The following is a 288,358-nucleotide window of genomic DNA, read 5'->3' on the forward strand; positions in this document are numbered from 1 at the left end:
GCTTTTAAATAGATTAGCTTGCTCAATTACAGACAAATATCTTACATTTTGCTAAATGGCAACAATCCCGAGTGACAAGTGAAAACAGGTAAAATCATATTTCCAGACTAATAGCCCTTTTGGGCTAGAGTACAGACTAATATACCCCTTTTTTTGCTTATGAAAGCACTGTAATTACTTTCACCAGAAATTGAGAAATTTTCAGAAAACTATGATTTCCACTGGCAATATAAAATTCTGATTGCGATTTAAGCAGACAAAATTGCAGCAGCTTTGATGCGTCAGGCATGGAAAATAATGCATGAGAAAAAGAAAATAAATATTGCAACAGAACAAAAAGTGAGTTTTTGATACTATTAAACAATTTTTGTACGGTTCTTACAGTTACCATCAGCAGTTAATCGTTAATTCAGTTTTTCTATTTTGAAACTACTCAAATTTAGCAAACATGAGCTATTTATATGCAATTTACAAAGAAAATTGTTTGGAAGAAGTACATTCAGTTTCTAGAACAGTAAATCTAATTAACGTAATTATAAAATCATGACTTTTGACTGACAGAAAAAGAACTAAAATAAAGCCTACTTTGAAAAAAATTGCGTAGTTTTTGCCCCTCATTTTTCGATATCGCAGAAAATACACTCAGAAATACAGTATTTGAAAAAACTTCCCATTCAAAAATATCAACACAATTATGAATTTCCCCCATATTTTACATATCTTGATAATCTGAAATGCATGTCTAAGAACAATAATGAAGAAAATATAACAATTTTCCCCAAGCAACCTGTATACTACATGCATTGATTTCTAGTACATGCAGTTGGGTAAAAGTTAATTATCTTCACTCTGGAAGCATGTTGATACTTCTCTAATCATATTTCTCGTCCATCTAAAATCAAACTTTTTTTTAAATCAAAAAAAGTAATGAAATCATAGAAGTTCTCATACATACAAGAAACATGTCATGATACTGATATTTATTTCCATGATACACATATAATATATCACAGTAAATGCTGGTACAAATAAGTTACTAAATACACAAAACACATCACGTATACAAATCAAACATCGTGTGCATACATATAACAGGCTACAGCAATCTGTTTTGCATTAAGTACATTAATAAATGAAAAGGAGTTCAGATTACAAATAAAAATGAGATATAAAATAAAATCACCATGTGTGTAAATAATATTACAAGCTACAGCAATATGTTTTTAAGTACACTGATAAATAAAAATGAGATACAGATTAGAAATAGAAATGAGATAAAAATATGAACTTGTCAATTCAGAATACGACAATTTTGTCTCAACAGATCTGAAGACTCTCCTACATACATACATCTAATTATTCCTTTCTGAAATTTCACATTACAAATTAATACCAAATGCATTATAAAAAATGAAATGTTGAAAAATAAAAGGAAATAAATCACTATTTTATCATGTACAAAGTTATTAGTAAATAAGACACTAACACAAAGATGGCATAAAAATAAAGACTTTAAATAGCCTATTGAACGGTTTATTCAACTGAACATGTACCAATACCCAGAATGTGTTTAAACGAGAAAATTATTTTTTTCCAAAATCATATAAGTGGGTTGGTACCTTTTGAATGCCTTTTGTTTTTATTTTTTTTTATTTAAGATCTTTCAACTACTTTTTATAAATATTATTAAGTGATTTTGTAAGATAAAGTGATTTTAAGCTTAAACATTTTTTTGCCAGTAATTTTTTTAATTAATTTTTTTTAAAGAAATATTTAACAATTAAAATGTTTTTCTTCTCCTACAATTTTCAATGTTTTTGCCGCAATTTTTTTATTGTATTTATTTAGAGTGTTCTTAATAATTTTAAGGATCAATTTTGCAATTAATAAATTAGTTTCCGAGAACAAAAAATAAAAAGCATATTTTTTATGTAAAAACTTTGGGAAAAACATGATCTCAATCACATTTTCACTTCAAAAATTTTTCTTTTCACTATTTTGAAAATTCATTTTTGTTTCTATTAAGTATACAATTTTAAATACACAGTAAAAATATTAAATAATTTAGTCTATATCTGTGTAAGTCCTAAGACTTTCAGTAAAATGATTTATTGAAAAAATGCAAACTAAGAAAACAGAGTTTAGAGAATTTACACTGTCTGAATGGTCATTAAATCATTTCAAATTTGTTAAAAATTTTATTATTGAACTTCAATACATATATACACATAAAATAAAACCTAGTACTATTCAATTGGTTAATATAAACTTATAATTACACTCTTTCATTTAAAACTTTATCTGGTCAGAAATATTGCAAAAAAATCAAAAAATGCAAGAATTTTTTTTTACCTGTTTTTGTTTTTTAAAACACATTCAAAACAATTTTAATACATGAATTAATTATGATATATTTTCTAAAGCACTTATAATGAATATTAATAACATTAATTTGCTGCATTATTCATTTTTTCAAAGCAAAATTTGAACAAATGTAAAACATTTTATTTAAAACCACTCAGCAGCACATGTGATTTCTTCTCTCCTTTTAGCCATTTGTTCTCACATATAGCATATGTGATTTCTTCTCTCCTTTTAGCCATTTGTTCTCACATATAAACTGCATTTTAAATTAATTCAGATGTGTTTTAATTAATTAAAGAGTTTAATGTCTGTTCCAGTTCTATAATGTTACAGTCAGGAACTTGATCACTTTCATTGGACTATGTCTTTCTGTTCCTATTTTATCACAAATAATTTCAGTTTCTGAAGAAGCATAGCAAAGCTGGCTGATAATACACATAGAAATATTTGCTGAAATATTATACATATAATTGCTGAAATGCATATATATAAACCTGCCAGTTAAAAGGTTAAAAAAAAATTTTTCCCATCATCATTTTGCATTTAAATAAATCATTTTATACATATAAACAGAGTTTGCTGATTAACAACATTCCTCTTTTACACTGATTTTTAATAAGTTACTGAAACAATTAAAAAGTAAAAATAAATAAATAAATAAATAAACACTAAAGGGGTGTGGCATTTAAAGGGCAGTCAAATTTTTTAATGTGTTTTTATACCATTTATTATCGTCAGATCATTTCAAAATTTCTCTTCAGTGTAGTAAGGATATTACGATATTTTTTTAGCAAAAAATTTAAAAATTGGTAATTCTATCGATTTTGGAAACCAAGCACATATTACCTAACACAAGTCTCAAACTGGTGGGCCCCAAGCAGTTTTATGATACCCACTAAGAAATTTAAATTGGTATTTGTTGCAAACATTTCAAGATTTTTGTTACTATAGCTAGTGCATAGAAAGGTCGCTTTGTTTGAGAATACATTTATAAGTAAACAGCTTTTTTTCACAATTGAAAATTAATGAGAAAAGAACCTGATTGTTCAGTCAGCATTTACAACGCATTACAATTTGTAGTGATCTCTCTTCAAGGCTTCAGTTTTTATCAGAATCGAAACACCATCAAGTGTAGTAAGAAACAAAGAAGTTTATAATTACTCACATACAAACATATACATTTTTATTAATGCATCCAAAAAATTTTCATGAATAAGTGAAAGAGAAAAGTTGCTATTATTTATTCCCAAATTTTATCTCATTTGGTAAATTTCCTCTCAAAAACTGTTTAATATTTTTTTTACTTTAAATTAAAGTTATCAAATAATTAAACATATTATAATTATTTAAAAGAAATGTTAGTCTTGGAATTTAATATTTAGTTGCCAATATATTTGAATTACAAAGGACAACTAGCAAAAATGTTTTACACATACCAAACTTTACATTTCATATTAAATATAAATTTGAATTTATTACTATTTATGTATGTTTTAATATATATTTAGGAAACAAATTTTAAAAGTTATTAAAACTATTTTTATTTTGTTTAAAAAAACATTCTGGCCTGTCAGCTGTTTTATCTTGCATTCAGACAACATGCAATTTAAGTTGAGACCAACGACCTTTTATATAGATCACCTGCATTAAGTTACAAGTGAAAATGAATTAAAAATGTGTTAAAATGCCATATTTATGATATTAAACTCTGTTTTACTGAAATTAAACTTTCAAGTCAGGTTCTGTTTTATAGGAATGAAATAACTTGAAAACTTAAAATGTCAACTGAATAGAACTTAAAACTACTTACTACTTGTGAAAATTAACACATTTTAAGCTCATGGAATTGAAAGAAAGAGGAGTAACTTCTACAATTTTTTTACTAAATATATATAAATTTCTAACACTTCTGAACATTTGTACTGCATGTATGTAATTAATCTTCATGAAAATAAATTTTTTGGTTATTTATTGATACAGAAAATGATCAGAAACACATAAAAGTTCAAAATGTAATCATTAAAAAAATTCTTAAAAATATAAATAAAAATTCAATGGAAGTTTGATACTAAACCGCTGTCTGAAGTCCATGAAAATGAAAGAATTATATTCCAGGTACAATATAGATTAGGGATAGTCAACCTGGTCCCTACTGACTACTAGTGGGCGATTTAAGCTTTCATGGTGAGGCATTAGAGGTTTTTGTCCAGTGATGAAGCTCAAAGCAGAGTGAAACACTCCCAGTAATGCATTAATGTATACATATATATACGTGTGAAATTACATTTAATTCTTTACTTGACTGTATCCCCGCATGCAGAGCTTACTCCTGTTTCCATATATTTATATGGTTTTAACATTTCTCTTATGTGTTGTTCTGTGACTATAATGCAAATAATGGGGTTATCACATCTGCTACCTACCCTCAACAGTGGCCGAAAGAAACATTTATGTAATTTTAGCTTTCGGATTATCTGATTGATTGATTGTCCTACATGAAAACCAGTTCTTTGGGAAAAACCTACAAGGGACAAAGCTTCCGGCGAAAAATTTTCATCTCTGCTGCAAAATGTCTCATGTAACTAGTCGGGACATCAGTTCCAGAGAAACTGTTTCAGCTAGGAACCTTCCAATGGTAGAAGGGCCTCATTTCTGAGACAAATTTATTCTAGCCTCACATTAGATAGGATAACCCCATAATAAGGAATGAGGCTAAGAGAAACTTGAGAAATGAGCTTCTCTTTCTTCTATCACTCGAGGGTTCTTAGCCATAACAGTTTATCTGGAACAAATGCTCTGACTAGCTATGTAGGGCATTTTGCATTAGAGATGAAAATTTTCAAATTGAAGTTTAAGCCTCATACATTTTTCCCAAAGAAATTGTTTTCATATACAGTCAAAAGTCGTTAATTCGGACAACCATAATCCGGACCTCAAAGCTAAAAACTTTCTGCGCATGCGCAGCGTTGGCACATGCGCACAGGCGTTGCGCGTAAGACCTTGACTACTGCGCATATGCGTGTGCGCAAGTGCAGAATACGTTTTCGCCAGCTCGTTTAACGTATAACGGACGGTGTAAGCTAAAATTTTCTAATTATCTATTTCAGTTAATGTTGCAGATTGCGTTGTTCCTTAATCTTGGAATTGGATCAGGCTTATTATTTTTTGCAGACTGTAAGAGCAATTTTATAAAAGTAAACTTGAACTTTCGATTATGTCAAATAGAATTTCCGATGCTGGAACTTCCAAAGGATCTACAAAACGAAAGTATGTTTCGATGTCCAACAAACAAAAAGGGAAATTGCTGCAAAAAATGGATAAAGACATGAAGAATGTGACAGACAGGTTAGTGAAAACAAAAAATTTCGATTGATAAGTTAGTCGGTATTCTCGGCACAGCAATTAACGGGACTTGAACAGCGGAACTTTGTAACTGAACAAGAAATTATGTCTTTTTATAGAATTAAAGAGAGAGTATTATCACATAAAATGAAGCAACTTAAACAACTTACATTGAGAGAAATGTTTAATAAAGTAAACAAATAAATATTAAGCTTTTTTTTTTTGTAAATTTTGATACCCTTTATATCATAATTGTTCTTTATTTCATAAATTACAGTTTCATATTTTTAATTTTAGAATTTCTGCATGCCATCTTACGAGATTTAAACTGATGATCTATAATCCGGAAAAATCGATAATCTGGAATCGCCGAAGTCCCGACGAGTCCGGATTAACGACTTTTGATTGTAGATCAATCAATCAGATATCCTGAAAGCTAAAATTCTGGGAAGTGCATTTTTCAAGGCACTGCTGAGGCTAGGCAGTAGATGTGATACTGGTTTAACGAAAGCAGGATGTCATCGCTCAAGTTTCAAGTTGAGTTTGTTTCAGTAGGTAATATCTAGTTAGATTTGTAAAATGAACATGTGTCTATAGCTTAAAATAGGTTTTATGAATTGTGTTTCATAACTTATGTCTCAAGGGGGAGCGAGATAAAATAAATATGCTCATGGTTACTCAACAGAATATCTGAAGATGGATTTTATTGAATGTGTTGCAAATAAACAAGTTTTAATGTGTTTAATATGCATTAAAACATTATCAAATAAAGCAATGAAGCCAACTCAATCGGAAGGACACCTTGCTACAAAGCACCAAAAACACACCGATAAGGTCATTAAATATTTTTTAAATACATGTAAAAAATTTCAAAATCACCCAAAATTAGCTGCACCATTCAAGAAATAATATTCCATTAATGAAGATGGATAAACGGCCTTATCATCTATCAGAATTAATTGCAAAAAGTGGTAAAAAGGTATAACATTGGTAGAGCTTAAATAATACCCTCTATAAAAGAATTTATTTCGACAGTGATGCATCAGGATATACCTTAAGCTTTGAGAACATTGTCTTTAAATGACAGCAGAATAAAGTGATGAATTGAAAAATTGGCAATTATTGTTGAAAATAAACTTATAAGGTATTCTCAAAACCTCTTCGTTTGCTATGCAATTGGATGAGTCAGCTTGCAAATAATGTTCTACTAGTGACATATGTATGCTATTTTGATAAAAATAACACACTACAAGAAGAAACATTATTTGCAATAAATCTTATTATATATACAATAAGAATTATCAAAATTTAATGCTGTAAAATCATACTTTAAGAAAAAAATAATATATTCTTGAACACTATTGTTGCATATGCTACTGATGGAATATCATCAAGAGTAGGCCCCCTTATCATGGATTTATTACTTATTTAAAGAACGAATTTCCAAATATTTTGTGCATTCATTGTATGGTGCATAGATATGTTGTGGCAAAGCTTTTAGGTACAAGTATCCATTCATCATTGAGTGTAATAATTAAAGCTGTAAACTAGATAAAATCCAATGCCAAGCATTGTAGAATGTTTTGACAGTATTATGTCAGGACAATAATGATGATTTTGTTAATATACTTTTACATACAGAAATTCGATGGTTGCTGAAAGGTGCATGTTTGTTTTGTTTTGTAGTATTATATAACCATATCACACGGGTTTTTTTTTAAATATTAATGACAAATCTTTGTTAAGAATTAAAAATAATAAAGGATGATGCTTTTTATTTTGGCAGACATTTTATGAAATCAATTTTCAGCTTCAAGGAGCCGATAAAGCTCATAATCAATTGCAAATATATTGTATTTGACAATAAACTTGATCTTGAAGTGCTGCAGTTCACGAGTTTCGCATGTCCTTGAAGACGGTAATGACCTTGGGTTTCGATCCCGTGTCTAATGCGAGTCAAATTCTCTACCACTAGCGCAAAAGAATATCACCTTTAGCTTTGTTGATTCGTCATGCTACCCAGTGGCACGGAGGAAGGTATTCCAGTGTACTTTTCTGGTTTCATTTTTCTTAACATTTGAGTTAGCTCCAAAATCGCTACGAGAGAGAAAAACCAGTTTCAGAAAACACATTAAGCATTTCAAAGATCCTTTTTGACAAATCAACACAATTTCTGCTCCTTTCCCATTTCTTACCACTTAATGACGTATCTTTCGCCATCAAAAAGACGTAATAGTAGAAATAATCAGTAGGGTCACATATTTTACTTTGGTTTTAAGTCTACCTACCCGTAGTGCATCCAAAAAATGGGAAGTAATAAATACTCTACGAATTTTTGCAACCTCGAGTAAGAGATCTAGATGACATTTTAAACATCCTAGATGCAACGGATTTTTGACGGATAGTCACTTAATGGAGGGTGAATTTAAGGATACGCTTAAAATAAGCTACGCAGTGCCATTTCCCTCTATTTCTAATGGAAAAAGGGATAGAATTTAGAAAGTACGAATGTTAGAGTAAACACAAATGGAAACGTTAAATACAGATACTTAGATGGGATGACTCCTTTAATAGTTATTAAAGTATGGTAGTTGCCACACTGCGTAATGTTGGTGATGTTTTCGGCTTCACTGTTTCGAGGAGTTGAATTTCCTCTAATCTCCTTAATATTTATTCAACGATAGGGAATTTGCTGCCCCCCCTTCGCTACACCACAGGGGATAAATCAAACAAAAGTGTAAGCAAGTCTTGTAAAAGATTATCTTCCCTAGAAAATACAGCATGTCTTGTGAAAAGAAAATAATTACTTACAAAATCCTGTTTCCAACACTAATAAAGTACCTAATTATACATTAAAATTTCCTTACCATAACCTACAGAGACAGAATTTCATTAATATCCCGAATTGTCACCTGTAAAAGATGATTAATTCCTGAGGTGGGTGAAAGGTTTAATGATCACCTTCCTGAACTTAAATGGAAAAATAAAAATGATTTGATGATATTTTAAAGTTGAAGTGTTTGACTGGATGAAAAATGTTTTTAATGTAAATAACACTGAGATTGATATTACTTGACATGCAGAACAGTTAGAATTCAAATATGATGAAGAGAGTAAATATACTTTTGATGATGGCAGATACCGAAAACCTTTGGCTAAATACAATAATGATAATTAAAAAAAACGCATTACTTTTATGTGTGGAATATTATACCTAATTTATTGATACTTTTTCCTACCTCATATCTCCCAGAATCAGGCTTTAAAGCTATTAATTATATTATGATTAAAGAGAGAAACCATCTGAATATTTCTTAAAAAGGACTTTGTTCCTTTTGAATTGTTTGTTCCTCAAGAAAATAAACCAGGTTTCAAATATTTAATCTCACAGCGTATCAGCCCCAAGGATCTCATTAATAACTAATTAAAAATATAACATTTAATCTTTGTTTACTTCAATTTAAGTAGTCTTTTGTTTTTTAATATACATTCCATCTATTATAATAAAGTATAAATAAATGGATGAATTTGACTATATATATTTTACTAAACCTCCACTCAAAAAACTACTTTGCAGTCACACTAAATTAAACCAGTGACGAACCGCTGGGCAGCACGAAATTTTATTACCTACAAAATGGGTGGTAGGTATGAAAAGGTTGACTACACCTGATGTAGATGAAGTTACAGCAGTAGAACCTTTTTTAAAAAGATATTCCCCTTTTCGCGGTCATATATAATATAAAAGCTCTTAAGCTTAATAACGCAATGTAAACCAATAACAAACTCCTCACCATACCCTATGCTTTCTTGAATTTACAAACACATGCATTTGAAGAGCAAAAGCATGACCAACATGTTTTATACAAATGAAAATAACCATCTTCTCTTTATGCAAAGGAAAATAAACTAAATTCAAACAAAAGCATCTATCAAATGCACAAAATAGTATAAATACAACATAGTACAGTCAAAAGTCGTTAATCCAGACTCGTCAGGATTTTGGCGATTCCGGATTATCGATTTTTCCGGATTATAGATCATCAGTTTAAATCTGGCAAGATGGCATGCAGAAATTATAAAATTAAAAATATGAAACCGTAATTTATGAAATAAAGAACAATTATGATTTAAAGGGTATCAAAATTTACTAAAAAAAAAAAAAAAAGCTTAATATTTATTTGTTCACTTTATTAAACATTTCTTTCAATGTAAGTTGTTTAAGTTGCTTCGTTTTATGTGATAATACTTTCTCTTTAATTTTATAAACAGACATAATTTCTTCTTCAGTTACAAAATTCCACTGTTAAAGTCCTATAATTGCTGTGTGGAGAATACCGACTAATTTGTCAATCGAAATTTTTTTGTTTTCAATAACCTCTGTGTCAGTTTCTTCTTTATCAGAAGCCAGTTATAATGACGAGGAATTTGATTTAAATCATATCAAAGACGGAGTACATCGAGATGAAATACTACATTTAGTAAGGAATTATAAGCCAAATAAAATAAAAACATCTGCCCTGAAGATAAGGATAGTGCTGACAAATTAACTTGCAATTCATTGCACGCCACGGCGTCCCCCCCCCCGAGCCGCAGCGCAGCGTGAAATTGATAAACAGATTTCGGAATGGTTAGAGAAACGAAGGTTATGCATTTATCCATTTTTTGCAGCAATTCCATTTTTTGTTTAATGGACTTCTAAACATACTTTCCCTTTGTAGATCCTTTACATATTAGTAAATATATATCAGGAATTCTATTTGACATAATTGAAAGTTCAAGCTTACTTTTATAAAACTGCTCTAACAGTCTGCAAAAAATAATAAGCCTGATCAACCCGAAGATTAAGGAACAACGTAATCTGCAACATTAACTGAATTAGATAATTTTAGCTTAGCTTATACCGTCCGTTATACATTAAACGCACATTCGTAAATGTATTACGCGCATGCGCACATGCATATTTGTGTTGGCAGTGGTGATAAAGGCAAAGCATATGTTGCTTTCCTTTAACAATATGTTGCTTTTACTGTCCGTTATACCGTTAATTCGTTTTGACTTTGAATACGACTTTTGACTGTACTAAGCTTTGCTATTTAGTATTATAGGTTAATTAGAGATTTGATGCAAGTTTGAAAAGGCAGTAACATGATGGAATCAGATTTGAGCACTTTTAAAAATGGCATACAAACACGAAAGCCATGAGACTTAAGCTTGATGGGTGTTCATGGCCAGTCACAGTAAGTACTTATAAAATGTTTCCCTAGGGTGCTCTCCATTAAAACTGGAGGTGGAACTGAGCTAAATCACACTGTCACCTGTATGGTCCTTAAGGCTGTTGCCAACAACAGGCATATCTTACGCTCTTGTCACGAAGAATTTCGTGGGCTTGGGCTGATATCACATGTCAGACAAGTCAGCATAAGTAGCAGTACACAACAACAACTTTTAAAATGTAATTTTTAGATTATGCTAGCTATAGCTCACTGATGCTAAAAATAAGCAATGGTTATACTTTTTTATACAAGCAAGGAATACTGTTTGACTCACTGATAATTTTACGACTAGTGATAAGAATTAAATATCACAATTTATGTTATGCACCAAATCTTGCTGTATGCTAGGGCCCACCAGCGGCCGAGCGGTAAAGTCGCTGAACACTGGTACTTCGGTCCGAGGTTCGAATCCCGCGAACGGGCTGGCTGCATGGGTGTTTTCGTGGTTTTCCCCATGTGTAACGTGTATACGAGCCAGTTCCCCCTAGAAAGTCCTCCACGAAGGCATCCCTCCCATTAGGCAAATAGCCCTAGTGTGCTTTGCCATAATTAAATACACCACTACTTGCTGTATGCTAATTAATCAATCTAAGTAAATAAGCTAACCTTAGTTTACTGAAAGAATTGCCTTACAAAAGATGTTTTAAGCAGTATACAGATTCTAATTTTCTGTTCTAGCATATTACTTAGACATAAGTGGTTACCTGGATATAAGTGCTGATTTTTAATTAAAATACAAGCAACAGCACCTTAACAAAAAAATAAATAAATAACTGATGGGGGAATAATTGTATCTGGGGAAATGTTTTGTTAGAAAACTTTTACTTCAATCATACATAGACACTCTGATATTTAAAATATACCTAAATATCTCTGCGAACCCAGTGTTGCCAGATTGTGTGATTTTTCACAAATTTGTGACTTTTGACAAACTTGTGCTACTAAAATTTTAGTATTTGCGATTTTGCAAAATTTTTGCCACCTCCATCATTTATGTATGCTACTTTTTGTGACTTCAAAGATTTTTTTTAATATATCATAAAATGCTTACATGTTAAAATAATGTATCAAATAAAAATAATTTCTATTCCAAAAAAAGTTTATTTAGGCTTAAGTAGAAGTTGGCATCTAGCAATCCGTTTTACATGTGGGCTTTTAATTTTCAAGGCTGCACAGTCTGACGTCGGTATAACGAGAAGGGGATAGAGAGAAAAAGTGGGAAAGAAAGGAAAAAAACTGCTTCGGAACCTCTCACCTTCCCCCCTCATCCCCATGCATTTTGTTTACCCCCTTAAGTTCTATGCTGATAATGAATCAAACAAAAGAACTTTCAGTTTAGGCACCATATACTGGGTACCAAAGCAGAGGAAAAAATGAAATTCCTTCTCCTGATTATAATATTGCTAAGAACTAAACTATAGAAATGACTTAAAAATCAAAGCTTTTTTTTTTTTTTTTTTTTTTTTTTTTTTGTTAATAACACAAATAAATTTCACAGTGAAAAAACAAGGCTTTTCTAAGCAATCAGAATCTGAAATAAGCCCAACAGGCAGAATGGAAAACTCACTGAAAAAACTACTTTCCTCAATTAAAATGTTCACAATAAAGCAAAAATAAATGAATAAATAAACAAATTAACTGCCAACTAAAAAATTTTGGAACAAAAGCACTAACAGTCTAAACGTGAGGAATCTCTTGAATGGATATGCACAAATTAATTTAAAAATAGAACCTAAATTAAATGAGAATTAATTTAAAAAGAAATGGATATTTAAACAACTGAAAATGAGCAATAAAGTTTTAGAATTTTTGTTAAAGTGTAGATTGTTGTTAAAGATATGTAATTAAAACGATTAAAAATCAAATACTGTCTGTAACTGACGGAACCAATAGTCATTAAATTTGTGATGACGTCAGAGGTCATGTGAGCATGCATGTCTATGACATCACAAAAATCATGTGATCTCTGATGTCATTTGCACCTTTCTGCGAATTTTTTAATCTTCTTTTGCTATTTTAGTTGAAAAATTTCTGGCAACACTGTACAAGTCACCTTTTTATTGCAATGATATTACTGTCTAGAAATGAATCTCGCCAGTGCCTGATTTATGTATAAGCTGAACAAGCTATAGCTTAGGGCCCCCACTTTCTCGGGCCCCCCTGAAAAATTGTAGCAGTGTCCCATATATAAAAAAAATTGATTCATATCCCTCATAAAGGGCCCCATATCTCAAATAGCTTAGGATCTCATCAAATCTAAATCTGGTCCTGCATCTCCCAGCATATTAATGCATTATGCTCCAACACCTGAATTATCTGGGAATATAAAATGACTTTTTGAAGGGATATGAAGAAGAGTCACAAAAATCAATCCCAAACATTTGCCACACCACTGAATTTTCCAGATATCAATGCAATTGAGCAGCTAAGAGATATCTTACAACAGCAAATCTGATCTGTGTAGGATTAATTAAAAAATCACTGACAATCAATCTTTCACAGAAAAACTGATAATGGGTTATCACCAGATACCACATGATGCACGAACATTTTTAATGCACTTCCTCCCATGTACAAGTTTAATATCAGTCTACCACATGATGTCAATCCTGGGCAGTATTCTCACAGATAGATAGGTACGTCAGAAATGGATTGAGATAATATATGATCTCTAACAATGGAGAATGATGGAAAATAGAAAATGATGGAACAATTTATGCTTTCAGTTGCACCCTAGGAAATGCTTAATAGGTGTCTGCCAATGGAATGGAAAACATTCAGAAACTTTGCAGAGTCCACACCTTAATGGATAACACCTATTTTAATGATACATGAAAGGTAAATACTACATTTAGTTTTACATTCTATCACAATCCGCATAGTTAAATTAACTTTCAACAATGGGTTCATAAAAGCAAGTAAAAACAGATTTAATGAGTTTTAAAAATGTTGGATGTTTCTGTCTGATGTATCATCTTTCAACTCAAAACTTTATAATAAGAGTTTTTCTGTATAATATAATTGTCTATACATATCTGGCATTGAATGTTTCCATAGTCTAAGAGATTTCAATTTATGTATCTCTAAATAAAATGTTTCATGTAAAACAAAATTTGAGAGTAATGAGCGATTTAAAATCTGGAAATTCTGGATTTAAGAAAGTTGAAATTCCAAAATTCTGATTATACCCAAACCACCAGTGGCATAACTAGGATGGGGGACATTGTCCCCAGGCGCAGCATCTAGAGGTTGCCAAATTGTAATTAAGAAATTTTAAAATGAAATGTTTTCCATTCTTGGTACACAGACGGAGGCGCAAAATCTTTAGTTGTCCCTGGGAGCTGAAAACAATAGCTACGCCTCTGCAAACCACCACCAACCCTGTGAATGTTATATCATAAAATGCTTACATAATATGTAAGAAAAAATACAAATAAGATAACCAAAAACTGACACATGACAATACATTGGCACAGTAAAAAACACACATTTCTAAGAGATTCAAGAATTTGCTTGTTCACCTTATCACTAAAATTTAGCTTCATGGGGGCTTCTTAAATTCCAAAGTGAAGAAAATTATTCACCTGAAAGTGCTATGCTAGCCTATAGGGACTTTTAAATAATATTGCAAAGAAACAAATGACAAACAATATTAAAAAAGTGCTTTTAAAGCATAAGAAGTTGTATTTAACAAAAGGGATAATATTTTAAGAAAATGACAGAGGAACTACTTTCATATTTATTTAATTTAATATACAGGTATTTACATATTAATGCAACCACCTTGGCGCAATTTGTTACAAATGGCAAGATGAAAATTACTTATTGGGTGCAAGTTGGAAATTTTCGCAACTGCTTAAAAAATTCCCAAATTATCGATATTTATCGTAAATCGGCAAATATTATCAACATATCAAAAGAAAACATGCTTTAAAAATTTTAAATACAAATTTTAATGACTAAACAAAGATTATATGATACATCTTTTGCAAAATCCATCCGCAATATTTTCCTTGTGTATGCAAAATCTGATTTCGCTTACAAACTCAGCAATATGCACTGGCTGTCTAATCAGACATTTATATTGTTCTCTTCAATGATTTTGCAGCAAAATACAGCATTCCTGCATTTTTAACATGGTTTCTTCCATTGCTGGCAAATCATTGGAACTTGGAATACAACAAAAAGAACGCATACAAAATGGTGACATTGCCTGATTGAAAGAACATTATGCGTAGGGTTGCCCAAAAAATGGTTTTGTGCATGGTTACCAGTGTTTGGCACATTCCAAAAATCTGACTACTTCTACTAAGGTGGTTGCACTAATATGCAAGTACCAATAGAAATTTTCAAGACTTTCAGAGCGACTCTTACATTTTATATTATACAGTAAAAAAAAAAATATTCAAAAGACATGTGCAATAAAAACCATAATCTGTCAGTACAAATATTTATTCTTAGCATTTAGATATAATTGGAACTTTTTATCTTCATTTTTTTATGTTATTTATAAATTATAAAAATAAGAAAACATACAAAATATAACTTGGAATGAATAATAAAATAAATGCGAAATAAAATTAACACAACAGATAATGTTTATCCACTCTCAGTATATTAAGAAGACTAACAAAAATATTTAAATATATCACATAAATTATCACGTTTCTAAAAAATTTCCCCATAGTAAACATTGCAGAAAAACAATTATGTTCTTACCATTACTCTCATTAATTAAATTAAAAATAATAACTGAGACTAATAAACTGTATAATTTATACCTATAACCCAACACAAAATAAAAAACTATACAAAGAATTATTTGAAATATTTTAAAGTATACATGTACAGGCATACATGTATTGTTTTAATGGTGTAAGGCATGCAATAAATATCAAACTTTTATTTTGATACTTATATAACATTTTTAGTGTGAATACCCTTTAAATTGCTCAAACATGTGATTTTTAGAGTTATATGATGTTAAAATTTCTAATCAAACACAATTTGAAGTTTTAATGTAACAGCAACAGTAGCTTTAAAATTAACTTCAATAAATAAACATTTTGCCAACTTGCCACAGAAATATGTCATTCTCTGAGTTATTTAAGCAATAGCCTTACATAAATTATAACTATTTTTATGTTAGAATAACTGGAAAATATTTATTAAAAATAGAAAAATCCCCCAATTCAGTTATATCATAAGGAATAAAAATAAATGCATCAGAATAAATTATTTTAACCATTTTATAAACTAGTCCTCATATATATGCTAAAGAATTTTTAAAAATCACAAGCACTAGCAGTATATTAAAAGAAAATTCATTTTGGAATGTAATAACTAATCAATTGTATACCAATGCATTCCTAAACTGTGGTAAAGTAAATTTAAATCAGAAACAGTAAAAAGCAACCTCATGTATTAAGTTATTAAATTCTGAAAATTTACTTGCTACAATTTGAGAAATAGAGTAAGAAAGGAGAAACAACATATACACTTTTAAAGGGATTAATATTCATATCCCATAATTAATTATACAGTAACAAAAATCAGCATATATAAAAACTAGGAATATATTCATACAATCTCTAATTTTTATTTTGAATGCTAACAAGGTGGAAATGATTTCAAGAGAAAGATGCAAACACTTAAAAATCACTAAGAAATGTCTCATAAATAACTCTGTTGAACTTCTATAGCTGATACAGTTAAAAAGATAAGTTTAACTAATAAAAATTTGACATATTTACAAAATATAGTCAGTCTTCAGATGTAATGAAATAATAATTAAAGCCTATCATGTAGGAAATCCAATTTATAACACCTCTCCCTACTTTTTATGCAACAGAAGGGGAATGGTTCTTTATAACTGTGATATCTTAACTCTTTTTGGTGTAGATTTTAAAAAAAACTGTGATATGATATTATATAAATGACATTTCATTTTTGGGCTAATTCAAATAAAAAGTGGTGAACAGCAAAATGATTACTCTAGTCTTCACATAAAAATTATCAATAAACAAATTATAAGCAATGTTTCAACTGTCACAAGGTGATTTAAATAACAGAATTATAACAACAAGCCAAATCAAACTTTAAAAATTGCTAAAACTCAGTTTTTACTTTGCATTAATTTAATCAAAATTATATGCATCTTAAGCATGTTACATAATTGTAAACATTTGAATTGAAGAATATTATTATACAGTCAAAAGTCAATTCAGACACCCATAATCCGGACCTCAAAGCTAAAAACTTTCTGCGCATGCGCCGCGTTGACACATGCACATAGGCGTTTACGCGTGCGCGTAAGACCTTTTACCACTGCGCATATGCGTGTGCGCAAGCGCAGAATACGTTTTGGCATGCACGTTTTATGTACAACGGAACGTATAATCTAAAATTATCTAATTATCTATTTCAGTTAATGTTGATGATTGCGTTGTTCCTTAATCTTCGAATTGGATCCGGCTTATTATTTTTTGCAGACAGTAAGAGCAATTTTATAAAAGTAAACTTGAACTTTCGATTATGTCAAATAGAATTTCCGATGTCCATCAAACAAAAAGTGGAATTGCTGCAAAAAATGGATAAAGACATGAGGAATGTGACAGAGAGGTTAGTGAAAACGGAAAAATTTCGATTGACAAGTTAGTCGGTATTCTCAGCACAGCAATTACGGGACTTGAACAGCGAAACTTTGTAACTGAACAAGAAATTATGTCTGTTTATAGAATTAAAGAGAAAGTATTATCACATAAAACGAAGCAACTTAAAACAGTTTACATTGAAAGAAATGTTTAATAAAGTAAACAAATAAATATTAAGCTTTTTTTTGTAAATTTTGATACCCTTTAGATTATAATGTTCTTTATTTCATAAATTAAGGTTTCATATTTTTAATTTTAGAATTTCTGCATGCCATCTTACGAGATTTAAACTGATGATCTATAATCCGGAACCGCCGAAGTCCCGACGAGTCCGGATTAACGACTTTTGACTGTATATAACTTCTGCTTAAAATTCCATAATAGGGCTAAGCGCCAAGCTTGGTGAGAGCTTTTTATTTGGCGCAATTTTAATTTGGCTGTGCTTTCCTGCTGTATGTTTTCTTGTGGCAAACCTTGAGCTTTATTTCGGTAACTGTAAGAGAGCGAATTTAGTGTATCCAGATTTTTTTAAAATTTAATTTTGAAATACTGTGTTTGTTTTTAAAAGTTTTATTGTTTAATATTATTGTTATATATATGTTTAATATTATATTTATATAAATATTTGCAGAAGGTTAAGCTGTTGTTGGTGGGAGAATGTTGGATTTCATATGACACGAAGTTTATAATTTATGAATGTTTTCATTTAATTTTATTTAGTTAATTTTTTATTTTTTAAGTTTTGTTTTTTTTTTGCATGCGGCAATCCAAAGATGTGGAATATTTAAAGCTTTGAACGAAAGTTGTTTAGTGTGTTGAATTCCACAACCATAGTAACTTGAATATTTTAGTTAGTTTATGATGCTGAATACGATTAATTTGCTATTCTGTTTACGTTTAAAACTGACTTCGCAGTGCTCTGATCTGATAAGTGTATACATTTATTTACTTAATAATTATTTACAAGAATTGTTCATTCTATTATTTTATGATGAATTACATATACATAGGATTACGTTTTTACTTGCAAGGCTGTTGGACTTTGTTTTACTCATCTAGTATTTTATCATCTCATTTTACTATTCTGTTTACATAAAATAACGGCGTTTCACTACTGCAAAACTTTATTCTGTTGACATTTAAAAATAACATTTTAGTGCTTTTGCCACCTAAAAAATTCACCAAATTTTGAAGGCCAAAATAGTTTGCCGCTAACTTATCCCACTTATGGAATTTTAGCCTAACTTCCCACAAAATTTCCTTGATCAGATCTAAATGAACTCAAAAATACTTGACAGAATATTTTACATGTTTAATACTTACAAAAACATACGTTAAAATAAGCTGCTCAAATTCTTTTGTAACAGCAGTGATCTGTAATAAAGAAAAATGAAAATATATAAAATATATTTTTTCAGTAACTCTTATCAATAAATCCTGTTACTTTGAACCATGTTAGTAAAATTTTCTAAATGCTCAAAATTTGCCAAACTCTAGCAACTAGCCCATAACAATGTATCTTAATTCCTTTATTTGAGCATTTGTTACATGTGCCACAAATTTAAGACTGCAGCATTTGCACCAGCAATAGTTTAAAAAATGCTATTAAAAAAATCTTCCAAATATTTACTAGATATGTACTTTTTCCTGTCATAAATATACATTTAAAATTCTTTTTAGTGATCCATTCACGAAAAGAAAATATATTCGAAACCATAATACACAACAGCAACAAATTTTCGTAACATATACAAAACATTATACATGAAAGAAAGATTTTGACTAGAATTTTCATAATGTCATGACTTTCAAGGAACTTAAAATAATAAAGAAATAATAAAAATGAAATTTTCTTAGATATACTTAGGATGTTCTGAAATTTTGTAATTAGATAGCAATATCATTCTTGAAATGAAACTTTCTTACTTTTTTTGAAGTTCAGGTGACAATACATAATGAAGGTGATAGATGTTTTCAATTTGAAATAAACACTAAGCTTTGCAGTAGTATTCTCACCTTTACAGCCAACAGCACATATTTTAGCATAAAATTCAAATATGGAAGAACATTAACTTTGTATTTGTATGCTAAAAATGGACAGATAACTGTATAAATAGCATCTGAATAAGTTTTTGCTATATCTTATAAGAGCCTTCAACATAGGAACTATATTTGACATCAAAAGGATCAGAAGTCACATGAAAAGAATTACATGCAGCTGCAAATGATGTGGCACGCAATGCTAAGATATATTCTTCTTCTACAAATTTCCTGAAAGTTTCAAAAGGACAAATGCCATATTCCGAAGCACGGTCCAATTTCTTGAAAGAATCTTTAAAATACAATTTGCAAAAAGATGTGTATTTTGTAACATCTTTACCATTATACAAAACTTTTAAAGCATACTGAATATTATTATTTACGGCATGACTGTACATTTCAAAAATGATGCGAGAAGCATATGGTATCATGCTACCATCATCAATACCAAGTGCTGTTGATAAAGGTTCTAAAGTAACATCATGACCAGAGTAAAGCATAAAGCGAGCAGCAGATTTTCCATTAATGAAATTTTTCATATTGTTGACTAGATGAATAAAAAATCCTTGCATCTTCAAAAGAGCTGTCTTGGTATGAGTACTGTCTCTCACAAATTGTCGACCTTCCCAGTCAAGATACGCAATCAGGTTACGAACATGCTCAAATGTAACACAATCACTAGTACCTGGAATGCATGGTAAATGAGAACCATGACACACATAGCCCATCAGACTGTCAAACATTGCCAATGGAGCAGTGATATCAGAATGATTTGGATTAGATTTCACAATGGGACTAAGTCGCTGTAACAGATGTACTACAGCCGGATGAGAATGTAATAATCTTCTCATTTTTTTATCCATTAAAGTTTGCAAATGTTCTAGTAGAGGGCATTTACAATAATATTCAGTCATACAAAACCTTGTATCAGGAGATGGAATGATTTTTATGTTTGTTATATTAAAGCTTGGTAAAAATCCAAAAAGAAAAGCTACAGCACTCTGAAATGTTCTAGAATAAATTGTACTATAAAGTTTTATATGATCAGATGTCCAGTTTTTATCTAACAAAGCATGATCATCAATATACGCTCTCTGTAGAGCATGTCCAACCATTAAATGTTGATGAGCTCCTACTAAAGTCATCTGAGAAGAAGTGCAGTGCTTTTCTGCAGGATACAAGGGAAATGTTGTGAATGGGAACAGATGCTTAGCAGATCCCCGCAAATGTTTTAAAGTCTTGAGATATTTCAAAAGAAGAGGACTATTCTGAGTGCCACAGCTGATGATTGATTGGTTTCTGATGGGCCTCAGAGGGGCACGATCTCCATGTCGAATTACAACAGCTACAAACTCTAATGATCCATTAACAGGAGCTTTACCTGAAAATATGAGAAAGTAATAAATAAGCATACAAACAGACTGAAATTATTATATACATTGCTACTACCTTGATATATACAAAAACAGGAGATTCTTGCATGTAAATAAGCCTCATAAAAGACTGAAATTACTACACACATACATGCTACCTTAATATATATATAAACAGGAGAGCTATTTAAATGCAGTCCACATAACAAAAAAAAAAAAAAAAAAAAAAAAAAAAAAAAAAAAATTATATGTCAAAAGTAGATGATTCTGAAAGAAGTGACTGGAAGTTCTGACCTTACCACCAATGAAAATTTAATAAGCAAAACTGGAAGCTCCTTGAATTTTTACATAATTTCTGATAATGATTCAGAGACAGCTTGCCTTTTTATGCAAAACTGATATAGAAATTCTTTACTTGATGAGCCAAGGTTTCCATTTCTTGACACTCCATCCATTTTGGTTTGATGTCACTGTGAGAATTTTTCAATTCTTTATGGTGATGTTATAAATATGAACTAACTGTTAGGCTGAACAATAATATCTGTGAAATGCCTTATTAACAAATGAAAATATCAAATGCCAATAAAACCAAATGAAATCAATGTTTTTCGTATTGGCCGTGCTATGAAATATAGCAGCAAAAAAAAAAAAAAAAAAAAAAAAAACCTAGGATTCATATATTTTATTTTAAAATAAATCATAACCGGTTAATCTTTTAAGTTACATCTAGAAATTTTGAGATGTGAGATGCATTAAAAAAAAAGGCAACATTTAAACAGACAGTGGAATTTTTATATTTCTTTCTATTTATTTGATTTTTGGTCAATAAGTGATTTTTTATACATACTCTTCCTAAAAATACAATTCCTGAAATAAAAAATTCACAATTTGTAAGAGTTTTTTTTTTTTTTTTTTTAATTTAAATTTATTGAGTTGTGAAGTGGTTAAAAGATAATGCAATAAATATTTAGCAGATTTAAAGGAATAAAATTATTCATTATTAGTTATTTATTTAAGGGTTTCTTCCCTTCATTTTAATTTTCAAAAGACATATGAGTTTAAGGATCATCAGAGAATAATCATACATCATATTAAGCCTTTAGATAAAACTCAAATTTGGGCCTATTCTTATTAGCTGCTTTTAATAATTCTTAAATAATGCTATTTTAAATTTTTTATTAATAACAGAAAACACAAACAATAATACAATAACAATTGTGTAATGCAGTACTTGTCTAGCATAACAAAAAATGTACAGATATAATTAGTCATAAACCAACATTTAAGAATTAAAATTTTTTATTTTCAGATTTCATTTCAGAGAGCTGACCAATATTTTCATCTAGCCATTCAAGAATACCCTTTTTTAATAGCAAGTATTGCTAAATATCTTAACTTTTTCTCTGCTAATAAATTCTTTAAAAATTTTTAGTTAATTTTTAGAACAGAGAAAGATCACTCTCTTGTTGCATTATTTGGGTGCAGTTATGTAAATTCTTAACTATATTTCAATATTTGGAGGAAAAAAATGTAATGTTGTTATATTTTATGAACTGGTATAGAACATTTGCAAATTTTACTTTATTTCCAATAATTTTTTTTTTTTTAAAAAAAGGTCACCACATTTCCTAGTTTTTCAACATCAATGTTACTGAAGTAAACTTTTCGATTTCACTTGCACAATTCCATACATTTCTTAAATTTTCAGTTTTCCATAAAATATTTGAAATAATTTATTAATTTTTTGATATCTTATGTATACTGCATCAATTTTATGGCAAATTCGTCACAAATAACATAGAATTTACACAGTTACAAAAAAGGGGGTAGAGTTCTATATCCCCCTTTCTACTGGTTCGATTGGCAAAATTCAAATTGCATTTTTCATGTCTCAAAAGCGTGACTTAGGATATATATTAGATTTATGTATAGCATTGCTCTAACATAGGTATTTTGACACAAAATCCGACTTTTTCTGAAATGACATGCCAATTTTTTCCAAATTTCGATTCTACGATTATGCCTAAATATTAAATTTTGTAAACTTGCTAAATTTAAGAAGAAATTCAAAAATTTATCTTGCCACATTTTTTTTTTTTTTTTTTTTTTTTTTTTTTTTTTTTTAAGTTTGCGCTAAGAATAATTCACTTGGAGAACTTCTTAATTTATAGCAATCTATTTTCCTTTATTTCATTGCAGACGAGCGGAAAAAAGTCATCGTTCATATTTTGTGTTACTATTGCGGTGTTACTATTGCTCATAACAAATGTTCCAAATTTCAAAATGCGCCAATATGCAAATTCATGTATATCTAAGAAAATTTTGAATAAAAACTAATTTTTTGCAGGTGTGCCTAGAAATACATCTACTAAAGATGATGTTAAAAATGTTATAGGTTATTATCCAAAATTTTTTCAAAAAATTTATAAAAGTTATTTAAAAATAAATCATAAAAAAATGGCAAATCTTATTTGGAATGAATCTAAATTTTGAAATGTGATAGGAAGAATCAAAATAAGTTAAATAAAAAAAGATATTAACAAATATATACCAAATTCAATTAACATTGAAGAGTTGAAATTTCGAGAGCTAATTTCTAATTTTTTAAAAACTACTCTTGCGATTTTTACAAAACTTAGCAATTTGGCATAATTTGAGTCATAGACTCGAAATATGGAAAAAAAAAATTGGCATGTCATTTCAGAAAAATGTCCAATTTTCTGTCAAAATACCTATATTAGAAAAATGCTATATATAAATCTAATATATATCTGAAGTCGCACTTTCAAGACAAGAAAAATGCTATTTGAATTTCATCAATCAGCCGAGTAGAATGGGAGATATAGAGTTGTCCCATTTTCTTTTATTTTGCGCCGTGCATTAATTGATTTTAAAACTATTTCACCAGTTTAATTAATACATTTCTCTGCTTGATTTTCATCAAAAAATATTTCTATCAGTCTTTTTTAAGTTTTTTTTATCAGCATAAATTTTGATGTAAGATACTGCTAATGCTTTGTTTCCAATTTTGCTTCAACTTGAATAGAAAGATTTTGTAATTCATCTTGAAAGTAGTGAAGCAAGTTATTCCATATTTTACTATATCCATTCTGGACTGCTTTTATTGCATTTCCTTAATCATCTAACATTGCAATAGTCTCTTAATAATAAAATGTACCTCATTTATGACAAATATGGATTCTAAAGCTTTTCAATGGTTAAGCATTGTAGAAAAAAGATGTATAAATTCTTTTTATTAAATTAAGGAGTTAATTTTTTCATAAGTCCAGTTCTGTAATGACCAATTAATAAGATAAAGTGAGTGGGCTGCCAGATAAAATAAATTTTCATAAAATTCTGGATTGCCTACTTCAGTGACATAGTATTTTTCACCCAGTGAGACTTGTCATGCTTGGCCCAACAGCACCCATAAAGTTCTCAGCCACACTGTCTGTAATTACTTCCATCAAAATCTTGGTTGTTCCATAAATAGATTAAGGGTTATCAAAATGTCATTGAAAAGTTTTGTCACAAAATTAAAATAATCAATCATCAGAAACTGTAAACCAAGATAATTGATATGCACCATGAATTACAATGTCATTTTTCTTTTAATGAATGATTTATACTAAAGCTACAATTATGTCTAATCTCAATATTATTTCACTAGAATCAAAACATTCTCTTTGTACGTTCGGGACATGTATAACCTTGAGTTGTTAACTACAAATTTAATAAAATCAAAGACAAATTAAAATTATTATGTGTATGAGTGGTCTAAATTATTGTGCAGGAAATACAGATATGACATAAATAGGGTTTTCAGCTACAGAATTTAAGAGTTAAAATCTACTATATTTCATATAACATCCTTATCATGACACCAAATGATAAGAAAATAAAAAATAAAAAAAAATCAAATAATTTATTTACCTTCTTGACCTAAAGCTATATCGGCAGGTGGATTACAGTATCTAAGAGCTTTCACCATTTTGAAGCTAGATGCTGGAGGTAAACGATTATGTTGCAAAGGATGTATTAATGGATGAGACATTCTTTGTAATTTCATCTTAGTATGAGTGCTCCGGCTAATAAGCATAACTAAAAGGAAATAAACATTATAATTAAAGCATTTTTCTTCAACAAAGATGCAAATGCTGCTCAAAGCAAGAAATTTTTAATACTCAAAAACAACACGAATAATCATCTAGAAGCAAAAGCAATTTTTAAATATTAATATTTTTGCTACATTTATTACTAGGCAAAAATAAAAAAGGAAGCAAAAATTTTTAATGAATTTATTTTCGGAGACAATACACAAATAGCATTTCAAAACTAATGAAAAAACTCAAAAGAAAGAAGACAGCAAATAAAACACATTTCATCCCAGAATGCATGTTCAGTGGTTAGGCACTGGATGCCTTTGACTAACCCATATATGCCTTATTTCACAGAATAAAAACACGTAACATTATCTTCCTTCTGCTGTTTATACATACATGACACAGCCTGAACTATTAACCCTGATTATTTATCTGTAACCATTCTGTAAAATAGCGTTTCTTAAACTGTGGGTAGATAAAAATTTTAGCAGTTTTGATATTTCTTTAACTTATAATAATTTTACAATTGCCAAATATTTTTACACAATGTATCTGAAAACAGGTAAAGATAAGACAATACAGACAAAGAAAAAAGGGAAATGTTTCAACACATCCTTTTTATAATAGAAACGTTCATATTACTTGCTTTGCACGTGAAGCTGTCATTTCATCTGTTACTTATTTAAAATTTTCACATTATTCTATGTCTTAAAATTAGAAATTAAAGTTAATGACCTAAAACTGCAATAGTATATTACAAAAATTGGGTGAGGTGCAGAATCATCCACTTATTTGTTTGGCGCTTTTTACAAGAGTAAGAAGAATTCGATTTTTGTCAATTTACTTGGAGTCACTTTTTTCCTATTAAATAAAAATAGGTTTATGTGTACATGGATAAAGTCAAGCGAGTGCGCAATGCCATTTTTGTGCAATTCTGGGATTTTTTTTAAGTGAAAATAGGTCGATGTGTACATGGATACCGAGTTTATGCAATTCTTTAAAACACACCAAGCAGTGGGCGATTCTGCATTTTCCCCAAAAAATTAACAGTTTCACACATGTGTGTGTCAGATTTGTGCAATGCTTATGGGGTCTCACAAAATTTTTGTAAACATTACGGGGTCCTGGGGGTTGCGAAAAAAATCTCAGTGATAAAAGGGGTCGCGAGTGAAAAAAGTTTAAGAAACCCTATTGTAAAACATAACGTACTTGCTTGAGAGAAAACAGTCATTGAAAAAATAAAATGAAATTAAGACTGGAACTGAGAATTCTTCTCAGGCAATGACAAAAGAGTGAGATAAAGAAGTGAGATGACTGCTGCTTGGATGTTTATTGGGTGAAGAACTCCAGAGCCATAAAGAATTAAAAATACCAAATGTAAAATTCATCTTCAAAGAAGCAATGCCCAATTACAATTTGAGACAACATATAATAAAATACAAAAATAAAAAAGCATTTACATATTTTGCAGTAGGTCATTTCAACAAATAAAAATTTTCACCAAACGACATAACGTAATGCTAATAATGTATTAAGTCACAATCTTCTCATGATAATGTAATAATAATGTAATGTCATATCCTTCATTTTGGTTTTTGCAATCCAAGTCATTATCAATAAGTTTGTGCGGAAGTATTAGTTTTTGATATACAACTGTTTTGGAGTCTTGAAAGGCCTACAAAATTAATGTCTACATATTACAAGCTGCAGGATTCGAACATTTTAAAGATAATCACCAATATAATTCTTGTAAAACCTGATACTGGTACACACACTCAAAATATTTAAACTCTAGAGTTTTGCAAAATAACACAATAGAAGACACAGAATCATGGAATATCACTTAAAATTGTATATATGTGAATTTATGTGGTACTGAGTTCACAAGGAAGAATATTTTTTGCTATTTTAAATTACATTAATGTTTTTTAGCTCCCTGAGTGACTGACACAAGTTTTAATGAATTTGTTTGTCAGATAGTTTCAAAGCTTCACCTCATAGTTATTTAAGTTTTTAACTGTTATATTTGTATTTGCACCTGTTGATTATAACTAATCGAAGTGTGATCTGTGATTATCCAACCAAATAAAAAAATCTCTTCCTTCAAAATTATGATTTGTATTACACAGGTAGAATGATTAACGTAAGTTTGGTAGATTATCTACCAGCTTTTATGGTTGACAAGAGCCAATTTACATAGACAAAAGGAATAATAATGGTGCAGCATATGAAAAACTTATACACGGGTCTGAAAATGCCCTATACAGTACAAAGTCCATAATATGGACATCCACTATCCGGAATGATCTATAATCCGGACTTCAAAGCCAAAAACTTTTTTTGTGTGTGTGCTTTATGCATGCGCGTTTAAGCATGTGCGTTGGGAGGATGTCTCCAGATACGTTAAAAATGCTTGGCATAATTTATAGCCAGCTACCACATTTCATGGTGAGGACGATGAAGATGATAGCCGCAAATTTCAAGGTTTTCGGACATCGCAAACTGAAGGTGAGATTTTCCAGTTATTGAATTTTGTAAAGAAATGTGAGAAGCGGTAATAAATGAAGATGATATAACAGAAATTTTTCATTGCGACGACAATGCTCCAATCATCAGTCAATTAACGGACGGCGAAATCTGTAGTATGGTTCTAGATTCAGAAAATACCGCTTCCGATAGGTGAAACTTTGTAACTGAACAAGAAATTATGTCTGTGTCTAGAATTAAAGAGAATGTATTAGCACAAAAAAGGAAGCAACTTAAACAACTTACATTGAAAGAAATGTTTAATAAAGTAAACAAATAAATATTAAGCTTTTTTTTTTGTAAATTTTGATACCCTTTAGATCATAATTGATCTTTATTTCATAAATTATTGTTCCATGTTTTTAATTGTATAATTTCTGCATGCCATTTTACCAGATTTAAATTGATGATCCATAATCCGGAAAACCACCTAATTCCGAATAGCCGAAGTCCCAAAGAATTTGGATTACGGACTTTGTACTGTATATGTGTATAAAGCATGTGAAAGGAAATAAAAAGTGCCCTCCTGTGTCTAACAGCTTAGCATCCAGTCATGCTTTCTACAATGAAAAGTGCTTGTTTTGGTGTATTTTATCATTCATTAAAGTTTATTACATTACCATTGAAATATCTTACATATACATATAAAATAAATTATAATTTTAACCCTCTGAGCGTCATGACCGGCTTTATGTGCCCCGAGATTATTTTGTTACTTGGCATATATCAGCTAATAATTTAAGATATTTTGCCTTCTTTAATAATGTAAACGTTATCTTGATGAAAATAGAGACTAAAATAGGTAATTATAAAAATTCAGCTAAATGCTGAATTCATGCTGTTTAAATGCAGGTTTTTATGACAGATGTAAAATTTTGTGCCACTCAGAGGGTTAAAAGAAGAAAAATGTAACAAATTTATTTCCAATACTGATATTATTATTTATTTATTTAGAATACTTAAGACAAACTGCAATACTGTTGTTAACAGAGGATTCTTACCTTTCGTTTCTGTTCCCCCCTCTTTCAGTTTTTCTCATAACAATAGCTATTATTTCAAGAAAATCATCCATGAAATATTAATTATAAAAATTCGATACAATTTCCACAAAGATTCAATGTTTCAGTTTCCTTATGTTAAACAAATTTAATATCAGAGCTGAACAGCTTGAAATTTAAATACTTTTCTTAAAATTTGATGTATTTATTTTGGTTTAATTTTTGCCTCCCAATATGAGTGTTACATCAACAAAAATCCTAGAAGTAAATTTGGTATTTTCTGATTATCTGAAACCTCACTGAATAGTTATGAAGAAGTATTTGTGAAGCAAGCAGTAAGTCACCTAAACAGTTTTACCCTGATGTCACCCAAAAGTATTTATGTGAAAACCTGAGTATGCATGCAGCAGTCTGCTTTGGCCAGTGTGCAATGCCAGAACTCTTGGATACCAAATGAGTTTGTGCAATTTTCTGACTTTTTTAACAGCGAAAACAAATTGCTTCGTACATAGGAAGAACAACAGTGCAAAAAAGAATTTCTCGAAAAAGGTAACTGTTTTATTATCAATATTTCTTCTTAAAAAAAAGTGTTGATTTATTACCCTTAACATGCAATTCTTAATACCCACCATTTTGAAACTAGCCTTTTGCACATTAGCTTGGTGAAGATTTAGTTGCCAATGAGTTCGGACTTTTGGATTGGAAGCATGGATATTCAGAAATTACCATACAATTTTTCACAACAAATGTACACATCAGAATGCCAATCATGCTCAGAAAAATTAATTAGTATCTCTACAGGGACTTTTACAACAAGCACACTATTTTAACCGAGGCGAACACTTGCATTTAAAATGATAATGAAACTGCTAGAAAAAGATACTACCCAAAAAGCAAATAACTATTTTCTCTTGTAATATAAAAATGTACACTATTTTATCCAAAGAATTTTTCAAAAAGCAACATTGTTGATCTTTTGTTAAAAATTCCTTGAAAAAATTTGCATAAAATGCTTTTTTAAATAATAATCAAGTAAACTTCTAAGTTCACTAAAATTTATTTTCATTCATAATTTTAATTGCAGTTTTTATTGATCTGTTACATATATTAAGACTTTTTACATTTTCCAAAGAGAATGACATCAAATTGCAGATGAATTCTTAAAACAAAATTATTTAATCTCTTATTCCCATTAAACTATAAAATACATTATTTCTTTCCTTTGAGTGCATTATTTATCATATCCCATTTAAGATAAAAGCTTACTGTATAAAAAGTTTTTAATTGTATTTTATGTTTTGCTTTTTAGTCTAAGATGAAATTTTTAGTTATTATTAAAACATAAGTAAAAGATAATTAGAAAATTATGAAATAAAGAAAAATTAACTGAACATCATTCAGAGAAAAGAAATCACTTTGCATATTCAGCCTTGGAAACTTTATATAATAAAAATGTTACAATGAGCAAGAGCTACTTAACACTAAAATGAAAGAATGAATATTCCCAATTCTTCATTAACTGCACCAAGATGCCAAACTCAGAATTCTGTTTACACAATCTGCTTCAGACTGCAATACATTTTTGAAAAATGCAGAAAATTGCTCAACTAATTATTTTCTTATCATTCTAGTTTTGAAAGAGAAAGAAAAATTCGTTTTATAGTCTCTGAAAATTTCATATCTGATACATTTTTAGATGCTGAAATTTGAAAATGATAGCATCAAATAGTCTAAAAAAATGAGCAATTTAAAAAAATTTGGCAGAAATTTAAGTTACAATTTTCAGAGAAATTTCATTTAAAAATTTTTTTCCATTACATTCGATAGTACAGACAGTAAACTTATGATATGATTAGGTTGCTCATTAAATGAAGATAAGCGTGAAAAATAATTTAAACACTAAATAAAAAAAATCTAATTTTGAAAAAAATCACTTCACACATCACATTGTCATTAAGAAACGGTGTGTGCAAAAAATTTTAACTCGATAACTTATTAGGAAGTAGGTTAAAAATAGACGATAAAATTCCACTCACAGTGAAACAACAAGAATGAACTAAATTAATGCTTACAATAGTTTGTTAATAATTTGTTATTTTGAACTAAATTAATGCTTACAATAACCTCCATTATGCTTTTGGAGAATCCATTTTATATATATATAAAAAAAAAAAAAAAAAAAAAAGGTTTGTCTTTACAATATGGTAACTGGTAGTTTGGCGACATTTTGGAGGCGATAACCTGGGACTTTGGTAATAATGTGAGCAGTACTCAGTTCCGATTACGCATTATTTTGTGTGAGGGAAATGAGAGATCATGGGATATGTCATGTGATATTAATGCACGAATTACGGTTTTTAATCAGAAAAAGGGGGAAATCGGGAAAGATCTGGAAATTTTGTATTTCGCTTTATTCTGTGTTGTGTGAAACAGTGTTCGTGAATTTTTGGATCCCATGGCCGTAACTAAAGTGAATTCGAAATGGGTATTTATGTATGTATTAATTTAATGTATGTGCTCATTTATATTTTAAGTAGTGTTTTTGAATTTAATTATATTTTAATTAAATGATAGTTATTTTGTGAATTTTATGTTTGTAGGAATTTGGTATACGTTTTAGTTGAAGTAAACGTGCATGGAAATAATTTAAATATCTGACACTAAGTATTTGTAATGGTTGCGGTATGAATTCGTTGGTGACGTGTATAATGTAATAGATGATTTAGAGGTAAACGTTTTTGGATATTTTATTTATTTTATATGTGGAAATGTTCATATTTGGAAAGGGTAAATACTTTTTCATGATCAGGTAATTTCATATATGTTCTTTTTACCGGGTTTAAAGATTGAGAAAATTGTCATGTATTTTCGTGAAATTTTTCTAATTAATGAGAAAAAAGCAGTGTACATGGATATAGTGAAGAGTGTGCGCAATGCCATTTTTGCGCAATTCTGGGATGTTTTTTTAAGTAAAAATAAGTCGGCATGTACATGGTTTAGTGATATTTTAATTAAATGATAGTTATTTTGTGAATTTTATGTTTGTAAGAATTTGGTATATGTTTAAGTTGAAGTAAACGTGCATGGAAATAATTTAAATATTTGATACTAAGTATTTGTAATGCTTGCGGTATGAATTCGTTGGTGACGTGTATAATGTAATAGATGATTTAGATGTAAAAGTTTTTGGATATTTTATTTATTTTATATGTGGAAATGTTCATTACTTTTTCGCGATCAGGTAATTTCATATATGTTCTTTTTACCGGGTTTAAAGATTGAGAAAATTGTCATGTATTTTCGTGAAATTTTTCTAATTTATGAGAAAAAAGCAGTGTACATGGATATAGTGAAGAGTGTGCGCAATTCTGGGATGTATTTTAAGTAAAAAAAAGTCGGCGTGTACATGGTTTATGTGTATGTGTTATTTTGAAAAACGCGTAAGGAGTATGGTATTGTGCACTTTTTCTCAATTTTGCAGTGAATATTTGTCATGATTAAGCAGTTTTGTTAGATAAAATTTCTAGCATAAGTGTAATTCGGCTAGTAGATTGTTGGAAGAAGTGTTCAGTAGATAAGAAGAAAAGAAACATGTCTTTACTTCGTGAAGACAAAATGGCGGCGGGAAAAAAAAATAGAGGGCTGCTGTAGGAGAGTTGGTCGCCAAATTTTCGCCAAAAAAATGCCAAGTTACCATAATGTAAAGATCAACCAAAAAAAAAAAATGGAGCTTGGCAAGTATTCACAAACTGATTAAAATCCTCACAGAAAAATAGCTAAAAAATATTTAAAAACGCAATATGGATTAACTTCCAAAATAGCAAATATGTTAAACATCTAATTTTTTTTTTTTTTTTTTATTTCAGTTGAAAGGAGGAAAAAAATCTGCTGGAATTGACTTAAAGTGCTATATTGCATCTTATCATTAAGAAAACCTGAAATTTTACGCTTAATAGAGTCTTGGGACTCAATAAAACAAATGCTATAAACTTCTTGAATAAAGATAATAATCTTTTTGAGAAAGGGTTAAACAAATACAAATTTTCATATGCAAATCAGCGGCCTAGTTAGAGGGGAAGTGAGGAGGGACATTTGCCTTCGGGTTCAGCATATAAAGGGTAGCAAACTAATATTATGAAATTTTAGAATTAAATGCTTTCCATTCTTCGCAAACAGAAAAGGGCACAAAGTCTTCAGTTACTCCCATGCACTGAAAACTCTTGCTATGATGTAAATATATATAATTTTAATGAAACTGGATTTAAAATAGTGGTACAAGCTCCTAGAAAAGCAAATTGGACAAACAATTTCAAAAGAAAAAAATAGTGAACTTGTTACATTCTAAATACATTAGAGAACACTGTTCTACTTATATTCATTTTTCTTAAAAAATATACAAAGATTTTTTTCTAAGAAACACCTTCTGAAAGTATGGACCTTGTATATCCAATTGGATGCATAATAGCAAATAATTTTTAGAAGCTAAGAAACACTCCAAAAAATATTTTTGAAGCTAAGAAACACTCCAAAAAATATTCTTGAAGCTAAGAAACACTCCAAAAAATATTCTTGAAGCTAAGAAACACTCCAAAAAATATTCTTGTTCAACAGAAAGTAATTTCACTGCCTGTTGACAACCAGGCAAACTTCAAAATAATTTTGGGTTGATCTTTACATTATGGTAACTTGGCGATTTTTTGGCGAAAATTTGGCAACCAACTCTCCTACAGCAACCCTCTATTTTTTTTCCCCGCCCCCATTTTGTCTTCACGAAGTAAAGACATGTTTCTTTTCTTCTTATCTACTGAACACTTCTTCCAACAATCTACTAGCCGAATTACACTTATGCTAGAAATTTTATCACACAAAACTGCTTAATCATGACAAATATTCACTGCAAAATTGGGAAAAAGTGCACAATACCATACTCCTTACGCGTTTTTCAAAATAACACATACACATAAACCATGTACATGCTGACTTATTTTTACTTAAAAAAACATCCCAGAATTGCACAAAAATGGCTCTTCACTATATCCATGTACACTGCTTTTTTCTCATAAATTAGAAAAATTTCACGAAAATAGATGACAATTTTCTCAATCTTTAAACCCGGTAAAAAGAACATATATGAAATTACCTGATCGCGGAAATGTATTTACCCTTTACAAATATGAACATTTCCACATATAAAATATCCAAAAACTTTTACCTCTAAATCATCTATTACATTATACACGTCACCAATGAATTCATACCGCAAGCATTACAAATACTTAGTATCAAATATTTAAATTATTTCCATGCACGTTTATTTCAACTTAAACGTATACCAAATTCCTACAAACATAAAATTCACAAAATAACTATCATTTAATTAAAATATCACTAAACCATGTACATGCCGACTTATTTTTACTTAAAAAAACATCCCAGAATTGCACAAAAATGGCATTGCGCACACTCTTCACTATATCCATGTACACTGCTTTTTTCTCATAAATTAGAAAAATTTTACGAAAATACATGACAATTTTCTCAATCTTTAAACCCGGTAAAAATAACATATATGAAATTACCTGATCGCGGAAAAGTATTTACCCTTTACAAATATGAACATTTCCACATATAAATTAAATAAAATATCCAAAAACTTTTACCTCTAAATCATCTATTACATTATACACGTCACCAACAAATTCATACCGCAAGCATTACAAATACTTAGTATCAAATATTTAAATTATTTCCATGCACGTTTATTTCAACTTAAACATATACCAAATTCCTACAAACATAAAATTCACAAAATAACTATAATTTCATTAAAATATAATTAAATTCAAAACCACTACTTAAAATATAAATGAGCACATACATTAAATTAATAAAAATTACCTTACAATCCTAATTACTTTAAACTAAATCATTGCTAATAACAATTTTCCCAATAATATCAAATTCCTTTCCACCTTACATTTAGAACAATGCATAAAAATAATATCCACAAATAATTAAAAATACTAACTTACCTAATCTTCTTCAGAATCTTGATTACGTGGCGGATACACTTTTCTAATTCATTCAATAAAATTATTGAAAGATTTTTTCTGCGAATTTTTCCTCCATACTTCCTCCGCTAAATAAAAAGCAAACTTCTCTTTATCACAATGCCTAAATACCCATTTCGAATTAACTTTAGTTAGGGCCATGGGATCCAAAAATTAAACAACACTGTTTCACACAACACAGTATAAAGCTAAATACAAAATTTCCATATTTTTTCCTGATTTCCCCCCTTTTCCGATTAAAGAACCGTAATTCGTCCATTAATATCACATGACATATCCCATGATCTCTCATTTCCCTCACGCAAAATAATGCGTAATCGGAACTGAGTACTGCTCACATTATTACCAAAGTCCCAGGTAGTAGCCTTTATCGCCTCCAAAATGTCGCCAAACTACCAGTTACCATATTGTAAAGATCAACCTAATTTTGTTTTGACATGAAAATTGTATAGTATTCTTATTTTTTCCATCCCACTATTCATACTGCCTTCAACCATTATATACCAGTGACTCAAAACTTCATTTAGTGCTTAACTGACAACTAAGCATGGTAAAAGAACTGATTCAAGAGGTTTCTTAGCTGTATTTGATAGCATATTATAAAGTATTCTCAGTAAGTAACATAAAATCTAGTTTCTCTAATTCCAATATATTGCCTTTTCTAGACTTGTTTTCACTGATGACTTTTTTGTTACTGACAAATGATTAAGCTTTAAGTTCACAAGAACTAGAAGCAGAATGAACCTGCATGCAAGTGATGTTGATAAGTGTTGTTTACTTTAATAACTGAGAACAGACCAACACTAAGTACAGCACGAGTATTATGTTCACTCTTTTTCATAACATTTGAACAATAAATGCTGTTAATATTTTTCTTAATTTAAAGTGCTTCATTTAAATTTGAATTAAACATAGCATTATGAAATAAATAATGTAACCTTCACGTATCGGTACGGAAATAAATATGATATTATAAAAAGGTATTTGTTATATAGATCTTTTATACACATGTGCTGATATTCTCCTCAACAAACAATTCTAAATTCAAAGATTAACCCATTTTTTTAAGATCACAGAATTTAGAAATTCTTCATAAAAAAAACTGCTTAGAAGAGAAAAAAGGTATAAACCATTTTTTGTTTGTTTGTTTAGTTCATGCCAGAATCAAGAAACAGTTTAAAATGTGAAAACTGTTTACAAAACGCCTCTCTATACCCTGCAAATAATACCATACAAGAAGATTTGTAAAAGGTTTTCTAACATAATAATAAAGCTGGTAGAGACAGATAATAAGGATGGTGTGACATTATTACACCCGTAGTTTAAAAAATAAAAATATGGGGTTCAGACGGCTGAAACAGAATATTTTCCGATAGTAAATACAATTTAAATACCTAAGAAAATAATTTTAAACTCAAGAATATGCCAGCTTTAGAAAATGTAATTTAAATAATATATATATATATATGTTTAATCTTAAGCAATAATCTTCTCTTGATATAAAGAGAAAGGAAGAATCCCCTGAGTAGGCATCTTAAAGTTGTAATTAAAAATAAACCTGTGATAATCATGCCTATAATCCAGGCGACTATTAAGCAGACAAATAACAGTTTATGTCTTGATATAAATTTCATCACAGAAAATTTGTTGTCAATCATATCGTTTAATTTAGAGATTCAAACATCAAGAACTTCTCCTATTCACACATGCATCATAACGCAACATACTTTATAACAGCAAAACAAACTTAAAAAAAAATTTTTCACAACAAACAGTCATTGCCAGATTTCCTTAATTTCATTTTGAAGAGAAATTTCACTGAGCCGTTAAAAACAGAACTTTCGAAAGAAAATTAGTGCCATGACTAATAATTTAAAATTTCTGAATTCAATAAACCAACGAGTGAATTATTTCAGAAAATATCAACAAACAGTGCAAAGGAGAAATCCCTATGGGTGCGGTAGTCCGTTCTAATGCGAGCAATATGATTTTTAATAAAATATGTGAGATGAATTTAAAGATTTAGAAGTCTTGTATTTTTTAACACAGTAGTCTCACAGTCTTTCCCATTCTTTGAGAAAAGGTGTAGTAATCAACAAGTCTGGCAAAAGCAGTAAGTGAAAGATCGGTGCATTCAATGCTAGAGCTATGCATCGGACTGTCCGGACATTTACTCATTCTTATCAACTGAAGCATATGTTCCATGGGACATTCCATCAAAGTTATAATATATGATTTCTTCAATACAGAAATTGTCGTAAAAGGATGTAAAATAATCTCAATTCTTTTAATTTTTCCCAGAATTTTAAACACCACCATTTGCTACTTTAAAATATGACACATAAATGAAGAAGCAAATTTTATACATATTAAAGTCTGAGGTTACATTTTAATATACTATTGGTTAATTATTTTTGAAAGCGCTTTTAATAATTTTTCCAAATATTTTGATCATTTAATGCCTAACAATTCTTTATAAACTTTTTTAAATTGCTAGGTGTATTGGAATGAATGGAGCAACATTTTTGCACCATAGTTAACTTTTTGAAATTGGCATAGCCGCATAACGTGCACATTTATTTTTGTTTCCAATCGCCGAAAACGTGTAGCTGTTAGATATATTTTATTTATCAAGTACATTTTCCATTGTGTGGGTGCAATATGACTACTTCAGACTGCAAATAGATTGCAATTATTATATTTTATGCTGGATTGGTTGAAAAGCGAGATATATCATTCTAGATGTGAAAGATGTAAACGTTACTGTTATTCACACAATTTTCAAATATTTAATAAGAGAAGTTAAAATTGTTTTTAAATCATTTTTTTTTTTTTTACAGTTGTTATTTTGGAAGAATCTAGCTTTTTCTAGTGATACACATTGGTTTTATTATCGGATCTTTTGCAGAAAATTAAAAACTTATTCAAATGATGCTGCTATTATTTAGAACATTGTAAATTCTGTCGATCTAATTGCGTAGCATCATTAAAGTAGAAAAGAACACTTCGCAATTTAACATAATCTTTTCTTCTCTGGATTACTTTTTTATAATTTTTACGATCGTGTTCAATGGATAAAGACAATAATAACGAAGCAAGCAATGGAAATGCAGAGAAAGGAGAATGTGGGTGAGTAGGTGTTTTAATTTCGTAGTGTATTAGAGGTTATTTTGTATATTTTTAACTTTAAAATGTTCTTTTTTATGCTCAAATGATATTTTAAATATGAGTTTTTAGAGCAAATTTTAAAAGCGATGAAAAAAACCACTGCAAATTTAACTGTTTTTTATGTATTAAACGTGAAACTAAATTTATTTAATCTTTTGTTATTTTTTAAGATTTTCCATTTATAACATTAGGTGTTTCGGATAAAGTTTTTGTAATGTGTGAATTTTTGACAGTTGTGTTCCGCAGATTCGCACATTTGGCAGTGCCAAAAACTTCTGCCAAATATGTGAATCTGTAGAACATCACTGAAAATGAGGGATAGCTGTGCCTGAGATTTATTTGGACCAGAAAACATCAATAATAATATCTTTAATTCATTCAGTAGCAAACAAAGCTAAACCGATGTAGAATTTTCTCAATAGGTAAACCATTGCATAAATCATGCATCTGAATATTTACCATGAAGTTAAAAAATATGTATGTGCTTAAATATTTCATAAATTTAATTTTTTTTTTTTTAAAGTTGTTCGATTAATTTGCAGATACTATTATGATGATGTTTTAACAATCTTGCTACCATGTAGAATTGTAATCACGATTAGTCTTTGGGGTATAGTTTAGGGTACCCCTTGGCGATTTTTGGCGGTACATAGATACCAATTTAGTGCAATTGTTTGACATGTTATTTTGGCATTGCGAGCAAAAATCGCCGTTTCACGAAGCCAAAATAACAAGACAAACAATTGCACAAACTCGGTATCCATGTACACATCGATTATTTTCACTTAAAAAAAAAAAAATCTCGAATTGCACAAAAATGGCATTGTGCACTCCTTTGACTTTATCCCTGTACACGTTGACCTATTTTCACTTCAAAAAAATCCCCGAATTGCACAAAAATGGCATTACTCACTCTTTTAACTTTACCCATGTACACGTCGACCTATTTTCACTTTAAAAAAAAATTCCGGAATTGCACAAACTTGCATTGCGCACTCCCTTTACTTTACACATCGATATATTTTCACTTACAAAGTCAAAGGAGCACCAACTGCTACAATATAGCAAACAAAAAATACATAATCTTAATAAAATACATTTTAAACCAAACAATAAAATAACGTAAAAAAGGGAAAATATGTTATACATTTAAGCACTACCAAAAGCAAATATTCACTTACCATGATTTTCGAATTCGCCAGATCTACGTAAAAATCAAAATATCAATCATACTCAAATGACTTTTTTCAAGCCAGGTACTCTTTCTGATTGAATGCTTCACATAATGACCATCTGAACCTTTCTTCCTACAAACCCATTCAAATCCATCTAAACAATTTTTACGTTTGACTAGATGCATATCCTTCCTACATACAGGACACTTATAATGGCTACTAAGTAAACCTTCATTTAAACACCAGTCAATTAAAGCTCTTTTCCCCTTTCGCTCCAAATCGTACAGAAACTTCAAATTAATCTTACTACACTCGGCCATTCTACCGTCTAGAGAATCAAATTAACACACACCACAAAAACGCTTACAACACATCCCATAATTCAAAATTTCCCAGAATCATGCACCCGATTACATCACAGTAGGGTATCCATAACATTGAACTACTCAGGCTTAAATCAAACAACTTCGCCATAATACAAGGGATACCTTAAAGTCTACTCTACCCGTCTTTGGAGATTTTTATGTAAAATATTTTTTCTTAAACTTTCAATGCAGTATTAAATCATATATGATTTATAATTATGCCTTCAAGCATCAAAGAGAATAATTAGGTACTCTTCCATTCCGCCGGCGCGAATCTCGCCAAGTGAACTTTGGCGACAACACACAGTATACAAATAAATAATTTTAACAAATGTTAGTTCTAAGAATTTTTTTATTTTGAAGGCATAAACATTTTAATATCGTTTAAAATTTTGTAAAAAGACAATAATTTAAGAATTTACTATGCTTTCATGGTACAACATCCTGATTCGCAGGTTTATATCAAGTGACCCGAAGTGATCTCATCTCACGTAAACTACGCTACCAAAATCTAATTCTCTCAGTAATTATCTACATTAATTGCAAGTTAAATCTTAATATGGAATACAAGTTTAAATGCAAGAATTATTTCAATTCATGCGAATAGCTTACTCAGAAATTATGTAAAACCGCAGTGCATTACTTCACTAGTGCATTCTCATTAAAACTGATTTAAAATTGAACCCTTGACTTTTCTATATTTTTGCCTTCAGGTAAGCTGTGTGATTGCATCCTAATTGATTTAATTACCGTGAATGGCCTTAGATTATGAAATTGAACTATCTGGCAAGGATTCTATGTAAATTTTATGTGATTATTGAAAGAAACAATCAATGTGATAAGAAATGACTGCAACTTGTTTTGAATAATGAGGCATAAAAATTAGCAACGAGGCTATTCCGTTTGGCATAAGTTGTACCATTTTTGGCTACTTTATCGCCTGTGCTGGCAAAATGAAAAAGTACCAATAATTATTAATGTTTTGGAATTTTTTAATAGTAAGGAACTGATACTGTTATAATATTTTGTGGGGGGGGGAATACTCAGATAACTGGCACTTGGCAAGGTTCTTGAAATCGCGTTCGGCAACTTGGGCGACAGGCGCCAAACAGTTGGAAGAGTGGTTAAGTTGCTAGCCCAGATGTTACCTAAGATAGGGAAAAAGGAAAGAGATATTTTTTTTCTATATGTTGATACTTTGCGTTGGGTGTCATGACTTTGCAGATAAATTCTTTGTGCTGATGATCACATGACTTTGTGAGTAGACGTTTTGAATTCGCTATTTAATTATTTTCTAAATAAAGTCTAATTACAAGTGTATTTAATTATTTTCTAAATAAATTAATTACACTTTAATTAGAATAAGATAATTTTATTTTTATACAAGAAAATTACAAAATATGCTCCTTTTCCGTACTTATGACTCACATTATCCCATGTTTATTTATATATAATTAATTTCTAAATAAATTAATTTAAAAAATTTGTTTAAAATGTATTTATAGACTTGAAAAAAATTAATTACACTTATAATCAGAATAAAAATATTTCATTTTTATAGAATAAAATATGCTCTTTTTCTAACTTATTGCTCATAATTCCTAATTAGAATTTTTTTTAATTATCTATTTAATATTTAAATATATGGAAGTCTGGTCATAACAAACAGGAATTAATTTCTAAGTAAATTAAGTGTACTTCTAATATGAATATATATTTTTTTAATTTATGGAAGTTATTTGTTTAATCTAACCAAAAGCCTTTTTTCTAACTATGTCTCTGTATAAAAAGTATTATGATTATTTAGAATATCAAAAGTGCTCCCGGGCTATTTGGTTAAAGAGAGGGAAGTCTGTTAGCCGGGGCCTGACTCTGAGACGAACTACCAGTGTGCAGCAGTTTTACCCTTCAGCCGCTGAAAGACACCCTGTATCTTAAAAGCAGTTTTCTAACCCCTCAGAATTGAATTTATATTTGAATATAATTATTAAAATGCAATAAAATTATAATCAGACTTTGAAATGCTAATAAGTTATTAATATAAAATATTAAACATTATTCTATTGTTTTTCTACGTAAAGCATATTTTACTGATTCCTTTATATAGAGGATTTTGTGGATTAAAAGTTGGGTGTGTCAGTAAGAAGTCTAAACCATTAGTCAAAACATGAGCATTTCTTTATTTTTTCACAAGAAGCAAATGAAAGTTAATGAAATTTGCATCTTCAAATCTTTGAATAAGATTTATATTTATAGATTTTAATGACGTGTTACACATGCTCATGTTTAATAGCAATCAATGTAAAATAAACTGAAACTTCAAATAAGTAAACATTGAAATCTTTGCATCACTGTATTTACAACAAATGCATAACTAAAGTACATTCGCCGATTACATAAAATTGCTTCAGGGGGCCGCCAGTTTGAAACCACTGTTATAGACATTGTTCAAATTGCACAAAAATAATATTTTAGGATTTAACTTTTCATGGAATAAATACAAACAAATTCAATTAATATTATACTATTCTATTTGATTGGTCGCTTTCCGAAATTTAAACAATTACATAACGTTGTAAAAAGCCATAGAAGTGCTTGTTGCAAATCTTGTTTCCTTGCAGTTATGCAAGTCAGGATTAAATTTTTTTGGTTACCTACATGAAAACTATTTGCACACTTAAACAAGAAAAAGAATAAAAATAACCCTCATATTCTTATTAATTGAAGCCAGAATGTCCAATAAACCTGACTGGATGATGATTGAATAACCTGGAATATATTTCGAGGATGTATTATTATATTGGAAATATATGCGTATTTTTTTAAACTTTCATCTTTATGCGATCATTACTGCAATTATATAGAGAACATGTTTTCAAACATATATAACCATTATTATAGATAATTGTTCAAAGTAATGGTAAGAATTAAAAAAAGAAGTATAAAAGTTAATAATGCTAATATCAAAATATAAAATACTAAGATAAAAAAAGTGTGCAGATTTACTTAATCACAACAATAACTAATCATTTACAATTTGTTCTATGTGTATGTGTATACTTCACCATCTCAACGCAAATGCTATACTTACGCAATTTTTACCCAGCAGAGCTTTCCCCCCCCCCCTCGATATTGGGCTGAAGAGGGAATTTTTATAAAGCGCCTTTTGATGCCATTTCCCTCTTGGTGTCAAAAAATTCCTACCAGAGATATGGCGATTTTTCCGCAATTCAAGATGGCGGAAAAATTGCGCCAAGTGCCGCTTATCTGAGTTTTCCCTTTTGTGAAAAATGTAGATTGTATATACGAGGGTAAGTTGAAAAATAAGTTTCCCCTGTCAACTGTGGTCAGAGTTGTGTATGAAAGTCAAAAAATAGAATGAGACATTAAAGATATGACATACCTTTATTTTTCCACATAGGTACCAAGTACATTGAGACATTTGTCATATCGCTTGATAAGCTTCAAAAAGGCCCTCCAGGAAAAAATCAGGGCTTTGCATATGGAAGAAGTGTTGAATGGCTTGTTTTACTTCAGTATTGCTTCCAAAGCGCCTTCCCCCGAGATTTTTCTTCAAAGCCGGAAACAGATGGAAGTCGCTTGGTGCGAGATCAGGACTGTATGACAGATGGTGTAGGCGCTCCCAACCAAGAGTTGCAATATGGTTTTGCGTTGCCGTCGCCGAATATGGTCTGGCATTGTCATCCAACAGCAGAACGCCAGATGTGAGAAGACCAGGCCGTTTTTTTCGAATCGCCTTTTTCAATTTCGACAGGGTGTCACAGTAGCGCGTAGCATTGATGGTTCCAACCTCCAAAAAGTCCAGCAACAAAACTCCTTGGGCGTCCCAGAAAACTGTGAGGAGCACTTTACCTCCAGAGGGAGTTGTCTTGAACTTCTTTCAGACAAGTGATGACGGATGTTTCCATATGCAAAGCCCTGATTTTTTCCTGGAGGGCTTTTTGAAGCTTATCAAGCGATATGACAAATGTCTCAATGTACTTGGTACCTATGTGGAAAAGTAAAGGTATGTCGTATCTTTAATGTCTCATTCTATTTTTTGACTTTCATACACAACTTTGACAACAGTCGACAGGGGAAACTTATTTTTCAACTTACCTACGTAAAACTTAACTTGATGAATTATTCTGTTGGGGGAAAGTGCAGAATCACCCACTGCATGACATGTTTTCAAGAATTGCACAAACTTGGTATCCATGCACACATTGATCTATTTTCACTTCAAAAAAAATTCCAGATTGCACAAAAATGGCATTGTGCACTCCTTGACTTTGTGTGTCAATTATTATTTATTATTTTTTATTACTAATTTTATTTTTGTTTCAAATAACTATATTTACAAGGTGTGATACACACACACACACACAAAAAAAAAAAAAAAACTGGTCGAATTAATCATTGCACTTACATAATCAGTTCTCCATGACATTATCACCTTCAAAGTAGTTCCCTTCAGCAGGCCCTTCAGGAGATTTCCCGTTTTTGCCTGAACCTCTTCAGCTGAGGTCAAATGGGTTCCCTTTAAGTAAGATTTAACTTTAGGAAATAAAAAAAACATCGCATGGAGCCAAATCAGGTGAATAAGGAGGATGCTCCATCACAGTAATGTTTTTGCTGGTCAGAAACTGCTTCACAGATAGGGCCGTGTGAGTGTGTGCTTTGTTTTGGTGCAGCAGCCATCCATCACTCCACAACTGTGGCCTTTTTTTTCCCTAAATTGCTCATAAAGTCTTTTTCATACTTCGATGTAGTAGTATTGATTAACAGTCTGACCACTGTAAACCCATTCAATCATAATGAACATGCTGTGTGCCCAAAGGGGTGTCCAGCACGTTCATCATCTTCCGCCTGAAACCTGCTTACCCTATTCAAACACACATGCATGAGACAAAATTTCATCATCATTTTTCTGGCAGAATGCAGTTGCACGTGTTCGCTCAATGACACAGTTCTCCCCTCTGGTGTGGTCGTTTAAGTCGAAACTGGCCGCAGGATAGAGGAGATGTGCAACATGACATCACCAAAACACTTATTGCCAACTCCACTCTGTTTTCAAGCTACACACTTAATCTCTCTCTCTCTTTCTTTTTTTTTTTTTTTTTAATCATACCTCGTATAACCTGTATCTATTACCTGATTAATTTTGAGCTTTAGTTAAGATTCTCACTGATGCAATTATTCATTAAATGCAAGCAGGCTTTCAGGTTTATAAATTTAAATCATCAAAAGATTTATATAACTTTTTTAGTATACAGTCAAAAGTCTTTAATCTGGACTCGTGGGGACTTCGGCGATTCCGGATTATAGATCATCAGTTTAAATCTCGTAAGATGGCATGCAGGATTTATAAAATTAAAAATATGAAACCGTAATTTATAAAATAAAGAGCAATTATGATCTAAAGGGTATCAAAATTTACAAAAAAAAAGGCTTAGTATTTATTTGTTTACTTTATTAAACATTTCTTTCAACGTGCACATGTGTAAAGCATACATTATGCATAGTCGAAATTAGAAAATTGCAACCAGAAAACTATTTGATGTGTATTCGTGATATTTATAAAGACGAGGAATTTGATTTAAATCATATCTAGATGGAGTACATCGAGATGAAATACTTCATTTAGTAAGAAATTATAGGCCGAATAAAATAAAAATATCTGCCCTGAAGATAAGGATAGTGCTGACTGATCAATTTCCAGTTCATTGTGCATCGCAACATCCCCCCCCCCCTGCAGAGCAGCGTGAAATTGATAAACAGATTTCGGAATGGTTAGAGAAACAAAAGATATGCCTTTATCCATTTTTTGCAGCAATTCCACTTTTTATTTGATGGACATCGAAACATGCTTGTGCTCTGTAAATCCTTTGGCAGCTCCAGAATCGGAAATTCTTTTTGACATAGTCGAAATTTCAAGCTTACATTTTATAAAATTGCTCTAACAGTCTGCAAAAAATAATAAGCCGGATGCAATTTGAAGATTAAGGAAGAACACAATCTGCAACATTAACTGAAATAGATAATTGGATAATTTTAGCTTAGCTTATACCGTCCGTTGTACTTTAAATGTGCATGCGTAAATGTATTATGCGTTTACACATGCGCAGAAAGTTTGTAGCTTTGAGGTCCTGATTATGGACGTCTGGATTAAAGACTTTTGACTGTAATTATTTAACGTTAAAACTTTTTATATAGAGATTTATTCATATTATATGCTAAAAAATTAACCTGTTGTTAATAAAAGCTAAAAACCTATTTGTTGTTAAAAGTATTTGAGGTGAATTTCCAATTAAGAAAGTTTATTGCTTAATGAATTTATTTAAGGTAATCATGTGTACCAATTCTAATCATATAATGCTTTCTTGCCAAAGAAAATTTTGTTGTCTTCTGAAAAATATCTTAAACAGATTTAACTGTATATGTTTGTAAAGTGTTTAATTTGTTTTAATATAGCGTAATTGTAAGAAATTTATATTCATTATTTTTAATGAATGTCGGTATGATTTGAATTGTGCTTTTAAATTCTGAGTATGTTTTCTCTTTTTTAGATCTGCTGCTGACGATAGTCATGAAAGTGACAAAGGTATTTAGATATTTTATGTACTTTTCCTAAAAAAAGGGGCAAAGGTTATTCTTCATATGACTTGTAATAGTTTTTGTCTTAAATATTGTAAATAGAGTTAAAAAATAAAATTGCACTTCACTATTTTTCTTTATTTGCATTATTGAAAGGTTAATTAAATAAGAGTTGTACTTTGTTTTAAAAATACATATGTATATAATTGTATTTTCCTTCCCATGTTGTATCTCTTGTTTTGTAACCGAAGGCATTTATGGTTACATACGCTTCAAAAAATATTGAATTTAGGTTCTTGTGTTGCTGTTCCCTACAGCATAATATCAATGACTTTAAATTTCCTTTATTGATGATTCATATAGGCTAGGACTCGTATAAATGATTTAAAAACATTGGAAGTTTATTTTCTAGAGCAGGGTTGCCATCATTTTTAGGCATCTGAGTTACTTTTCTGTCTTCATATGACATCTTGATCTACTAGTGCATTGAAAAATTGTAAAATACAGTCAAAAGTCGTTAATCCGGACTCGTCAGGACTTCGGCGATTCCGGATTATCGATTTTTCTGGATTATAGATCATCAGTTTAAATCTGGTAAGATGGCATGCAGAAATTCTAAAATTAAAAATATGAAACCATAATTTATGAAATAAAGAACAGTTATGATCTAAAGGGTATCAAAATTTACAAAATGAAAAAGCTTAATATTTATTTGTTTATTTTATTAAACATTTCTTTCAATGTAAGTTGTTTAAGGTTCTTCGTTTCATGCAATAATACTTTCTCTTTAATTCTATTAAATAGGCATAATTTCTTGTTTAGTTACAAAGTTCCGCTGTTCAAGTCCAATAACTGCTGTGTCGAGAATACCGACTAATTTGTCAATCGAAATTTTTTCATTTTCAATAACCTCTGTGTCAATTTCTTAACTATTGGAAGCGAATTATAATGACGAGGAACTTAATTTAAATCATATCAAAGACGGAGTACATCGAGATGAAATACTACATTTAGTAAGGAATTATAAGCCAAATAAAATAAAAACATCTGCTGTGAAGATAAGGATAGTGCTGACAGATCAACTTCCAATTCATTGCGTGCCGCTTCGTTTCCCTCCCCCCGCAGAGCACCGTGAAATTGATAAACATATTTCCGAATGATTAGGTAATCAAAGGATATGCGTTTATCCATTTTTTGCAGCAATTCCACTTTCTATTTAATTGACTTCGAAATATTCTTTCCCTTTGTAGATCCTTTACATATTAGTAAATATATATCGGAAATTCTATTTGACATAATCGAAAGTTCAAGCTTACTTTTGTAAAATTGCTCTAAAAGTCTGCAAAAAATAATAAGCCGGATCCAACCCGAAGATTAAGGAACAACGTAATCTGCAACATTAACTGAATTAGATAATTTTAGCTTAGCTTATACCGTCCGTTATACATTAAACGCGCATTCGTAAACGTATTATGCACATGCGCATATTTGCAGCCGTAGAGGTCTTACGCTCACGCCTAAACGCCTGTGCGCATGCGTCAATGTGACGATAGTGTATGTGACGTATGCGCAGAAAGTTTGTGGCTTTGAGGTCCGGATTATAGATCATTCCGGATTATGGGTGTCCAAATTAACGACTTTTGACTGCATGTAGTTTATGATCAGTATTGAAAAGCATATTGAAATAGGAATTTTCACCATCTGAATTCTAGAGTCATGGTTTATTAAAATTTCTATGAAGGAAGTACAGAATAATATTTAAACTCAGAGCTATCTGTCATGAGAAATAATTTTCTGCACATGTATTACGATGATGTAAAAGATTATTTTAACAGTTTTATGGATCACATGAGAAAATAATAATTTGTCATATAGCTGTAGTATCTGCATTTCAAAACCTATTAGTGTGTGATTGATAAAAACTGAATAATTTTATTCTAACTTCTGTCATTGTTGAGTAGAACCTGTTATAAAATCTGTCAATAAGGTAGCAGTTTTGTTTTGACAAACTTTTAACACATGAGGCAAATCCAGAAATTTTGCCCCTTAAAAATTTGTAAGATTTTACGTTAATGTTTAATTAATTATACTTTAATTTTACTTTTCATATCTTTTTTTTTTTTTTTTTTTTTTTTTTTTTGTGTGTGTGTGTGTATTTTATTTTTAATTTTTTTTTACACAAGGCAAGGGCTATCTAACCCCTTTTTTTGCATAGCTTTGTAATAATATTGTTTGCACAATAGGTGCTATCGTTTGCTCAAAGGTCACTTTTTGTCTGAATCACTTTTCAAATTGCTGCCACCAAATGTTAAAAAATTAAGTAATGAAGAATTATGTGTAGGTTTTGTTACGAATTTTGTATATAGTAACATAAAATGTCTGAAGAGAGTGAAGCTGTGCTAGAAAAATGAGGCTACAGGGACGAGTCTATTTAACGTTGAGGTGAAAGGCTATCTAGCTAAATTGCGAGATATCTCCAAGCTGGCAGTGGTTTTTGCGACTAATTTTTGTCACCAAATTTGGCAAGAAACCGTCGAAAATTACCACACTTGAAGAGATTTAAGTCTGATCCCAGTATAACTGTAATTGCTACTGTAATTGATCCCTGTGTGTAACTGTATCCAGTTCCTTGTATTTAATTTTAACCCTATATTCCTTCCAGTAATTTTGAGAAATTAAAGGTACTGTAAATTTTCCAGCAGCAAAGAGAAATTATGCAAAACCAGAGAGAGCATCAGTTCTCAGTTTTTAGTCGAAGGTTGGCTTCCGAGTATTGAAAAATCTTCACGTGAGCTTCACTCTTTAGATGTACTTTGCATTTCATTGCATTGTGTTTAACATTCTTAGTAATTCAAAGTGGTAATTACTGATTGTTCTCTGTTGTACTTAGGAGAGCTGTAGGAGTACTTTTGTGAAAAGTTCCAGAATTGTAAAGTGTTTCCTTTGGGAAAGAAATTTTATCAAGCTGTCATTTGTTCTGTGTGCATCCAGTCTGTCATAAAAACCTATACGCACACAACAGTTCCTCACACTGTGCAAAAACGATGGCAACTAGAGATCTGCCAAATTGTTAATATACAGTCCTCCACCTGAATGTAGCTGCGTAACCAGTATAGTAGTTAATGTCACTGACTGTAGTGGCAAAGGGCCCCGTTTGAATCCCAGTGAAGTCATGGATGTTTGTAAATGTATAGTGTTTGTGTGGCATGGGAATACTCTAAATACACTTTTGGCCATTAAAATTGCAACACCAGGAAGGAATGATCTGACGAACATCAAAATCACATGAAAGGCAGAAGTTGGGGTATGTGCAAATGATTGGTATTTCTGCGCATTTAGACAACGCGTTAGGGAGAAACGACATCTAGAGCACTGCATAAAAGAAAAGTTGTGCAGTGGATTTTTCATTTGGAAAACACTTTGTAAGGTTGGAGTTTGCTCATATCACATTATGCCTCGAATAAGAAGAGGAAATACTTACTATTGAGTGTCATAATTCGAAAGAGGCAGGATCAGTGCCTGTCGACAGTGTGGATTATCGTTTTGCGATATTGCCCGTTGCACTGGTCCACATCCAACTACTGTCATGCGAATATGGAATAAATGCTGAGGGTTGCTGAGGGTCATACTGCACAGCATGCTGGATCTCAACACCCTCCCATGATTAATGCCCGAAAGGACAGACATATTGTGATATCAGCTCTGCTAAACCATACAACCACATCTCGGACCATTAGTCAGGAAATGGGCATGTTTGCAGCATGCCCAATATCAGCTTGTATGGTGCATTGAGGTTTGCAGCAGTATGAACTATCTTCCTGTGACAATGCAGCATATAGAGAGACGGCGCCTCTGGTGCACCAAACGACAAAGCTGGATACAGGAGTGGCACAATGTTGCCTTTTTAGACAAGTCCCAATTCTGCGCGCAGTATTCTGATGGCCATATACGTGTCTGAAGTGCCCGAAGAGATTCCATATCACCTGCTTGCATTTGATATCAGCATAAGTGCCCTGCACCTGGTGTGATGGTTTGGACATCCATTGGGTACACAACACGCACATCTCTAGTTCAGATCGACAGCAGTTTGAACACATATCGGTACATTTCTGACATCTTATGTCCAATGATTCAGCCCTATCTTTGAAGCCCCCAGAAACCATCTTCTGACAAGATAATGCAGGACCACATGTTGCACGTCATGTTCTGACCTTTCTCAATGCACAGGGTATTCGATTGCTGCCCTAGCCTGCCTGGTCTTCAGATCTGTCACCCATTAAAAATATTTGATCATGGGTTGCTGAGAGACTGGCCTGCCACCCCTCTCCAGCTAATACGGTAGTTGAAATGTGGTGTGGACTTGAAGCAATATGGAATAAGTTGCTATTTCTGTCATCCAAGACCAGTTTGATTCTATGCCTAACTAGGTAAGAGCCGTTTTAGCTGCCAGGGATGGTAGCTGTTTCTACTAATTTCAAACCCCTGTAAACCTCCAAACTACTTCTAAATTTAATCATTTTGTCTTCATGTCATAGTGTGTATGCACAATAAATATCTTTTTTGTATTTGCTTTCCTTCATAGTGTTGCAAAGTCCTCTCAAGAGGTTCGTGGTAGAGGAAGAGAAGTGGGAGACCCTCGGACTTATCCTCCCCGGGGTGCTCTCCATCGAAATTGGGGGCAGAACTGAGCTAAATCGCACTGTTACCTGTAAGATGCTCAAGGCTGTTGCCAAGCACAACTGTAAATTTGTGCTCTTTGCCACGAGGAATTTCGTGGGCTTGGGCGAACTGTAGGTCAGATAAGCGAGCATTAGTTAACAACTCTAAAAGCCTTGAAGGCTTATTACCTAATTTTAAATTGCTTTTGTATAAGTGTATATTGTAACGTTTTTGTTCTTTTTTGTGATAAATAATTTATTTATTTAAGGTTACAATTCTCATGCTGTTACTGAAAAAGATCCTGTACAAATATTGCAACTTTCTCAGTCATTTTTTGTGGCAGATACCATGGAAGACGATGAGTAAGTTAATTAATTTTTTAAGTATAGTTGGCATTTAATATGCATTTTCTCTTTTAATTTGTGAAATCTATATCTGTAAGGCTGTGTGGCTGTTCTATGACATCCGTAATCAATGATAGCCGCTTTAACTCGGAATTTGCATATAGCTTTTTTCAACTTTTTAATTTTGTATTCAGTAAGAATGTATGGTATTTGTGTATTTGATCCTAAACCATATTCGGCATTGTCACCTAACACTCGCTAGCAATGAATAAGTATGACTTCACAGTACACTCATAAGACCTTCACTTTGGTTTTATGAGAACCTAATTTCTATTTCTTTTTTCTTCTTTTGAATTAAAAAAAAAAAAAAAGGATTGAAGTTTGAGTTTGAACTTCTATAGCACAGTAGAGTGTTTCCAAAGGTGCAGGACTGATTATACTAATGTGTATGCTCAAAATATTAAAAAAAAACTGTTTATTTTGTCAAAATGACATAATAAGAGACATCATGTAACTGTATAACACCATTTAGATTCATATTTAAGTGAATTTATATGACAACAAATTTATAAAGAAAGTGACAGATTTGTTGTTATTTTATGTTGACTAGGGATTTTTGATCACCAGAATGACTTCCGCTAGTTTTAATGAATTTCTCTGTCAGGTAATCTCAGTTTAAACTCGTAGTTATTTAAGATTTTATATGCTGTACTGGAACCTAATAATTAACTAATTAAATAAAGACTGATTTGTTGCTATCTAATGAAATAAATAGTAATCTATTCCATCAAACTTCCACCAGTATTGCTGGTGCTGTTTTGTCCAGATCTGTGCCAGTTTCCGGACTGTATCCAGCCCATTGGAATATATATATAGATAATATTAAATTGTAGTTAATTATTATGCAGTAATCATGCCATTATTTGATTAGCATCTTGTTTCTGCCATTTTCAAATTGCTTTCAAATTCAATAGCATATCATTCAGAGCTGTCTGGAGGTCATAATTGTATTAATAGACTTTGCATGTGTGAAGCTTCAGATGTTTAGAGATTAAAACTGGTAAATATTGAAGATAACATTAGATGCATAATTAAATTTTAATATTGTTACGAAACGTCCAAGCGTGGAAAGATGCCTTCCCCACAAAGCAGTTTTAGTGTTGCCATAAAATGGCAAGGGAAGGCAGGGTTGCCACATTTGGCAAGAAATCACCCATGGCAAAATTGGCGATATACCGTGGATGGTTGGAGAACCTTCTGGAACGAATTCTTACCGGTTTAGCCCAGAATGTTCTCGAACACAAGCCGAAAGCTATATAAACCCTGCTGGTCCGCAGTCAGTTAGTGTCTCAGAGAGCGTGCTTCATTGAGAGGGCGAGTCAGAGTGCCTTGTCTGGAGTGCGATTAGTTAGTTACGAGTTAGTGTGTGTCTCAAATTAGTCCATGCGGATTCGATCAAGTTGACAGCCGGGCAGTGAGTGCTGAGTGGGTCGTCGAGTGGATCGAAGAGTCCCTTAGTGTATCGCATTTAGTGCATCGTCGAGAGAGTGTGTTGAACTCTGGGAACAACTGAACCGAAGAGTCGGGAGCCGTGCTCTGTGTGTCATCGAGTGCATCGCGAGTTGTAGCGTGGAGAATCTCGAGAGTATGTGGAGTTCCGAGAACGACCAAGCAGACTCAGGAGCTGTACTCTGGTGATTTGCAGTGAAGCTGTCTCTACCGTGATAGCTTGATAACCTGAAAGCTGTGTCGCTGATTGTGTCAGCGTGTTTGTAGTAGATTTTCGACGACTGTAAAAGGTGACTTTGGAGCTGTCCTGATTAATACCGGCCAATAAAATGTGTTTCGAAACTTCATTAAGTGTCGTCGTTATTCACTCCAAACCCACACGAACCCCATACGAATGTGAAGGAAGAAAATAACCTAACAGCTGGTGTCAGAAGAATAAGAAAGAATGAAACAATTGGTGTCTCAGAAGTGGGATTTGCGAGTGAATGCCAGTGATCCGCCTGCAGAGTTAAGAGGAAAGCCATTGCGGAAGAAACAAAGACTTTAATGGACTTCTTAGCTAAGATGAGGGCTGAAATGAAAGCCAGACTGACTGAGATAAAAGCCGGATATGATGAGATAATAGCTAGATATAAAGAGATGACAGCTGAGATAAAAGCCAGACGAGAAGAAGTAGATGTCGGCCAAGAAAATTTGCGAGGGCGACTCTTACAGATGAAAGTGGAGCTTATAGAAGAAACTAGAACCATAAAAGAAGATGTGAAAATGACAGTAGTGGCATCTGGAGAATCCAAGGATGAAGAAATGAAGGAAGTAGAGAATCCAAGGATGAAGAAATGAAGGAAGTTTATGAACTGTCTGAGGAAGATCAAGATATGAAAGATGACACAACTAACGGGATTAAAGAAAAAGAACGAAAACATGAAGAAATAAAAGACTGGAAAAAAGATTTTGATTCTCAAGTGCCTGAAGTAGAAGAAAGTGAAAATGCGTTTGTTAAGTTCGTCGAAAATGATAGTGAAGTTAAGAAGTCGCAGGCTGTAAGTGGTGAACCATCTGAAAGTGCATGTGATGCAGAGATGGGAAAAGCTGATTTGCAGCTTAAGCAGTGTACTCCAGTATTGCAGGAAATTTCATCCACTTCACAAAGTGGGTGTGTGCCTCATAGTGCAGGTTGTGCAGAGAAGGACTTGATTCTAAACCAGGATGCTTCAGTTTGTAAAGAATCGCTTTCCGTTCATGAGTGATGCAGAATTTGAAGCTGGTTCCCAGGAAATGGGGGAAAACGAGTATGTACCAGCTGCTAAAAATACCAAGGTGAACTGTATGCATGCTGCGAATGAACTACAGAGTGGTGAACAAACTGTTTCACATCTTCCTGTGGATGAAAAGTCTGAAAGGACTATAACTTCAGATTGTGATATGCAGAACAAAAATGTGTCTGAGAACTGCAGTGGAAAAGTATTTGACCCGGGTATAACTTAGTGAATAGACTGAAACTGAGATTCATTCAGAACTTTAATTTGTATAATTTAAAATTGTTATGTGCTTATTTTGTGTATATAACTTGTACATAGTGTAAATATTTGTTTCTGTAGTTATGTTATCTGTATGTTTTATTACCTTTTGTTTGTATCGAATTTGGCTTCTGACCAAGGGTTGAACTGCCCGGGATGTGCAGTCCTTGGGAGGGGGCAGTGTTACAAAGTGTCCAGGCATGGTAATATGGCTTCCCCACAAAGCAGTTTTAGGGTTTCCAGAAAATTGTTGCCACGTTTGGCAAGAAATTGCCCATGGCAGAATTGGCGATACACCGTGGATGGTTGGAGAACCTTCTGGAACGAATTCTTACCGGTTTAGCCCAGAATGTTCTCAAACATAAGCCGAAAGCTATATAAACCCTGCTGATCCGCAGTCAGTTAGTGTCTCAGAGAGTGTGTTTCATCGAGAGGACGAGTCGGAATGTCTCATCTGGAGTGTGAGTTAGTTACTTATGAGTTAGTGTGTGTCTTAAATTAGTCCATGCGGTGTCAATCGAGTTGACAGCCAGGCAGCGAGTGCCGAGTGGATCGAAGGGTCTCTTAGTGCATCGTCGAGAGAGTGTGTTAAGCTCCGGGAACGACTGAACTGAAGAGTCGGGAGCCGTGTCATCGAGTGCATCGCGAGTTGTAGCGTGGAGAGTCTCGAGAGTATGTGGAGTTCCGAGAAAAAACGAAACAATATTATTTGCTTTATCTCATTTTGGTGTTCTCTAGTGAGAAGCATCTCTTTGGCCCTCCCAGTGAATTTTGATATTAATATTTAAGAAAGTAAGCATTTATAGTATGGCTTTTCCAAAAATGTTGGACTATTATGTTACACTACCATGCGTTTATCATTCACATAGCTTGGAAAATTTTGCTGTTGTATGAAACAAATGGTTTTTATTTTTATTTGTACTTAGCCAATTAAATATTGCATTCAGTGATGACTTACTAGTGTGATGTTCATTGCCATTGTGTTTTTGATTTTTAATTCATTGCCACATTTTCTTATATATCTGCTGTAGACTAATTTTAAAAGAAAGAGAAATGGAGCTGATATGAGACTACTATCATCCTATGATTTTCGTTGATTTTAAAGTGAGGCTAAATTAAGGATAATGCCTTGAATGGCTGCAGTTAGCATGTAGAATTGAAATTTCATCTCTGGTCACTGTATTTAGATGATTCACAGAATTTAGTAAAGGTCAATATTCTGCCCTGAATGAAGAGCATATGGAAAGTCCTTTGTGTTGCATGCGCTGCTAATTAATTCAATTCTCACTTCACGACAAGGCAAAAATACATAAAAATTCAAAATATTTTCATTAAAATTTGAAAGCTATAGAACAACATAAAACACCAAATATAGTTAAAACAATTTTTAAAAAAATTACAATTAAAATTACAGTTTCTATGCCAAAACAAGCTCATAACTTAAATGTTAATTCCAGAATGATTTAAACATAATTTAATTCGCGATAATAAAAGAAGACGTTACTTCATTGTTGTGAAACTTCCTCCAGATTGACAACAAATTCACTATTCTGCTAATTTTCAAATGTAAACAAACGTGGCTGCCATGGTAATCTGAAATTAGGCTTAGCCGCACTTAAATAAACTTTTAAATTGTTGATAATTCCACAATTATTGCATGCAGTTAGAGGGTTCGTAGTGGTCCTTACAAGTGCTTATAAGTTCTTATACAGTTAAAAGTTGTTAATCCGGACTCGTCGGGACTTCGTCGATTCCGGATTATAGGTCATCAGTTTAAATCTGGTAAGATGGCATGCAAAAATTATAAAATTAAAAATATGAAACAGTAATTTATGAAATAAAGAGCAATTATGATATAAAAGGTATCAAAATTTACAAAAAGAAAGAGCTAAATGTTTATTTGTTTACTTTATTAAACATTTCTTTCAATGTAAGTTGTTTAATTTGCTTTGTTTCATGTGGTAATACTTTCTCTTTAATTCTATTAAACAGACATAATTTCTTGTTCAGTTACAAAGTTCCGCTGTCAAGTCCTATAATTGCCATGTCGAGAATACCGACTAATTTGTCAATCGAAATTTTTTCGTTTTCAATAACCTCTGAGTCACTTTCTTCACTATCGGAAGAGAATTATAATGACGAGGAACTTAATTTAAATCATATCAAAGACTGAGTACATCAAGATTAATAAATTAAAACATCTGCCCTGAAGATAAGGATAGTGCTGACAGATCAACTTCCAATTCATTGCGTGCCGTGTTGTTTCCCTCCCCCAACAGAGCAGCGTGAAATTGATAAACATATTTCGGAATGATTAGATAATCAAAGGATATGCCTTTATCCATTTTTTGCAGCAATTCCACTTTCTGTTTAATGGACTTCGAAACATACTTTCGCTTTGTAGATCCTTTGCATATTAGTAAATATATATCGGAAATTCTATTTGACATAATCGCAAGCTTACTTTTATAAAAGCTTATAAGTTCAAGCTTACTTTTATAAAATTGCTCTAACAGTCTGCAAAAATAATAAGCCGGATCCAATTCGAAGATTAAGGAACAACGTAATCTGCAACATTAACTGAATTAGATAATTTTAGCTTAGCTTATACTGTCCGTTATACATTAAGCGCGCATTCGTAAACGTATTATGCGCATGCGCACACGCATATTTGTGTTGGCAGTAGTGATAAAGGCAAAGCATATGTTGCTTTCCTTTAACAATATGTTGCTTTTACTGTCCGTTATACCGTTAATTTTAGCTTAGCTTATACTGTCCGTTATACATTAAACGCGCATTCGTAAACGTATTATGCGCATGCGCACACGCATATTTGTGTTAGCAGTGGTGATAAAGGCAAAGCATATGTTGCTTTCCTTAAACAAGCTTTAAGCTAAGACTAAACTAAATAAAATTCATGCTTTTTTCCGTAAATAAAATAAAAGAGCTAACACTATAGCCTTTACATTTAAAATCATTAAGTGAAAGAAAAACTAGCATAATGCTAACTGATAATCACACAAGAGAACAAGACATTCGCCTTCGCCGATACCGGCGTACGTATATATTACACTCGGCCAACCCGCCGATCTTGACGTCATCGGCCAATTGGCGGCAACCACATTAGCTTACCGCCCATCGACCTCCGATCAAAATTTGCATGTGGAAAACTAAAGCCAACAAACGGCCCTCTTTTCTCCATGCAAAGACAAAAACAAAACTTTCACAGAAGTTTATAGTTCAATTCTATTATACGAAAACATTTATTGTCTTTAAACACTGAAAACATCTAAACAAAACTTTTTTAAATTAACAGCAGTCGCTGCTTTTGTAAATAAGTCGGCAGTATTTAATTTACTGGTGATAAATTCAAGGTCAAACACTCCATCATTTACTAGTCTTCTAACAAAGTGATATTTTACGTCTATGTGCTTGGTTTGGCGATTTTCTATTGGCGATTTAGAAAAATCAATGGCAGACTTGTTATCACAAAATAGTTTACACTCTCTTAAATTAAACTTTAAAATTTCATCTTGTAAGACATTTTTCGTCCACATTAATTACACATTTTACACATTTTTGTTTAACAGTTTTCCAGATTACCGGTACTTCATCTAAATATAATATAAATCCTCCCATGGACACGCAGTCATCTCTATTACTTGCATAATCAGCATCTGAATAACAATATAAATTTAGATGTTTAATCTTCGATAAGTTTAACTTATATAATTTAGTACTATTGAGATAACCAAGCAATTTCAACAATGCTTCCCAATGCCTAATTCCAGGATTCTCCTGAAATTGTGATAAGATATTCATTGCATATATAATATCAGGCCTTGTCCTGTTAGCTACAAAAACTAAACATCCTAACAGATTTCTAAAGGGTAATGTATGCATTTCCGCAACTTCTGCACTTGTAGATGGACAATCTAATTTTGTAAGAATAGTGCCCTTAGCTATGGGAAGTGAAGTTATTGGTATCTGGAAATGTTTAAATTTTTCAAAAATTTCTTCGATATATTTCTGCTGATGTATAAAAACCCCATTCTCATTCTCTAAGAATTCAATTCCAAGTAACGTTTTAGTTTTGCCTAATACTTTAAGATAAAAAAACTTACTTAGCTGTGAAATTACTTTATCTATACTATATTCATCTTTACTAAAAATCACAATATCATCTACATATAACAAGAGAATTACATTTGAACCCTTATAAACACAATTACACCATTGTATTTCCTTAAAATGTAGATTTTCTAAAGTACTTTCAAATTCACAAAACCATTCACGGCCACTTTGATGTAGACCATAAATGGCCTTGTGTAATAAACACACTTTATTTTTCTCTTCGGTAAATCCCTCTGGTTGGGTCATATATATTTTCTCATTTAGGTTTGCATATAAATATGCATTCTTTACATCTCACTGACAATTAGTCCATCCATATAAACATACCAGTATAGTGAAAAATATTCTTATGATTGAAAAATTTACTACAGGACTGTAAACGTCATCAAAATCTTCACCTCTTTTCTGACTGAATCCCTGTGCTACTAAGCGTGCTTTGTATCTAACCGCTTGATTCTTTTCATTTCTTTTTAGCGTATAGACCCATTTGTTTCCTATTATAGTTTTATTTTCTGGCTTTTCGACTAATTCCCAAACCTTTCTTTTCTTTATTGTGTCGATTTCTTCTTTCATTGCCTTATCCCATTCTTCGGCATTTACTGATTTTCGTGCTTCTTTAAAATTTTGTGGGATAACTATTTCTACGGAATTTGCCTCTTCAGACACAGAGCTAGTCTCCTGTTCTACAAAATTAACTTTCCCCGAGTATTCATTTTTTCCACTAAAATCGAACTTATCTTTTTCATATTTAATATTTCTTGCCTCACAATACTTTTCAATATCATTATAGGATCTAAAACGGGTGTCTGTTCCCTCTACATAATAATATATGTCTGTACGTGTTCCATCTGGCCTTTTAACTGCTTTTCTTTGCCAGTTTAAGTCTGATACTTCTTTCGGAGTAGATTTGTCATCTGACAACTTTATTTCTTCTCTAGAAGTTTCCTGTTCTTCATCTGATTCTGCTAATAGCTCAGATTCCTCTAGTCTTTTAAATTTAGGTTTTGATTTCTGTTCCAGGATGCCATTTGCTGCATACAGTTTTTCATCGAACTTCACATTACAGGTTTCTATTAATTTGCGTTCTTCTGGCAGCCATATCCTATAACCCCTAGTTTCCTTTGCATATCCTACCATGATTCCTTCTTTGCACCTCGTTTCTAATTTATTCCTAATCTGTTTTGGCACGCCAACATAGGCTTTACAACCAAATACTTTAAAATAAACAACACTGGGTTTTCTACTTAGGAACATTTCGTAAGGGATTTGGTTGCTTTTATGACATACTCTGTTCCACGTATGTACGAAACAGCCAAGAGCTTCTGCCCACCATTCTTTTCCCATTTTACCATCATTAAGCATAGCTTTAACTGCATCTAATGCCGTTGGTTAAAACGTTCACACACACCGTTCTCTTCTGTGGTGTACGCGTTCGTGCGTTCAACACTAATTCCATTTTTGGCTAAGTACCCTTCAAATTGCCTGTTACAGAATTCCCCACCATTATTGGTACGTATACTTATTAATTTTCTATTCGCCAGTCTTTCCATTTGCCTATGATAATTCTTAAAGTTGTAGAACGATTTGTTTATATTTTTCATACAATACACTGTTACTAATCTACTATAGTCATCTACAATAGCAAGAAAATATTTACTCCCACCCTTAGATGGAACTGGTAGTGGGCCACAAACGTCTAAATAAACCAACTGCAATGGTACACACGATTTACACCTCTCTATTGGTTTTTCAATTTCTGGTAACCCTTTCACGCTTTGATTCTTACTAGTTTTCTTAATATAATCAAAATTTACGTGGCTAAATCTCCGATGCCATAGCATTGCATTGTCTACTTTATTTAACTTTCCAATTTCTGTACCGTAACCAGCTTCCCTTTTACCTGTTGCATATCTAAATGGTTTTACGTGATAAAGTCCGTCATATCGTTTAGCGTAGCATAATCTATCCCAATTATTAAAGTATATCCACATCTTCCCTTTTGAAATCACAAAATGAGCACCAGCCTTTTCTAACCTTGCTCCCGATAATAAATTTCCTCTTAGATTTGGATTATATAACACATTATCTAACTCAATCCAATTTATTCGATTGCCTACTTTTACTGCAAATTTGACAGTACCCTTTCCTAGTACTTTACTTTCACAATTTCCTACAGCTAAAGACATACGTATATCGTTTATTTCTTTGAAATTTGTCATTAAATTTCTATTATCACAGAAATGAGTTGTAGCTGCAGTATCTACGACCCAATTAAATTTATCTGCGTTACCTCCTTTATCTGTAGTTGTTACATAATTTTCTACTAACATTAATTCTTTATCTTTAAACTGTCCATTTTTATCGTCTATTTTAAACTTCTGATTTTTACTTACATTTTCTTTACATTGAGCAATTAAGTGCCCAAATTTACGACATCTGAAACAAGGTCCTATTTTCATATTCCCCATTTTTTTCTTAGATTTAGTTTATTTTCAACTTTATCTTTCCCTGCGTTTAAACTAATAGTATTAAATACGCTTACCTTGCTGTCTTCTAAATCGGCAATTACCTGGCGAAGTCGGCTTTCTTCCCTTACCAGCTCTTCAGCAATTCTTTCCAGCGTAAAATCTTCGTCCTTCCACCTATATATCAACTGTACAATGCCGGAGTATTCCTGGGGTAATCTCCTTATTGCCTGAAATCCTTTAAAAGGATCTGCCAAGTTGTGACCAGCTTCAGCCAACTTCTTTGCAGTCATTCTTATTCTTGCGATGAATAATCCTATTTCTTCATTTGGCGTATATCTAATACTAAAAAATTCATCCAGTAACTGAATTATGCTTGCTCTTGTTTTGAGTTCGAATTGCTTCTGTAGAACTTCCCACGCTTCTTTACCACTTGAACATTCTTGTATCAGTGGCCTGAACTCAGCTTTAATTCCGTAATATAATGTAGTGAAGGCTGTGTTCTCTCTCAGTGTGAACTCCTGCTTTTCACGCCTTGTTGCACTTTTATCTAATTCTTCTTCTTTGTCCTCTATGAAGCTCCAACAATTTCTATCCAGTAACAGCATTTTCATGTCGACTTTCCATCGATCCCAGTTGTCATGGTTTAACAACTCAAAACCTTCAGGTAGTAATGACATCTTCAATTAAGTGTGAGCACAACGACTTGAACAAACTTCTAAGACAGGTCAGCTTCTTTTCGTGGATAATGGCCCTCTTCACCTACATTCCTTCAATGCTGAGTTGAACTGGATGACTCATTAGCTGTTGGCGCTGGGCCCATAACCCTGTTGGCAGTGGTGATAAAGGCAAAGCATGTGTTGCTTTCCTTAAATAAAGCTAAGACTAAGCTAAATAAAATTCATGCTTTATTCCGTAAATAAAATAAAAGAGCTAACACTGTAGCCTTTACATTTAAAATCATTAAGTGAAAGAAAAACTAGCATAATGCTAACTGATAATCACACAAGAGAACAAGACATTCGCCTTCGCCGATACCGGCATATATTATACTCGGCCAACCCGCCGATCTTGACGTCATCGGCCAATCGGCGGCAACCACGTTAGCTTACCTCCGATCAAAATTTGCATGTGGAAAACTAAAGCCAACAATTTGCAGCCGTAAAGGTCTTACGCTCACACGTAAACGCCTATGCGCATGCGTCAGTGCAACGCATGCGCAGAAAGTTTGTAGCTTTGAGGTCCGGATTATAGATCATTCCGGATTATGGGTGTCCAAATTAACGACTTTTGACTGTATTTGAAAATAAAATATAAATGCCCTTATAGGTCTTTACTTTTTCTTTAAAGCCCTTGTTTTTTTGTTTTTAGTTTTTTTTTTTTTTTTTTTTAAATGAATGCACATTTTTCCCCTGTACCAAAGCCGAAACTAAGCAAACGACTTTTCTCCCTGATATGGAACATCAGGTGGTGAATCACACTCATGGAAATAGCTTTTCCCCTTTTCTCTGTACTAACATAATCTCTGGTGTGCGCGGAGAATACAGACAGGTGCGCGTCGTTCTATTGGTCAAAGAATTGCGAAAGTGGTAGAAAATTCTGGTACGTTCGGTATTCTTTTTCTCCCACCCAAATACTACATACATTTGAATTTTTATCCAAGATATTGATAATTTGCATTCTCGCTCCGCGTGGTCAGTTCATATTCCTATTTATTATTATCGTTTTGCTTATGTTATGAGCATAATGAATATTTATAATAATATAGGTGCAGTAACTGCTGAAGTATAGATAAACTTCCAAAGATGGGTAAGTGTGTTTTAACACAGATTAGCTTTCTAAGGATTAATATTCAGAATGGCTTACATAAAAGGAAAGTAATCGAATAGTAATTTTTTTTTTTTTTTTCCCCAATACATTATACAGTACAGAGGTTGGGAGGTTCTCTCCTTTCTCCACAAAATCTCGAATATTGAAACCGTTACAGTTCGCTGCAAAACAAGCAACGGACTTTTTTTTGCTCACTTTCCAATCTGGATTGAATAGGACTAAAAGTTCTGTGGTCTACCAACCCAAGCGAAGAATGCTTCTATTCCGGAAATTTAACGCAGTCTGTTCAAAATTAGAATCAAAAACACCCCAGATTAGTAAGTTTGTTTCTTTTCCTTTATTTAGTTCTTTATTTTCTGAATACTGACAGCTGCTGATTCCAATTGCATAGTATCATGTACAGAAGAATTACGGCGCACTTATTGCACAATAACGTTTGCGATATTTTGCAGAGAATTTTGATTTTAACTGTGCTTGTTAAGCAGAATATTTTTCAATTCCGTTGGTCTATTTTTATATGATGCACATATTGAAATGTCAGAAGCATTTATTTAGCCGAAAAATCTAAAGAATGGCTACAGTCTACCCCCACCCCCGGCTCCTCTTTTCCCAGTTACGCTCGACTATCTGGAATATTTGGTAATTTCCAAGTATTTGTGTTAGTTAAGCTTTTACTGTTAAAAGATGACTGCACGAAGCAATTTCCCGTCTTCTGATTTCAGAAATGTTCCTCTTTTTTACTTAAATTACTATTCTTGCAGGAAAAACTGTTATGTAATAAAAATTTAGAAAATGTTCAGAATTTTTCAGAATGTTCAGAAGAAGTTATTTAAGTATTAATGTGAGTGGGAAAAAAATGTATTCATTATTAGGTGCCAAGCGAATACAATATATGTGGCTTATTATTGTTTATTTCCTATATTTTGAACTGGCGTTTCATCATTAAATCTTGTAATATAGTTTAGTTCTTCATAGTTTTTTTTCCCTCTCATTGTAAACTAGTTCTGTAAATTGAACTGTTATTTGAAAATAAAAAAAAAAGGGGGTAATTTTTTCCCATGGTTGAGGTAATGCTCATTCTCACTTAATAAATATTGCATTTTTCATATTTTAAATTGCAAGTCTAATTTTTCTTTTAAGGTTATGCAGTTGTGTGTAATGTAGTTAGATAGGTGTTTTTTTTTTTTTTTTTTTTTTTTTTAAACTAAAATTTGGCTACAAACCCTGTGTTAACTAAAGGCATTAAAATCTTAACCAGAACAACATAAATAGCAAAAAATAAATTTTTAAAACAAAATATGCACAATTTACAAACATATAAGAATAAAGAAATTGAGCTCACTGAGCAGAGTAACACAGCGGATATATAGGTATATATACAGTACAAAGTCTGTAATTCGGGCTGGTTGGGACTTCAACGATTCTGGATTAGGGGTTTTTCCGGATTATGGATCATCAATTTAAGTCTGGTAAGATGACATGCAGAAATTATACAATTAAAAATATGAAACCGTAATTTATGAAATAAAGAGCAGTTATGATCTAAAGGGTATCAAAATTTATTAATAAAAGCTTAATATTTATTTGTTTACTTTATTAAACATTTCTTTCAATGTAAGTTGCTTAAGTTGCTTTGTTTTTTTGTGCTAATACTTTCTCTTTAATTCTATAAACAGACATAATTTCTTGTTCGGTTACAAATTTCCACTGTTCAAGTCCTGTAATTGCTGTTTCGAGAATACCGACTAACTTGTCAATCGAAATTTTTTTGTTTTCAGTAACCTCTCTGTCACTTTTCTTGACTATCGGAAGTGGTACATCGAAACATGCTTTTGCTTTGTAGATCCTTTGGTAGCTCCAGAATTGGAAACTCTTTTTGACATAATCCAAAGTTCAAGCTTAATTTTTATAAAATTGCTCTAACAGTCTGCAAAAAATAATAAGCTGGATCCAATTAGAAGATTAAGGAACAGCACGTTTTGTAACATTAAATGAAATGCCTTAGAATCAGTAAAGATAATTTTAGCCTAGCTTATACCGTTCATTATACATTAAATGCGCATGCGTTACGCATACAAAAAAAAAGTTTGTCTCTTTGAGTTCCGGATTATAGATCATTCCAGATAATGGACGTACGGATTACAGACTTCGTACTGTATATACTTTTGGTGCAGTGGATTACAACCAAAATGGGAGGTGCACATCTACATGTTCCGGAGTCCTATGTACAAAATTTAAACGTTCTGAGGCTGCTCGTTTTTAAATTATGTGAGATAAATTTGTACGTATGTAGAGACGCCACAAAAAAATCTCTTCAGAATCTTTATAATTTTTTTTGGGGGGGGGGACGAGTCCTTTATTCTGTCCTTACGTACAAATGTCACGTAAACCATAATTAAATTGCATTCGATAGCAGTCAGAATGGATATTTTCATTGAAATGTGATACCCAAAATTTTTCACCATTACAATACAGTCAAAGTCTTTAATCCGGACTCGTCGGGGCTTCGGCGATTCCGGATTATAGATCGTCAGTTTAAATCTGGTAAGATGGCATGCAGAAATTATAAAATTAAAAATATGAAACTGTAATTTATAAAATAAAGAGCAATTATGATCTAAAGGATATCAAAATTTACAAAAAAAAAAGCTTAATATTTATTTGTTTACTTTAGTAATCATTTCTTTCAACGCCCGCTTGCATAAAGCATACGTTACGCATAGACGAAATTAGAAAATTGCAGCCAGAAAACTATTTGATGTGTATTCGTGATATTTATAATGACATGGTATTTGATTTAAATCATATCAAAGACGAAGTACATCGAGATGAAATACTACATTTAGTGAGGAATTATAAGCGGAATAAAATATAAAAAGATAGGGATAGTGCTGACAGATCAACTTCCAGCTTATTCCCCCGCTCCCCTCCTGCAGAGCAGGGTGAAATTGATAAACAGATTTCGGAATGGTTAGAGAAAGAAAGGATATGCCTTTATCCATTTTTTGCAGCAATTCCGCTTTTTGTTTGATGGACATCGAAATATGCTTTCGCTTTGTAGATTCTTTGGCAGCTCCAGAATCGGAAATTCTTTTTGACATGATAGAAAGTTCAAGCTTACTTTTGTAAAATTGCTCTAACAGTCTGCAAAAAATAATAAGCCGGATCCAATTAGAAGATTAAGGAACAATGCAATCTGCAACATTAACTAAAATAGATAATTGGATAATTTTAGCTTAGCTTATACTGTCCGTTATACATTAAATGCGCATGCGTAAACGTATTATGGGCACATGTAAACGCATGCGCAGAAAGCTTTTTTTTTTTTTTGTAGCTTTGAGTTCTGGATTATAGTTCATTCCTGATTATGGACGTCCGGATTAAAGATTTTTTACTGTGTTAATATCATGTTATAATGGATTTAAATCCCAGGTTTTATATCTTGGCAGTAAGAATGGTAAAACTGTGTATAGTATGTAAGAAATTAATTTTTTAGAATCACACTTTGGGTTTTTATGTATTATCATAACCACCTTGGTAGAAATCATCAGATTTGCAGAATGTGGTGAAATTTGGCAATCATGCACATAACCATTCTTCAGGCAACCATGCTCATAATAATCCTTGGATTATTATGAGCAATATCAAGCAACATCACCATTTTTGTATATATTCATTTTGTTGCATTTTAAATTCCAATGGTTTTTATTGACGAATCTGGATGTTTTTGCTTTAGTCTGAATTTTAAAATATGTACTGGTGGAAACCGTGGTCAAATTTTTGCAGGAATACAGTATTTTATCATACGATCGCTAAAGGAAACAGTTGTATTGAATCTGTTTTTAAAGTAAATGCTGTGAAATTTCCACCAGAGGGAAAGTAATAAAAACCAGCTAATAAGTAGGTTTATTGATTGATTTTTGGAATAAATACGTATTTAGAGTATAAAATATTTGTGTATACTTACATGCAATAAGTACATTTTTGCAAATGAATTGATTGATGAATGATGACTCATTATTCATTTTCATCTGTTAAAGTATCGGATGCATGCCTGATTGCATCAAGGTGGTTGTATTAATTTATAAGAACCAATTTTTGTGAGTTTTCATAAAAATTCATTAATGAATTTGTTAAATAACAGCAAATATTAAGTTACATTAAGTTTCTCCCCCCCCCAAAAAAAAAATTCTAACTGTATATATATAAATTATTCATTTTCTTTTTCTAGTTCAATGATGATTCCTCCAACTCCAGATATGTTAATACCCAGCACTCCGGCAATAGCAGAAAAATGTATGTCTGATCTTATTTATTTTGAATTTAAAAAAAAAAAAAAAAAAAAAAAAGTTCTTTAGGATGATTTGCTTATGTTCATTCATGTTTCAGATCAAGATGAAAGTTTTGTATCTGATAAGAAGAATGATTCCACAATATCTATTCTTGAAGAAGTAAGCAAGAAAATTTAATTCATTTTCTCTACTCCCTTACTATACTGCCTCTGTTGCTTTCCAAGCCTTTTCTCAAAAGGCATATCAAAATCTTGGTATGAATCAAATGCAATAAAACTCTGCTTAACTGAAATAATGGTGCAAAATAAAATTTAATTATTGGTTCCAAAAACTATTCCTAATCTATTGTGTAAACATGTATTTCAATTTTTTTAACTTAATTTTATTTATTTATTTATTTATTTTTATTTATTTATTTATTTATTTATTTGTTATTTGTGGAAGGAATAGAAATTGGTTTGAATATATTGTGTGTAGGAATAGTCATTATTTTAGTTTGTTGACTTTTTTTTTTTTTTTTTTTTTTTTGTGTGTGTGTGTGTGTGTGTGTGTGTGTGTAAATAAAAACAAATAAGGGCTAGTTCGCAAGATTTAGTTGTTGTCTATTGTAATGAAGTGCTCAAGGGTGATCTATTTAGTAGGGATATCTACATAGAACTCTTTCTGAGAAGAATGCTTAATTTTTTTTTTTAATTCATTTTGGAAAAGCATAAAAGTATTACACACTGAATTTACAGTGGGGGATGAATGACCAGTATTCAATTATATTAATTGATTAAGGTAAGCAACTTGAGGGTTTATAGAGAAGTTTGCCTTCATGGAAAACTTAAAGGAAAACTGGCTCATATCCACATTACACATTTGTCAAACCATGAAAACTCCCATACAGCCAGTTCATTTCGTGGGAATTGAACTGAGGTTGAACTACCAGTTTTTTAAGTTTGGGTCATCAACATTCAGTGGTCTTTCTTACTTAGCAATCTATGACTCTACACCCACTAGTCTAGGCTAACAGGATTTTGCTCTGCATTTTAAAGACAAGCAAATTTGATAGCATTGGAAGTCTTTTTAATTTTTTTTTCCCCGATGTTCCTAAAATTTATTACAATCAAGCAATCAATAAATTGAGCCATTAAAAGATACCAAAAGTAATAATTTAGTGAGAAAGCACATACATATTTCCTACATAGAAATAATAAGGTAAGTTGATATGTTCTGCACAATAAATGTTTAAATTAAAAAATTATAGCTGTATGCTGCAAAAATCTGTGAAATGTTCCACCCATAATCAAGAGCAAAATTAATAATCTCTTATAAATGTTCAAATTATTCTTATTTTGTAAGCCATTACTAGCTATATTTTTTGTTGGTGCTTATACTCACGTATCTGACATAGTAGTGCAAGCCCACGAAATTGCCCCCCCACACACACACTTTTTGGCTTGCTCCATATTTAGAGTTCCGCCATGCCCCACCGACACTATACATTTTCAAACATCCATGCCTTTTCTGGGATTCAAACATGGGCCCTTCGACACAACAGCCAGCGACGCTAGCGACTATACCGGTTGTGCGGTCTATATTTTTTAATTACCTTCTATCTAATAAAAAATATAAATGCACAATAATGTTCATTAAATCTTGATTACTCTTTAGGTCATATTTGACATTATTTATCATTTCTTTTTCTCTCTTCTTCTAAAAACTTCCTATTGATTGTATGATTAAAACAATTAAAGTCTGAGTTCAGTCCATCCAGACTGGCTGTGTGGGAATTTTTGAAATTTTTCTGCATGTATAATTTAAATGTGAATTATAATTTTCTTTAAAAAATTATCAATAAAACCACCTTTCTAAATGCAAATTAGTTGCATATTTTATGAAATTTTTTGAAAATTTAATGAATTATGGTAATCCACATTAATGTTCAGTAAATTTGCAAATTTAATGAACATTAATGTGCATTTACCATAATTTACAAATTATTTTTTCTGTCACTGCTCAAGGCATATTAGAAAAAGACTGATAATTACTCTTTTAGTTGTTTTTCTAAAAATTATAATGCAACACAGTAAAAATTTATTTAGAAGAAAGATAAGGCTATTAAGGTGGTTTTAATGTATTAAAACATTCAATAAATTTTAAAACTCTAAATAATTTATGTAAAATGAAGATGTTCAAGATTTTGCTGCTGAAAGGTTGTAATCACTATGAATATTTGCCACTTGATAACACTTGAATTGCATTTTTATGTATTCTGATAGTATTGTTACGAAATGTCCAGGTGTGGTAAGATAGCTTCCCCGCAAAGCAGGTTTAGGGTTGCCATAAAATGGCAAGGTAAGGCAGGATTGCCACATTTGGCGAGAAATTGCCTATTTGGTGACATGCCATGGATGGATGGAGAACCTGCTGGAACGAATTATTATTGGTTTAGCCCAGAATGTTCTCGAACACAAGCCAAAAACTATATAAACTCTGCTGGTCCGAAGTCAGAGAGTGTGCCTCATCTAGCGAGCTGATAGTCAGTCATTGAGCAAGTGTCTTGAAGTCTAGCACTGAGTTGGTCGTCGAATGTATCGAAGAGTCTCTTAGTGTATCGCGGTTAGTGCATCGTCGAGAGAGTGTGTTAAGCTCCGGGAATAACTGAACCGAAGAGTCGGGAGTTGTGCTGTATGTGTCAGAGAGCTGAGTTTTAGTGTGGAGAGTCTCGAGAGTACGTGGAGTTCCGAGAACAACTGAGCAGAATCAGAAGCTGTACTCTGGTGCTTTGCAGTGAAGCTGTCTCTACCGTTATTGCCTGAGAGTGTGAAGGCTGTGTCGCTGATTGTTCCAGCATGTTTATAGTTAGTAGATCTTCGACGATTGTAAAAGTGTTTTTGGAGCTGTGCCTGAGAGTGTGAAAGCTGTGTCGCTGGTTGTTCCAGCATGTTTATAGTTAGTAGATCTTTGACGATTGTAAAAGTGTTTTTGGAGCTGTCCTGATTAATATTGGTAAATAAAGTGTTTCGATATTCCATCAAGTGCTGTCGTCGTTATTCACTCCAAATCCACACGGACCCCGTACGAACGTGAAGGAAGAAAATAACGTAATAACTGGTGTCGGAAAATAACGCAACAGTATTTTCACAGCATTATGCCATAATACATCTGTAAATTTTTAAGCGTGCATATTTTTCTGCTTAATTTTATTGCTAATAAATGATTTTTATGCTCTTTTTATAGAAAGCTTTATAAAGTCAGATTTTGTTAATTTTTATTAATTCACACTACAACTTTAAGTTATTCAATCTTAAAATTCCTAACAAAACAAAATGTCAGATTTTGATGAATCATGAATTTATATCTAATCATTAATATGCATGCAAAAACATTAACCAAGTAAATAATTCTATTTATATTAGTCTCTCTCTTCATGTAAAATTTCTCTTTTGTCTATTTCTTTTTTAATCATTCTTTCAAAAAGGAAAATATGATAAAATGAATGTTTTATTGTTTAAGACATGTGGTGAACTTGAAACCAAAGAAAACGATGAATCATTAAATGAAAATTTGGCAGATATCAGTACTCAGAGTGATTTAACCCAAGATCTTCCAGAATTAGATCCAACTCAAGAGATTTTGTGTGATATAAAAACACCTAATATGTCTTCACCAAAAGAAGTCATTGATATCTCAGCTGAGAACGAAAGTGATGATGATGACTGGAAATTAAAATTTAGTGAAACACAGGAAACCCAAGAATTTGTTTGTACAAAACAAGTAGAAAAATGTGAAGGTATGCATACATTCTATGTTGATATTTATTCTTATCTAATATTTTTTTATCATTCATCTTTGTTATCATTTTATTATCATCAGTCTTTTCAGTTATAAGGTGTTTAAAAATAAAAACTCTTATCAGATTTCACTGACTTTTCTTAAATACACATATTTAAATAAATTGTACAGTTTTTATTTTGAATGAAATAAATTATAACACATTAAGAATTTTATTTCACAGATTTTTGATTGAGGAATCCTCACTATGGTATTACTGTGCCCAAGTTTCTGAACTGGAAATCCAAAAAAATTCAGTAAAAGATTATCTAATTAAAAAGTAATTAATTCTATTGAATATGCCATATTTATAATTTTTAATGTAGAAGAGAACAGTTTTTACTGTACAAAAGTATTTTTTTAATTTGCGGATTTTAATTATTATTACAATGTATCTTCTACCATTCATCATCACCCATCTCAGTATTATTATTCATTTAATTATTGCCACGTATTTGTAATATTATTCTGAATTATAGTTGCCACTTTCTTTAAAAATAAGTTATACATAACTACAGTTCTTAAAAATTATGCTCACAGTACTTAAAAGCTTTGTCATTATTTATTTTTTTACAGTTTTTGATCCATTTTTCACACCCAACTGCACACTATTTTGGAATTGTGTGTTTTTTCTTCTAGCACAGCTTTCATAAAATCCTTAATTTACTGTGAGACCATAAAATGCATCTCAAAGCGAAGTTAATTTTTTTGAAGTAAAAGAATTGTGTCTTTTAATTCTAAAAAAAATTGTTAACTTGTTTTCAACAAAAAGTGACTGCAAAATAAATTTTCATATAAATTGGAGCAGAATGACTTTTATTCATTTCATACTTCATTACTATTGTGATACAAATTTTTAGATTTGTACATCTGAATTAAATTTTACAAATATAAATAAACTTAAGAAACCAAACCTGAATTGGATATCTTATGCAGCAGGCGAAAGCCTGGTATGAGTTTAGTTTAGATTTATGAAAAATTCACTGCTCAAATGAGCATTACTCATCATTATTAGATAAGTGTAATATATATTGATCACCTTAGTATTATGTAATGTTTAATATAATTTTATGTTCAGGTTTCGTGAAGTTCCAGAGTTATTTTAATGGTTACTATAGAGAAGAGGATTGGAAATAAGAAAACTCCTGAATAGTAATAAATATTGGTATTCTCGCATTATCTGTTCAACCTTTCCACAAAGTTGCCAATCTGACACGCATAAAACGGTAACCAATTTTTTAAAATGGAGACACTCTGGAAATTACATCAAACAGAAATGCATAAATAAAATTAAAAATGCAAGAAACATCCATAATGAAACACTCAAATGTGCATAAAACAAACATCCATAACAGAACACTCAAAATTACATAAAACAGCAACAAAGTAACTAAATTAAAAATGCAACAAACATCTTTAAACACTTAACTTTCTCTTTTTCTAGTGTTCTGTCCATGTGCACTGCGATATGCTTTGACTTGAAAAAAAAAAACAGCATTGCAGAGCAAATTGTCACTGTTCTCCATGTACACATCGAAATGCTTTAATTTGCAAAAAACATTAGAGAATTGTGCATCCCTGCACTCTGTACTACTAGACAAAACACCATATTTCTGAAAATTCAACTAATTATTTAATTCAATTCTTGTTTTCCATTAGCAAAAAAACGCCACAGTGTAATTAAGACTCGTTCGTTGCAAGAATTTAAAAAAAAACTTCACACACGCACACACACACACACACAAAAAAAAAAAAAAAAAAAAAAAGAAACTGCAGGCATGACTGTCAGTGTTTAAAACCATAACCATTATCACCACCATCAAGATAGATGGTGGCATTAGGCACTGGCGTAACGTGCATGCAACCATTAGTGGGTTGCCAGATAATTACATTTTCGTAAAATTCTGGGTTGTTTACTTTGGTGACCTAGTGCTTTGCTTGCTGATTCTTGTGAGCATTGGGCCAATAATGCAATAGTAACTAAATATTTTATGTGAAGGCATTTTAATATTATAGTCGAGCCTTCATTAACAAATAGTTCACTATCGTATAGTTCTTAAGTTCTAGGCCCTTATAAGTGGGACACCATCATGCTCCCATTTAGCAGACACGCCCTGATAATAGACAAATGTTTTGATTTCATGAATGTTCTCTAATGGGAGGTATGACTGTAGTTCACTCATCTGTTTAAGTAATCTCATTTATTACAACATTTTGATAAAAGTAGAAGTTTTCCTGAAGAATGCAATTATTTTGTCTACGTTAACAGCTGCCATATTCAGCTGGGATTATAAAAATCTTGTTATAAAATTTCTGATGAAGGAAATATTTTACCTCCCAAACTTTATCTATTACGTACTTTTGTTTTTATTTGAAGCAAAAAAGGGCGTTATCTCTTAGCTTTAGGTTCATAAACTTTATATTTGTAGAATGTTCTTGGCAGCTAGATGCAATTGTACAAAAACACCGAACCACTTAGATGGTACTTTATAAGTAGTTTTGCTTATTTTAGCATTTAACTTTCATGTTGAACTATATTCTATCATCTGCATGTCTGAATTATACTCAATCAACAGTAAGTATTCTAAATGATGTGTTCTGTGTAGGTTCTGCTGTTCTAAATTAAAAGAGTGGTTTGTATTTATGTAAATTGTGAAGCGAATTGTGTTATTTTCATGTATCTTATATCAGTATGGTAGTTAATGTATTGCAGTAGGTGCTGCTTAATGTAATTTATTTTCCCAGTTTCTAGAATGTTATTGGGTCATCCGGAAAATTCTGTGTTATTTTTTTATGGTATAAGCACCATTTTGATATATGACTTTTTTCCATCTCTTCCATAACTAGAAATTCCTGTTTTTTTTTAAGTCAAATTTATTCATAAAAAGGTTATTGAGGTGCTGTCTCCAACAAAATAAATTCGAGGGCATTTAAAGAATTTTGAATTGACTTGATGAGCTTAAAATCTAAGGTGACAAGGTCTAGTAAATATGGGGGATGACACAAACTGATCTGACAAACTTGGTCTAACATTCATCAAAATTTGGAATCAATCACTGTCATGATGGAAGACAACACCTCAACAATGGGGCATGCTTTGCTTCAATTTTTACTTTTAAAACTGCCCCTTAGGAACAATATTTTTATGAAATTATTGTAATTTATAGTTGGATTTACTGACAACAATTCATAGCATAGATTCTCGATTTATTAAAGGAGGTTCTTTTGGCATATCCATAATCTTTCTCCTGTAATATGCCCTATAATGAACCATTTGAAAAAAGGAATTTCTGTGGTTTTTTTATCGAAGAATTATATGCCAAACCTTAAGTAAACATATTCTGCTTTTTTTTTTTAAAGTATGGGATACCCGTGCATCATATCAGCTTGTACCCCGTTTTCTTCAAATGATGAAAAACTGCACTTAGCAGAATATTTAGTATGTCAGATAGTTCTTGAACTGAATAACCTGGATTTTCAGTGGTAACTTCTTTTAATAGGTTATTGTGATCAACAAGTCAGTCAGTGTTATCAAAGTGTTGTAGAATAAATTTTTTAAACTAAACAGTTGCTAAATAAGAGATAAATTCACCAAATATGATCAAATCAAAAATGAGTATAACATTTGCTAATTCACTGAAACTCCTAAGTAAGGAATTAAGATGCTTTAAAGGAGTAAAGAGTTACAAGTGAATTATAATTCAAAGGCATCTATGATATCATTAATTTTTAATGAATAACTTTTGAAATGAGATAATGAACTGAAGAGTGATATGCTTCTTCTTATTGACAACTGTAATTCCATATACACTCGTGTAATGTCCACACCCCAACTTTACAGATAAAATTTATGTTAAAAAAAAGTTACCCGCACAATGTCCGCACCCCAAAAACTAAAGAGTTTTTTAACATCGCCTTTTTCTCTTTAGTTGCATATGTTCATGATATACATGCTTAAGGGCATGGAGTAACATGGGAAATGTGCCAAATAAGAGAAAATGCTTGCTGAGGCACGAGAAGAAGACATTCTTACATTGCAATTCAAGGCAAGTGAAGGCTGGTTATGGCAAATGATGAAACGAAATGCATTTTCATACAGTGCGTCAGAACAGATTTTTTTAAAAATAATGTGTGCGAGATATTAAAAGAACCAACGTTTATTTAATTTGTGTAAACGTAAATATTAAAACTGCAAGTTTTGGTTAATTTGTGCCTCTATATTGTGCTCCTGTGCAAACTAATGTGCTGAGTATTCATAACATAAACGGGGTAATTTATATTAGATATGTGGATGGGAGAAAGTAAATTTGTAAATAGCTATTAGACAACTTTAAATTTTATACTTTTAATTATGCCATTTTCTTCTACTCAGAACTGAACTTGGCTGTATGAAATGAAATTTATACCCAAAATTACTCACGAGAAAGAACGCGACATTTGAACAACCCGTTAATGTCCGCACCTGGGCATTTTTGTGATGTAATTTTAGTTGTAAAAAAAAGTGTGGACATTACATGAGTGTATACAGTAATGTGTATGTTGCTTTTAAACATATTGAAATTTACATGAAAACCCGAGAAGAAAGAACCATTAATGTTCTCTGATAGGAATTCTAAAAAAATGAATTTTTAATTTGGAGAACCTCACTGCAAAAGAAAATGACAGAAAACTCATAATAAAATTTTAACCTTTATTTATCCAAATTTGTTATATAAGCAAAAATAAAATATACAGAAGAGGAGCAAGAAGAATTTTCAATTTTTTCAATGTGTCTAAAACTTTTCCTCAGTTTCTTCTATTAATCTTGGAAATGCAAAGCTTTTTTGCTATCATAATTGGCTTATCTTCAAATGAAGTTCTTTTTTCCATCATTTTATTTTTCAGTCATCTAATCAGTTTTGCTGTTTCTTGTCCTTCAGCAAGTTTTTCCTGTTTTTTGGCAAGCATATCAGTCTCTATTTTTAATGTATCACAAGATTACAAGTGTCTTTTCTCAGGTATCTGAATTCAGTTTTGAACTTAGAATTAAAAATATCTCTGAAATTATGATACTACACTTACGTTTTGTACATGTCATGTAATTTTGTGATGTTTAACTTTTCTGGCAGGTATATTTGGCTATTGTTTTTCGAGTAATACTGCAACTCTCTTTCCTTGAGGGACCTAATAAACTCGATTGTTTTCGATATAACTTCCTCAGGAATTGCATGCTTTCCATTGTATGTTGTCCTGTGCAGTGTACTGGTGCTTTACCTTCAATGTCCAGATCTTCAACCAGATTTTTCGTAATGCCATGGAATGAAGGAAAGGTGTTTATACAAACTTGTAGATCCTTATATTGCCTATTTTGGAAACAGTGTGCTTGATAAAAATAAGACACAGTATGTGAAGATCGCTCATAACCTAAGTGAAAATGTCAACATATCACAGGCAAAGGATTATAAGACTGCCAATATAAGGTTTTTGGATATTATAATTCCCAGTATCGTTAAAAGCTTTGAGAATTCGATGTTTTTCACAGTCACAGATTTTAAAAAAAAGTATTGAAAAATTTTGCATTTGCAGTCAGGTGTGGTTACTCATGTATGGTTGTGATTAAAACTTTCATAGCATCACACATTCTCTCTGTTTCATTCTTCTTGGCACATTTCTCACTGAAAATTCAGCCACTGAATTGGAGCCTTCACTGAAATTTTTACATTCTGTGTTTGAAGCACAACTGAAGAACTGATGGACAAAACCGACAGATCGTCATTACAGGAGACAAAGACAAATTTGAATAAGTCTGATAAAGGAAGTTGTTTATAAATACTTCTTCCCTCTTGGCATGCGCATAAGATGTGTTTTCCCCCAGTAAGCAAAAGCTTTCCTTGTTTTTAGTTGCCCACTTGAATACTTTTTCTCCTGAAGTGATTCATAATGTAAAAGCTAGTCCTGTTGCCAGCTAGATGACATTATCACAGAAAATGGACATAAATGTCCCCCCCCAAGTGTCTTCATGTGTGCCAGAAAATATTGCAGCCATGATAAGGAACTATTACAGCAACAAAAGAACATCATGTTCATGAAAAGAGTGTTTGATTAAAATTTAATATTAAATTAAGGCCACTGATATTCTGAGGTTAAATTCTATTGGTATTTTGAAGGATATATCTCTATTAACTTGATGGTGTAATATTTGATGTAACATTTGGTCATATCAGTGATATCATTATATAATGTTTTCAAAATAGCCATAGACAAATGCAATCACTACAGTAAGCAGTAGAGTATTGTTACATATTATACAGTAAGCAGTACAGTATTGTTGCACATTACTACAGTAAGCAGTACAGTATTGTTACATATTACTACAGTAAGCAGTGCATACGGTAGTAATGTGTAACAATTCAATATTGAAATGCTGCCAAGATATAATGTATTTCTGTTTTTGACATTGTACCAAGCAGTCATGTTTATTGTTAGTTAATAGTTGTTTACTGTGACCTTTGATTTTTGTCTTATTGGGAATTGCAAGTTGGCCTCTTTTTTCCTTCATAAATCCAGAATTCACCTTTAATGTAAAATGGTAAAAGATGTATGTGATTAAAAGACATGATAAAAAAAAAGTTCTTGCAGGTGCTTTAATCTTTAATACTGTGACCAAAGGATTACTAAATGTGCTTTGAATTTTTTCATCTAGTTTTCTGCACCAAATCGTTTCAGACAGAAACTTGCATATTAAAACATCTTTCTTTCTTTCGTAGAGCCTGAGGAGGTTATTTTGGTAAAAGCTGATCAGGATGATGAAGAAGTTACTTTAAAGAAAGATTCCGAAGACGTTAAGTATGCTATTTTTTTATCTTGTATAATTCATAATAATTTTATTTAACATATTTATGAATTTTCTGCTAGTATTCTGTGCTGTGTTGCATACATATAGGTTCGTAACAGATTGAATGCACACATAACCTATGATGGCTTGATAAAATTTATTTTAACAAAAGAAACACTTAGAAGTTCATACACTCATACAGCTCTTCTCAGTATAACTGAGTAAAATCAGTAGTTAAACACAGCACCATGCAAAGCACGGTGAAGCTCAAAATAGTATCAGTACTCTAAAGTTAACTCTAAACTAAAAACTGAGATTCTGATGCGCTCCCTTGTCTTACATAGTTTTCTCTTGGCTGTCAAGAAATTTCTAATATCCTCCACTTCTTAAAATTACTGGAAGACATATGAGGGATGGATATAGTTACACATAAGGTATCAATTACAATTATTTAATAACAATACCAATTATAATTAGAAGGGACTAGACCAAAATGTTGCCAAGTGTGATGATAAAAATTAGTTTCCAAAACCATCGCCAAAATGCCGATATCTCAGCAATTTAGCAAGGCAGCGATTTATCCAGTGCTGAATAGACTTGCCCCTGTAATCTTACTTTTCCAGCAGAGCTAAGCCACCTTTAAACATTTCATGTTACATTATACAAAAAATGCTAAAATTTCACATATAATTTCACTGCAATTATTTACATATATACAAAATTCCTAGTGACCTTTCCTAGTGACAATAGTTTCTCTCCTTTTTACATAGACCATTGCTCCAGTATGCCACGACACGTTCTTGACCCTTTTTTTTTCTCTCGTGGGACAAAACAGCACTGACACTCTCATTGCTTGCATCTGTGTCAAGAATAAATGGTGTATTGAGTTGAGGATACATCATACAATGTCTTCATTATTCCGAAGTGGTCTTCTGTCAGATTGCTATGTAGTTCTGGAAGTGTCAGCTGCCATCGGAATGTCTTTTCATTATCCAATTCGAACTTCCGGTACGAGACGCCATTTCGAATTTGGAATCAGAGCCCAATATTGTTTAGTTGTATGACTAAAGGTCGAAATGTCCTGCCAGTTGGTTTTCCTTTTTGAAGAGATTCCATTAGATCAGTTATGGGCTTAATGTCATTGTCTTCCAACTGATCTTTCCTGACTTCTTCATCCCTCCATGGGTACCAATCAGCTGATGCTGAAGTTCTTACCTTGTCGTGTGACCGGATTCAGCAGCTCTTATTTCGCTTCAATCCTGAAATAATATTGGCAGCTTTCTGGGCAGGGTGTTCTAGACAGGGCATCGGCATTTCCATGTGAAGATCCCTTCCGATGATGGATAATTATGTCATATTCCTGGAGCGTCTGCATGCACCTGGGTATTTGGCCTTCGGAGCTCTTGAAATTTAATAACCAGGTCAACGATGCATGATCTGTGCAGAGCAGGAATTATCTGTCTTAGAGATAATGATTGAAATGTTCTACAGCTTTAACTATGGCAAGTAACTCTTTTTTGAAGACACTGTAATTCTTCTCCAATCTGGCAGACACTTTCTCCAGTATGCCAAAACATGTTCTTGACTGTTTATTTTTTGGTGCAAAACAGCACCAACACTTTCATTGCTTGCATCCATGTAGAGAATAAATGTTTTAATAACGAGCTAGGGATACATGAAGATCGTTGCATGTGTTAAGCTTCCTTTAGTGTGTTAAATGCATCTTCACATTCTTTTCTCCCCAAGAACTTTTGCTTGTTATCTGTCTGCTTGTGAAGGGGTCTTGCAATAGAAGAAAAGCCTTTCACAAATCTCCTATAGTAAATGCTAGGCAGTTTGCTATAGTAAGTCCTAGGAAACTTCTCAGCTAATGGATGTTTTGGGGCATCTTCAATCTTTAACTGTTAACAGTTTTTCTGGATTCATACACACACATTTGGCTCAGATGACTTGTCCAAGGTAAGTTCATGTCTGAACAGTGTACATTTACCAGGACTTAACTTTAGATTGGTTTCATTCAATTTCTGAAATGCTTTCCTGATATTTTCCAAATATTCTTTAAAAGTTTTACCGATGATGATGATGATGTTCAGGTATATCAGACAGGCTTCATTGGAAGAATATCTCATCACGATCTCCATGCGGCTGTCTAATGTTACCAGCGCATTACATAACCCAAACCGCATCATCTTGAACTGCCAGAATCCTTGTCTCATATGAAATACAGCTGTTCTCGATTATCAGATTACAGAGTTGCGAACTCTCCCAATTTAGGCAGGGAGACTCCCGATTTTCGACCGCTCTCCCGCCAACCCAATTTACAATATATTTTTCCCGACTTTTTCTTATTCTTAAAATTTCTCACTATTCTTATGGAACTTGGTTTAATACTTCGTTATATGAACAAAAAATTTGATTTTGGACATCTGAAAGCAATTGAATTTTCTCTAGATTATATCTAAAACAAAACCTTGCGAATCAGATGAGAATTTCTGCTTTGTGAGTGAGAGCATATGTGTCCAGAAACATCGTTCTCCAATGGGCATCAAGCTCCACTGCGTGTCATCTGGCATATATTAGCCAATTAGCACAAAGCAAGCTCAAGGCTGTTATTTGGATGTTCTTTAGTTATTTTGTTCATCTTGTTCTGAGTTGTGTGATTTGTGTGCCTCTGGGAAAGAGTTTTAGAAATTATCATCTTATGTCTGTGAGAAAGGTGAAATACTCCTGTACGTTTCAAAAATAGTACACAGTTGACTTTCCTTCCATTATTTCCGCAAGGAAATGTAATAAATTTGCGATGTGTACCGTCTGTCATTGCGATTTTTCGATTTCGCATGGTGGAAGGGCGGATGTTCTCAATCATGTGTGTACACAAAAACATAAGGACAACATGAGTTGTTTTGAAAAAAACAAAAAATTAAATTTTTCTTCGGAAACAAAGGACCAAAAAGTTATTAATGCAGAATGTCTGTTCTCTGCCTTTTTACTGGAGCACAACCTGCCACTGAATGCATAGGATCACGCTGCAGCTTTAGAAATCGCTAAGAAGTACTCAATTGCAAGGACCAAAACAGGTGCAATTGTTAAAGAAATGGGTTTGAAAAATAAATCTTCAGTTATTGATTGCATTAAAACAGCTCCGTTCTGCCTCTCTACGGATGGAAGCAACAATACCGATTCAAAACGGTATCCAATTGTTGTTTCTTTTTTTAATCCAGAGTCTTCAAAAATTGAGTGAAATTTACTTTCTGTTCCCAGAAGGACATTCGACAAGTTTTAATATAGCACAACTAATTATTAAAATTTTAAAAGAAAATGCAGTCCCTCTGGATAATTGCTTAGCACTTGGTGCCAATAATGCACCAGTAATGGTAGGCTTGAAGACTGGTGTTGCAGGCATCTTAAGAAAGGAAAATTCAGATTTGTGTTGATTATGAGGTGCACCTGTCACCTCTTAAATTTAGCAGCTAAAAAAGGGGCAGCTTTTTTACGAATAAATGTGGATGAACACATTGTTAATATTTATTATTATCTAGAAAAGAGTTCTAAAAGGAAGGAAAAATTGAAATAGTTCCAACAGCTGCATAATACTGAAATGAGAAAATTTTTTAAATATGTGTGTGCACGCTGGCTTTAAAGAAATGCTTATCTAGAATCCTCGATTAATGGAACCTTCTTGCATTTTTTAAAGAAGTAAATGCTTCGAGAGTTAAGATAAAAGGCTCTATTGAAAGTTATAAAATTCCTAAAGTAAATGGAGGTGTAGTTACTACTTCCATTGTTAAAAATAGGTTTGAGAAAAATAAAGTAATTTCTGCACCATTCATCAATTCAACTGGCAGTTCTCAAAATAATACTGCAAAATATAAGTGTAAAGCTGATACAAATTTCTCTCAAAATAAAAAAAAAATTGCTCAGCACGCAAAACATTTTCCGATTACTGTAAGTTTAGCTAAGCACGAATCTGCCACTGTTCATAACATTCTGAATATGAAAGCAAAATCTGCCATTGTTCATAAGATTTGTACGAAAACTGATTAAAGTGGCCTTTTTTTTTTTTTTTTTTTTTTTTTTGTTTATTTGTTTTCTTAAATGATGCAAGTAATAAAAATGTTTTTTATGTGTAAGGTACTTTTGTGTTGCTTGCATTTAAGAATTAGTAACTATTTAAAGTTAATTCATTATTAAAAACTATATATTTATCATTTTGTGAAAAATCTCCTGATTTTTGAGTGTCATAGGTTGGCAATTTTGAGATTATATCTCTGCCTGTCAGTATCCACTCTTTAAATAAAGCATCGAAAATCCTTTGCTTCTAAAAAGATTGTCTGGAATATCATCGATCTAGGAATAGGGTAGCTGTCTTTCTTTATGACCTCATTCTGCAGGTATTAGGCCGTGAAAAATCTAGTTAAACCATCTTTCTTTTTGACCAGGATGATGGGAGAGTCCCATGGATTTGCTGAAGGCTCAATAACATCACTTTCTTGCATGTCCTTTAGAAGTTTTCCTATATCTTTCTGTAAGCAGTTGGGAGATGTCTTGGATGTTGCTTGATTGCGGAATGATCCACGTATAAATTCTATGCTGTGCCAAAATCGTTCAACCTGTCAGAAGATGAATGGGAGAAAACATCCTGAAATTCTTAAGGAACACACTCTTCTATCTTTATCGCTTAACTGCACATTCTGCAATAACTCTGATTTTAAGCTTTTCAAAAACACAGACTGAAAGACTATTAGTTCATTTAACATAGGTTACTGAAGTGCATACTGCAATCACTTTGCCTTTCCTAATGACTTTCCCCTTATTACTTGCACTGGCAACTCTCACTGGGATGACAGTCCTCAATAGATCTTCTAGTGCCTACTTGTACTGCTCACGCAGTGTTACATTTCTGGGGGATATTCCCATCCACTGTACCGGAAATTTCTGTTTTCAGCTAGGATCTAGGAAGTAAGAATTCTTTTCTTGCGGGCACTGTGACATCATCTTGGACTATTACTTGGTGGACATGTTTAGCTTCTTACATGTTTAGCTCCTGCAGTTCATTGTTTTTAAAGTCAGAAAGAAAATTGTATTTCTTTAGAAAGTCTAATCTGAGTATGCAGTGGTCAGTAATATCTGCTAGGCATGCCATGTGATATTGGGCGGCACTTCCAAACTTGATGTTACTATTTAATTTCCCATCGATGTCAATTTTATTCCCAGACAGAGTCTGGAGGGTAACATTGGGCAACATCTAGATGAGTTTAGCTTCCATTTATTAAGCCATATATTTTCAGATGATGGTAACATTCTCTCCAGTATATTGTCATATTACAAAAAACTCCACTGATATTTCCCATGATGAAAAGTAGTTCATTACTATCACCACTCATTGCAGAAATCTGAAGGGCTTTTAAATGGGTCTTTTCAATATCTGGCAAACTTTCCTCTGCAAGATGGCCACTAATTTGTTTCCTGCCTCCTTGCTGGGAAGCGATATTATTTTCCATGCCTTGGGGTCCTTTGTATGTGTCCTTCACCACTGCAGTTCCAGAACTTTAGGGTCACTTTCTAGTCACTCCTATTCTACCTCAAGGCATTGATTTATTTGGTTAAATATGGATTGTATTTAACCAAACAAATCAATGCCTAATCTAATCTACACAATCCACAAATCAATGTGTGGCATACTGGAGCAAACAATCAAATTTGTACTAGTTATACAGGGATTATACAATACACCACGAAGATGACATCCGTCCTAGTTCATGCCGTACAGAATTGAGCGTCATTTCTGCGGAAATCAGTTACATTGGCATACAAGGCCTGTTGTTCAGTACATATTATTTTCTTTTGTTACAAGATATTTTGAAGAGCACATATGAACACTCTTATAACATAAATCAATACTATATATAAGTGAAATTATATTGTATGTATACACATATATAGGGATATATAGGTGCATTAAATGAATACAGTCAAAAGTCTTTAATCCGGACTCGTCGGGACTTCGGCGATTCCGGATTATCGATTTTTCCGGATTATAGATCATCAGTTTAAATCTGGTAAGATGGCATTCAGAAATTATAAAATTAAAAATATGAAACCGTAATTTATAAAATAATGAGCAATTATGATCTAAAGGGTATCAAAATTTACCAAAAAAGAAGCCTAATATTTATTTGTTTACTTTATTAAACTTTTCTTTCAATGCGCGGATGCGTAAAGCATACCTTACGCATAGCCAAAATTAGAAAATTGCAACCAGAAAACTATTCGATTTGTATTCGTAGTATTTATAATGACGAGGAATTTGATTTAAATCATATCAAAGACGGAGTAGATCGAAATTAAATACTACATTTAGTAAGGAATTATAAGCCGAATAAAATAAAAACATCTGCTCTGAAGATAACGATAGTGTTGACAAATCAAACATACTTTCGTTTTCTAGATCCTTTGGGAGCTCCAGCATCGGAAATTCTATTTGACATAATCAAAAGTTCAAGCTTACTTTTAGAAAATTGCTCTTACAGCCTGCAAAAAATAATAAACCGGATCCAATTCGAAGATTAAGGAACAATGCAATCATCGACATTAACTGAAATAGATAATTAGATAATTTTAGCTTATACCGTCCGTTATACATTAAACGCGCACGCGAAATCGTATTCTGCACTTGCGCAGACGCATATGCGCAGTCGTAAATGTCTTGGGCGCACGAGTAAAACGCCTATGCGCATGCGCAGAAAGATTTTAGCTTTGAGGTCCGGATTATAGATCATTCCGGATTATGGGTGTCCGAATTAACGACTTTTGACTGTACTACATTTGGTGTATAAATAAGTCAAATGTGATACATTTAAGTGATGACAATCAATGTGGAAGAAATATTTTTGCACTACACGTTGTTATTGGTATTTCATGTGTTAGATTGGCATATTTACTGTATTGGAATGAACACTTATACAGTCAAAAGTCGTTAATTCGGACACCCATAATGCGGAATGATCTATAATCCGGACCTCAAAGCTACAAACTTTCTGCGCATGCGCATAAGACCTTTATGGCTGCGAATATACGTGTGCGCATGCGCATAATACGTTTACGCATGCGCGTTTAATGTATACCGGACGGTATAAGCTAAGCTAAAATTATCTAATTCAGTTAATGTTACAGATTGTGTTGTTCCTTATTCTTCGAATTAGATCCGGCTTATTATTTTTCGCGGACTGTTAGAGCAATTTTATAAAAAGTAAGCTTGAACTTTCGATTATGTCAAAAAGAGTTTCCGATTCTGGAGCTGCCAAAGGATCTACAAAGCGAAAGCATGTTTCTATGTCCATAAAACAAAAAGTGGAACTGCTGCAAAAAATGGATAAAGGCATATCCTTTGTTAACATTAACCATTCCGAAATCTGTTTATCAATTTCGCGCTGCTCTGTGGTGGGGAGGGGGGTAAACATCGCGGCGCGCAATGAATTGGAAGTTGATCTGTCAGCACTATCCTTATCTTCAGGGCAGATGTTTTTATTTTATTTGGCTTATAATTCCTTATTAAATGTAGTATTTCATCTCAATGTACTCCATCTTTGATATGATTTAAATCAAATTCCTCGTCGTTATAATTCGCTTTCGATAGTGAAAAGGTTATTGAAAACGAAAAAATTTCGATTGACAAATTAGTCAGTATTCTTGACACAACAATTATAGGACTTGAACAGTGGAACTTTGTTTGTTGAAATTATGTCTGTTTATAGAATTAAAGAGAAAGTATTATCACATAAAACGAAGCAACTTAAACAACTTGCATTGAAAGAAATGTTTAATAAAGTAAACAAATAAATATTAAGCTTTTTTTTGTAAATTTTGATACCCTTTAGATCATAATTGTTCTTTATTTCATAAAGGACGGTTTCATATTTTTAATTTTATAATTTCTGCATGCCATCTTACCAGATTTAAACTGATGATCTATAATCCGGAATCGCCGAAGTCCCGACGAGTCCGGATTAAGGACTTTTGACTGTATTATGAAAGTTAGATAATTGTATGAACAATGTATTACACCGGACGAGTAGAAGTTGATTCGATGGAATAAAGATTTTTATAACAAAAGAGTTAAATAACTACATATATGTAAAAAAAAAAAAAAAAGATATATATATATATATATATATTAAATACTTATATTACAGGAGCTGAAACAGTAATTTAGCTATTTGGGGAATGACTGTGATGAGAACTGTTCCAGGTTACTGCGTTTTTGCAGCGCAGTAGGTAGTGATAGCATGTAGTTTCGATAGAGCAAGTTTGTTATTTTGAATATTATTCCACCACGCTGCGCAAAACATGGGTGCTGGTTTTTTTAGATGGAACTTCGCCGTCAAGCAACATTCAAAGTAATAGTGGTCTGGACTGTTTACTTTCCCACAGTCACAGATGTCTGCATTGGATAGACCAAACCTATGCAGATAGGCTTTGTGCGGTCCATGTCCTGTTAGGAAATGTGACATGCTGCCAGTTTTGCTCTGCATATCCATGCTTACACTTGGGAGCATTGTATGTGTACGTCGACCTGTTGTAGTTATACAGGGATTGTACCCAAAGGTCACCAAGGTGGACTTTGGTGATTTCTCATCAAATTTGGTGATGAAAATTAGTTGCTAAATCCATTCTCAGCTTGGTGATATTTTGCCAATTTATCAAGATAGCTATTTACTTAATGTTGAATGAGTAAATAACTATCTTGTAATCTTATTTTTTTCTGGCAGAGCTAAGTTTCTTTCAAGCATTTCACGTTATATTATACAAAAAATATTAAAATTTCACATATAATTTCACTAAAATTATTTACATATATACGAAATTTTTTTAACAACATTAAGAATGATATTTGTATAATTTGTCTAATTCGTAATAATTTTATTTGGCATATTTATAGATTTTCTGCTAGTATTCTGTGCTAAACAATATGTTTCAAAATTAATAAAAATATTATTTGCCTGTTTGTGTGCTTATTTGCCTTTGCAAGTTATAGTAGTTATTAATTCTTTTTGAGAATGGTTTAATGAGCTTAGTACAAATTCCGGTTTTTGTGGGATTAGTTTTGAAGAGTAAATTATCTTTGAGTATTGAAAAGCTGCATTGATCAAGACTGGTTATTATTTCAGATTTGGATTGTAAAATAGATGATCTTTTAAGTTTGGTTTTTATGGACCAGTTGTTCTCAAGGAGTTTTCATCTGATATGATCGGGATCACAGCTTGTTCATGAAGCTGATGGTTTGGTACTTTCTTCTATTAAAATTTTCAAAGCCACGCTCTCAAACCTTTTTTTTTTTTTTTGTTGTTGTTGTTGGCAGAAGAAACTGCACCGCTAATGATTTTTCCCTTTCTGGCCTGGATGCCATTGGTGTCAATGAGATATTGCTCAACTATGACTAATTAGTTCAATGTATTGACTGTTTTGACCAATCCCTATTACAGATTAATTAGAATTCCATGAACAATGTGTCAGCATTTCTGCTTGAAAGCTACTTTTGCTAAGACATCCTGGTATCATGATTTGGCCTTTCAAATGCAGAACAGAAATTTGTAATTTAAGATAAAGGAAAATCGAACATTATATGATTCATAGAAGACAGACTTTTTATAGAATGAAGGCTACAAGATATTTTTGCTCTTTAATGGAGAAGGATTTGCATCAGTCACCCTCAAACTACGTAAACTTTTTATACGAAGCCAGTTTATGTAAAGCTGATTTTTAGTAGGCCTTTGCTGTACACTTATGCATTCCATTTTCTGAACACAAATGATAAGTATCTAAACTATATGCTGAAGAAATTAGAGGTTTTCGTCAAAGGGAAGAAAAATGTGAGTAAATATGATATGTAAATGAGTGTGTAAAGGATGATGCAGGATATACATAATATGGTCCAATTAATTTGTAGAACATTTGGGCATTTTATTGCTAAAAATGAATTTTTGTTTTTGTTTATATCCATATTTATGTATGTAATTATTTTACGCAAATTTAATAATATCCTTGCAATGTGTAACTTTTGCCTTCTTTAATAAAAAATGCTTGCACAGACTGATTTTGATCTTGTGTATATATATATATTTCCATTTACAAAATTTTTATAAACAAGGAATTTTGTTAAAGCAATTTCAGCGCTGCTTGTAGAAGGTTCTATAAACTGAAACAAAGAGCACTAATTTTTCACATCAAACCTTTTTCTTAAAAAAAGTTGGATTTTATATGTGACTCTAAAGCAAAAATTCTTATCAATAAATCATTCATAGTACTTTAATAAGTTAAAAGACAAAATGTATCATAGTTTTATATTCAAAATTCATGTTCCTATATGAGAGTAAATTTACTAATTGGATCACTTTTCAACATCTCATTCAGCAAAATTTTATATTTTTTATGACACTTGGAAACTGTTTTAAAGCAAATTTGGATGTGAAGGCACAATAATAGTTCCACATTGTTTAAAACAGCATTCATTATTAAATATTTGGCTAGCCTTATAAAATGCATGGTATCTGTGGAGATTAGCATTTATCAAGATGGATGACTGGAAAAATGCTCACAGGTATAAAAGTCCATATGGAAATAAAAAAGCTCACATGGAAAAATAATCACTTTGAAATATGCTCACATTAACCTTTTTAGAGGCGGTATATAAAAGAATGAAAACTGTAGTAAAATTTTGCATGTACTCTAATATTTTATACCACTGCCCCTGTACGACATTTTTTTTTAACTGTCAATTGTTAATTTTCCTTTTTTTACTTTTATTGTTGCATACTTTTGATGTGTATTGATAGAAATTGATGTTTGATTGTAGTTATTAAAGTTTGGAGCCAAAACAGTTCTAAAATTTCTGCAGAATTTTAAAATTTTAGAAATAAAATTAACATTTTCATGTGCTTTGTTGATGCCACTCAGTTGAACATACTTGTATGTGAAAAAAGCTTTTGAAAGTGATTTAAACTCAATAGTATTTATTTTATCAAAAATTTAACAAATATAACACTGCATGCGTAAACTGCATAATGCTGTAACTGAACTAGTATAATGTTAAACTCAGCCTTACAAAATGAAAGTCTACTTTTTTGAAATCATTGTATTTTATGCTTTAGATAGTATATAAAAAAAAAGTATGCTTAGGCATTTTCTTATAACCAGCCATATAAAACTGGAATATTTGCTTCTTCATTTTTTTTCTTCCATTTGGTGATCGTGAATCGTGTATGAAGCTATGATGAAATCAATGATAAAATTAGATATTTACGTATATTAGCTAATATTCAGTAAGTTTATGTATTTATAACTTTTTGAAATATATATTTATAATTTATATATATATAATAAGGTATTTTATGTAATTTAAATAAAATAATTATTTCTATTTGTTTATTCTTCTAAATGTTTATGTTACATAATGTGTAACTTATATTTACTATTATTTTATTTTTTTAACAATTAAAATTGTAATAATTTTTCACTGTATGTTCTGTTTCTTTTTTACTTCCTTCCTCTTCTCCTTTTCTCAATTCAAAATGGCACATTTTTTAATCTTACATAGCAATTTAATCTGCTTGTAACAGTTTTTTATATAGTTATACAGTTTTTTTAAATACATACCATAGATGTTTTGGTAATTTAAATAATTTTCCTTTCAAAAATTCAAGTAGGCATACTATGATCAAATCGATTGATTACTGATTGATTAAGGTAAGGATATTTTTACATGAATTATTTATCAGTGGGCTTATTTCTAAGTGAACATTTTCCCATGTGGGCTTTGTCCCTGTGAGCATTATTCCTGAGGCCTTTTTTCCTAGAACCATCAAGATGTGGTACATTTTCAATGAAGCTTACTAAAGGCATGATAAATATTTTACTAGTTTGAATTTTTACTTACTGGGAACTATGTAAATGGGTGACGACAAGTTTAACTTATAAGATATATTTTCCATTCTTTCCACATGCCTTTGAGATGTAACTGGAAGCATGTCCGATGCATAACCGGGAAGTCCACAGTTCAAATCCTGTCTAAGGCATTGCACATTTTTAGTGATGAGTCGGTACTACTGAACCGGGTATTTTGTAACGGGTACTGAAAATCGGTACGTCCAAGTACCCGTTACTTCAGTACCGAAATCGGTACTTTTCGGTATTCGTTACTTCTGTACTGAAACGGGTACTTTTTGGTATTCGTTACTTCTGTATCGATACGGGTACTTTTCAGTATTTGTTACTTCTGTACCAAAACGGATGCTTTTCGGTATTCGCTACTTTCTAACGAAAATATGCGTCTCTTCTCGGTATTTCGGTATTCGTTACTGGAGGATCGATGAGGGTTCACTTCAATTCGGTTTTGGTACGAGGACAGTAGTATCTGGTTGTATTTGCGAAATGGTGATATGCACTCCTTGTGTCCATGAATTGCCTGCTCCTCAGACACTTCCATAGTTGACATGTTTTCTGATATTCAAAATCTTACTCCGTACAGATAAAATCAAACATGTGGTAACGTGGCAAAGTTTCTTCAGTGCGCAAAATCGTTAGCTGCGTATTTCGGTACTCCAAATCGTTACTAGGGTACTCCAGTACAGCAAACCGTTACTCCGGTATTTCGTTACTTCGGTACTCCAAATCGTTACTTGGGTACTCGGTACTTGAAATCAGTTTTCAGTACTTTTCAAAGTAACGGTTACTTGAGTAACGGGTATTTTGTACCGGGTACTTGTCTGTACCCGTTACTCTCGTACCGGGTACAAGAAAGTACCGAAGTTGCCCATCACTACACATTTTTCAAGTTTCCTACGTTGATATAACCTAATGACTCTAGAAACTTTATATCTACAGTGCTTTTCCTCTTCCAATACTGAAACTGTTTTGAAAAAATTTGAGGAAAATTAATAACAAGCTTCATGATTAATATTATTGTATAGATCAGTATTTGAAGAAATAAAATTTGTAACCACCTTTTGTTATATAAACTGTAAATATACATGTATAAAACATGTATATGTTTGTTTAATTTTACCTTGTAAATTATTCCCTTAGAGAAAGTGGATTACATGCACTGGAAGACAAAGAAGTACACTCAAATTCTGTTGTTGAAAATCCTTGTGACAAAGAAATTGAAAGTGATGATGAAGTAGAACCGAGTCAGTCTTGTCTTTCTGAGGCACAAGATAAAACATCTTTTGCAACATTCCGATTAGCCTCTTCTGCCAATTCTCAGAATACCCAACCATCTGAAGAAGAAAAGCTGTCAAAAGTAGAAGAAATTAGTGAATCTCATACCATAAAAGACCCTGAACCTGCAGCTACTGAAACAGAAGATAGTTCATGCGTTGATTTACCTGCAAATATTCCTGATGAGCCCACTAAAACTTCTGATGTTCTTGGGGGAAATGATAACAAAAACAAAGATGCTGATCAAACTTCACATGATCATAAAGTCAGTGAAGACTCTTTTGTTGCTGGAAAAAACAAAGAAGGAAGCAATGAAGAATCAAAAGTTGAAAATCATGTTGAATCAAATGTTGAAATTCAAACTAAATCCGATGATGAGATGAAATCCGGGGTTGAACTTGAATCTGCATCTAAGGAAGAAAATGCAATAGTAAGTCGATTGAAAATATTATAATACAAATTCTTAAAGCATCTTGTTTCAACTAGTATATTACATTAAAAAAAAGTCATGTTATGTACCTGAGTAAAATTTTAAAGTAAGTAATAGTGCTTGATAATTTAATTTATCAATTCTTTTTTTTAATAAGTTAGTTTGGGAATAAAAATTATTTTAGGAGTACTTATTTATCTATTTTTATATAACTGTACGTGCAAATTTCCCTGCTTCCCCCTTTTTATTTATGATCCAAATTTATATTCAATGTGTAAACTATTTTTTTAATTTATTTTGTACTCTTTTGAATGATTATGATTATTTTCTTGCACTTTTATGTGGATAATGTATATTATTCTGTCACTGAAAGTTGTATGTAATGCATTAATTTCTTTTGGGAGAACCAATTTTTTTAGCATATTTAAAAAAAAAAAAAAAAAAAAATGTTAAAGTTTTCCTTGTCAACATTTAACTTAAATCCGTAATTAATTTCCAAGCGTAATGTGAGCATAAAAGGCTACCATACTCCTTTATTATTAATATAAAAAAATTGTTTAGGCATCACTGCATGAGTCGTTACTCAAGTAGTCATGTTTTGATAAATATGCGGTGATGAAATAAAAGTAAAATAAATAATGATTCACCAGATTGGCATCAGGTCAACGATGTATCTATGTGGAATGTTTCGGTTTGAGATGTGTGCCAAAGCAGATACGCAGCAACGGAGCCAAATTACTGATTGTACAAATTTATGCTAAAATGATTGTTTCTTTAATAACAAGGTATTTTAGTTAGTGTTGAAGTGAAATTAACAGGGTTCGTACAGTCCTTAAAAGTCCTTAAATTTTTTGGAATCGATTCTTGGTCCTTAAAAGCCCTTAATTTTTGGCCAAAATCAGTAGAAGTCCTTAATTTTAATTATCTGAAATTTCTGTCTGTTTTTACAACTGCCATTTTGAGTGCGAATTAGCATTTTGGAGGAATATTTTTGGCGATTCACTAACGTATATGGTTTTCTTTTGAATGGGTTCATAGATTATAATTTGTTTCTGTTTCTAATATAAATGATGGGGTTTCTAAGCAAGAAGTGGAACTTTAGCGTTTCGAAATTAATTTTTTGTAATAAAGAGTTCTTAAACAATTTTTGCTTTTGGGGATGTGAATTCATTTATTAAACGGTTCTAAATTTGGCGACTTGTCAACATTTTGGCGATTTTAAGATCAGTTTCTATAGAAAAATACTTCGTGTACCAGCTATTTTTTTCTTGCGTACCACCGGTTGAGAACCTCTGCTCTAGACTGACCAAGTATGTGACAAAATGAGACATAAAAAAAAAAAAAAAAAAAAAAAAAAAAAAATCAACATAAAGCTATTAATAAAATGTAAATGTCACTTATCTTTTTTCAAATATGTCCAACTTATTATAAGTGTAAAATATTTAATGCAACTTGATAAACTGAGTGAAGTTGATTTTATTCTCAAACTTATTAATAATTATGTTAATTAATTCATGTTTAGTAATAATGCATACTACTTAGGGATCTATTATATTTTTAGGATGGTATTACAAAAGTGAAATTCGGGCGTAGAGTAATATTTTTAATTGAATTTATTCAGTCTCCCATTTGCTCATAGATCCTCAATTTTTTTCATTAATGGTCTTTAAAAGTACTTAATTTCCCTGTGCAGAAATGTGTACAAACTCTGAATTAAGAATCGGGACTCTCCAGATGTTTTATTATGCACTGAGGGGGAATCAAATGTGCATGCATAATGCCTACGAGAAAAACGGTTTTAATGGTTTTGAGGTCTGGATTTTAGATCATTCCGGATAATGGACATCTGGATTTCGGACTTTGTACTGTATTACATTTGTTTTGTCTGTATTTCATTAGTTTATGCTACTTTTAAGCATTTGTATATTATTTTTGAGTGTAAACTTTTGTATATTTTTTGTTTGCTTTGAGTATGGGAAAGATCTTAATTTTAAGAAATGGAAAAGCGGTTTAATGTCTCAGATGGTTCAGAGGAATGAAACGTATTCGGAACTCATTAATCAACTTGGTTTAAGGCTTCAAAACACTTTTTCCGTGACAAGTTCTGCTTGAAGCATTAAACAGAGGAGATTAATTTTTGATGCCATTTTTACTGCAATTTGAATTTTATAGGCACAAATTCTGTAATTATCTTTAAACAATTCCATTTTTATTTGCACCTTTTTGTCGCATTTACTCGTTTTTTGTAACTATTTCCCGGAGAGAGAAATAGGGTGACCTTTAAAAAAAAATTTTCTTTTGACCAAATTTAAATTACGTTCTGACTTTCTACTTTATTATGAATTTATTATGGTGCAGCAGCTTTAGCACAGGTACCTCTCTTTTCTTTTTTAATTCTTACTGTGTCAGTTATGACTGTTCTTTAGAGTATATATATATATTTCATAATTGCAAAACAAAATATAAACATGTCTAGTATTTTCGTGCATTAAGCTGCAAAAAATTTATCATTAAAGGCATAAAGTAAGAAATTTAGAAATATACTTTAAACACATAATTAATTTTCTAAACAAGACAAAAACATTTTCATGGATATTCTATCCAAAATTTTGATGAAATTAAACCATTAAAGTAGTTTAAAATACAAAAAATTATTTATGTTAACAACAATTTATTTCAAAACTGTGCTTGTGCTTTACTTCATTTGACCAAATTTCATGTAATTTTAAAGCTTGAATGAAAAAAAATCACTTAGCCATTTTGCTCAAGTCATCACTTTCCTTTTTCTTTTGTTAGTTCCATGTGCACTTTTTACTTTTGAAATTCTTCTTGGTACTGTTCAGATTCCTTTGGAGGTCAGGTCTTATTTTAATTGTCCTCTGTTTGATTATAAATTCAAGGTTTCCATTCAGATGATCACTGGGTATTTGCTGTTTTGATTGCATACAGGCATGTCTTAAAAGACTTTAATTTACTTGTTCTATGTGTCCTTGTTTTCTCTCATCTTTTGCATTGATAGTCTACCATTATTATTATTATTATTATTATTATTATTATTATTTTTACCTTGGTCTTGCCTTGCTTTTTCAGTGGTAAAGTTTCATCTTTCCCAGCCATGCTGGTTTGCTTTTCTGCATAACAAACTGGGCTAAATGTTTTATTTCTAAGCATTCTTCTGAACATGTTTCTTTGAACTATGGCATTTTATCTCTCATAAAATTTTTTAGCTGGTTTGTTTTTAGCATTGAGTTTGTGATATTGTATCATGATAGGAATTCCGTAGCCTCACAGTGTCTCTTCTTCAGAAATGTTTTGGCACTAAATGTAAACTTTCATCTTATTTTAGTGTTTGTTGATTGAAAAAAAAAATCACCCATGCAAGCCTTAAATTCTTAATAATACTGATCATGCAATGAAAATTATTATGTAGATATCAAAATATTATACCAAATTAATAACTTCGGGTTCCCTAAATCATATTAAATTTGTAAACCAATAATAGTCTTTAACCAAATCGAAATTCAGCAGTTTCATGAGTGAATCTGTGTAAAAAAATTATCGTATACAATGAAATTTTTATTGTAACAAGTAGATATATATTTTCTATGCAAGGTGAAAAACACTGCATTTAATTCTAGCAAATTTTTCAAGACTATCTTACTCGAAATATAGCAAGTTGAAAGCTGTTTGATTTCTTTGCCTCTGAAAAGCATAATTGAGGGAAGTCATTATTTTCATGATAATTAAACAGAAATACTAGATTTTCTCTTTAATGGCAATAGAAATAATTTAACCCATGGGGAGGTGTGTCATGAAAAGATACTTAAGTCGTCACAAAGTATTTCCTACCCCAGTGCTTAAAATATAATAAAAGTAGTTTTATTTAGTTTTAAATCTTTTTATTTATTTAGAAAAGTGAATAAAATTCAGTAATAAAATAATAAACAGTTTGAAGAAAATACATTCAAGTATTCTTGGTGTAGAAACTTTTCCTATTTTAAATTTCTCATTAGATTTTTTTTTTTTTTTTTTTTTTTTTCTGTCCTTGTCTTGAGGGCATCGCACACATCTTTTATATGTAGTGTTTTTGAATTCTTGGGATTTGTTTAAAACAATAGCTATTCTTTTGCATGCAGGAGCATGTGAAATCTTATCTCGAAACTGTACGATTCGACTGTTGTCCTTTGTTTCATTAGCTATAATCCTAAATACTTCAAGAATAGATATCTGTTTTTGTATTTGGTTGGTGGATTAGGAGTTGAAAACAATAGGATTTGAACATTGCAGCATTTCAATGCAGAAGAGAAAATTAAGATCGTTCACCTTCTAGTTATTCTGGGATTTTGAATAATTTGCTACCATTTCATCCAAATATCCACTGCTCTTTTAGTCATGTTATAAAAAGATATAATTTCAGGTGTTTTCTTTTCTGCAGTAGTATAATCTATTACATCATCAGTATGGGGGCAATGTTGAAAACATGAGAACTGTTTTTCTTCTCTTATGAACATAAGAAATTAATGTTTTATCTTTTGGAAAGCTAAACAGTGCAGAAAATATATCTCTTCCTTTAAAAGTAACAAAAGCATGGGTATCTTCTCTTTTGTTTCTCCAAATTGGCAGCTTTTGTTCTATATCTTCAGCTAGTAACTCCTATCAGGGTTGCCATGTTACCTGGAAAACCGGGAAAAGTCAAATAATTCGAAAATGAACAAAAAAGTCAGGGAATTTAAATGTTTTAATCAAAGTCTGGAAAAGTCTGGGAATATCATGCGATCCCCAAAAAAGCAATTTTCTTACTGTCAGAAGCAATCACTTTCTTGGTGAATCATGTATCGCATGAGCATCATTTGGACAGCTGGCGTAGAGCCAACTTTTGCAGCGCCAATCAGATTGTCTTTTAGAAAGGCAAAGCAAGTTTCCAGCATCTTTGGTTTCCAGTAACCTGGGGAATCCAGAGATTTGCATGCACTGGAAGTAAATTGTCCTCATTCACATATAAAACAAAATCCTTTAAATCTTTTCTTCTTTCTTAAATGCCTTATTTGTCATTTTGCAGTAAAATAAAAAATAATAAACAATCATCTAGGCTAATCATTTAATATATCTATATTCACCAAAATACTGTCTATTTTTATAATTCAATTTTTAATCCTTTAGTAATTAATTTTATTTTAATGCTATTCATATCATTTAATGACTCTTCTTCCTTCTAAATTTATTTATTAGTTAATTTCAAATTTCAGGCAGTTTTTTGTGGCATACTTGTGAAACTTAATTTTTGCAGTAAAATGATATACCATTACGAAATTTAGTAATTTCATTTTGGCATTTTGTGTCGATTCACTATAAATGGTGAATCACTTTTTAAATTGTTGCCACCAAATATTAGGTTCCTGTATTATATTTAAAGAAATTAAATAATGAATGTGGGTAAATATATGTATGTTTCTCACATCGCGATAAAACAACGGTACCTAGAGCCATCAAATTTTGAATAATGTAACTCTCCTCCGAATATGGGCATCTGGAAACCTTAATTTAAAATTTGTCTTATTATCAATTTCATATTTTGTAACACTTTAATGAATTATTGATTAACAAACTCAATGATTTCAAAGTGAGCAATGGCAACACTGTACTGGGGGGTGCACTTTTTATCTCCAGTGTGTGAGACTGTATCAAAAATTCGAAAGACATGCTCCTTTTAAGATTATTTATATTGCTATTGAATTTTATGGTTTAAGTGCGAAGAACATGAAAGTAGCACACAAAACGTTCAAAAAAGTCCCTTTGGGCGTAATGTAAAACCTGAAAGCTTTCAGTTTTGTTTTTTTCTAACTAGGTCAGATGGACTATTACTGACTTTATAGGGAATATCTGGCTGTGTACAGTGTATTTCCATATTAGAAGTGTAAGAAGTTTTAGGGAAAATATCTGGATTCCACACTTCACTGGGTTGTTCAGCATATACTGTCGGAACTCACATTGGCCACAAAAGATTTTCATTGTATCGTCAATAGTGATGAGCTGCCCTCAGCTATAAGAATCTTTACATTTTTTTGCAAATATCTAACTGCAGTTATTTCATCAAAGTATTTCCTCTGTAGCTGTCTACCAAATTATCAAAATGCATGCAACATAAATGAAATAAAAACTATTTGTAGGGCATAGTCATGTGAAAAAGTTCAATGTTTATATCATGAATGGCCCAAAGATCATTTTCATAAAATATGAAGGCCACATAAATAAAAAATCCTCTAAGAACTTTCACCTCAACCATATCCATAATTTTTTTTGTCTGTTTCATATTTATAACGTGAAACTGTTTCAGAAATATATAAATTCATGCATTCTACAATCACTGATAATATTGAATTATCAAAAAGCATATTCCAACTACTGAATGGATCAATGAAATTTCTCAGTTCTCTTACAGATCATAGAAGATGAGTCATAATATTAAGCAAACAGATTAATACATTTTGCATAATCTCCCCCCCCCCATTGTACAAAATCATCTAGTTCAGAAATATTATTCTTGAATATTTCATCATCAACTTCTGTGTCTGAGTTATGTTTACTGAAATTTCACTGTCAATCTGATCTTCACTTTCTAATATGCAGTCTTCATCACTTTCCACTGATTCTAATAAGTCTTCAGTTGTTCTCCAATTCATATGGATTCGTTTTCTTTGTCATAATGCACTTTGAAAAACTTTAAAATATAAATTTAAATCCTGTAAAGCTTATTAAGGCTGGCAAGTAAAAACTTTTACTCTGATACATGCTAGAGGTAAATTTCTGAAATAAATATTCTGTCGAATTCAATGAAATGCTAGTAGCTCCTTTTCTAAATGCATGTGCAATTGTACACCTGCTTTGAAGGTCAACAATATGTAGAAACTTAGTTATCGATGCATTAGAAGATTTTAGTTTTGCAGTTTGGGGATATTCCACTTTTTTTTTAAAGGTGGGGTGTAGAACAGGCTACAGTACCTTCCAGTGAATTAAAAGCAGAGAAGTAAGGTGTGGTAACGATTATAATTATTGTTATAATAAACTATATCAATAGACCTGTGACTTACAAAGCACAATATTTCTAATTGGAATTTAATATACTGTGTATCACAGATAGTCAAAACCTCAAAATTAAAAATATTTTATAAAAAATTTGTGTCTAGCTTAGCAAATTTTCAATCTTAGATTGTCTTGTTTTTGAAGGTAAGATAGTTTAGTGATATACAGGATATTTCAGCAAGTCAGTTACAAACTTTTCAGGAGAGACAGAGTGCGCCTACAGATGGAAACTCCCATAGCAATGCCTGGTTGGAAACACTTTCTTGGTGCGGTAGTGATGACAGAAAACAAAAACAAAAAAACAAAAAAAAAAAAAAAAAAGGGAAGGACACAAAAATGTTTTATTATGTTTAGTGCAGCAGAAACTGACAAATAAGAACAAAAACAGACAGTGCTCATCATTAGAGAAGGTGTTCAAAATTACGACCTCGGACCATGATACAGGCCTCACATTTCCAGTGCATGAATGGTGCATGACGCACAGTTCCTGCATCACGGTCTGGGTCATAATTTCTAGCACCTTTGATGATGACTGTCTGTTTTTAATCTAATTTCTTGGTTTCTGCTGCACTAAGCATAATAAACATTATTCTCACCCTATTCGTATCTTTTCTTTCTTGTGTTTTGTGTCGCCACTGCTGCGTCAGCAAAGCATTTCCAACCATGCACTGCTGTGTGTATTTCCATTGTCTAGATCTACTCTGTCTCTCCTGAAAGTTTGTAAATGATTTGCTGAAACACCATATATCTATATACATTTGTTATCATAGAACTTTAAGATACCAATCTAGCAATATATAGTTGATTTTTGTTTTGTTTCATTAGTAGTTTAAATTTTAATTTATAATTAAAAAAAAAAACAAGGCTGTTAACTGATTCTCTATGAATATCTATTATAAAGAACTACTTCTTTCCACTTTAAGTATTGACTCAAACATGGAGTAGAAGCTTTGAGAAAACAAAAATTTTAAACTTTATCTAAAGATGGGTTATTAATCCATAAAAATTAGCTTATATAATAAAGTTTAATTGAATGTTTAAAAGAGGAAATGGAATTTTGGTTTTATGATTTCAGCTTTATGAAGTACTTACTGTTTTTCAGCCAGAAAAATCAAGCTGAGTGCATCATATTTTATAATTAAACATTAAATGTATTAAAAACACAGTCTTTCGTACTCTTGCAATTGATTGCCAACATTCAGTGATTGCATAATTTTTTTCTTTTCTATAATGGAAGCATAATCTTCCATATAAGTACTATAATTATGTATTGTCTCTTTATGACTGAATTTTATATCCAAGACTTTCATTTTGATAGTTGTCTGGTATCTATGTATAACCTGATTGAATAAGTAAACTACATTTTGAAATAGTGGAACTTAATGTTATTTTAATAAGAACATCTGATATATGCATTCACATAAAAGTGTTGGTTGTCTTTAAAAAAAAAATAATAAATAAAATTGGTGCAACAAATAAGCTCATTTCTAAATTTGTTAAGTGATTCATTTATGTAAACTTGCAAATATTATGTAGAACACTAATAATAATTGGTCTAAACTATAATAAAACTTTTGAAAGGTTTTCTGTAAGTTTCTTCCTTTTTAGTGAATACGCTTAAATTCATGTAGAAAAGTGTGATTCAGTAGTATCATATTATCTACATTGATACTAATTATTTTACAATGCTGTGCTAAGTAACTGCATAATGAAAGTTCTCTTTCTTTATTTTCAGGTTTCCCACTTGTTTGTAAAAATATCCACTTCTTCAGTAAATGAAGCACAAATTAAAGAATACAAATCTGAGATTTCCAAATCATTAGGTATGAAATGTTTTCTCTACTCATTCTTTGTTAATATATACCTATATCTATATATTAACATATAACTTACTGGTATATTTTAGCTGCTGGAAGTAAACAATAGTGTCATTCTCTTTTATTGCTTTTTTTCGTGTCAGAAATTTTGGTTGCATTGGAAATTTTATTATAAGTTTGGATACTGCTACTCAGTAAATTAAGTACATTATGAAATGTTAATCCTTGAAGTAAGACGTGAAGTAGTAAATTTAAATTCAATGGAAAGAATTAATTTTGATTCATTCATGGATCATTTTGTGTTTGGTTTAAATAATTAATGAAATTTGACCTTTTTTTATTGCTATTGAAAATCTCGGTAGATTTTTTAGAGAAAAATAGAATAGTATCTGTTATTTGGGATCTATATTCAAAGCATTTTCTCACTCTGAATTATTTAAAGCTTTTTGGCTTTCAGGCTTTGAAGAAAGTGTGATGGAGATATGGAAATTATTTTGGAATAAGTCTCTTACTTAAAAATTAGCATTTAACTTTTTTTTCAGAATCAGCTTATGAGAAGCAGCATGTGAAGATCATACTTAGCTCTAAATCCTTTAACCCATTAGATACAATCTGGATTATTCATTGCCTATTTGCAGAGCCATTCTGTAAAATTGAAGATACTTTTGCTTTGTCATGGTGCCAATGGTACATGTGTCTTTTGGTATCCTTGTAGATTTTATTTATCATGAAAATAACAGCAGGAAACCAAAGAAATGAAATTATTTGTATTTTGTTTATTACTTTGATGATAACTTTACATTTTGAAATTGTTTTAAAATGATTAAAATATTAAGTTGCTGATTGTTAAAATAGTGTGCAACAGAGCAGTAATATGTTACAAATTACCACTGTACTTCAAAAATGCACATAACTAATGCTTGTTTCAATGCAGGCTGCTTTTCATTAAAATAAAGATCTGCTATTTCTTTATGCCTGTTATATATTTTACTTTGAAGTCATTTGGTTTGCACGAGACTGTAAATTTTTAAAGTATTAATCGTTACAACCTTTCCTTATTCATTTTAATTCTTCAAGTAAAAAATGTTATACGCAACTCTCTCTATATATGTGTGTAATCTGTGTGTTATAGATGAAGAAGGTGTTACTGAAAGTCATAAAGAAAGTAAAGAGAGTGAACCTCCATCAAGTAATGCTGGAACTCCTACAAGATTTCTCTTGCCGAAGAAACCTCCTCAGAAAGGTTCTTTATCATCACGCAAACAAAAGGATGAGGTAACTTTGCTTTCTGCTTTTTTTAGTTTGTGTTGATATTTTTGCTTTTGGATTTGGTAATAGTTAACTGTGTTATTTATTATATTTAGCTTTTTTACAGTTTTTTTCAATTCATATAAAATAATGATGATTATAGTTAGGGCAGTAAGTTTATTATGAACAAAATGACAAAGTATATGGAGGATATAATGAAATTTCAGAAAATTTTCATGGTCTATAATTTACATAAATAATTTTGCAAAATACTTGATAGTCAAGGATTTACATTGCTATTTCCCTAAAAGAGTCTGCTTGATATGACAAAATAATGTAATTAACTATCACATATTGTATATTTTCTCTCTCTATATATATATGTGTGTGTGTGTGTGCGTTATAAAGTGTATAATTCAGTTAAATTATAGAATACCGCCAGGTCAGTTAAAGTGTGTATGAAGTAAATAATTCTATACTTTAACTAGTTGTTGAAGTCATAGACAGATAAAATAAACAGTTTAACTGAATTATAGCTGATACAAAATGTTATTTGTACAAAGACACTATAAAATAATTTGTTAGAACGGGGATAACTAAAATGGTGCTTAGAATTACAACGAACATTATTCTTATCGCAAATACATTTTTGGTTGACACATTACATTTGCCTAAACTTTGAGCAGTGACAAGCGATCAAACCGATTTTACTATATCCAGCACTTCTCCAATCTTAATTCAGTTTTTGTTCACAGATGCTGAGCTAGGATCAAGAATATTGTTGTTTTATGCCACCATTTCTTGTTTCCAACTGGAAAATTCCTCCTTTGGTTAGTTTCATAAAAGCTAAAAATAGATGTGGCAACTTCAGGTACTGGGAAGCAGACTTAAGTCCCACAGAGGCTTCCAAATGAGATTTATCTATGATTAATTTTATCTTTTTAGTGTGAATTTCCAAACATTCTTTAGAGTTTTCTCTTTCCCTTTAAACATTCAGCTCATTAAAACACAATTTGCAGATCTTCTGTACAATTTTGTCTTCCAAAACATAGTGGTTCCAAATGATGATGTTTTGAGAATGTGATGCCAATAACTTTGCAAAATACTTAATGGTTGAAAATGTGCATTGCTGTCCCCCCCCAAAAAAATTACTAAGTTCTCTTCATATACTACTAAGTTCAGCAATGAATGTGATACTTTCTGTAGTTCTTATATGAACATAAAAGTTAATTTTTTGTTATTATATAAAATTTTTAGTGGGTTAAAAATAGTGGGATTTTTCTGATTAGTAGTTCTCGCATTACAGCATTTTGAATTCAGAACTTTAGTTAATATTACCTTGTATATGGCAGTATAGTATTTAATTGTTAAGAAGTGGAATAAATCTTGTTTATTACTTTACACTCTATTACAGGATGTGGATCGTTATTCAATGAAATATCTAGTGAAAGTGTGAAATTATTTTTCATTACATACTTTAACTGACTTATTCAGTTATTTCCTTAAATAATGGATATCATAGTTTAAGAGTAACACATACACGTACATTTATTGTTTTTAAAGAGGGGAATGAAAAAAAAGGAAAGCATATGAATTCTGCATAATGATTCTTACTTATTTATCACTTTTTTAAGATACTTGCATTATATAATACATTGAAAATAATGTAAATGTAAACAGCAAATAATAGGTTTTACTTTTTGTATTCTTATACCAGCAGTGTATAAACCAGTGAAATTCTACTGATGTAATCAATGCCATTGCATGAGATCATCATTTCCATTTAAATAGCTAGTGTTTTGATACAGATTTTCTTCATTAAAATTTACTTTAAATGGAGAAAAGGGATCATTTAACATCAAAACTGTTTACTGGTACTAACAGGTAATGGAAGACTAAAAAACTGTTTTCTTGTATTCAGAAGTCTTTCAAAAAAAAGTTCTAGTTTACATTTCAAGATATTATTACTTTATAATGTTTTCTCACATTAATTCTATTAAAAATGATGTTTAAGTTATTTGACCATTAAAAAATAAATTTTTATTTTAGCAGAAAAGGAAAAAATTATGCTTGATAGGTAAAGGAGCTATTAAACAACTAATGGTAACTTGACCTCGAAAAAGATTATCTTTAAATAAAATTTATCAGTTTTAAGAAAGGAAACTAAAATTTGCACAGCAATAAATTAGCTAACCTAAGACAGGAGTGATAGTCAACAATTGGCATGTTTAAAAAATTTATTAATTCTACATTTTATGTAATATCAGCACTACATTTGGATGAGTAACTGTTGATTGATAAAGCTAACAGCATGTGCATTGCAGAAAATGTTAATATGCAAAATTTTGTATTAAGTTCAATTCATTATCATTATTAAATATTCTCTTTTAGTTGACTTTAAGTCTTAAAAAAAGTAGAAAATAGCAACACTGAATAAGAACCTTTAACTTTTTTGAATAAGTAAATTGTTTAAAAATATCTGCTAGGAATTCAACAAGGTCAACAATTTCAAATCAAAAAGATCCAACTGAAAACAGTGAGCATTCACTATTTAGAACTAAATCATAGTCATAAATACATAAATAAACCTGCCTGACATATACAATTTCCCCCTCTAAATTTAAACATTGATTGTACTTTCATTACACATAGTATAAAATTTTATTATTAAATTTATCAGTGTTATTTAATTTTCAAATGCCATTTAAATAATGTCATTTTGTTGAAATTAAATAGCAATTTTAACAACTGAAATAGAAAATTTTAATAGGCAGCACAATCATGTCATTAACAAAGTTAAATAAAATCACAATAACAGGATTGCCATGCTACCTGAGAACCAGGAAAAGTCAAGGAATTCAAAAATTGACCCCCCCCCCCCCGGAAAAATATGTATGGAAATGTCGGGAAATTTAAGTATCTTAGTCAAAATCTGGAAAAATCACTGAATTTCATATGGCAATTCCCCCCCCCCCAAAAAAAAAAACAACTTTTGCGCCAACATTGGAAGCGATCACTTTCCTAACAAATTATGTATTGCACAAGCGTCATTCAGGCTGATGGCCATAGAGCCAATTTTTGCAGCCCCAATCAGATTGTCTTTTAGAAAGGCAAAACAAGTTTCCAGCAACTTTGATTTCCATTAACATCGAGAATCAAGAGACGCGCATGTGCAGTGCATGTTGAACAAAGGAAAATACCTTCCCTTTCTTGTATAACACAAAATCGGTTTAATCCTCTTATGCAGTACACGCGGGATTTGGCGACATTATGATGATCAGTAAACAGGTCATTTTGGTGTTGGCAACAATTTTCAAAAACGTGCCAAGGCAGTACTTATACTAGTATTTTATCACAAAATCTTTTAAACCTCTTTTTTTTTTTTTTTTTTCTTTTTAATGAACACCTTAATTGTCATTTTGCAGTAAAATATATATATATATATATATATATATATATATATATATAAAAGAATAGTAATCAGTCATCTAGGCTATATAACTATATTTGCCAAAATATTGATTATTGTAATTCAGTTTTTAATCTTTAAGTTATTAACTTTATTTGAATGTTATTCTTATCATTTAATGTGTCTTCTTCCTATTAGTTATGCTGCTAAATAAATATAAAATACCTGAATTTATTTTAAAATATCATTAAATAGATTTCTTTCTTTCGTTTAGCTGCAAAATGTTTGCAAAAAAAGACATTTTTTAATCCATATTGGGCCAATTCTAATCTCAATCTTCAGTGGAGAGAAAACAGCTATTATAGTTATAACAGTAATGCTTCGAAGTTTTTATATACATATAAGACATATGTAATTGGCAAATTTTTGTGTTTTCAAGTGATAGCATTAATTAGTTTTACCTCTTTGCACAGTCAGTGCGCACTATGCGAATAGATGGGCATTTTCTTAAAACACATCTGGAAAAGACGGGGAATTTTCATTCTCCTGTTTGAATGGTAAACCTGCAATAATTTCATAAACTAATATCATATTTTGAACTTTTCTGAATAACTATAAAATAGTGTACTATAATTGATTGTGCGTGCATATGTGGGAGAGTGAATGTTATTTTCTATTTCCAGCGCTCAGTGTTTTCATTATGTAAGATTTTCAAAATCCTTCATTAGATAAAAACATTTATTAATTTACATTGCTTTCTTTTTCCTTCTCTTACTAGGAAAAGAAGCATATTCAAGATATTTCTTCTGAAAAGCAAGGAAGATTAATTGGAACTTTCAAAGATAATGCTTCATTTGAAAAAATATTTCATTCTTTTGGAATTGTTTTAGACCATGAGGTAATAATTTGACCTATAAGGTTAATATATTTTTAGATAATATTTTTTGCATTAATTTATTAATATGTAATTTTCCATGAAAATTAACAGTGATTATATTCTTCGTATTTTTGCTATCATAAAATTTTCAAATTGAACAACATATCTAATTATTAAAAAAGTAAAATTTAAATGTATTTTGATATTTTTAATAATTCTATTCTCTTCATTTTTTTAACCAGTGTAATCTTCATATGTAAAATTTACACTAAATAAAATTAAACCTTATAAGATTGAATTTTATTTAATTTTCAATAAGTGTGTTTCTTTTGTACTTATTTGTATGTTATAATAAATAATTTATAATAATTTAAGACTTTACTAACTCCTCCTTTCTGTGTTTTTCATCGTAATGTAAATTATGTTTGCGTGTACTTAATCTTTAGATTAGAGCTTCTGGCAACCAGATCTTGCTCTTAGTTCAACTCTGCTTAAGGTTTATTCTGGCTTTAGCATTTTGTAAGCCGAAGTTTTAAAATATGTGCAGATAAAATTCTACATTAACTTAATATAGTCTATTCTATCTGTATTCTTAGACTGCATTATTTTCATTTGAATTTAATTATCTGCTATGTTAATTTATACTTCCACAAGCAGAGAAAATTTTTTCTGTAGCACAAATAGAACCTCCATTTCTGTTCAACACTATACTAAATGAAAAGGATATTTTAATTTTCTCCAGTATTTTATGAGTTGTTTAAGTTATACTGATAAGTTGTTATTGATCTAGTAGGGGTCTGCAGGATTTGAACTCTTAACTTCTAGTTACAAAGAAATTCTAGGGATAGATTTAGTCAGAAAGAATCATCTTGTTACAAATGAACACAGTAACCAATTTAATTGGTGTAAATTTACCTTTTGTGTATAAAGTCAAACTTCAACTTCTTACATTTTAAAGCTGTAATATACATCTAGCAATGCTTTATTTATTAAAATTGTATTAATGCAATTTCTTGAAATTTTCACATTGTCTTACCTACTAATTTAATTGTAAAAGGCTATAATTATTATTTTATTTTAGTTTTATTATAATTCTACTATAATCAATACTTTATGACTATCAGTTACAAAGTTCTCCCATATTGTTAAAATTTGGAGTAAATGTCATTTGAGGAATTTTGTTAACATTATTATCATTTGAGGCATTGCCATGAAATATCAGAACTTATTTTTATATTTTTACTCTATTTTATTTGCTGAAGTTAACTTCCAGGAATCTTCTCCGGTTTTTTAAGGTAAATTTTTATTAAATAATTAGGAAACAACAAAAAATATTTATTCTGTATTTTATTTTATGACTTTTTGCCATCTTTCTGTCAGAAAATTCCTCTCTCAAAGCATTCTTTTGATTTATTGGAAAAGAAACTATCAAGGTACTTTTGTCATCCTTCGCAGAATTCTTTTCACTATCCAGGGAATTTTCAACTAATCTAAACAGACAGTCTGAAAAGGGCAATATCAGGAGAATAAGAGGAATGAACCAAAATTCCCCTCCATTTGCTTTATTGAATAAACTTCTGCTGAACACTTTTCAAAATGTGGAACATTACATTATCATGATTGAACATAATATTTTGGTGATTGGTCAGTGCCATATATTTTGCATCAAGTTTTATCTTCTAAACTGCCAGCAGATAATAGCATTTATTAAAATTTATGTTCTGCTTAGATGGCCTGTAATAAATTATTCTTTTGTAATGTTATACATTTCACATGATTTTCTTAAGGTGGCATTCACATTTTGAAGTCACCATTTTCAAGTCTCGTTTGTTTTAAACCATAACATTGATGGAAATGATTTGTGTCTTATACTTAGTAATGTATTTAAAAAATGAAGCTTCATCATTTCATTTCAGAAGAGAATTAAAGTCAAAATTAAAGCAAGCATATTCTGCGTGGTCAAAGTATAGAGTACACATTGCATACTTGTATAAGCCTTTCTTAAATTATCATGCTGATTGCTTTTCAAAATCTGAAGTTTGTCTGTTAGTTCTTGAACTGTACTATGATATGTTCTGTCCATGTCTTCTTTTAACAAGCCGCACTAAAATGCAAAAGATGTCTAGACATAATATCAAAATTTAGGCTGAAATATATGCATTGAAATTTTTTTTAACTGTGAACAGTTCCTTGTCAATAAACTGTGGAAGTTTAAAAAGCTGTGTGATTAGCAACCCCCCTTCTTTAAAATGAAAGTATGTAACAGACATGAAATTGTATTTTCCTTTTTTCAGTTCTGCGTTAAAAATAGTTAGGAAAGGCTGTTTTCCCTTATTAGCAGTAACAAAAATAAGGAGAAAATTAGAACTGGATTTCAAAAAGTGCTTTTCAAAAGTTTCTTTTGTCTAGAGATTATCTGTTGTAACAAAGGAAAATTATTTTTCATTTCTCCTTTTCTTGAAAATGAACTTTTGGAAAGCTTGTATATTTATCTGTAATTTATATGTTTCTCATAATTATGCATGTTCTGGTTAATTCTGGTTTAAAACCAGTATATGCATTCTCACAATTATATTTTGTTATATATGTGTGTGTAAATATGTATTTACTGTTTATGTAGTGTTTTCAAGTATTAATTTTCTAATTCTTCTAGTGCTTCGAAACAGTACTTTCGTTGAAACCAAATGAAGAGACAAAAATTACAAAAATATCAAGGTTTTCTGTAAGGGATAACAAAGTATTTTTGGAAGAATGTTTAGAGGTATCTTTTTATTTTTATTTTATTTGTATTAATTTATGATGTATATTTTCATTTATAAGATTTAACTTAGTATAAAGATTTAGCTATTAGTATAAAGAAGTAGATATATGTTCTATTAAACATCAGATATTTAAAATTTGACCACTTGCTTCGTAGTAGAAGAAATACTTATTTTTGACTTAAATGTTGTGTTTTCAGCCACCATTTATTCCGAATTTGATCCATATATAAAACTGTTCAAATACGATATTTATTTGCATGTTTGTTTCTGTCACATAATTTTTCCCAAGCAGGTTTGGAACGTGATTTTAAAACATTTGATGATTTTAATTACATAATTTTCAGTTTGTTCCCTGTTTTCAGGAAGTGGATACATTTTATTCTCTGGAAACAGCAAATTACTGCAATCAAATGTCACCCAACTGCTTTTGTGTCAATGGTGTCTGTTACGGTGGGGTACTACAGGCATTGAAAATATGCCACATAATCATCTTGTTTACACTTTTTAGCTGTTATGAAATTCCATCATTAACACAAACCTCCATGTTTACATTAAATGGCTTAAGCTTTTTTCTAAAAAGAATTTACCACAGTTTATAGCAAAATATAGTATAAAAAAAAGCATAGAAGCAGTAAATAATAGTAATATATATATGTCTCATTTCCTGACAATTCTTAATCATGTAATTTTTTCCCTTGCCCATTTCCTCAAAACTGATACACACTGCATAATTTTCTTCTATCGACTTTCAAGCAATAAAATTAAAAGGAAAAAAGAAGGAAATAATCTAAATAAATACAGAATTATGTTATTTTATACGTAGGTTATGTTCATTTTTGTCACATGAATTTTTTAAGTAGTTATTATTATACTTTCCAGTGTTAAGTAAAGTTTTCTTAAACATATACAGTCAAAAGTCGTTAATTCGGACACCCATAATCCGGACCTTAAAGCTAAAAACTTTCTGCGCATGTGCCGCGTTGACACATGCGCATAGGCGTTTATGCGTGCGTGTAAGACCTTTACAACTGCGCATGTGTGTGTGCGCAAGCACAGAATACGTTTTCTATCACTCGAGGGTTCTTAGCCATAACGGTTTATCTGGAACAAATGCTCTGACTAGCTATGTAGGGCATTTTGCATTAGAGATGAAAATTTTCAAATTGAAGTTTAAGCCTCATACATTTTTCCCAAAGAAATGGTTTTCATATACAGTCAAAAGTCGTTAATTCGGACACCCATAATCCGGAATGATCTATAATCAGGACTTCAAAGCTAAAAACTTTCTGCGCATGCGCCGCGTTGACACATGCGCATAGGCGTTTATGCGTGCGTGTAAGACCTTTACAACTGCGCATATGTGTGTGCGCAAGCACAGAATACGTTTTCGCATGTGCATTTTATGTATACCGAACGGTATAAGCTAAAATTACCTAATTATCTATTTCAGTTAATGTTGATGATTGCGTTGTTCCTTAATCTTCGAATTGGATCCAGCTTATTATTTTTTGCAGACTGTAAGAGCAATTTTATAAAAGTAAGCTTGAACTTATAAGCTTTTATAAAAGTAAGCTTGCGATTATGTCAAATAGAATTTCCGATATATATTTACTAATATGCAAAGGATCTACAAAGCGAAAGTATGTTTCGAAGTCCATTAAACAGAAAGTGGAATTGCTGCAAAAAATGGATAAAGGCATATCCTTTGATTATCTAATCATTCCGAAATATGTTTATCAATTTCACGCTGCTCTGTTGGGGGAGGGAAACAACACGGCACGCAATGAATTGGAAGTTGATCTGTCAGCACTATCCTTATCTTCAGGGCAGATGTTTTAATTTATTAATCTTGATGTACTCAGTCTTTGATATGATTTAAATTAAGTTCCTCGTCATTATAATTCTCTTCCGATAGTGAAGAAAGTGACTCAGAGGTTATTGAAAACGAAAACATTTCGATTGACAAATTAGTCGGTATTCTCGACATGGCAATTATAGGACTTGACAGCGGAACTTTGTAACTGAACAAGAAATTATGTCTGTTTAATAGAATTAAAGAGAAAGTATTACCACATGAAACAAAGCAAATTAAACAACTTACATTGAAAGAAATGTTTAATAAAGTAAACAAATAAACATTTAGCTCTTTCTTTTTGTAAATTTTGATACCCTTTATATCATAATTGCTCTTTATTTCATAAATTACGGTTTCATATTTTTAATTTTATAATTTTTGCATGCCATCTTACCAGATTTAAACTGATGACCTATAATCCGGAATCGACGAAGTCCCGACGAGTCCGGATTAACAACTTTTAACTGTATAAGAACTTATAAGCACTTGTAAGGACCACTACGAACCCTCTAACTGCATGCAATAATTGTGGAATTATCAACAATTTAAAAGTTTATTTAAGTGCGGCTAAGCCTAATTTCAGATTACCATGGCAGCCACGTTTGTTTACATTTGAAAATTAGCAGAATAGTGAATTTGTTGTCAATCTGGAGGAAGTTTCACAACAATGAAGTAACGTCTTCTTTTATTATCGCGAATTAAATTATGTTTAAATCATTCTGGAATTAACATTTAAGTATTTGAAGGAATTTGAAGAAAGATGACTTGGTTTTAATGATTTGTAGTCCAGTGTTTTACATTATTTTCATTATCGTTAAGATAAAAGGTACCCATGGAAAAGTCTAAAAATGGACTTAAGGAATTACTATTATGATAGAAATCTTATCAAGAATTTGAAGATACAGATTTGATGAACTTTTATTTAAATTTCTGAAAAGATAAATACCCTCAGTTATGAATTTTTGCAATAAAAATAATCGCCTTATTTGGGACTACATTTAAATGCATGTGAATAGATTTTTTTTTTCCATAATTTAAAATTAATAAATCTGAAAAGAGAACTTGATGGACCAATAAGCACCTGCAGTTCACGGTGAAGATAGTTTCTAGTAATTTTTCTCTGGGGCTGCAAACTTATCCAAATCAAAATGCCATTAAGTGCCAGGTTATAATAAGAAATAAAGAAGTTTATAATTGTTTATATACAAATTATATTTTTTCCTACATATGTTGAAGAAAAATTAATGAGAAAGTGAATTGTCATAATTTATTCTCATGTTTTTTCTTGCTTCAAAAGATTTTGCTGGAAATTTGTAATGTTTTCATAAAATTTGCTTATTTTTTGTTTAAGTAAGTTTGGTTTATTTGATTATGGCAAAGCATGCAAGGGCCGTTTGCCTAAGGGGTGGATTGCATGTCATGGAGGACTTTCTAAACTTGCGCTTGGCTTGTGTCCACCTTGTACATGGGGAAAATCACAAAGATGCCCATCCCACCAATACATTCACCTGAAATCAAACCTATGTCAAACTACCAGTGTTCAGCAATTTTACTGTTCAGCTGCTGGTGAGCTTTAAATAAGTTACTTAGTATTTCTTTTAACATATCAGAATTATTTGAAATAAATGTCAGTTTGAAATTTTAACATTTAATTGTCCAGTATATTTGAATTAGGAAGTTATAACCTTGAGAAATTTCTTGCAAATGCATATAGGTTTCAGATAGTAAGATAAATATAAATTTGAGTTTTCTCCTTTGCATTATTATCATTATCCTTTATTGCATTTTTATTAATATCTGTATGGGGATTAAACACCTAAAGAAAGCAGAAAAAAGAAATTAACCAAAAGAAAGGATTTCATAGGTTTAGCCAGAGAGAGAAAGAAAAATGTTGCAAGTTTGAGAAACATAATGCTAAGTGTAGAGAAAAATGTTATAGAAAATGCAGTTGAATATTATTGAAATAGATTTTTAATTGAACTATGCTTAAGGGAAATCAAGATTTTGAAAATATAATTTCCAAACATATAACTATACACATACATTACATGCATGCATAACATCAAATTGTATGAGTAATAAATCGATAAAATGTAAAGGAGTGATAAGAGTGTAAATGTGGCATAATATGTAATACATATATTGATTGATTGATTGAAAAATAAAAATTAAACATTTAACTCCATCACACTGTATTCAACTCAGAACATACCATTTGGAATAATATCAAGAAGCACAGTGACTAATTGCATGAAAAGGGCAAAAAAAAAAAAAAAACCAAAATCGAAAATGAGATCAGTAAAAGAAAAATATTATTTATATCCTTCACTATATCATTGTCAAGGAGCTGGTGTAGCAAAAAAAAAAGTAAATAAATCAGTGTGTTTTTGAACTGTAATGATACAAATAAATTAGAAACCATAGAAAATTAATCATAAAAGTATTTGTTCAGTTCTACAGGCTAGAATGGGTAAAGTATCAGGAGTACAAATAAGCCTTCGCCCTTTCTTATAAAAAATTGGGCATGTATTGTAAAAGAACGGTAGTTATGTTTTATTCAAAGTATTGTTCATTGCTAGCCACTATTTTTTCCTGTCTTTCTGCCAGCATGTGGATGCTGCATCAGAACAACACTTCATCTTCGAGGCTGTCCAATCAACCCAATTTTTGGTAGCTATTATCTTCATATGATGTGAAGTGCTGCTCAAACAGGCCATGCATCATCAGTCGAAACAAGTAGTAATCAGAAAGGGCAATGTCTGGTGAATACAGCAGGAGGGGCAGACTTCTCGTTTGAGTGTTCCTGAGTAGGTTTTGACAGCCGCCGTAACATGTAAATGAGTGTTATCTTGGAGGAGAATAATTTTGTCATGTCTGGAGTAGTAGTGGGCACATTTTCTTGTAGGTGCTTGGCTCAATCTCATTAATTGCATTCAGTAGATAGCCCCAGTAATGATTTTGTTTAGTTTGAGCAACTCGTAATACATGACACCAAGTTGATCCCACCATATACACAGTACGATTTTTTTCCTATGAATATTCAGCTTGGCTATTGATGTTGAAGCATGGCCAGGTGGTCCCCATGATTTCTTTGGATTATCGTAGTGAATCCGTTTTTCATCATCAGTGACTATATGATGCAAAAGACCTTTCCGTTTATGGCTGACAAGCAACATTTCATGTGTGAAAAATTGGCTTTCAATATCTCTCAGCTTCAGTTCATATGGAATCCAATTTCCTTTCTTTTGAATCATTCTCAGTGATTTTAAACGATGTGAAAATATTTGTTCTCTCCTAATGTACATGCAAGTTCTACATGCGTTTGGCACAAATCTTCATCCAAACATACACTTTCATGTGTCAGCTATGTTATTTGCCTTCCATATCAAATTCACTGTTCTTAAACTTTTGACTCTATAAATACCCCTTTATTGAATGCACACTCACTTTTCCTGCATTTCTCTTGCTGTGCTAACATGTACTGCAAATATATCCATCTCTTCCATTGTCTCCAGATGCGATCAGTTGTGTAAAACTGTGTGTGGGGGGGGGGCGTTGCTTATCACATCCATAATAATGATTTGTGATAGAGAATGTGTACTGCAAGAATTAAGTGTCCAGAAGTGAATTGTGTTTAATTATCTTCAATCACATCTGCTAAGTTTTTCTTCTCCATTATGTCATCTTGTGAATCTGCGCAGCTTTATCACTCTGTATGCAGTAAAGAATCAATTTATGCACACACATACATAAATTCACTCTCTTTTTTAATACAAAAAATGGCCCATCAGGCTTTCAGATTATGCAGATATTTATTGATGTCTTGTAAATTAAATTTTGTCTTTCCAAAATAACTTCATCTGTTAAAAGGAAAGACCTTTCTCTATTAAATGTAAAATTTTTAATCTGTGTGAAAGAAAAGAATAAATTCTTCCATATGCCTCCCATTTCTATGTATAAGTATGCTATGGTTGTGATTGTATTCAAGTATTAAGTCCTAAAAAAGTAAAAGTCCTAAAAAAAACACCTTCATTGGTCTGAAACTGTTTAAAGAACATCAAGTATCACTATCAAAAGCTAAATCACTGCCGTCCATTGGAAGTTAGTGTACAGAGGCAAAAAAATTAATGTTCAAAATCTAAAGTTCCAGATTCATAAAAAAAAACATTGTTATTGGTTATGAAATTATCAATAACTCTTAACTTCTGATACCGAGATAGTGGTTGATAAACCAATCTTAAAAAATAGACACATCTATCAAAAGAACATGAAAAATTCCCTCCAAACACTGTTAAACTACATTTATAATTTGGCAGTGTCTTTGTAAGTATGAATGAACTTAAATTTTGATAATTTTTGGTATATTTTATATATATAAGTATTTTCTATATTTTATATATATATTATATATTGTATATAATTCTTGAGTAATGACTTTTATAACAAAAAATTGTATAGAAAAGCTATGTATGCATTAGTTGTATCAGTTTTCCTCTCTCTTTTTAAAGTATTGCAATATGTAAACTTCATTCTAATAATTTTTTTATAATTTTTTTTAATTATTTTTGAAGGGAATGAACAAAAGTCTATTGGTGTAATGAATTCCAGTTTATATTATGGGGTATAAATTGCTGAAAAATTTCCCTAAATTGTTAATTAATTAATTTTTTAATTTCCATTCTTTTGTCAGGTGGAGTACCCTCATGAACAGCAGCGACATCTGATTGCAATATCTCCTCAATCCAGTAGCTCAACAACAACTTCTTCAACATTTTCCACAAAAATGTCTCTTCATTCAGGAGAAATAGGTGATGTTAGCTCATCTTCATCTTCAAAGTCAGCAAACTCATCTGGAATACAAATGGATACCACATCACACTCAAGTCATATTTTTTCTTCACAAGAAACAAATGTAGAGACTTTTCAAAAAACTTCTACCCAAAATTCTGCCAATGTGAACAGTTTTTCTGGCATTGTAAGACGTGGCAAAGGTGATGATAAAACATCTGATGCAAGTAAAATGGATTTTGAACTTTGCTCTATCAAAATTCCTGTATCTCCTATAAAAGGAAGTGTACACGAACCAACTGCTGAAGCTCCTGCTCCTGCTTCTTCAAAATGTAAAAAAGGAGAAAAAAAGAATGTAAAGGTGGAAGTTACTGGTACCAAGTGCAAAAGAATGAAGCCAGTAAAAAGAAAAAGGGGAAATATTCCAAATGATTTAGAATTCAAAGAATCAGATTCAAATGAGGAAAGCACAACAAAGAAGTTACCAAGGAGAAAAAAGTCTAAAACTGTAGAACCTGTCACAAAACTACAGCCTGCTAAAGAAAGGTAAGTGTTTTGACATTATAAAGTTTAATATAAAATTCACTTTTCCAGGCCATTATGTTAAATCATCAGACAATTTGTCATCTATCCATCCCAAACTGCCTGGCAGATAACAGGTTCTCAACAGAAACTAATGATCAAATACTGAAAACATGTTAATGATCTTGTGCCATTTCATGTGGCACAAGATTCTTAATATGTTTTCTAATTGGAAGCCTTGTTGAAACTGTAATAAGTATTTTACAAAGTGATTGCATCCTAAAAAATTGAACTATTTAAAAACAATTCTGCATAATAATTTGCATCTTTATTTTATAGTAATGTATCATATATTACATACATATAAAGATTAAATATTTGGTTTAAATTTTTTCCTGCTTATAATATAGCTAAAAATTATCTGCAGTACAACATTAAAGTTTGTATGGTTATGTAATTACTTTCATGTTTTTGTAGCAGAATGCCTAAAATATTATCATTGTGTATTATTTTAAAAAAATTATCAAGATACTAATGTATAAAAAAAACAAATTTCAGTAAATGAAAGCACTGTATATCATTGTTAATTCTAATGACACACACATATATGTATGAGATGCAATATAAATTTTAAAAAATTACATCTAAAATTCATCCCATATTCAGTTCAGAATAAGCATATGCAGGAAAAAAAAAAGAAAGCGATTAAAAAAAAAAAAAAAAAAACAGAAGCACAGTGGCAAACTGCAAAAAGAAGGGGGGCCCAAAGGATATGAAAACCAAAAATGAAATAATAAATTTACATCTTTCACTGTATCATCACCAGCAGTTGGTGCAATGAAAGAAATAAAAAATCAATCTGCAGTGCAAACAAATGCAAATATCAAAAACATAAACAATTTTTTTGATTATTATTTACAATAGACCGAGTCAAAAAATAAAAAAAAATCCTGCAAATGCAAACAATCAAACATTTGCTGAACATACATAAATTTTGAAACTCCATAGGCCAGGTTAACATTTTCTTTATAAGAATAGTAGCATCAAAATCATAAACAAGTAAAAAAGCTTAAAAATCTAATAATAATTGTAAATTTAAACAAACTGTGTCCAGAAATCATGTTTAAACAGAAGCAATCCACCAAATGAAAGTTTGATCCCTAAAATAAAAATAAAAAAGTAAAATATGGAGTAAGTTCTTAAAATCTGTAACATTAGAGCAACAAAAGTTTTGAAATGAAAAAATTATTAAGCAACAAAAGTTAAGAAAATACTTTTCAACTTTTACATTCGTTGCACATGATGCTGCAGCAAAAGAAGTAAATTTCTTATTTCATTTTTGGTTTTGGTATGTTTTGACAATTTTTTCTTTTGGTGCAGTTTGCCACTATGATTTTGATTTTTTGAATATGGGATAAATTTTAGACGTATCTGTTTTAATTTATTTTGGATTGCTACTACCACATATTGCTGCTTTCAACTTTAGGTTTCAGCATTAGGATTAAGTTTTGAACTGCTTATTACTTTGTACATATAGATATATATATGTAAGATATAACAAAATACAATAGCTGCTTTAAAAAATAATTGGCAACTTCAAAATTTTAGATTTGGTGATCTCCCCCTAAATTCATCTGCTCTCCCAAATTTGAAATTTTTCAATGTTATGTAACGCTGCTTGAAAAGGGTAACCAAAACTAATAACTAACCAATCATACCTCATCTCTAGAATCGCACCTACTTTGGTATAAAAATCCCTGGCAGTTAATTACATCACTTCTTCTACTAGCTCCCACCTTGCTAATATCTCATTGCTTTGCTTGCCTGTTTAAAATGCCTGCGTCTTAATTTTAAGAAGTAATTTATCATATTTCATTACGATTGAATCTTAGAAATGTATCGAGTTTCATTATGTTTGGATAAACATTTGTGGAGATGGTTTTATATGTGTGAAAATAAAGACTGGAAATTCTTAAAGTTCTTGCTTTTTTATCTGCATCTGTAAGCCTTCATTCTCAGCTACGACGACTGTAAGCTAATTCCTCTCCTATGTTCCCAGAATCATAACACACAAACACACACATATATATAATGTTTGAATAAATTTATTTAAAGAGTTAAATTCTTATTTTAATGAAAATGATAAATATTTGTATATGTAATTATTAACAGCTGTACTGATATTTTGGATATTTTTATTTTAGTCGGCTTATGATTCCTTACTAAATGTAGCATTTCATTTCGATGTACTCCATCTTTGATATGGTTTAAATCAAATTCCCCGTCATTGTAAATATCCTGAATACACATCAAATAGTTTTCTGGTTGCAATTTTTTAATTTCGACTATGCGTAATGTATGCTTTACGCATGCACGTGTTGAAAGAAATGTTTAATAAAGTAAACAAATAAATATTAAGCTTTTTTTTTGCAAATTTTGATATCCTTTAGATCATAATTGCTCTTTATTTCATATTTTTAATTTTAGAATTTCTGCATGCCATCTTACTACCAGATTTAAATTGATGATCTAAATGAAATTGATGATCTAAAAAATATGAAGACAATACTTGAAAAATAAGTTTTTTCAAGTATTGTCTTCATATTTTTCCAGAAATCCTCAAATGGCTGTAGTAATAATATTAATCTCAAACTACATAATATACACAGTTTTCTGTATCTTTAATGTTTGCCAGTTTTAAAAATTTAACTTGTCAAAATGTAAGCTAGTGTAATATCTGTTTAACCAGCAAATTAAGGAATATTTTTGCATTATCAAAACTACAATGCTGTCCTTTGCCCCCCCCTTTTTTGAGAATTTTATTGTTTACTTTGTACATCTTACTCATTACAATGAATCAAGATCTTCAATAATATTCTTCAATGGGACAGATGCCCATGAGAACATTCTCCAAAGTATAATACCTCTGCCATCAGCCACTTGACGTTTCATAGTATATGTAGGGATCAGGTGTTCACGTCAAAGACAGTGTACCCTGCCACATCCATCAACATGATTGCTGCTGAGCTCATGTCTAACACAGTTGGTGGTATTGAATTATGTGTTGCGATACTGTAATATTTAGACCTGCATGGTTTGCAATAATCAACTGAGCCACCAGCAGCTGCCTGTTTGCCTTCCACCAAACAGAAAGGTTTCAGACATTTGCGTTCATTGACGAGCCTTGAGTCTCACGTCTGGGACTGGTTTCACTATTCTTCCACATTAGATAGGCACTATAATGATAGCTTACAAATACCCAGTGAACAGTGCCATTTTGGAAATGCAGTATCAGGTTCAAGATCTCGAATCATTGGAATTACAGATTTTAGATCATCAGTTTTAAATATAGTGAGATGGCGTGTAGGCATGGCAATATTATGGCTCTATTTATTGTTTATGTCAGATAAAACAATGATAATTCTACAACAGGACTAGCCTGTATGACCATACTGGGCAACAAACATTTTAGAATTTAGGGGAGTTTCGAGCAGCAAGAATTAGAGATGGCAAAATTTTTAGAGTTTAGAGAGGTACCAGATAGCAGAATTTAATGTCATCAGAGATAGTACAGGACGACGAAAACGTAGTGTCCACCTAGCCCCATCCACAGTAACTCAAGGTCCAAAAGTGTGATCTTAGCCAATATCAGTGCAATGGCAATCAGTATATTGTTTTTGTCTACAGTGTCACTTCCTAGCCAGCAGGTGTTTGATAGTGATGTGTAGAAATCTCAGTTAGTTAAGAAAAAAGTCAATTTATGGGCACTCTGGTTTCCCTCCTATGTTTTTCATTCCTAGATTTTGTAAGGGAGAGATTTCTTTTATTATTATTATTATTATTATTATTATTATTTCTGTTCTTGCTGTTATTTATTGATGACATGGGGTCTAGATGCTAGACATCCAGATTTTGGGCTTTGTACTGTTCTCATTTCTAGGCTTTAAGCTATTGCAACTTGGTCATAATTATTTACTTAAATCAACAGCCTTTCCCATTATATGCACTTGTAATCAACAAAATGATGGCTCTATATCCCCAGTCATCAAATAACATTCTTACCATGTTGTGTGGCATCTGCATCATTTTGTCAAGCATGTTTCCACATCAATCAATGTTTGTTTCTCATGCATGCGCTGAGTCAAAAAACTGCCATGCAATCATTAAGTGAGACAAGTAGCTCGTCTCACTGCCTGTCTGAGCATGAAAATTCACCTTAGTCTTAGCTTGTCTACTCAACTGATAGGTTAGCGGCTTCTTAGATCGCCTCTAGGGGTTGGGGCGTTTAAACTTTGTTAAGGCAGACTGGAGCTTTCCAGGTCTGAAAGCCCCTTCCTGCTAGCATGCTGTCTTATTTGACTGAAAGTTATAACCAGGGCAAGAGTTGTTCTCTTCTGTCTTATTTGAACATGAAAATATGTAATGCCGATGTATATGTAAGGGTAGACGCATTCGACAGATTTCTTAATCCTTATTTTGTGTCTACTGTTGCAATTGTAGTAATTTGTACAACATTTATCGTTTTTGTGATTGCTTGTTGTTATTGTTTTTCTACATAAAAAAAGTTGTTAAGGGCAGTTACATATTATGCTAAACTTAGGTAAACATTTTAATTTGGAAAAGCAACAATTTGAGCATAATTACTCAAAAACTGCTTACCTCTCATGTTTGAACCATTGTTGTATTCTTGGCCGCATAACTTACTAATATCTAAACAATTTTCCTCTAAAGTCTTTAATAAGAATGTTGTTCGTCATTCACCTGTCGTATCTATTGAAACACAAAATACTAAAAACCTTTCTTCAATACTCATGTCTGTATTTTCTAAATTAAGATACTTCACACAAATTAATAACTGTTCTTGATGGCTGGCATCAGGGGTACAATCAAGTAAAATCGAAAAATGTTTGACCTTACTTAAAATAATTTGCTTTATACAGTCAAAGGTCTTTAATCTGGACTCATCGGGACTTCGGCGATTCTGGATTATAGATCATCAATTTAAATCTGGTAGTAAGATGGCATGCAGAAATTCTAAAATTAAAAATATGAAATAAAGAGCAATTATGATCTAAAGGATATCAAAATTTGCAAAAAAAAAAGCTTAATATTTATTTGTTTACTTTATTAAACATTTCTTTCAACACGTGCATGCGTAAAGCATACATTACGCATAGTCGAAATTAAAAAATTGCAACCAGAAAACTATTTGATGTGTATTCAGGATATTTACAATGACGGGGAATTTGATTTAAACCATATCAAAGATGGAGTACATCGAAATGAAATGCTACATTTAGTAAGGAATCATAAGCCGACTAAAATAAAAATATCTGCCCAAGCTTCAAGCCTAATCTTCAGATAAGGATAGTGGTGACAGATCAACTTCCAGTTCATTGCGCGCCGCGACGTCTCCCCCCCCCCCCCCGGCAGAGCAGCGTAAAATTGATAAACAGGTTTCGGAATGATTAGAGAAACAAAGGCTATGCCTTTATCCATTTTTTGCAGCTATTCCACTTTTTGTTTGATGGACATCGAAACATGCTTTCGCTTTGTAAATCCTTTGGCTGCTCCAGAATCGGAAATTCTTTTTGACATGATCGAAATTTCAAGCTTATTTTTTGAAATTGCTCTAACAATCTGCAAAAAATAATAAGCCGGATCCAATTTGAAGATTAAGGAACACTGCAATCTGAAACATTAACTGAAATAGATAATTAAATAATTTTAGCTAAGCTTATACCGTCCGTTATATATTAAATGCACATGCGTAAACGTATTATGTGCATTCGTAAATGCATATGCACTGCTTTTACGTAATGCATATGCTTTTATGCATGCACAGAAAGTTTGTAGCTTTGAGGTCCGGATTAAAGACTTTTGACTGTACTACATTTAGTAAGGACTTATATAAGGACCGTATATAAGGTAGTGGTAATTAACGATGATTGTTTCACATAACAATAGCCCACTAATAGATTAATTCTATGTTCTGTTACTTTATGTATAAATCCATTGTTGTATAAAATATGGTATCTAAATTTAAATAAAATTATCATACCATTGATTGATAGTTTATATACAAATCCATTGTTGTATAAAATAAGATTCAATAAATTCCTCATACCATTGATGTGCATTACATTCGCCAACAAACAATTTTGTTATTATTTAAAGTTTTAAAATGGGGATGCGCATTAGATTCGATGGCGCATTAGATGCGCATAAATACAGTACATTTTATGCATGAACTGCAGTTTTTGCAAACATTTGGAGGAAATATAGCATCGCCGGTTGAAACTCTTAAGCTATATCGCTGTCAACAACATAGGTGGCATGCAAAAGAGTATTTTGGATATATCCCTAGATATCAACTCTAGAGAATTTTTTTGTGCCCTTTTGTAAGAATAGTTTGAACCTTGTCATAAACAACGCTGCAAACAACAGTTTATTCAGGGCAAATTTATTAGATATCTAAATAAATTTGTTTTTAATTTTAAGATAATAAAATTAGTGTTCAGCAATATATTTGGTATCCAATTTTGCTTCGCTTGCAGTGTTACGTTTTTATAACATGTTGTTGTTGTTGACTAATGCTCACTTGTCTGACCTACAGTCAGCCCAAGTCCACGAAATTTCTCGTGGCAAGGAGTGCAAGATACGCCTGTTCTTGGCAACAGCCTTGAGCACCTTACAGGTGACAGTGCGCTTTAGCTCAGTTTCGCCCCCAATATTGATGAAGAGCATCCAGGTGTACAAGTCCGAGTGACTCCCAGCCCTTTTGCATTTACCGCCAAGCTTACTATAAGTGGCCTCGCATATTAAAAGTGCCCCATGCTGTACGGACACTATACATTTGTAAACATTCCATGCCTTCTCCGAGATTCGAACTTGAGCCCTTAAGCACCGCAGTTAGCAACACCAACAACTATTAAAGTTGGGCGGCTTTTTATAATATAAATGTATATATATAATTCTTCAATAAATATGTTTGAGTTTGAGTTTTAACAAAGTGCAAAATGTTTGCACATTTAGACAAATTAAAAGATAAAATGTAATTTTTTTGGTTTTCCATATTATTATGTTAATAATACTTCATTTTAAATGTTAACCATAAGCAAAAAGTGTCACTGCATAAAGGCATTTTCTAGACATTTGCACGACAGCGTCGATTAGGCTTGGCGTGGGCCTGGTGCTTTCTTTTATTGCTTAAATCAGAAAATTTTTTTATTATAACACTTTTATACAGTCAAAAGTCGTTAATCCGGACTCGTCGGGACTTCGGCGATTCCGGATTATAGATCATCAGTTTAAATCTGGTAAGATGGCATGCAGAAATTACAAAATTAAAAATATGAAACCGTAATTTATGAAATAAAGAACAATTATGATCTAAAGGGTATCAAAATTTACAAAAAGAAAAAGATTAATATTTATTTGTTTACTTTATTAAACATTTTCCTTCAATGTAAGTTGCTTCGTTTCATGTGATAATACTTTCTCTTTAATTCTATTAAACAGACATAATTTCTTGTTTAGTTACAAAGTTCCGCTGTTCAAGTCCTATAATTGCTGTGTTGAGAATACCGACTAATTTGTCAATCGAAATGTTTTCGTTTTCAATAACCACTGGGTCACTTTCTTCACTATCGGAAGCGAATTATAATGACGAGGAACTTGATTTAAATCATATCAAAGACAGAGTACATCGAGATGAAATACTGCACTTAGTACGGAATTATAAACCAAATAAAATAAAAACATCTGCCCTGAAGATAAGGATAGTGCTGAGAGATCAACTTCCAATCCGCGACGTGAAATTGATAAACAAATTTCGGATTTCAAAACATACTTTCGCTTTGTAGATACAAATTACATATTAGTAGATATATATCGGAAATTCTATTTGACATAATCTTTCTAATCTATCATAATTTAATAATGACGTTTCTGCCCCCCCTCTGCCGCAGAGCAGCGTGAAATTGATAAACAGATTTCGGATTTCAAAACATACTTTCGCTTTGTAGTAAATATATATCGGAAATTCTATCTGACATAATCGAAAGTTCAAGCTTACTTTTATAAAATTGCTCTAACAGTCTGCAAAAAATAATAAGCTGGATCCAATTCGAAGATTAAGGAACAACGCAATCTGCAACATTAACTGAATTAGATAACTTTAGCTTAGCATATAACTCCGTTACACATTAAACGCGCATGCGCACAAACATATTCGCAGCCTTAAGGGTCTTACGCGCTCTTGTAAACGCCTGTGCGCATGCGTGAACGCGGCGCATGCACAGAAAGTTTGTAGCTTTGAGGTCCGGATTATGGGCGTTCGAATTAACGACTTTTGACTGTATAAACCTGTTTTAACACTTTGCCTTATTTTAGCTGCCATGTACTTATTATTCAGCTTTACATAATAATAAAATTTTCTGCTACTGATATTATCATTTCAAAGAAATAACATATTGAATTCTCATTTAAATATTAAGTCCTATTTATTTTAAATTTCAGAAAAAGCCTATACTGTTATTAAATTATTGTTTTAAAATGTACGTACATTTTCAGTTTTAATGAGAATGTTTTGTCAGTGACAGGCATATCAATAACTTAGTGTTTGAAATGTTAAACTATAATAATTCACATCACTTGTATTCTGTTATTAACAATGAGCTGTAGGGAGGGGGTCTGTGGTTTCTCCTTTTATATATTGTAAGTATAGACCAATTTCCTTGGAATAGTACTTTTTGCTTTCTGAAATTATTTCTAATAATAGGGGTAAAATAATTTTTATCATTTAATGTTTGGGGATCAAATTTCTATATTTAAATTTTACAACTATTTATGTTCGAAAAATTTATTTAAATCAGTGAGTTGGTGCCATCTGCTGGAGATAGCACAGAATATGTAAAGCAGATGTGACTAATTAATTACTTCCAGGAAATTTTCATACTTAGCATTTTTATCTAATATGTGAATAATTGATTGATTTAAGAAATCTTTTAATTTGTACATGTGTATCATTTTAATCAGTTTATGTATTTGTACCTTTTTAAACTAGTTTTAGGTAAATGTTATAAATATCTTGAAAACTTATTCTGTCTTTCAGTTCTGATGTTGAAGAAATTCAGATTGCTGAAGATGGTGGGGGTGCTTATGAAGAATCCCATTTTGGAAATATTATACCAGGTAATATTTCTATATCTAGTATGGGATGATGCAGTCATAGTTATATTATGTTTAAATCAATAAAATTGTATAATAATAATAAGAAAAATTACCATGTTAAATTCTAAGTACAAAGGAAGAATCAGCATATATTATTAATGTTTCAGATGAATGTATGAGGCAGGATGCTTATGAGTAATGACCGACATAGCAAAATGATGACTCACCAGTTAAATTTTAGAAATGTGTAATATGATATGTCGAGTTTGACTAAATTATAGCAAATGCCCAGTTATCTGGCATAAAGTAACCATAATATTTTCAAATGTTAGAATTGTCTTTTAACATAAAATTTAGCAACTAAAAGATTTGTAATTCCATTATAAAGTACAAATGGGACTACAATTGAGTCAAATGAAAATTGTTGCTAAACAGTATGATTTAGTGCAGTTATGGATAATCATGGTGTAACGGTTTGGCTTTATGTAAACCCGATTAATTATCTTTAAGTTGGTTTAGTGTTTACGAGGGTTGGAACTTTAATAGTGGCAACACAGCTGAAAAAATTCTATGCAACAAAACCAAAGAATATCGCGTATACCACATGTGAACTACATACCTACCTTACCTCTCAGCAAAAAGACTCGTCCTGCCTACGTCACGCGCATGCGGAGTGACGCGAAGAACGGTTCCTTGTATTAGCTTGCGGGCCAAAGTAAATGTTGCCAGGATGTTTTCAAAACAAGAACAACGATGTTGGATAAAAATTGAATGTGCCAGAGGTCATACAGCACGACAGTGTCATCAAGGACTTCAAGAGGCTTGCGGGGAATCTGCATTGCCTTACAGAACCGTAGCAAGATGGGTGAAAGCATTCAATGAAGGATGCCAAAACATGACAGACATGCTGCAGCCAGGTCGTCCGAGTGTCAGCCATGCAGACGTGCAAGCTTTTGCCGCACTAATGGACAGTGATCGCCGCCAAATGATTCGTCGGCTGGCCGGACAAACAGGATTAGCGCATACGACTGTGCAGCACATTCTGAAGGAACACCTGTCCATGAGAAAAATTGCTTCACGATGGATTCCACACCAATTGACGGAAATGCAGAAATGACTACGATATGATGCTGCCCGAACCCACCTGGAGCGCTATGAGCGCGAAGGAGATGCTTTTTTACGCCGTATCATTACACTAGATGAGACTTGGGCCCGATCGTACCTGCCAGAAATGAAACGCCAATCAAACGAATGGCATCATCACGGGTCACCACAACGTTCGAAATTTCGTCAGAACCCCAGCAATGTGAAAGTTATGGTGATTCTCGTGTACGACTGTGATGGTGTCATCCTAACGTATACCGTTCCTCCACAGCAGACCGTCACTACGCAGTATGACTGCTCATTTTTGGAGCAAAATCTCCGACTAGCTTTGAGAAAAAAACGGCGACACTTTCTGCAGAACGCTCCTCTCATTTTGCATGACAATGCTCGGCCGCATGCAGCGCAAGCTGTGACTGATTTGTTCAAGCGATGGGACTGGGAAGTGCTTTACCATCCACCATACTCCCCAAATCTCTAAGCCCTTGTGACTATGACTTAATTCCTAAGATGAAGGAACCATTTCGTGGCACTCGCTTCCAAACTGTTCCTGAGATTCTTGCGGCAGTAGACCGGTCCATTCAAACTATCAACAAAACAGGCGCTGCTACAGGTATTCTGCGACTTCCACATCGTTGGAAACGGGTTGTACACAATGCTGGCGACTATATTGAAGTACTGTAAAACATGGTGACATGAATCACTTTTGTATTCCTTGTAAATAAATAGTTGCCACTATTAAAGTTCCAACCCTCGTATAAGAAATGATATAAGATAACTGTTATATATCCGTGTTTCAATCGAATTTTCACAAAGTGATAAAAGTTTTGGACTTGTCTTCAGCAGAACGGCTTGCATTAGAGTATTTTCAAAATTGAAAGAATCATCAAGAAAAGTTAGGCATGTGAAAATGGATAAACGCTGGTGTGAAACAAAAAATAATGACAAGTGATTTAATTTTTTTATGTATTATGGCCATAGCTTGTATATATTATATATCTAACTAACTAAATAGTGATCTGTTACTTCAAACCAGAATGACAGGTGCAAGTTTAGCTAAGTCTTCTGCAGTTTTTTCATAGTCAATAGAATTTTATAATCCAATATAATATTTTACTTCAGCATTTATATCTGAAATGCCCTTTTTACTTTTAAAGTCTTACATGATTTAAATGTGGGTGTTTTCATTTTCTAACTTTTTTACATGTTTTTAAGAAACTTTATTCTTCCATGCATTTTTTATACACAGAGATTTATACGCTCCAAAATTTTTACATATCCTGATTTCGTCTTTCCAAATATACATGCTTTAACTGTACCAACAATTATGAGGAATTCTAAAGTAGATGAGTATAAATTTGGACTGCCTGGACCTTTTTTGATTACAACTGCTAACTTGAACATAACTTTTAATAAAGTGTATCAAGCTTAAAGAGAAATACAGTCAAAAGTCGTTAATTTGGACACCCATAATCCGGAATGATCTATAATCTGGACCTCAAAGCTAAAATCTTTCTGTGCATGCGATGCGTTGACGCATGCGCATAGGCGTTTTACGCGTGCACGCAAGACATTTACGACTGCGCATATGTGTCTGCGCAAGCGCAGAATACATTTTCGCGTGCACGTTTAATGTAAAACGGACGGTATAAGCTAAAATTATTTAATTATCTATTTCAGTTAATGTTGATGATTGCATTGTTCCTTAATCTTCGAATTGGATCCGGCTTATTATTTTTTGCAGACTGTAAGAGCAATTTTATAAAAGTAAGCTTGAACTTTCAATGATGTCAAATAGAATTCCGGATGCTGGAGCTCCCAAAGGATCTAGAAAACGAAAGTATGCTTCGATGTCCATCAAACAAAAAACGAATTGCTATAAAAAAATGGATAAAGGCATATCCTTTGTTTATCTAACCGTTCCGACATCTGTTTATCAATTTCACACTGCTCTGCGCAGGGGGGGGGGAGACGTCGCAGCGCACTATGAACTGTAAGTTGATCTGTCAGCACTGTCGTTATCATTAGGGCAGATGTTTTTATTTTATTCGGCTTATAATTCCTTATTAAATGTAGTATTTAATCTCGATGTACTCCGTCTTTGATATGATTTAAATCAAATTTCTCGTCATTATAAATATCACGAATACAAATCAAATAGTTTTCTGGTTGCAATTTTCTAATTCCGGCTATGCGTAGGGTATGCTTTACGCATGCGCGCGTTGAAAGAAATGTTTAATAAAGTAAACAAATAAATATTAAGCTTCTTTTTTTGTAAATTTTGATACCCTTTAGATCATTAATTGCTCATTATTTTATAAATTACGGTTTCATATTTTTAATTTTATAATTTCTGCATGCCATCTTACCAGATTTAAACTTATGATCTGTAATCCGGAAAAATCGATAATCCGGAATCGTCGAAGTCCCGACGAGTCTGGATTAAAGACTTTTGACTGTACTAAACTAAAACAAATTACCGCAAGGGGGGACGAAGTAGTGGTTCATAGGAAATTAAATTGCTCACCATGAAAGCGAAAATTGTGTTGTATATTTTTAAAATATATAACTTTTTCCCCATTTGTGACATATTATATTCTTCACCAGTTTTCCCTGCCCCTTCATATTATTTAAAACATGACATAACTACTACGCAACTTCATATTTTAAAAAAAAAAAAAAAAAAAAAAAAATATTTTTCTTTTGAAATGCTTTTTTTTTTTTTTTTTTTTTAAATTTTATTTTTAGCATTTTAATGTTACCAGTTGCAGTATTTCTTTCATTAAATGTATTTATTTAGTGAATCATTTTATGTGTTATATACATTTTGTTTATTTAACTTCCAACTGGTAAAGCACATAATAACATAATTTCCCTAACATATATAAGTGACTATATATATGTGTATCTCAAAATGTATCCAACCAATTACAGCAGTATGTTCAAAGAAAAAATATCTGATGTGTACACCACATGACTTCCTTGTATGGAATATATTGAATTATATAAAACATATTGAATTAACAGGTAAAGAATGTTGAATTAAATCTACTTCGTGAGTATTACATAAACCACAATAGAATATATACACTCTTTAATGTTACCAGTTGCAGTATTTCTTTCATTAAATGTATTTATTGAATCATTTTATGTGTTATATACATTTTGTTTATTTAACTTCCAACTGGTAAAGCACATAATAACGTAATTTCCCTAACATATATAAGTGACTATATATATGTGTATCTCAAAATGTATCCAAGCAATTACAGCAGTATGTCTTTAAAGTTCACTATATTTATTTACCATAGCGACACTTCGGCACTAGGTACACTTAATAGCATTACATTTCATTCATTTTATAACTCAGAGTTGAAGAATTACCACAAGTTCTAGTCAAATACTATCATAAATCTAAAAAAATATATAAAAGAAATTAAATAAATAAAGAAGAAACAGTTTTTCGCAAACGATTCAAAGTCTCTTACCTAATGTGCATGCGCTACTAATTAATTGAGCTGTCAGTTCACGGCAAGGCAAAAATACATAAAAATTCAAAATATTTTCATTAAAGTTTGAAAGTTATAGAAAAACATGGAACACCAAGTACAGTTAAAACAATTAAAAAAAGCAATTTTTACAATTAAAATTACAGTTTCAATGCAAAAACAAGCTAATAAATTAATGATAATTACACTATTAATTAAGCGTAATTTAATTCGCAGTAATAAAAGAAGACGTTACATTGTTGTTGCGACGCTTAGTTTCTCTAGATTGGCAACAAATTCACTATTCTACTACTTTTCAAATGTAAACAAACATGGTAGCCATGGTAATCAAAAATTAGTCTTATCCACACTTAAACTTTTAAATTGCTGATAATTCCACAATTATAACATGCAGGCTAACTAAAGGCATAAAACTCTTAACTAGAAAAACATAATTAAATCATTTTTAAACCAAAAAATCCACAATTTACAAACACATAAGAATAAAGAATCTGAGATCACTGGGCCGAGTAACAAAGTGGATATATATATAAATATATTTATATATGTTTGGTGCGACCGATTGCAACCAAAATACGGGGTGCACATCTACATGTTATAGCAGTCCTATATACAAAATTTCAACGTTCTGAGGCTACTCGTTTTTGAGTTATGTGAGATACGTACATACACACATATGTTCGTACAGACGCCATGGAAAATTCTCTTCAGAATTAATTTTAAAGCAGTTTTATAATTTTTTTTTGGTGGAAAAGAGTATTTTATTCTGTCCTTACGTACAGATATTTTAAAAAACATTTATATACTTTTTGGTTGCAATCGGCTGCACCAAAAGTATATTTATATACTTTTGGTATGCAGCCGATTGCAACCAAAATGCGAGGTGCACATCTACATGTTACAAAATTTCAACGTTCTGAGGCTAGTTGTTTTTGAGTTATGCGAGATACATACGCACAGACGCCATGAAAAATTCTCTTCAAAATTTATTTTAAATCAGTTTTGTTATTTTTTCTGGGGGGGGGAGTGCTTTATTCTGTACTTGTGTACGGATGTCGCGCAAAATAATTAAATTGCATTCGATAACGGTCAAAATAAATATTTTCGATGAAATATGATGCCTGAAATTTTCGCGATTGCAATACTTCCTTTTTACTTCTCATACAAGGAAGTAAAATGAGTGCAAGTATAAATTAACAGTGGTATTTTAGGATTATAATTTTAAAATAAAAACCCCTCTCTCTTTCATATAGCATTTTAGAGAATTTTGAGGGCTGGAGCAGGGTTAAGCAAATAAAGTATGTGATTAATATACCCTCGTATCCAAAACTTAAGGATGTACATCTTTGTGCAATATTATTTCTGCAAAATCAGATAAAATGTTTGATTTGCATAATTAAATTACTTGTTGCAGACCACTACTGAATATGCAAATTTCTCATTCTTGTGTTTAGAGATTATGTGAAAAAGGAGGAAAGGAATTTAGTTTTAACAATGAACTGCATTAATCACAAATTCAGAATATCAAAGAATAAATCTATAAATGTAAAATTTTCACTTTGAAGATGTCATCTTGATGATTTTGCCAGGAAAGGATTTTAGAAAAAATGGAAGAAGCCTTTGTGTTGCTTGTTGCAGTGGAGTTTGAAATCAATAAAAGTAGCATGAATTTCTTGAATTTCTTCTCTGAGAATTTCTTGTTCTCCACTGAGAATTAATCATTAAATGAAATGAATTTTTTTTCCCCTGTTGTCAATATGATATCAAATGCTGCATGCAGAAACCTGCAATTTAAAATATTTTGTCATTTTGGGAGAATAGTTTTGCAGGAAAAGTTGTTTTATTTTGCATTCGTAGGTGTAATATGAGTTTCATAAGGCAATTGAATACTCTGCCCACTTAACACCGATGGAGCCACTGGTGCAGCATTTCTTTATATGAATGATAATGCCATTTCATACCAGACAAGAGCAGTGGAAAATCTCCTAGTGAGTGAGATGTCTATTGAGCCCTATGGAGATATATAATGAGGAGATAAACTGCAGATTGCTTTATCAGAAAACGAGCGAGGTCGAATCCATGTTCTAAAGGCTAAATAGAGCAGTCTGCCTGAAGAATATCTTAATCACTTTGTAATGAGTATACTGTAATATAGGGTGTCTCAAATTAATGAACCCTATTTCAAAGCTATCTGCAGACAAAACCAGTCATTAGAAAGATGGGAAATATTGCGGCAGACTTAATGAAGGGAGTGGACTGTTTTTCAGTTGGGGGAAAAATTAATTACATATACCACCACCAGAGGACATTGAATTAAGAAATTATGCATTAAACTTCACCTTCAATAGTTTTAAAATTTTGCAAATGTTACTGCAACAAAATATATTTCACATGATGGCATACCATGGCTACCATCTGAAATTACAACATGGCGTGTTCCACAGTTGACCATGTGCTATAAGTATGTGCTAGAAAATGCTTGAAATGCTGGCTGTAAGATCAGGTAAGGTTCTTGGATTACCAGGACTTACAAAATGTTTCAAATGCCCTGAATGCAAAACATCACATAAACTAAGGTCTGGGGATAGGGGAGGGCCACATATGATGAAAGGTGCCAGTTGATCACATGTTCTTCTGTAAAATGACATTTAAGAACATTCATAGCACACTGTGCAATGTGTGGAGGAATTACATTAATGCATAAAGATTGTGCGAGGAAGGCACTAATGTGCTTTCAGAGCCACAATTACGTTCTCTAATAGCGATGTGTATTGCTGCCTGGTTAACGAATATGTCACTGAAAGACCTGTAGATTAGTGTAATAACTGAGATGTCTTTTTTCATCTAAGACTGCTAATAATGTTTATAAATTGATGTAATGCAGGTAAAAAATAAGAAAAGATTTAAAATATTGTTTTTGATCTGAGAGCTCCCAGACCTTCTCACAGTTGGAGCACTTTAGATTATAATTGTAGATTTTTCTAATAAAATTAAGCAGTGCAAATATGTGTCATTTTTTATTATAACATTTATGCAATATTTAGAAATCCTTTTTCATCTTCTTATAGGTGTGAGGGTTATGGCACGGTGGAAAGATGGATATTACTATCCTGGAACAGTTAAGAGTCAAGAATTAGAAGGCAGGTATGTTGAAATTACTATACAGTATATTACTAGAAAAATCTTTATAACTCTGGAATATTTATTTGTTTTAAAAAATAATCCACTGTATTCTTCTTTAAACTGTTTGGTAATTGAATAAGATTGTTATAACTGTAAATAATTATTTCCATAGATGGGCAGTTCTCTTTGATGATGGTGACCTACGAACCATTCCTCAGGAAAATTTAATTAAACTTGCCATGTTGCAGCTTGGAACCTCTGTACTTGTTCTATCAGCTGATGGATTTTATGATCCTGGAAAAGTATGTGGACATTTTAGGGAAGGCAACAAAGTTGGCTATGAGGTTGAGCTTGACAATGGAGTAACTAAAAGGTTTGTATTTCAAGCCAGTATGTATACAAGTATGTAAATAACATTATTAAAATGTTTCTGAAATGGTACATGTAATCTACCTTTATGTCACAAGGTACTTTTTTCCAGTGGTGTGGTGTATTTAATTATGGCAAAGCACACTAGGGCTATCTGCCTAAGGGGAGGGATGCCTTTCGTGGAGGACTTTCTAAGGGAAACTGGCTCGTATACACGTTACACATGGGGAAAACCACGAAAACGCCCATGCAGCCAGCCCGTTCGCGGGATTCGAACCTCGGACCGAACTACCAGTGTTCAGCGTCTTTACCGCTCGGCCGCTGGTGGGCGTACTTTTTTCCAGCTTCTATAGCCTTTGACTGGAGCTGAAATTTAAATAAAGCTTCCTGAGAATTCTGGATGTTGAGTTCTTTATTTCTGTTATGTACTATAGTTGCTTTTCAATTGTAATGTATTTATCAAGTATATTATGTTGTTGTAATTTCTGTTTTAGTATCACTTAGTATTACAATTTCATGTATACTTTAGACTTTCTTTTATCTTTGTTTTCTGTGCAGTATAATATCCTTGAAATGTCCCCTCACCAGTATATATCTTGTGTTGGATTTCTGTTAATTTTCATTTTGTTTCCATCAAATAATGTAAAAGTGCATGCCTTTTATCTAATTGTTGGTTGTTTATGTGCTAGTGTTAAATCCCATGCTAATCACATAAATGTTGTTTTAATATTCTTATATCATGACATGAAAATTTTTCATTGAAATTGCTATTGAAAATTTATTGAATTGTCAAAAAACTGTAAATCATTGACTGAAAGTAACATGTTCTAACTTCTTATCCACTTGCCTAAGAATTGTAGGAATATAAAAATAGTTGAAAATTACTAATAAACTGTAATAAAGTATTAATCTGCAAAAATAAATAAATAAAAATAACCATTACCTTAAATTATAATTCATTTTGAGAAAATTTACAGTAATGATTTATAAAACTACCCATTTTCTGTATCATGACATGTGAAAATGATATTTTAAATTAAGCCAATATCAGTTTGTATATTTTTTAAATAAAATAGAATGCAACTTCTACGTTTGGCAATATGTCAGAAATATTTGCATTTTTAGTTATTTGAAACATTGTAATTTTAATTTCAGGTATCCAAGAACATCTGTCATTTTGTCCACAGAGCAGGCTAAGCATATAATTAGTTCACGTCCACCTACTACTCCAGCAACTATGACTATAAATCTTGGTATATAGACTATTTCTTTTAATTAAACCATATGTTTATCTTGTTTAATTTGTTTGGAAAATTATTATCTGGTTTTTTAAAAACATAGAAATATCCATTAGAGGAATTATCACATTTTTCCATCTAATGCTCCTGTGCTGTAAATTATTAGCACAACCAGCTAACGACTGAAAGATCCATATTTCAAATCCCAGTAAAGGCACAGTCTACTTATTTATTTTACCTTTTCCATACCAAAAATCTTAATAATCCTTTTAGTGACCCTTTTCCCCAAAAAAAATGTGAAATGTGATGGACAACAATCTGACACCACCTGAACTAATACAATTCAGGCTTAACTTTCTCAGCATGTGATAAAAGCAAGATAAAATTTAGCTGAACCCAGCACCAACAATGTAACGCTCACTAAGCATTATGATGATAGCTGCAAATTTGAAGATTTTTGGATATCGCAAATAAAAGGCAAAGTTTTCCAATTATTGGAATTTGTGGACAAAGGATAATAACTGACAATGATATTATTAGATTATTATAGAAGTTTTTCATTGTGATGAAATTGTCCCAACTTATGAATGGCAAAATTTGTAGCAGGGTCCTAAATCCAGAAAATATTGCTACTGATAATGAAGAAAGTCATAACGAGTTTGTTGATAATGAAAAACTTTTGATTGGCAATTTAAGGGAATTCTGAGCACTGCGATTATAGAACTTGAACAATGGAACTTTGTAACTGAACAAAAAGTTATGTCCATCTGTAGAATTAAAGAGAAAGTATTAGCTCAAGAAACAAATTACATTGATAGAAATATGTAATAAAGCAAACAACTAAATATGGAGCTTTTCTTGAAAATTTTAATTCCCTTAAAGATTCAGTTTTTCATAAACTACTATTTCATGTTTTTAATTTTATAATTTTTACATATCATCTTACTGGATTTAAGCTAATGATAATCTGAAAAAATCCCAGATCTGAAACTTCCATGTATGTATGAAATGTAATATCTGGTGGATTATTATTTAATAGATGTAATATCTGAAAAAATACCAAATCCAAAACTTCCAAAGTCTTGACGAGTCCAGATTTTGTACTAGAGTGTAGAGACATGAATTCTTAATTTTGTTTTTGTAGTGAAATTAGTACGTTCATGTACTGTATTTTAAAAGTGTGCTTTCTTTTAAAATTTTTTATTACATGAAATTATTCTATTTATATTACAAAACTGTCCTAATTATTTATGCACTGCATTCTTTTAATACTTGTTTCTTTTCTTTTGTGTAGCTTGGAAACAATGTTAAACTTGAAAAAAAAAAAAAAAATAGTGATTACTGTTAACTTTGAAGTGACAACCTTTTATTGCTAATTTGCCCTACCCATTAATAAATCTGTGATGAATATTTCAATATGATTGCAAATAACATCAAAGAACTTTTCTGCCATGAGTTTATTGATAAATTATATTCAATAATGTATATGATATAAGAGATTTATTTTCCAGTATTGTTTGTAGTTGCAGAAATTTTGAAATTATATATTGCTGCGTAGTTAAGAAACAGTGCATTATTAGTAGAAAAATTAAAGTAAATCCAGAAATTTCAGACATTAGTGCAACAATAGAGATTAATAAGTAATTTAACCTGTTTTTAAAATTCAAATATATATGCAGAAATTTGCATATATTACATATTTTGCATGTACAGTCATAATTGGTGGATACTGCATTAAAGATCAGCACTGGGTAATTTTTAATATTAACTTGTGCAGAAAACAATTTTTTCACGCTGTTTAGCCATGTCTCACCAAGTTATGATTTGTGCAGCTTAATGGGCAATATAATACAGTAAGTTGGCCAGAACCAATAAATCATTGTAAACATGTTAGATTTCTTATTTAAAAAAAAAACTTGTGCTGCATGAATGTAATACTTATTGACTCCAGTCTGAACATGTTGAGTAAAAATAATGAATTTGCACCAGCCACCTTGGTTACAAATTATGAATTAGATTAAACCTGTATGAATGCTGTTGTAATGAATGATTTGATTACTGTTTCAAAACAGTAATGGTATGAGAGCCTATAACTGCTTTAAAAGGACAATGCTCATTACTTCAGTCTGAGATATTGCTACTAATTCTTCATTTCTGTTATAGATGAACACATTTATACGCATGTTACTTCATTTTGAACAATCTCTTGTAAGCATGTATTTCTGATATAATATTTTTCATATAATTATATTCATGTCATTTAAAAAAATGGCAACAAAATTTTCACCAAATTTCATAAAAGTCTTTTGCATAGTTTTTCACTTGGCTTGAAATTCTGAGTTTTTCTTATTTATGCCAACCAGTGTGTTTCATATCTGAATAGTATTGTGGCAGAATATTTGGGGGAGGGAATGTGTTGGTATCTAGCATTTTATTACTTTTATCTGTTCTTGAAATTAATTATTTAGCTGCTCTTGTATGATCTTTGTAGATTTAGTTACTGGTAGCTTTATGTTATGTTAGATGTAATGAAATTTCTGAATTAATGAACCAAATTATTAAGTCTTTGCTTAATGTGTTATAGAGTGTAAATAACTATAATTAATACTGTTGCATTGTTGCAAAACATGAGCAGAAATATATATTAAATTATACAGAAAAATCTGTTGTGCACAGTCTTGTTGCTGCCAATTAAAAGGAATTCTACTGTACTATACTTCTGTCTATTTGCGCTAAATAATCATGTATGCACTAGAATTCATTTTGTTTCCATAACCTTTACAAAATATTTGCAGAAAGGATTTAGTTTCAAGTTTTTCGAAAAGAACTACAGATTTCTAAAAATTGCACTAGATTATTTTATGGGGAAGCATTATTATATTGTAAACTGTAGAAATATTTGTCAAAAACAATGCAACCATATTAATTATAGTTATTTACACTCTATAACACATTAGGCAAAGAATTAATAATTTGGTTCATTAATTCACAAATTTCATTACATCTAACATAACATAAAGTTTCTAGTAATTAAATCTACAAAGATTATGCAGCTGCTAAATAACTAGTTTCCTGAACAAACAAAAGTAATAAAATACTAGATACTGACAACATCCAGTTAGAATAATCATCTAGGATATCAACATATCTAGGTTAATTTAATATATATATCTGCTCGTGTTTTGTGATGCCATCCGTAGATATTGCAACTGTAAAATTTGTCAGTAGTGTTTTTAATCTATCGGCCACAATTAAATAAATAATTTTGAAAATTATACAGATTATTTAAAATTAGAAAACATAGCATGATTTTATGTTTCAGAAAACAAAATTAAGCAACATTTTAAAATTACCTCATTTATTATGGCATGAAATGTATGAATTTTTTTTAATATGATGGCATATAACTTTGAATATGTGCCTGCTTACAAGATTGTTGTTTTGGTTTTAAAAATTTGCTGTGTATACAGTTGTGTACATTTTTTACATCCATTTAAGCTGGTATCTCCATTAATGCTTAATCTTCTCCAAATTTGTAAATAAATCTAAGATTAAGACACAATAACACGCCAAACAAATACTAATTCAGAAGTCAAACAACAAAAATTAGCGTTATATTTTCACAGGACTAGTTTCGATGGTGGTTTGGTAAAACCATCGAAACTAGTCCTGTGAAAATTTGAAAATATGACGCTGATTTTTGTTGTTTGACTTCTGAATTAGTAAATATAAGATATTCGATATGAGTACCAGATGTGTTTAAAAAAAAAATTGTCACTTGACTCGTCATCAATGAACATGACTATAGGCCACACACCAACTGTGAATTTCTGAAAAGTGTAGACACTACTTTCAAAGTTCACACATAGATGCATAAAAAGGCATCAATATTTCATCTCTATATTCTGGATAATTCCCCCATTCACTAGTTGGATAAGGCTTGTTCACTGAGCGGCAGAAACATAACACGGATGTTTTCAACATTTAAATCTTTGTATTATATTAGCCCATTACATACTTATGTCATGAGCCTAAATTTCAAGTTTTAATTATAACGTTGCGCGCCTCTAACTTGCACGCAACCAAGGGGTGACTGTGGAAACTGTATAAAACACAGAGTCTTGTAAAGGGTTTAAGTCCCTTTTTATTCAACGTAATAAATTACAATTGCGTTCTCTTGACGCTTACAGACGGTGCCAACTCGGCAGTCAAATAAAAATAATAACCTGAAAAGAAACTAAAGACAAGATTCTAACTACGAGGTTCTCTAAAATAACTAACTCACCGCGTTTTACAATACCGCTGCTAATTCAGCAGACTTGAAGCTCACTGGAACGATTAACACTACTTCCCGCCAAGCACATAGGCCGCAACGCGGGGTTCTTCAATTCTCGCTAACTACCTCCGCGCTCGCTAAATAAGTAATCACATACCGAACTTGTTTCCTTCTATTTAAATCAGAATACTTCCGCTGATAATTTGAATGCTTGCGCGTTCTACTCAAATTTACATATTCTGGCATTGGCAGTTCCAGGGGAAAGTAAGGCTTGACAGGAAAGATAGTTTAAACTTAAAATAAATGTTAGTTAAAATAAATATAAACCCTACATTTGCCGCTGCCAGAATTTGGAAAACTTGGAAGCAGGTCCTACAAACGACCTGTTGTAAGTTTCTCTAATTCTGAACTAATTGGCGAGAACCTAGTTTACACAAAAAAATTCTTATGTAACAAATTGTATTCTGTTGCTCGTTTTAACTCTCTCTTCTTACAGCAAATTTTCCTGGACTTCATCAATCAATCTTGGTCTTTCCTTCCAGCATCTGGAAGGAATAAGTATCAGTACCTTTCTACTTACATTATAATTTACACTTTCTTGGCACAATAAATTTTTGTTTTTAAACAATTCGTTTTTCTTAGTTATTGCTTACTTCACATTCATTCAATTTTTCAAGCATTAATTTAACTTTACCCTGGCTCTCCACCGTGTGTGGTGTCAAACGGGAATATTCGTGTTTTAGTCTTACAACACTTCCCCTAACCACCATGATTTGTTAGAATTCAACGACCAAATAGACACACCTTACTCGACATTCTACAACTCAATGAGCTACTTTAATGTTCTTAAAAAAATTCAAATGTAGGTGGAGAACCCTACAAAACACATTCATTCTAACTTCCCCCTCATTCATCTTTAAACATGCAGGCTTTCGCTCTAAAGCATGACTTTATCTACAATTTACTACTTAAATTTTGACTTCATTGCTTTTAAGCATTCACTTTTAGCATCTACAATTTTATGCTTCTAGACTAAATTCTACTTTTACATAACAGTCAAGTATTTACATACATTTACAAAATTTTAATACATATGATTTTTACAATTTACCATAAAATGAATAAGAGAAAATAAATTTTTACTTTACTCATTCTTCGCCAAGCTGGCGGCACTGAAACTAAAATTCTTTTTAATACAAGAATACGAAGTTATTTTTATCTTCGGCCAAATTTTGGCTTTAACATAACAGAATTAGTCTTTCGACCAACAGAAAATGCTTGTTTTTAGCTTTTACACTTAAAGAAAATAATACTTTTGCCTTAGCTAAATAAAGTAAAACAAAACTAAGTCTCAACCGAGACATATTGTCTTTCGTCAAAACATAGAACTTCGTACTTATGCATAACATTTCGGAACAAAAGAGAAAAAAAAAAAAAATTATAGAAGGTTTTAACTTATCTTTGAGTTTTCGATGCTTGAAACTCCGTCATCCGTTTTTGGCAGAATTGATCCCAAGTTAGAGGTTTCATGGATGTCAATCTTCTCCTTATTGATCTCCGAGTGTCGTCCACGTTGCTTTTTCTTTTGCGTCCTCTACATGCTGGCCTCTTGGCGGAGTAATCGTCTGGTTGTTGGCCTTTCCGTTTCTCCCTGGGACGGCTGGTCTTGACGTCCTCCGGTCTTGAGTCCTTCTTGAATTTCTTCTGTTCCTCGTATTTTTGTGCCTCCTGCTGGCGTTTCAGTTTCCGGAACGGCGGCCTTGCTGGCACCTGACTCGTGGCCGTGTGCACGTTCTCCTTGATGTGTAATTTCTCCTGCTATCCTTTGTAGGTGGTGTTTTTCTCTTTACCACGGTTTCTTTACCCGGTGCATCTGTATTTTTGTTTTTCTTAAACGCCGGAGTTTGAAAATTATTTTTTCTTTTTGATACCGACGTCCGGGTTGTAGAAGTGCTAGGTCTCTCTTCAGTTCTCTGTTTCTTGGGTGGTGGAATAGTTGTTGTAGTCTCTGGACCTTCTATTTCGTTTACACTTGAGTCCTGCAAGAAACTTTTAAGGATTTCAAAATCATTTGGATTATAGTATTTTTTCACCTGGTCGGGACTTGCTTTACAGATTTCCCCTCTCTCGTTCTTAAGATATAAGACTACTCCTTTGATTTCCTGAATTACATAGGGGCCTTCAAACTTTGGAGCTAGCTTTGCCATAAAATTGTCTGGGGCACTTGATAAAGAAAATTTCCGCTTCAATACTTTATCCCCAACTTTAAAATCTGCTTCACGGCGTTTCTATCGTAATATAGTTTCTCCCTATTTCTTGCCGTATCCGATCTTTTAAGTGCCTGATCAATCAAATTTTGCACATCTTGTTGTTTAAACTCCTGCTCTCTTTGTTGCACAAAGAATAATTTATCTAAAGGCGTAATTAACTTTCGGCCTAAAAATAATTCTGCTGGAGTTTTTCCCGTAGTATCATGATGTGCCGTTCTTAAAGCATAAGCTAATTCATTTATGTAGCCATCCCAGCGCTTGTGATGTGTGCTCACGTAACTGCGAATTATTTTTACTATGTTTTTAATAACTCTTTCTGCTGTGTTAGCCTGTGGTCTATACGGAACCATTTTGATATGGCGTATGCCAAGTCCATTGCATATGTTTTCAAATATTTGACTGATGAATTGTTTTCCGTTATCGCTAATGACTTTTATCGGTGCACCGTATTTTAAAATGTATCTGTGTAAGAATGCATCTGCGACTGTTTTGGCTGACGCGCGTTTAAGTGGAACAATTTCTATCCATTTTGAAAAATGATCTACTATTACTAAAAGAAAACGATTTTTATTTAACTCGCTCTGGGGGAAGGGACCAAGAAGATCTATGCCTAAAATTTCATTCGGAAATGTAGCGCGAATGCTATTTAAGTACCCGGCCGGGCTGTAATTAATATCATTTATTAACTGACGTTGATTGCAGGACCTGACATACGCCGTTACTATTTTGTATAATTGCAGGAAATATACCGCCTCGCGTACCCTTTTTATAGTCTTTCTGACCTCGAGGTGGCCCGCTGTTTTTTCTTCGTGCAACTCCTTCAAAATGCTTAATCGAAGCGAGGCTGGGATGACTGGCTTATACTCAAGATTTTCGTTTGTTGTTTTCGTATAGAATAATAAATTATCTATTATTTCATAGTTTTTTGCTCTATTTCTTATCGCATCGATATCTGTATGCTCAAAGCTTTCGGGGTCTTTCAAATAAGCATAGATATTTCCAAATTCAGGATCAGCTTTCAGTTCAGTAATAACCGTATCTGTAGAATCTAAAATTTTTTAAGTCAACACAGCGCATTTAAGTTCATTTCCTTCATCGTCCAGTTTTATACGAGAAAGTGCGTCAGCTACATTGTTTTCCTTACCCGGTTTATATTTTATTGTGATATTATATTCTTGGAGTTTTAAAGCCCATCTTATTAACCTGGGCGTTAGGTTTTTTCCCGAGTAAAGTCTACCAACAGCCGCATGATCCGAAAAGACTGTTACTGGCGATTTGCCGAAATAAACTCGAAATTTGTGTACAGCTATTAATACGGCTAATGTTTCTCTTTCTGTAGCTGTATAATTCCTTTGTGTCTGATTCAATGTTTTACTAAAAAATGCCAGCGGATGGTTATTTTGCATAAGAACCGCACCCACCGCATAATCTGACGCATCTGCTGCAATTTCCAGGTTTTCGTCCTCCTCAGGGAATTTTAAAACAGGGGCATTAATAAGCGCTTCTTTTAATCTTTCAAAAGCTGTGTTAGCTTCCGCTGTCCACGTAAATTTACTCTTTTTTCTTTTGATTACTAAGAGTGGTTCAACAATATTAGCGAAATCTTTTATGAAAGATCGATAGTAAGAACATAACCCAAGGAAGGATGAAAGTTTCTTGGCGGTGTTGGGCGGTGGGAAATTCTTAATAGCTTTTATTTTTGAATCTTGCGTTTCTATACCCTTTTGCGAAATTTTATAACCGAGATATTTAAGTTCTTTAGTTGCGAACTTGCATTTTGAGGCGTTAATTGTAAGACCGGCCTCTTTTAATAATTTAAAAACTTGTTCGAGGTCATTAATGTGTTGTTCCAACGTACTACTCGTTATAATTATATCATCTAGATAAATTAAAGTTGATTTTCCTAGGACAGGCTTTAGAACAATGTCCATAGCTCTCTGGAATGTTGATGGGGCCCCACACAACCCAAAGGGCATGCGTAAAAATGCATAAGTCCCCGATTTTGTTATAAACGCGGTTTTATGTATATCTTCGGGTCTCATAGCTATTTGATAGTAGCCAGACGTTAAGTCCAAAGTAGACATATATCTTGTCGATTTGATCTGTCTAATGATCTCGTCTATAACCGGCAAAGGGTAAACTGGAAATTTGGTAATACTATTTAGTTTTCTTTAATCAATAGCAAACCTCCAAGCCCTTTTATCCGAAGGAGGAAACTCGTTCTTTTTCCTACATAGTACGACTGGACTCGCGTACTCACTATTTATGGGCGTTATTATTTTATTCTTTAATATGTTCTTCGATGATTAGGTCTTTTTGTTTATCATAACGATACGGTTTAGTCCTACAAGGTTTTTCGGCATTTAATTGAATCTTGTGAGTCACGATTTGGCAGTTTCCTGGTTTTTCTGAAAACAAATGAGAAAATTACTCACCACTTGCTGTATTGCTTTACTTTCATGGTCATTCAGATGGCTAAGGTCCACTTCAGGTGTCTCCACAGGTTCCACCACCCTCTGGTCCATCTCCAACACCACGGAACTATCTTGAAAATTTAATTTGGCCCTCGCGGCCCTTAAAAAGTCCATACCTAAAATAAGAGAGTGTTGGAGGTGTTTCACCACAAAAATTAATACTTTGAGATTTTCCTCTTTTACCTGTAAGTTTAATGATAATTTCCCGATGCAGTGGCATGTTTTTCCTTGCGCCGCTATAATTTCCGTATTTTTGGTTTTAAATAGTCGTATCCTATAAAAATTCTTTTTGAAGAACTTTTCACTCATAAAATTTCCTTCTGCTCCTGTATCGATGAGGGCTTCTACTGGTACATCGCCAACCAGGACTTGTATAATTGGTAGCTGTGAGTTTTTTACGATGACCGTGTTTAAATGTCTATTTGAGGGTTTTTTTAAAACTTCCGGGGTCTGGACCCTCCCTTTCACAGGCCCCTCTACTCGTTTAAAGCTTTCTTTTCGATCTGTGTCTTCTGGGTACGCAGATGTTTATTTTCAAATTTTCTTTTTGGGCCTTGACCTTCGAGTTTCGATGAGTTAGCTTGATAGTTCTTATCCCCATACGAGCGATTTCCATTTCTGGTTTCCTCCTTCCTTCGGGTACTTTGAGAATATGTTTCCCCTCTCGCTTTTTCCGCTATTCTGCGATTTTGAAACTTCACCGCCAATTCGAAAAGTTCCTGCAATGTGCTTGGGTTTCTAATTTCAAAGTAGTCTTGAACAGCGGGTAACAATCTTGGTAATATTATTTCAATAATCTCCGCATCGGATTTCTTTCCATACAGCATATCCGTTAGCTTGATTTTTCGTAGAATAAAGTCCGTCAATTCTGCTGTATCCCGTTGATAGAAACTATATAGCTCGGCTTCCAGCCGTGCGCGATACTTCACTATGGGGAAGGCCTTTACTAACGGTTTTTGAAATTTTCAAATATATATGTCGGGCTTCCAAATTCCCCTAATAAAAATTTGCCTATGTTCTTCCACCATAGCGTGGCCTGTCCTCTTAGTGCTGATGTGCCGATGGCATCTTTTTGTCTTTCAGGCACAGGGTAGAGCTGAAAGTGGTTTTCTAGACCTTCGAGAAATACCGCCACCAAATTTTTTCCGTCGAAATAGACGTTTGGCTTGATTGATGCTCTCAAAGTCTGGACCAGGTATCCAAATCCTTCTAACTGACTTGTCATTTCTTGGTGTTGTCCAGCGGCTTCCATCCAGTTTTCGGCCATTTCAGTTCGATAATTGTTCGGGCGCCAATATAACGTTGCACGCAACCAAGGGGTGACTGTGGAAACTGTATAAAACACAGAGTCTTGTAAAGGGTTTAAGTCCCTTTTTATTCAACGTAATAAATTACAATTGCGTTCTCTTGACGCTTACAGACGGTGCCAACTCGGCAGTCAAATAAAAATAATAACCTGAAAAGAAACTAAAGACAAGATTCTAACTACGAGGTTCTCTAAAATAACTAACTCACCGCGTTTTACAATACCGCTGCTAATTCAGCAGACTTGAAGCTCACTGGAACGATTAACACTACTTCCCGCCAAGCACATAGGCCGCAACGCGGGGTTCTTCAATTCTCGCTAACTACCTCCGCGCTCGCTAAGTAAGAAATCACATACCGAACTTGTTTCCTTCTATTTAAATCAGAATACTTCCGCTGATAATTTGAATGCTTGCGCGTTCTACTCAAATTTACATATTCTGGCATTGGCAGTTCCAGGGGAAAGTAAGGCTTGACAGGAAAGATAGTTTAAACTTAAAATAAATGTTAGTTAAAATAAATATAAACCCTACATAATATAAACTTTCAAAAATGCCATTATTTTGATTCAGGTTAATTGAGCATCAATAATGACAGTTTTTTTATGTTTTATTACAGTAGAAATGTAATAAAAAAATTTTAATGTTACATTTTGCAGAATCTAAAACCAGCTAATTTTTTTGTTTCTCAAAGCATGTAATTCAAGTTATAGTAAGTCTGATGAGAAATTTTTAAAGAAGTGCTCTTCAACGTAAGGATAAGTTGTATGCGTGTATTTGTTTAGGTCGTTGTATTTTGCTTATTCTGTTCTCAAACCATACTTTATGTGCTTAATGAAAGAAACTGTAATTTTTATAAAGCATTAAGTTATTTTGATTAGTTAAAAGAATTTTTTTAATCCTCAATTAGATAATATAATAGATGGTAAAAGGAAAAGAAAGTCAGTACAGTCTCCTCAGTCTAGCCCAGTATTAAAGAAATCTCCAAGAATCTCACACAGAAATTTAAAACCAGATTCCAATTTAGACAGCACATCAGAATCCCATGTTGAATTAAGTGGTTCGAAGACTTCTGATGCAGTAGCAGACGTTGAAGAACCTTCTAAAAAAAGAGCTGTTAGAACTAGGAGAGCAGCAAAAGCAAGTGCTGTGAAAACAACTAAAGCTATTGTACAGAGTAAGTCCTATGGGTGAAATAAGTTTAAAATTAAGCATGCGCCAAGTTTGTAATAATTTAACAATGTAAAATTTTCATGAAAATTTGTGTGACATTTTCTTTATAATTATTATTATTTCAGGAAGTAAAAAAGTTGCAAAATTATTTAAAGATTATGCTTTTCTGTTGACAAATGCTGAACGAAAAAATATACCCAAGCCTGTCTCAAATGAATCTGAATGCAGTGCAGAAGGTATTTTATTATTTGTATTTTTTCTTATGTCTTAAACTTCGACTTATAATATAAAAATATTTTTAATTAAAGTTATAATTAATTGAAACAAAGCAAATCAACATTTGCAAGTCATAATTTCAAGAAAAATTTGTATAAATTCTTTTCTATTCTGACATGACAGGAAAAAAATTAGAAGAAACTAGAATAAATATTTATGTTTTGTGAAGAAATTTCAATGCATTTAAGCGTTTGATATGCTTGAAGTACTTATGTTCAATGCATTTAAGTGTTTGATATGCTTGAAGTAATTATGTTAAATACTTATGTAACTGTATTTATAGCTGTTGCTGCTATTGATGCATTCTGCATGATTGCATGTACATGTAATTAGTTTTCACCTGAATAAAATGCTTGGGAAGAATGAAAGAAATATTGCTTTTTGTTTGTCATATGATATTTTATTCCTTTATTCTATTATTTGAGGCTTAGGGAGTAACAGGGACAACAAGAGTGGGCAAGATTCTAGATATACGGAAGTACAAATGAAGATGTCTTATTAGGTACTGTAATGATAATAATACTGTGTATCCTTACTAGAATGCAGTTTTTTGGGGAGATAAATAACATTGTGATAGTTATCGATTTTCTTCGGGGTATTAATATGTAATGGACGTATTTTGTAGGAAATTTGTGATTAATAACAGGGTTCGTACGGTCCTTAAGAGTCCTTAAGTTTTTTAGAATCGGTTTTTGGTCCTTAAAAGTCCTTAATTTTGGCCAAAATCGGCAGAAGGTCCTTAATTTTAATGATCTGAAATTTCTGTCTGTTTTTTCCATTGCCAATTTGAGTGGGAATTAGCATTTTGGAGGAATATTTTTTTTAATTCGCTGACAAATATCGTTATCTTTTGAATGGGTAAATGCGTTTATGGATTATAATTTGTTCCTATTTCTAATATAAATGGTGGGATAGAGTTTCTGAGCAAGAAGTGCAACACAAGCATTTCAAAATTATTTCATTTTTTCTAGTGAAGAGCTCTTAAACAACTTTTCGCTTTTGGAGATATGAATTCTTTTATTAAACTGCTCTAAATTTTGTGACTTAGCAACATTTTGGCGATTTTAAGATAAGTTTCTATAGAAAATTTTTAATTCCGAGAACTGGGAATTTTTCGACGATTTTGTTAGAACATTGTAACATTGATAAATTTCATTAAAATAATGATAATATATTGTAATTACATTAAGAAATAACATTAGAATAAAGCATTTTTATTTTTTGCTGTTGTATTATAAAGTTCCATTTTGGCCACTTATACAATATTTTGAATCTGAAAAATAAGCAAGGTCACTAGACACAAGCATAAAATATCAGAAATGCTTCTTATCTTATCATATGGACAGGCATTATAGAAAAGAATTTTTTTATTAATAAAGAAATTTAAAACTGACAATTTAAACTATTCCTCTAATATGTCTTAATGCATCATGCACAGGGATGGCACTAGGCATTTTCCCACCTGATACAATCTCTGTAGATCCTAAAATCTGCTGCCTGGTGCCTTTCTAAATTCTGCTTCCAATGCCTGTTCTAAATTCTAAAATTTTTACATTTCTAGATTTTTGTTGCTCGATGTGTTATTAAATTCTAAAAATTCTGTCACAATAGCTTTGTAACCGGACCATATATATTTCATATTTCTTCTGAATAATCATAGTACTAAAGAAATAAAATTAGCAGCTTACTCTGTACATTCTAAATGCATTTAGTGTTTTTAGAATAACAGAAATCTTTAATTAAATCCAAAAATTCTAAAATGGAAAGGAAATGTGGAAGAAAGAAACTGAATACATTAAGAGAAAGGGAAATTATTCTTCAAAGATATGCACAGATATTATTATGTAAATTACCCAGTTGTTTACAATTTCAGCCTTTATTATAATTTTCCATTTCTATTTTCTCAGCAGAATGCAAATCACTTAGTTTTTAAACTGAGGTTTTTGGAGTGTAAGACAAGAGTGTATTTCTGACCTCCACTTGCTCCCTGCATTAGTTCCTGCCACCTCTGATAATTTGTAATGACTCGTTTTACATTACCGTGCCGATATTTGAATTTGTTATCACGATAAAGTTACTGAGCTTGAAATGTTACAGCTTAAAATGAAATTAAATTGTTATAGTCTTTGATCACTAGTCCATATTTTTAGTTTGAATTGGATTATTCTTGTTTAATTACATCATCATGAGCTGTAATTGATTTATTTAGCATTATAACATGCCCTTATGTTCTGAGTTCTTTTTAAATAAGAAGCTTATTTAAATCTTTGTAGCTACTTTCAGACGTAGCGATAATTTGCTTCACATCTGTCCAGAGGGTTTTGGACTATTTAACTTTTACCAGATCAAGTAAACCCTCATGTGTACATTTTGGAGAAGTTGACAGGTTAGGAGCTAAAACACGTAGAAACTAGTGAGGACATTTTGTCTTGCGTATTGAGTCAAAGTTCTAACTGTTAGAAAAGATGTTTAAAGAGAAGGAAATGGGTATAAATTAGCCAAAATGTCTAGGAAGGCTTCAACAAATTAAAAAGATGCATAAATGTTTTGTTGAGTGTTGTTGCTACAAAACATAAATATTTTATAGCTTTTAATTTATAATTATCCTAATATCGTTTAAGATTCAATGCTATAAATTACATGTATTTTAAACTCTGCAATTTTAAAATTTAATAGTGCCCATGTAAATCCATAATGACTGAGGTTATCTAATACGTAATTTAATTATAACCAGGGCTGTGGAGTTGGTAGGGAAAATGACCAACTCCGACTCCGACTCCCGAAATTTTAATAACTCCGACTCCTTCATATATATGTGAACATATACACATGGGTACAGCTTATTTTTTTATTATAAAAGAAGTAATAGATGTTACAAAAAAATGATGCATAGCAAATTTTTTATATTAATTAGCATTTATTATGAAATGGAAAAACTGGCATTAGTAATTTCTAAGAAACAGTAAAACTTAAACTATATTAACTGAGTTACAACCCCTGGAACTCTACAAGGTTCTTACTCTACAAGAAACTATGACACTAACTGCATCAGACAGAGCCCAGCTAACTTTCAAAACTTGCAAACCAGGCTTACATCAGGTCTTTTAGGTTTGTTCTGATCAGCAGATCTCTAGCAGGAGCGGTGACAACAGCCAGTCTTTTGTTTTGAATTATGCTGATTGTGATTTTACTTCTCACTTTATGCCGCTTGACATAAAATCTACTTACTAAACCCCTAGACTGAGCAAGTATGTGACAAAATGAGACATTAACAAAAATCAACGTAAAGCTAACTGTTAGAAAACCTAAATAAAATGTCACTTTTCTTCTTTCAAATATATCCAATTATTATGAGTGTAAAATATTTAATGCTACTTGATAAATTTCACAAAATTTATTTTATTCTCAAACTTATTAATAATTATGTTAATTATGTTTAATAATAATCCATCCAAATTATTTAATTATGTTTAATAATAATGCATCCGACTTATGGATCTGTTTTATTTTTAGAATGGTATTACAAAAGTGAAGTTCAGCATAGATAATATTTTTAATTGAATTTATTCAGTTCCCAATTGCTTATAGGTCCTTAATTTTTTCATTAATGGTCCTTAAAAGTACTTAATTTCCGTGTGCAAAAATGTGTACGAAACCTGAATAATCTTTTGGAGAATTTTTGGAAAAACAGCCAAAACACAATTATTTGAATTTTCTCCTTTTGATTCAAGAAATCATTCTCTTAACATGTTTATCTTCCGTTTATTTTCATATCTCCCCTTTAGACACAAAGATTGAAACAATCAAAGAAAGAAAAAAAAAAAAAACAGACAATTTATTAAAAGATTCATCACATATGTCTCAGTACACCATACATACTTCAGTGCCTGCCCTAAGTTCTAAATATTTTGCCCTAACTTTCATTGCTCAATGCTTCTAAATCCTAAAATTCTGGCACTGGCCCTAACCTAATATCATTTCAGATTTTATTGTCAATACTCATATTATTAAAGAAATAAAATCAGCAATTCCTCCTATATATTCTAAGTACATGCCATTCTTTAAAACCACATAAATCTTCAAATAAATCTGAAAATTCTAAAATAAAAAGGGAATTCATTGAGAAAGATGAAGAGAGAGAAAATTATTCTTTAAAGCTACATTTTTGAAATTTAAACAAATTAGGAGATGAAGCAGAGACTGATGGGAACATTGATTTGCTTGTTGAAAAAAACAAAAAAGATGCTAAAGAGAAGGAAAATGGTGTAAATTATCTAAAATATCTCGAAAATTTTGAAATTAAAAGACACATATTTTGTTATTTGTCATTGTTACAAAACATAAATGTTTTGTAGCTTTTAATGTATAATTATACTAATACCATTTTAGAATCATTATCATAAATTATAACTGCTTTAAAGTTTTCTTAGTGCCTTTAAATGGATATATTTTAGAAATAAACAAAAATTGTAATTGTAACCATGTAAATCTGTTATGACTGTGGTTACATAATTTAATTATTTGTAACTAACTGCTCACCTTTAGAAGTTATATTTACATGTAATGATGAGTTATCACCTTCTCTTAATATTTATTGTGGCTGCAAGATACAACCCAAAAATGTAAAAATTAAAGAAAAACTATTCTTTACAACTACTGAGAAGAGATGAGGTGTAAAAGGGAAGAACTGATATAAAGTTGACTGTTGGTAAATTTAAAGAAAATGCTACCTACTTACAGATTTATTTTATTGTTAATAATCTATATGTAAATAAAACTAATTAAGATTTACTAAGTATCTTCTCTAAAATAAATCCTTGTCACAAATTTTTCAAAGCATTTGATTTGATTACCTTAACTTTTGTTTTTAAAACTGTATTATGTATGAATTGTATTTTATTATATTTTGAATAATAATGTGAAAATTTTGTATTTTCTTTCCTTTGTGAAAATCATAAGACGTGTGATTGGCCATTTTACAGTAAATTATTGCATTTCAGTTTTATTGTAATTATAATAATTTGTTACTTTTTATTAAAATTTTATGTTTTTGTAGAGTATGATATTATACCATTTGATAAAGATGAACTGTGTCAGTATATAGTATCTGGAGGCGGTTTAATACTTGACAGATTTGATGATATTCAGGTATGTTTATCTAAATGAGTTCACTTTGTAAGCTGCTTCCATTTTGTTTTATATGTATGCTTAGTATTTCAGTGTGCATTCTAAAAGTTATTTTCAATGTTTTTTAGACGTGTACAAAGAAAAATATCTTTTTATTAGCAAATTCATATCTCAGAACAATGAAATATATTCAGTGCATAGCTGCTGGCATTCATTGTATCAAGCATCATTGGGTACAAAATTGCATTTTTAAAGTAAGTTTAAATGCTTTGCATGTATTTTGAATTAGAATTACCCTTTAAAAGTATATTTACTATTAGTTTACCTTTTATGGATTCTTAATTGTGTGTAAAAGTCTTTGTAGTATTCTTTGTTAAGTTTTATAACAGTGGCTCAAAAAAATTGTAATTATAAGTAGAATTTCAATTTTTTAATTATCTGCTAGCTTAAATTCTACCACTAGTAATATTAAAAATTTCTTTTCCAAGCAGCTGACATATTTTTATTTGATAAAATAAGAAACAGAAATTTTAAAATGTTTAAAAAGAAATTAGAGGGAAAAAAATTAAGACAATGAAATTGTGCATTTCTTGATAAAATTCTAAAAGCCAAAGGCACAAATTTTAAAGATTATTTCAGTATTAATTACTCTGTAGATGTTATTAATTACCCTGTAGCTGTGTTATGAAAGCTGAAGAATAATTCAAAAGTTTAACATATGAGTATTTGTGTCTTTCCTGTTATCAAGAAGTTCATTTGACACCAAAATGGCAATATGTGTCAATAAATTATTGCCCAAAATTAACAAAGCAACAACCCCGTGTTTGACATGTATTTTAATCAAGACTGTATCAAGGGCAAACAGTTGGTCGGTTGAAGACACTTAACCGACACCAGTTAGCCAACAAAACATTTAGCTGACAGGGACACTTAGCCGACACGGACACTTAACCGACAAGTCATTTAGCCGACACGGACAGTTAGCTGACAAGACACTTACCCGACGCGGGCTGTTAGCTGACAAGACACTTACCCGACACGGAGAGTTAGCTGTCAGGACATTTAACTCCAGGACACTTAACTGTCAACACATTTAGTCAACAGGACACTAAGCCGACAGTGACGTTTAACTGACACGTACCCAATAATTATTCAAACTTACTATCAATTACAAAATTTCTCAACTTCTCCATAAGTTCAATATTTAAGTTATTTTTTCACTATCAGTAAAATTCATTTTTTGATTCTTAAAGATCTCATACGTGCTTTTAATTATTGTGTTAATTTAGCATTGTTTGATATTTATCGTGTCGTTTGGTATATATTGGCCAAATTGAAAAAGCACTGAAATTTCTCATCAGGGAATATGAATGAAATTTCGAAAGGAAAAAAGAACTTTTCAGTTAAGTATGGCGGTCACTTAATTACATTTTAATGTGGGACCTTTAAAAATTATCCATTTTTATTATTATTTTTGGTTAAAAATTATCCATAAAGCTTGTTCATTTGATCAACTGAGTTCTTTTGATCACTTTCACATCATTAATAATTTTTCTTGTTTACTTAATGATATTAATTTTCCAATCTTGCTCTCCCAAATGCTTTCAAATTTCTAATACCTTTACGTTTCATTACTATTTTACTCATCACATCATGTTACATTCTTTCCCTTACAAAATCGTTTTGCTTCTCCCACTAATGAAATTTTCTTTCCCTGTCATGAAAAATTTGAATAATGCAATAAATATTATTGTTATTCTTATACTTTTACTTAATTATACTTTTTATAGAAACATATGGTGGCGAGGGTTAGTTTAGCAAATATATTTTATTTTGTTATTAAAAACAATTTTAAAAAGTGAATTTTTAAGACAAGCAAAGGAATGAATTATTTGTGACCTCTATAATTTGCAGTTCAGGCCACCATTCTTGAGATAAAAATTCTGTAACATTTTATTGACCATGCCTCTCATTTAAAATACTTAGGTTATAGAACTAAACTAGTGCATAATGTTTAATTTAGAAGTAAAATATTCTTTAAGGTTTTGTTTTATTCATAACTTAAGCTGCAGAAGGAGGGGCCACAAACCAAGTAGGGCGGAGCAAAGCGTCACATTGTAAAAGTCACAGTAATGTGGTACCATTTATAGATTACATACCATTCATAGATTACATTTATAGATTTCTATTTACATGACTGATCTAGATTTAACTAGATCAGTCATGTAAATAGAAAATATTATATTATACTATGTTTTGAAAGTCGTGATGTGTAATTTTCAATATAATATGTTATATTAATTTTTTTTCTTATAAAATATAACTTTTCGCAATATCTGTTAAAAATGTATAAATTTTCATTTCATTTTTCATTAATTTTATTTATTTATTATTTTTTTTTTTTTCCTTTCATTCCTTCTTTTTCTTATTTTTGGTTTAGCTTTATGGATAGTTTTTGAAGATCATATTAAAATTAAGTGACCGCTGTAAAAAAATTCTTTTTTCCTTTCGAAATTTAATTCATATTCCCTGACGAGGAATTTCAGTGCTTTTTCAATTTGGCCAATGTACACCAAACAGCACGAAACATATCAAACAATGCTAAATTAACACAATAATTAATAGCACATATGAGATCTTTAAGAATCGAAAAATGAATTTTACTGATAGGTGGGAAAAGACTTAAATACTGAACTTATGGAGAAGCCGAGAAATTTTATAATTCATAGTTTTAATAATTTTTGGGTACGTGTCAGTTAATCGTCACTGTCGGTTAGTAACCTGTTGACTAAATGTCCTGTCGGCTAACTGTCCGTGTCGGCTAAATTTCCGTCGGCTAACTGTCCGTGTTGGCTAAATGACCTGTTGGGTAAGTGTACGTGTCGGCTAAGTGTCACGGACCCGGTACAAGTTTCTCTTCATGAGCAGCAGTGATTTCTTTGCTCTTTATGAAGAGAGACCTGTACCTGTCTGCCTTCGAAATCGATACAGTCTTGACTAAAATCTATACCAAACACAAGGTTGTTTCTTTGTTAATTTTATGTTTTACTTTGGCATGTTCCTTTTCTGTCTTGAAATGATTGCCTCTTGGCTGCACCTATGCCATCCAGCGAACATTTGCTGACTCTTGTTGCATTAGCTTCAACTTATTTCACATTTGTTGTTTTTGTTGTTGTCCTTCTGAGTTTAGAATAAAGTGTCATTCCTTTTTCACAAGCATGGGGCCAAAAGTCAAGTATTTTATAATTTCCATCTGCTGAAAATATTTTTTCCAGTGGGGGAGCACTAGTCATAATAGGCATTAGCCCCTACTAAGGCCGGAAGCTGTGCTCTATTTATTATGGTGACACCTAATAGGTAGGCCTCTGTTACCTTCTTTGAATGGACTGACAGTCTGCATTCATGCTTTCTCCAGGATTCGAATCTGGGCCCTTCAGTACAGTAGTCAAAGTAACTAATGCTGAAAATACATATCATTAAAGAAAGTGTAAGTTTAAACAGATGGAAACAGTTGAGTAGAAAAATAATTTGAAGAAAAACAGATAACATATGTCATAAAATAGAATGATTATTGAGAAGATGAGGTAAATGGTTTATATAGTCTAATTAATTTTTGTGAAAGGTTCAAAATTCTTTCAGAATGGTAGAGAATGTTTAGCAGCCTTCATTAACGAATAAAGCTCTTCGCTTCCAAAGCATTGAGACTATTAAAATTTTTTCACCTAATTTACACAAGTGAACTTAAAAACATGGTGTGCAATGATTAAAAAAAAAAAAAAAAAAAAAAAAAGAAGTAATGTGAGTTGCAAATATCAGAATATTTTATAAAGGGATTTAGTAACTTAATAATCAGATTATTTTAATGCATTAAAAAAAGTCTCTCTCCATGACTTTGAAAAGTCTTCTCCACAGGCACTAGAAGAATAAATGAGAAAGACGCCATGCAGCAATAATCTGTAGTTGCTTATAGCTTGTAGTGTATAGGAATTTATAGTCAAACTCTGTCCTATCTTACAGACAGCAGATCTGATAAATCTGTTCTTAATTTCTGCAGGCCAACCAGCGAGAGAGTGGTCGCTAAACACTGGTAGTTCAGTCCGAGGCTCGAATACCACCAAGGGAGGCTGCTTGGGCGTTTTCATGTTTTTTCCCTTGTGTAACATGTATACGAGTTTCCCTTAAAACGTCCTCAATGAAGGCATTCCTCCCCTTAGGCAGATAGCCCTCTAGACTTTAATCACATAACCAAACCAAACTTAATTTCTGCAGTTGTCTGTCATCATTGAAGTGCCCCTAATTTTCTTGCCTCTGGTTGATTGCTTTAGATATGCATATGGTTTTAAAGGCGTGAACACAAATTTTTCTGGCTATAAAGTAGACTTAAAAATAATTTTGTTTTCTTTACTATAGCTTGTGGTATCCTCATTCATAATTTTAATAAAATTTGGAATTTTAAAATGTTGAAGATTCCTTTTAAATTTTAAAAAGTACATGTTATGTTATTTTGAAGGTAATTTCAGAAGGTAGATAATAACAAAATTTATGTAGAGCATAGTAATAATAATGCTTCATGCTTGTAACTTTGATGAGTTTGGTGAGTAAAATCTAGTATAAATCCTTGTGTTAAATTTTATAGAAAAGTAGTGCCAGAATTGGTTTATTAATAAATAAAAATCAGCAGGATTATTTTCATTGCAAAAAAAAAGAAGGAATGTAAATTAATATTCATTTAATACTGTGAAGTTATTTTCTTTAATTTTGAAGATTCTGTGTGTTTTGAAAACTTATCCTAATAGTGGCATTAATTTTAATAAAACCCTTCACTTCATGAGCAGATTTGATGCAAATCTTTCTTTTTTAAGAAACTGCATTTTTTGCCATATCTGCAATAACATTGCTTCAGAAATAAATGTAAATATTCTAATGTAATAATGTAAATTCTGATTCAAAATGGCATATAATAAATTACATTTTGAATCTGAATTGAAGGGTAGAAGGTAAAGATTGGATTTTGAAATAAAGTTTTAAGAAACAGTAGGAAGTTTGTGGTTGAACATATGTTTCCTGGAAGGAATATTTCCCCCCCCCCCCACACAAATTAACATGTAATAGAGATTGGTTGTAATAAAGATGGTCTTCTTTTAATAGCAACAGATCGTGATTATTATGAGTTCTTAAGTAAAATTAGATGCAAGAAACAAACTTAATTGTGCAGTTAAATGTAAGAGGAAAAAGAAGTCCCCCCCCCCTCATTAGGAAGAAGTTTGATAAGAGAATATTTTCTAATACATAATTGAAATTGTTAAATTAAACTTTCTGCCTTACTAGAATGTTGAAACAAAAGTGGTAAAATCATAAAATTCTTAATTTATAAGCTATTATTTAGTCATCTCTCCTGCTATTAACAAAATACAAATCAGCACAAATAACTCAAAATAAGAAAAAGTTTTTTCCTAATATTTCAATTGCAGAATAGTGCATGGTTAAGATCAGTAAGAATGAGATTGAGGAGTATTTCCCGTAATTAATCTTTTGTTGTTTAATGCATTATTTATAAAAACAGTATGTATTTATTAGAAAAAAGTTAAATTATTAATTAGAGTTTGTATGAAATGAAATGCTCTATACTGTATTGCTTCTCTATGTGAAATAACTTCAAAAGTTCACCTTTAGGCAGATCCCTGTAATGTGCTTTTCCATATTCAAATAATTCAGATCCTGGACAAAAGAAACCATAACTGATTTGCTGGGAAAAATCCTTTTGTTAAAAAATTTTAATAGATTTTTTACAGTGTAAATATTATCAATAAGTTATTGAGAAAATCTGGTAGATAAATATTTGATCAATCAATATGAGAAAAATTCCAAATTAGAAACAACTGCATAAAAAATATATTTTTCTGAACTTTAGGTGTTATTCCTAAAGTTCAGAAAAGTGGTAATTTAAGGTCAAGCAGTGTTAAAGAGTAGTAGGTTAAGTTGGAAGAATGTGTTATCATTTAAAGCTCAATAGCTAAAGGGTCTTTAAAAACTGTGCACAACAGGGCTTCATTTAAAGAGTCTGGGATTTTGTTAGTATTTATTCATGGCAATGATTTGGCCACCTTTATCAGCCTTAGAGATGACAATGTCTTGCTTTTAATGAATTTCTGATGTGGGGTCTAAAACTGAATTTTGCATAATTTTAAAAGTTAAATTATCTTTCTATATATATATCTTAAAAGATATTATTGTATGAGTGTACTGATGATCTTGTATAATTAAATCCATCATCAAGCAGTTTTGCAACATATAATAGAAAATAACTGATTTTCAATGTATTAACATAATGTAAATATAAAGTCCTATATTTAATATTATTGAAACACAAAATACTTATTCCATTTTTGTATTTAAAATGTTATATTATAAATTTGAGATATTGCATTTTTGTTAATCAATTTTATTTGTTAGATATGACAGTTTACTTTAGCAAATGTTATTAAAAAATTTTCTCTTTAGGGTGAAATTATGCCTGTGCAAAGTTATTACCTTCCTGCTGGATATTCTTTGGTAACACAGAAAATAGTTGAATGGTATAAAATTTAAGTTTTTAATATTTGTGTGAAATATTTATTTGAAAATCCCTGCTGTATCTATCATTATTGACGTATAATTTATTGAGTTATCCCTCAGTAATAAAGTTACTAGTATGTTACTATTAATAGTATCAGTATTAATGAATTAATGACAGTAAAAACATTAGTAGCTTGATTGTACTATTATATTAAATAATAATAGATTAGTGTGAAGCTAATTATCACATTTATTTGTAACAATAAAATATTGAAGTCTGAAGAATCCCTGGAACCGTATGAAAATGAATGCTACAGCATAGTTCTTCCATCTTAGAAATCAAATTATAGTCATAGGGGCTTAAATTCAGGAAATGTAATGGATATTAGAGTACTTCCTAGTCCTGACAAATGAACAAGCCAAATAGAGGTTGTACTACATAATCTTTCAAATTTTTGTTTAATGTAAAAACTGAATCTCTCGTTTAGTTTTTTTACTTCCTTGTACAAAGTAAAAAGAAAGTATTGTAATCGTGAAAAATTTTGGATATCATATTTCAACGAAAATATCGATTTTGACCACTATCCAATGCAATTTAACGATATCTTTGTGTGACATCCACAAGTAACGATAGAATGAAGCACTCTTCCCCCCCCAAAAAAAAATTATAAAACTGATTTAAAGTGAATTCTGAAGAGAATTTTTCGTGTCATCTGTGCATACGTACATATGTATATACGTATCTCGCATAACTCAAAAACGAGTAGCCTCGGAACGTTGAAATTTTGTATGTAGGACTGCTATAACATGTAGATGTGCACCTCGTATTTTGGTTGCAATTGGCCGAACCAAAAGTATATATATATATATATCCACTCTGTTACTCGGCTCAGTGAGCACAGTTTCTTTATTCTTATATATTTGTAAACTGTGCATTTTTTGCTTTAAAAATGATTGAATTATGTTGTTTTTATCTTCCGTTTAAGGTTTTTATGCCTTTAGTAAATCTGTATGCAATTTTTGTGGAGTTAATAAATAATTTAAAAGTTGTTTAAGTACAGGTACACCTAATGAATTTTGCGATGGCGGACATGTTTGTTTGTATTTTAAACTTGGCAAAATAGCAGATTTGTTGCCAATCTAGAGAAACTAAGCTTTGCAACAACAGAGATAATGGCTTCTTTTATTATTGCGAATTAAATCATGCTTAATCCTTTCTGGAATTTATTCGAAGAAATAAGCGTTTAACATTTACTTTGTAATTTTTAATATAGATATTTTGAGTTTTTATGTATTTTTGCCATGTCGGGAAGTGAGAACTGAATTAATTGAATGAGAAATACTGAATCGTCTGTGAAAAACTGTTTCTTTTTTGTTTTGTTTACTTAATTTCTTTTACACATCGTTTTAGATTTGTTATAGTATTTGAATAGAACATGCGGCAATGATGATTCCTCAAATGATATAAATGTATATGCATTCTGAGTTATAATATGGATGAAATGTAATGCTGTTAAGTGAACTTAGTGCCAGAGTGTTGCTATAGTAAACAAATATAATGAATTTTTAAAATTGCATTTATTCTATTGTGGTTTATGCGCTATCGACGATGTAGATTTAATTCAATCCAATAAGTTTGAATGAAATGCAAGAAAAAATGTGCATAATTTAATATGCATATTTTTTCTTGCATTTAAATGTGCAAGGAAATCATGTGGTGTACACATAAGATTTTTCCTCCTTTGTGTGTGATGCAAAAAGTTCATTATTTGTTTCCAGTTATAGCTTGACAATTATTTGGCAATTAGTACATCGTATAATTAAACAATTCATTAAAAATGATTTTAAATAACAGTAAATTTTAAAGCAGTAATTTTAATAAAGAAAAAAATCATTATCAAATATATCTTGATGTATTCTTATCATGCATGCTCTTGAAATTTAGTACAATTTTTATTTTGTTTAAATTAAGTAATGTGATAGATTTTGTGATAAAGTGTTCCATTTCCATTTTTTTATTATAAATTGTAAAAAAAAAAAAAAAAAAAAAAAAAAAAAAAAAAAAAACTCCTAGTTAATTTCTAAATATCTATTTTCATTGATTAAATGTATATAGAATGTTTCATATTAAGATTCTTAGTGACGTATTCTGAATATTTTATTATTTTGTTTTTATATGTTTTATTACTTATTGTGTATTAGGCATGGGAAAAAAGATGTGCTCAAAGGCTTGAAGATAGCCCTTGTTTCAGCCCCAGAAAGTCCATTTGTATACACTTGGGCTCCAGTGTTATTAGCTTCAAAAGCTGATTTTGTTCAGAAATGGTCTCTTCCTTCATCTGCCAAACCAGGTAAATAAAATAAAATCAGTAGATATTATGTAAATAAATGTTTTTAATGGATGGTGTTTTTAAATGTATTAATATTTTACAATGGAGAAGATTATAATTTTTAAAGAGCTTGAGCGAATCTCCATTATTCACACAAATATGGAAGAAAATATGAGGTTTTTTTTTTTTTTAAATTTGTCTATGACTCAGATTTTTTCCCAAATTTTATTAACAAAATCATTCAAGTTTTGATAAAAAAAAAAAGTGTTATTTCAAGCATAAAAAAAATTGTATAGTATCATTTCCTTAAAATAAATGCAAAGCAGATTTGCTTATGCCAGTAGTAATTATAATTATTTATATACCTTAAGAAAAAATATTATATGAAATTGTAATAATAAAACCATTGACATCCAACCATACATTCAAAATACTGTTGCATATATTCAAAATATAATTTCAAGACTAGGACTGCATAATTACCAGAATTTTGGTGATTTCATATTTTATTTTAAATTAATTTTTAGGGTGCTTTTGGGTTCAGAACTTATCTTTTAGTGGTGTTTATTCCAAATTTCAGAAATATAAGTCTGAAAATTTTCCTAATTTTTGAGTTTGTAAATTACTTGTGTAACATGATGTGTTTAGCTTTAATTATTGTACTTCGAAATTTTTAAGGAAATAATTCTAAATATCTTCTACATTACATACCAATACAAAGTATAATATGTATGTTCTCTTGGGGGGGGTTCATCAGCAAAAAATAAAGAGAGTTCAAATCTCTTTCTCTCACTATGCCCTTCATTTTTTGTATGAGTTTGATTTCAACGTTACCATTTTCCCCCTCAATGTTTTTTATCAACACCTATTAAATAAACAACTATTAGTTGTGTGTGTGTGTGTGTGATTGTGGCAAAGCCTCGAGGGCTATCTGCCTAAGAGGAGGGATGCTTTCGTGGAGGACTTTCTAAGGGAAACTGGCTCGTATACACGTTACACATGGGGAAAACCACGAAAACGCCCATGCAGCCAGCCCGTTCGCGGGATTCGAACCTCGGACCGAACTACCAGTGTTCAGCGACTTTACCGCTCGGCCACCCTATTAGTTGTGAGAATTTAGTAAAACATAACTAATCTTTCTCCCCACCCCTAAACTACTGAAAGTTTTTTGGTCTAAATTTTGAAACCATGAGTAAGAAAGAGTTTGTATTGTTTGAAAGGTGTAAAATGCTCTTTCTGCTGTTACATTGTACAGTGCTTCCTGCTAACTGAATTTTGAACAGAAAAGAGCAAAAAATAGTTTTAAAATAGGTTTTTTTTTTTTTTTTTTTTTTTTTTTTCTTTCTTTTTAAAGGTAAAATTCATGGAACGTTAAATGTTTAAAAATCATCACAAACAGGTTCAACTGTTTAGTAATTTTGTTGGTATAAAATATCTATTAAAATAATAAAGAAAAATCATTAAAAATGTACTATAAAAATTCAAAAATATCCATATATATTTCTTCCTCCTTTGTATTGAATAAGATTTTAATGTGAATGAACATTCACTAATTTGAGTTGTTTAAAATAATCTTTGGCAATATAATAAAAATTTGGTTTGATTTGTTTAACTATGCAAAGCATACATGGGCTATGTGCCTTTGTGAAAAGCCCAATTATCAGGATTTTAACTGGGGTTGAACTGTCAATGATGAGCAACTTAACCACTCACCTGCTGCTAATTTGCATAATAAAGGACTTTCAAAGGAATATATAGGAAACATTTAATAATAACTTGATAACATTTTTTCTCAAACTTTTTAATATATGTCAGTATGTTTACAGGTTGTTCTGTTTATGTGGATGTTCTCATCACTAATGGCCAGTGTCCTCCAGAAATTTTACAGTCTGCTAAGAGGAGAAAGATACCGATTGTATCTAGTGAATGGATCATACAGTCTTTGATTTCTGGGAAGTGTTTACCATTTGATGCTCATCCAAAATTCAAACATGACTTCTCTGAATGATTATCATTTTGTATGTGTCAGACAAAAGTTTTTCATCTATACATTTATTTCATTCATGAGAACCTTGTATATTTGAAGGAGAAAATGTGCTTCTTGTTATCAAAAAGGAGCCAAATTGTACAGTTTGTAAAAACCCATATGGTCATTTTCTTTGTGAGAAAAATCATTTGTACAAGAAAGTGGTGTATTTTATGTTTGTACAGTTGTTGTCTGCCCTTGTGTACATTGTATTTGACTTTTACATTGTTATGAAAAGAAATAGGGGGCCAAAAGTACTTTGAATTACATAAATTTTATTCAAATTAAATCATGTGTTTTCTTTCTCACATTAATTAAAGGGGAAAGCAGATTTCAAAATAACTTTTTAGATGCAGTGCGCTATGTTATATATAAAATTTCATTCAATAAGACATGGTTATTCAAGTTTTTAAAATCACAAAAATTTTTAAAAATTTGATTGATTATTCATTTTAAAACTATAATTTAAATGTTTGTATGTCTTATGTTTTACTCATTGTTTGAATTTATTGTGATGAATTATAAAATTAATTTTATTTTTTGATGGTTTAATAAAATTGTAATCTTATTAACAGTTATACAAAATATTAACTGATGTATATTTATAGTGAAAAATTATTTAGGCTTTATTATAATTAAAAGATTTTAGATATAAATTTTAACATTGAATGCTTGGCAAATTTAGTCTAAAAGTCTTAAAATATTATTTTATGGTAATTTCCTTAACTATGATTTTATACATTGTACCAGTTCTATTGTGATATGGAGATGACTTTTGTGTATGTATAAGTTTGCTTGTTTTAAAAGTCTTTAACAATTTTTATAAAAGTGTTTATATTCAAAAGTAATGAGTGTAATGGAATTATGGTTTGCATAAAAATGAATTGCAAGGAGGGATTTGGCATGTTGGGAATAAATATTAATTCAGGTTTTAGCCAATACATAATGTTCATCCATGTTGTTGGTAGCTATTATGATCACAATTGTATTAAAAGTTTATTCACATGTTATTTGATAACAAAAAGGTTATTATACAGTACATTTGTCTGCAGAAGAAGCTGTTTAATACAAATTTATTAGGTATTTCTGAGCTATAAGAGGTAGCGGAAAGTTTCTCAGGCTTTGATTTTATTTTTGTACTTTCTAATTATCCTTACCCTTCTGAAGAATATTCGTGAAGCAGTGTGCTATGTCCTCAAAATGGGCAACCCATGGCATCAGCAAAATGCTTTTATGGGGCAAACTAAACCATGTGTGCACACAGCATATTTACACTTTCAGATCTGACAGTCATTAGTGTTTGTTGTATTAATGCATTTTTTCCCCTGTGTAAGCAATTGTGATGGGATTTTTGTAGTTTCTTGGCTAATGAAAAAGAAAGCATTTTATTACTTCAGTAATAGAACATTTTATCCAATAGTATAGAACAGAAAGATTCACATTCTGTGAATGATTGAATTTTATGGATCAAAAATCTGTGCAATTCTCTGATTTTTTTTTAAAGCTAAAACTGATACCTGTGTACATTAGAAGAACCACATAAAAAAATTATGGAGGCCGTTTCTTAATTGAATTTTGTTAATTGGTTGCTGTTTCATGTAATTCTTAGTGCGCTAGCATTTTTGAAAATGGCTGTTGTCTTTCTATATTAGCTTTGGGAAACTGGGGGGGGGGAAGCGGATAATCTGGAAGTACCTTTATTTTTTAAATTATAAAAATTGTTACTGTCATGTTACTTGAAAGAAACAACCTTGTCAAAATATCCATTGTTATTTTGTAATTATTTAAGAATTAATTCAATCCTCTTAATTATTTTCTTCTTGTTAGTTTATTATTCTTATTTCTATCCTTATAAAATCTGTAGTGTACCTAACACACAAGTGGTAGGTACACTACAACTTGAGGGTACAAAGACAAAGCAGCAGATTTTTTTTTTTTTTTTTTTTTTTTTTCTTTCAGAAGTATCAGATATATTTGCTGCTGAATTTTTTTAAAACCGACTTTTGAATATATCTTCTTGCAGCAGCTCATTGGCAAGCTGTATAAGTTACACAGAAAATGCAGTTAAAATAGGATTTCTAATAGGATCTTTTTTAAGTTAATAGCTTGCCTTTAAAATAGTACATCATCATTTAGAATTCAGAAGGAAAATTACCTTACCAGTCAATATTCAGTCATTGTCTACATTGACTTTCAGTTACACCCAATTTTAATGCATTTGTTAATAAGACATTATCAGAAAAGAGAGACTGATGATTTATTAAGTTCTAGAGTTTATTTTTTTAATGTTGCGAAATACATTAGAATGTGTTTCCCTTCAAGTTATAATTATTTACCTCATCTTTGTTAGATAGTTTAAGGTCCTGTGAAAATTCTTTAGTTTCAGTTGCCATCTGACCTCTTAAAAAAATTCATTTGGTAGAAAACAAATATACAAGATTATTTTTTCAAAGTTTTCTAAAATGAGCATTTTGTATGTAAAGAGCAATTCATTTTGTGAATTGGTGCACAATTTGTGGAGTTGTAGCTAGCAAGATATTTATCCCATGTTGATGAACCAAGCAGAAAATGCAGTTTTGTATTTCTATTGATAAAAAAGACTTTTGATGTACTTTATTTTTGCTGATCATCTGATAGCAAGGAGAAGAATCAACTGTTAGGAATCCTTTCTGTCCTTTTTAATGGTGTAGTGCCATATATTGGTAAAAATTTGCAAATATTTACATCCTGCCCAAAAAAGCAATTCTCTTTGTAATTCATTTTGATGCAAGCCCATTAATTAGTTCACCTTTTACAAATTTTTAAAATCTGTGTGTATGTTTAGACCATCTTATATATAATGCATAGTTTTAAAATGTGTGGGTATGTGCACTGAAACCAGATTAATTGTTCTGATTAATATATAAATATTAACGTAATGACTTACACATGTCATGGGTTTAAAAGCAATTTCATGAATGCCTTATCAGCACTAGATTATCTGTCTAATATAAGCATAAAATATGTATGACGAGATAAAAGGAATGTAAACAAATATGTAGCAGATGTCATCTTTAAGAATATGGAACTGCACTTTGTATTCTTAATACTAATTCATCAGTTTTTATCAGTGGATGTAGAGACCTAAGATGTATTGCCTAGCAACATCTTATGTGTGTCCTTTTACACCACTTCAAAGGAGAGCAGAATATATTGTGTGAGTCTACTGACAACTTCAGAGGTTTTATTCATTGTAAGTTCTGCATAGGAACATATTTGATTCATATTTTTTCCCTCCCTGCTGATACAGAAAATATTCTGTGTGTGTGTGTATATATATATGTATTAATCCATGCTTAATAAGTATAATAGGCTGTTTCTTTTCTTATTAAAAAATACAGTGTTTATCGAATAAAAGGTTTTTAATGTGTGTAAAGTCAAACCCATATAAAATGATTCCAATGTAAATATTTTCATTTTTTCTGTTTGGAGCATTTATTTCATTTGCAGCTTATTTCTTTCATAAGGTCAATATTCAATTTTGTTGTAAAACAATTATATGCTACTTTCTTTTTAAATTTTTCACTGTTCAAGGCAACATTGAGGTTAGCAAAGTCTGCTGTCTACCTTGCTAATGAACTGAAATTCAAACCTTTGATAATAGAAACCCTTGATGGACATCTGCGACTTTAGTATTATTGTAAAATCAGATATTTAACACAATCATTTAAAAATTCTCTCTAAAGGTTAATATTTGAGAAAGATCATTTGATTCCTAAGGTGCTCCTAGTCAGAATTGAGATGAGGCTTAAGCAAATAACCCTTCGTTGAATATGAATAATGCATTCCAAAAGTTGCTTTTTATAATGTTATGTAGTATAGCTTTTCCTATTACCTTAATATTGCTTTTGTTGTTAATTGGAGAATTTGTGTTTCTTTTGGAGAGGAACATAATTAATATTTTTTATTCCCAACAGAATCATGTGCCATTTTAATCAACACTATGTTCTCTTAAATCTAATGCATTTGCTGCCAAAGTTGATTACATCCATTTGTTCACACATGCTAGATCTGCATTTTTATGCTTTTAAATTATTATTTTTTTTTAATATAGATGTAACAGATTACTTTTAGAAGTTATTAAACTCACATGAGTATATTTATTAGCTTATGAAATAATATTTTTGGACCTCGTAACAACTATGAGATAACTCAGATTGAATGAAACAATACTCACCGTTTCTGAACATTTGCACAAAACTCCTCGTGTGCGATACGTTATTTTCTATTAGTCTTATACAAGTCCCTGAACAAAAATTTAAGTAGTCGGAAGTGAATATCCCCCCCCCAAAAATAATTTTGCATTCTAAACCTATAGTTATAGTTTTGAGAAATAAATGACTTGCTAACTGCATTTTGAGAAATAAATAAATTATTTCAGTATGTCAAGTGTATTATTTAGTCCCTTCCTGCATACCAAACACACATTACCTAAACATTACATACATTTAGTTTGGCAATAATCATACTCGATCAGTCAAGTGAAGAGATCAGTAATAAGTTATCTTGTAGCCGGTAAGTAAACCTAGTTTGCCAACTGCGAGAGTATTTTGGCAGTTGGCAGTGAGTGTCTAATAATGGTCGAAACAAAAGGGTTTATTGCTTGTTGGTTAGACCATACTAAAAAAATAATTTTGTTCCATAAAAACATTTACTATTTTGGCCATATTATTTTCATATAACTGAAATTCGTTTCCATCTGACAGCAAGTTTTTAATTCATTAAAATGTAAAAATAAAACAAATTTACCCAAAATTCAAGGTGAAATGGGAGGGGAATCCTGAAACTTTCAAATGTGTTGCCAAAAGTCACAGTGGAAATGTTGCCAGGCAGATAAAACAGGTGGAATATTTTCCATTCAAATCGCATTAAGATAAAATGCTAGATCCAACGATGATAGGTTTACCTTTGGTAATCTGTCTGAAGTTAGCACATTTTGTCAATTCATCTGCTGTGTTTTATGCAATCTATAATACCTGTGCCATCTTATTTTTTGTTTGAAAGATAAGCTGGTAGAGAAATTCTTACATGAAATAGTTCAAACTATTTGCTCAGCATACCTTGATAAAAGAAAAACAAGTTCAAGAATGGGAAAAGCTGGGTGCAAATTTCGCCAACATCAGAATATTCATTTTGGCGATAACACAACAAAACCCAACATTCTAAGCAAGTTTAAAATTAAAGCAACTCATTTTAAATTAATTTTTATCATAAATATAAATATTTTAATTTTAAATTTATTATTTGGGGATATATCGCTTTCTACTGGCTAATGGCAATAGCCCTACATTTTTTGCTAGTATAAAAAATTCTCCGTTTTTACATGGAAATATATTTATTCTGATGTTGAAAGTCATCATTTAGTTGGTTGAATTAAGTTTAGATTAATTAAGGCATCGTAAACTAAAACTATCTGCCAAATGAGGAATTCACATTATGCATGTGGGGGTTGCTCCAGTGAGTCAACCTATTCAGTTATATTCCTTCCAATATTCTGCAGCTCCTGCATTGCTCGTATTTAAAATCTGCATTCTTCAAGAAAACTTATTTATATTGCAAGAATTACATCATAAAAGTAATTAAAGAATAATTCTGAGAATTATTGCTAACATAATTGGATATAAATATCTGCCTTTGTGTGTAGTTGATTACAGTAACTATAGCAAATACTGTAAGCTCTGAGTTTTTACTTGCCTTATTTTTAACTTATCAGTAATGTTTTAACTGTATTAGTTCAAAATAACTTAATTTTTTTGCAAAAGAAAAAAAAAATTCTGTAAACTGTGTGTTAGAAGTAATTGTGTGTAGATGAAAAGGAAAGGAACATTTTCTGCAAAATTTAAATTTCAGTGGTTTATATAACAGTAAATGAAGTTTTGAATAATTTCATTTTTACACCATTAAAAAAATACTGTACATGCTTTCTTGATTCTCATGGGAATAGAGGAATATTTTATAATATAGAGGTTCATACTAATATTGTGTGTATTGCTATACACATGTATGTATTTTATTAATATGTAATAAGTGCATTCAGATTTTTCCTCAGTTAAACATTTATCATGTTCCTTAATAAAAAGAATCTGTCAATAGTTTCTGGTGCTTGACTTCCTTCAAGCAGTTTTTTAAAGTTAGTAATAGTCATAAATTCTTCCTAATTAATATATTTATGAGGTTCAAGGAAAGTTGCATAGTTATATTTCTAAAAAGGAAGCACAATCCGTCATCTACATCTCTTTCTCCTTCCCAACTCTCCATAGAAAGGACATTTTACCAAAAAATGGACCTGCAGAAGGGAAGAGCAGAATGAATAGGATTGCAAACTTTTGTGGACTTGCATATTAATCTATATCTGGAAACTGTTTTTAACATTTTCTCACTTTCTTGTTTTAAAGTTTATCAAACTTGGTCACAGCCTTTATTCATCACCAGGGAATTTCTATAAAAGTTCTGAGACTTTTTTTAATTGAATACTATTTTCCAATAATTACCAATAATACATACCATTAGCACATCTTAATCAGTCACAAACTTAATCACTGTAAAGATTGCAATGAAATAGCTTTCTCTGTTCTTATTTCCTTGTGTTTCATAATACATGTAAAAGAAATACAGTACTGACCTGTTAGTTATCATTTGTTCCCCTCTCAGTTTTCGGAAGATCCCATTACTTTGTAAAAAACCTAGTTCCGAGAAATTCATGCACCATTTGAATCTCATGTGACATATTGCTTTGCTAGAGATATTCTTTTTTGTTGCTGAAAATTATAACTATGTCATTGAACTTCAAAAGTGTAATTGACGTTAAAGTCAATTTCAGATACAGAGATATCAGAAGATTAGGTTAGATTACTGGAAAGCAGCAAGGCATGCAAGTGCTATCTGCTTAAGAAGAGGGATGGCTATATAAGGGAAATGTGCTTAGATTTGTTTTACACATGGTAAAAACCACGAAAAATATTCACGCAGCCAGCTTGTCTGTTCAAATACAATATATAGAAACTTCGGCACTTCTGGGGCCAGATGTAAGAAGAAAATTATTCCAAATAAACTTGGAAAGTACATAAAATTTAGGCTAAAAGTGCAGGATAGTAAATAAATTTAAATATAAAGGTTTTTGAGACTGGTTTTGTTGTATATTTTTAGAATAATAATTACCAGGTAATATTGAAGAAAATATATTTCATCATTATTTTCTGATTTAGAGTATATTGTTGCAGATATGTAATTTATGATTTTTAAATTTAGTATTTTATAAATTATAATGATTATAAATTGACTTCCCTTCTCAGGATTGATTATATGCTCTTTTATATATGCAAAGAGTTTTGTTTAGGATAATGTCTAAAAGCATTTAAATGGGTTTGACTGCTTAAAAATGTCACTTAAAGAAAGTGAAACATTCCTTTTTAAATACATTCATTGCCAAGTAATTACTTTTATAGTAAAATTTCTTTAATGTTTTGTTACAGACTTAAATTTGTATTTCTTACTAGCAAATTTAAAAAAAAAAAAAAATAATAATAAAAATAAAAATAAAAAAATAAAAATGCGTGTTTTGTTATGATTTTGGTGAAAATAATTTTATTTTTATGATATGTTATAAATTTGTATAATTTAGCTACTTTTTTTAAATATTAATTTCATTTTGAGAAATGAAATACTTCTTTACTTTTAGAAAGAAATAGAATCCGTTGCTGCCAACTTTTCTGATTTTACCGGTAGTTCCTGGTGATTAGTCATATCTCGCAGTCTCCTGATAGATCACCAAATCTCCCGGTTTTTCATTTTTAGCCTTTACTTATGGTAGTGTTTTCCAGCAATAAATCAAACTTAAATTGTGCAACTTAAATTTTCCTACCCCTAATGGTTATCAGCATTATTTTTCTTATTAAATTTGATTTCATCTGAATTCTCTTAATCTATTGTAAACATTTGTAGAAATCCTTATGGAGCCCCAACTAATGTTTAATCAGTTAACATTTGTGTGTACATTATTAAGTTTATCCACATAATGCTATTTATATTTACATTAGTCATCATTTAGTTGGTTGAATTAAGTTTAGATTAATTAAGGCATCGTAATAATTTAATTTTTATCATGTTTAAAAATACTTAAATTTAAGCTTTCCTTATTCGGGATTTCCTCTGTTTAAAAGTGTAAGGAAATTACAAAATGAAATTAACCAAAGAACATAAAATTTGGAATACATAATTAAATACTTTAATTATTTTACAATTTTATTTTAAAATTAAATATTTTACATCAGAGTCAGATTATAAATAGTTAAATATTCTGAATCATGCATTATAAAGCAAATTTAAGTCAATCTGAGTTCCCTGTGCAGGACAAAAAAAGCCTCCTAGAAACTCCTGATTCTGGGTGTGAGAATCGCCTGTTTTTTCATATTTCAAGGTTGGCAGTTACGAGAGTTCTGTATGTTTTTAATTTTAGGTATCACAATTTTTATTTTAAAAAAATATTACAAATTTTTATTTTTTACTAATATTTGCTGAATACTGTAAACAGTTATTGCCAAAATATGTTGTAATAGTCTGTCACTTTATATAAAACTACATATTATTTGTCAAAGACTGTAACATGTTTATGACTTTCAGTGAAACATAAGTATTTTATTCTGAATAAATATTTCGTGATGGATAAGAGCTAGTAAATTGAATAGTAAGAAATGACTGAGGTGTGTAGATTTCTAGAATAATAGCTCTAAAAGTAGGCTAGTAAATATTGATTTATGATGACTTATAATGAAATATCTCACAGTTAAGTAAAGAATTTGTATACAAACTTAACTTTTATTTCAACACTTTGTGTCCTTTTCTTACATAAAACCAGAATCTATATATCCAATGTTATTCTGATATATTTTACTGTGTTTTGTAGATTTAAAGATGAGCTTCCCCATCCCCAGATTATTTTTGCATATATTAAATGTTATGTTTGATTTGCAAATATATTTGCAAGTAGTATGTATATTTTACTATATGCCGTTTCTCTCTTTTTCCTTTTCCTTGCCAAACTGCATTTTCGAATTGAGGGTAGAGTTTATGTTTTAATAATTTTCAGTCTTCATTAGTGCTGTTGACCTGAACTCATTTAATAATTATTGGAAGTCATTAGATTATTTTCACAATGTGATCTTTTTTAGACAGTCTAACTTATTCTGCCAATATTCCCTTGGCTGCAGTTAAGATCATATAACACAAGGGTAAAACTAGTATTAAAATTCAGATATAAGCCACTGCCATCCATTTTCATTCCAGTGTTTTTCAATAAAAAGAGGAACCATTGTAGTTAGTGCAAATTTAATCATAATTAACCACCCAGAGTGATCCAAGAAATCTGATATTTTTCAACAGATAACCTACATTAAAATGGTGTTTGTATTAGTTGTTTCTTGCATCTCAACAGCCCATTTAAAGAAATTTATAGTTTTTTCCATGTTATATCTTAGTTTCTGTAGCATAAAGCTTTGAAAAAATTAGAAATTTAAATTAGACTTATATGCTGCATTGTTTCCATGCTGAATCTCGACAATTGCAATTGATTCTTTAAAAATATGTCTGGGTTTGGATATATGTGTGTGTTATGGTTAGACTAAGTTTGTAAAAATCTTTCTGATCTGTATTGCCAGATCAGTAGCATTCCATTATTTTAAATGTTCTTGTCCACATGCAGTGCTTTATTTCATTGCATTTCCACTCCTTAAAAATTCCTTTATGAGTTTTATTCATTCGGAAATGGTTAATAGTTCCTGCTATAAGTTATCATTTGGTATGATTAGTTTTACTAGTGATATGTTGATTATTCAGTTATGTCTACAATTCAAAGCATGTTAGTCAAGCCTATGAGACTTTTCTGGAAGAATTCCTAAAAAAGAAAAACAGAAACCAAAAAGAAAGGGCTCATGAAGTTAACTGATCTGTTATTGAGTACAATAATCATCTACTGATGTTTAATGACTTTTATTTGCCCACTATTATATGTAATTGGCAATGTATTTTTATATTTTAAGCTGTGTTTCTTGAACACTACTTTCTGTGTGGGAATTTTTTCTTCAGAAATGGAATTTAAATTATTTTATTTTTGAAAAGTTTATGCATATGTGTAATATTTGAAATGTTTTTTCAGCAAGACAAGTTTTTTATTTCGATATGCTTTATTAAAACTCTGGAAAATATTTATGCCAGCAGTAATTTATAAAGTTCTGTTCTTTTAATTTATAAAATTGATCGAAAAAGCACTAAGAAGTGAAATATAAAAGTGAAACACTTAATACATTAATAATAATCACATTTTAAATCAAATGGAGCATTTTTTTATGTCTGTTAGTCATAAAATTTTGTAATGTTTATAAATGTCATGTATGTTGTGTTAGAAATATGTTATAATAAACACCAAAACAATAAATTCAGATTATTGCATAAAAATTCCTAATTTTTAGACTTTTTGATTCTGCTTTTGTAAGAAGATTTTTATAACAAACTTTGCTTTCATTAAGATAGCATATTAAAAATAAAGAGCTCTTTGAACATAGCATCTACAATGTATTATAAAATGCTAAGGGTAAAAAATATAAAAATTTTAAAGTCACCTTTAAAAAAAAATCATGATATTAAAATGGCCATAGTTATACTTTTTATCCTGAAATTGTTTGCTGTTTCTTTTTATAAGAATTATATTTGGATGGAGAAGCAAATGTGATAGTTTAAGGTTATGATATAACTCAATATTAAAACTGACAGAGAGAAATATGAAAATTATTTGAAACCTATAATGTCATTAATGACAATTTAATTGCATGTGAAATGAGAAAATTGGAAAATTCTAGAATTTTTAAAACACTTTTATAAGTGAAAATTATTTGAACGTGTAATGTCATTAATGACTTTTTGTTTAATATGTGACTTGAGAGAACAATTGGAAAATTCTAAAGTCCTTGACCATTTTAATAAGTGCGAGCATAGCTTATGTACATGATAATAGCAAAAATTATCCATTAAACACTTTTTATACATGTGTATCTCAATGCAATCTTGTATGTACCATATTCCAAAACTTTTTGAAAAGTTCAGAACACGTGGAAAATTATTGAAGTAGGTATTAGTTTTAATTCAGGAAAAGTAATGCTTTTGTAACCTTTAATCTTCCATCTGTAAATTTATTACACAGTAGATGTTGAGTCTGAAGAATATTTTAAAGGTACCAGCAATAAATATTGTTATCAAAAATTATTTTACAGTTGCTAGAAATAGTAAGTGCATTTATAGAAGTACTGAATTTAATAAAGATTATATTTTTTCTAATTCTACTTTTTTGAAACATGATGCCAAATCTTTTAATGTTTGTCATATATCATTAATGCATTGCTTACAATAATTTCATTTGTGATGTTTACAACATGTTTTGTTTTCTCAGGAAAGAATAATTGCTTTTTGTGTTCCAATAAATTTGAATAATAGAGCTTTAAATATTGTGATAAGTTTCTGTAATTAGGTTATTTTGCCAAATGTAGAAATGAATTTTCAATAAATTTTGTTTTAAAGATATGTTTATGATTTTAATTGTGATTGCTCCAGAAATGGGATCTACATCTAGTGTTGATATGATATATATATATATATATATATTCACAGCGCTCGTGCGATAAGCAAAATTGAGTAAATCAAATCAGGGTTGCCACACAACCTGGAAAAGTCAGGGAGTTTGAAAATTGACCCCTCTCCCCAAGGAAAAGTCAGGGATTTTAAATGTTTTAGCCAAAATCTGGAAAAGTCAGGGAATTTCATATGGCGATCTCCCCCCCCCCCCAAAAGCGATTTTTGCACCAAAGTTGGAAACGGATCACTTATCGAATTATGTATAGAGTGAGCATCATTCTAGCAGCTGGCATAGAGCAAATTCAAGGCAAGTTTCCAGTATCTCTCAGAATCCAGAAAGCTTATATTCATGCAAACAGCAAGAAATCTGTGCGTGTTGAACGAAAGAAAATTCTGCTTCTTGGTTTAGAGAGATTGTTTTTCTGCTGTCATCTCCAATTAAAAATCCTGGTAAGTGAAATTTTGTAATCTTTTATGCATTATCAAATAATTATTTAAAATATATGTTTACTTAACATTACATCATATTTGTTAAAATGACATGAATTCATGCAGTGCATTTTTAAAGTTAAAAGATATCTATTGATGCTTTTTGAATCATATTATTGTGCATTATTAAAAAAAATTCAAATTGAACTGTTAAGCTTTTCAATATCAATGGTGGCGTAAATCATGATTATTGGATTTCAAAATTACACAAGAAAGTGATATTTTATTTGGTAAATGCAGAAATATTTATTTGTTCTAAATTTGATTTTTCATTGTTTTGATTTTTAAAGAATCCGCATTTAAAATTTTATTTTTAAAAAACAAACAGTGTTTCTCATGGACGAATTCAGAAACAAAAGCTTTATATATTATGTAATAATGTTTGGCCCCTCTATGTTTTTTATACACTTCGTGTAGTAAAAATAAGTAATCAACCTCTTTCCCCTTTCATTCTCATGCAAAACAACATCTTTTAAACCTTTTTTTCTCTTTTAATAAATGCTGTATTTGTCATTTTATAGTAACTATTTTCAAAAAATGATAATAGTCAGTCATCTAGGCTAACCATTTAATATACCTATATTTGTCTATTGTAATTTAGCTTTATTTTTTTTCCAGTCTTTAAGTAAATAACTTAATTTTATTCATATCATTTAATGTGGCTTCTTCCTTCTTTTATTAAATTCTTAAATTTATTCATTATTAGTTAATCGTAGGCAATTTTCTCTGGCATACTCGTGAAACTAATTCTATCAGTAGGATAACGTACCATCATGAAATTTAATACACAGATATTTTACTTATGTATGCAACTAGATAAACATAAAATACTTGAATTTATTTAAAAATATTCTTAAACATTTTTCTTGCTTTCCTTCAGCTGTAAAATGTCCGCAAAAATGACATTCTTTAATCCAGATTGGACATTCTAATCTCAATCCTCGGTGGAGTCCGTGACTGCAAATTACTGAAGGAACTAACATGGCAAGATGTATGTTTCGCAAAAAAAATATAATGCTTAGTAACGTGAAAGGAAAGCAATCACAAGCCATAATGTAAAACATAAAAAAAAAAAAAAAAATCATTTCTATGAAGATGAACTCAGAATTTTTTTTTAATGTCTTGTCCAGATAAAAAGTCTGGAGCACAACAATCACCAACACCAGTTGCTGAATTATCAATTTAAATTCCATCGTAACTAAAGACAAAGTGTTAGCTGCGAAATTGCTGTGGCTATGAAACTTGTTTGTTCACATGTTTCTTTTAACCCTTTGAGGGGTGGTGGTCGCGCCCTGAAACCACCAATTTTCGAAATTTTTCCCGCTCTTGTTTCCAAACTGAAAACCGATTGATTACTTATCTTTTACCTTTAAATAACGCAAAATTACTGCAGAACTATACATTTTTTAGGTCTTAGTATTTTAAATCGGATGCCTTTTAAAATTCATTATCAGTGAGAAAAAATAACTTCCTTTTATTTATATTAATAACTTAAAATTTAAAATTTTTTTTATCGCACATCATTATTTCTATCATAAACAATAAAAATACAGCAATAATTAAACTGCATATATAAACAACCTGTGTATATTTATGGTATTTCCTTTGTAGTTTCAGGGTGCGACCACTGCCCCACTAGAGCATAGCGTTACAATGCTCACATTTCCCTAGAGGCTCGGTGATTTCACCCTGAAACCACTGCTCTTTATAGTAATGTTTGCTGCTTTGAAATAGAAGTGTTTATTTTCACCCGGATATAGATAAGGGGTTTTGAAATCACAGAGTTATTATATTACCAAACAATACATGCACTTGCCCCCATAAAATATTTTTCGTTTCCAGAGACTTTTCTGTGCTTTCAACATGCTTGCTCTCTATGCTAGTACTGTGATTTTCTAAATTATTTTGTGTGGTTCCAAAAAATTGCAAATATATTTTTGAATAATTAAAAATAGAAATCGTGCAAAAATTTAATTAAATTTAAAATATTTTGCCAATATTTTATTTTCTACTGTTGAGATTCAAAATGCCTCGCAAAGGGTTAGAAATAGCTGATGCATTAGTGTTACTTGAAGAATTACCTTCAGATCCAGAATCAGCGTTATTCCATCTAATGCAGAAAGGAAAGAAAAAACTGGACAGAAAGTTCAGATACAATGTCCAAAGGCAATTATAGATTATAATAAAAATATGGGATATGTGGACTATTTTAACCAACTAAAAAGCCTATAAGAAATTGATAGAAAAAGTAAAAAATGGTGGCATCGAATCTTCTTTCATTTTATTGATGTCACCATTATAAACGCCTTCATTATATACCGAATGCTTTGAGAAAGTGACCCGAGTTTGAAAATACTCAAGTCTTTCAGAATGAATATAATCAGTAATATGATACGAATGGGAAACGAAGGATCCGTCCGTACCATAGTGAAAAAGATCAAGCCTGCCTATCAATATAAAAAAACATAAATTTTATGTGCCAGATGAAAAACGACTAAAGAACGCAGGACATGGACATGGTAGTGGTAAAATGCAAATCCCGGCGGTGTACATTTTGTAGCGCAAGGGAGAAACCTCATAGAACAAGATACATGTGCGAAACGTGCAGTGTTGGCTTGTGCATGTACCAAAAAGATAAAACATGCTTTGAACAGTTCCATAAAAAATAACTTAATTCTTTTGACATTAAAAAAAAATTACTGAGCTTTTTAATATTCTATTTAGTTTTTTTTTATCTATTTATCCCAATTTTCTTATTATGTACGTTCTTATGTTTTCGTTGCTGCAGAAAAATTACGTAAATTATAATTTTTTTTCTGATGATATACTTTGTAAAATAAAGTAAAAAATTTATATTTGATGCAGTTTTTTTTTATTCGCAAATTTCGTCATTCGTTGGAAATGCCCGTACTGAAAAAGGTAAGTTGTTTTTTCCTACTAACTCAGTAAGTTTCAAAGTCCTAGACGCGTGCTGGTTTCACAGTGAAACCACCACCCACAGATTAATGGGTGGGAGTAGATTTTTTTTAATTCATATATTATTTGTCTCTAAGATCATAATATTCGATTTCTAGTGTTTTTAGTTAAAATATTTAAAAAATAATATAGCGCACGTCAAAGGATTAATGTGTTTAATGATGCTACTCTTCTGTTCCAGAAAATGTTTGATGAACAAAAAAGTCATTTTTAATATCATTTGGTTTAGCTCTGTGCTTCAAAAGATGCTAATTTTTTTTATCTTAAGAACACCGAATTCGTAATATGGTTCGAAGAAGCTTTAAATAGAATTGTCCAGAGATCTCAAATGGACCTTTTGTTTGATTTTGGAGCAATGTGAGGAATGAAATGAGCACATTGTACCACACATGAATTTTTTGAAGGCATGCTATTGCTGATGACCATCCTTCTTTTTATTTAACTTTTTTAAATAATACAATAAATTTGGAAATAAAGACGAAATGCTAGATTTGGTGGGAAACTGAAAAAATATTAAGTCTAATCTTTCATTACAATTAAGTTTTCAATGCTACATGATACAAGTTTTCATTTATTTATACTTGGTTTACAAACTTATATATACTCGATTTTAAAATACTGTATATAAAATGGGGAAAGAAAAAAAAATTAGTACAATGGAGAGAGGGAGCATGCAGCTGTCTATATAGTGTATAACTATTGACAACATGACAAACGTTCATGAAGTGAATTTGATTTAATAATGAGCCAGACTGTCAAATTTAATTGCGATTTTAATTTACAAAAAGATTACAATTAAGTGTGAATATCAGTACAAAATCAGTACAAATCAGTACTAAAAAAAGTTTTTAACTTTTTTTTAGTACTGATTTGCAGTTTTGATTTTTGCAGTTTGCAGTTTTGATATCTTTTCATTACTATTCAGACTCTGAAATGTACACATAGATCATGTATGGGATATATTTTCTGGTCCCACATTTCATTAGTGTAATAATGAAATGTGTATTATTCTAAAACGATCTTATTGTAACAAGGAAGTAAACACTGTGGAAGGAAATTATAGCATTCTGAATTTTATCTTTCAGAATCTCGTTAGAGGAAGAGTTGAGAAAAGTGCTTTATATGTTTTCTAAAAAGTACTAAAGAAATTCTACAGCTCATAAAAAGAATTTTAAGTTTTTAAAAGTAAAGGCAACTTTATGTTATTTGTAAGAGTTAGTGTTAGTTATATCTTTGAGAAACAATGATTTTACTCCTTTGAATACAGTAACTTATAAAGGGTAATAATAACAATTTTGGAAAAACTGAAAATTGACATATAAGCAACAACCCTAATCGGCAAGAGTGTTGGTGGCTGCAAATAAGAAAACAGATTCATTTAAAGCATAATTGAATTGATTTATTTTAGCCTTCTTGACATTATAACACAAATGAACATGCCTGGAAGGTATATTTTTGATTTAAGTGTTTCAAAATATGGAAAAAGATTTCATACATTTTTCTACTATCTTTTGTTAAATTACAAAACTTTTTCTAATAAGTCTTACCAACTACAAATTTAATATATAACAATATTAAGAACATATTTTGGTCAGACTGTGCAAACAGTTATATAAATTATAGCCAGAATAATTTCTATACATTTAAGTTGATGTGGAGACAAATATACTGAGAAGCCAAAATATTCTGACCATCCCCTTTTCAATGAACTTTTCTGGATGACATGAAGGGCACGTTATTAAGTGAGAATGGTATTTAATTGCTGCTGGAGAAGGTAAGGAATTATTCTTGCACTTACTTCTGCGAGTGATGGGAAAGACTGCTGATCTAAGCGAATTTGATAGAGGGCAGATTGTAATGGCCCAAAGACTTGGAACGAGTACCTCCGAAACCGCAGAATTGGTAGGTTGTTCACAATCAGCCAGTGTTATGATTTATGCAAAGTGGATAAAAAATGGTGAACCAGCAGTAAACACCAGCATTTGGATGTCCACACATCACCAAAGAAAAAGGATGTCACAAACTGTCCTGCTTGGCATGGCAAAATCGGCACCAGATAGTGGCTCAGGTCACAGCTCAATACAATGCAGGTCCAAGTGCAAGTGTTTCGGAATGCACAATTCAGCAGACATCCCACTTGTGTGCCTCTGTTGACCAAACGTTATTGTCAACTATGCTTACAGTGGGTCCGGGAACATCGAGACTGGACCATGGATAACTAGGCGACAGTTATCTGGTTGGGATGAATCATAATTTCTCATTCATCACATTGATAATTGACAAAAACTTAATAAGGCCTCCCTTTCCCAATCTGGAAACGATGAACCACGTTCTATGTATGGAGACAGCTAGCAGTGGCATATTCATTATAACTGAACAATAACGATTTTGAAAATTTTTAATTCAAGAGGCAAAAGTGTAATTTAAAGAAATGTGGTGGTAAAAAACATCATGAATGCTTTTTACCACCAAATTACCAAGACAATAAGAGCCTTTACCTATGCTCATTTACAAAAACGAGCACTTCCTAGATTAACTGTTAAAATTACTTGAAAATCTTCACTCTCTTGATCTTACACCCGGTTTTTAAAGGATGCAGGTTACCACATCCCAGTCATCACCACAAAAGATGTGAAAATTTTCAGCATCAATGCACCCAGAATAAATAACTAATACACAAATTTCTACTTTCTTTAATGCCAATGTAGTCAAATCTCTCCGAAAAGCATGAAGAAAGACGGCGAAATCATTAAACACCTGTCATGTTGCAATTTTGAAGTTGAAAATAGAAGTAAAAAAAGTTCATTTTTGAAGCATGGCATAATTTTTGTCATTTGTATTGAAAAACTTAATTACAAATAATTCCTCAACTAATTATCTTAAAAAAGAAATTTTTCCTGTACACTGTGCATAAATTTCAAATTGATAGATTAAATTATTTATATTTTTAAATTCAAATAATATTTAAAAATTACTCAAGAAGCATGCCTCTTTCAATTGAGAAAACCCTAGAGGCTAAATCTTAAAGTCGAACTGACTTTAAAAGGCATAGGAGACTATTAAATTCAAGAAAAAAAATAATTAACAGAAATTAAATTAATACTTTAAATAAGATTTAATGAATTAATTGACTACACAACAAGTGGATAAAATATGTAGCTACTTTGAAGGCCTTTAAACATTAATTACATAAAAAGCTGCCAACATATCATAAATGTCAAACTAAATAAAAATTAGCATAATTCATACTTATATATTTATGTTATTAAGCAACAACAATGCAACTCATTTCAAAGAAAATTTATTCAACATTAATTTTATAACCATGTACGTAAACTGATTTCTAAGTGGTTAAAAATATTTAAATTAATAAATACAACCAATTAATGGTTTAATAAAAATATGAAAATTGATGGTACATAAATTTTTGTCAGATATTTCTGAAAGTTTCTTTAAAATAATCATTGCATTTAATCTTGTGATCTTCCATTAAAACAAATATATGAGAAAGCTTGCATTTATTTCCTTTTAAGAACTGAGCAGTTGTAATTATTTAATTTTTTTTTTAATAGCAAAATAAAAAATGCACATTTGCATACACTATTATGGATGTAAAACATTATGACATTTGATCACTGAAGTGTTCCTATCACAAAAACAAGCAGTGACCATTTTAAATTCCTGAGGATTAATATGTTGTATGAAGAGTTATTTAATAAGGTGTATGTATAGAATACACAAATTAATCGTGCAATCACACATTGTTTACCTTTTGCAGAGCTGTCACCAATATTCAATACAGTCTGAGTATCTACTCTCCCAGTAAAAAAAATCATGAGTTCATTGCCAACTTTGGAGAACATTTGCAGACTCGTTGACTAATTTTTCAACCATTTTCAAAATGGCACTAAGAATACTATAAATTAGCAATCAATTAATAAAATTAAAAAAGCAAGAAACTTTGATAAAAAAATACTTTTTCTGAGAAATCCTTCTACAATTTCTTTGTGCTGTTGTTCTTCCCACGTATACATCAATCTGTTTTCGATAGAAGAAATTGGAGAATTGCTCAAACTTGACATCATGCACAACTTTGTGCAGTGCCAACATATAAAAAAGCAAATAGTGTAAATGAGATATGACTATACTGAAACCAATTTGTCATATTTTTACAGAAATGTAAAACTTTCCTTTCTAATCAGCCAGCAAACTCCACTACAAGCAAATATACATATCAAGACTCTCAACTAGGAGGAATGTGGTCAGCCTTTTATTTAGCTGATAAATATTCAATTTTAGTTTATGAATATAAAAAAACTACAGTCAAAAGTCGTTAATTCAGACACCCATAATCTGGACCTCAAAGCTACAAACTTTCTGCGCATGCGTCACATTGACGCATGTGCGTAAGACCTTTACGGCTGCGAATATGCGTGTGCGCAAAATACGTTTACAAATGTGCGTTTAATGTATAACGGACGGTATAAGCTAAGCTAAAATTATCTAATTCAGTTAATGTTGCAGATTGCGTTGTTCCTTAATTTTCGAATTGGATTCAGCTTATTAATGGATAAAGGCATATCCTTTGTTTATCTAAACTTTAATTGGAAGTTGATCTGTCAGCACTATCCTTATCTTCAGGGCAGATGTTTTTATTTTATTTGGCTTATAATTCCTTACTAAATGTCTAAATAAATTTAATCTCGACGTACTCCGTCTTTGATATAATTTAAATCAAATTCCTCGTCATTATAATTCGCTTCCGAGAAAGTAACAGAGGTTATTGAAAACGAAAAAATTTCGTTTGACAAATTAGTCGGTATTCTCGACACAGCAATTATAGGACTGGAACAGCGGAACTTTGTAAATGAACAAGAAATTATGTCTGTTTATAGAATTAAAGAGAATGTATTATCACATAAAAAACGAAGCAACTTAAACAACTTACATTGAAAGAAATGTTTAATAAAGAAAACAAATAAATATTAAGCTTTTTTTTTTTTTTTTTTTGCAAATTTTGATACTTTTTAGATCATAATTGTTCTTTATTTCAGAAATTACGGTTTCATATTTTCAATTTTATAATTTCTGCATGCCATTTTACCAGATTTAAACTGATGATCTATAATGCGGAAAAATCAATAATCCGGAATCACCGAAGTCCCGACGAGTCCGGATTAACGACTTTTGACTGTACTTGACAAAATTTTCTATGCTTTTTGTTGTTTAATTTATAAAATATGTTAGAACAGAATCTAAATAAATTTATATATGTATTTTAAGTTTTGGAAAGGATAGGCAATGATCAGGACTGGCAATAGACGTTTTGTCACCCTGCTTGCACATGTTCTGGCAGTGGCCCTATAAATGATCTTATAGCAATGGTGAAAGGGATGCATAGTGCAAAATACTGACAACTATTGATATATATATATATATATATATATAGTATATACATATATTTGTACAGTAACATTTACTCAGATAAATGACAGGTGAATTTCAAAAGTGAAAATCTATGTATGTGCTAAGTGCACATCTGGGTTGACACATAACTATTCTGCCAACATGTTGCATTGCTTCATGTACACTTTTCTGCACCTTATCAGTGGGGGGGGGGGGGGATAATCAGAAACAAACCAAATTTCAGCTATTTTCAAACATGCATTGTATTTGTCTTGTGTATTCCAAACATGTATTGTATTTGTCTTTTTATACTGCATATTTTATTACATGTCACTCTACCCAAAAATAAAGAATAAACATTTAGAAATTAAATACAATATTTAGTTGACTGGTTTTGGCAAAACATCTCAGGAAAGAATGTGCTAGTGAAAGATTTAAGCAAACTGGCTTGCATTAAAATACAAAAGTGTACCTACCTGTATAGAATTTTTGTGGTTTGTCAGTACACCTTTCACCAGGAATTAAACCTACAGTATTTCAGGTATTTAGAAGACTCCCATGATATTCCAAAGATTCAAAAATAAATAAATAAAATAAACACAATATAAAAATATAAATTTTAATAAAAATAATTCTTGTGAAAATATTATAACACATTAAAATACTATTCAAACAGTAATATTATTAATTTCTCGAGTAGAAAATTAGATAAACATTATTAATAAAGAGAAAAGAAAAGTGCTCCAATTTATTTGCGAAAACATTCAATTTTAAACAGTTCTACTCTCAAACAAATGAATCATAAAAATTAAGTTGCATGGAAAAGCATTATGGAATTTCTTAATATTTTAAAGAAAATATCTTTGGCAAAAGTCGAAGTAATTTCTTTTAAATTCAAAATAAAGATTCTCTGGTAACATGTTTAACTTCATTTAGGAAAAATGTGAGTAAAAATTGAATAAAAAATATATCTCAAAAAGTTACAAGATCTATTTAAGTATTATAATTAAGTTTATATGTATTTCTCACAATAATAAAATTTTAAAATATTAAGTAGCATTCCTTGCTGATGATAAACAATTTTAGGTTGATCTTTACATTACGGTAACTGGTAGTTTGGCGACATTTTGGAGGCGATAAAGGTTACTACCTGGGACTTTGGTAATAATGTGAGCAGTACTGAGTTCCGATTACGCATTATTTTGTGTGGGGGGAATGAGAGATCATGGGATATGTCATGTGATATTAATGGACGAATTACGGTTCTTTAATCGGAAAAGGGGGGAAATCGGGAAAAAATCTGGAAATTTTGTATTTGGCTTTATTCTGTGTTGTGTGAAATAGTGTTTGTGAATTTTTGGATCCCATGGCCATAAGTAAAGTGAATTCGAAATGGGTATTTAGTGGTATTGAAAAGGATAGTAAGAAATGTTTTTTAAGGTTGTGTGAGAGAGAAATAAACATGTTTTATTATGTTATTTATTTTACCTGGTATCTTGCTTTGAAAGATAAGTATGATTTTAAAGATTCTGAAAGAGAATGAAGAAAAGTGTATCCGCCACGTAATGAAGATTCTGAAGGAGATTAGGTAAGTTAGTATTTTTAATTATTTTTATGCATTGTTGGAAATGTAAGGTGGAAAGGAATTTGGTATTATTGGGAAAATTGTTATTAGCAATGATTTAGTTTAATGTAATTAGGATTGTAAGGTAATTTTTATTAATTGAATGTATGTGCTCATGTATATTTTAAGTGGTGTTTTTGAATTTAATTATATTTTAATGAAATGATAGTTATTTTGTGAATTTTATACTTGTAGGAATTTGGTGTATGTTTAAGTTGAAATAAATGTGCATGGAAATAATTTAAATATTTGATAATAAATATTTGTAATGCTTCATGTATGAATTTGTTGGTGACGTGTATAATGTAATAGATGATTTAGAGGTAAAAGTTTTTGGATATTTTATTTATTTTATATGTGGAAATGTTCATATTTGTAAAGGGTAAATACTTTTTCGCGATCAGGTAATTTCATATATGTTCTTTTTACCGGGTTTAAAGATTAAGAAAATTGTCATGTATTTTCGTGAAATTTTTCGAATTTATGAGAAAAAAGCAGTGTACATGGATATAGTGAAGAGTGTGCGCAATGCCATTTTTGTGCAATTCTGGGATGTTTTTTTAAGTAAAAATAAGTCGGCGTGTACATGGTTTATGTGTATATGTTATTTTGAAAAACGCGTAAGGTGTATGGTATTGTGCACTTTTTCCGAATTTAGCAGTGAATATTTGTCATGATTAAGCAGTTTTGTTTGATAAAATTTCTAGCATAAGTGTAATTCGGCTAGTAGATTGTTGGAAGAAGTGTTCAGTAGATAAGAAGAAAAGAAACATGTCTTTACTTCGTGAAGACAAAATGGCGGCGGGGAAAAAAAAAATAGAGGGTTGCTGTAGGGGAGTTGGTCGCCAAATTTTCGCCAAAAAATCGCCAAGTTACCGTAATGTAAAGATCAACCCATTTTTATTTAATGATAATAATGTTATGAATTTAATTAAGAATTAAATTATAATGATAATATAAGTTTTAATAATAACAGAAGTTTATTACTCTTTAGCTTGGGAAATTAAACTGTTGTAGTTAGGTATAAATTTACTAGGACATTTGAGAAATAAAATTTTAAACGTAAGTATTCTATATTTTAATTATATATGCTTATATAAATATGTTCTGATTTTCACACATATTTTCAATCAGTACATGCGATTAAAAACCATAACCTCTTTCCTCTTAAAAAAATGTGTTGAAAGTATTTCAACATTTAGAAATTCTTCAGCATTTTAAATGAATTCAAAAAAAATTTTTTTTTTTTTTTTTTTTTTTTTTTTTTTAAGGGGGAAAATGAATATTTTCCATTAAATTATATATTTAAAATGTTATGAACTGAAATACAAATATAAAAAACTTAATTCCTTTGAATGGGAACACTGTATGAAATAAATTCTTCTCTTAGAGGAAGAATCAAGATCCCATGGTTTAATTGCATAAGTAAGATTCAGCAGCTATGAATTACATTATTTGTTACAAAAGTGCTATAATATTTACCTCGTATTACGTAATGAGAAAAACATTTTGTCATATAATGCTTAACAAGATTTAAGTATAAACATTTTGTCATATAATACTTAACACGTTTTAAGACATATTGAACAAATGAGTACAGTATGTGAATATACTGACATAGGTAAATTTTGGGACACATCACGGGAAAAATATGCTAGAGATCATTATTACTTTTTTGAAAATGCCAGACTTTTCAAAGCAGTGTTTCACTAACAAATAAATATATCTTAATTATTAAAAATAATTATGCTGCATTAAGAGAAGTATTTTACTCATAAAATCTGGCCTAGTCTGGCAAAACTGTAAATTTCATCATCTGAATATCATTTTCAGCTGATGTGTGGGTTAATATAAATTCACGGTTGATCTTTACATTACGGTAACTTGGCGATTTTTTGGCGAAAATTTGGCGACCAACTTCCCTACAGCAACCCTCTATTTTTTTTTCCCGCCGCCATTTTGTCTTCACGAAGTAAAGACATGTTTCTTTTCTTCTTATCTACTGAACACTTCTTCCAACAATCTACTAGCCGAATTACACTTATGCTAGAAATTTTATCAAACAAAACTGCTTAATCATGACAAATATTCACTGCAAAATTCAGAAAAAGTGCACAATACCATACACCTTACGCGTTTTTCAAAATAACACATACACATAAACCATGTACACGCCGACTTATTTTTACTTAAAAAAACATCCCAGAATTGCACAAAAATGGCATTGCGCACACTCTTCACTATATCCATGTACACTGCTTTTTTCTCATAAATTCGAAAAATTTCACGAAAATACATGACAATTTTCTCAATCTTTAAACCCGGTAAAAAGAACATATATGAAATTACCTGATCGCGAAAAAGTATTTACCCTTTACAAATATGAACATTTCCACATATAAAATAAATAAAATATCCAAAAACTTTTACCTCTAAATCATCTATTACATTATACACGTCACCAACGAATTCATACATGAAGCATTACAAATATTTAGTATCAAATATTTAAATTATTTCCATGCACATTTATTTCAACTTAAACATACACCAAATTCCTACAAGTATAAAATTCACAAAATAACTATCATTTCATTAAAATATAATTAAATTCAAAAACACCACTTAAAATATACATGAGCACATACATTCAATTAATAAAAATTACCTTACAATCCTAATTACTTTAAACTAAATCATTGCTAATAACAATTTTCCCAATAATACCAAATTCCTTTCCACCTTACATTTCCAACAATGCATAAAAATAATTAAAAATACTAACTTACCTAATCTCCTTCAGAATCTTCATTACGTGGCGGATACACTTTTCTTCATTCTCTTTCAGAATCTTTAAAATCATACTTATCTTTCAAAGCAAGATACCAGATAAAATAAATAACATAATAAAACATGTTTATTTCTCTCTCACACAACCTTAAAAAACATTTCTTACTATCCTTTTCAATACCACTAAATACCCATTTCGAATTCACTTTACTTACGGCCATGGGATCCAAAAATTCACAAACACTATTTCACACAACACAGAATAAAGCCAAATACAAAATTTCCAGATTTTTCCCCGATTTCCCCCCTTTTCCGATTAAAGAACCGTAATTCGTCCATTAATATCACGACATATCCCATGATCTCGCATTTCCCCCACACAAAATAATGCGTAATCGGAACTCAGTACTGCTCACATTATTACCAAAGTCCCAGGTAGTAACCTTTATCGTCTCCAAAATGTCGCCAAACTACCAGTTACCGTAATGTAAAGATCAACCAAATTCACTTTATATGAATCTAAACACTCTAAAAAGAATTTGCAAACTACCAAATATATCAAACTAAAAACTAAGGGATTTACATTTTTAAGAACACATAAGAATTTGTCCATGTACTACTTAATCAAAGAAATTATGAAGTACCGTTTTGTAAAAAAAAAAAAATTAAGTAATCGAAAAACTTATTTATGTTTAACATATATATCAATTGCAGTTTCATGACAAGGCCTCAAACTTTGATCACAAAATCCAATAGCAAAGTTCTTTACATGTTTGAAATAATCAAGACCACGCCCTATCTTTATAAAAACACCACTGTCTAACCGAATTTCTCTATCATGTAATGTGTCAGAAAATTCAATAGACAATTGAATGTTATAGGATTTCAGACTCTCCTTAATGTTCTGAAATTTTGAATTTTGATTCTGGTAGTCCGTTTCATTCCGTCCTGTTACCAAATATATATGCTTTAAATTAGAGCAAAATTTTACTAGAAGTTCACAAAAATTTAAGAAATTGTAAATCTGATGAGTCGTCCTTACATAAGGATCCTCAACATGAACTTCTGTCACAGATTTATCAAGATATTTTTTAAAAACTTTTTCGTAACTGTATCCAGTTGCATCATTTGGTATTAGAATTTGTTCATGATAGTGCTTTCGCTCGTCAATTATTTTTTTAATTTTTTCAGCTCTCTCGATATATTCTTTAGTTTTCTGCCGAAAGTGAGCTAATGTTTTTTCGTCTAATGTTCTGTTGTCCGGCGAGTTAATAATACTCAAAAACAACTCGATTCCTTCCCTGTAACAGCGTAAGGCAGATACATAGTTTCCTTCCTGGTCATGCTCCACAGCTTGACGTAGTACAGATATCGCAGAGTTCTGCTTATCATTTAAACTATTTTTAACCTGTTTTTTAGTATCCATCTTCCTTTTCACGAAAACAGCATGAACGACAATGCAGTCATAGAATATGTATTGTACATAGACATTCTCTGATACAGTGAATATTTATTCACGAAGAATTTCAGATGCAAAATGGAATATATCGACAAATTGAGTTCACACACACAGACAAAATAAACAAATGTCTTCTTTTGCACCCGCTAAGTCATTCTGCGCATATGGGCGAAAAATCAAGCTTAGGTGGGAACAAGGAGGAGAACATCTTTGGGTGGGAAGGAAAGGTATATCCGCGATTCAATTCACCTATAGGTGACGCTTTCAAACATTAGTATGGCGGATAAAAATCGGTATTTTTATTTGTGATCTGACTTCGTACACTCAAAAATGGAGTTGCTTAGCTTTTCCGAAATGTTTGATTTTGTTCAAAGAGACATAAATTCTCGCTGTATTACTGAAGCAGAGAGAATTTTAAAAAGCTGATCATTTGGTAATGCACGGAATTTTATTTGAAATCCAATGTACAAGTTTTGGCTTTCTATTTAAGGATAAGTTCTATAGCGTCCTGATCGCATGAAATCGAAGGACATTTCATTGTTCAAAAAGGACTAATAAAAATTTAAAAAAAAAAAAAAAAAAAAACATTCTTGTTCATGTAAAGGATAGATGTTGAACTGCGGTGCTTAACCACCAGGGTGCCTGGGCGCCATAGCCCTACCCCTCATCGAATAACATGATAAAAGTTTCGAATTATGAGAAATATAACTGAATGTGCTAAATAATTATCATGTAAAGGAGGAACTGCTGGCTGTTGTAGGAAATTGTGTTGCTGTTTTATTGTCTTGCGACAGAGAGCTGATTTTAATGTTCACTGATGGTAAACAAATGACTTCATATGTGCTTAACTTGGGATTTCCAGAAAATCTGTGCAGTCAAAAGTGTCTTTTTTTCCCCATAAAAATAATATTGAATCATTATATGTATACTAAAAATATATTGATCTATTATATGCATCTATTGTATTTATTATACACATAATAGCACTAATTATCAGATGCAATTTTGAGAATATCAACAAGCAAAGCGCTTAAAAATGAAAAAAAGACACTTGTTATAGAACTATTAATAGTTCTATATTATAGAAAATACATGCAATGAATAATACCATGACCAAACATTAAAAAAAAAAAAAAAAAAAAAAAAAAGAGCAGATTAAGTATTACCTACCTTTAGTACTTGAGAAAGCAATCCTGGCATATAACATGTAGTTAACTTTTGATTACATGATATTACAAGCATTTTTCTTCAGATTTGTCCTACGAGTGGTTTAAACGACTCAATACTGGCAGTTTAATCTCAGCTTAAATCCTGGTGAACAAGCTGGATGTGCAGTTTTTATTTTTTTATTTTATTTATTTATTTATTTTATTTTTTTTATTTTTTATTTATTTATTTATTTATTTATTTATTTATTTATTTATTTATTTTTTTTTTGCATGTGTTTTGTGAATACGAACCAGTTTCCCCTTTAAAGTTCTTCATAAAGGCATTCTTCTTCAGGCTGATAACCAATGTGTTTAGCCATATTCAAATACCCTAATCTAACCTTACCTTTCCTTTAGATTCTATATTCACATGTTATATCTTTATCTGTTAAGATTTGTTCATAATAGGATCACCAGGCTTCTATCAATCTGGCAGGAGCATACTCAAAACATGTCAGAACCATGTGATTTATAACAAAATCGATCATGTTGTCCTTGCAAACCTTTATAAATGTTCCAAATTTTCTTAAGTATTCTTAATAATCTTATTATTTAGAATGTGTTTATTGTTGTTTTTATATGAACAAAAGCATCTAAATATATCAATTTTAAAAATAACTGAAGCGTTCTTTTAATCAGTTTTGCTTTTCTAATGCTGTTTTTAATTATTAACTTTATATGAGCCAAAAATTCAAGAATAAGTCTATTAAAAAGAGTCTGCGTGATAAGTCTATTAATTAATTACATTGTATGAACTTCAACTTCTTTGAATATGAAACACCGAACTAACACTTTGAATATGAAACATCCTATATGAAAACACCGAGTCCATTCCAATCTAATAGAAGAATAAGTTATACTTATCAAAATTCACAGTACGAGCTTCTCCGGATTATACACTGGTTATCATAAATTAAGGAAAAATAAAAAAAATACCTATAACTCCCTCAAAAATAATCCAAACCGTGTAAAATTTGAATATGTTGCCAAGTAAGAGTAGCCGAGTAAAACTGCGATATGCAAATTCGTGGTGCTGCTTTCGGAATACATCATCTGCGAGGAGCATAAAAGTCCATGTTTGAGAGCAAGCCCACATATTTCACTGTGACAGTGACATCAGAAATTTGAGATAGCCAATTCGTAACAATAACCTACAGGCATCAATTGCCTGCAGAACTGCGGTGGAGAGCCATTGGGAGACTAGAGACAGGACAAAGTCAAACAGAAGTGGCCAGATGGCTAAATAGGAGTCCTTCTGTGGTTCATAGGCAATTTCAAACCACAGATTCGGCATCTAGGAGGTTCAGCCAAGGACGGCCAACTGCTACGTCGAGCGCCGATGACCGATATTTGACTTTATATGCACGCAGGAATAGAACCGCTATTCCGACTCTTCTTAGATCCTCCCTTGCTGCAGCCACCGGAAGCTTCGTGTCAACGTCAACTGTGCGTAGAAGGCATCACGAAGGTGGTCTGTATGCGAGGCGACTAGCCATTTGTGTGCCGCTCACATCACGCCATAGGAGGGACTGTTTTCAGTGGGCACGACAACATGTCCACTGGACGCCTGATCAATGGAGGGCGGTTCTCTTTACGGATGAGTCCAGGTTTAGTCTAGAAAGCGATAGTGCGCGTTATTTGATACGGAGAGAACCTAGAACCCGTTATCATCCGTCAAACATCCGTGAAAGAGATGCATACGGAAGGGGCAGTGTCTGTGTTTGGGGTGGCATCTCTTTGGGTGGACGCACAGACCTCCATGTCTTTCCAAGGGGAACCGTGAATGCTCAGATTTATAGAGATGACATCCTTGATGTTTATGTGCACCCATATGCCGGGGCAATAGGTGATGTTTTTCCTGTTACAGGACTATAACGCAAGACCACACAGGGCTCGCATCGTTATTTGATATGGAGAGAACCTAGAACCCGTTATCATCCGTCAAACATCCGTGAAAGAGATGCATACGGAAGGGGCAGTGTCTGTGTTTGGGGTGGCATCTCTTTTGGTGGACGCACAGACCTCCATGTCTTTCCAAGGGGAACCGTGAATGCTCATATTTATAGAGATGACATCCTTGATGTTTATGTCCACCCATATGCCGGGCAATAGGTGATGTTTTTCCAGTTACAGGACGATAACGCAAGACCACACAGGGCTCGCATCGTAGATGATTATCTTCAACAGGAAACAATTATGCGCATGGAGTGGCCAGCTCGATCCCCGGACTTGAATCCTATCAAGCACGTTTGGGATGCTTTATGGAGACGTCTAGCTGCTCTCGATCCGCCCCCTCAGACCCTTGTCGCGCTTGCAACTGCTTTGCAAAAGCAATGGCTCTCGCTTCCTATGGAACTGATAGACCACATAATTGAAAGCATCACACATCGCTGTATGTGCTGTATTGCTTCTAGAGGCGATTATATTCCATACTGAAAGTACTTTTCCTATGCAAACTGAAACCTTCGATTTGGACATTTTATACCTGTGCTAATTTCTATACTATTATATTTGTTTGGTAATTTCGTTTTATGTTATTTGATACCTTACTATCTGTTGTATATTGTCGGTAAGTTTCATTAAATTCTACGTGTAACTTTTTCAGTAATCGTGATTTTTGTGATTTTTGCTTAATTTATGATAACCAGTGTATTTCACAAAGATTAGAAACCAAGTCTCCACATAGGAAATCTTACACTGATATGATGGTCTTGTATTGAAACAGAATTGTAGCAACATAGATGATATGAATTACATTATGCCAAAGAATTATTTCATCCTAAATAAATTATAGCATTTAGTTTAACCAAAGACACACAAAACAAAATTTCAGATTTGTTGTAAAATGTCATGTCTTTCCCTATGCTATAATAACTCCACACATTATCTACATATTTTCTTGTCAGTCAAGAAGATTGATGGAAATATTATCCTTTCAAAAATTATTAGGAGTTTGAAGATAATCATCAATATACCATAATGTATTTGTATAGAAATATAATACCCAACAACCAAAAATAAATTAAACTTATCAAATGAATTTTAGTATGCCATAATGTTTTCATGGGAAAATATAACATACCTCTAAAACAACTACAATCGTTATGTACAGCAGCCATTTCATTAAAAAAATAAGGCATAAATTATATTAAACAGATAAAATTTGTTGTAAGAGCTTCACTATCTGGTTATAATTCTTAAGCAAACAAGAAGCCATTTCAAGTACCATAATATAATTTTCATAAGAGCTATCCCATTCCATCGCAGAATATTAAAAGCGTTTTGGTAGAAACAAGAAATTTTATGGTAATTTTCCAACCATATTCTACACTCATTTCCATAAATTAAGGATAATTTGGAGTCTCGCAGAAATCGAACTCTAAAATAAATATATCACATGTAAAATCACTACACACATCTTCAAGAATCATATGCAAATTTCAGGAAGTAACCAGATGACACCGATGGTACGTCACAATGACGAGAGTGTAAGAGAGTGATATATAAGGAATACAGGCAAAGAAGTAAAATTGTTCGCAGGCGCTTTATAAGCATTTCAGTGCAATAACCAAATAGTTATGACACAAAGGACGCATTTGGATGATTTTTTTACGTGGTAGAATTATCGGCCGTCTGGAATGTAGGCGTACCCAACTGGAAGTATCAGACGAACTTGGAATTGCCCAGAGTGTCATCTCCAAGCTTTGGCAACGATTGCAAGATGATGATAATGTGAGTAGACGTTACAGCACAGGGAGACCCAGAGTTATAACGCCGAATGAGGACCGGTATTTAGCAGTTACTGCCAAAAGAAACAGGCGGAGCACAGCCTCATATCTGTCTCATCAGCTCTCTTCAGCCGCTGGTACGACAATTTCAAGGCAGACCGTGTACAGACGCTTAGGGCAGATTGGTCTATATACTCGTAGACCTGTCAGATGCTTTCCACTTACTGCAACTCATTGTCCCCTGCGGTTAGCCTGGAGTAGAGAGCATGCATTGTGGACACCGTAACAGTGGGCTTGTGTGATGTTTTCCGACGAGTCCGGGTTTAGCTTGCAGTCTGATTCTCACCGAACGTTCATATGGCGAGCTCCAGGTACCCGTTACCACCAAGAAAACATTATTGAACGACACCGTTACGGTGGTGTAGGAGTGCTCTTTTGGGGTGGAATTATTCTGGGTTCCAGAATTGACCTGCATGTTCAAATTGGAACCATGACAAGCCAAATCTATCGGGACGTCATTCTGGAACAACATGTAAGTTTGTTTCGGGGCGCCATGGGCGCACAATTTGTGTTTATGGATGACAACGCCTGTCCTAACCGTGCAAACATCGTAAGCGAATACCTTCAATCGGAGGATATCACCCGTGTGGACTGGCCAGCATTCTCACAGGACTTGAATCCAGTAGAGCACGTGTGGGACATGCTTGGCCGACGAGTTGCAGCCCGTCAACCTCCTTCTACATGTCTACCGGAACTTCGGAGAGCATTGCTTTTTGAGTGGTGTAATATTCTCCAAGATCAGATCGATAATTTGATACTCAGCATGCCTAGGCATTGTACGGACTGTATTGCATCGTGTGGGAGACATACAATGTATTAACAATCACACCAACCATGTAATATCGGTTTTCTGTAAATAGGTTTTTTTTTGTAATTTGCTCCAGGGAGAAAAATTGCTAATTTTTTAAATAATATCAAACATATAGCATCTTTTTTTGCTCTTTACTTTTTGTTTAATAAGTAAGCTTTACAAATAAGTCAAATTTGTTTTGCTTCGAACTCTTCCTTTGCCTGATTTTGCATTATCCTTAATTTATGGACATGAGTGTATTATTCAGATTGTAGATTTTAAAGTTTTATCATTTAAAAAGTACAATTTCATAGAATGGAAATTCTGCCGTTTTACCAGCGCAAATCTCGCCAAGTAGACTTTATTGGCGACAACACACAGTATACACATAAAAAATATAGACTAGTGTTAGTTCTAAGAATTTCTTATTTTAAAGGTATAAACATTTTAATGTCATTTAAAATTTTGTAAAAAAGCCAATAAATTTGTAAAAAGACATTAATTTAGGAATTTACTATGCTTTCATGGTAAAACATCTTGATTCGCCGGTTCACATCACGTGACCCCAAGTGATCTCATTTCACGTAAAGTACACTACAAAAAATTTAATTCTCTCAGTAATTATCTACATTAATTTCAAGTTAAATCTTAATTTGGAATACAAGTTTAAATGCAAGAATTATTTCAGTTTGTACAATTTCAATAGCTTAATCAGAAATTATGTAAAACTACAGTGCTTTACTTCGCTAGTGCATTCTGTTAGCATAAATTTAGCATTTATTTTGCATAATGAAACTTGAAAGGCATATGAAACGAACGTGCGCCAAGATATATATTGGCGAGAGAAAGTAAAGTTCGCGTGCAATGCAGTATATTTGACTTTCACGGCCAAAGGTCTAATTCAGTTAGTACTTTCTCTTTTCAGGTACGGTGTCAAAGTATGTTCCTGTTTTTTCTTATTGCCTAAATAGGTATGCTTGAAGATGTATGACTTTATATTTGTATGTAAGTTATCTCTTTTTCGATAATTCAGTGTTTTAATGTCTGTGAAGATTATTACTTTTTGTTATGCTTAAGTTAATCAAAATTCTCCTATTTTATTAAATAAAGATTTCAAAGTTAATTTTTGACTTATGATTCTTTAATGAAAACTGCGTCTGAGGAAACTTACTCATTACGCCTTCAGTGCTAATGCACAAACCAACACATTCTGGACTAGAAGAGAAACACGCTAATGTGACAATCAAAATCGTAAAAAACAACCTTATATTTAGCGTAGGTATAATGAAACACTCAATCGATTTCGAGGGCAGCTAAAGGTCCCTCCTCATCAGGAGAAAGAAATACATAGAAAGAAGAAAATAGGAATCACAGAAACACGTGGTGCTTATCAGCACTGCACGTGGTTATAACTAGATTTTTAATCAGAGTTGCACTGGCCGCCTACTTTTACTACTAAAAGTACTACTTTACTACTAAAAGTAAAAAAAGAGTAAAAAAAGAAGTAAAGAAGCTAAGTAAAAAAAGAAGAAAAAAAAAAGACTTCTTACATGGCAATGTAATCCTTTACTTGGGACCTAACTACAAATGCCTTTATCTTTAATGCCTTTATCTTGAGACCTAACTACAAAAGACACATAACATCGCAGAGATGTATATATTATTTTAACTAAAGTAACATTAACTATTACCGTTCCAAAAAAATTCATATATATTTCAGAAAAACAGTAATTGACAAAATCATAAATCCATATACTGTGTATATGGATTTATGATTACATATACAGATGATTATATATTTATATATACATATACAGTATATAAGAGCACATCAGCAAAAATAAATAAATAAATTATAGAGTTTATTTTTTAACTCTTAGTTAAACATAAAATTTATTTATTAATTTAATCGTCGTAATTTTTTTAGTACTAGTTTAACAAATTTAGTCACACTATATTTATATTTGCTCATAATTCTAAGTTTGAGGACTGAAAAAAAGTCGGCGATCTTATTTACAAATATCACAATCTATATTCATCAATGCTCCAGAGATCCCCATTTGGTGCTACTTTGGTAGACGGTTGCACGGATTTTTGGCGATTTACGTTGGCGCAATTGTTGGCGCGATTTCTACAAACGTCAGCCATCTTGAAAAACGCTGTTTTTACGCATAGTAAAGTATTCGAAACTTAAGAAAAAAATAAATATCGTTAGAAATAATGGATTAATTTTTTTGTTGAAAATGTCGTTTTTTAAGATGACAGGCAAGTGTAAATAAATACATTTATTATGAGTATAAAATACTAAAGTAAGGTTATTATTACTTTCATATAGCAAAGAAGAGAATAAAAACACCGCTATAAAAAACATTGTGTCAACGTTTAATTAGATTAAAATATTACTGAAATTGAATATCGAAATAAAAAACATTATCCAACATTTAAAAGAATTAGAATATTATTCAATTTAAATACTTTAAAATACGTTGTATATAATATAATATATATATTGTATAGAATAAATACATTTACTACGAGTATAAAATACTAAAGAAAGGTTAAATTATTACTTTCATATAGCATAGAAATAGAATAAAAATACCACTATAAAAACATTGCGCCAACTTTTAATTGGATTACAATATTACATAAATTGAATATCGAATTAAAAACCATCATACCAACGTTTAAAAGAATTAAAATATTACTTAAATTAAATACTTTAAAATAAGTAAATAAGAACGCTTCGTACACTAGAGCTAAAATGACAGCAATTAGTTTATTGTTGGTAAAAAAGGAGGAATGTCTAATAATTTTCTTACCGTTACAGCGGTTATTTTTTCCAACATGACCACAATATCATATACGGCCGTCTCAGAATCGGCTCTTCTAACGGTCTTCATCTGTGATCTACATTTTCGCACTTCATTGAAGAAACAATTAGCGACGTTTCCTTCAAAAATTTAAAATAAATTTCCTCTGACCCTTGTAAGAATTTATAAATAAATCTTTGATTAGGAAAGCCAGGCTGGCGAAAATAAGGTCTCAAAGGACAATTTTTTGATTCCGAAACCAAAAATTCTTGGAACTTATCAAAAACAACATTCATCTTTGAAGGAGACATTTTTGAAGGAATTCGAAGATATGAATTAAATTTTAAAATGGCGCGGTAATGCACAAATTTTCAGCAACCTATCAGGGAGCTGATTACAGCTCATTAATGCACAAATATTCTAAAACCAATCAGAGAGCTGATTACATCACGCCTAGAATTAAAATTATTTAAATAATCATACATAATAAAGTCATTTTAAAAAAGAAACGCAAAATTAAATTGTAATTCAATACAGCCATAAATAATGTTTAAAACATTAGATTAAATTTATAGATATTAAAACCAATTACTTTTAAAGTAAGGTGACGTCACCGATTACATCATCCACAGCATAAAATTTCATAAAATATGATAAAGAATAAAATTTTTATTTCAAATAAAAATGCAAAATTAAATTGATTTTTAATATTTAGAAGCTATAAATAATATTTAAAACACGGAATTTATGCATAATAACACGCATTACTTTTTAAATAAAATGTCAACAAAGTATCGGTTACCATAAATAACTTATCCAGCAATGGGTTTACCATAAGTCGTATTACTCGCCAAAAGAAAAATTGCCAGAAACTCGCCAAAATCCGTGCAACCGTCTACCAAAGTAGCAGCCCCCATTTTTCCAAATGAATATCAATGACGAAAATTGATAAATAAACAGTCTTTGAAAATGTATCTACGACTCTCTCTTCTTTTCCTTGTATTGGGCAGCTCACCATGACATGGCAAATACCATGATCCTACCTTGGGTAAGCTGCTGTACTACTGAAGTATTCTCTTGACACTACACACACCACGATAATGACCCCACAAAATTTCCGCTCTGACCAATCCTTAAAATTGAATCGTGGTTCTAGACTATAAACTGTTTGCAAATATTACTGAGCAAACTTTCCAATTCAGTCTGTAAATCCTGTTAATTAAAATTTTTCTTTTATGCATTTCATTTTATACATGTCATGCAATATTTAACAATATATTGTTACGAAATGTACAGGTGCGGTAAGATGGCTTCCCCCGCAAAGCAGTTTTAGGATTGCCATAAAATGGCAAGGGAAGACAGGGTTGCCACATTTGGCGAGAAATCGCGTGTTTGGCGACAAAAGTGGCGATATGATATGGACGGATGGAGAACCTTCTGGAACGAATGCTTACCGGTTTAGCCCAGAATGTTCTCGAACACAAGCCGAAAGCTACATAAACCCTGCTGGTCCGCAGTCAGTGAGTGCGTGCTTCATCGAGAGGGCGAGTGTGTGTGCCTCGTCTAGAGTGCGTGCGAGTTAGTTAATATCGAGTTGGTGTCTCATCTAGTTAGTCCGTGCGGAGACGATCGAGTTGACAGCCGGCCAGCGAGTGCCGAGTGCGTCGTCGAGTTCACCGAAGGAGTCTCTTATTGTATCGCGGTTAGTGCATCGTAGAGAGAGCGTATTGAGCTCCGGGAACGACTGATCCGAAGAATCAGGAGCCGTGCTCTGTGTGTCGTCAAGTGCATCGCGAGTTGTAGCGTGGAGAGCCTCGAGAGTACGTGGAGCTTCGAGAAAGACCGAGCAGAGTCGGGAGCTGTACTCTAGTGCTTTGCCGTGAAGCTGTGTCCACTGTGATAGCCTGATAACCTAGAGGCTGTGTCGCTGATAGTGTCAGCGTGTTTATAGTAGTTCATCGACAACTGTAAAACGTGTTTTGGAGCTGTCCTGACAATACTGGCTAATAAAGTGTGTTTCGATACTTCATCATGTAATGTCGTCATTATTCACTCCAAATCCATACGAACCCCGTACCAACGTGAAGGAAGAAAATAACAACTGCTGTCATAAGGAAGAGAAAACGTAACAATATTAATACTCTGATACTATACCCAACTTTCGAATATATGTAATTCTAACTTCCATTCATTAATGTTATTTTTTTAAATATGTTGTTAAGCAGTATACCCTTAGTGAAACTTCAGGATATGCCTGAATACTGCACATTTTACTTACAATAATATCTTAATTAAAGATCTTGAAGACACATTATATAAATGTCTATTGTTTTGAGCATGCTGATTTGAATCTTGAAAAATTGAAAATATTTCCTTCCCAACAGTTCAATTCAGAGTAAATTGCAGTTAAATGGGTTTTTTAAATAGTTCTCGATATGAATTCAAACTATTTTAAAATTATATATATAGGGTGGCCATAATTAAACTGACAGTGCTCACAGTGTTCTGTAGCGCGATCTATTTGCGAGAATGACGCCACATTTTGTAGGAAGATTAAACAAGACGGGGGACGAAGGATTCCGAAAAAAAAAAAAAAAAATTAGTTCCAAAAGTCACCGCTAGGGGAATATTTGGCGCTGTGTAATAGAAAATAGAGTGTTAACAAATGCAAATTAATACGGAATAAAATTACCTTTTATTATGGATATGCCTTATGGAATATGGATAGGCCTTACAGTACGGTATGGAAAATCTTACGAAAGATTATCAACTTCTATCCGTACAAGATCAGCCGTGTACAGGAGTTACTGTACCCCGACGCGTATTTCCAAACCCTACCCCACTTTTCGAATTTTTGACGTCATGGACGAATCGACTCCGGATGGTAATTCTTGAGCATGCACTGAAGGGCGAGAAGTAACATAAACAGAACTTTGGCTTGCACTTGTAAACAGTATTAAGTATATTGTGTAAAAGTGTATTCGTTTATGTAATTGCATAATTTTACTGTTTCTATTATAAGAAAACTTCATTCAGATAAAATTTATTTTAATATTATTATTATTTGGTTATACGAAATGCTGAATACTCTAGGTATTATCGTAATCTTCGCATAATCTTTCACATTGGATTTTGCCTTATCATTGTAAAATATATTGTATTATAAAGATTAAATCAAAGCAATTTACTTTGTTAGAGATGTGAATGTTCTAACTGAATTTTCTTTTTATCACTTATTATTTATTTCCTCTTTGAAAACACATTCATATTTAACAAATAATTATCTCCGCTGAAAATTTTTTGTTTGTTTAAACTATATTTGTCAATAATGTAATAAAAACTCACTAATCTAGTGCTTCATAGATCAATATAATATGACAACGAATTCAAAATGTTTTAAAAATAGTTCTTTAATCTTTATTTTGTAGTAGATGCAACTAATGTCAAAGAAAAAAAAATATTTCAATAAAAAAGTTCTCCATGTTAATTGGAGAGCAAAATTATTTCTATTTCAGTGAGAAATCCACTTTCAATGCTTATATAACAGAAAAATGTAACATAAGCATTTTAGAAGTTTTAAATATAAGTTAAAGGTTTACTGTACAATTTTATGTAAGAAACGTAGTACAGTCAAAAGTCGTTAATCCGGACTCGTCGGGACTTCCGCGATTCCGGATTATCGATTTTTCCGGATTATAGACCATCAGTTTAAATCTGGTAAGATGCCATGCAGAAATTATAAAATTAAAAATATGAAACCGTAATTTATGAAATAAAGAACAATTATGATCTAAAGGGTATCAAAATTTGCAAAAAAAAAAGTTTAGTATTTATTTGTTTACTTTATTAAACATTTCTTTCAATGTAAGTTGTTTAAGTTGCTTCGTTTTTTATATGATAATACTTTCTCTTTAATTCTATAAAAAGACATAATTTCTTGTTCAGTTACAAAGTTCCACTGTTCAAGTCCTATAATTGCTGTGTCGAGAATACCGACTAATTGTCACTTTCTTCGCTATCGGAAGGGAATTATAATGACGAGCAATTTGATTTAAATCATAGCAAAGACGGAGTACATCGAGATGAAATACTACATTTAGTAAGGAATTATAAGCCAAATAAAATAAAAACATCTGCCCTGAAGATAAGGATTGTGCTGACAGATCAACTTCCAGTTCATTGCGTGCCGCGACGTTCCCCCCGCACACACGCAGAGCAGCGTGAAATTGATAAACTGATTTCGGAATGGTTAGATAAACAAAGGATATGCCTTTATCCATTTTTTGCAGCAATTCCACTTTTTGTTTAATGGACTTCGAAACATACTTTCGCTTTGCAGATCCTTCACATATTAGTAAATATATATCAGAAATTCTATTTGACATAATCGAAAGTTCGAGCTTACTTTTATAAAATTGCTCTAACAGTCTGCAAAAAATAATACGCCGGATCCAATTCGATGATTAAGGAACAACGCAATCTGCAACATTAACTGAATTAGATAATTTTAGCTTAGATTATACCGTCCGTTATACATTAAACGCGCATTCGTAAACGTATTTTGCGCATGCGCACACGCATATTCGCAGCCGTAAAGGTCTTACGCGCATGCATCAACACGACGCATGCGCAGAAAGTTTGTAGCTTTGAGGTCCGGATTATAGATCATTCCGGATTATGGGTGTCCGAATTAACGACTTTTAACTGTAATTTACTTTCATTCCTTTTAAATCGGAATATTTTCCAATCAACGAAAATTTTTGGCAAGTTAGAGACTTAACTTAACACACAGTATTCCGTCACTTAAAATATTAATTAATTGTTCTTTTTCGTTTAGAGATACATTGGAATTGAAAATACCAAAGGCAAAACGGGTCACAGATCCAACCTAATTCCTTATTTGGAAATTTTTCAAGAAATTTTCTGTCAATTTTATCATATGTTGTTTTAAACAAGAAATCTGTATTATTTCCTTTAGTAAATTCTAGTATGTTTCTGTTTTTTTTTTTTTTTTTTTTTTTTTTTTAATTTTCCTTGTCAAAGTATTGGCTTAGTTTTAAAAGCTTACATTAGTACAAACTGCGACACAGTGTGTCTACGTAAGATTATTCGTTTCAGAATGTCTGTTAATAATTTCAAATATTTTCTCTCCACTTGTTTTTCCTTCCCAAATATTATAACATAAAAAATATTCTAATGCGTCGTCTTCAAAAACATATCTCAGATAAACGATGAATTGAAACATTTTAGTAATGTCGGTAGTTTCATCAAGTTTTACAGTAAAGATTAGATTTTGTATTCTATAGTGTCTGATATGACAAAAATTTGGTGAGAAACGGTATCTTTTTTTTAATTAATTTTGAATCGTTGCTATATTTCTTTTCTATTTATTGACAAAATTGTTTAAAACTATTTTTCTGCATGCATAAATGATGTCATTTTAATTGCTGAAGGAAGAATGAGCGATTCTCCAATTGTATGAGGTTTTGAATTTTTTGCAATTAAATATGAAACTTTTAAGGATGCCTGTAAATCCTTCTCAGGAACTGTTGTATATTCAAAAATACATTTTAATTTTTCGTGCTGTCAGGTCATTCCTTAAAAAAATTCTTCAGATTTATTTACTTAATCTTTATGTTTAGTTTCTGAGGTACTCTTCAGTTTCACTGGAGCAAAGCTCGCCAAGCAGACTTTGTAGGCGACAACATACAATATACACATAAAAAATGTTAACAAACGTTAGTTCTAAGAACTTTTTATTTTGAAGGCATAAATATTTTAATAGCTTTTAAAATTTTGTAAAAAGTCAATAAATAAAGGTAAGAAATTTGTAAAAAGACATTAAGAATTTACTATGTTTTCATGGTTCAACATCCTGATTCGCCGGTTCGTATCACGTGACACCACGTGATCTCATCTCACGTAAACTACGCTACAAAATTCTAATTCTCTCAGGAATTATCTACATTAATTTCAAGTAAAATCTTAATTTGGAATGCAAGTTTAAATGCAAGAATTATTTCAATTCGTACAAATAGCTTACTCAGAAATTATGTGAAACCGCAGTGCTTTACTTCGCTATTGCATTCTCATTAGAATTGATGAATTTAACCCTTGATTTTGCCGTTTCTATATTTTTGCCTTCGGGTGAGTGGTGTGATTGCAGTCTAATTGACTTAATTACCGCGAATGGTCTTGGAGCATAAAATTTAATTATCTTGTAAAAATTCTATGTAGTTGTATGCCAGTATTGAAAGAAACAATCAATCTGATAAGAAATGGCTGTGACTTGTTTTGAAAATGAGGCGTAAAAGGTTGGCAGCGAAGATAATCCGTTTGGCATCAGTTGTACCATTGTTGGGGACTTTATTGTTTGCGGCAGCAAAACGGGAAAATTACCGTTTCTAAATGTGTTTTTAATTTCGCAGGTTTCATGCTTTCCATGTGCCAAGTTTTCACTGCATTTAACACACAATGGGCATTCATTTTCCATTGATAATGCAACATGTAGAACAGTATAAAATAAACTCTTCTTGATATTTACTCAATTTTTTTTAGAAGTAGAATAAGAGCTAATGGTTTCATTTTTGTTTGCATTTTCATTAATAGTTTTTCTCTAAGTTTATTTGATGTTGGTCCATCCATCCCGTTTCTCTTGTGAACATTGTGTTCACAAGAGAAACGGGATGGATGGAACATTGTGTTCACAAGAGATTTTGGACCATTTAATCATCATGAACAAAATTGCAACTAAAAGAAAATTGTTTTTATTATTCTTCGAGACACTACTGAATTTTCCAATGCTTAGGAAATGTTATGTGCTTACTGGACAACAAATTTGATTTGAAATAAGAAACATAGTAAATAAATGATGCGTATTGCAATTACAAATTGCATGCAAGACACTACTAAGATAGCCAAAAACACTACCTCTTAGCTGCGCATATGCAATTGCTTTGAAATTTAATTCGAGCTGTTTGGAAATCATCAAACATAGCACATAAATCAAGTGGAAAGCAATAAAATCAAAATTAAAATATGGAATGTAACATTTGCCAGGAATTTAATTTAAAATTCCTGGAAAATGTTAAAATACATCCAAAATTCTCTTCAAATTCCGTATATCTTTTATTGTCAAATAAATTTCTTTGAATTTGGTGACCCCCCACAAATTTGTTCATGACTCCCAGGTTAAAATTTTGTAAAAAAAACAATACAAGTTATCAATTGCATTTAAAAGAAAAAGAATATTTCAGGCTTGTCTTCAAGAGAACAGCATGCAATAGAGTATTTTCAAAATTACAGGTATTTTCAAATTTTCAAATTTACAATTTAATTTATTTTTCAAATTTACTTAAATTTAAGTACGACTTACGTGAAAATTTATAAACATTTGGCTGTCTAATGTGAAAAGTATATTATGGTTTAATATGTTATGTTCATAGCGTGTGTATTTTGATTATCTAACTAAATACAGAATGATTCGTTCCTTCAAACTTCTGATGGAATAACTGCTAGAATATCTATCCCATTTCAGATGAACAGAAAGCAAGTGTTGTATTCTTATTCAGCAATTACAATACTCTTGCATAATACTTACAAGGAATGAGTTAGGTTATTTAACTAAAGTGCAGTCAATTTTATTTCTTATTTATATGAATGTTGTATCACACAATGCTGTGTACGCTGGTGACCTAGCGATGATAACTCAAAATGCATCTCTGCATTCAGGCATACACTCGTTACAAGAATATAACCATGCACTGGAGTCCTAGCTTCAGCAGGTACATTTTTTATTGTGCTATGCAATATCTTTGGGTTCTAAATTCTAAAAACTTTTCCACTCCTAAATTCTAAAAATTTTGCTACTCGATATTTCTGTAAATTCCAAAATTTTGCACACCTGCCATAACTGCCCTAGCTGTGACGTCAGTTATCCAATGTTCCAACAAAATCAAATATTGTAACGTTATTTTAGACCAGACTTTCTTAAACTGTAGATCGCAACCCCTATCTACAGCAGGGGGTCGCAAAAAATTTTAGTAGTTTTGGTATTTCTTAAACTTAATATAATAATTTTACAATTACCCAATATTTTTACACAATGAATCTGAAAATAGATAAAGATAAGACAATACAGACAAAGAGAAAAACAAAAATGTTTCAACGCATTCTGTTTATAATATAAATGTTCATTTTACTTGCTTTGCACGTGACGCTGTCATTTCGTCTGTTAATTAAAATTTTCACATTGTTCTATGTCTTAAAATGAGAAATTAAAGATAATGACCTAAAACTGCAATACTATCTTACAATACAAGTGAAAAAATTGACAGTTTCACTCTGTGTGTCAGATTTTCACAATGCTTATGGGGTCCCACAAAATTTTCATAAATATTTTGGAGTCGTGAAAAAATCTATGATAAAAAAGGGTCACGACTGAAAAAAAGTTTAAGAAGCCCTGTTTTAGACCAATCAGTTTCCTGACGCCAACCCATTTTTTTGCCTGTTTTGTTTCTCAGCCGAATTATGTTTCTGTAGGAATTTTTTTATATTTTTACTCTTTCAGCTGAATGGAAAAACAAGCTAAAATGTTTCAAATGACTATTAGTGGAAGAGAATCAAATACCCACATTATTATTATCTCTATTTATCTTCTGTTTCGATTCTGAGTTATGTTTTTTGATAGAATTTTTCCATATTGCATATTTCAGTTCAACAAAAAATCAACTTTTAAAGCATTGACGAAAAGCATGTACTAAAATGTTTCAAAATGAAAATGTGGGATAAATAAATATATAAATTATTTTTTTTTCTAGGAGTGTAGGAGTTCTTATATATAGTATATAAAGAAATTTAGAACCAATTTTTCACAAAGACTAAAAAATTGAAGTTCAAATGATCTTCATAAACGTACGCACGTACGTACATACGTTCGTACAGACGCCACGAAAAATTCTCTTCAGAATTAATTTTAAAGCAGTTTTATAATTTTTTTGAAGGAAAAGAGTATTTTATTCTGTCCTTACGTACAGATATCACGCAAAAACATCGTTAAATTGCATTCGATAGCGGTCAAAATGGATATTTTCATTGAAATATGCTGCCTGAAACTTTTCGCGATTACAATACTTCCTTTTTACTTCGTGTTGTGTAGGGAATTTGTCTGATCGCGTTATAAAAACTAGGTGAATGATTTTCTGATTTATGCAAATCTTAATTTTATTTGATTCTGAATTATTTATTTTAATGCTTTAATTTTGGGGGAAAAACAGATGCATCTGGGAATATTATTTAGTTTAAAGGATATTATTTATTTTTCTTTTATTTGCAATTTTTGTACAAGCTTTGATTCATTGTGAAACGAAGCAGGGAAGCAATTGGGCTAAGTCATGATTTTGCGCGCTTTGTCCATTAGAATGTTCTAAAAGAAATTTCATTGTGCAGTTGACCTTAGGACAGGAAGTACGTGACAGAAGGGTCAGAGGTTGCCACTTAATTTTCGTTGTAAGTCATTCAGGTTTTGGCGATTGAGGGTCCGGTTGTTGGCTAAGTGAAGAAGGGCGCGCGTGCGCGATTACCTTTATTTCCGCATTCAGGGGTTGAAAACGCAAATTTTGCCAAAATTAAGGGGGCGATAATTGAAGCCATAGTGGGAGCCCGCGTTTGTGGAGGAGAGGAAAAAAATTCGAGTTTGAATCACTTTTCGTGCGAGACTTGGTGAGACTTGCTTGCGGAACTTAATTTGGACGTTACTCTTGAAACTTGCCCTGGGGTTGAGCGTTCGAAACGATGTAATTTACGAAGAGAGATGCTCCCCGGCCGCGTTTTGACTAAGAGGCGAGAGACTTTACTCACTTACTCTTCTTACTCTTGGAATCACTTACTGGGTGAACTTGCTTACTCTTGGGCTAAGATTGTAACTTCGAGCTTGCTCTTGGGATGAGCGAGAAAAGGCGAGTTGTAATTGCCTAGAGAGACGTTTCCGGCCTGGAGCTGCAAACATGCTCCCCTGCCGCGTTCTGGTTAAAAGGCGAAATTGAACCCGGGCGAGTGACTTAAGACTTTCAAGACCAGGCGGACAGCCGTGCTGGGCAGCAGTGCTCCTGTTTCTGTTTTCCAGAGTGAAAATTGCTTCGTCGTTATAAAAACCAGTTACCTGCGTGTGTGTTTCGCCAATAGTGCCAGGACAGGACGATGTCCTCTGAAACTTCCATTTGTGACCGTAAAATCAGCGCCGCCGACGTCAACGCTTATTGGGATACGAGTCCTCCACTTCAAGACGTCCACCCAAGATAAGTTTTATTTTTTTGTGTTTGAACTTTAAGTAAGGTTTCAACAACTTCCTTGGAATGTAAAAACAACGTCGAATCTTAAATTAATTCTCAGGCTTTCAATTGTTTCCCTTTCCCCTTCTTAATTGACCGAGACAAACCTTAAGGTCTTTATATGAATTAGGATGTAATAATTTAAGTTGTTTGTGTAATCTTCCTTAGAACAGATGTGAATTGCAAATAATATGTTTTTTTAACCTCTTAGAAATTATAGAACGGGTACCCGTTAAATTAAAAGAGTCATGTAATAGATTTGCAAATCATGAATTTAAATGTAACAAAGGTAAATGACAAATTGAAGAATTCCCCTGTGTCTAGAATAAGCAAATTGAAACTGTAACAAAAATAAGAAATTTGACTCTCTGATTAGGATAAGATTTAATTTTAATTATGAGGAATTTGAATAAACTGGTATTTAATCTGGAAACCTATTACTTATGTTTCTTTTTATCTTTTATGTGTTTTTCTTATATATTTATTGATTTTACATGTTGTTTATTCGATCCTCTCACGGCGCGGTCCCGGATGCATTTTCACAACGCAATGCATTAAAAATTCACTTATACGATCACTAAAAGTGTGGTAGTTAGCAAACTCTTAAGAGTTTAGTTTCTCAGTTGATATTTAGTTAATTCCGGTTTCACCTGTCTGTTTCTGCATTAGTTTCCTAAGAGGAAGTAGTAACACTGCATTGGTGCCCATGATTTTTACGGCAAAGTATAGAATCAGAACATTGGTGCAGTAGCTAGTTAACATTCGTACAAGGAAGTAAAAAGCAATTGTCCCAAAACACAGCAAAATACATACGCGCTTAGCAATAAATATGTCAAGCTTAAAAATGAGTAAATAAGTAAATATTTATTGTCGACGACGATATTATGTACCACGATGTTTTCTCCCATGATGTTTTGTAGCACGATGTTTTCTCCCATGATGTTTTGTAGCACGATGTTTTCACCTTGCGTTGTTTGTTTTCTTTGCGACGTTTTCGTCGGCGATGTTTTTGCCGCGATGTTATCGGCGGACACCATCTGTATCTTATAAATGTATGTGTTATCTTATAAATGAGCAACGCCTTCGCCAGGAATCACTGTCTTCTGAAATACGCGCCTAGCGTGCTGACCCCAACACTACGAAGGCATGCTAAGAAGGCGGGAGAAATACCTTATAATGGTACTAGTGCTATATATAGATAATCAGATCATTATTTCATATTACAAGATATGCTTTAGCACCGTTAAACTTTAATCAAGTTTTGATGTTTATTACAAAAATACTTCAGTGTAAGGTTGCAAAGACGTCAAGTCTTTCGAAGATAAAAAATAAGAAAAAGGAACTATGCTTTAGGTAGGATTCGAACTACGGATTTTCCAATAGCTAATCAGACCTGCTACCACTTATACCATGACAGAGTATACGGGAGAATGCGATAATTCCTTATTTCAGTGCAAATAATCAACAGTCAAAAGTAAATTATGCCAATTTGTATTTCCTAACAATTTGATTTTTAGATAATTCCTATCTAAAGTTTAATTGCCACATTATAATTTTACTTTTCCACTCTAACTCCAAAGACAGTCAGACGACTAATCATTCCATTTTAACTTCTGTTATATAGAAAAATTAAAATACTTTTGATACAAATAAATTAAAAACCATTTCTAATCAACAGCTGTCGGGCGAACACTAAACACACTATTTTAGTTCTAGTATTTTAAAAACCTAGAATCTTGGTGATATAAAAAACCAAATTAAATACATTATCTTTGAAGTAAAGTAAATTAATTAAATTCAGTATCTTAGAAGGAAAAGTAAAATAGTTTTTCATATCCAATGCCTTCGAATCAAAATAAAAGTATATTTACAATAATAATTGAAATTATACATCATTTCAAGACTAAAATGTGCTACATCTTTTGAACATTTAATTAATTTATCTACTCTTCAAAATCACAAGTATCAATGCAAATTACTCATTACTAGAAATAGCTTTATTTAGCTGAAATAAGTGACATAATTTGATGAAAATACTAATAAAAAAAACCTCACGACCCCAGAGAGGAATTATTGACACACAGCATATCAACTACCAGTTCTCAAAAGTATACCATTTTATATATTCGAATTCAGCATTTATTAAAAACTAAACGAACATTAAAAATTAAGAATTAACTATCATTCAAAATCTCAGTAGACAATCTGCAAGAAAACTTGCTCTTTTCCCCGGAAAATCTCGCGGGGTGCTACAAGCCGCTACTGTTAGATTATTTCCACTTCTCACCTGTCCTTTTTTAAGGGGTCTCGTACACCTTAAAACCCAGAAGATCTTCTAATATGTGACTGTTGCAAGAATTGGGATAATCTATTTATTTGAGAAGCAATTACTTCCAACTTTTTACAGCTGACTACATAATATAGCTGCTTTGGAAACTAGTAACCAGAAAGTGTGTGTTGCCACAAATATTTTTATAATTTAATCCGCTTTCTGACAAAATTTTTCGTCATGTTTCCAAATAGCGCGCACATTTTAAAACATTCTGTTGCATAATTTAATTCCATATTTAATATACAAATTTTATAACATTTGGAAACTACTGTGAACGAAAAATTCTAAGAATTTCATGTTAAATTTTTATTTTATTTGGGGTCGAGTTTATAAAATGTATTTTATTAAAAAATCTGTAATATTTTCGTTCATAAAATTTTTTAATAATAAAATATTCATCAGATTATTAATTCAGTTAGAAAATAGTGCCCATATAAAGAATTCCATGAAATTTCAAGTATGTATCATTAGCCATTTTTAATATACAATGCGGGCAGGGTGGAAACATGACGAAAATTTTGTCACAAAGTGGATTAAATTACAAAAATATTTGTGGCAACACAAACTTTTTTGGTTACTAGTTCCCAAAGCAGCTATATTATGCAGTAAGCTGTAAAAAAATGGAAGTAATTGCTTTTAAAATAAATAAAATATCCCAATTCTTGCAACAGTCACATATTCGAAGATCACAAGAGGTTTAAGGTATATGAGCTCCCTTAAAAATTTCTTTGCATTCGAAAAAAACTAACTCTAAATCTGAGACTCTCTATTCGATCAACCTTTCAGAAATTTCGGTCTAAGCATCTAAGCACTCCCTGTAAAATTATTGGCAGTTTATGGTAAATTACATATTTTTGTCCATTGGCCTAATTTTGAAGTCTTCTCTCAAACAACAGAAACTGCAGTTATAAATAACTAACACCCAGCAATGTGACTTCAGCCTTCATTGTAATGATTTCGATCCTCCCGTTAACGATTTCGACCCCCTCATTAACACAAAGAGAAACTTCACATCCTGTTCGTAATACGAGAAAACTCTTTCACAATCTCAGTAAGAAAAACCCCTAATAAATAATAATAGACAAAGTAATGAGATAACTGACTGATTAGCATAAAATCCCACTTCGTCAGCTCATCATATTTCTTTAGTATTTATTTCCATTTATGGCTTAAGTTGTTTCATATTTTTCTGGGTTATAAATAACTCTTTTTTTAATTTTTAAATTCATTACGCATTCTATAGATCGTTATTTTCTTCTCCGTTCTATTTTGTTTCACCTTTTTTATCTTTATATATGACCGATATAGTGGTTAGTGAAGCCGACTGCAGTACCGATGGGATTATTTTCTTATACAACAGACTGTGTTATATGCAATTGGTTTGAGCTTTTAAAAAAGAGAAATTAAAGTGCGTACGAAAAGTGCTTCTGACAGCACTTTTTATATCGACAGAAAGCTCATTGATATAAGTTTCGAGGTTATATCGAAGGATTTATAAACATCCAAGGATCATCCAAGGATCATCCAAGGATTTATAAACCAAGAATCCAAGGATTCCAAGGATCATCCAGGGATCCTATATCCAAGGATTTATAAACTTGCCAACCTATGAATTTTATAGATTTGATTATGAAATGCTCTTCAACTGCAAGTCAACCGAAAAGTATGAAATTTAAAATCAAAAAGTTAATTCAGATTATAGTGAAGATATTAGTCATTTATATTATAAGCCCGGCGGTCATACGAAATGACCGCTGTTCTAGATATTATAAATTGCAATTAAAATGATTTGTGCAAAGGTGTCTGCTAATTCAAACTGAATTACCCAGGGCAGGCGGCGAGGACGCCTCTTTGCTTACTGCCCCACGGCGTTTCCCTCTTCTACTTGCTTAAAGTAGAGTGCAATGAAGGAAACCACTGGCGGTACATTTCTTAAGAGCCACCGCTAACTCAATAAATAAAGGTGATTTAAAAAATAAAATGTTAATTCACATGTCAAAGGTCTCTTTGTGCGCAACATTTCTTGTGTAGATCTTTCCATCATTTTTAAGCTCGCCTTGCAGAGGACCATCCATTATTTTTAATTTTACGTCCGTTCTTTCACGAACTCTTGAACAGGCAACATAAAGTTGATCGTGTCCAAATGCAGGCTCAGGTAAATAAAATGCCAACCTACTTAAGCTTTTGGCCCTAAGACTTATGAATGGTCATAGCAAAGGCATGTTTTACAGGAAAGTGTCTACGTCTCAATTGAAACGGCAACCCTGTGCCGTGGCAACTTCACCCATTGGCTAGTACAGTTACGCAAGCAACTAATAAACTATCGGCGACAAACAGACACTTAAGCTGCAAAGATATATATATATATGGGGTAAAGAAACATCATCTCCTTCGAAACGGCTGGCTCCCGGGCTTAGTGAAGCACACCGTTGGATTCCGCAGGTCCGTGGCACGCCGTTTTGACCATTCGCGTCTTCGTGGGACTTTATTAGCCGATATATTAGTTAAAAACTAATTTTGCCCTATGTTTTCCCTACATTTTGCACTTTCTTTCTTGGGTTTTCCCTGTTGGAAGGATTTGGCTACGTGCCAAATTATTTTTTCTCGAATATCTATGGAACTGCGCCTAGTTGAAATTCGAGACGCGTATCCTCAGATTCCAAGAATTTCTCTGAATCCATCGATACCGTTCTGATCTTCGTACGACTAATCGGTTGAGATATTAATTAAAAACTGCGGAAACGTTAATTTCTGTGCTCATTTTTCCGAGTGGCAACAATAAACTATCGGCGACACACACTTTAGCCGCTTATATAAATAAAGATTCTGTAATAAACAAATAGCAAGAAATTTTACCTTCTAGAAAAGTTTTTATTTCATAATTTATAACAAATTTTCTAAAATTTTAGGAACTGTTTCTATATTTGAATTTTGCACTCTTCCATATCCGCAAAATATATAACATACTTCTATACAACAGTGGCTGTATATACTACCATTGTTGAATTTGCACATGATTTAATATTAGTGAACCGCTTATGAAATAAATACCGTTACATCTGAGATAAGTAAATATAATATTTTAAAATGTTCAATTAGAAATTAAATAAATGCACTCATGTCTATAAATTAAGGATAATGCAATATCAGGCAAAGGAAGAGTTAGAAGAAAAACAAATTTGACTTATTTGTAAAGTTTATTTATTAAACAAGTTGAGAGCAAAAAAAGATGCTCTATGTTTGATATTATTAAAAAAGTTAGCGATTTTTTCTCCCTGGAGCAAATTACAAAAAAAAAAAAAAAAAAAAATATTTACAAAAAAACCAATATTACATGGTTGGTTACATGTTAATACATTGTATGTCTCCCAGACGATGCAATACAGTCCGTACAAGGCCTAGGCATGCTGAGTATCAAATTATCGATCTGATCTTGGGGGATATTACACCATTCAAAAAGCAATGCTCTCCGAAGTTCCGGTAGACATATAGGAGGAGGTTGACGGGTTGCAACTCGTCGGCCAAGCATATCCCACACGTACTCTTTTGGATTCAAGTCCGGTGAGAATGCTGACCAGTCCATACGGGTGATATCCTCCGATCGAAGGCATTCGCTTACCATGCTTGCACGGTGAGGACGGGCGTTGTCATCTATAAACACAAATTGTGCGCCCATGGCGCCCCGAAATAAACATGCATGTTGTTCCAGAATGACGTCCCGATAGATTTGGCTTGTCATGGTTCCAATTTGAACATGCAGGTCAGTTCTGGAACCCACAATAATTCCACCCCAAACGAGCACTCCTGTACCACCGAAACGGTGTCGTTCAATGATGTTTTCTTGGTGGTAACGGGTACCTGGAGCTCTCCATATAAATGTCCGGCGAGAATCAGACTGCAAGCTAAACCTAGACTCGTCGGAAAACATCACACAAACTCACTGCTGCGGTGTCCACAATGCATGCTCTCTGCTCCAGGCCAACCGCAGGCGACATTGAGTTGCAGTACGTGGAACGCATCTGACAGGTCTACAAGCATATAGACCAATCTGCCCTAAGCGTCTGTACACGGTCTGCCTTGAAATTGTCGTACAAGTGGCTGAAAAGATCTGACGAGACAGGTCTGAGGCTGTGCTCTACCTGTTTCTTTTGGCAGTAACTGCCAAATACCGGTCCTCATTCGGCATTGTAACTCTGGGGCGACCTGTGCTGTAACGTCTACTCACATTACCATCATCTTGAAATCGTTACCAAAGCCTGGAGATGACACTGTGTGCAATTCCAAGTCATAACTATTCGGTTATTGCACTGAAATGCTTATAAAGCGCCTGCGAACAATTTAACTTCTTTGCCTATATTCCTTATATATCATTCTCTTACACTCTCGTCATTGTGACGTACCATCGGTGTCATCTGGTTACTTTCTGAAATTTGCATATGATTCTTGAAGATGTTGTAGTGATTTTACAGGTGATATATTTATTTTAGAGTTCGATTTCCGCGTGACTCCGAATTATCCTTAATTTATTTACATGAGTGTATTATTAAACTTTATAACAGATATTTATATATACGAAGCAATAAACAACTAATCTAATAGCTGACTTATAACATCTTTATGAAACCTTTATATAACTATACCATTGCTAAAATTTATATTACAACAATTATAACAATGATCAACTTAGAAATATAAATCTTGCATACCCAAAAAACAATAAAGAAAAAATAAAACTTTAGTAAATGTTAGCATAATTATAACAGCAGCATTTTTAAACAAAAATAGAGGGAATAAACCTTTTCCTTCTCCCCATCTGATTAATTAGAACCTCGATTTCTAAATGCTACTCATTGTAAGCTTCAATTAATATAAAAACAACGTACATCAGAGCTAATTGCAAAGGAAAATAGGTTACGACCAGCTACTTAAAAGTGTGATCGCTGATTACTCAAAGCTACTGCCATGAAAAGGGTGTCAAGAGTAATTTCCGTGATAATCAAATGCCACTTATAGTGCGGTAAAAGAAAACGATTAGATTATTAGAAAACGAGTGTTTAGAAACTAGTGAGAAGAATGAAAGAGAGGTGAAATAAACAAGTAATTGATCCTTCAGGGGCCAGAAATGCAAGAATTCCAAGATCCGAGGACCCGTTCATGCAATCCTGCATTTAACTACCAAGATTATACCCCGTTTGAAGCGGTAGCAGAAGAAACATCGCGCACGCAAAAGACTGAAAAAGCTCCAGAAGAAATGCTTGAAAATTGCTCAAACACGAAGAAGCAATGAAAAACTTCCCTCGGAAGGTGTATTCTAGTCAACTACAGAAATATCTTGACATAATTGTGAAGTTAGCATTTGCGCCTTCAATCATGCCTCAAGCTTTAACATTGATGTGAGCCCATCAACAACTTAACGTTCTTAGACTATATCATATTGTTACGAATTTGGTATTTAAAAAGCTAATGTTAGTTCAGTTATAAATTAAATGGTTTTATTTCTCGCGCAGTGCAGCGCGTGACGAATATTAAAAGAAAGCTAAGCAGGAAAATTGAAAATACAAGAGCGCGTGCATTAAATAAATAAATATCTCTTTTTGATTTCGAGAAAGTACTGGAAAATTCTAGCGCGTGATTTTAAAATCTTATAAAAGGAGGAAAACATCTCAGTTTGTAGGAGTTGCTTAGTTTTTGTTGTTGTTTAGAAAACTGCTCTTGTTGATTGTAGCGAATTCGCGGATTAGCGTTCTTTAGCTGTTTTGAATTACGTTCTATTGGACATTTGAGTAGTTAAAAGATAACTACTGTGAGATATTGTAATACTGCATGATAATTTGAGAAAATTTAAGCATTTTTGTTGTGGTAATAATAAATTTTTGTTCATTTTTCATCGGACTTGTGCATTCATTTCATAACGAACCCGTACACACGCAACAATATTTATGTGTATGTATTTTTTTCAGTTTTCAGCACAATCTAGAATATGTGAGCATAGCATATTTATGCCTATTGTTACGGTTTTTTTTCTTCTGACACCAGTTGTTACGTTATTTTCTTCCTACACGTTCGTACGGGGTTCGTATGGATTTAGAGTGAATAACGACGACACCTGATGAAGTATCGAAACACACTTTATCGGCCAATATTGTCAGGACAGCTCCAAAACCCGTTTACAGTCGTCGATGAACTACTATAAACACGCTGACTCGATCAGCGACACAGCTTTCACACTATCAGGCAATAACGGTGGAGACAGCTTCACAGCAAAGCACTAGAATACAGTTCCCGACTCTGCTTGGTCGTTTTCGGATTTCCACGTACTCTCGAGACTCTCCACGCTACAACTCGCGATGCACTCGACAACACTCAGAGCACAGCTCCCGACTGTTCGGTTCAATTGTTCCCGGAGCTCAACACGCTCTCTCGACGATGCACTAACCGCGATAAACTACGAGACTCTTTCGGTGCACTCGACGACCCAGTCGGCACTCGCTGCCCGGCTGTCAACTCGATTGACTTGCTAGACGAGACACCAACTCGATACTACCTATCTCTCCGCGTACCAGCAGGGTTAGCTTTTGACTGGTGTTCGAGAACATTGTGGGCTAAACGGTAAAAATTCGTTTAAAAAGGTTCTCCATCCGTCCATAGTATATCGCCAATTTTGTCGCCAAATATCGCCAAATGGGCGATTTTTCACCAAATGTGACAACCCTGCCTTTCCTTGCCATTTTATGGCAACCCTAAAACTGCTTTGCGAGGAAACCATCTTATCGCGCCTTGACATTTCGTAACAATATGTATTTACTCGTATTTTTCATAAGTGTAACACACGCATAGGTGTACCAGTGTATGTATGGATGGAGTGAGTGACAGTGGAACTCATTATTCGTCCGCTGACTTAAGTTCACCTATGCATTACAGAATCTGTGAACGCACTATTATACCACTGACTCGTAACCATGATTTAAATGCATTTTTATGAATGTGCGTTCTTAATGTAATGTTACAGTTTTTGTATTTAGTTTGCTCTTTTATTAGAATTGAAATTAAAATTGTTTTATATTCCAGCACGAGCAATACAGCAGGAAACTTATTTGAAGAGAAGCTGCACAGGAAAAGTTAAAATACAGGAGCACGCGCTTTTAACATTTAATAAATAGATATCTCGTAATTGCTTTTGCTTTCCAGAAAAGTCGAGAAATAAAAAATACCAGAACGTTCTCGTGCTCGATTAAAAAGCTTATAAAAGCTAGAGGAAAACATCTCAGTTCAGTTGTTTGCTTAGTTCTTGTTGTTGATTGTAGCGAATTCGCGGTAAGATCGAATTAGCTTTCTCTGCTTTCAGTTGTGTTCTATTAAACGTTTTATTGTTTAAATATAACTACTGTGAGATATTGTGATATTGTACGAATATCTCGGAGGAAATTTTAGCATTTTGTTTTATTTCTTGGGATAAAAATAAATGTTCTTCATTTTTTTATCGACTTGTGCATTCAGTCCATTACGTAACCGTACGCACGCAACAATTTTTGGTGTCAGAAGTGGGATTTGAATGCCAATCACAAGAGCGACGGAAGAGCAGTTAAGACAGCTGTCTGCAATCTTTGCTTCATTAAAACCAGTGATGAAGGCTGAATAAGAACCCATCAAAGAAGAGATGAAAGCATTTCAAGAAAGATAGAAGCTGGTCAGGAAGAGGTGAAAGCTTGTCAAATATTGTTAAAGAAGAAATGAGCGCTTGAGGAATCTGTTAAAGAGGAAATGTAAGCTGTTTAAGAAATATTGAAGCAGGTCAAGAGGAAATGAAAAGACAAATTACCTGCGTAATAGAAAAAAAATCGAGGCTATGAAAGTAAGAATTGACGCGGTGGAAAATAAAGTTGGACAAATCGAAGAGACAGTTTCTGCCGCGGAACAACAAACTGATGACAAGGTTTTTGCGGTTGCCAAAGAAGTTGATAATTTAAAGAAACTCGTAGCGACGGGACGGCAGGGAACAATTCGGATGGTTTAAAAATTTTTACCCATGCCTTCTCGTCCCTCACGCGTCCGCTTTTTTAGGCTATTCTCTCGTAAGCTATTATTACGCTCGGCCGGACTTTAAGCCCTTGATAGCTTCGCAGTCAATTAGCGTTAAAGGACCAACTCGGTTAGAATCCTGATAGCTTCGGCTTCCGTTTAATTGACAAACTGATGAATCTGGGACTTGATCTTTGTACCTTATAATATCGACATGTGATTCAACTTCTTCAACTGCTTGTTATATTATAACCCATCTACTTTTATGCTCTGAAGTGTTTGTAACCATTGTAATCTATTATAATCCATCTGTTATAAGTCGCTGTGTATAGCAGCAGTCAAATATTTGTATCTTTTTCTAAGTGCAATCAGGTAATATTGTCTATAACAGTTGTCCCTGTACCTATGGTACATTTAATACCAGGTGCTGTTTAGTATCTATATATCTTGCATTTGCCTATTTACCGATGAATAATAATGTTATTTTTTGCATATGCACATTTATTATCAAGTGCTGTTAAATATCTGTATGTATTGAATTTGCATATTTATCTGTTGCATATGTATTGTCCTAATAGTCTCTTTGTTGTCCATAGCAGCTATCAATGTACTTATGGTACATTTATTACCAGGTGCTGTTAAATATCTGAATATATTGAATTCGCATATTTATCTGTTGCATATGTCCCGTCCTAATAATATCTTTGCTGTCCATAGCAGCTATCAATGTACTTATGGTACATTTTTTACCAGGTGCTGTTAAATATCTGAATTTATTAAATCTGCATATTTACCTATGAATAATAATGTTATTGTCTATATTTTTATCTTTTGCCCATGTATTATCATACATATAACTGTCTGTATTCCCCCATAATGCACTATGATAATATCTACATTGAACGTATTTTGCGTTTTTCACTGTATAATAGTATATAATATCTTGGCGTATCTAGTTGTGCGTATTAATGGTACATTGTTTGCCAGTTGCTGTTAAACATCGGTATACCATATACTTGCATATTTGGCTATACATTATACTGTTACTGTCTTCTTTTCATCAATTGCCCATGTAATATCATACATTTAATTCTCTGTGTAATAATAACACTGAATGTATTGGGGTCGCTAGAGATTTTCATTGTATAATATATCCAACCATTATTGATTGTTTTAAATATATCCATTGTATTTATACCAACATTGTATGTATTTTGTGTTTTTCACGGTATAATATATGTTCATAATTTGTGGCATACTTAAGTCTATATTTCATCCTTTGCAAATGTATAGTAACACATTTAACTGTCTGCATCAATTTATTTGCTGCATAAGGATCACAGGTGTCGTGACAATTTCAAATGTATATTTGTGTTACCAACACTGAATGTATTTTATATTTTTATTGTATAGTATTGTATAGTATCTACTGTATCGTATCGCATTGTGGTTATTGCTTAGTATTGTATAGTATCTTATATCAGTTGGCTTTATACAGATCAAATATGTTAATTTTTATTCATTATAATCGTTTAATTAGCTTTTGTATTGTATTGTATTGTAGTATTGTATAGTATCTTATATTAGTTATCTTTTATGCAGGTAACTGCATCAATTTATTTGCTGCATTAGGATCACTGGTGTCATGACAATTTTAAATGTATTTTTGTGTCACCAACACTGAATGTATTTTGTATTTTCATTGTATAGTATTGTATAGCATCTACTGTATCTTATTGTATTGTGGTATTGTATCTACTGTATCGTATTGTATTGTGGTATTGTATAGTATTGTATAGTATCTTATATCAGTTGGCTTTTAGTACAGGTTAAATATGTTAATTTTTTTTTGTATTGTATTGTAATATTGTATAGTATTGTACGGTATCCTATATTCGTTAACTTTTATGCAGGCTAAATATGTTATTTTTATTCCTCATAATCGTATAATTAGCCTTATTGCATGTTTTTCCGACAATACCACGTGATCAATTGTATTGTACCGCTTTGCATTCTGTTACTAAGTTTGGTACGAATCCTGTACCATAATTGCTAGTAACCAATGTATCGACCTTTGTGTACCTTAAACATAGTTGCATGCTAAATATATTTTGTATAACATATACCTTTTTCCTAACTATTGTTGTACTATAGGGATTGAATGCGTACCGAGATCAAATTATATTGTACGCTACCTACTTCTTCTGTATCACATCACTACCTGCGGTATTGTAACATGACTTTGTCATAGCGAATATCTAGTTTATTTCACTGACTTTCAATATGTTGCTTTGTCAAATATATGTACTTGGCTATGCAATGTATCCCGATCCAGTTGTTAGTCTTCTGAATTAAGTCGAATTCTGAATGCTTTACGCATTTCCCATGTATCAGTACTTCCAGTCACACACTGATGGCTATTGTATTCTTTTATTTTTATTTCTTTTGGTATATCCTCTGTGTATTGCTGTAATCATTTACATTCATTATGTCACTATGTTCTCTATTTTTATGTTATATTGTCATTAAGTCTAATTCTACTGTCTATATTTTACTCATTGTATATTATTGGGCTGCCCAACATCAGACTGTACTTTAGCTTATGTATATTCTATATTTGTGTGTATTACACCTTTGTAAAATTTTTGCTTATTTTCAAAACTCGCCCTTTTTGGCCCCGCATGCTTTTGTTATTTTATTTAATAAATGTGGGGCCTGGGCGGTTGTTGGGACTGTCTTTCGTGGGCATTTGGTCTGTTGGACTGCCCCCGGGTTGAATTTGGCTCTGGGTTTGGGCGCCCGGTGCGTGGCGTCTTGTGATTCCTCTTTAGGCTCTAGATATAGGTGGACGTGGTGCTATACCGATTAACCTTTTGGTAAAGGGACAGTGCCCACGTCCTCCGTTGCTTATCGCTTATATCTCTTTTAGTTTAGATTAGTTTTAGTTCAATTCTTAGTCTCTTAAGTTCAAGCGCAAGTGTCGGCTTATACTCTAGACTCCAAGACGGAGTTCTGTTAAATCCTATTTCAATAATAAAGGGTTATTTACCCTTCCATTTTCTTTGTTCTTGTCATACGAACTCAAGCGATTATTCGCTTATCAGTTTAAGATTCTTCATATTCAACTGTAACTAGCATTTACAAAGTGAGGAACTCTACAATATGACAAAGGCATATCCCACACCCTCAAATCAAGTTCTATGTATCATAGCAGGAATCCCTCCTTTGCACATACTAACAACGAAAGAGGCTGCAAAAACAACCATTCTACAGTTACGACTTCCCTTCACAACAGAAGATACAATAATAAGCCTGAACGTAACAAAATCCCAGAAATAATTTACAAACGACATCCAGCAGTTAATACCAACATCAGAGTCCAATATCATTTAAGGGAAAACCAGATAACACCCACCCAATAATTTTTACGGAAGAGTCAAAAGTGGATGGCGAAGCGTGAACAGCATTGATCTTAAAACAAAATAATAAATATTCTGTTACATGGCAACATCGATTGAAGGCTGATAAAAGTGTATTTCAAAGAGAATTAGTAGCTATCCAACTAGCAATTCTCACTTCAATCAGGATAAATATAAGAGGAATTCTTATCAAATCAGACAGCCAATCAAGTCTTGAAGCATTAAAACAACATAACAGTAGAAACACAATTATCCAAGACATACTTAATACCACACGCTCCAACTCAGATACAATATCCGATTAGAATACGTTAAAGCCAGCTGCGGAATTCTAGGGAACGAGCTAGCAGATTCCCTGGCGAAAAACTTTACCAAAAATACAAACAGTCAAATAGTCAAAGTTCCCTGGCCGAAATCTGCCCTAAATCTAAGATAAATTACAAAAAATTGGAAAAGAAGGAATGAGACAATGCAGGTCGAGGGTGAAGATTATATGGCTTAATTCCAAAGATCAACAAGCAAGAACTAATAGCAACCCATTTCTGAACACACTATGGGACGAAGGACGGCTCTTTTCGGATATACTTTTTCAAACCAACATCTCAAACACAGATATGCAGGGAAAAGAATGACTTCAAAAATTACCTATTTAATTGCACTGTGACAAGGTGGCGTAAAGGTTCTTTGTCTAGGATGAGTGATTTCAGAGTGCAATAGTTTTCATATCATTGGTGAAATCCTGTTCCTTTGTTAATGATTCAGGTTGCAGCCTCGTGGATCACTCCAGTGGACAAAGAGGTAAAAGACGTCTTTTCATCAAGTCAGGAGATGGACACTTAGTTATGTATGAGTGAAAGAATCTCCCCCCCCAGGGAGTTCAGCGCAAGTAAACACAAGGAGATATATAAGGTGGTTTCCTGAGAAGAGGGGACAATTTTTCCTGTTTAGAGCTATGGGCATGTGGGCCTGCTAAGAACGATCATTCCTTGTGTATAATGCGTTAGTACATTTTTCCTGTAACAAAATTCTGAAATTACAGGACTAAATATATCTAAGTCCCATATTGTAAAGATATGCAACTGTTAAGGTTTTGATCTTATTAAAATTCATGTTATTGTTATTGAGTTTGAAGTTCATTCCAATTCTGTGTCACAAACCAGGGTTTCGGCCACTACACCACAGCAGCCTTAAGAAAGAAAATCACTTGAGGTGCCCAACTCCCAAACTTCTGCCTTTTAAGAGCTTTTTAATTAAAACAAAACGACCAAGAAAAAACGTGCGCAAAATAATAAGGCAAATGAAACATATTCGCAGAGATCGTTTCTAGATTGTATAATTATGCCAACAAATCCCAACTGAAAAAGAATGCAAGCAAATGGTTACAGTAGAATGCCAACAGTGACAGGCGATAAGACAATTTGTGAACAGTGTATTGCAAAGTGAAACGCAAACAGACCCTCGGTGAAACTATGCAAACAAAGCAAATATTAATTTAGAAGTAAAACAACAAAAATCAGCGTTATATTTTCAAATTTTCACAGGATTGGTTTCGGTGGTTTTATTGAACCATCATCCTCAGCTGCCAAAGCGCAAATGCTTGCGCTTTGGGATTTATAGTTCAACAAAGGTTCGAACTCAGGGAACAGGCTCACTTCAGGTTTGGGTTTCGACGTCTTTTCGATGTTTAACATAAATATGGGCAAGTTTCCCTTAAAAAATCCTCCATGGAGGCATCTCTCTCCTTAGATAGCCTTTACGAGCTCCATATTCAAATAACTTAACGTAATCTTAATCTGATTTCGTTCTTCGAAGTAAGGATGTATTTTATACAAAGCGGTATATACACTTTCACTCGACACTTTTCGGCATTAACGTGTGAATTGGTAAGTGAGCCTTTTGGTTGATTTAGAGTTAGAAAAAGGTTTCGAAAAAGGTGGATGCAAGTTTTTATTGTTTTAAATATTAACCCTGTACATGTACTTCCAGTTACAAAATTTCTCAGAATAAGGTAGAAAATTTTAAGGAAATAGTTTAACATTTTCAATTATTGCTAAATATTTCATCAGGTTCATTTCCCCGAGTATGATTGTTCTTGACTCTACAAACTACATATCTTATTGCATATTTATCTTATTGCATATTTAACTATCTTATCTTAATATTGCATATTTATCTCATCTTATTATTGCATATTTATCTTATTACACATTTAACCATCTTATCTTATTATTGCATATTTAACTATCTTATTTTATTATTGCATATTTATCTTATTTATCTTGTTGCATATTTAACATCTTATCTTATTATTGCATATTTATCTTATTTATCTTATTGCATATTTAACTATCTTATTTTATTATTGCATATTTATCTTATTTATCTTATTGCATATTTAACAATAAATATCTTATATTTATTGTTAAATATATCATCAAGTTCATTTCCCCGAGTATGATTGTTCTTGACTCTACTAACTACATATCATTCCAGCTATTAATAAGAGTTTGATTCTTTTCTGTGCTTAACAGAACCTTCTTTTAATGCTTAAATTCTTTTTAAAGTAATTACCTTCCTTGAAGTGAAAAATGTCTCGAATATTACAGCTTAGAAAATTATTTTCATATAAATTATATTCATAATCAAGTCGCATTGCGCCATTTTAAATTCGTGTTTAGTAAGGAAAATAAAGCATCTGTATTATAAGATGAATATTCATGTATACTGATTTACAACATTAAATTAATTACTTCTTTAATTTTTTAACGTTCTGCTGCATCTCAGCATTTCACAAAACAAGCTTTGAAAATTTTTATTACGATTAAGAGGAAATTTTAAGTAACCAGCTCTTGATACTCGGAAATACGGCCTGCAGTGTATTTTCTACTCAAGGGTGGTCTTTCTCTTTTCCTTTATTTATTTCTTCTTGATCCCAGTAGCTGAGTGGATAAAACCGTTGACCATAAGTAGCTTCGAATCCCAAACGAACACTTTTTTTTAGGAAGACAACTCTCACGTGCTTTGCTACATTTTACATTTTATTAAACAAACGATATTCAGAGAGTTAAAGTTTTTCTGTCTTTAAATTTAATGAAGTGGAATTACAAATACTACAGTACAAAGTCTTTAATCCGGACGTCCATAATCCGGAATGATCTATAATCCAGACCTCAAAGCTACAAACTTTATGCGCATTCGTAAACGCATTATGCGTTTACGCATGCACATAATACGTTTACGCATGCGCGTTTAATGCGCGCGACTGCTGCGCATGCGCGTAAAGAGAAGATATACTGTTTATAAAGAGAGACTGTTTATAGAACAGAGATTTAAAGAGAAAGTATTTGCACAAAAAACGAAGCAACTTAAACAACTTACATTAAAAGAAATGTTTAATAAAGTAAACGAATAAATACTAAGCTTTTTTTTTTTTTTTTTTGTAAATTTTGATACCCTTTAGATCGTAATTGTTCTTTATTTCATAAATTACGGTTTCATATTTTTAATTGTATAATTTCTGCATGCCATCTTACCAGATTTAAATTGATGATCTGTAATCCGGAAAAACCTCTAATCCGGAATCCACGAAGTCCCGACGAGTCCGGATTACGGACTTTGTATTGTATTATTTAATTTTAATTTAAATGAATTGCACGTCTACAAGACTTTTTTCAGTGACAAATGTAATTATTTGCACACTTTTTTTTGTGTGTATTATTGAGTTTACCCGTGGCCGAGTGATTAAAGAAAGCATAAGCGATTTTCCTTCAGAAATTACTCTTTGGACGTATTTCCTCGCACCCAGCCCTCGTGTTCTTTGAATAATGAAAAACCAATCAAATTGACTTTTGCATTATTATTGACTCTTTTTTAAACTAGCCGTGCGACCTAATAAAATAATAGTTAATTGTTAATTATCAATAGACGGTGTCATGTTAAGTCTTTTGCTAAGTTTCTCCTAGTCAATTTTACTCTCTTAGTCAATACAGCCGTTTTTCAAGTTTCCGCAATGTAATTGTTGTATATCATGTTATTAAAATTGCATATTAGTAAAATTATAGCAACTTTTATTTCTGTGGATTTACTTTTCTTGTATTTTCACTCTGATCAATTGTCCCATTGATAACAGCTGCCATTAAAAAAAGCTTTCTTTAAAGAAACAAAAGTTCGGCTGTCAAAACGTGAAGCATGCTTTAAATCTACTTTTTAAATGCTGCGCCTTTGTGATTTCTTCCAGTGGCGTTATAATTAATGATTACAGAAAATTCTTCTTCTACTACAGATACTTATAGGAATTTATGTCATATTTAAGAAGTTCTCGTCTTCGGAAATGGAAGTTGCTTAAAATTTATGACCCATTTTAAGGTATTAGAATAGAATAAGATATCATGAAAATTTTGATGTCCTTTTACAAAGAACTACACGAGTCACTAAGTTTGTTTGTTTACAAGCAATAAAGTAATTAAAACATTTCAAACATTGTATGCTATGGTATGGATCAGTGCAGCGGGAAGCTACTTTAATCATCATGATGTTCGGTTATGTTTCATCTATGACTAGTTTCTTTAGTCTTAGGGAAATTTTCAATGAAAGCAGATTGGATTGAGCGGTTTTTTTCCCCGTTAGATCTATATAATCTATAAGGGACCTACACCGGCACCTGAGCTTTGGAATGTCTCCGACAGATGGCAGTATATGGCATAACGAGTTTACCTTTTGCCTCTGCAAAAGGGAGGAGGAGCATTGAGGCCGTAAACGATCCAATTTCTGTGGTGTGCCGTTAGGCGAACGGACGTAATCCAATTTGTCTCACGCCACACAGCTCCTCCAGTCCGCTGATTGGCTGGCTAACACGATTGATGAAATCTAATCACACATCGATGCCGCGAACCTCCAATTACGAGCCAAGGCGGCCGTTTGTAGGGCACGGCGCCATTTAGAAGCATTGTTAGCGGCTGAGCGCTTCGAAACAGGAAGCAATTTCGGTAGCAAGTACTTCGCTGCAAACCGTCCCTATTACTCTCATATCGCTGCACTTGACGAGGCTGCCACTGGGGGGCACTGTTTGCCTGGACGTGTTCGCTGTTGCCAGAGTCACGAGTGGTTAAGCATTGTGGCGGCGCAGAGCGCAAGTTAAACATGTCTTCGACAATTTGATGACTAAGCTGCAACCGATGTCAGCTTTCTCTGCTTTTTCTCCTTCCTGCCGGAAAAATAGGGAGCCGCGCTTGGAGAGAGAAGAGGGGGGAGTGAAAGGCGCATGCATCTTCCGGAAGTGCTATCACGTTAGCAGAAGGAAAGAAAGCGCCCACTCGCGCCGGAAGGGATTCAACATCAATTGCGCCATATTTGGCGAGAATTCTCTTTCAAACTGTAAACCTTTTGCTGCCGAGAGCTTCGTACATATTGACAAAGTTTTGACGTTTGTTCTCGAATAGCTCGGTTTGCTTAGAAAAAGCACTTTCAGCAGAAATATTCAGTACAAGTGGTACGTCGCAGAATAATGCGCGTGCCTCGAACTTTCAGTCTCTTGAATGCTTTTCCGTTTGGGTTTCTTTATACACGAAATAAAATTCTCTTTTTTTTAAAATCATTATTTTCTTAAAAGTTTTGAACCAAAGCTCAAAGAGTGGTACAGGCTGACGAGATGAAAAAATAAATAAATAAATAAATAAATAAATAAATAAATAATAAAATAAAACCAAAAAAGAAATGTAATCATTATGAATAATGCAGGTTCAAGTAAAAAATAACTAGCTTACAAAAACTATAAAAATTATTCGAAATTGTCATTTTATCTGCAATTCATTTTTGGAGATGAGAGGTAAAATATGTACGGAAAATTTATTATGATTCAAAAATTAACTAAAAATTAAGCAAATCGTTTTATGCAAAGGAGCATAATCTTTATATTTGCTGATATGCTGTATTTAATAAAAAGCTGGTTTTTGTTATGTTTTGCCTTAGATATGTGATTTCGTTACTCTTGTATTATTAGCTAAATATTGCCAATTTGTTTAATCTTGAATTGAACTAATTACCAACAGAATTTTATCATACTATCATAATGGGATGAAAATGAATGCTACGACGAATAATAAAAAATCTGATGTGTACATCAGATGACTTCCTTGTACGGAAAATTAACCCCTTCGAGCCGGGTAGCGAAAACGCGCGCTTGTCGCGGAGGCCGGCAGTGTCTTACGCGAGCGTCTTTCCAGGGCCGGGGGGTTTTTTGCTACTAAGCCTAAATCCATGAAATTTCCGAAGTATCAACGCATTGTTTAATAATGCTGTATAGAGTATTTAAACGGCTTATGCTTTATAGATATTTATATATATATATACTTTAATTACCTTATTTCTTGTTTAAATGCATATTTTATACATTTTATTTTCATTACACACCATTTTATGACTTTTAACATTATACATCTGAAAACTAAATATATTACTTAAAATTCTCTTTTCGTATGAAAAATTTGAAAACAGGGATTTACACACAGTCCTACGTTACATTCCTCGCACTCGTAATAACTCATTTGCCGTTTTGGAGGATTTTTTCCGGGAATGTGAATGAAGCATCGTCGTCTCATTTTCTTATGTCTCTTCTGAACAAAGTTTTGGAAAACGTCTTTCAGTTAATCTTTCAGAATCAATATCAGAATTTCAGAATTAATATCTGAAATATTTTGCATCATTTCTGCTATTTCATGCTCTGTTAAACATTTTCGACGCTTCGACATTGCAACTGTAAAAACAGAAAGAATTCACGTCTAACAAGATCTAATTATTTTCTAAAAACTGAACTGTAAACCGAAACACTCAACGCTTTAGCGCATACAAATCTTCTACTTACAATAAACAACTACCACGTGCGAAAAAAGTGCGATTTAAAGAGACGTCATAAATCACGCCATTCGGAAACATTTAGTTCCCCGTTTGTTTATATAATCAAAAACACGTGTATGTGAGTCATGCTTCTCTCATTTCGAGTAGAAGGTCTAATGTACATGTATCTGAAACCATATGGACATACAGTGCCATCTTGTGGCAGAAATTAAAACTTCCAGGATACTGGCACAAATACGTGACAGTCGGTAGTAAACGGGAAAATGCTCTGGCACGCCTGTGTGTCGGCCGGGAGGTGAGTGTGTTCGTTGCTGGCACGTAGACGTGACAGTCGGCGCGAATATACGCATTTTTTCTTGCATTTCATTTAAACTTATTGGATTGAATTAAATCTACTTCGCCGACAGCGCATAAACCACAACAGAATAAAGGCATTCTTTAAAATTCACTCTATTTGTTTACCATAGCGACACTCTGGTGCTAGGTTCACTTAACAGTATTACATTTTCTTCATATTATAACTCAGAATGCATAAAATTTATATCATTAAAAAAATTATCTAATCGTTCCTACATGTTCTATTCAAATACTATAATAAAGCTAGAACGATGTATAAACGAAATTAAGCAAACAAAACAAAAAAGAAACAGTTTTTCACAGACGATTCAGTATTTCTCATTCAATTAATTCAGTTCTCACTTCGCGACAAGGCAAAAATACATAAAAACTTAAAATATTTGTTTTTAAAAAAATCGAAGTAAATCTTAAACACTTATTTCCTCGAAAAATTTCCAGAAAGGATTAAGCATGATTTAATTCGCAATAATAAATGAAGGCGCTATCTTTGTTGTTGCGAAGCTAAGTTTCTCTAGATTGGCAACAAATCCACTAGTCTCTGTTTCAAATGTAAACATCAATGGCCGCTATATAAAAAAGGCTTAGCGGCACTTAGACAACTTTAAAATTGTTGATAATTTAAGAATATTGCATACGGATTTACTAAAGGTATAAAAACCTTAACCGGAAGATAAGAACAACATAACTCAATCATTTTTAAAGCAAAAAAATGTACAATTTACAAACATATAAGAGTAAAGAAACTGAGATCACGGAGCCGGGTAGAAGAGTGGATATATATATAAATATATTTATATATGTTTGGTGCGGCCGATTGCAACGAAAATAAGAGGTGCACATCTACATGTTATAGCAGTCCTATATACAAAATTTCAACGTTCTGAGGCTACTTGTTTTTGAGTTATGCGAGATACGTACGTACGTACATACAGACGTACATACGTTCGTACAAACGCCACGAAAATTTCTCTTCAGAAGTCATTTTAAAGCAGTTTTATAATTTTTTTGGAGGAAAAGAGTCTTTTATTCTGTTCTTACGTACAAATATCACGCAAAAACATCGTTAAATTGTATTCGGTAGCGGTTAAAATGGATATTTTCGTTGAAATATGCTGCTTGAAACTTTTCGCTATTACAATACTTCCTTTTTACTTCGTACAAGGAAGTAAAAATCACTGTTTCGTGAAACTGGTATTGTGCCATTTTATTACCTCATTTCTTAAATTTGAAAATCATAATTTCTAATGCCATTGCCACACATTTACATAACAACTGAATTTGCTAAAAATTTACACTAATTAATTAGAATGAGGCAATAAATATTAGATTTCATTTATCTTAAAACACAATGTATTTAATCCATTTGTGTGATAATCTGGTGCATATTTTTTATACTTACTGCCCACCAATGGCTAACGTTGTCAATGTGCAGAGCTTGTATAGTTTTTTTCTCGTGTGACGTTTAAGTATTCGCCAGGTTTCCTTTCGTAGACCTCCACAAAAGCATCCGTGCTAAAACTGATAGCCTTGAATGCCTTGCCATAATATATATCTATATATATATCTTAATTTAACCCTTTGAGATGTACAATATCCAAGAGAAGTAGTCGTAAAATAAAAAAGTAAATATTCTTGTTTTTAAGATTAAAATTACATCATTAGTGGTACCTTACAAAGCGTTTACATCATTTACAATTAGGGATTAAAATAAAGAAATGCATTAATTTATCCATTATTTAGAGCTCTAGGATAATTATTGCTCATGCAGAATGAAGGCTGTATGCCTGCAAATTAGAGATGAAACGTCTGTTATAAGACTGTTATAATTCAGAAGTTAAAGAGTTAAAGAAGTCCAGTTAAAGAGAAAATTACACTCGTGTCTTGTTGAAAAGCAAAGAAAGCTCTAGGAGTATGCTAAGCGTCTCATTTTTAAATAGAAATAATATTAATTAATATTAATACATTTTCAGCTAATTGTGTTTTTGTGGCTTGTCCCATTTATCTGACTTAATCAGAACAAGTCCGCTAATTCATCTTGACAAAGATTGCAAGATTATGTCTGGCATTGGCCTTGAGCACCATTTAAGGTAACAGCACGATTTTTCCCAGCTCAGCCTCAGTTTTGATGGAGAACGGCTCCGGAGATGGATACGAAAGACTCTCATCTCCCTTCCCTTACCATCAAAACACTCGAGAGGACTTTAGACTCGAAGTGTATTTTGAGTCCCCCCTGCCGCACAGACACTATACTTTTGCAATTCTCCGGGATTCGAACTCGAACACTACGAAAGATACAGCAGCCACGAGCGGTGTCCGCCGATAACATCGCGGAGAAAACAACGCATGGCGGAAACGTCGTGCTACAAAACATCGCGGGAGAAAACATCGCAAAGAGAAAACATCGCGGTACAAAATATCGTCGTCGAAAATAAAGCGGTTCAAAAACTTCGCAGTTTAAAAGCATCGTCGTCGAAAACATCGTGGTAAAAAATAAAGTATCTACAAATCATCGCATGACGATAACATCGCAGATATGCTTTTCTCAGGTTTTAATAATTGTAAATGGATATTCCCATAATGATTTGTGAGCGCAAGATGTAAAGAAGGATAATTTTTACTTTCACATTTTTTTATTAACTAATAATTTTTTGCTGAAAAAGTAAGAAGGAAACTTAAGCATAGAAAACTAAATGCAACTTATAGATTATACTTTTCATGAAAAATTACCAGTGAAAACTTTACAAAAAATGATTTATAAATGGCCTTTGTTAGTTAACTATGTCGGTTTAAAATTCTATTAAGTGCTATAACTTGCATTAATTTTCTATGCTTAAGTTTCCTTTTTATTTTCTCAGCAAAAATTTATTGAGTAATAAAAAATATGAAAGTAAAAATTACCCTTCTTTCCATCTTGTGCTCACAAATCATTACGGGAATATTCATGTATAGTTATTAAAGCCTGAAAAAAGCATGTTTGCGATGTTATCGTCATGCGAGAATTTGTAGATACTATATTTTTTACCACGATATTTTCGACGACGATGTTTTGTACCACGATGTTTTAGAACTGAGATGTTTTCTCTTTGCGATGTTTTCTCCCACGATGTTTTGTAGCACGACGTTTTCGCCTTGCGTTGTTTTTTCCGCGACGTTTTCATCTGCGATGTTTTTGACGCGATGTTTTCGGCTGTAACCGCCACGAGCAGCCATGTCTGAACTAGCTAACGTAAAGCTAATAAATTATGGTTATATGGTATTTTTAATAACTGTTTCTTATAAAATTTGTAAAAACCTATACCTATTAAATATGTAATATATATATATAAGTTTTTTTTAACCTGCTCATTCAAAATTAGCTACATACATATTATTTAAAAAAGTTAAAGTCGTTAAACATCTCATAGAAAACAGAAAAACATTGAATGCTGCTTTCTTTGCACTACTATATTTATGGCAGTAAAAACAGATTTCAAGGTGTAATTTAGTATACTGAAATGCATAATGTTATCAACAAAATCATTTCTGTCGCAGGCAATATTTATATTTTTGTTACTAACTAGTACATAATGTTTTGCAATGGTTACTAATTACTGCGTTTGTAATTAGAAGACATTAATCCGAACAAAGTTTACGAAAATTCTAGCAAAACATTAAGCTTATAATACATGACAGATAAAACGTAAGACCACATGATACGTAAAAACGTTCCGAAATATCGATTTTCGAATTTAGAATTAAAAATATGACTCAGTAGAGATCACTAAAATTCCATTTGTTTATATTAAGTTCAAGCTCAATGTTAAGTTCGAGTCAGCCAGTTCAGACTCAATTCCATTAAGGGGACTCATACACCTTAAGCCCCTCATGATCTTCGAATATGTGACTGTTGCAAGAATTTGGATATTTTATTTATTTTAAAAGAAATTACTTCCAAATTTTTACAGATGATTAAATAATATATCTGCTTTGGAAATTAGTAACCAGAAAGTTTGCGTTGCCACAAATATTTTTGCAATTTAATCCTCTTTGTGACAAAATATTTCGCCATGTTTCCACATTGCGCGCATGATATTTTAAAAATGGCTAACGGTACATACTTGAAATTTGATTGACTTCTTTATATGGGCACTATTTTCTAACTGAACCAACAATCTGATGAATATTTTAATATTAAAAAATCTTATGGACGAAAACATTACAAATTTTGTAAATAAAATACATTTTATAAACTCAACTCAAAATAAAATAAAAATTTAAGATGAAATTTTTAGAATTTTAGGTTCACAGTAGTTTCCAAATGTTATAAAAGCTATATATTAAATATGGAATTAAATTATAAAACAGAATGTTTTAACCTGTGCGCGCAAGTTGGAAACATGGCGAAAAATGTTGTCGCAAAGCGGATTAAATTATAAAAATATTTGTGGCAACACAAACTTTCTGATTACTATTTCAGAAAGCAGCTATATTATGTAGTCAGCTGTAAAAAGTTGGTAGTAATTGCTTTTAAAATAAATAAGTTATCCAATTCTTGCAACAGTCACCTATTCAAACATCTTATGGGTTTTAAGGTGTACGAGTCCCCTTAAAAGTTTCCGTGAAATAGCAAAACTTTAAAATCGTTTACAAAATCTACAAATAGATGCCATTTGTAGTGTCTAAAATATGTCAAGTAAGTGGTTCTCTTGGAGATTTTTAAATAAATAAAAATTTTACTTTGGCTCTTAATTCGGATATAGACGCTTTGTTTATATTTATGTAGCTGTATACTGTTAATGAATTCATGTTCCAACTGCGTTCCTAACTGAACAGTTTGCTCATATATAAATCAAAATAAACAGGACTCAGTGACCTCGTACGCAACTCCTTTTATAATAGTAAAAGAGTTACGTTGGCATCAAATGTTTTTTTTAAAAAACATGTTAAACCTACCATGTTATACTATTAACAACTTAACTATTACATACTATTATATAGGTTACATTATTACAATGGAACTATTGTGTACACTTATATAAGTTTTACTATTATATACTATTATAACGGAAAAACCTAGTAAGATTTACCCTCATAGAAAAAGAACAGAATTTCAGTTGCCTATTATGCTGCTACAAGTAAAAGGTCTGAATATGTATTTAAAGACATTAGGTGTTTCAGATCAAGGATGCATTAAAAATAAACTATAGACGTTAAAAGAGCCCAGGGCTTTCGATTAATTGGTAAACCGGCTCTAGAGCCTGCCTGGTAAATGACCCAGAAACGATTAGCAAAGTAAAATAGTTAGGGAAGTCAATGCAAAGAAAAATGAAGTGCAAATGTGTTCGAATAAGCAACTAAGTTTGCGACTGATAGCAGAAATGTGACATGTTGATAGAAAACTAGACAAATTTGATAAGAGTAGAGAAAAACATCTCGGAAGTTTATGCCTCATGTACACAGTAATAATACATTCTATCTGAAAGATTTTCTTTTGCTATTTTCTCTTACTGAAATGATTTAATTTCCTACGATTTTTCACTTCGATTACGATTACTCAACTACGATTTTTCCTGTTTCCAAAATTAAAAGCTGAAGTGAAGAAACGAAGATTTTTAGTTAACCAATATAAAATATCTGATGTGTACACCACATGACTTCCTTGTACGGAATATTAAATTATACGCATTTTTTCTTGCATTTCATTTAAACTTATTGGATTGAATTAAATCCGCTTCGCCGACAGAGCATAAACCACAATACAATAAATGCATTCTTTAAAATTCACTCTAGTATTTCTTTACCATAGCGACACTCAGGCGCTAGATTCACTTAACTCTATTAATAATTATATGACAGTTAACTTATATAATAATTATATAACGGAAACTAAGTTAACTGTTATATAATCCAATAATTATATATCACTTAACGTATATATTTCGTTCATATTATACCTCATAATGCACAAAATTTATATCATTTAAAGAATAGAATTATCTAATCGTTGCCACATGTTCTATTCAAATACTATAATAAAGCTAGAATGATAAAGAAACAGTTTTTCACAGACGATTGTGTATTTCTCCTTTAATTAATTCAGTTCTCACTTCGCGAGAAAGCAAAAATACATAAAAACTCAAAATATCTATATTAAAAATTACGAAGTAAATCTTAAACACTTATTTCCTTGAAAAAATTCCAGAAAGAATTAAGCATGATTTAATTCGCAATAATAAATGAAGGCGCTATCTTTGTTGTTGCGAAGCTAAGTTTCTCTAGATTGGCAACAAATCCACTATTCTGCTGTTTCAAATGTAAACAAGCAATGGCCGCCATAAAAAAAATTATTAGGCTTAGCGGCACTTAAACAACTTTAAAATTGTTCATAATTTAAGAATATTGCATACGGATTTACTAAAGTCATAAAAACCTTAACCGGAATATAAGAACAACATAATTCAATCATTTTTAAAGCAAAAAATGTACAATTTACAAACATATAAGAGTAAAGAAACTGAAATTACTGAGCCGGGTACTAGAGTGGATATATATATAAATATATTTATATATGTTTGGTGCGGCCGATTGCAACCAAAATAAGAGGTGCACATCTACATGTTATAGCAGTCCTATATACAAAATTTCAACGTTCTGAGGCTACTCGTTTTTGAGTTATGCGAGATACGTACGTACGTACGTACATACGTTCGTACAGACGCCACGAAAAATTCTCTTCAGAATTAATTTTAAAGCAGTTTTATAATTTTTTTGAAGGAAAAGAGTATTTTATTCTGTCCTTACGTACAGATATCACGCAAAAACATCGTTAAATTGCATTCGATAGCGGTCAAAATGGATATTTCGTTGAAATATGCTGCCTGAAACTTTTCGCGATTACAATACTTCCTTTTTGCTTCGTACAAGGAAGTAAAAATGAGATAGTTCCTTAACAGCAGTCCAAAAAATTAGTTTTAGGCTTGCTTCTAAACATGGAAATTTCGTCTAAAAAGCGCAAAAAGAGTCCTTCGAAGGCGATGGTATCTACTAGTGTAACACAGTGAAACAATAAAAAACTACCAAATAGATGAAGTGATTAGTTTTCGAATTCACTTGTATACAATGTAATTTATCTTCGCAAGTTTGGTTTAACATGATTTCAAACTTGCGTTTCACCGTTCTTGTAAATAACAACCACATATTAGTGAGTTATTTGCCCGTACCGTGACTGACAAGAGATTCATGTTAACTTTCCAGATACATCCTGGAAATAGAACTATAGTATTTTGTATCTTTAATTACTATTTAAGGATATCGGTTAATTACGGCAGAGTTTGCGAAGACTGTTTTATTTAAGAAAAGGGATGGTTTCGTGTAGAATTTTGGAAGCAAAACGGACTCATATTCAAGATACGCTTAAAAAGAAACACGACATTTCTTTCACCCAATCCATTCACTTGGAAGTGAAATATTGTTGCTCCGTGACTTTAGCCACTCAACCGTTACCTGTCATTTAACAACATATGCAGGCATTGGACAAAAATGTGGAAACACCAAAATAAAAACATAATGCTGTGACTAATACGGTGTAGGGAAACTGTTGGCATTTAAAACAGCTTGCTGTCTTCCAGGAATGAATAAATAGAGGTCTAGCTTGCTTTGCAAGAGAGTCTTGCACCATTGGTTCTGTAAAACGTTGGAAAGTTCAGTTAACAATGATAACGATGGATAGTGCTCGCTGAAACTTCTCTCCAAAATAGCCCCAAAAGGCTCAATAATATTGATATCTGGTGACAGCGGTGGCCGTGGTAAATGTGAAAGTTCACCCTCGTGCTCAGAAAACCAGTTATGGATGATCTGATGTGAGTGAACAGGAGCACTGTCGTCTTGGAATACTGCATCACCATTGGGGAACAACTGTTGTACCATGGAATGGACAGGATCAGCCAAAATGGTCACATAACCCTTGGCAGTAATGTTACCTTCCACAGTAATGATGGGTCCCATGGAATATCGCAATATGACTGCTCGAACCATGACCGACTCCCGCCATTTTTCACTCTCGGTAGCACACAGTCTCTATCATACGCTTGGGACGGTATTCGCCAGACGTAAACTATCCCAGATATCGGAAACAAAGTGAAGCAAGACTCATCCTACGAAATGACAGTCTTCCATTGCTCTACAGTCCAGGTTTTGTGAATTTTACAGGCATTTTGATCGCTGATGACTGGCTTTTGAATTGCAGCTATAGCTTTAGCCTCTCACCCATTTCCTGTCATTTAACTATATATATGTTGTTAAATGAAACAAACATAAGTTACTTTAATAATCCACTGCAAACTGATTTAAAATTTCCGGAAAATAAATACAATGTAAAGTAATTGCAAAGTTAACTGTAAAGATGGCAATTTATATAAAAATACTTTAAACTTTTTATACAGTTATTAGTCAAAATCATAAACAAGAACTGAAATTATACGTAAGGAGAATAAAACAAAACTTTTAATGTTAAAAAGAATTTCAAATACAGTGGTAATAATTACAACAGAATTTAAGCTAATAGGCTGCTGAAACACGGAACGGAAAATTAACCTTGAACCCGTTTGCAATCATACAGATGTCCGAATTTAATACAATTAAGCACGTTCCAATATAGAAAAATCCAATACAACATTTTTGTAGGCTATGACGTGTCTAATAATTTAAATTTTGAATAATAATTCAATTCATAATATTAGTCCTGTAATAGTCTTATCCCCTACATTTCAAAAGACAAGGGCAAGCTAGAAACTTCTCGCATTTACTGAAAATTTCATTAGATGTCTACTTCTGAAGATTTTAATGAAAGCACCTTCCCTTAAAGCCATATCCGCTACAGCTTTAAAGTATAGGTGTTTCTCATTAATCCCCTTTAGTGTACAGGGCAATATCTATTACAAATACACCAAAAAGAATCATATCAGAACAAACAGAACCTTTCAAAATTTCCTGTAACAAACAGACACTCGATATGTGTATATTTTGTGAAACAGTAGACTTCATTCTTTAATTCTGCATAACATAGGCAACCAATTTTCTTAAAACTGTTCAACCGTGTACGACTATCTTGTTTGTAGGTTTTTCCGTATAATACTTTGAAGCAAATCTCTATCGTGCCATTAAAATGACCATTTAATGAATACTAAGGAATAGTAAACTTCGCGTTTACCAGCGACTGAAAACGTCATTAGATTATTTATAAACTGCTATGGCATTTTTGCACCATTATTTATAAACTGCTATTGCATACTGCATCATAAACTTTCCAAATCCTGCAGAGAATTTCGAATCACCCTATAGAATGGCTCTTGCTGAGCCTAAATGTATGAGTGCTGGTGTACGACAGCTGAAAACTGTCGATCTATTCATCGAAGAGGTCTATTTATTGACCGATAGGTAATAAATATGTTCAAGATGTCTTCATACAGCGTTGGACAACAATTCATGCATATTATGAAAAATGAGATTTTCAGAATTTTTGGGAAGAAATTTTGGATTTTATCAAACCCTTTAAGCAAGTAGCATTGTAGAGATATTAGGTATTTTTTTTGTTGAAGCAGGAAAGATGAAAAATTAAGAAATCCTTCGCCTGGAATCGAACCGCGGACCTCTGGAATACCGACACAGTGTGCAGACCACCATACCACGAAGACACGCCAAGAAGGTGGGAGAAATACCTTATACACTAACCCTTTTAAAGGGCGACGGGGGCTTTTAGGGGACCCAATCGCCAAATCCTGGGTGACAAGTGACAAGTGACGGTGGACGTGGGCACTGTCCCTTTACCGTAGCGGTTAATCAGTACAGCACTACGTCCCCCCTTATCTAGAGATGGCTTGAGTATAGCCACATAGGAGTCTTGCACCGGGCGCCCAGCCCCAGCGCCGGATTCATCCAGAGGTCAGTCCTACCGACCAACGCACAACCCCCCCCGAGATTCTAAATCCTGGGTGAAGACAATTATCACCTAACACCCTTTGGGCGCCACTGTAGAGATATTAGGATTTTTTTAAAGCAGGAGAAATGAAAAATTTGAAAAGCTTTCGTCTGGAATCGAACCAAGGGCCACTCAATTACGCGCTGAGCGTCCTGACCACCACACCACGAAGGCTCGCTAAGAAGACGGAAGAAATACTTTGTATACTCTCCCTTAAGGACGACTGTGGTTGTTTTAGGGGAGCCAATCGCCAAATCCTGGGTGGGGAGAAACCATCATCCACCACCCTTTTAGTTCGGGCGCCATTGTAGAGACATTAGGTATTTTTGGAAGTAGATAAGATGAAAAATGAGCAAACGCCTTCGCCGGGAATCGAGCCGCAGACCTCTGGAATACTGGCCCAGTGTGCAGACCACCACACCAGGAAGACACGCCAAGAAGGTGGGAGAAATACCTTACAGGATAATTCTTCACGGAAACTTGCAAATGTTACTTTTTATATACCTTAGGTGGTAAATGAGTGCTATGAACTACAACCGTTTGGAAAAGAAACAAATAGATCTGCATTATAACTGCATAAAGGGCCTTTTCCAGTTAAAACACCGAAATAAATTTTAAAAAGCCTCGAATTATAGCTATGCACTGTAGTTTCACAAAATTCCCAAACTATTATAATTGAATCATTAGTATTGTAACGTATTGTAAAAATAGCATGTTAAAAAAGCCCCTGTATTGCCATGCACTTATATTTTTCTCAGATATCAACAAACACTGGGACCCGGGCAGTTGGACGGCAGCGAACCCCATTGGCGGCTCTGGATAATGGCGGACGTGGTACTGTACTGATTAACCATTAAGGTAAAGGGGCAGTGCCCACGTCCTCCGTCACTTATCACTTATACCAACTATTAATAAAAAATATTCATTCCCACGCTCAGTCACACACGTTATAACTCTCAGCCCCCTTCTTCCCAAAATAAAGACCCATGCATTCACGTTTTTGTTACAAATATCTGCTCATCTAGTTTATCACTGGCGTTTTCGAAATTTAACATAAAAATACCTTTCAGACAGACCTGCAAGTGGTAGAAAATGCACAGTTAATGGATACATAGACAATGCCTAAAGCACATGGAAAACCTGCATATACAGTGGATGGACAAAAATATGGAAACACCTTGTGAAATGCATGTTTGAAAAGAAAGATTGATTTTAATGAAGTATGTAGGTGGCGCTGGCGTTTTTGACTACTGACGCCACCTATACAACTTCGTAAATGTGCTAAACAGTTCAGTTGTTGTCGGAGTACTGTTATGTGAGGTTGTCATTGCATTATGTCAGAGTTAACAGACTTCGAACGTGGGGAAATTGTTGGAGCACGTATGGTAGGTGCTTCCGTAAGCAAGGTAGCCGAGGTGTTTAGTGTTTCAAGAGGTACTGTATCGAAGATTTATTTCGCATATTTGAAAAGCGGAAAAACATCATCTGCTAAATCACCGCGCGGACGAAAGTGTGTCTTGAGTGATCGTGACAGACGATCATTAAGGGCAATTGTGACGAAAAATAAGAAGACCACAGCTGCAAAAGTTACTGCTGAAATGAATGTTGTGTTACCGAACCCCGTGAGTACCAAAACAATTAGAAGGGAGCTTCATAAACAGGGAATTGCTGGCCGTGCTGCGATGGAGAAGCCACTCATCAGTGATGCTAATGCCCGTAACAGGAAAAGGTGGTGTTTAAGTCATAAAGCCTGGACTATAGAGCAGTGGAAGCGAGTAATATGGTCTGACGAGTCTTCTTTCACATTGTTTCCCACTTCTGGCCGAGTTTACGTCTGGAGAACGCCATCTCAAGCCTATAATACAGACTGCTTGTTGCCAAGAGGGAAACACGGCGGGGGTTCTGTTATGGTTTGGGCAGCCATATCGTGGTTTTCTGCTAGTCCCATGATAACTGTGTCAGGGCACATGACTGCCAAGACTTATGTGAACATTTTGGCCGATCAAGTTCATCCCATGGTACAAACTTTGTTCTCCGATGGTGATGGTGTCTTCCAAGACGACAAAGCCCCTGTTCACACAGCTCACATTGTCCAGGACTGGTTTTCTGAGCACGAGGATGAGTTGTCCCATCTTCCCTGGCCACCACAGTCACCAGACCTGAATATTATCGAACCTTTGTGGTCTACATTGGAACGGAAAGTGCGTTCTCGTTATCCACCGCCAACATCGTTATCTGAACTTGCCACCGTTTTGCAGGAAGAATGGTATAATATTCCCTTGGCAAACATACAGGAACTGTATTTATCCATTCCGAGAAGACTGCAAGCTGCTTTGGATGCCGACGGGTTTCCTACACCATATTAAGCAAAGAAACATGTTTTTTTTAAAGGTGTTTCCATATTTTTGTCGAACCCCTGTAACTTATACTGATCGCCATTGTGTCAGTTTGATTTGTAGCGTTTAGCGTTGTTTAGTATTAGCAAGCAAGGACGCCTAAACGAGCACCCGACGATGCAGAAAGATAGTACAACTGAAAAGACCACATCGAGCCATCAGGGAGCCGGACATTTCGTACCTATGATTCTCTTGCCATGAGGATTCGACGCAACAATTCACTCACGCGATGATGCTACAAGTGGTTCCGACTGGGAATCTGTAAACATAGACAGATTCTGCAATAAGAACAGTTGGCATAAATCTTGACAAATCAGATATCTGTCATTCCGAACTTGTTACCTGCATCTTTCTAGTTGTGTAGTGTCACAAAGCTCTGTTGAAACAAGTCAGGCGTAAGTTTGTTTCCATTCCCGCAATTTGTAGCGCTATCTCCAGGATATATGGATATATACAGGGGTTGGACAAAAATATGGAAACACATTTAAAAAAATATGTTTCTTTGCTTAATATGGTGTAGGAAACCCGTTGGCATCCAAAACAGCTTGCAGTCTTCTCGGAATGGATCAATACAGTTCCTGTATGTTTGCCAAGGGAATATTATATCATTCTTCCTGCAAAACGGTGGCAAGTTCAGATAACGATGTTGGCGGTGAATAACGAGAACGCACTTTCCGTTCCAATGTAGACCACAAAGGTTCGATAATATTCAGGTCTGGTGACTGTGGTGGCCAGGGGAGATGGGACAACTCATCCTCGTGCTCAGAAAACCAGTCCTGGACAATGTGAGCTGTGTGAACAGGGGCTTTGTCGTCTTGGAAGACACCATCACCATCGGGGAACAAAGTTTGTACCATGGGATGAACTTGATCGGCCAAAATGTTCGCATAAGTCTTGGCAGTCATGTGCCCTGACACAGTTATCACGGGGCTAGCAGAGAACCATGATATGGCTGCCCAAACCATAACAGAACCCCCGCCATGTTTCACTCTTGGCAACAAGCAGTCTGTATTATAGGCTTGAGATGGCGTTCTCCAAGCGTAAACTCGGCCAGAAGTGGGAAACAATGTGAAAGAAGACTCGTCAGACCATATTACTCGCTTCCACTGCTCTATAGTCCAGGCTTTACGAATTAAACACCAACTTTTCCTGTTACAGGCATTAGCATCACTGATGAGTGGCTTCTCAATTGCAGCCCGGCCAGCAATTCCCTGTTTATGAAGCTCCCTTCTAATTGTTTTGGTACTCACAGGGTTCGGTAACACAACATTCATTTCAGGAGTAACTTTTGCAGCTGTGGTCTTCTTATTTTTCGTCACAATTGCCCTTAATGATCGTCTGTCACGATCACCCAGGACATACTTTCGTCCGCGCGGTGATTTAGCAGATGATGTTTTTCCGCTTTTCAAATATGCGAAATAAATCTTCGATACAGTACCTCTTGAAACACTAAACACCTCGGCTACCTTGCTTACGGAAGCACCTACCATACGTGCTCCAACAATTTGCCCACGTTCGAAGTCTGTTAACTCTGACATTATGCAATGACAACCTCACATAACAGTACTCCGACAACAACTGAACTGTTTAGCACATTTACGAAGTTGTATAGGTGGCGTCAGTAGACAAAAACGCCAGCGCCACCTACATATTTCATTAAAATCAATCTTTCTTTTCAAACATGCATTTCACAAGGTGTTTCCATATTTTTGTCCATCCACTGTATATCCTGGAGATTATCAGGATATATATCAGATTAAACCTTTCTCAGCTTTTCCTATCTGCAGACATTTTCTCAGTCATTTGCATAGGACATGTTAAGATGCTGCTTACAACCATCTAACGATGTGCATGAATAAACCGAATAATTAGAGGATATCTGACAGCAAATTCTGCATGACAGTATTCGATGTTTATTGGAGAATTGCCAGAACGAATATTCTGTGCAGAGGTCGCTACACATCATACAAATTTGCATCATTCTTTACCTCCCAAAATTTCACTAATAAAAGGTTTGAATCTTTTAATTACAGAAAGATATTTACTTAGTCGGTGAAAGTTTATTTACTTGTGATTAGGTTAAAAATTATCAGTAACTGGGGTAAAAAGTGTATAGGACTTTTAAATTGGCATAAAATGCGCAGCTAAAAGTGTTGTTTTCTAATTTTCAAGCAAGCATATGAATAAAGAAAACATCGTACTTTCCAATTTATAAGTTCATATTAAACGAAGAAAATCAACAGAAATTCTTGAATGCTTATGAATTAATTCCGAAAACTCTCTTTTCAGATTTTTAATAATTTTTTGTGAAGAATTAATTATAAGGCAGAATTAAAATTAAAACTGAAAAATAAGCAATCAAAATAAATCCATAAGAAATATATTTTAAGTTAAATAAAAATCTATGAATGACATTCAATATAATCATACAGTTCAATATAATCAAACATATTAAGTCATAAATATCTTTTGAAAGTGATATAAAATTTGCTTAAGTTAATGTAACAAATGACTGGAAAACTCGTAATTTGTTAAAATTAATTCATTGTATTTTTAATTTCCAAATGTATCTCTTTGAAATAAGACATTAGTTATTTCACATGCCGTAGACTGTTTAACCTAATAAAATTTATGCAAATGTGTCATTTATTATAATTACTAAATTTATTTTTATATCGTATTCCAGGAGCTAGTACTTGTTAATACTGGTAATGTTATAAGGTATTTCTCCCACCTTCTTGGCAAGCCTTCGTGGTGTGGTGGTCTGCACACTGGGGCGGTATTCCTGAGGTTTGTGGTTCGATTCCCGATGAAGGCGTTGAAAATTTTTCATCTTGCCTGCTTCCAAAAATTACCTAATGTCTTTACAGTGGCGCCCGAACTAAAAGGGTGGTGGATGATGATTTCTCCCCACCTCTGGGTCCCCTTAAAACCCCAGTTGACCTTTAAAAGGAGGTGTACAATGTATTTCTCGCACCTTCGTGGCGTGCCTTCGTGGTGTAGTGTTCAGCACACTGGCGCGTATTCCAGAGGTTCGTGATTTGATTCCCGACGAAGGCGCTGCTAATTTTTTATCTTGCCTGCTTTTAAAAAGTACGTAATATCTCTACAATGTTTGGAAACTACAAATGAAATTTAGAATTTCAGGAACAATGACAGGCAGAAGCCGTTATAAATACTTTATAAAAGATAACTGATAATTTTGTCATCCATAAGCGGTAGGAGTAATAGGTCTGTCTCTGTTGATAGTTCATTAAACGTATGTTCCAGTTAAGATGTTGTTTATTAATACAATTTACATACATGCAGAAATGCGAATGCATTGTAACAGATGTGATGTTTCAATCTCAGTTTTGCTGCAAGTCTATGAAATGATGTATAAACAATTATTAAGAATTTTTCAGTGTCTCTTACAAATAAATGAAGGCTTAGTGGGTTGGATTCAAATGTAATGTTTAATTAACTCAAAAAAAAGTGCGGATGTATAATTGTCACTGAGAATCGGATACTTGCCTAGACGATGAAATCTAAGGGTCTTGTTCCTCTTTTTCTGTTCCATCAGCTTGGGTGAAAGGTGCAAATGGATGTGTTTTAAAAATGTTAAGAAATTAATATAGACCTCTATGCCTTCTCGAAGTCTAATCATCCATCACTCAATTCAGAAATAAAATTTTGGGGAACATTGGACTTATTTTAGAATACCACAAAATATCACTTGCGTTTACAAAGCACACTTTTTTTTTATTCTGATTTTAATGAACTTCATATCCTTTGCTCGTAGAAAATTTATTTTTATGAGATATTCATACACAGAATAAACAGTACTAAACCCTATGAAGACAAAGTGTTTAACATGAAAATGAAAGTTTTAGAATATATTTCTAGTTTCTCGTAGTTTCATGAAAGTTTACTTGCCTACACGAGCTTTTACTTTTAGACTTTGTTTAGCTCTATTAAGTTTAACTCATTTATTGTCATATTTGTCTCAACACTGCTATATAAACAAACTTTAAGCAAGAAATTAAATGCTTATGTTTTCAGCAATTGTTACCCCTTAATATTATTTTCAATATCAATGCGATGTTTTGAACTAGTTCTGTAGAGGCATTAGGTTTTTCGAAGCCAGGGAACATGATAAATCAGCTAGGTCCTCTCCGAGGTTCAAACCGGGAATCTTCAAAATTCCATATGGGCGAGTAACCGTGAGAGCATGCACGGGGGGAAGCGATAACTCTTATATGCTCCTTAACTTAAACAATAGATGGGGTGGAAGAGAGGACCCAGAGGAAGACTCATTCGAATGACGAATCACAAGCCATTTAAATTCGAGCGCCCTATAAATACTTAAGAATTTTAGAAGAAAAAAGATGACATATCAAGGGCATTATATAGACTTAAGAATTTCAAGCCAAAGAATGTCATAAATTAGCTGTTTCCTTGTTGGGATTCGAGCCACGAATCTTCCAGTTTTCAATTAGACATTTTACCATAAGAGCGTTCACGGAAGAAGAGGAGATTTGATAATAAATTCCTTACAGCCAGTACAGTTTTTATACGTTCACCAAAGTGCATAAGCTAACATTTAACAGGTTTCGCTATTGAAATTTCTTCGCTCTTTGAATGTAATCCAAGCAAACCCTCGTTTTAAAAAAATCAGGTGGAAAAACAACTGACCAATCTACAGCTTCTGATAGTATTTTAAATGTATCTCTCAAAGGCGAAGAATTGAACGAAATTGCAAGTGATTCAGCTCGAATTTCCAAACTTTTTGCTATCCTGCAAGCCATGTTTTGGCGATTTTTCAGAGCGTTGTTGGCGTCGGATGGCGATCAGGTAACCCTTCGTCGTGCGTTCATTCATGTTTGAGCTGATTCGGCCGTTTCGATTGTCAGTTGTTCGGCCGGGTGAGTGGTTTTAGCCTTTGAGCGCACTGTAGGAGACTAGACCTACCTTTAGAACGCAAGTAATGTAGATACTTGCCGTTTCCTGGATGACTTGTCTCTTTGTATGCCCGTACTCTCCAACTTTTCCTCTTTGTGTGACAACCAATGGGCTGTCGGCTAGTATTTGCCAAAGTTTCGCAACAGAAATCAATATATAGATAAATAAAATTCGATTGGCGTCGTCCTTTTCACCGACTATCTATCTCCCTTTTGTCATAGGCGTAAATACCGTGTTACATCGCGAATAAAATCCTGGTAATGAAATAAAAGGCGTTAAAGGTTGAATCGGAGTTTTCTTTTTTCCCCCACTCTTCTTTTAAACCCCTTTCTTTGCAGTCAAATGTGACGCTTCGCGAATCGTGTGAAGCATTGATTTTTGTCTCCTTGAAATCGTAAGATTGCATCGGCTTTCAAGAAGCGAAGGGTTAAAGCGATTTTTCAGGTTTAAAATCTCTGTTTTTTTATTTCTTTCTTCACCACTTATTATTTTCTTGGTACGCAATGTGCAATATAACGCCCATCGGGAGACCGGAATAAATTTTTTATTGAATTGAACACAGTGGTGTGTACTGGGAACACGTTCCCGCCAGTTAAGGAGATAAAATGTAGGTGGGGGGAGGCGAGAAAATTCCTGAGCGAACGGATGTAATGTTAGAAGTGCAATATATAATGTGATCAAAATCTGCCCCTCTAACCAGAAAGTGCATTTCGTCAATGCTTTAAATAATTCTTACATAAAACGTTATTATGTTGTTAAAAATATATTCATGCAAGTAATGTAAATACTGTTTTTTAAGTTTATACCATTCTACGAATCATCACGTGCTCACTAAGATACACAATGTATTTAAGGAAAAGAAGATAAAAATGCATATAACTAGTTATAACTGGAAAGTAATGAAATTTCTTTTTCTATAGTTAATAATGCTATTATTTAAAAGGAATAAGTAAATTGTTTTGTCGATATGGATTATAGAGCTGCACTTTGCCAGTCCAACATTTTGAAGCATAACATAAACAAATTAAAAAATCTGATGTGTACACCACATGACTTCCTTGTACGGAATATTAAATTATACGCATTTTTTCTTGCATTTCATTTAAACTTATTGGATTGAATTAAATATACTTCGTCGACACCGCATAAACCACAATAGAATAAAGGCATTCTTTAAAATTCACTCTAGTATTTGTTAATCATAGCGACACTCTGGCGCTAGATTCACTTAAGAGTATTCTATTTCGTTCATATTATAACTCATAATGCACAAAATTTATATCATTTAAAGAATAGAATTATCTAATCGTTGCCACATGTTCTATTCAAATACTATAATAAATCTAGAACGATGTAAAAAAGAAATTAAGCAAACAAAACAAAAAAGGAAACAGTTTTCACAAACGATTGAGTATTTCTCATTCAATTAATTCCGTTCTCACTTCGCAAAAAGGCAAAAATACATAAAAACTCAAAATATCTATATTAAAAATTACGAAGTAAATCTCAAACACTTATTTCCTCGAAAAAATTCCAGAAAGAATTAAGCATGATTTAATTGGCAATAATAAATGAATGCGTTATCTTTGTTGTTGCGAAGCTAAGTTTCTCTAGATTGGCAACAAATGCACTAGTCTGCTGTTTCAAATGTAAACAATCAATGGCCGCCATCAAAAAAGGCTTAGCGGCACTTAAAATCTTTAAAATTGTTGATAATTCTAAAAATATTGCATACAGATTTAGTAAAGGCATAAAAACCTTAACCGGAAGATAAAAACAACTTAATTCAATCATTTTTAAGCAAAAAATGTACAATTTACAAACATATAAGAGTAAAGAAAATGAGATCACTGAGCCGGGTAACAGAGTGGATATATATATAAATAAATTTATGTACGTTTGGTGCGGCCGATTGGAACCAAAATACGAGGTGCACATCTACATGTTATAGCAGTCCTATATACAAAATTTCAACGTTCTGAGGCTAGTCGTTTTTGAGTTATGCGAGACACGCATCGTACGTACGTACGTACGTATGTACATACAGACGCCACGAAAAAATCTCTTCAGAATTAATTTTAAAGCAGTTTTATAATTTTTTTAGAGGAAACGAGTCTTTTATTCTGTCCTTACGTACAGATATCACGCAAAAACATCGTTAAATTGCATTCGATAGCGGTCAAAATGGATATTTTCGTTGAAATATGCTGCCTGAAACTTTTCGCGATTACAATACTTCTTTTTTACTTCGTACAAGGAAGTAAAAAGACATACAAAATTTAAAAAGACATAAACAAATTAAAAAAGCACTGTTTTTGATGCTACAGTTTTTACACTGTTTACTGTCTATAGACTTTGGATGCTAATGACACATGCTACTTTGATTGTTTCTAAGAATAGTTTTGATTTTTAAACTTTAATTTGTGTCTTTGTCAGCTCAGAAACAGGCTATTTTATTTATGTATTTCTTTCGTAGGACTTATTTCGTATTTCATTTTAGGTTTTGGCATATTTTGCCCCCCTACTTCTTGATGTTTGCCACTGAGCTTCAGTTTTTTGGTGTATGCATGTGGCTTATTCCGAACTGAATATGGGATGAATTTTAAATGCATTTTTTCATTTTATTTTACTTTACATTATATATACATATATTGAATGAATTAAAATTCACTGAAATCGAAAACAAGTTTTTCTAATACTTGTGCAATAGCCGCAAAGTAAGATAATAATAATTTATTTACTAAAAAATATTGATTATACTATCTCCTAATATACATTTATTAAAATGTATCAAAATGAGGGAACCCAGAAGTAGGAACTTTAATTCCGAAAAATGTTTTTTAAAAAGGAACTTATATGTAAATCATGAAAAAATGCTTTTTAAGGGGACTTGAATTTAAATTAATAAAACGATTTTGAAAGGTACTTGATTTTAAATCATGAATAACAGAAATTCAAACTTTGAAAAAAAAAATTAATAAACCGAGTAATTATCGTCATTGATCAGAAATTAGTTGACTTTCAAGGAGAACAAACCAACACCCGTTCAATGAACAATAATTAATAAATGCGAAGGTGTTTCGTCTTTTACTCAAGTAAGAATGATGATGCCAAACTGGCAAATTAAGTTAGGCCAAAATTTTAGTTCCGTTAAGTGATTGGATTTTTAGAAAACTTAGGACACTAAAGCCAAATTAGAGAACCAAAGAACTCATTCTGAATGTAGCATTTTCGCAAAGACAATAGATTCTTTACAAATTTTGAGTGAATAACCAAATTATGTATTAATTTACAAGATACTTGAGTAAAGTGTCCCCCGACGCCCTCGCTTTTATGCATGTTAATTCAAGACTATTTTTATAAAAATAATAAATAGTAATCAACTGGAATTAAGAAATAGAACTCAAAGCAATTAAAATAAACATAGGAAACACAAGAAACATAATAAACTATGCTATCTTTGTAAACACAAGTTAAATAAAAGTTGAAAAATTTAAGTACATGTTATAAAAAAATAATGAAATGTAAAATGCGAAATGTACATGAAATACAAAAGGCCAGAATATTAATGAATTATATTACGTTCTTTCTAGTGAGATGTTGGTAATGTTTTCTCTTCTGTTGCTTACTCAGAAAGGATGCTATAGGTCGTACTATCCGAAATTCCGTTATCGGCAGTGGAGATACTTTGAATTATTAGAGGCGGTGAACCTTTGAGATGCTATTTTTGGTACGTGGGAGGGACTTGGTATGTTTGAGGGAAGTTGTTGCGGTGTTTTTATGTGAGTGAAAGCTTCTGTTAAAATTTTGAATACACTAACTAGTGAATGGAAATTAATTAATTTCTGGCTAATTGTTGTGGCGGAACGAGGAAGAAAAGAAGAAAAATTGTAATTTTCACTGCCAACGAGCTATTTGGCAGACTATAGAATATGAAATAGGCTCATTTTTTACTTCCTTGTACGAAGTAAAAAGGAAGTATTGTAATCGCGAAAAGTTTCACGCAGCATATTTCAACGAAAATATCCATTTTGACCGCTATCGAATGCAATTTAACGATGTTTTTCGTGATATCTGTACGTAAGGACAGAATAAAATATTCCTTTCCTTCAAAAAAATTATAAAACTGCTTTAAAATTAATTCTGAAGAGAATTTTTCGTGGCGTCTGTAAGAACGTATGTACGTACGTGCGTATCTCGCATAACTCAAAAACGACTAGCCTCAGAACGTTGAAATTTTGTATATAGGACTGCTATAACATGTAGATGTGCACCTCGTATTTTGGTTGCAATCGGCCGCACCAAACGTATATAAATATATTTATATATATATCCACACTATTACCCGGCTCAGTAATCTCAGTTTCTTTACTCTTATATGTTTGTTAATTGTACATTTTTTGCTTTAAAAATGATTGAATTATGTTGTTTTTATCTTCCGGTTAAGGATTTTATGCCTTTAGTAAATCTGTGTGCAATATTTTTAGAATTATCAGCAATTTTAAAGTTGTTTAATTGCCGCTAAGCCTCTTTTTAATGGCTGCCATTGATGTTTACATTTGAAACAGGAGACTAGTGGATTTGTTGCCAATCTAGAGAAACTTAGCTTCGCAACAACAAAGATAACGCATTCATTTATTATTGCCAATTAAATCATGCTTAATTCTTTCTGGAAGTTTTTCGAGGAAATAAGGGTTTGAGATTTACTTCGTAATTTTTAATATAGATATTTTGAGTTTATTTTTGCCTTCTCTGAGTTTTTTAATATTAGGGAAGGGTCACTTGTAATTTTTAATACAGATATTTTGAGTTTTTATGTATTTTTGCCGAAGTGAGAACTGAATTAATTAAATGAGAATTACTCAATCGTCTGTGAAAAACTGCTTCTTTTTTGTTTTGTTTTCTTAATTTCTTTTATACATCATTCTAGCTTTATTATAGTATTTCAATAGAACATGTGGCAACGATTAGATAATTCTATTCTTTAAATGATATAAATTTTGTGCATTATGAGTTATAATATGAACGAAATATATACGTTAACTGTTATATAAGTATTGGATTATATAATTGTTAACTTAGTTTTCGTTATATAATTGTTATATAAGTTAAGTGTTATATAATTATTAATACTGTTAAGTGAATCTAGCGCCAGAGTGTCGCTATGGTAAAGAAATACTAGAGTGAATTTTAAAGAATGCATTTATTCTATTGTGGTTTATGCACTGTCGGCGAAGTAGATTTAATTCAATCCAATAAGTTTAAATAAAATGCAAGAAAAAATGCGTATAATTTAATATTTCAATTTAATATTGCAATACAAGGAAGTCATGTGGTGTACACATCAGATTTTTTTAGTAACAGCATACGAAAAGTCTGAAAACAATGATATTTTACATTATATACAATTTTGTAGTTACACTATGTACAAATCCTTCAACTGATAGTCAACCAACTTGTACCGCCTTTTCAGGTTTAGGAACAAATTATCATATCCCTATCAGTTAAATGATTTAGAGAGAGTATTTAACGCCTGGTTAATAAATCGATTAGGTATTAGATTTATATATAAAATGGGATATACATTTCCTTAATCACATGTGAAAGCAATGAAATACAGAAGAATTTTGAAAATAAATAATTTTCTACTGTTATTGATACTTCATATGTTTTTATGAACGGAGCTCCTTAATTTAAGTTATTCATACAGAACTAACTAAACAGATGTTTGAAATTGAAAATTCTAAATATGTTTAACGTGTGCCCACTACTGTGTGATCGCAATAAAAAAGTTTTAATTTTCAATAATTTTCTATCTGAAAGTTTTCTCATTTTTAATGAAATAGAAATTGCCTCCAACACCGAAACTAGCACAAAGCGCAATGCTTATAGCATTACCTTATAGGTATACTTTATAGGTATTTCTCCCGCCTTTTTAACGTTACTTCGTGGTGTAGTGGTTCTGCACGCTGGGCCGGTATTTCAGAGGTCCGTGGTTCGATTCCCGGCGAAAGCGCTGTTAATTTTTCATCTCTCCGGTCTCCAAAAAACATCCTAATATCTCTATAGTGGCGTCCGAACTAAAGGTGTTGTGGATGATGATTCTCCGCACCCAGAATTGGCGACTGGGTCCCCTAAAAACCCCAGTCGCCCTTTAAAAGCGGGAGTATATAAGGTATTTCTCCCGCCTTCTTAACGTTCCTTCGTGGTGTAGTGGTTATGTACGCTGAGCCGGTATTTCAGAGGTCCGTGGTTTGAGTCCCGGCGAAGGCGTTGTTAATTTTTCATCTCTCTGGTCTCCAAAAAATATCCTAATGTTTCTACAATGCGACCGATCTCTTTTTTTTTATGTGCATGTATTATTAACTCTAGCCAACTATAAATTGACCTTGCAAAAGCCCGCCGTCAATAGATATTCTAGTATGTGTTCTTAGGGACAAAAAGGTTGATGACCCCTGGCTTAAAGAATTAATTTATTTCTATAAATCTCAATTTTAAATTATGAGATAATAATGCTGCTTGTTTTTGTAGAGAATAGGGGTTGGACAAAAATATGGAAACACCTTTAAAAAAACATGTTTTTTTGCTTAATATGGTGTAGGAAAGCCGTTGGCATCCAAAACAGCTTGCAGTCTTCTCGGAATGAATAAATACAGTTCCTTTATGTTTGCCAAGGGAATATTATACCATTCTTCCTGCAAAACGGTGGCAAGTTCAGATAACGATGTCGGCGGTGGATAACGAGAACGCCTTTCCGTTCCAATGTAGACCACAAAGGTTCCATAATATTCAGGTCTGGTGACTGTGGTGGCCAGGGGAGATGGGACAACTCATCCTCGTGCTCAGAAAACCAGTCCTGGACAATGTGAGCTGTGTGAACAGGGGCTTTGTCGTCTTGGAAGACACCATCACCATCGGGGAACAAAGTTTGTACCATGGGATGAACTTGATCGGCCAAATTGTTCACATAAGTCTTGGCAGTCATGTGCCCTGACACAGTTATCACGGGGCTAGCAGAGAACCACGATATGGTTGCCCAAACCATAACAGAACCACCGCGATGTTTCCCTCTTGGCAACAAGCAGTCTGTATTATAGGCTTGAGATGGCGTTTTCCAGACGTAAACTCGGCCAGAAGTGGGAAACTATGTGAAAGAAGACTCGTCAGACCATATTACTCGCTTCCACTGCTCTATAGTCCAGGCTTTATGACTTAAACACCACATTTTCCTTTTACGGGCATTAGCATCACTGATGAGTGGCTTCTCAATCGCAGCCCGGCCAGCAATTCCCTGTTTATGAAGCTCCCTTCTAATTGTTTTGGTACTCACAGGGTTCGGTAACACAACATTCATTTCATCAGTAACTTTTGCAGCTGCGGTCTTCTTATTTTTCGTCACAATTGCCCTTAATGATCGTCTGTCACGATCACTCAGGACACACTTTGGTCCGCGCTGTGATTTAGCAGATGATGTTTTTCCGCTTTTCAAATATGCGGAATAAATCTTCGATACAGTACCTCTTGAAACACTAAACACCTCGGCTACCTTGCTTACGGAAGCACCTACCATACGTGCTCCAACAATTTGCCCACGTTCGAAGTCTGTTCACTCTGACATAATGCAATGACAACCTCACATAACAGTACTCCGACAACAACTGAACTGTTTAGCACATTTACGAAGTTGTATAGGTGGCGTCAGTAGTCAAAAACGCCAGCACCACCTACCTATTTCATTAAAATCAATCTTTCTTTTCAAACATGCATTTCACAAAATGTTTCCATATTTTTGTCCATCCACTGTAAATATAATTAGTCCAAAGGGAATTTGTCACTGAAGGACTACTATTTCCGTTTTGCGATTTTGCGTTGAATCACTATAAACGGCGAATCACTTTTCAAACTGTTGCCACCAAATGTTAGAGTCCTGCATTATATTTGAAGAAATTAAATAATGAAAAATCTGCATAAATGTATGTATATTTCTCGCATTGTGATAAAACAACGGTACATTAAAGCCATCGAATTTTGAATGACGTAATCCTCCTACGAATATGGGCATGTGGAAGACCAAATTTGAAATTTAGAATTTGTTTTATTATCGATTTCATATTTTGTAAATCTTTAACGAATTTTTGATTAACAAACTCAAGGATTTTAAAGCGAGCAATGGCAATGTTGTATAGAAAAAACGTTTTTATCTCCAGCGTGCGCAGAACTGTGTATCGGAAATTCTAATGATATGCTCATTTTAAAATTATTTTGCGACACTGCTATTGACCTGAATTTGGTGGTTTAAGTGCAAAGAACATGATATTTAATAAATAAAGTCAACACAAAGTTAAGAAAATCGTTCTTTAGACGTAATTTAAAACCTAAAACATTTCAAACTTTTTTTAAATTTGAATTTCTGAAAAAACTCCATAATGACAGTGTAGTCTAATAAGCACTACTAATTTGACTCGGATTCAATTCCCAATTGCTGAATAAAGAAATCCACGTATAAAGAAAATACCAGCCTGATTGTTTTATTCTCCAGCAAAGCATCCTCATCTTAGATAGGTAGCCCTGCATGTTTTAAGGTAATTAATCAATCCAATATAAATATGATTCTTTAGAACTTGTGAATATAATAGAGATAGAATATAGCTACAAAAAATTAAATTACATTTTTGTAAGCATAGTAAGGATCGCGACCATATAATCGAAATCCCTTATCACTAAACTGTTTGACTTACCTTCGGAGTAATGTTAATTTCATAATATTTTTAAAAGGTTTTTTTTATAATCGAAATCCCTTATCACTAAACTGTTTGACTTACCTTCGGAGTAATGTTAATTTCATAATATTTTTAAAAGGTTTTTTTTATAATCGAAATCCCTTATCACTAAACTGTTTGACTTACCTTCGGAGTAATGTTAATTTCATAATATTTTTAAAAGGTTTTTTTTATAATCGAAATCCCTTATCACTAAACTGTTTGACTTACCTTCGGAGTAATGTTAATTTCATAATATTTTTAAAAGGTTTTTTTTTCAGACGTTTTGCGATCCAAGGATTTGGACCATGTTAAAAGTGTTAAAAGTTATGTTAAAAGTCAGTTAAATTTTTATCATTTTCAAACCTTTTGAAAAATTTTTATACTATAATTTTATAGTTCCTTGTAAAAAGGAGTTTTTAGGAAATCTCAAAAGTATATTTGAAAGAACTCAATTCAGGAAGTTGAGTCAATTTTTGCGATTCCCCCTCCTGTTAAATTCATTTAGCTCTTTACTCCAATCTCTCTAGTCGCTCCCGATTCCACTGGTCATTCGATTCTTTCCACTCTTCGCTCCATCCTAGCTAACCGCCTTTGCTTCAACAGTCGTTCTGGATGTTTTTCATCAAGGTTATTTTTAGTTAGCGATAAGTCATAAAGAAGCGATTCAATTTAGCGAGCTAACTATGAGTAATATATACCGTGAGTAACCATAACCGTGAGTAAACATAAAGGAGCGCCTTGTTTTTGTCCCTCTCCTAGTAACTAAGAGTTAGTTAATGTCCCTCTCCTAGTACCTAAGAGTTAATTAATGTCCCTCTCGTAGTAACTAAGAGTTAGTTAATGTCCCTCTCCTAGTAACTAAGAGTTAGTTAATGTTCCTCTCCTAGTAACTAAGAGTTAGTTAATGTCCCTCTCCTAGTAACTAAGAGTTAGTTAATGTCCCTCTCCTAGTAACTAATTGTTAGTTAATGTCCCTCTCCTAGTAACTAAGAGTTAGTTAATGTTCCTCTCCTAGTAACTAAGAGTTAGTTAATGTCCCTCTCCTAGTACCTAAGAGTTAATTAATGTCCCTCTCCTAGTAACTAAGAGTTAGTTAATGTCCCTCTCCTAGTAACTAAGAGTTAGTTAATGTCCCTCTCCTAGTAACTAAGAGTTAGTTAATGTCCCTCTCCTAGTAACTAAGAGTTAGTTAATGTCCCTCTCCTAGTAACTAAGAGTTAGTTAATGTCCCTCTCCTAGTAACTAAGAGTTAGTTAATGTCCCTCTCCTAGTAACTAAGAGTTAGATATTGTCCCTCTCCTAGTAACTAAGAGTTAGTTAATGTTCCTCTCCTAGTAACTAAGAGTTAGTTAATGTCCCTCTCCTAGTAACTAAGAGTTAGTTAATGTTCCTCTCCTAGTAACTAAGAGTTAGTTAATGTCCCTCTCCTAGTACCTAAGAGTTAATTAATGTCCCTCTCCTAGTAACTAAGAGTTAGTTAATGTCCCTCTCCTAGTAACTAAGAGTTAGTTAATGTCCCTCTCCTAGTAACTAAGAGTTAGTTAATGTCCCTCTCCTAGTAACTAAGAGTTAGTCAATGTTCCTCTCCTAGTACCTAAGAGTTAGTTAATGTCCCTCTCCTAGTAACTAAGAGTTAGTCAATGTCCCTCTCCTAGTAACTAAGAGTTAGTCAATGTCCCTCTCCTAGTACCTAAGAGTTAATTAATGTCCCTCTCCTAGTAACTAAGAGTTAGTTAATGTTCCTCTCCTAGTAACTAAGAGTTAGTTAATGTCCCTCTCCTAGTAACTAAGAGTTAGTTAATGTTCCTCTCCTAGTAACTAAGAGTTAGTTAATGTCCCTCTCCTAGTACCTAAGAGTTAATTAATGTCCCTCTCCTAGTACCTAAGAGTTAGTTAATGTCCCTCTCCTAGTAACTAAGAGTTAGTTATTGTCCCTCTCCTAGTAACTAAGAGTTAGTTAATGTTCCTCTCCTAGTAACTAAGAGTTAGTTAATGTCCCTCTCCTAGTAACTAAGAGTTAGTTAATGTTCCTCTCCTAGTAACTAAGAGTTAGTTAATGTCCCTCTCCTAGTAACTAAGAGTTAGTTAATGTTCCTCTCCTAGTAACTAAGAGTTAGTTAATGTCCCTCTCCTAGTAACTAAGAGTTAGTTATTGTCCCTCTCCTAGTAACTAAGAGTTAGTTAATGTTCCTCTCCTAGTAACTAAGAGTTAGTTAATGTCCCTCTCCTAGTAACTAAGAGTTAGTTAATGTTCCTCTCCTAGTACCTAAGAGTTAGTTAATGTCCCTCTCCTAGTAACTAAGAGTTAGTTAATGTTCCTCTCCTAGTAACTAAGAGTTAGTTAATGTCCCTCTCCTAGTACCTAAGAGTTAATTAATGTCCCTCTCCTAGTAACTAAGAGTTAGTTAATGTCCCTCTCCTAGTAACTAAGAGTTAGTTAATGTCCCTCTCCTAGTAACGAAGAGTTAGTTAATGTCCCTCTCCTAGTAACTAAGAGTTAGTTAATGTTCCTCTCCTAGTAACTAAGAGTTAGTTATTGTCCCTCTCCTAGTAACTAAGAGTTAGTTAATGTTCCTCTCCTAGTAACTAAGAGTTAGTTAATGTCCCTCTCCTAGTAACTAAGAGTTAGTTAATGTTCCTCTCCTAGTACCTAAGAGTTAGTTAATGTCCCTCTCCTAGTAACTAAGAGTTAGTTAATGTCCCTCTCCTAGTAACTAAGAGTTAGTTAATGTCCCTCTCCTAGTAACTAAGAGTTAGTTAATGTCCCTCTCCTAGTAACTAAGAGTTAGTTAATGTCCCTCTCCTAGTAACTAAGAGTTAGTTAATGTCCCTCTCCTAGTACCTAAGAGTTAATTAATGTCCCTCTCCTAGTAACTAAGAGTTAGTTAATGTTCCTCTCCTAGTAACTAAGAGTTAGTTAATGTCCCTCTCCTAGTAACTAAGAGTTAGTTAATGTTCCTCTCCTAGTAACTAAGAGTTAGTTAATGTCCCTCTCCTAGTACCTAAGAGTTAGTTAATGTCCCTCTCCTAGTACCTAAGAGTTAGTTAATGTCCCTCTCCTAGTAAACTAAGAGTTAGTTAATGTCCCTCTCCTAGTAACTAAGAGTTAGTTAATGTCCCTCTCCTAGTAACTAAGAGTTAGTTAATGTCCCTCTCCTAGTAACTAAGAGTTAGTTAATGTCCCTCTCCTAGTAACTAAGAGTTAGTTAATGTTCCTATCCTAGTAACTAAGAGTTAGTTAATGTTCCTCTCCTAGTAACTAAGAGTTAGTTAATGTCCCTCTCCTAGTAACTAAGAGTTAGTTAATGTCCCTTTCCTAGTAACTAATTGTTAGTTAATGTCCCTTTCCTAGTAACTAATTGTTAGTTAATGTCCCTCTCCTAGTAACTAAGAGTTAGTTAATGTCCCTTTCCTAGTAACTAATTGTTAGTTAATGTCCCTTTCCTAGTAACTAATTGTTAGTTAATGTCCCTCTCCTAGTAACTAAGAGTTAATTAATGTCCCTATCCTAGTAACTAAGAGTTAGTTAATGTCCCTCTCCTAGTACCTAAGAGTTAGTTAATGTCCCTCTCCTAGTACCTAAGAGTTAGTTAATGTCCCTCTCCTAGTACCTAAGAGTTAGTTAATGTCCCTCTCCTAGTAACTAAGAGTTAGTTAATGTCCCTCTCCTAGTAACTAAGAGTTAGTTAATGTCCCTCTCCTAGTAACTAAGAGTTAGTTAATGTCCCTCTCCTAGTAACTAAGAGTTAGTTAATGTTCCTCTCCTAGTAACTAAGAGTTAGTTAATGTCCCTCTCCTAGTAACTAAGAGTTAGTTAATGTCCCTCTCCTAGTAACTAAGAGTTAGTTAATGTCCCTCTCCTAGTAACTAAGAGTTAGTTAATGTCCCTCTCCTAGTAACTAAGAGTTAATTAATGTCCCTCTCCTAGTAACTAAGAGTTAGTTAATGTCCCTCTCCTAGTAACTAAGAGTTAGTTAATGTCCCTATCCTAGTAACTAAGAGTTAGTTAATGTTCCTCTCCTAGTAACTAAGAGTTAGTTAATGTCCCTCTCCCAGTAACTAAGAGTTAGTTAATGTCCCTCTCCTAGTAACTAAGAGTTAATTAATGTCCCTCTCCTAGTAACTAAGAGTTAGTTAATGTCCCTCTCCTAGTAACTAAGAGTTAGTTAATGTCCCTCTCCTAGTAACTAAGAGTTAGTTAATGTCCCTTTCTTAGTAACTAAGAGTTAGTTTTCAGAAAGAGTTCATGAAGGCATCAGCCTCAACTTATCAGATAATACTCAATTGCTTTGCATACTCCTTTCAATAAACAAACAAACTCTCTTATCCTCAACAAGACTAAGTAAATGATTTCACTTCAGATGGCATGAAGACTCTTGAAAAGCAATTTAAGTGGCAAAATTATGCTGAAAATAAATAAAACTAGAAATGCTTCCTAAAATAATTTCAGTGCTAACCAGTACTGCTAAACTAGTAGAATTAGATTGGATTATTTATTCATAACAGTTTTCCAAAATTTTTAGTCTTTCGACACACATGCTCTGAGGGGCGGGGGGCGAAATTCCTAGAAGAAAATAATGTAATGATAAAGTGTTGATAAAACAGATATTATAACTAATAATATCTTCTCGATAATTATAAATAAATTCGCAATTACAGATATATTTGTGTTATTTAATACCAATAAAGACAAGAACATTTCAAAATTTTTCATTCCCAAAACAGTTTTCCTACCCACACTTTGGAAACCACTGGTTTATAATAAAGAACAGACGATGGTTATCTTTCTAGCTCCTGTCCAGATTCGATTGGAAACACTTCTGATAAATATCGTTCCGAAACTAATTAGTTCTATAATTTAAGTATAGCAAAACACGAAGGGTTTCCTTCTCTGGGAATTATGATATTAACAGAAGAATTTAAAATCTTATTTATGGACACAGTGTGGTGTTGCGTGGCCCCAACTTGCCCGCAACAGTAATAGTGACTGCTATGAACTGGAAATTACACAAACTCTTAAGAAGGGTTTAACTCCCTTTTTATTCCATTCTAGAAGTTACAGATGCGTTCACTTGACACTCACAAACTACGCCGACCCGGCGGTTAAATAAAAATCGAAAAGTACAACTTAATATAAATACAGTATGAATAACGAAGTCACAACCTACGAGGCTCTATAAACGTGACTACTTAACCGCGTTCTAAGACACAGCTGAGATTTCAGCAAACTTTTTGAATAAGAAGTTGAAAGATTCAACTAACTGCCGAAGTAGGCTCACAGGCCGAAACGCGCGGTGCTTAAATTTCTACCTAGCAACCTTCACGCTCGTGAATCAAGAAAGCATACCTACGAACTCGTTTCCCTTCTATTTAACTCAAATTACTTCTGCTGAAAATTTGAATACTCTGCGCGTTCTACTAAAATTTACATACTCTGGCATTGGCAATTCCAGGGGAAAGTAAAGGCTTGACAGGAAAGATAGCTTAAACTTAAAATAAATGTTAGTTAAAATAAATATAAATCCTACAACAGATATTGAGATAACTTTCAGAAGGGCCAGTCTTTTGGTATAAACTGAAACCTAAAAAGAAGTTAATTACATTCAATGCATAATGCAAATAATGCATGCGGAATATTGCCAAAGATACAATTAGAGCTTTTATTGCCCGGGCCGATTTCTTTTCCACCACTCTCAATGCACATTAAGAAAGCTATAAAATTTCAAAACGACATATAGGGAAATACAAATGAATATCAGCTCTATGATTATTTTTGAAATAAAACTTTAATACCATCATTCTAACGTGCTGCTATGCTTGTTTTGTCTGTTTAAAAAATCGTTAATGACTTTCTGAAAATTTGCTTCATTATACCAGTTGCTACCTTGTAGACAATGCAGTAAGTTTCGGTACTCTTACAACACGTAATACTTATGGTAGTTGTGAGGAAATATTACAATACCACAGTAATATTACAATATGTGGAACTGCTTTATGGGTAATAAACTGCAAAACTTTCAAAGCAACCACCTTTCTACCTCCATTGGTCCTTCTCCTAAGCAGGAGTAGCAATAAAACTCTGAAATATTTATCTCTTAGGAAGAACTCTTCCTTATTTATATCATTGTCATCGTAATTTAATTGATAATCATATTTTCCGTTAAAAACTTTCTATGGAGTAAGGAGACCATTTTAAGAACATGAAACTGTTGAAATTTCTTTAAATACTGTTCAGTGTAAAAACAGTTTCCTCCTCAATTTTGTATCGTATGACAGTTTAGAATCTTTTGAATCCTCACCTCGTCAGTGAATGAGAGGCTAGGATGGCTGAATACTAGTAGTTTGACATGGATAAAATTCTAAAGAATGAAGACACTATAACACGCCGAATAAATACTAATTCAGAAGTCAAACAACAAAAACAAGCGTTATATTTACAACATTTTCACAGGACTATTTTCGATGGTTTTACCGAACCACCATCCTCAGCTGCAAAACCGCAAATGAACAAGATAGGAAATAATGATTAGATAAGATAAGAAAGCCTGGACAAGAATAAGCAAGTGGCGCCATCTGTTGGTGAAACCAGAACTAAAACATAATTTCTTTAAATCAGCGTTATATTTACAACATTTTCACAGGACTATTTTCCATGGTTTTACCGAACCACCATCCTCAGCTGCAAAACCGCAAATGAACAAGATAGGAAATAATGATTAGATAAGATAAGAAAGCCTGGACAAGAATAAGCAAGTGGCGCCATCTGTTGGTGAAACCAGAACTCAAACATAATTTCTTTAAAGGCCGAAGGTAAATTTGGATTGGAATTAGGATCGTTAACTAGAACAGAAAGATTTTTATGAATGTGAAATGCCTCTTATCTAATCATTATTTCCTATCTTGTTCATTTGCGGTTTTGCAGCTGAGGATGATGGTTCGGTAAAACCATCGAAACTAGTCCTGCGAAAATTTCGTAAATATAACGCTGATTTTTGTTGTTTGACTTCTGAAAGCCCTTTCTGGAGAAGTGTCTTTCACGAAGCCACCCCTTATTTTACACAGATAATCGTAGTAAACTTTGATGGAACACTGAAACAATGCACGAGTGGACTGCTGACCCTCCAGCTATAGAAGCTTCACGGCAATAGGATCCGCTCAACGGAATATTTATTGATCCAAAAAAACAAATTAACACAACAACACTCTTATATTTACACTGTTTTGACATTCTGTCCGTCTTGGTGGTTTTATACAGAGTTTTATAATTCTTCAATAATTATTTCATTTACTAATAGCTTTGCTTACGTTTTGCTATAGCAAATTTGCACAGTACCTGATATATATACATTTATATTACATAATTTTAAATATATATGTATATTACATAATTTTAAGTACACATACGTCATTAATTATATAAGCATGTATGCTGTTCATTTATATTATGTACAATATAGTGTTTACATACATACATACAACAAAATTAACTAAATACAGATACTTAATTATATACAGTTAATTTACGCACAATACATTTAACTCAATACGGTTACTTATATTATACTTAAGCATATTTAAGCCATAGCAAGGAGGATTGCAAATTCAATCAAAGCACTTAGACATCATAGATTGCTTTTGCAAGTATCATGAGGTGCCAACTGTTCAGGCCTTGCAAGTTTATTTATGCATTATATGAGACAATTTTTACATTCATACAGAATCATTTAACGTAAAATACAATTATATTATTCACAGATTCATGCTTGCACGTTCTTTTGTACATTAGTCAGAAATTGCTGTCATAAATTAAATATTTACAAATGAGTACATTTTCATTTTTTCTTCTTCTAGAACATGCATCATACGTTTCATTAAGCGATTATATACATAATACTTTAACATATCCAATTAAATTAATCTTACTTAACTAATTAATGCCAATGCCAAAAATATATGCAAATGCTTACAATGTAGCAAACTCTGATACAAAAGCCCACCTTGTGTTTTTACAAAATGCAAACAGTATTCGACAGCTGACATAGTAGCTAGAATATTCACATTCATCTACCAATTAAATGCTGCTAAAACGTAAATATATATATTCAATATTTGTATGCAGTTATGTGCAAAAAAATTAAGTAGTTACAGTATATATTCAAACCATTTCAAAATGTTTACTCTAGTCCCTGCAACATTGCATTTGTCTGTTTATTGACCTTCTGTTTTATTTCCTTCATGTGTGGTATCCAGGACAGTATGTTATTAATGACTAGTCCCAGATAAGTGACGTTGGCTCCCCATTTGACTGGTGTCTCATCGAGTTTTACTGACGGCTTTCGTCTTGGCACGCCTTTCCTGCCTATATAAAGTAAATGATAATAGTCGCCGACATACGTAACTTATACTGTTTGGTGGTCCAGCTCGCACTGCTGTCAATTCCCTAATGAGTTTTCCTTTTAACGCCCTTTCTGCCTGAGATGATCAGAAGAAATTTGTCACCGAATGCTTGGATTCTGACATGCAGCTGCATCCAATGTAGTATGAAAGTTGTACTAGCAATCAAGTTCCAGGCAGAAACCTTGGGGACAACCCATCTCTAACTGATACCCAGTAACACCGCTATCTGTTGTTATTTGGGCGCCTCTCAACTGCAACTATAGAGGAGTTTTATAATTTCATGTAGGACTTGTGCTTTATCCAAGCTTTCAACTACGTCTAGTCACTATAAAGGATCGAAAGTCCCTTTGATGTCAATCTTTCCCACACAGAAGCCATACTGGCTTTGTTGGCTGAGATAATAATTCAACTGGCATAGTACTCCATCTACCACTTCATTGATCGGAGGTAGAAGGCAGATTGTTCAGTATGCCGCCGGGTTAGATGGATCTTTTGCTTACTCATGGAACAATGTCACATTCGCCAGCTTCTTGAATCTGAGGAAAAGCCCGGTTCTCCAACTGGCTCTGCAAAGTAAGGGCATTAAATGAGGAGCTCCACTCTTTATGCAGAATCTTTATTACAATGTTGTCAATTCCATCAGAACCCGAAGCTTTCTTATTCGCTTCCACAACAGCTTCATGATTACTTCATGATTACTTCATGATTAGTAGATGGTTGAATCGTGTTTCTTATTAGTCTAGATCTTGAAGTTTCTTCCTTTTCTGCCTATGGGATTCAATGTCTTTCCTTTCGTTAGCCATAAGAAAAAAATCGTGTTCAGAATTGTTTGTAGGACATCTGTATTGCTAGTGGTTTGTGGTGCCAGCTTAGCAAAGAGTTGTGTCTGTCGAAATAATTTATCCATTGGAGTTGTTTGTTTTAGACCAAATACCTTTTGAAGGCCACTAGAGTGTGATTTTGAAGAGTCGCATTTTTCTTCCCGGATTCTCGTTTTGTATAAGGCATGTTCTTTTTTGTATTTTTCGCATTTTTTGCGCTCTAAACTTCCCTATTTTGACACTAGTCTTCTCACTGCCCTGAATTTACTTCTCTGTGCTGTGAGCGAAGGGTTTCACCATGATAAGGTCTTCTTCATCTTGACTGCTTTCCTTAGGATGCGCTTGTTGTTTTTACGATGCCATTTTTAAAGGTGTCGTAAACCTCAATTAGTTGTATCTTCATTGTAAAAGCATTTCCAAGATTTTACCAATATGAGGCTTGGTTTGTTGATAAATTTTACATAGCCCATGTAGTTGGTCATCAACCTTTGTTTTGTCACACAGGAAAAGTTTTCCCGAACTCACACTAGGTGATCCTGTGATCGCTCAAGGACGATTGATCCAGAATATCTCAATGGTCATAAGCGGAACAAGTTGTGAGGAAACCATGGCAACATCCGGCTATTCTTGAGCTCTGTAAGTAGCAAAGATTGGTTGAGAATATGCGGAGTTCAGAACTGTGAGCCTATGAGCTGTGGCGAATTGTAAGAGTACTGTCGCTCTCGAATCTTCCATAACCGCTCCCCATACTGGACTGGGGGAGTTAAAGTCAATCTAATAAACCACAATCATTCTTTCTGCTCTGACGATCCATATGACTGACCTCTATTCCATATCTCGCGTGAAAAATGCCACCCCAAAACGTTAGCCGCCAGAGGAGGATCGTCCCTTCCACCCTTCTTCTCTTCTTCAACTCTTCCCTTCCGCCTCCATTGAATATGTCTATTTATGATACATAATTAATGCAATTGTATTATATACCTTAATATTCATGTACTTGTTTATCAATGGTTTTGTCGTTGAAGCTGTTGGATGAAGTTTGTTAGTTCTATACCAGGTTTGAGACCCAGGAACGAGAAGAATTGACTCCATTGAATTGACTACTTCGGTTTCCTCAGTACATAAATGTGAAATGGAAGTAGAAGCCAATTCCTTTTAGGACGTCTGGTCAAGAAAGCATCACTCTTTTTCGTTAATTCATTAACATCCAATTGTAATTTTAACTGCTTTTGTTAGGCATTAAATCGTATCTAGCAGTATCTGTAGTAACATTTCATTCGGTAAAGAAACAGAATAATTACTAATATGACTTTATATTAGTATATAATAATGCCACTATTTATTATGCTTAAGAAAGTACCTTACCTTAAGTTAGACACGTGCTTTGAAAAGAAAGTACAATAAAAATCAAAGCATGTCTCAGGTATATTCTTATAATATATGACTCTCATAACTGAACTGCAACGCTCTAAATTTGTTAAAATGTTTGGATATTAATAATAAGCGGTTTGTCGTTAAAGCAAAACGTTAACTTTAACGTTGGCGTTAAACTTTCGATTAACTAAGAAAACCTGTGATTAAACTAAATATGAAAATAATTACAATTAGAAATCATCATACTAATTTTTTCTGTAGCTGAATCAAAACTGTACTAAGAATATGTATCAAAACTTAAGCACAGCATAAATCTGAATCAAAACTATGGTTTTCGCATTGTGAACTACTGCTGTTTTTGCCTGCTTTCAAAAGGGAAAAACTGTAAATGCGAAAGCTTTCTTGAGAACTTCCTCTTCTTGCAAATCTCTTTTTTTAAACGCAATTAAAATGACTGGGGCTCGGATTATTTTCGTTTTCTCCACTTACCGGAATTACTATAGTTAGCCCTTCATTAAGTAAATTATGACTCTTACCCTGCTGAATCAATCTAGGAGATTTCACATATAGAAAGACACTGAGATGGACAAAAGATCGATGGTCCAGACGTTTCAGGTGATTTTCTTCAGAGCAAATTACAAACAATTGTGGAATACCTTGGAAAAAAAAATTCAAGCTACTGGTGTACGCTGTAATAATTTTTCATTCCCGTGGTTGATATCCTAGAACAGCGTTTCTTAAACTGTCAGCCACCGACTCCAAATGAGGTCACGAATCAAAATGTTAAGAGTCGAGAAAATTTAATACAGATGCGTAAATTTAAATTATATTAATTGGCATTAATGAGGTTAATCATCTGCTATATGAAGCCCCAAAAATTCCTGAGCTATCTAGTGACTCAAAGTTTGAGTTTCTATGAAAATCTGATTGAATTCTGGAGCTCAGATAGAAGTGAATTTTCCACTATGAAGTGAATTTTCCACTATGAAGTGAATTTTCCACTATGAAGTGAATTTTCCACTATGACATGGCATTAAATGTTCTTCTTTGTTTCAGCATAACATACATACACTCGTGTACAACATTAAGAGAATTTGCAAATTATGTCTAATTTTACCCAAAGTATTGAACCAAAGGTGCTAATTATGCCGTTGAAGAACCATGCAAATATTCAGAGTATAATGCGTAAGCGTACGCGGGCAGTCTACAGAGCTGTGACTGTGGAGAGGATCAAACCACACGATCGGTTTTCGGTGATTTGTGTGCTCGTACTTCTTCACGACAGTCGCCGTATTTCTTGCAAGAGTTGGGTAAATTTTATAAGGTATCAAATAAAATGAGTAACCACGAACGTATGGATCACGGAATGGGATGGAGAATTGTTGGTGGACTGGAGGCAAACCAATCACAAGCTCAGGTAGCTACAAAGCTCACTGTAACTCTTAGTGTCGTCTGCAATTTGTGGAAATATTTTCTGGACATTGGATCCCTATGGAGAAAACCTGGAGAAGGTCGACTAAGAACCACAATGAAAAATAATGATCATTATTTAGCATTTTCAGAGCGGCAACATCCTATGTTGCCGCCCTGCTACATCTTTAAACGCTACATCTTTAAACATTCTCTCACGTGAACTGTATACTGTCACTGGAACCTGGGTTTCACAGTCTACAATTACCCGAAGTTTTCACAAGATAGGGCTGCATTCCAGAACATCTGCTATTTGCGTTCCGCTCACTGCAGCAAACAAGAGAGCGCGTTTAGTGTTATGCAGACAACATGCGTTTTGCACCAAGACTTCAGTAGAGCACCGTGGTTTTTACAGATGAGTCGAGATTCAACATGGACACTGATTCTGTATTTGGAGAAGGTCTGGAACACGATATCATCGCTACCTCATCAGAAAAAAAAAAAGATCCGTACGGTGGTGGAGGTGTAATGGTTTGAACAAGCATTATGTTGGACGGTCACGTAACCCTGCATATGTTTGACAAAAGCTTCCTGTCTCCTATGACGTACACAGAGGGTATTTTAGAGTCCTATGTTTGACTTTTCAGGAGCGCAGTTGGTCCTGGGTTTCTCTTAATGGACGGCAGGGTTCAGATGATCGACGATTACCCTAAAAGTGATGATATTCGGCCCATGGATTGGCCAGTCAGATACCCTGACTTAACCTTATAGACCACATCTAAGTCACATCCCTCAGTTGAAAACTGCCTTTTTATAGAAGTGGGATCGATGCCACTTGGATTCTGGTTTGATCGACTATCACAGCGCTGGTTGAATAAAGCTTTCGTAGCTTTCTTCATGTATAATGTGACTATGGAGTCAGCAAATGATCTACTGTAAAGATCGTGACTTGTAAAGATCATGACTTGTAAAGATCGTGACTTAAAGAGAACGTGAAATATAAATAATAGGACAAGAACTTTCATTTTACGGTGTGGCAACAAGAAGAGGATTCGGAAGATTTTTATATATTTTGTTTAGAGAGTTTAATGTTTAGTATTTTAATAGTTGTAAGAGTTTTAACTGTAGCAGTTAAGAGTTTAAAAATTTTAATAGTTAAGAGCTGCTGCATTTATTTTTTTGTTCTGTTCTAAAATTCAAATATAAGTATTTTGTTCATTCTGAAAATTTAGCTTTGTTCTTCCTACAAGGTTCAATATCCGTTATATTGAAATAAGGAAAGGATTTTTAGTCTTTTTGAAATAAGGAAAGGCTCAGTCGACAGGATCGGGATTTTCCCGCATATAATTACGAACCAAAATAACTCAGGTGAGAGCTCAATTTACCTTGTAAACGTAAAATAATTAATTAAGATTATGAAAAGTTAATTATTGTTTCCGTCATGGAATCTTAGTTTATTTACTTGTCAAAGTAATGAATACGCCAGTGTTCAAATGTAATTTCGTTTGACTCGCCAGAGTAGGTGAACAACACATTAAGTATTGATTCCACTGATTGATTTTCGTGCCGAATAAAATTAAATTCATTGTGAATTATATTTAAATAGAAAAAGGAAAGAAAAAAAATTGTTTTTTTTTTTTTTTTTTTTTTTTTTTTTTTTTTTTTTATAAAACTAAGAGTCTATTGGCTGAACAAAATCGAGACATGGCTTTTATGGGACGTGGGAAAAAAGAGGATTTGCTGGCTTTAGCTGCTGAATTAGAAATTCAAGTAGATCCAAGTATGAAAATCGTGGCGATAAAAAATGAAATAATTCAAAGTGATACATATGATGAAGCATTTACTAAAGAAGTGTTTTTAACGATTATTGAAGAGAGGAAAAGAAAAGAATAGGAACAGCGAAGAAAGGAGAAAGAAGAGATTGAGGAACAGCGAAGAAAGGAGAAAGAAGAGATTGAGGAACAGCGAAGAAAGGAGAAAGAAAAGATTGAGGAACAGCGAAGGAAAGAAGAGATCGAGGAACAGCGAAGGAAAGAAGAGATTGACGAACAGCGAAGGAAAGAAAAGATTGAGGAACAGCGAAGGAAAGAAGAGATCGAGGAACAGCGAAGGAAAGAAGAGATTGACGAACAGCGAAGGAAAGAAGAGATTGAGGAACAGCGAAGGAAAGAAGAGATTGAGGAACAAAGAAGGAAAGAAGAGCTTGAGGAAAGGCGAAGGAAAGAAGAGATTGAGGAACAAAGAAGGAAAGAAGAGCTTGAGGAACAGCGAAGGAAAGAAGAGATTGAGGAACAACGAAGGAAAGAAGAATTAGAAGCACAGCAGAAAAGAGAGCAAATGGAGTTTGAATTGAGGAAATTTGAAATTGAATCTCGTGTTCGATTAACACAAACTCCACCAACAAATGAAAATGGACATCATAATTTTGATTTAGTTAAGCTTATTCCCAAATTCAATTTAAGACACGATGATATTGTGATTTATTTATCCTTATTTGAAAGACAAGCTAAAAGGACAAAGATTGATCCTAAAGATTGGGTTTCATGTTTATTGACTTTAATGCCATCTGAAATCATTCAATTAATTGGTAGGGAATCTGAAGAAAATTTTGAAGATTATGAGTACATTAAGGCCATTTTATTGAAGAGATTTAAATTAAATCCTGAAAGCTTTAGAAAAAAAATTGTGATGCACCAAAAGAGCGCTGAAAAATCATGGAGAGATTTTTGCTACGAAATTACAAGTTATTTTGAAGAATAGATCAATGGTCTTGAAATCACAAATTTTGCCGCGTTAAAAGACTTGATTATTACTGACCAAATTAAGAAAAGAGTACCCTATGAAGTAAGAAACCATCTTCTTGACGACTGGGCGAAGTTCGTTTCTCCAACCAAATTAGCTGATAAACTTGACGAATATGACAGTGTTCGTAATATCTCAAAACGGACTAGTGGTAATCCATCAGCAGACAGAACTAATAAAAAAATGGCAACCTCGTTCTCCACTTCCAGAAAGAGCTTTCAGAAATAAACCGCTGTCCGCTGAAAACACGCCAAGAGTGTACACATCCCGTAAGAGTGACGAACCACAAAAGCCTAGTTTCAAAATAACTTGCTATAATTGTGGGAAAGAAGGTCATACATCTAAGTTATGTACCAAAAATCGGATTCCAAGAAGTGCTTCTGCAACAACACAAAACAACTTAATACAAACACAAGCACCCCTTGCAGAAAAAGAAAAACCAGAAGTGCTAACTGCCAAGATCTCTATTCCTGTCTCAAAATCAGTGGACGTGTCTAGAAACATAGATGAATTAAAACTGGTCAAAGTTAAATGTGGAGATATTATTCTAAATGGAATCGTAGACACGGGAGCACAAATTTCAGTAGTCCGTGAGAAATTGGTTGACAACATACCTTGCGAAGGTGAAAGTAAAATAGAGATATCTTCTGCTTTTGGTGAAAACGAAATTACTCCACTAAAGATTTTCCAGATGAATATTGACGATGATTTTCACGGTAGAGTGTCCATTACGTGTGCTGTTTCAAAAAAGCTAGTTACCGACTTGCTATTGAGTTCTTCAGCTTATGAAACACTCTGTGGAAATATCGAACTGTGGAACAGTGATCGTCATTGGGATACATCCCCCTTAGAGTACAAAGAAACAGATGATAAACCCTCACCAGTTGAAGACACTACTACAAATTTGGCTGTTGTTAATCAGATTTCCCAAGAAAACATAGAGTCTCTGAAAACAATGAACAGAGTAAGACTAGAATTCAAGACACATCAAGAACAAGACGAAACTCTTAAAAAAATGCTTTGAATGGGCAAATAAAAATCAAAATTTATATACTTTCGATGATGGCATATTACTTCATTCCGAATATATCTTAAGAAACATTAAGCAAGTTGTGTTACCTTTAGAAAAAAGAAGGGAAGTCCTAAGAATGGCACATGAAATCCCTCTTGCCGGCCACCTCGGTGAGAAAAAGACGATTCAACGAATCAAGTACTCGTTCTTTTGGCCTACTATTAAGCAAGATGTTAAAAAATTCTGTAAAAGTTGTAAAGAACTGCCCTTTACAGAAATAGAGAAAACAGAAATGATAGAAGATAAAATTGTTGAACAAGAAGCACAGAAGGAAGAAATTATAACTGAAGAAACTAAGAAGGTAGAAACAGAAGAGGAACTCAAAGAGGAAAAGTTAATTGACAGCAAAATAACAGATGTAGAAATTATTCCACCTGAAAGTAAAAACGAATTTATGGGTGAGACTGAAATCCCAGTTGAAAAAGAAACTGTCAATGAAAGTGAAACTCAAGTGAAGCCAGTAACCAAAACAGAAAATACAAATGATGCTGCAACTGCAGCTGAAAAAGAAATAATTGCAGATGACAATAAAATTCAAGTAAATCTTGATGATGAGAACATAGAAGAGAAAGAATATATTGCTGAAATTGGAAACGAGAAGGAAAAAGTAGATGATAAAAAGAATGACTTAATAATCCATAAGGAAAGTGTGAAAGCTGACTTAGTAACTGAAAATGAAAATTTAAATCACACAGAAGCTGCAGATCTTGAGAATGAAAATAAACTTGCAGATAACAGTGAACTATTACAATTTACTGAAAAAGAAATTCTGGGTGATAATAGAAACAAAAAGTACAATAAGGACAGCATAGATAATGTTGAACTGGGAGATGAAAAAGAAAGTGTGGATTATGCAACAAAAGTTGAAACTGAAAAGGAAAATGTCATCCACAATGAAACTGAAAACCACAGAGACCTTTCAAGTTCAAGGGTGAAAACATGGAAGATTGAACAGAAAGTTATTCGGATGACAGCGGAAAACTGGAAGACGAGAAAGAAACGGAACAAACTGTTGAATTAATAGAAGAGCCCGAGCCCGAGGTAGACGATCTACATCATGTTGATGAAGAATTATTAGAAAAAGCAGAAGAAAAAATTGCTGAGATTTTTTTTTAGTTTATAGGATTTTCACCAAGCACAGAAATCCCATATTTGAAGAAACTGATAAAGCTGAAACAATTGATGAATGGTATGAGCTACTCGACAAAGCCATTGGAAAGATAGAAGAGAAGAAAGATGATAAGGAACAACAGCTACTAGGATTGCCTACCATAGGTGAGAATGATAATGAAGATAAGCCATTTACAAAAGAAATGCCCATAGCATTTTTCAGCAAGAAACTAACGCCCTGTCAACAACGATGGTCAACCTTCGAACGAGAAGCAGTTTGTGTCATCGAAGCCTTGAAAAAATTTGACACATGGATTTTCGGTGCCAAAGTGCAAATTGTGCCTGATCACAATCCCCTCACCTACTTGACCCAAAGCGCCCCTCATGGTGCTAAATTGTCTCGTTGGGCCTTAGCGTTACAACGGTATAACATGACTGTGACATACCGCAAGGGAAGTTCACATGGGAATGCTGATGCTTTGTCAAGGTTAGCTGTTAACTCTTTCTCTCTCAATGAACTCTGAGCAACATTGTCTCTACGGTGATGAATGTGCTTCTTGTGGGGGGACTTGTAAAGATCGTGACTTGTAAAGATCATGACTTGTAAAGATCGTGACTTAAAGAGAACGTGAAATATAAATAATAGGACAAGAACTTTCATTTTACGGTGTGGCAACAAGAAGAGGATTCGGAAGATTTTTATATATTTTGTTTAGAGAGTTTAATGTTTAGTATTTTAATAGTTGTAAGAGTTTTAACTGTAGCAGTTAAGAGTTTAAAAATTTTAATAGTTAAGAGCTGCTGCATTTATTTTTTTGTTCTGTTCTAAAATTCAAATATAAGTATTTTGTTCATTCTGAAAATTTAGCTTTGTTCTTCCTACAAGGTTCAATATCCGTTATATTGAAATAAGGAAAGGATTTTTACTTCTACGAATAAATCCATTCTAAAGTACTAACTCAGAATGTTTTGCTAAATTAAAAATTCAACCTACTTAGTCTTAAATCTATTTTTGCATTTTTAATTTCCGGCTTAGTTCAGTAAATTCAAGTGTAAAATTATTGTATTGTTACGAAAGGTACAGGCGCGGTGAGATAGCTTCCCCGCAAAGCAGTTTTAGGGTTGCCATATAAATGTCAAGGGAAGCAGGGTTGCCACATTTGGCGACAAAATAGGCGATATACTATGGACGGATGGAGAACATTCTAGGCGGCAACCCTGCCCCCTGCCATTTTTATGGCGACCCTAAAACTGCTTTGCGGGGAAGCTATCTCACCGCTCCTGTACTTTTCGTAACAGTATTTTTAAAATTTTATTGCTAAATGAAAAGAAATTAATGTAACTTATTCTTGCAGACATTTTTGTGGCAAATTTCGACGTGGAAATGGTATTAGTAATAACCAACTGAAATGCTAATCAAACTAGGGATTCGGAAACTATTCCAGAATTTATTTATTCTCCTTTAACAATTTTATAAATGTTTTATATATTCAGCTCGAAGGTACAAGCTCCTATCCAATCTCATTTATGTAAAACAGCATTTAGAGACTTTATTCATTTAGAATGATTTAATTACTTTATTCATTTTAAATAAATGAATTAAGTTGTTAAGTTTATAAAGCTCGGAGCACTAATTAATTCTTAGCTAATACAATAAAGTAAAGCATGAAAGATGAAATGAATGGATTACCAATTACATGGAATTTGGAATGTAACTAGTGAAAATTTAATTTTTACGAAATACAAGTAAGAAACATCTTATTATGAAATTTACTATAGGAAATTGAGAAAAAGAATTTCTAAATATTTTAGAAAATAATGTTTATTTATCTTAGTTTTAATTTTGCAATACGCATGGCGATCCACATGTCAGTTAGAAAATGCATGCTGCATTTTCTAACTGACAATTTACAACATTTGGTACAATACATTTACAACATTTGTTGGTACAATACATTTACAACATTTGGTACAATACATTTACAACATTTGGTACAATACATTTACAACATTTGGTACAATACATTTACAACATTTGGTACAATACATTTACAACATTTGGTACAACACATTTACAACATTTGGTTAAGCAGATATTTCAAAAATTACATACTTTTTTTGAGAAATTTTAAACATTTTTTTAAAATTATGCCAAACAACTAATGTTGAACCTTGAAATCCTTGACATATCACTCAATTTCCCAATTATCACGGTCAAAAGTCAATATTGATGACCTGTTCTGAAGTAATGTTTTTCTTAACCTGTAAGAGCGAACAGCGTTTGATTTTGTAACGTTTTTGCAAGAGTGGAGAACCAATCCATGTTGCTTCTGTATTAATTACAAATTTGGCCAAAACTGTATTAATAAGCTCTTCCTTTCAGTATAACTGTTGATCTAGAACTATAGGTTTGAAATGTTTTGCTGTTCCCCTTTTATAATAATTGTGGAATATCTTTAACCTTGAAGCTATTGGTTAAACTGAGAGATCATCCAGTATGTGCAAACATGTTATGCGATGATGGATTTCGAAAGAACACTGTAGACGCCCCTATATCACAGGACGTCTTCAAAATTGCTTATTAATAATGGCTAGGTTCTAATTAATAATGACTAGATATTGCTTATTAACAATGGCTAGGTTCTAATTAATAATGACTAGATATTGCTTATTAACAATGGCTAGGTTTTATTAATAATGACTAGATATTGCTTATTAATAATGGCTAAGTACTAGTCTTATTAATAATGGCTAAGTACTAGTCTTATTAATAATGGCTAAGTACTAGTTTTATTAATAATGGCTAGGTAAATTCTCTCACGTCAAAATTTCCACAACCATTTATACGAATGTTATTGATTTTTGATTATATACCTTGTCTACAAACGTCCTTACCCGGCTTTTATTTTCATAATCTTTGGTCGTGAATATATACTTCCAGTTATAAGGTATTTCTCCCACCTTCTTGGCGTGCCTTCGTGGTGCGGTGGTTCTGCACGCTAGGCCGGTATTCCAGAGGTCCGTGGTTCGATTCCCGGCAAAGACGATTGCTCATTTTTCATCTTGCCTGCTTCCAAAAAATACTTAGTGTCTCCACAGTGGCGTCCAAACTGAGGGGGTGGTGGATGATGAATCTCCACTCCCAGGATTTGGCGATTGGGTCGCCTAAAAATCCCCAATCTCCCTTTAAAAGGGGGAGTATATAAGGTATTTCTCCCACCTTCTTGGCATGCCTTCGTGGTGTGGTGATCTGCACACTGGGCCGGTATTTCAGAGGTCCGTGATTCGATTTCCGGCGAATTCGTCTGCTAATTTTTCATCTTGCCTGCTTCCAAAAAAAAAAAAAAATACCTAATGTCTCTGCACAATTACAAAAATATTTTAAAGTCACAAATAGTTATGTTTTGGTACTTTTAAATTCTAAACAACAAAATTAAAATTTATATACGTTCCTCCAGTCCCTATGCTTACATTCAGAAAACGTTTGTATTCGTTATAAAAAATAAAACACAAAACTTTTTAAGAGAATTTTCTATTGTGGAAGCATGGCAGAATGTAAAATTAAAGCCACGTTGTAGATGTTTAAATGAAGAGAAATTTTTTGCTTTAATGTATAAGGTATTTCTCCCACTTTCCTAGCGTGCTTTCGTGGTGTAGCGATTCTGCACGCTGGGCCGGTATTTCAGAGGTCCGTGGTTCGATTCCCGGCGAAGGCGGTACCTAATTTTTCATCTGTCTGGCTTCCAAAAAAAAAAAAAATCCTAATGTCTCTGCAAATGTACACTAAAAAACACGCATGATATCTGTAAGTAGGTACACTGCGGAAAAAAAGGGGGGACAGTTCTATATCTCCCGTTCTACTGGGCGGATTGACAAAATTCAAATTGCGTTTTTCATGTCTCGAAAGCGCGACTTATGACATATATTAGATTTATACATAGCATTGTTCTAACATAGGTGTTTAGGTTATTTACATAAGTATTTAGGTTATTAACATAGGTATTTAGGTTGTAGGTAAACATAGGTTTTTTTTTTTTTTTTTTTTTTTTTTTTTTTTTTTTTTTTTTGTGTGCAGTTTCTGTCAAACGGAACAAAATACACTGATTACCAATAAGTATTTGGACACCTGGCACAGAAAAGAGAAACTAACTCTATTCAAAATCAACAGTTGGTAGAGTTTCCACGAGAGGTAATTACAGCGTGGACCCTCCGGGGCATACTTTCCACAAGTCTTTGTATAACAGCTAGTGGTATTTTCTTCCATTCGGCATGGAGAAGACATAGAAGTTCATTCACCAATTTTGCACGGGTAGTGCACCCCTGAATTCGGCGATGCAACTCGTCCCAGAGGTTCTCGATAGGGTTCAGGTCTGGACTCTGGGCAGGCCAGTTCATTCGATGAACTCCATTGGCCCCATACTAAGCCTTGGTTAACGTCGAAACATGACAACTGGCATTGTCGTCCTGAAAGTAACAGGGGTCCAACCCGTAAAACTGCCACAACGTAGGAAGCACATTGTCATCCAAAATGGTGCAGTAGGCATCGGAGTTGAGCTTACCATGAATGGGGACCAAGGGTCCCAGACCATACCAGCAGAAACACCCCCATACCATAATTCCACCTCCGCCGAACTTGACTGTTGGCACAATGCATTCTGGCAGGAGACGTTCTCCAGGTAGACGCCAGACCCAGACCCTGCCATCCGAACGGTAGAGGGTGAACCTTGATTCTTCACTCCAAAGAACCCATTTCCACTGATTTCTAAGGTCCAATTTCGATGTGCTTTGCACCACATTAACCGAGCAGTGCGGTTGGACTTTGTGATCAAAGGCTTATGGGCAGCAGCACGACCATGAAAACCAAGCAGATGTGCTTTCTTACGGATGGTATTCATTGAAACAATACTCCCGGATGCCTGTTGAAACTCCTCGCGGATGAGGGCCATCGGTTGGGTGCGGTTCTTCCGAATTTCTCTGGACAGCACTCGTCGGTCTCTATCTCACAGTTTCGTTGGTCTGCCGACTCGGGGCACATTCCGACAATCACCGTTCACCTTCCACTTCTTAATCACTGTCGATTTTGGGTATGTCCCTTAAGGATCGGCCACATTTGTGATACCCGATAATTATACCTTTCTCGAAATCAGAGAGCTCCGAACTGCGAGGCATCTTGCATGCGACTAAAGCCGATGCTGTTTCCTACACGACATATACCGACGGAGTCCGTGGCGTACCTTGGGACCGCAGATATCGTAATTTGCATAGGTGTCCAAATACTTATTGGTAGTCAGTGTATTTATTGATAGGTAAATTTCAGCTTCTTAATTGGAATTTCAATTTCTTTTTTATTAACAGATGTCAGGTAGTGAATTTCATGTGACTGTACAGGACATTTTAGAAAATGTCTATCATGTTAGAAATGTCTGTTATAGATTTTAGAAATTGTCTAAAATGTACCGTTGTGTGTGTAAAAATTAGTATATACAATTACAAAGCTTCGAGGGAAATGTGTATTTGCATTACATTCAGACATGTTGGGAAATGAGCCAGTTAAATGACTTTTTAATCAAACAGGTATAAAAAATTTAGTGTCTTTCGATCTTTCTGTGTTTGAAGATATTCAAAAGAATATGGAATGAAATGTGTCAATGAATGGATAGCAAGTTTTAATACAGAAGCTCCGTACTATGTACATTGTTTGAAACTTCTGTGCATAATATTCAAAGAAAAGGCAATGATCTGCCAGTCCTGTGATTGTGATTTCTTAAATATTTTCATGGAAATACTGAATGTATTTGCAAATATTTGTTTACATAATTATAAATAAGTTTTAACAGATACTGTTTACTGCTTCAAATGAACGAAAACTAAAATTTGTTTTTAAAATTAGGTATTTTTATTGTATTTATTTTAAATTTCAATTTTATTATTTTTCTCATAGTATTTGTAATTCCAAATATTGCAAAGTTGTGCCGTATAAAAATAACTGTTAAATCTGTATGTATGTTAATTTCTGATCATACTTTACATACGAATGCTTGAATTTAGGTATCTTATTATTAAAGTATATTCTGTTATTATTAAGTTTATGCTGACGGTATAATTGTTAGCGAAGTAAACCGTTGAGTTGGCTTCAGACCCAGGTATAGATATATCCATGCAGAATTGGTTACCAACTCGGCGGGAGTCAACCACTAGCTACCAGGCTGCAGCCCTGGGCAGCCCCGGCTGAGCAGACGACATTTATAAAATGCAAAAAAGAGATATACATATGCATACAAGGCACTTGAAGAAGAGTACAACAATGTACAAAGAAATATATACATGTGCATACAAGGTACTTGAAGAAGAGTACAACAATGTACAAAGAAATATATACATGTGCACACTACGGCACCAAAGGGCCGGGTTCGATACCCCGGATAAGACATGGATATTTGTAAATGTATAGTGTCGGTGCGGCATGGTGGAACTCTAAATATGCGGCGAACCGAAAGTCTTCTCGTATGGATTGGTGGGGAAAATAGCATTGGGGGCAGAAACAGAAAGTTGGGGGTAGAAAATATAAGTCCAACCTCTCTTCGGAGTAGGCTCTGGTAACCATTGTTCCATGCAATGTGGAGAAAACAACAACAAGAACATTAAGTATATACTGTTTTCATGATCTATTTTGTCAAAATGTTGCTGATAGCAAGAAAATTCATGATAAATAAAAAGGAAAGAGAGTTTCATTGCACGCTACTTAACGAGGGGCAGTTTTTTAACGCACATAGCATGCTACTGTTTATATTATGCAAAGATTTGAGCAACATCTAAAGAAAGGTTATTGATTTTAGAAAATATATTGTTTGAATGAAGTGATCATGATAATCTACGATTATTCCAGAGCGTAGAAATAAGAACATATCTTAAGATGTGATAGAACAGATGTTAAGAAACCACTATAAATATGAATTTTTGAAAACAGAAACACGCCAAGTGAAGCATAAAATTAGCATTATAAAAGACCTTAAGTTTGGCATAGATTTATGTCAAGTTCTCAATCGATTTTGAGAGCAAACAGGTACTGGTCAGGAACACAGAAATCTGCATGACGAAGAAATGCCTGTATCTGTTTGCCCTCGAAACTGATTGAGATATTGACCTAAATCGATGCCCAAATGCAAATCTGTTGTGTAACTAATTTTATGAATGTTTGAGTTTACGACTTTTATCATTAAATGTAAGTATAGTTTTATTTCATTGTTTAATTTTATGTGTTTGTGATCACAAGGAAGTAATAAATTTAAAAAAATATTTTTATGCCATTTGTTTCATGAAGAGCTGAGTATTGTGTACCTTTCATAAGCTCTGCTCACCAGTATGCAAAGAAAGGTTATTGATTTCAAAATGTGCAGGAAATGACAATGATAGTCTGTCATCATTCTAAATAACAGAAACCAAAAATAAGTATGTACATTTACATATGATCGAAAGAGATGGTTTTAAGGAAACACCAGTACTACTACTAAATGTTGCGATTCATAATCATCGAACATTTAATTGTGTGATATTTAAAAAATACTAAATAAATTTTTAATTGAAAATTGCAGTTCTGATACTTTTCTTTTGACATTTATATTTCCTAACAATTCATAATTCACCTTTCTATTTCCTTGTACCAAGTAAAAAGGAAGTATTGTAATCGCGAAAACTTTCATTCATCATATTTCAACGAAAATATCCATTTTGACCGCTATCGAATGAAATTTTAACGAAGTTTTTGCGTGACATCTGTACGTAAGGACAGAATAAAAGACTCTTTTCCACCCAAAAAATTATAAAACTGATTTAAAATGAATTCTGAAGAGAATTTTTCATGGCTTCTGTTGAAATTTTGTATATAAGACTGCTATAACATGTAGATGTGCACCTATTTTGTTTGCAATCGTCCGCACCAAACGTATATAAATATATGTATATATATATTTCGACTCTGTTAACCGGCTCAGTGATCTCAGTTTCTTTATTCTTATATGTTTGTAAATTGTGCATTTTTTGCTTTAAAAATAATTGAGCAATGTTGTTTCTATCTTCCGGTTAAGGGTTTTTTGCCTTTAGTAAATCCGCATGCAATATTTGTGGAGTTATCAATAATTTAAAAGTTGTTTAAGTGCAGCTAAGCCTAATGAATTTTGGGATGGCGAACATGTTTGTTTACATTTCAAACTTCGCAAAATAGCGGATTTTTTGCCAATCGAGAGAAACTAAGCTTCGCAACAACAAAGATAACGCCTTCTTTTAGTATTGCGAATTAAATCATGCTTAATCCATTCTGGAATTTATTGGAGGAAATAAGTGTTTAAGATTTACTTCGTAATTTTTAATATAGATATTTTTAGTTTTTTATGTATTTTTACCTTGTCGGAAAGTGAGAACTGAATTAATTGAATAAGAAATACTGAATCGCCAGTAAAAAAACTGTTTCTTTTTTGTTTTGTTTGCTTGATTTCTTTTATACATCGTTTTAGATTTATTATAGTATTTAACTCTTTCGCATCGAGAGACGGCAAAATCTCTATTCCCCAAACATCGAAAACGCCCGTATTTAAGAATTTCTCCTGGAATGCTTTTCCTTTCCCCATGACAAGCTGAATACTACAGCGCTAACAATAGCCTTACTTAAGTAAAGCGAGAACTTCTTTCTTGGACGCTTTGACACTGTGTGAAGTTCCTCCTTGGGACGGGATTGCAACTTCGGACATCAAAAGCTAAACACTGACAGTAAACAAAGAAAAGAGAAGGTGCATTAAAATAATATAACTACTTTTAGTAGCTTCAAAAGAATGATTGACATGTGATTTAACAACACCTGAAAGCAATGATTAATGCAGTAACGTGATGGGGGAAAGCACTGGGTAGGAAATTATTCAGGCGTTTCGGGCGTCCAGCCGATGTCTGAATGCTCGGGCGTTTGGGGCGACTTCGATGCGTAAGAGTTAAATAGAACATGTGGCAACAATTAGATAATTCTTCAAATAATATAAATTTATATGCATTCTGATTTATAATATGAACGAAATGTAACGCTACTAAGTGAAGCTAGCGCCAGAGTGTCGCTGTGGTACATTTATGGTTACGCTGTGGTAAAGAGTACATTTATTGTAGTGTAGCTTATGCGCTATCGACGAAGTAGATTTAATTGAAACCAATACGTTTAAATGAAATGAAAGGAAAAATGCGTATAATTTAATATTCCATGCAAGGAAGTCATGTGGTGTACACACCAGATTTTTTAAATATTGTAGTCATGTACTTTGTGTTTTAGGTTATTATCCTTTTTAAATATAAATGTACGAATTTAGAAAATGTAAATCAAAAATGGAGTTACAATTAGTTTGAAATCTAAATGGAGTTAATTAAAAATACAGTTACAATTAGTTCGAAATCTAAATGTTCGAATTTTTTGTGATTATAACTAATTAATATTTTTTATATAATTTAATATCAAAACAAAGTCTTACTGGAAAACCTTCTACCAACTTCTTAGTAACTTTTCTTTTACAATGCATTAAATTTTACTATAAAAGAACAATGCATTTACTTTTACAATACCATTACATTTTAGTTGTACTCAGCAAATTTCCAGTATACTTTAAATTCCCCACATTTTCATTACTATCGCTTAATTGTTGATTTCACATACACAATGCATAAACAACAAAGTCTTATTAGGTTAAAAAACTGATAATTGTAGCAACAAACTTGTGGTAACACTCAAAAAACATTTCACAGCACGCATTAAAATTCGGAAACAAAATTTATTCCAACAACTGTTTACAATTCCGAATACCTCGCTTGAGATAAAACATACTAGCAGCTTTCTGTAAATGCATAAACACAAAACAATATTTCACTTCACTAGAAATAAATAAATTTTCTCTTGTTTTTAGTTTCCAGAAATTCTAATTCCGGTTTCAATAGAGAGACATTCATTTGGCTAGAAACTTATCCCAAGCTGGCCATCGTAACCTATTAATCTTGATTTTTCGGCTCGATAATATGCCTTTTCCTTCTTCTGTCTTGCTCCAGTAACAAGTTGGAAGTTAGATGACATTCCACGGATTGTCTTGGTCTGTCTCTTACGAAAACTTCTTGTGAATGTCTGATTTCAAGATACATAGGTACATATATGTATATATATATATATATAATATATCAAGCAAAGTAGTAATTATAATTTTTAAAAAAACCAATTTTGGTCTAGAAAACATCTTGCGCAATATGCTGCAAAATAAGTAGAATATAAAAATTGTAGTAAGCTCGCCTAAAAGTTACCAAGAGCTGCTGCTGCAAAAGGTTCAACACGTTTTAAAAAAATTAATACATATGAAAATCAAACCATTAGACATGTAAAACATTAAAAAAAAACAGAAACAGATAAAAAGTAAGCGGAAAATGGTAAATTAGCCCAATTATATACATATTCAAATTTGGTGCAATTTTACATTTTATGATTACAGAAGAAATGTTATATCTTTGAATATCTGTACACGGGGAAGACTATTTTTTTCCTGAATCGGGCTTAACTTAGTTGGTTTATTTTATTTAATTAAGGTAAAATACGCTAGGGCTATCTGTATAAGGGGAGGATGCGTTCGGGGAGGAATTTCTAAGGAAAGTTAGTTTGTATCTTCGTTACACATGGAGAAAACCGCAAAAACGCCCATGCAGCCAGCCCATTCGTATGGTTATTGGTTATTGGTACGGCAAAGCACTCGAGGGCTATCTGCCTTAAGGGAGGGATGCCTTCGTGGAGGACTTTTTAAGGGAGACTCGCTCGTATACACGTTACACACGAGAAAAACCACGAAAACACCCATGCAGCCAGCCCGCCCATTCGCATGGAATTGAACCCACTGCGAACTACCAACGTTCTGAGACTTGATCCTTGGCCGTTAGTGAGCTTGGCGTAACTTTGTTAACACAGGTTTTGAAATTTTCCCCTTTTACAATTCTTAAAGTACATTCCAAATTTTTATGACTTATTCTTAAATTCTAATATAAATAGCCGTAACCTAAGCTTTTAATGCTAAAATTGTATGCATTAGCCTTTTTCTTTTAAATGTAGTCAGCAATCCAATTTTGGCTAATATCAATAAACGTTTTGATTTTTCAATAAAAATACAGAACTTCTCATATTGCTTAGCAGATTTTCTGAAACTTCACTGCATTTATCAAGAATATAAAGCTCCGTTGAATCCCACAGAAATTTACATAATTTTTCAATAGACAAAATTTTCAATTAAAGCTTGATTTAAAATTTGTTCGTAGCTAAGATCTTTCTGACTTAGGAAGCATCCCTAGTTGAAACTGGGGTTATCTAAATTTTAAAATTCAGTTTGGTATACTTCTCTTTCACATATCAGTTTGCAGCTGAGTCACATTCTGTGGGATTTTAATTCGCTTAATAATAAAATAAAATATAAATTTGAAATAATTATGCTTCCGTTTGTATATGTTACGGTGAAACACCGAAATCTGGAGAATGTCGACATTCACCGGTGAATGTCAACATTCTTTTAGTCTTTTGGTGTATGTCCGAAATATTTTCCAAATACTCTTATTTCTGACTTACACCGGTCAATATCGACATTCATCATGTACTCATGGTGAATGTTGAACATATAACAATATTATATTTTCTTCTCCGTGATTCAGTCGCGAATAAATGCACTTGAGACTTGAAATAAGACCTTAAGAACATGAGAACCTAAAACACACAATACATTCAAAATGAGAAAGGAAAATAATAGAAGTTAAAAACTTACTTAATTGTACAGTACGTTCTAAATGAGAAAATGAAATAACAGTCATAAAAAACTTATTAAATTATGTGATTCAAATCTTATTTATTGCAACAACTTAAACTATTGTGGCACTTTATGATCTCTCTTTTCGACTTTCACCAGAGCATATCTGTGATTGTCGACATACACCGGTGAGGGTCCGAATAAACAAGAATGTAGTGCAATATTCGATCTTTCACCGACGTATTTGGTGAATATTGATATTCTCCGGTGAAAGTCGACATTCTCCAATTTCGGTCTTTCACGGTAACATATACATAAAAATCGAAATTTCAAGAAATTTAAAGTAGCCTATGAGAGGTCAGAAAAATCTATGCTTTAATACTTCCGTTAGTGATTTTAGCGACAGAGAGCATAATCTTAAAATATTTCATGTCTGTTTCCTCCTAGAAGTGTTGCAATAGAACAGAAAATGAGTTCTCTAAAAATAAGCTATGACAGAAGATAATTCTTTTCCTGCCATTCTGTACTTATTCGTGCTTCTGAGTATTTCATTAATAGAAGAAGGAAAACAAGGGAAAGAAGAAGAAACCATACACCTCTTTATATTTATCGGAATTGCAACATCAGGTTTGGAAAGTAAAAGCGGGGGTGCGAATACAAAAGAATCGAATCAGAAATATTTGGAGACTACTAAAGCACAAGAGCAAAACAGATGAATCCTTTTCAAGGTATCTCCCTCCCACTACGTCTTTTGAACTTCTATCATCGAGTAAGCCAGTCATTGTGAGGTGCACGAAAGGGAACACATTTCCCGGAATTGTCCGGGACGACATTTTAATCCGGAATGATGAAGAGCATCATCTGGATGCGCAAGACCAGTCATTGAAGCGGACAAAAGCTTCCCGCCCTCCTAAAACGTGATTCCGCAATGTCGAATTTCCTTTTGTGGTTTATAGCGTCTCTCCGGAAAAGGCAATTTCCTCCCCCCCCCCATACAGAATCTGTGACGAATGAGAGGTTTGGATGTTATTTCTCGGAGGCTAGCCCTCAACCTGATTGCACGACACCCCGAGTGTCATTGACAACACGGCACATCCTCCCCCCTACTCTAACAACCCCCTGTCCAAATCATTTCGGAGGAAGAGAACCCGTGATTCCTCACATCACAAAAGGATCTAATCGCGAAGGACTAGGTCGTCTTTTCGTCGGCCATCCTTTTGTGAAGTTCGTGATTGAGGATCACATGCACAATGGAAAGACGTGTTTGCCAAAGCAATAGTCCCTCGGCGGCTGCTATAACACCACATATACGAACGAAACGTAGAATGCACAATCTTTCCACAGACTGATCTTAATGAAGTGTCAGGTTCAGGAAGAGCTAGCAGTAATCAGAGCCAACTCTTTTTAACGAACAGTTCGATTGCTGCTAATCAGGACGAGTGAACTCTGGGTCACGCTCTTCCCTCGGCGACCTTCATTTACATCGGAGAGAATGACAAAGAGTAGGTCCATTTGCGAACTTCTAATAAGTTCCTAGTATCTGTAGGTCTTTTATTTATTTGAGGACGAAAAGATAAATCGAAGGCGCTTCATACTAAATGACAGAGTTGCGTTTACAGTTAACTAAAACAGTAAATGATACCTCATTTCTTTGCATAGTTTTCACATTCCTTGTTTAATAATTTTTATTTACAAATTTTGAAAAATTTTAATGAAATAACTGATGAAAGCTAATATGTATTTGAACTTCGCCTTCTGAAAGTTCAAATGTATTTGTACTTCCCCTTTAATAAAAATCTCATATGTACACCACATGACTTCCTTGTACGGAATATTAAATTATACGCATTTTTTCTTGCATTTCATTTAAACTTATTGGATTGAATTAAATCTACTTCGCCGACAGCGCATAAACCACAATAGAATAAATGCATTCCGTAAAATTCACTTTGTTTACCATAGCGACACTCTGGCGCTACGTTCACTTAACAGTATTAATAATTATATAACAGTTAACTTATATAATAATTAAATAACGGAAAATAAGTTAACTGTTATATAATCCAATAATTATATAACAGTTAACTTATATATTTCGTTCATATTATAACTCATAATGCACAAAATTTATATCATTTAAAGAATAGAATTATCTAATCGTTGCCACATGTTCTGTTCAAATACTATAATAAAGCTAGAATGACGTATAAAAGAAATTAAGCAAACAAAACGAAAAAGCAACAGTTTTTCACAGACGATTGAGTATTTCTCATTTAATTAATTCAGTTCTCACTTCGCGAGAAGGCAAAAATACATAAAAACTCAAAATATCTATATTAAAAATTACGAAGTAAATCTTAAACACTTATTTCCTCGAAAAAATTCCAGAAAGAATTAAGCATGATTTAATTGGCAATAATAAATGAATGCGTTATCTTTGTTGTTGCGAAGCTAAGTTTCTCTAGATTGGCAACGAATCCACTAGTCTCCTGTTTCAAATGTAAACATCAATGGCCGCCATTAAAAAAAGGCTTAGCGGCAATGAAACAACTTTAAAATTATTGATAATTCTAAAAATATTGCATATAGATTTACTAAAGGCATAAAAACTTGAACCGGAAGATAAAAACAACATAATACAATCATTTTTAAAGCAAAAAATGTACAATTTACAAACATATAAGAGTAAAGAAACTGAGATCACTGAGCCGGGTAACAGAGTGGATATATATATAAATATATTTATATACGTTTGGTGCGGCCGATTGCAACCAAAATACGAGGTGCACATCTGCATGTGATAGCACTCCTATATACAAAATTTCAACGTTCTGAGGCTACTCGTTTTTGAATTATGTGAGATACGTACATACGTACATACGTTAGTACAGACGCCACGAAAAATTCTCTTCAGAATTAATTTTAAAGCAGTTTTGTAATTTTTTTTTGAAGGAAAAGATTATTTTATTCTGTCCTTACGTACAGATATCACGCAAAAAGATCGTTAAATTGCATTCGATAGCGATCAAATGAATATTTTCGTTGAAATATGCTGCCTGAAACTTTTCGCGATTACAATACTTCCTTTTTACTTCGTACAAGGAAGTAAAAATTCCTTTACTTCCAAGTTTTGTTTAATATTTTAAATCACTTCACTTCAACTCCTTGAATGCGGCTGATTATTTCTTCTTTGCCATTTTGTCTAAAATATATGACTTTTTAGCAGAGAGAAAAATTACCAAATTTTGCATATAAATTCTTTATCATTATTTTAAGTTTACATTGCTGTATAGTTTATATGATTTGAATCTAATAAGATGTTTTTGTTTACTAAAATAATATATAAATTAGAGCTTTTAAAATAACTGGGCTGATTACATTCCGCTTTGGAAATTTGGAAACTTATGGATGATTTATTAATACAAATTTAGCAAATGTTATAAGGCATTTCACCCGCCTTCCTAGCCTGCTGTAACGTCAGAACATTCGTGTTGGGTGCAAGAAAAGACAGGTTGCCTTTTAAAATATTTATTTTAAAAACTTAATTAGAAATTCTTGATTAAATAGTAAAATAACTGAATCATTACAGCCATATATTAAACAAAAGCCACTGGCGCGGAGAGGACTCCAAACTGCGTCCGCTTCCTCTCGTTTACAGCATCAAAAAAACTTGTTACACAAAGCTCTCTCTTCGTTTTGTTAAGAAACCTGGAAAGAGAATAATTAGTCCATTATTGCTGGAAACCACACGAGGAGGTTTCCGCTGCACATTTCCTCAAAGTTCTGCTGTCCATTTTGTCTCTGAACAAAACAGGAAGTTCTCATTAAGCACCTGGAAGTGCGACGGGTGCATGTGTCTAATCGTCACAGTGCCTTCGTGGTGTAGTGGTTCTGCATGCTGGGCCGGTATTCCAGAGGTCCGTGGTTCGATTCCGGCGAAGGCGATTGCTAATTTTTCATCTCTTCTGCCTCCAAAAATTACCTACTGTCTCTACAAGGGCGCCCGAACTTAAAGGGTGTAATGGATGATGAATCTCCACACACAGGATTTGGCGATTAAGTCCCCTAATAACAACAACAACAGCAAAAAAAAAAAAAAAGTTGCCCTTTAAAAAGGGGAGTATAATTCTTTCGCCTTCTTAGCGAACCTTCTTGGTGTAGTGGTTAGCACACTGAGCGCGTAATTGAGAGGTCCGCGGTTCGATTCCCGGCGAAGGCGGTTGCTAATTTTTCATCTTGCCTGCTTCCAAAAAATCCTAATGTCTCTACAGTGGCGCCCGAACTAAAAGGGTTGTATATGATAACTCTCCCCACCCAGGATGTGGCGATAGGGTCCTCTAAAAAAACCCAATCGCCCTTAAGAGTATATATAAGGTATATCTACGCTTTACTAGTGCGCCTTCGTGGTGTAGTGGTTCTGCACGCTGGGCCGGTATTCCAGAGGTCCGTGGTTCGATTCCCGGCGAAGGCGTTGCTAATTTTTCTTCTTGCCTGCTTCCAAAAAATGCCTAATGTCTCTACAATGTAACGAAAGTTAAGATCGTTTCTCTGTCATTTTAATTGAACTGCAGTAAAGCTAGAGCATAAATAACGCGCGGGTTCAAAGTGGAAAAAAATATACACAATAAAAGTAAATAACTAATGTAATGAAATCAAAATGAAAGTAAAACTTTTGAAACTGCAGCTTCTTTGAAAAATGGATGCAGTTTTATCAAAGTATAGATATGGAGGATATATAAAACTTGGAGGTTTTTCGTATATACGTAGTACCAACCCAAGATTGATGTTGGAATATGTAACTAAAAAAATAAGCAAAATAAAAATGAAAATTTTAAACTTAAATACACCCTTACTCCAGAAAAATTCTTACAAGAATACACAAAACACAACATAAAAAAAGTTATAAGGTTCACTAAAGTAATATGTTCTCAGAGTTTTTAAGCTCAACTTTCGAAAACGTTTCGGTAATGAATTTGAGGCTTGAAACACAATGGAAATAAAGAGGCGCATTTATTTGAAAACATAACTTTATTTTCGTGAAATTGATCTGCTTGTTTTTAAAAATCGTCTTCTTTTCCTCCGAAATAAATTATCTTGTTTAGTAAAAATTAATATTACCTTTATTTATATCAGAAAAGTGCCCTTACGTTTTCAGCTCACGCCAGAATCAGTTTTAATATTTTTGTTGCATATTTTTAAACATGTTTAAAATGACATAACAGGTAGCGTATGTATGTGAGTGTACGCATATGTTCAAATGAAATAGAATTTGTTGACCCAACAGCGATATGATGTAGTTTAACACACATCATATATATGAATCATTTTGTAAAGCAAATTATTCAGTAACCTCCACAACTGTTAGCTTAAAATGCAGTTTTTATTTGAGAGTACTTTAAGAGACGAAACTTCATTGCAGTAGTATACTAATATTTTGGTTTATTATTATTTTTTTT

The 288,358-nt window shown here is 32.5% G+C and overlaps 3 protein-coding genes across 6 annotated transcripts; 1 reads left to right on the top strand and 2 right to left on the bottom strand.

Moving 5' to 3' along the window:
- Positions 1-963: 963 nt before the first annotated feature.
- Positions 964-36,502, bottom strand: LOC118188258 (2-phosphoxylose phosphatase 1). Of its 4 annotated transcripts, XR_004758082.2 has the most exons (5): positions 36,305-36,502; positions 24,982-25,149; positions 19,562-21,056; positions 18,959-19,009; positions 964-7,803 (listed from the first exon to the last, which is right to left on the bottom strand). XR_004758082.2 is itself a non-coding variant. In XM_035358656.2 (3 exons), exons 1-3 carry the CDS (start codon positions 36,402-36,404, stop codon positions 19,771-19,773), a joined length of 1,554 nt encoding a protein of 517 aa, XP_035214547.1. In that variant the 5' UTR covers positions 36,405-36,502; the 3' UTR covers positions 964-19,770. The 4 variants fall into 4 exon arrangements, 1 of the variants encoding a protein (XP_035214547.1); XR_015044374.1 differs by having other exon boundaries at positions 964-19,009; XR_015044375.1 differs by having other exon boundaries at positions 18,959-21,056.
- Positions 36,503-37,326: 824 nt separating this feature from the next.
- LOC118200296 (uncharacterized) lies at positions 37,327-166,195 on the top strand. Its single transcript, XM_085827524.1, has 24 exons — positions 37,327-37,875; positions 46,024-46,058; positions 50,979-51,072; positions 66,741-66,805; positions 66,899-66,960; positions 70,303-70,579; positions 77,367-77,445; positions 90,515-91,079; positions 99,895-99,982; positions 101,109-101,251; positions 105,412-105,531; positions 108,164-108,271; positions 114,818-115,461; positions 124,553-124,632; positions 132,290-132,365; positions 132,517-132,717; positions 133,869-133,966; positions 145,186-145,452; positions 145,574-145,684; positions 150,781-150,872; positions 150,980-151,105; positions 157,353-157,426; positions 159,609-159,757; positions 161,563-166,195. Exons 1-24 carry the CDS (start codon positions 37,817-37,819, stop codon positions 161,742-161,744), a joined length of 3,795 nt encoding a protein of 1,264 aa, XP_085683650.1. The 5' UTR covers positions 37,327-37,816; the 3' UTR covers positions 161,745-166,195.
- Positions 166,196-182,896: 16,701 nt separating this feature from the next.
- LOC118200295 (MIT domain-containing protein 1-like) lies at positions 182,897-188,381 on the bottom strand. The gene has a single exon (XM_085827525.1). It carries the CDS (start codon positions 188,129-188,131, stop codon positions 187,388-187,390), a length of 744 nt encoding a protein of 247 aa, XP_085683651.1. The 5' UTR covers positions 188,132-188,381; the 3' UTR covers positions 182,897-187,387.
- Positions 188,382-288,358: the final 99,977 nt, after the last annotated feature.

Source organism: Stegodyphus dumicola, chromosome 12 (assembly GCF_044657685.1).
Source record: "Stegodyphus dumicola isolate Sdum_Otavi_A_Nest chromosome 12, ASM4465768v1".
Taxonomy (NCBI): domain Eukaryota; kingdom Metazoa; phylum Arthropoda; class Arachnida; order Araneae; family Eresidae; genus Stegodyphus; species Stegodyphus dumicola.

What these genes read in the sequence shown, in the direction of transcription:
- LOC118200296 (XM_085827524.1), top strand. Translation starts at nt 37,817, where the DNA reads ATGGATAAAGACAATAATAACGAAGCAAGCAATGGAAATGCAGAGAAA. An exon ending in CTAAGGAAGAAAATGCAATA is followed by an intron (nt 91,080 to 99,894) that starts GTAAGTCGATTG and finishes CTTTATTTTCAG; the next exon opens with GTTTCCCACTTGTTTGTAAA. An exon ending in TACAAAATTGCATTTTTAAA is followed by an intron (nt 151,106 to 157,352) that starts GTAAGTTTAAAT and finishes TTTTCTCTTTAG; the next exon opens with GGTGAAATTATGCCTGTGCA.
- LOC118200295 (XM_085827525.1), bottom strand. Translation starts at nt 188,131, where the DNA reads ATGGATACTAAAAAACAGGTTAAAAATAGTTTAAATGATAAGCAGAAC.
- LOC118188258 (XM_035358656.2), bottom strand. Translation starts at nt 36,404, where the DNA reads ATGATTGACAACAAATTTTCTGTGATGAAATTTATATCAAGACATAAA. An exon ending in TATAGGCATGATTATCACAG is followed by an intron (nt 25,150 to 36,304) that starts GTTTATTTTTAA and finishes ATTTCCTTTTAG; the next exon opens with TTATGCTTATTAGCCGGAGC. An exon ending in TATAGCTTTAGGTCAAGAAG is followed by an intron (nt 21,057 to 24,981) that starts GTAAATAAATTA and finishes TCATATTTTCAG; the next exon opens with GTAAAGCTCCTGTTAATGGA.